We start from the raw sequence: 288,358 nt of genomic DNA on the forward strand, positions 1-288,358 counted from the left end.
GCGTTTCAGTAGTGTATTTGAGAGTGTTTCATTAGTGTGTGAATATGTGTGAGGTAATTGTGAATAATGTCCCAGACGGCCCCTCATACTCCAACACCGTCCTCGTCTTATACTTAAAGGGATACTTCACCGATTTAGCATTAAGCTTTGTATCAGTAGAAACCCGGTAGTATTTTCGAATGGCCGTGCTTTCCTCCCTCATGTCCCCCTGAGACAAGACTTCTCTGTATTGTGTGTCTGGAAAAAAGCCTCTGATGATGCAAAAATCGTCATTTAGCGTCATCGGAGGCATTTTTGCCCAGAGTCTATGGACTACAGCCAGCTAGTTCCGCATGTTTTCAACCCGCCCATAGGGGGGGGTGGGTCACTGGCCGATGCTAGCCGAGCGGAGCCGAGTGTCAGCCATCTTGAAGCTTCACTAAACTGGCTCCGTCTTTTCATCAGAAAACTTTTACAACAATTATGTGCATTCAAACTGCTGCACATGTGTACCACCGGGATACATTGGTACAGATTGGAGAATATGCAGGACACTTTATTACAGACGGAATACTCGACACACTACGTGAGCTTCGCCTGCTACTAGCCGGGGAAAGGGACCTCGACAGCGGTGTGCAGGAGTGGAAAGCAGCTAGGTGGAAAGCTAACGCTAGCCGGCCACCTGTTCCATCAGTCCTGCTTGCAAGTGTCCGCTCATTAGACAACAAACTGGACTACATCCAACTTCAACGAAACTCCCAACGCGAGTTCAGAGACTGCTGTGTTTTTGTTGTTGTGGAAACATGGCTGAACAAAAGTGTACCAGACTATCTAGCTACCAGGCCTGCTGCTCTGTCGCCGGGTAAGACTAGTGGAGGTGGGCTGTGTTAACAGTCTGTCTGTCTGTAAACAGTAGGCGTGGCTTGGGAGTGGACTCTAAAACGGCGAAGCAAGTGCATTCTGGGATTTGGTGTCTTTCATCCATATGAGCCAAAAACAAATTTTCTGGCTTATCTCGGCTAGAAGGCTCCAATTTCTAAAGAAAATTCACATTTCTACTACATAAGTGACCCAATTTAAAGTTATATTCGTCTTTCCTACAGTGAAATATCCCTTTAAATCTCTCTCCGTTGCTTTTGTATCTGACCAGGAACCTGCAAGCGGGTCTTCCAGACCCGTCGTTTCATTTGCGCTTGCCATAGTGTGACTGACTCGCACGTCAGGCGACAAGCTAACGTTAGCTTGGTTAGGTAGCACGGTGTGAGACGTTTTTGTTGTCTTTTCTATCAACTTACTGATTTTGTGGCAGAGCTTGGATGCCAGAGCCATGCACCATGTCGCACACACTCTACGGTCAAGAGCATAAAGCAAAACACTGACGTAAACAGTACATGTACGATCATATAATGTAGCATCCAAGTCATACCAAAACCAAAGATTTTCTATTAGGTTCTAAACCGGAGTAAATTAAAACAAAAAATATTTATTAACATTACGATATTTATTTAAAGGGGCGCTTTGCAGTTTTGGCCATTTCTTCGCTGTTTTCTTGCTTTTTGCTCACAGGTTTCTCTATAGAGCTCCCCCTACAGCTTCAGAATAGATATTTGGCAGCTCCTATGTTTACTTACGTCTGACTCCTCGCTCATATTTTTTTTAATCTAATGCATTCCCAAGCTGCTTTAGTTTGTTTTTATTCCTTCTATATTCTCCTATTACTATTTTGATACACCCAATAAAAGTGTTGACTAGTTCAAACTCCCTGTTGTTAGTGTAATGGGAATTGTCCCAACCAGAGAAATTCAACTTTCTTTAAAGCTACAAGGGCAAAAACTTATTATAAATGAATCACATTTTCTGTTTGATATTTTTAGTATAGCAGGTTTTTCCCTGACATTATACGGCTTAAATGCAGTGCCTAAGTGTTTTTGCGCACTGCCTAAGCATATGAACGTAAAAACAATGTGGAGAGCATTTGGACAATGAGCCGACCGTTATTATTATACATCCAGGGAGCCAATGAATGTGACGGGCATCCGCTCATGGTCTTCAGCACACACGTGCCGCATGATAGTTCACGTACACAGCGGCAGAAACAGTGTCACAGCCACACACACACACTCACAAAATATGCGTGTTGCGCTCAGAGCGGCTGCTCCAGCCGTCTCGTTTACGAGTGCGTGTTGAAGAGAGAAAGGGAAAAAGAGAGAGGGAGGTGTGTTTGTTGATGAGTATGAAGTAGCAGTAAAGTTATAGCTGTGAACGTAGCAGCGCAGTCTGTTTACAGTTTATCTGTCGACAGGGGCGATTAGACATTTAGGGGGGCTCAGCCCCTAATGAGAATGTGACACGGATACAGTGCCTTGCAAAAGTGTTAACCCCCCCCTTGCTAAATCAGTAATTTCATTATCTGATAATCTCTGAGCTAGCTACTGAACAACAACGTCAGCTAACGTTTTTTGACACTATGATGGAACTAAACCTGACCCCTTTATAAGTCACAGTAATAACGACCAATTTGACACAATGTTCTAACATAATGTTCTAACATTCAACAATTTTAGTTGCTTACGTTTCAATTTGGGTTCTAATCTGCGCCGTGAAATTGCCAACTTCTTCTCTGGGGACTACGTTAAACTTCACAACCACACTTGTGCTCTCCCTCTGACAGATCAGATAGAGACTCAGGCAAAGGCGGGAGTCTGGCACAACCACCTCCAATGGGCTTGAGCCCCCCTAAAAAGGGTCTAAAATCGCCCATGTCTGTCGGTGAATAAATGCTAAAACTCCTAAAGACCCAAGCCAAGTTCCTGCGTCTTGCTTGTTAGCTGCTGGTTAAAGTAAATGGGTTAGCCACGGAGCTAGACAACTTCAGTGCAGGTTTACTGACTTAAGGTGGGCTGGACCAGCTATTCTCATTTTAGTGACATGCTGCTTCGTCCAAATTTTGCCTTAGCAATCTGTCCCTTGCTGCAACAGACAACTACTAAATTGTATGCAAATAATTGCATGATGATGTCACTAATATGCAAATGTGCATATGTTGTCATGTGCACCTAAGCACTCTTAAAAACCCAGGGAACACCCTGGTATAGTAACAGACATAAGGACTCATTTGACTGGTAAGTGTCAAATTACAAACAATAAAATAATGTGCTACACTCCAGAGCAGTCGTAATATGAGTTAGATATGAAACATAAAAGGAAACGGGTCTTCCGAATTCAGTCTACTGTTGCTCAAATTAGTGCATGGTAGGGGCTCATTAATTCAAAGACCAGGGGAGCCATCAGGTTTTCACTGTGTGGTTCCTCTAACAAATGCTGAAGAATATGGGGCCCGTTTTTCCATTTAGTCAAGAGACTAAGCTTCACTGTTATTCCAGACTGACCTTTGACCTCCAAGCGCCTTCGTCCTGGTTTTATTCATTGACATATATACAATGGACCAACAGATCCCGTTGCTCTGGATTACACCGGAAAAGTGCTTCTATAGCACTTTTCCTTTGATGGCTGAGCGTTACTGCGCAGCCTCCAACTGAGAGAGACGACGTAAATGTGACGTGAGCAACCTGTCTGAAAGTTGTAAGTCTTCTGGTAGCTGTGCCAAGAGAAATCTTAATCATTCCGAATCTTGCAGAGACGGAGAGCGTAGGTATATGTAAGGAGATAACATAGGCACAGGCGAATTATTGCTAACTAAAATGCTAGTTAACATTAGTAATTACACTTAAACAGCTAATGTGAGACGAAACTGCCTGCGAGCTTCTCCTGTACTATACGGTAATTCCTCTACTATGCGACAGTAAGTTGCGTGGTTATGACACAATCGTTAGCCTATTTTTACAAAAACGCCTGCTACGGAGCCATAACGTGAGGTACAAGGTAATGGAGCCTTTTATACATTGTCGTGTTTCTTTATAAATAAACAATGGACAAATAGAGTCTTTAAACGCTTCAGATGTAAAGTTATTCGCTGTCAAAGTGGCGCCAAAATGAATGGCAGTCAATGGAATGCTAACAGGAGGTGATAGCTTGGTAGCATCAAAATGGCGCCATAGGAGCTACGTGGTCCGAGGAGACACTTACCCCCCTTGGTTTTATGTCTGACAAGTTGACAGGTAGCAGCGGTTGTTAAAGGAAGTGGTTGCAGTTCCACCAGAGTTCCATATAGGGGGCGCTCACAGGCCAGTGCAGAATGAATTGGACTCTATTGAGCTATACCCCTCAAAATCCACTTTTCTCAGGATATCATTTTTTGTCTAGTAATTTGAATGTTGCATTCGAAAGGGGAGGCTAAGAAAATACACACTGCTGGGAGTAAGATTTTTTTAAAGTGTCTTTTTGTTCTAAAAAGACTTTTAAAATGTCAATGACGTCATACACATATACGGCCAGAGATACTGCTTTACGGCAAGCTCTGAGTCACTTCCTTTTTTCTCTTGAGGCATCGACAACACAGCTGACAGGTTAGGCTCTCCCTGTCAGTACACGTGCTAGAAAGAGGTTTGCTAATGTTTTAAAGACCACGCTGAAATATTCACTCTGACATTCTGGCGCCGCTTCAGATGCCATCAAGCGGGATCTCCGATCGTAATCAGTCCTTCACTGACCAATCAGCATTCATTAGCAGAATGCTAGCGTGTTATGGGCAACAACAACTCAACCTGTAAGAAATCGAAAGGACATAAGTACTCGTTCATTCAACTTTCGACCTATAATCCATGTTGAACTTGCAAAAACTACAATCAAATCTGAGATTTTGAGATTTTGTGTGTGTGTGTGTGTGTATATATATATCTATCTATATTATATTGTTTCAATTTTAATTACAGTAAGAGAGAAGTTTACTCCAATTATGGGAAAATGTGTTTCCGGTTCCATATGTCAGCTAGCCATTACGGTTACACTACCACTTTTCTGAGATGCTTTCAGGTGCAGCAAAGTGGAAAAAAAGAAAAATGAAAAAGAGGAAAGAAAACAACAAAGAGGGGCTTTACACAACTTTCTCTCAGGCCCTTCAAATAAGCCTAAATTAGATGCATTAAAATACCTAAATAAATAAATTAGCATGATAATCATGTGGCAGTTAAAAATAATAATTTACCAAATAACATAGTATCTATTTGAAAAGGGGCCTGACATTTTCTATTAAAATCCCCCTCAAGACAGTTTTAAATTATGATTAATACTCTGCTATGAGTATTCATTTTGTTTTCTGACGTAAAAAAAAAAAAAAACGAACTCTGAAAAGGGGCTGGAAGCACATCTGTTTGTTACCCTCATTGAGAAATTTTAGATATGGCCAACCAATCTCAGATTCCAGGGAAGTGCACAGACATCTCCCCCTGCAGTAGAGGAATGTGAAAACACTGCTCTAGTAGTCTCGCATTGCCAGACCTTCCTCCACAGCACTGCAGAGGAGAGTCTGGCTACTCCACACAGCATTCCAGGATGGGCTCTGGTTTATTGGCATTTCTTTAAACCAATCACAATCGCCTTGGGCGGTGCCGCTGCAAAATAGCCTCGAGAAGGAACTTGTTTTGGTGGAACGTGTACGTTCAAACATTGTTTTAGTGGTGCAACAGAAAACTCAGATTGGACAGATATGACGCGTTCTATTTACCTCGGAACTCGGATTTTCCGAGGTCAAAGTCGGAAACACGCCCCGTGACCTCATATTTCCGAGCTCGGAACTCGGACAAAGGGTCTCATGACTAACACTGTTCATCTATAGACAATTAAAACTACCATCCACACAACACTTTAAAATATCAAAATGGTGCAAATTGCTTAGAGAAGTCAGAATTGAGCACTCCCATTAATAATAGGTAGTAGCCCGAGTTCAAAATCCAACATGGCTGACCCCTGTATCAACAGTTGTGAAAGCTGCAGTAACATAAAGTTATAAGCACTTCTGTCTTATTTGTGTCACTAAATCAGTCGTTCACACAGGCATGGTCAACTTCTATCTGTGGACATGTTGTTACGCTGTTTGCATGCACAAAAAAACGGCGTAATGCGTTGTTATCAACTGGTATTGCTAACAATAGCTAACCGGTCTAGAGCTAATGAAAACAATGAATATCCGACTTTTAAATGGAACGCATTCAACTCGGGTATGACGTCATTCCCAGCTCCGGCTTCTGAGTTGCAAGAACGCGGTAATAGTCTAGCATCTGGATTTACCCTGCAGAGATCTGAGAAAAGGTTAACCATAGTCCTCATTTTTAAAATTACAACACAAAGAAAGCCCAAGGTAACGGACATCCGGCCAAAAAGAGGGACATCCGGCGGAATTTCCGGCGGCACTGGAGCAATCCCAGAAGGGGATTGTCGCGGATATAGACAACCTCTCTAGTGACAAACGTTGCACAGATACGAGTCTGTATAATCTGGGTCAGACATTTTTGGGGACATAAACATATTTTTGAGTGGAGGGAGACTATAAGTATTAATTTTGGGAAGAATTACCAGAATATAACAATAGATATCTCAGATAAAGGTGTGGCCATTTTTCCAAATCTACAGCTATATCCCATTATTCCCATGAAAAGTATTAGCATACACATTTTCTCTATTTTATGTTTTCTTTTTATCTTTAAATGTATTTGGCTTTGGAGATGCATATCCAGATGATCATCATGGACTCACTCAGAAGGAAAATCAAGTTTTTCATCTAGATGTTTTATGAATATTTCAATTTCATTTCAGTTAGAGATACTTCAGTTTCAGTCTGTTCCCAGTAAGACTTGTATTGAGTATTTGTGGTGCTCAGGGAAGCTTGATAACTACAAGGCTGTGTTTTGGCCTGAAAGCTGAACCTGACAGCCTTGAACAATGGCTCACAGTTTCTTCATATCTGCTATGACAGCTTCTTCAGTGTTGCCGTGTTCCTGTCACAGCTGAAAGATCTCTAAATCAATCATTCTTCTCAGCATTTATGCCTCTGCATGTCTTCAAAAAGTGTATTAATTGATCAACTTTGGCATCATTAGACTGTAGACTGGGATGAGGAGATGTGAATAATAAATCCAGCTCATTAAGCAAACCAAAGAGGCAGCGTGGGTGAAATACAATGTGAGGCTACAGCAGATTAATGGAATAGCCCAAACATCAAAACTGATGATTCTCTGCTCTGATCAGAGAGAACATTTCTCCTCATCAGAGAGAGAGAAATTTGTGAAATTGCGGAGCTCTCAGATCTAAAGAGTATAACGATGGTTTGGCTGTGGGGATAATGCACCGTACCGGTTCAAAACTTCTAACGGGGGTCCGATACCAAGAAATGAGACGTGAGCACCACAAATCACCTGTTATTTTTTTATTTATTGTGAGCCGTTTCATGTCCCAGTCATCCAGATGGTGGGGATAATTGGTGCTCCAAACTTAATGCAGGCTTTTTGCAGTTGTTTCATTCATGCATGTTCAGGTGTGTGTGTGTGTGTGTGTGTGTGTGTGTGTGTGTGTGTGTGTATGTGTGTTCTTGTTTAACTATATATGTGGGGTCCAAAAACCGGGGATGCAGTATACTTGTGGGGTCCGGACAGCTTTGTAAGTAAAGTAAGTAAGAAAAATTTATTTATAAAGCGCTTTTCACAGATAAAATCACAAAGTGCTGTACAAAAGACTAGGTAAAACAAACAATATAAAATGTATATACATATGTAAAATTAAAGTGACACTAGTGAAAACCCATCAACCAAAAGCTTTCCTAAATAAACCTGTTTTCAAATCCTTTTTAAAAGAGACAACAGAGTCTGCCAGACGCATGGACTGGGGGAAGGGCGTTCCACAGTCTGGGAGCAACAGACTGAAAAGACAGGTCCCCTCGGGTTTTATAACGAATCTTAGGGACTACAAGCAAGTTCTGGCCAGAGGACCGAAGAGTCCGGCCAGAGTTGTGGGGCCAAAATGCTGGACCCCACAACTTTAAAGGGCTGTTTGAGGGTTAAGACTTGGTTTTATGGTTAGGGTTAGAATTAGGTTATGGTTAGGGTTAGGGTAAGGGTTAAGGTTAGGCATTTAGTTGTGATGGTTAAGGTTAGGGTAAGGGGCTAGGGAATGCATTATCTCAATGACGGGTCCCCACAAAGAGTGCCCCATTCACTATGTGTGTGTTTGTGTGTGTGTATATATATATGTGTGTGTGTGCATCCATACCATTCTCACCCTCACAACAAAGCCAAAGCCACGAGAAGCAGAGTGACACTCGCTGCTGTCCTGGGAGCGAGGGGGGCTATGTTTTAAGAGCACTGCAGCCCCCCGAACAAACACGCATTATTCATCCCAACAGAACATAATAACTTTAATCCTCCTCCTATACACAAGAGTGCTCATTAACTCCATTTCCACGGAGACTGTTTGACTGACTAAAACACATTAGCACCACAAACAGCGATCAAAACATCCCATTTATCTTTGTCTTCCTGTCACCCGTCCCACAATGCAACCTGATAAACACGCAGGCAAACAATAGAACAAAGAATGCACAAGGGAAAGCAGGACATCACTACCAAACACCCCGCCAAGACGAGATAAACAAAATCTGTTATTTTTTTTTCACAGGATTATCTGGGTTATTAGTTTTCCTTCACGGTTAAATGACTGTTGGCTCATTTGACAGACAGGATGGATGCAGGGAAGTGGGCTGGATGCTACAGAAGGAAAGCTTACACTGATGTGAAAGAATGCAGACTTATGTGATGTCAATCTGAACCCGGCTAGCACAAACATCAGTGCAGGGTGCTAACTAGGGCTGGGTACCAGATTCAATACTTTATGCACAGACTGAATTGCCTCTAAAGTATCACGTATCGAAAAATGCCTCGTCATTCAATACCCAATTTCAATATAAATCTCATTAGTGTCAGTGAGCCAATCAGCCTGCTTCTATTAAAATCTAAGGGGAGGGGGAGTAACATTACAATAAACCCTTTCCCCTTCCCTGCTGTTTAAAATATCCAAGAGGGGACACACGTGAAATATATTGTGATGTTGTGGTGTTAGCTGCTGGCGAATGTTAGCTTGCTTGCTCGCTAACAGGTCAGCTACTGCCACAAATAGAATAAAAAAAAACGTAATTATGTGGTGAAAACCTTAGCTTTTCATAAGAGTGACATAACATGAATAAACGTTATTACATTAAATCGTCTGTGAACAGATACATTTTAATCGCAATGGTGGTTAACATTGAAGACAACAAATCCCATCCCATCAACTTCACAACATCATCAAAAGTCGGCGTTTACATCCATTGTTTCGATTGAGAGACCCCTAGAAGCAGAAAATTACATATTGTACGTTTAAGTGATCATGATCCGACTACTACTACTACTACTACTACTAATATAACTGCTGTTGATGCTGCTGCATACTATACATACTATCATGCCCGTGGCACCTTGGGCAGTTGACTGCAATTTGCACTGCGCCACTGGCTTCACAAAAATAGATATAATAATTCTAAGCTAAGAAATATATATATAATTATTTTATGTGCCATTGCTTTGCTATGGTCAACTCTGTTTATCCTCACACCTGAGGACATCCAAATTGTCGGCCGAAACGTTGTGTGCCTTATTTGCACTATTAAAGTATTTTTGCGGAGCATTAAGCTTCTTTTAACATTCACTTTTTTGTCCTGCACCAGCATCTGCGTGGATGTGTACAACATTGTCTTGTTTCAACTCTGTTTATCCCCCTACACTATTCAGCTACAACAGAATATTGCATACACAAGCACTAAATCATCTCTTGCATAACCCAAGAGGTGATATAAATGATAAAATGTTATATCCACTGTTTCACTAAGCATCCCCCTTGCTGCACTGATGTGCAGAATCCAGACTACACAATACCAGCCCTATAATGTATCTCATTTAAGTCTTTCATCATTAAGCACCCTTATTTATTAATTCATTTAAGGTAATAGAGCACAGTTGTAATGTACTCCTGCAGTAGTTTACCTCTGCTTATATATTGCATACTTACTGTCCTTGTTCCTCTGTCTCCTTCTCCTCAGCCCCTGCTGTTACTCTTCAAACAGCAAAGAAAGAACAGCAAACACACACAGAGTGAGAGGAGATACTGTATCTGCTCTAGATACATGACAGCAGTCATCCATTTATCTGCAGTCAGTGACGCCTTTCAATCAGGCCCTGTCACTTCTCTCTATCTTCCTTGTTTTCCAGCTGTCTCCTCGCTCTTTTTCTGTCTCTTTCTGCTGTAAAACACACACACACACACACACACACACACACACACACACACTGTTCAAACACACCACTTTCCAAGCTGCACAGCAGCCTTACTCGAGGTAATTTGAAGGAGGCAGAAGCTCAAAATGACACTAAACAGAGATGTTCTCATTCCCCTCCACTTATTCTGCTTCCATTATTTCCCATTTCCATACAGTACATTCCATACATGTGTTTTTCCTTATTTCTTACTTCATATCTTTATTTCTGTCTGGTTTTATACAAAACATATATAGCCCATCGCTGTCTTCTGAAAGTTACGTTTATATTTCATTTCAACAAACCTGTATTTAAGACTCTTTATTTATTTATTTTTACTTATTTTTATTTCCTTTGCAATCAAACGGTACAGTCAGTTGTTCAGAGACACAATACATGCATTAATGTCTTATGGGGTCGGTCCATGGATTTCAGCATCCTCTTAACATCCACTCATAGTTCACAGGGATGAGCGACATTCCAACCCATTCTCACTCCTATCTCGTAAAATACGGACGCTTGGTCAGGTGCCTTTGTCGGTTATTGACGCTAAAAGTCTCCTTTAGCATCATTTAACACGCTTTATCTAAACGCGCTGGGTCAGGACTATTGGCGTCCCTTTTGACGCAGTTATGTTAAGGAAAACGTTGTGGGTGGGCTTACGATTCCGTGACATGCAGGACAAGAACGGGACGGTTGGGTTTAGGAAAAGGTTGCAGGTGGGCTTACGATTCCGTGACACGCGGGAAGAACGGGACGGTTGGGTTTAGGAAAAGAAGGGACACGAACCCCGGTCTCCTGGGTGAAAGTCCTGTGTTTGACCCATCCACCACCCCAACCAACGTAGTCACTCTTAGTGTTACGTCATCTTCAAACCCCGTGTAGCTGCTGCTCTCCCCGGTACGTTATACAAACACGCTGAAGGGCGCTTTTTTCGTCGCTTCAGACGCTGACAGCCACTGTCCAAACGTCCGTATTTTATGAGTTCGGAGTGAGAACGCGTTGGACATTCATCCAGCAACAAAATAAGGATTCTAGTTATTTTCAATGATGCAGAGCATGACAAAGACATCAAACAATCAATAACACACCAGTTCAAATAGAAATACAATCATACAAAGCAACAAACAATATCAGTTTAAACTGTTACAGGTTGATAGTGGGCTGCTATTAAGTAGAGTCCTAAAGCGTCCAAGCAAGGCTGGCCCTGACCAATTTGGTGCTCCAGGCAAGTTTTTAGCTGGTGCCCCTTGCATCACAGCCAATTCTAGATTGGTAGATCTAATGATCTACCAATCATTGTGTTCATACACTCACACAAAAACTGCACAGCTTTATGTTTATGAGGTCGTTTATATTTTAGAAACATAAAAAAAAACACTCTTTACAAAGGTGCAGAGGGACCCACACTAGTAATATCAATAAATTGTGATGCTGAACAAGAGCAGTGTGCGATAAGACGTATTTTAGAAAAAAATTAAAGAGAAAAACACAAAAACAGTATTAAATAAAACAGGTGACATCAAATGAATAATAAATATAATATCACTGTATCCAACGAACCTAAATGTGAAACCCTAAGAATATGAATGTATTGATTTTGCTATACTACAGGTAAAAAGGACTATAGCTCTTATCTGCACAATTGGTGCTTGGATCAAGTATATGGCATAATGTATGTCCATGGTGAGTGTAGGAGCCACATATTGTATGTTGTTTATGGTCTCATTTGTGTTATTTGTTGATTGTTATGTTATGCACTTATATTGTAGGTGGTTGGCATTTTCATCGCAGTTTGAGCAGAAGTGATTACATATTTGTTTGCTTCACCTGTTCACCTGGGTTTTTTGGGCATTGACAGAGAGGGGGTGAACCTGGGAGCGAACACTTTCTGTTGACCGCCGCACGCCACACTACTTCTTTCAACACAAAGTAACTTTACATTTGGTAACTGCAGTGCTAGTTGTATTTTACGTGCATCATTGCAATACAATTGCGAGTGCGTCACAGTGTGTTTATGCATCTCTCAGTGTTTAGTCCCTCGTGGCAGCACTTTATTGGACTGCTTACCGCCGCAATAGAGAGACTGACGTATGTATTGAGAGGCAAATTGGGGGTGTATGAGAAAATCTGGAGGCCATTTGACCAGTTTGTAAAAGAAGAAGACATAGGGGAGCTGCTACTGTGATACTGTCTTATAATTTGCTTTTTGTTTTCTGATTGTTTTAGTACGGCAGAGGTTTAGGGAGAAAAGTTGTTGTGGGTTGGGACATAAAACAGGTGACATCAAATGAATGACAAATACAATGTCACTGTATCCAACAAATCTGTATATAAATGTATTGATTTAGCTATACTACAGGCAAACTATAGCTCTCATCTGCACAATTGTTGTGAAATGTTGTTGTGGGTTGGGATGTATTCATTTTATAAAATTAATAAAAACATTGTTAAAATAAATAAAAATAAAAATAATAATAAAATCAATAAACTCACAATCTCAACATCAGGTGTCAAAGGCCAAGGAGAAGAGGTGGGTTTTAAGAAGAGATTTAATAACAGACAGTGTAGAGGTCTGTCTGATGGGCAAAGGCCGATCCTTCCGCAGTTTAGAAGCTGCCACAGGAAGGGCACGGTCCCCTTTGAGCGTATGCTTAGTTTTAAAATATACAGGCAGCCAGTGGAGTGAGGCTAAAATGGGAGAAATGTGCTTGTGTTTACTTGTTTCAGTTAAAAGATGCAGTAAAAGTAATTATCAGTGTTGCACAAAAATAAATAGTTCAAAGCAATCTGCACAATAAAGCTGTACTACCACAAGGATTGTACTGTGGTCTTACCTCATCTGTTAAAACAGCCTTTTGTGATACATCGCTGGGCTGGGCTGAGGTGCCTTTGGCGTCACATTTAGATACGTTTGGTCGGGACTGTTGGCACTATATGACGCTCTGGGACGGGACGTATGTTTAATTGACATACTGCACAAGAATGGGACAGTTAGGTTTAGGAAAAGATAGTGGTTGGGGTTACAAAATGTAAATTTCAGTGACACGCGGTATCTGACGCTGGGAGCAGTGGCAGAGTGGCAATCGGGAGAGTTGGGACTTTTCCCGGTGGTTTCCCAGTGTTTCGAGGCCACGAGGGCCGGTCTGATAATAGTTATACATTGCAGGTTCTTAGCAACACCATGTCCCTGGCCGCAGCCCCCGGCCGCTGCCCGCTGGTCAAACTGAGCAGCCTCTGCTCAACATCGTACGGCAGGCCACAGCAGCCTCTTATTTCAATACAAATACAGGCTTATCAGAAAGCACTAACGGTCACAACCATGTGTAGGATTTTCAGAAATATAGGGGGATCAGTGAGCGGCCCCTCCCCAAATGGCATAGCCCTGGTCGGCCTATGATGTAAAGCCATCGAAAACCTCTTTTTTTCCTCGTCACGTTTGGAAGTCTGATCGGTAACGTTAACAGACAGTGTGCGAGTCTAATGATGGAAAGCCAAAAAAGAAAAGGGAAAGGTGGCGCTGAGATGGTCAGACTCAAAAGGAAAAAAAGGGATTGTGTTGCTGTGCTGTGTGTTCTTCATTCATTCACCATCCGAACATTCATCTCTCTCTCTCCCCCCCCCCGTTGCCCCCCCCCAGTGGGCCGGTGGGCTACGAAATTTCCCGGTAGATTTTTTGGTCCCACTCCACCGCTGGCTGAGAGCCTCTGACACTGAGAGCCTCTGACCAAGTGTCAGTAATTTCCGAGTTGGGGGTGAGAATGGGTTGGGAGGGGACAGAGGAAACTGATGCTGCAGGTGGCCCAGTATTAAAACATTTCAAAAGTGCATCTGAAGAGGAGTACATTTATGACCCTTGGGTGTTACATAATGTTGATAAAAAAGCTGCCGATGGTCAACCCCAGCCAATAAATAGCACCTACTCTGACATCTCTCCATAAGTATTATGGGGCCTAAGTGTAATAACTAACAACAGAATAAAAAAAGATATAATTTTCCCCTTGCGGGATCAATGAAGTATATCTTCTGCCACATTATAGCCTATAACATTCTCAACACAAGCAGCAACAGTAATTACACCTAACATTCATATACAACACATGTATTCACTTCTTTCACATGTTGCATGCTGTTGTTTGTATGCTGTTGTTTGCTATACATATAATCATCAATAATTAAAATGCAAAGGCTTATAACTTTGAATTACAAAAGGGGATGTAAAAGGAAAAGTGCTTTAATTGACCATCATGCAGGGCTAACATTGGCTAACTAGATGAAATAATACAAATATAAATAAAATAAATAAAAATGCCAAGTCAGTCTAGAGCCGGGGGCGTGATGCGCCAATAGAGCGAGGGGGAACTGATGCGGCGGGGTGATGCTATGTAGTTATCTTGTTGTATGGACTTTGGGGCACCCAGGGCACCCCTATGGATCAATGAGCCTTACCGGCAATTTCCACCGGGTGCGTCTGCTCTGCGTTCCGGGCATGTGGCGTGCCCCATGAGCAATCGCTGCCATTCAAGTCAATGCTTGAAATTCCCTCTCTGCTCCACAAAGAAAGGCACCAGGTCTATTTCCATGCAAGCCGCGGGGCGTTCAGACAGCCAGGCAGGCAGTGAAACAGCGAGACTATCCAGTCAATTTACCCAAACACACACCCCAATATCGTATACTTCTCCCAGGGCTCAACATTAAAAAAAAATCCCAGATCAGAGTGTGGCTGGCCCCTTCTACATTTTTACTGGCCCTGAAAGAAATATAAGGAAAAACAGTTTTCCATGAAACTGTATTTATTGTATACATTACGATTAATCAGAACAGCAAACAACTGATTTATTAATTTTATTACATTCATATAAATGTATTTTTATTCACTGGAAACTCCTTCTGTCCGCCTCCATGAGCCACCTCTTCACTATTGGCATGGGGTTGAAGTGCTCCAAGTTAGGACCCTCCAAGCTAATGAAGAGCAAGCTCTTCAGCATTTGAACACTCAAGCTGTTCCTCCAGTCAGTCTTGGTACGCTTTATGGCACTGAAGCCCCTCTTGACTGTTGCTGTGGACAGAGGCAAGACCAAGATGAGCTCCACAATGAGAAGGAGGTTGGGGAAGTTACTCCTTCGCTCATTATCCAGGAAAAAGTCTTGCCAAGCATTCCTTTGTAGACTCTGTGGTAAGGACTTGATCAGCACCTTAGCAGCAGGCCACTCCACACACTGTGCTTTGTACCGGTCACATCCTATCCGGTCAAGGACATTAGCAAAGTGATAACTGACCGTGGCAAGGTGGTCCCTGCCATAGCATGCTAGCTCTTGATGGTCAGCAGCCCACTCGCGAGGATCCACCAGTTTTGCTGCAGCCTGCAGCACCTGATGAGACTCAACCCCCTTGAATCGGGACTGTAGTCTGGCAATCACACTGTGCAGGAGCTTCCGCTTCACTGGAGAAAAAAATACAATTAATTATGTCTCAGAATTTAGCCCCTTAAAAATAAATTATCTCATCCTTCTTGTTTAAATATATACTTGGAACACTCTTCTCTGCTCTCCCTGAACCTCAACAGCTCCACATTTTGATAGGGCCCTCCACACACTTTCCTGCCTCTAACTCCATGGCTGTCAGCCTCAACACTGCAGTTTCAAAGGCATAGAGTAACGGGTAAGCCCGTCCTCTTGCAGCTTGAGACTCAGACCAGAAGAATGAAAACATGACTCAACTCACACTACACTACACTGCAACTTAAATTGAAAATAAACTGATCAGACAGATTATATTTAATAGAAACTTACCAACTCAAGACTTCTATGACGTCTTGGACCAGCATGATGAAGAGAAGGCACTGCTTGGCTCGCCCAATCATTTCAGCACTTGCTGATCTGTTTGATGTAAACAACCAAATAAGAATTCATGTTGACAGAGATTGATTAAGTATGATTACCTAGGAAACAGGAATTTATTACTATCCTTGCTTCCTCTGTGTTTTCCATCTGGGCAAGCAATACTGGGTAGTTTTTCAACAAGACCCTGAGTGCCCGATCCGTGTGCGGGAGCCACCTTGTCCCTACCAAGTTGGTCATCTTCCAGACCTTTTGATTGAACACATCTGCCAGAGCTTTCAACTCTCTCCACGCTTTTGGAGAGTGATGATACACAGCCCCTTCAGTATGTCCATCCAACACGGTCTTACGGCAGTTTGTGTAATTATCACGTTATTTTTAATCTATTGATTTGTGTACAACAACACGTTTATTTAGTTTTTTTCGTGGTGCCCAGCACAAAATGGGAACCATGAAAGGACGCCTCACACGCCAGGAGACGGCCGCGGGGAACGCGCGACAACAACGGGATGGCGGAGGTTGGGTTTAGGAAAAACACAACGGGGAAAGGACGCCTCACACGCCGGGAGGCGGCCACGGGGGGCGCGACAATAACGGGACGGTTCTGATTAGGAAAACAACGGGGAAACAAAACGCCACATGCGGGACGTGATCCCCGGTCTCCCGGGTGAAAGTCCTGTATTGTTTGACCCATCCACCACCCCGACCAACCTCCCTACGCGGATTTTCGGTTTTTTCATACTACTCCCTACCGTATTCGTGCTGTGATCACGAAATATGCTTCCCACTGAAATACATTACTTTACACGGAAAAAAACTAGAAAAACATCCCCGTGAACAGGAATCAATAGATTAAATAACGTGACCATTTCACGAACTGCCGTGAGACTGGGTTGGTCCATCACCTGAATTAGAATTATAGGATTATGATAATTATACATATTACCTCATGTAGCACATAACAAGTTGGGTTTATGTAGGACAAGATTTTCTCAGTTTACTATACAGAAGTTGCTGAAGGTTGGCTTTCTACTTCCCTGTTACTTGCCTTTCTCATTCTTTCTTGGTCTTTCATAGCATCCATGGCAGCCAACTCCAGGCCATGGCTTAGGCACTGGATATTTATCAGGTGGGGAACTTCAGCACGAAGAAGTGTGGCAACACCCCCAATCCTCCCAACCATCGCAGCAGCTCCATCAGTACCCAAGCCCGCTACCTTCTCCTTCCACTGGGATATGTCTGCCTTATCCAACGCTGTAGGCCGAGAAATACCTTTTATTGGTAACGTTACTCAACAAGTGAAAACACAGCAACACAAACAGATTCAATAGCCAGGCTTACCAGCGCTCATTGCAGCATAATGACCAGGTGCTGTGGCGTGTTGGAGCTCCTCTACACCAAAAAAGATGTTCATGGGATGTCCACAGCTCAAGATACGGACAAAAACCCCTTCCAGGTCTTTGCCACTCACGTCAGTAGATGAGTCTGACGTTCTGTCAAAAACGTACAAAAATTTGCCGCTTTAATTTCTGCAACACAGCCCTCCCACAGCTCTCTATAAATAACATCAACAAACCTAAAAACAAACAAAAGACAAGTTAGGGCAACTACAATATTGGGGGTATTTACCTATTATCTCCGTGTTATTTTTTATTTGCAATGCAACAGACAGAAAACTTTAAACAATCTAGTAAATTAGCGCTGCTTAAAGTACTTCGGCCCAGATTTCCAGCGTATGACTACTTGTGGTTGGAAGAAGTATGAATTGATCCAAAACAAAAACTGTTTTGTTTAGTGAATGCAATTTATTGAATTACTGTGAAATACTCTAATTCTTCTATCATAAAAAAAAACATAATACGACATAACAGATCCTTTTTATCAGGACACCAGAAAAGGGAAGACATGGAGTTTAATTACGGGAGTGCTTGGAGTGGAAGGTAGATAATAACTTAATTAACACCTGATAGTTCTGTAAAGTACTGGGCAGCAAGACGCTCCGCTTCTAAGATGCTCCCGGTGTGGTATGGCGCGTGGTGTCGTGGTTTGTCGCTGGCTCCTAAATCATGGTTGCAGCTGCCGATGTGGTCCTGCTCGGTGACCTGCTACACCCTACTACGTCCTGCTATGCCCTGCTACGCCCTGAACGGCTACAACTAATTAAATTCAATTTTATTTATAGTATCAAATCATAACAAGAGTTATCTCAAGACACTTTACAGATAGAGTAGGTCTAGAATACTACTATTTATAGTCAGAGTTCCATTATCTTTAATAAATAAATAAAATAAATAAAAATAAAATAAAAATCTTTATTGTGACTATATTTGCCACTGTTCATCGTACCCCCTCCCGGCACCAACAGATGCCTGCCCACCAAGAGCCTGGGTCGGTCCGAGGTTTCTGCCTAAAAGGAAGTTTTTCCTCACCACTCAAGGTTTATGCCTAAAAGGGAGTTTTTCCTCGCCACTGTTGCACTAAATGCTTGCTCTTGGGGGAATTATTGGAATTGTTGGGTCTTTGTAAATTATAGTGTGGTGTAGACCTACTCTATCTGTAAAGTGTCTAGTGATAACTATTGTTATGATTTGATACTATCAATAAAATTGAATTAAATTGTGAGAACCAAGGTGTTATCTGTTTTTATTCTAAGATTCTTAGAAAAAGAAAAGTCCAGTGCTATTTGAACATCTTGGATCACATAACATCAGTTAAAAAAGTTTGACCACTAAAATGTTTAAGATTTGTCTTATCCATTGAACTTTTGTCTTTGTAACTGTATGAGATGAGATGTTATCTGTTTTAGCTGTGCATTTCTCACTTCAATGTAACCTTGTGTCCATGTAAGGATCCTGTAGGAATGATGACTCAATTTGCTGTTGACAGATCCTCTAAAAAGAACTTGCTCCTGAGCATGTTAGCCGTGTAATAATAATAATAATAACTTTTATTTATATAGCGGATATCTGCAGGGAGGGTGTTCCAGAGGGATGGGGCTGCAACACCAAAGGCTCTGTCTCCGAAGGTACAGAGTCTGGTGTGGGGAATGGAGAGCAGGCCAGCGTCTGAGGACCCCAGGTTTTGGGGTGGGGTGTATGGATGGAGAAGTTCAGAGAGGTACTGTGGGGCCAGGGCATGGAGGGATTTGTTGGTGAGGAGGATTTTATATGTGATGCGGGACTTAATTGGGAGCCAGTGAAGGTGGATGAGGGTTGGGGTGATGTGCTGCCAGGTCTTGGTGTGGATGAGGACCCTGGCGGCAGAGTTTTGGACATACTGGAGCCTGTCTAGGGTTTTGCTGGGGACCCCAGACAGGACTCCATTGCAGTAGTCCAAACGGGAGGTTATTAAAGCATGAATGAGGGTTTCTGCCACGGAGTCAGAGAGTGATGGCTGGAGTCTGGAGATGTTTTTGAGATGAAAAAAGGCTGATTTGGTGATGGATTTGATGCGAGTAGTTTGGTAGCTAGTGTGCAGCTGGTGGAGTCCACATGGATCTTAAAGTCACCAAGGAGGAGCGTGGAAGGAGACCTGGAGCAGACAGAGGTGAGTAGCTCAGATAGCTCAGACATGAAGGTGGTGGAGGCTTTAGGGGGACGGTATATAAGGACAATCTGAAGTGGAGCCGACCCAGTTAGACTGAACGCAAGGCATTCCAGAGAGGTGACATTGGGTACTGAAAGCTTTTTGACTAGGAAGTGCTTTCGGTGTATTACAGCCAGCCCACCACCACGGCCCTTGGAGCGGGCTTCTGGATGTAAACATAGCTGGGGGGGTGGCTTGGTTTGGTGTCATGTAATCCTCTTGATTTTTGCCAGGTTTCAGTTAAGCAGAGAAAATCTTTTTTCTTTTCTGTAACAATGTCATGAATAAGAAGTGCTTTGTTGTTAACGTGTGGGGCGGAGCGTCGGTCAGGCAGTATGGTAGGGATGGCATGATCGGAGTAAACAAACTTGCATCTCGTAGCCCTGTACACATAACAAGGGCGACGTAGGAGTCCGAGGAACTTTATGTTGGCAATGCAAGCTGGAGCGACGTAGCAGATGACGTTGAGAAGTTGCAGTGAGGAATATTTTAGGAGCACCATTTTCAGCAGTGCAGAGAGGTAGTGGACAACGTTAAAGTGTTAGCTATTTTCTTGAGCCGGGAACAGGGCTAAAAGAGCTCTACAGCAAACAGATGTGCTGTGTCAGTCAGTTGAAGCTAACAGAAGCTAGCCGGTGTAAGCAAACAGCTGACCGGGTGTCTCAAAGCTACCAAGTGATCGGCAGAGACAGGGAGTACATGTACTTAAGAGTCCGGTAGTCGTGGCAGACAAAGGTCCAGTCAGAAGTTTGGATGGAGAGTCCACTGAAGTCCACTGTGGTCTGAAGGGATAATCCTCGTTAGATCACTAGCTAGCGGTAGTCGGGAGGTTGACAGCTAACGTTAGCCAGCTGAAGCTAACAGTCCGTCAACGGTGAGTAATGTACGTTACACAGGCTGGCAGCAGCACAGAGTCCAGAATTGATGAGTCAAAGCAGGGGATAGAAAGGTGTTGAGAATGACCAACACCTAATCTAAAACTTAAGTTACTTAATTTACTAGAAAAACAAACAAAAAATATTATTTTTGTGGATTGTGAAGTGGCGAAATTCATGCCAGCATCCTCACGTTCCATAGGGTTAGGGTTAGTAGCATAGGTTACCATGGTAATTGGTTAGGATTGGTTAGGTTTGGGTTAAGGTAGCTTAAGTTTAAGTGGTCGCCTCTCAACCACAAGATTGGTGGTTTGATCCCAGGCTCCTCTGGCCATATGTCAAAGTGTCCCTGAGCAAGACCCCAAGTTGCTCTCCGGATGCTGTATGTACAGCTCGATTTTCGTTTCATATTTTATTGTAAGTGTGTCAGCTTTGTGATACAGAAATAACCTCATTGGGCATTCACCTTAACTTCATTAATGAGCTTTATATTTTATTTGCATTTATGAACTTTGGACAGGGCCAGGCTAGCTGTTTCCCCACTCTTTATGCTAAGCTATTCTAACCATAAATTCTGGCTCCAGCTACATAATTCACTCACAGACATGAGATCGATATCAGTCTTCTAATTTCACTCTAGGATCAAAGAAAAGAAACATATTTTCCAAACTATTGAACAATTCCTTTAAAAGATGTCACATGGCCTTTGATGAATGTCTTTCTCTCTCTTCCATTTTTTTTAATCTCTAAAATAAAACTGGGAAATTAACAATGATAAGAGGACTGGATAGTGTTTTGGGGTCGGTTAAGGAGTGCTACTTGTCTCATGCATCCACTGTGCCTGTGGGTATGTAATGCTGACAGCTTCCTCTCTTTGTATATTATAGGTACAGACTATGTAAAAAATGACTACTGCAAGAAAGGTGTTGAATTAAAAAGTGACCTTTTCCATGAATCGAATTTCCTGCCCGAGGGACACCGTCCTGTTGCTACCCAGTTCCTCTATAGCAGCTCTATTAGCATCCTGCTTTAATGGAACACAGAGGACACCTCAGGCCTGTTAAGCAGCTCTCTGCAGTTAGCCAAATGAGAGGCAGAGGCAGTTATGGAAGGCTCTGTGTGCTCTGTGCTGTGCTATTTTTATAAGAAACACAATACAGCTATTTCTTATAATGATGTCAGACTTCAGGGCCAATTAACCCAATAGGGAGCATTGGGGCAAAAGCACCCCCCTTTATCCTGTAAGTTCCTGAGTGACTTAGGTTTGGTGAAATAAATATTGTTAATCTAAGATGATCGCAGCTGACATCGGGTGAGAGGACAACGATTCATACTCACCTAAACACTTGCACTGGGTTGCATCAGCTGTGCGTAAGTTCAAACGTAGACTAGTTTGAATGTAAATTCTAACTTAGGTCGGAGTTTACGCGCTACTAACATTTTAAGGGTTGCACTAGCTGAAATAAATCTTACACCTAGCCCTTAGTAGGTGTAAAGTCCTCCGTAAAATCGGTTGTCATGGTGTATCGTTGGCCATATTGTTGGTGGGATAACTTGGATGATCGACCTGGTGTTTTGCGTCAGCAACACGCTCTCGGGGATAGATTACACCCCTTGGATAACTATGATGATTTTGATTATTACTAACGCTTTTGTTTTCCACGAGCGGAATACAGAGGATCATACCTGCTGGCAGCAGACTTGGGTTAGATAACCTTAATTAACAGCTACTTAATGCCAATGTAACTAAGATGAACCTTACATCTCCGTGGTGCAACCAAACATCGACCTTAGATTTTATGCACCGGCGGTTCTGGTGGCCCAGAATGGAGATGGACACTCGTGCCTTCATTGATGCTTGTTCAGTATGTGTACGGAGTAAAAACACAGGCCCGTATTAAGACAATGTCGTGCCCCTGGGCACTATACCTCAAAGTGCACCCCCGTCCACCACCCCCTTTACCCGTACTGTCCTCCAGGCAAAAATATCAGACATAATCAAGGGGATTTCTCAAATGTAATATACTAACTTGCCCAACTACATACATGTAGGCACATGAGCAGTGAGCACTATATTTAAATGTCTCAATTCAAAATGTCAATTTCAAAAAGCACAGCATTCAATTCTCTGCATACTAGGGATGGGCGTATCGATCCTGTGGTATCGATAGATCGATATACTCACGCTACTCATTTGGCATTGATTTCCTTAAAAAAATATCGATATAAACTAAAAAATAATAATTTGGGTGTATGCATCACTTTCAGCTGTTTTAGATTACTTACTTAAATTACTATGTGCCGGGACACCCCTGTACCTGGCGGCATATTGAGCTGGCCCATGTCACGTGACAGGAGACGAGCGAATGAGCGTCAACGTGCGACACAGCCGACAGCGACGCAGCCAAGGGCCTGAAAATGTGTATGTTTTTGTTCATGTTTAATTTAATTCATATTTATGTTATTTATTTTAATTTTAATTTTGTTAAGTATTGACCATAATACATTTTGTATAAATGGTCTGTATTTGTCTTGTGATTTGTCTTAAATGTAATAATATTTTTACTGACAAAAATTGCCAATAAGAAATCGAATCCTAAAAGTGTGGTATCGCCCATCCCTACTGCATACTGAATAAACTCACGAAGCGCACCGGCCGTGCTTGAAAAACACAGAGAAGGGTTGGGCGCAACCAAGTCTCACCCAGAGGTTGGGGGTGGGGTTTGCGTGAAAAATGTTTTTATTTGCTTGCCAATTACATTGAATCAAGAAAGCCAACCACTTATCATTTTTTATAACAGTTCATATTTTACATTCATCATTATGATAACATTTTTGGGGGTTTAAACTGGCCACTTTTGATTATTGTTAACTCCCCCCCCCTCCCATCCCCCAAATTATACATTTGCGCGTACTTATGGACCAACTCAACTCTGACAGATTGGTGAGGGGAGTGATAGTGGTAATGTAATATTGATTTATTTATAATTTATTATTATTATTATTATTATTATTGTGAAATGAATGTTCATAAAACAAGTAATTTATGGTCTTTCAACAATTTCAAGTGAATAATATAACAATTTACAGAAAATATTGTTAATGCTTGTGTCATGTGGTGCCCCCTCTCTGGTTGTGAATAGTTGGTGCCCCTGGGCACTGGCCCAAGTGCCCTTATGGATAATCCGGGCATGGCTGGACATATCCGACCCCTGCCGATACCCAGCCGTCCTTGGTCCCATATTGCATTAGATTTCGTCACTGGACTTCCCCTCTCATCTGGAAAATCCTAAGTCATCCTTACAGTAATTGATCATTTCTCTAAATTTGCTCACTTCCTGGCCCTACCAAAACTTCCAACTGCCAAGGAGACTGCGGACATTTTGGTCGAACATGTGTTCCGTTCTCATGGTTTTGCCCACTGACATTGTCTCGGACAGGGGTCCTCAGATTATCTCTCAGGTCTGGAAAGCCTTCTGTAGAGCTTTGGGCATCACATCCAGCCTATCCTCTGGACACCACCCCCAGACCAACGGTCAAGCTGAGAGGGAGAATCAGGAGATGGAGTCTGGTGTGTGGGAGTCAGGGTTCCAGCTGCAGCTCATCTACCACAATCAACCTCTCTTTCATATACCCGGTCATTCCTCCACTCTGCGTCAGATCATAGTCAAGATGACCACAGTTAGTCTCATTTATGACCAAACTTGCTACCTGTTTGCTATTTGTGTTTTTGCCTGTCCTGATCCGTTTTCTTGTGCTTCAGTTACTATTGGAACCTGACTCCTGCTACCGCTCCATTCCTGCCATCCACTGGACCAGACAACCACCACTGGACCTCACCACTAGCTGCCCACTGGATAACTCTGACGGAACCACTCCTGCTCGGACACCCCCGACTTGGGGACTTGCTTTTCCCCTTTCTGGAAACCTGGACTGTACTTAAGTACTTTAAATAAACCTGTTAACTCACACTCTGGCTCTGTGTTTATGTCTGCATTTGGGTTCAGCTCTTGTAACGTAACAAGATCATGTAATGATATTCTTAAAAAGTCCGTTTTTTTCAGTCAATTGTTCAGGTCTGCCTTCCAAATAATGGACGGAGATTGTTAGATCTCTGCAGATCAGTGGATATTATATTAGGATGGAAGGCCTTTAGACTGTAGTTCCTGGTCTCCTGTCTGTTCTAAAGCTTTGGGCCTGAGAGAGAGTGAGGAGGTGGAGGTGTATGAAGAACATGCAGCAAGTAATGAAGTGTTGAAGGTCAATCTTTAATCAGCAGCCTTCCTTATGCCTACCATACACTAGAAGACTTTGAAAAAACTAAAGTCTGACACCATCTCACATCTAAAGACAATCATCTCACATCTAATGTTAAAGACAGCCATATGTAAAGACTGGGGATCTTGCAGGGTCAGACATTGCAAGACTAGATTCGTTTTGAAAAATGTAACCAAGCTAGCTAGCTACCGCCAGCGTTAGCTGGTAACTTGAGGGAAAGTTTGCCGTTTTCTGTTCTGTCATACATGCAGATGAATGGCGGCAGTACACGGAGGTCCGCCGGTAAAACTCCCGTTAGATGACGCACTTCAGAAGGGTTGAAAATCAGCTATTTTCCCCCCACCTAGCCGTTTCCTGCCTTCTGTTGGCTGGAGGGAGCGCACCCATTGGTTGCTGACAACGTTCTCATGATTTGTAACTTCACTGCCAAGACTTAAAACTTATGATAATATCAAACACATTTGATTTTGTCAGAACGTCAAGACGGGAAAAAGACTGACTGGGACTGAGTTTTATGACCACCTTACACCAAACCATTGAGACCACGGGAGAGCGCCCCAACTCCAGCAAGACTCAGGATTTCATTCCGATATTGGAAATTAGTCTGCAACAGTGGAATCGCTTGAAAAGTTGGTGTAAGGTTGGCATTAGTCTACAGCTGTGTGCAATACACCAGGCAGGAAGTAGAATCATTGGATGTCAAACAACCATGAGCTTCATGTTGAAAGGGGAAATCAACAATTGAGTGGTGCACAGAGAACAACCTACTGCTCAGCATCATCAACACCAAGGAGCTGATCATTGATTTTAGAAAAAAAGGAGGGGAAGACACACACCCCTGTCTACATTGGTGAAGCTGAGGTGGAGCTGGTGAACAGTTTTGGGTTTCTGGGAATAAGCATCACAGAGAATCTGACGTCATCTCAAATTTCCATCTTGTCTTGAGTCTTGGATTAATTCTGATGAATGTGCTCCTGTAATTGAGTCACCACCATCCAGCCAGGTTGAGGTTGAATTTTCAGACCTTTTATTAGTCATTATGCTACAATATGACAGAGTTCTTATTTGGTGGTTTATTATCCATTATTGTTGCCCCTCTTCATCTTTTTTTTTTTTTACTTCTGATTTTACCAAACTTTTAGATTTTATATTCAGTGTGGCAAGCATACCAGCCATTACAAATGACATCGACTTGACCTAGTGCTCTTTTAGTTTCTGTGTGAAAGATTTGACTTTGGTTGATTTTTCTGTTTCTGATTATAAAGCAGTGCTTTTCCAGGTTCCATTCCTCTCTCCTGACCCCAAACCCCCGGCAGTGAATTACTCCACCTGCGTTAATACACTCACTGTTCCTCGTTTCTGTCCAGATTTTACTGTCTAAAACAAATTCTTTTTACTACTCAAGAACACCATAGAAAAGCGTGTCAGTATTTTTAACAGCTGTAGCTCCTGTCAAACACAAAAAGTCTAAATCTTCTCTCAAAGATCAAGGGTCTCATTTATAAACGTATAATCACAACCTTTGCGTGGGAAGTGGCGTACGCACATTTTCAGCCCTATTTTGTGCGTACGCCACTTCCCATGCAAAGGTTGTGATTTATAAAAAACTAACTTGATGGGAGAATGTGCAGTCCTCCACGCAAACTCTGACCCATGCGTACGCACATTTTGGAGACGATGGGAATTGGCGACGCAGATGGTGAGGTGGTGAACTGATGTCAGACTGCAGAAAGTAAACGTGGGAAGAACGATTAGTCGTAATATTTTCAAGTATTGATGCCTCACATTTTTTCACTCCATATCATCCATGTTATCGTGAAGATTAAATCCAGCAGTGTTATTTGCGCTTGTACTGAGTGATAATTGTTCCATAAACACCTTGTAAAATCCAACGCAAATCTTGCACAGGAGGAGGAGATGGCCCGACTGCATGGAATACAGGATAGCATCAAATACCCTAGCATTAGATAACTGCAGAACACAGTGTAAATAACTAGATATCTGTCTTTAATACTGTGCATATATCATCAAATGTCAAAGGCTGGAAATACTGCCGTTAAGCTCTCGCGCAATCATTGCATGTAATGTCCTCGTTATCAGTCCAAACTGTAATAATGTTCATAACAAAACCGGCATAAAGAAAGGTGTTTGCCTATAACACTTTCATTCTCAAATTGTATCTCTGGGTGGGGGATACCACTAATTGATGCTGTGATTTTGACAAGTTGTTAACAATCTATCTAATTGTTGTAAACATATAAATACTGCCATGACCCCCGTGCGTAATGTTGCATGATGGCACTCCTGGCACTGCTGGAGGACTACGCCAATGGAAGAATCAGGAGAGAAAGAGTCTTCAGGGACCATAACGATTTACTGGCCCATGATGATGACTTGCTAATATGCTTATTTAGATTCCCTAGAGCTGTGCTCTTGGATCTATGTATGTACTGAATTGAGTCCAGTACTAGAGAGGGCAACACACCGGAACCATGCCATCCCGGTCCAAATACAGGTCCTCACCACTCTGGGGTTCCTGGCAACTGGCTGTTTCCAGCGGGAATTGGCAGACAGGTAAGTGTTTTATATCATTATATATAATCTTCAATTTAATCACTAAGCCTTGTCTGGATATAATCTAATTCTGTTAAATCTCATTCTATAGGTCTGGTATATCGCAGCCATCCCTGAGTGCTATAATGCTTGCCGTTTTGGAAGGTATTATTAATATAGGTAGTAGATACATCAGGTTTCCCTACACTGCACCAGAACAGGCCGAAATTAAAATGCAATTTGCAGCAATGTGCGGTTTCCCGAATGTAATCTGCGTAATTGACTGCACTCATATTGCTATAAGGGCTCCATATGAAAACAAATTTGCTTATGTTAATAGAAAGCATGTCCATTCTATTAATGTGCAAGTCATATGTGACTCTAACATGACCCTCACAAACATTGTGGTACGCTGGCCTGGCTCAACACATGATTCCTTTATCCTGACAAATAGCAGTGTAGGGAATAGACTACAGGCAGGTGCAGGATGTGATGGCTGGCTTCTTGGTGAGTTATCATTTAGAAATTGTAACAATTTGTCCTGATGTTAACTATAATTATGTTTTAATTATAACCTGTAGGTGACAGTGGCTACCCCCTCAGATGCTGGCTCCTTACCCCATTTTTGAACCTGCAGAAGGCAGAGGAAATGTGCTACAACGAGGTCCACTCTCGTGCACGCTCTGTCGTGGAGTGTGCCATCGGCCTGCTTAAATGCAGATGGCGTGCTCTGGATGCATCAGGTGGCAGACTTCTTTACCAGCCTGCAAAGGTGTGCGCAATTATCAGGGTGTGTGGTGTTCTGCACAATGTGGCACTGAGGACCGGTATTCCTCTCTCTCCTGACCTACCTCCCCCCCAACACCGTGACCCTGAACCACAGCCCCCTGCCCGACAAGAGGCCTAACAGCATGGGGCAAGAATTCGTGAGGATGTCATGCAGCATTTGTAAGAAAGACAAGAAAGGTTCAAGGTTCATTTTTTAACATCTTTTAATAATTGTGCAGTTTCTTGTATTGCTTGTCTCCTCTGCTGTAACTCATTTGAAATGAGGTTGATGGCATTTATTGTTTCTCGCTGTTGCTGCAGGACGGCGTCAGTGAGCACCCGACCACTTCCATGCACACGAGGTACACCACTGTTTGGAGCCGGACGCTGTGCAGCTGCAGAGGACCCCTCCCAGTTGCTTTCCTCGCCGAGAACCTCCTGCCCACCCACCGCTCTAGACTCTGGGACTGGAGAACAAACCATTTCATTACTTGTTTGACCCAACACACACACTTTACAATAAAACTTTCAAATCTGTTTAACCTTGTTCGTCTGTGTCTCCCTCCTTTTCCGACACAATCCCACACACGCTGGCCTCTCCAATTATGGCAATTATTGCCATCTATTGCTGTGAGCTCAGGTGTACTTGGCCCCCCACCAGTTGCAGCCACACTCTGGTGGTGGGAGCACAGTTTCCTCTTTGCCTCCACCTTGACTGAATGAATGAGATTCTTTATTTTTGCACAAATGAGCACATTTAAGTAAAACCTCTTCAAATACACAAGCAACAAAATAAATAAATGTTGGTAAAGGAGTAAAAAGATGTACTATACCTTACCTTCAGATTGGACCACTTCTTCTTCTGCCATTGTGCGCTCTGTCCCACTGGCAAAGTTGACGGCAGCAGCAACATTTTTTTTTTTAATCGGTGATCCCGCTGCTGTAGCCACCAAATAATGTGGTTTTTTTGGGCCTCCACTTACCCTACAAGTATTTTAATCTCAGTGTCTGAAAAGTTGCGCTTTTTCGCTCTTTTCCCACCTGTCGCCATGATTCTCTGTTACCAAAGAACAATTGCATGCCAGGGTCATTAATATACTGATCAGCATTTATGAGGTGCTTTGCATTGACTATTTATGATTAAAAATGGGCATGTACAGGGCAGGATAAGAGGCTAATCTACATACGCACACTTGTAGGTAATCTGTGATTTATAAAGGGAATATAAAACCAGGTGTGCGTACACATGGTTTTATAAATCTGAATTTTTTTTGGCGTACGCCATTTTTGGCTTTTAGCGTACGTACACTTTTAGTAAGGATCCTAAGCACAGTTTTATAAATGAGACCCCTGATGTCTTCTTATCAGCATGCAAACAAAGAAGCAAGGAACTCTATTATTCACAACTGATTACTAAATGGGGTCATAATCCCAGAATCCTCTTTAAAACCATAAACACCCCCCCCCCCCGAATCCTCCCCAGAGTGATGTGAAGAATTCCTTCATTACTTTAATAACAAAATAGTGCAGATTCTGCAGCACATTAACACAGAATTCAAAGAGGTTGATGTTCATTGAAAATCTCTTTGTGAACCTTTCAGGCCACATTTACATTGCTACGTTTTGGTTTAAAAAGGATTATCTTTTGCTACATTTCCCCCTCTCATTCCCCCTGCTGTGGCGTTTCAGAGCCCCTACACCGGAGACATTTGGAAACACTTCTGACCTGTTTTGGTTTGGAATCTGCTGTTTGTGTTGCAGTCTCAACAGCCACAAACGCAAACCTTTGGCAACAACGACACTGACGCCAACATTTCTTCTTGACCTCAGCACAGCCTTTGACACAGTGGACCATAATGTCTCAATAAGCCATCTGAGAAACTTTGTTGGCATCATTGATGCAGCTCTGGATTGCTTCATCTCTTATTCTTTTAAACTCCATCTCATCCTCTCATGCTCCTGTCTTTTGTGGGGTCTTCCAGGGTTCTATTCTGGGTCTCCTCTTATTCACTATATGTTACGATTTCGGTTCCGACCCAGAACACAGAGATACCACACAAGACACAGATTAATGATTTCAAGGTGTTTTAATAAGAGTGTGTACTTAGAGAGATCAAGGACAGCAGAGACAGGGCTAGATAACTCCAGGACTGGACCGAGGCTCGAGGCGGGCAGGCAGTGGAGAATCCAGGACTTGACCGAGGCTTGAGTATCTCTGTAGAATCCGAGCGTGGAAGTGGCAAAGTCAGAGCAGTGTGGAGCAGGCAGAACAGCAGACAAACGGCAGGGAATGCAGCAGGTCTTGAGCGGGGTCTGAACAGAGACACAGGTTAACTACAGGAGCTCTAGGGACAACAGGAAAACTACACACGAACAAAGTAAACTGAGCCAAGTTACCACACTGGTGAATGTAACGAATTGGCGCCGATGGTGAGATCAGCCCGGGTATATGTACTGCAGAGGTGAATCATGGAATAGGCCGCAGCTGTGCAGGTAGAATGAATCGAACGGCCACGCCCCTTGACCTACTTCCGTGAAGCCACGCCCCTTGACCTACTTCCAGGTAGAGTTATCACAGAACAGACAGAAACACAAGGGAAAGGGGAGAGAACACACACACAGGACGGGGAAGAACAGCTGCCCCGTAACACTATAGACCATTTCACAGTTATATAAACATAAACATTCTAAATGGCCCCAAGTTGATTTCCTGTTGCAGTGTATGTAATTTCATCAACTGACAGGAAGGGGCAAGAATGGACCAGACTGTTGCCTAGCAAGTGAATTCAATTGAAAAGGTCTTTATCGTAGATACGAAACAGTTTTATATCTATGGTCTATATACATTCAACCTCTGGGACAAATCATGCATAGACATAATATTGATTTTCATTGTTATGTAGATGATACACAGCTGTGTGTCCCGATAACGTCGTTTACCATCCATATGTCCTTTAATATGTCCTGAAATGTTGAAATTAAGAATTAGATTTCCTGGAGCTGAATGACTCCAAATCAGAAATATTTACAATCACCCATTCTGGCCCCACCAGCATTAACAATCTCTTGTCTAGTCTGATTGTCTAATAATTCTAAAAAAGAATTGTCTTTTGATGCTCAGGGGACTAAAGTGGTATAGTCATTCCTTTCATCTGCAGATCTAGAAAAAGCCATCCATGCTTTTATTTCTCCCAGACTTGACTATTGCAACGCACTTTATTTTGGTATCAGCAGGCGAAACATCCAAAGACTGCCAATTTATACAAAACGCTGCTGTCAGCAACCACATCACATCAGCCCTTGATGCCCTTCACTGGTTACCTGTGAGTTTAAGAATTGATTTTAAGATTGCACTGCTCCTTTTTAAAGCCTTGCATTGTCAGGCTTCTGGTTATATCTGTGATCTGATAACCTACTAATGGTTCCTAAATCTCGATTTGTCACTAAAGGTGACTGGGCCTTTGTTGTTTGGCCCTTACTTTGACCTTATGGCTTTATAAAAGTAATGGTAGGGACATGTTAATTAACTCAACAAGGAAACCCTCCTGTTAGCCCTTTATAAGAACTTTATACAATTCAATGTACTGGCAGATGGTAGATAGTTACACAGAGCTGTTTAATTAATTGTGCATGCATTTATGTTATTTATTTTGACAGCTGATAGGTGTAGACTGATGGTTTGGATGGGAAATGAATATGTTTTTTTGAGAGACTGTTCATGATCATGTGTGGCTGATAAATAATTCACTCACATTTACCTTTAAACTATATTTTGATTGGTTTGATTGGCAAGTTGCTTCATTTCTAAATGTTGAAAATGTCAATAATGAATCTATCATGGCATTGTGGCAGCATGTTTTCTACCCCACTGCTGCGTACATCTTGGATTGTTTGTATCCTGGAAACCTGCCCATTTAATCATTAAATTCCACATTCCTAGAACATTATAAAATCCACAATAGTAAATTAATACCATGCATACTTGGATATTTGGAATCCAGTCAGAATTTCTCATTAGAATCAGTTCAGTTTAAGCTTCTACCAGAGAATAGCAGTGAGCTGAACTGTGGGTCTGAGTCCAGCAGCAGCACCCTAGGGTGGTCTGAGGGCACAGCAGTGATCTACTGCCACCCTGAGTCTGGGCAACGCTGACATTATGCCACCCAGCTTTCCCATCAGGCTTCATCTGACATTTCAGTGTGTGTGTGTGTGTGTGTGTGTGTGTGTGTGTGTGTGTGTGTGTGTGTGTGCACATTCACTCTCAGTGCCAGCAATTTCCTGCTGTCAGTCCATCTGATGGAGAAATACAATTAAGTTTCATTTTTAAAATTTAGCTTCTGCTTTTCTACTGGGCTAAATTGTCAGCTGCCTTCTTCAAGAATCCAACTGTTCTTTGTTGATGTTTTTTATAGTTTTATTTTTATTTTTAAAATTTATATTGTCATCACTCCTTTTTTTCCAACAACCCAACAGCTCCATATTTTTCCACAACTATGATGGCTATTGTGACCAATTAAGAGATGCACAAATATCCTTTTTCATTGCTGTCTGGGAAGAAAAAAGGTTACTTTCTTCTTTTTCATTTCTACAAAGACATAAACACATTTCTTATAAAAGTTTGAATCCTCTGACTTTGATCTACAGTTCCCACTTTGAGAATTTTGACATAATGAAAGGACTATGGTTGCTGCCTACGCTTCCTGTGTGTGTGTGTGTGTGTGTGTGTGTGTGTGTGTGTGTGTGTGTGTGTGTGTGTGTGTGTGTACCTCTGTGTGTCTGATCGTAGCTCTGTTATTAGGTGGAACAACAGTGCCCCCTGCAGAACAAATGTACAGTGTCATACTGTCAACAGTAACAGTATAGTGTGTGTATTTTTCCAGGCATGTATTTTGTATTTGTATCAGTGTGTATGCATGTGTTTAGCCCCTGTATTCAGTTTCACCTCTCACTGTACTGTTGCTGCCTTATCGTATTTTGAAGCCAGAGAGAGTCATCAAAAATAAAGTGTTACTTCACACTCTTGAAAAAAAGAACCTGTGTGCTTTGATGCTGAGAGAAGAGACAGAGGTGTAGCGGCTGTATGGCTTGTAGTTAATGCTGACAGCAGAGGAGGCCGTCTGAAAACAAGGCAGCAGTAAAGACATGATCGGCCCATAAATGATGCAGTGGGGAAAGCACATGGCAGTTTGAGGTTGTTCTTCTCACCATCGGGTCCAACATCTCCATACAGCTCTGAGACTGTAGAATATTTATAATGAACTGCAATGCCTAAGATGCTGGAAGTAGAAGCCTTTAGAGATCAGTTAAGGATCACAGTTATAATAGTTCTCACTGCAGTTGGATTGGATTTCCCCACTACATTCTATAACAGGGGTCTTCAACGTTTTTTAAGCCAAGGACCCCTTAACTGAATGAGAGACGGAGCAGGGACCTCCTACTACATATATTGTCTAAAATGAAGTTGCATATTAAACTGGGCCTACAGTAACATGTAGGGCGGCTTACGCCTTTATACATACATTTTTTGCATAGAATACTAAGCTATTCAAACAGTAATCGTTGGCATGATTTTATAAATCATGTTTCAATGTTAAACATACATGTGGCATAATGAATCCTTAGGAGTAACTGTATCTGTGGATGGCCTTAGAGACTACCTTACCTATAGGCCAGTGAGCAGTGGGGATTTATTTATTTGCTAATAATATGTTGGCTTCATGTTAAGACTTTTAATTTTTGAAAAAAAGAATCAACAATAATTTAGAGGCCCTCCTGCATTGACTCTAAGGACCCCCTAGGGGTCCCGCACCCCCTGTTGAAGACCCCTGTTCTAAACAATTCTTTATGCTTGTGGAAGCATATTTGGTTAGTAATTGTTAGTTTAATTTCAAGTTCCCTGGTTATCTGATAAGCCATGTTATTATACATCAATACAAAGATTGTAATTAAGCTCTACTAATCAGTGTTTTCTTTGTTAATGAATGGAATGACCATTTGTAATGTGAAAGATGATGTTGCTTGGAGTGACAAGAATTATCATCAAGTCTGCAGGTCTGCAGAGCTTGTTAGCCCTTTTTAAGATCACTGTGTTGGTTTTACAGTACATTTTATGGTGGAACGTTTAGATATTTTATTCCCAGGAGTTGCTGGAAACAGAGCAAAAAGAATGTTGCATTTACCACACAGACATAATTCAAAGTACATTAGCCAGGATATGCCAATCTATGGAGTACTGCCGTTGTGGGGTCTGCTTTAAATAATCAGACATTGTTTCTCAAGCGTCGTTACTACGTCTGCTCTGCTCACCAAGACTTCGCTCTGCTCTGCCGGCCTCTGTCTCCAAGTTTAGCGGCGGCTTGTTCGACCACAGAGATGCGAGTGACTGATGGCGAGCCTGTTTATTTCTGTGAGAGAAACACTGCAAGCTGCTACAGTTTGCATGTTATGCCGCATCGCAGATTGCAACGCACACCTGACTACAGGAGCCGTTTAGCTCATACTTACGGAGCACACGATTGGTGCGGTTTGGGGTCAAATCACTCTCTCACCACAAACGAACCGCTCCAGAGTTGGATTGAAAGCGTATCGAGACCACCTCATCGAGCAGGTCTCGGTAAGCTTGTTTGGTCAGCTTTTGGTGCGCACCTAGTGCGATTGCTGCATTCACACCTGCCAAAACGAACCACACCAGCGGGGCAAACAAACTCTAGTGCGATTCAATCGAACTAAACGATTTTTCAACCTATTTCCTATGTTTTTGTGTCTAAGTGACTGATGGAAACAACAATCTTTGACATTGGTCCAGTATTAAGCGAGAATGCTGCAGTTGACAGTCAGCGAAACAGGCTACAATGTAAGTTAATAGGGCAATTGTCCAGCTTGTATTTACCTTCACAAATGTGCTCGTTTTGCCACTGACAGGCTCAGATTAATATTCTAAGTGTCTGACAAATCTCTTTGAGACCTTTCTGTTCAACCAGAAACAGCTCTGAAGTCGCTAACGCTAAACCCACCAGACTCCATTTAAAAAACCAATACTTTTAGCGTGTATACCATGGGAACTTATTTTGGAAAAATTATGTTCGGTAGTGAACGGGGAGAGACAAATACGTTTCTGATCCCATTTTAATTGAGCCATGAATTACACATGATGTTCGACAATTCAAAAGATAATTCTGCAAGTCAAGAAAGGCTCAGTTTGTCATAGAACTGTTAAAGTATAAGAAAATACGTAATTAGGCTCACTCACCCCAAAGTCGCATAAGTGACATCTTGCAGAACCAGATATCATCTTTTTCATTCCATGAGTTCTTCTGCCTCATCAAAACCTGGCGCCTACATTGATGAACTGATTGGTCAGGACAAAGCAATACAATCCTACAATCAGCTCATTATTTAATTTTTTGCTCTAAGCTGCTGTAACATTAAAGATATATCATATATATTAAGATAATTATTTAAAAAAAAATAAACTATATTTTTCACACTTAACATCAGCAACATCAGACATACTGAGTATCATCAGACACTTTAGTTTCTCCACTAGCATTTAAAATACAGTTCTTTGAACAGAGCTCAGCTGTGCAACATGCAAACTTTCCTCTGTTCCTTCGTCGGTCTGTAAAATAAGTCAGTCATGTATTTGCATCTATTAGTGTCGCTACAGTAGCCTTAGTGCAGCTCATGTGAGGTGAAGGATGATATTGAGTAAGATCAGTTATATCAGAGCCAACATGATTCATTACAGTTTAAAATTCAACAGCTTTGGACTTAGTCGGCCTATCAAACGCTTCAGTGATGGGAGTGTGAAGGAACGCATCCCTCATAGCCTATCATCACTCACACACCGCTGGCACTGATTAATTCATCTATGCTACAATTTAGTTTTTTTTTTCAAAAACTATGATAAATGAAAAATAGAGTCATTTCGGGGCATTTGTGATATTCCAAAAAAATGTCTTCACTGTTTTTAGAGCTGCTTCTTTTACAATGACTGTGTATGGTGTCACAAATTGGCTCAGGGAATGTGACAAAAAGGGAGTTCACACAAGGTTATACTTAAAAGCAACACAGTTTATTCAAATTAATGTTAAGACAAAACTAACAATGGATGGACAATCGGCAATGAAAGCAGGGCATGGATGCTTGGCGTGTGTGCTGTGGAGATGTTGAAAGTGCAAAAGCAAAAGAAGATGATTCAGGATGGATGTCAGAATGAACACATGCCCCAGCTTCTATAGTCTCAGGGCCCACGTGAGCCAAACAGCTGACGACCCTCCCATGTCAGCCAACTGACTGCTGAGGTTGGCCACACAGATTGCAGTACAGTGGGAAGGGTGTCACAGTGGGAAAAAATGGCAAGTTTTGAAAACATTTTGAATCATTCAACAAGGCAGGCCTGCTTGGTTCTTTCGGGGAATGATTGTGAAGATTTACAAAGAATATGTTTACGGCATTTCTTCTCTAACTGGGACAATTTGGGACTCAGACATCTTACCTGGACATATTGGTCATATTGGACAATCTCTCGAACGGTACAGTGTATGTTGTACTGTTTCATTCTTACTTGGAGTTTTAGAGTTTTAGAGTCGTGTATATATATATATATATATATATATATATATATTAATTTTTTTTAATAGCATTAATCGCATGCCGGCATTTATTAATTTATTTTACACTTCACTCGGCTTTGCATCATGCCACTTCCTCGTAACACATCCTGCTGCTGCAGGCTGCAGGCATGGTGGAGAAAAACAGCAGCAATGAAATCCTGAATAGCTCTTTTTATTTTCCAAAACTCCCGGACGGCTCGTAGACAAGTCGAAAGCACATTGTGTAAAGCCGAATTAAAATATCACCGAAGCACGTCAAGCTTGAGTTACGACCTACGGAGCTAAGCATAGTAGTACAGTTAACATGATGCTACCTGCTAGCATGCTACCCACTCAGGCAAAGCACTATTTTGGAGAGTGCTACTTGCCGACCTGTGGATGAAACCAGGGCCGTACTGGGACTGAAATTCAGCCCGGGACTTTAAGATGGAGAGGCCTTTTACGCGAGTGCCCTTGGTGCACGAGCAGAAGGATTTTTTGCAGTTATTTTAATTCTAATAGTGTTTTTATGGTATAAAGAGAATCAGATTACGCTGAAGACCTTCAAGAAACTTTAGGATGACACCTGCCTCCTCAGGTTGTATAAGCAAGTCACCACTGCACTGAACACAACCAGGTCAGCAAAACCTAATCTGGAACACATAAGTCACAGTATACTGCTAACTACCAGCATGTCATGTGCACAGTCAGTTGGAGTGATAAAATAATTACAAATACTCACACTCATATACTCAAAAACTACAATGCAGTCCCATAAAATAGAGATTTGTGTGTGTGTGTGTGTGTGTGTGTGTGTGTGTGTGTGTGTGTGTGTGTGTGTGTGTGTGTGTGTGTGTGTGTCCTTACTTTCTCAGCTTGGCTCCCTGGCTCAGCTTCCCCTGTGCTGGACCCTGCCTCTGCTTACTGATTGTGCAGCTACATATGAATGAGAAGAACATCAGTTATAAATATGACTAAGAATATAACATTTTCTAATTCAATCTGTGCTTCAGTCAAGTTATTATCTAGTATGTGGAACTATTGGCATTTTATCCTATATGTAAATATCTGATTGATTGATATGCCTAATATGATTGCCTACCCAGCCCTGCACACTGCCCCTCTACCTGTCTGTTTCCTGCTCTTCCTCTCTCCTCCTCCTCCTCTCTCCTCCTCCTGCTGCTCCTCCTCTTCTCTCCTACTGCTCCTCCTCCTCCTCTTCTCTCCTGCTGCTCCTCCTCCTCCTCCTCCTCTTTCCTCCTGCTGCTCCTCCTCTTCTCTCCTGCTGCTCCTCCTCCTCCTCCTCTCTCCTCCTCCTGCTGCTCCTCCTCCTCTCTCCTGCTGCTCCTCCTCTTCCTCTTCTCTCCTGCTGCTCCTTCTCCTCCTCCTCTCTCCTGCTGCTCCTCCTCCTCTTCTCTTCTACTGCTCCTCCTCCTCTTTTCTCCTGCTCCTCCTCCTCCTCTTCTCTCCTGCTCCTCCTCTTCTCTCCTGCTCCTCCTCCTCTTCTCTCCTGCTGCTCCTCCTCCTCTCTCCTGCTGCTCCTCCTCCTCCTCTTCTCTACTGCTGCTCCTCCTCCTCTCTCCTGCTGCTCCTCCTCCTCTCTCCTCCTGATGAGAGTGTATGTGTGCAACAATAGAAAATAAAAACAATTAGCTTATCAAAGCAAAAGTTTGGAGACAGAAACAACTCAGGTATACAGGCCTAAAACTCCTAAAAACCTAAAACTGTCCTACCTCACATCACCAACAATCTTCGGAGGAGTTCACTGGACTCTGTAACTCTGTCTATGACGCCATCGTTGTCTAAAGTCATTAGGATCTCTTTCTCTGTGCACATTAGCATGAATGCCTGAAGACGCTCCTGTGTCAGGGTGTCCTCAGTCTGTTATTTACAAACTTGAGTGTAGAAAAGGTCCTCTCACAGGCCACTTGACTGAAAGAGAGTGTAAGCAAGAACTTGTAGGCCAGTCCAATTACATGATAGGCGTCAGTGAGGAGGTTGTATTGGGAGAGGATATGATAAACACAAATTGCACAGTCTTTACAGGAGGTGCAGCTGGTGTTATTCAGTTCCATGTCTTCTCCATCCTCTGTCTCTTCTGCAGTCCGGACAGTGTATGACTCCAAATGTGGCAACTTAAGTCTCTCCCACTGGTTGGCCAGACTACAGAGCTCGGCATTGAGCCTTGCAGATGTTCCTCTTTCATCAAACCTAAGGAGGCATTTACTGAGGTGTTTGAGTGATTCAGATGGAAGCCCCCTATCTCTTAGTGTACCAAAATTCCTTGGGTCGAGGCATGCAAAATCATCATAAAGAGCTCCATTTGCAGAATAGCGAGTCTGAATGCTCTGAGTCACTGTGTCCAAAATGACATTGTGCACCTTGATCCTGTACTGATCCTCTGTATTCAATGAATGTTCTTCCTCTGCTACTTCACCTGGCATGGACTTCTTCTTTCTGATTTTTTTTTCAGGTAGAGTCCCCTGAACCACCTCTTTAGATCCATTCTCCTCCAGCTCCTTGTTAGCCCATTCAACAAAGACATTTGCAGCTTTTGTGACACCCTCCATGTCCCTGTTGCAGGATTTGTCTTGGGCCCCCATAACTAGTCGATGAGCAGTGATTAGGTCCATGCCACTGGTCTGGAGGTATCTGGAGAGTGGTGAGGTAATCTCAAAGATTCTCAAGAATATCTGCGCTGTCAGCACCGTCTCATGCTTCAGTAGGGACTCCATGTACCCCTTAGCTCTTGCTCTGACATGTGTTCTGATTTACATATCTTCCACTATCCTTTTCAGTGTTATGATTAAATCAACATACAAAGCATTGTCTGGGTTACCAAAACAGCCAAATATCTTGCTTAGGGCCTGGTCCTTGGCCCACCATCTTGTCTCCCCGATAGGAGACAGCCGTCTGTGTCGCTTGTCATCACTCACTTCTTCCTACATTTTCATACACTTGTATGAGTCCTTGATAAATACAGCAACATGGTTCACAATGGAGAAAAGGGATGCACTTTCTATCACAGCACTCGTTGTGTCTCCCAGAACAAGATTAAGCACATGTGCATAGCACCAGATGCGCACTTGGTTAGGTGACTCTGATGACAGTAAAGCAGAGAACCCCTTGTACTGGCCTTGCATGTTTGCAGCTCCATCCATTCAGTTGCCAACACAGTTCCTAAACTCAATATCCACCTTTGCCAGAGTTTTCTTAAGTAGCTCCACAAAATACTGTTGATAACAGTATTTTGAGTTGATGACTCACATTCAACCACACCTATGAGCTTCTCATGGACCACATCAGTAACATATCTGAGGATAACAGCACACTGGTCTGTGGAGGTAACATCTTGTGTGGTGTCAATCTGCAGAGAAAACATTCCTGCTTGCCTTACTTCCCTTGAAATGTTTTCTTTGATTAAGTGGCTGATTACATCAATCACTTTGTTGACAGATGTTTTAGCGAGCAGTGCAACGAAAGATCCTCTGCCTTTAACACTGGTCTTATGTAGGCTTTTGTTTTTTTGCACGCATTCATTTACATGTTCTTCCAGAGAGACATTAAATGTGCTCAGCAGAATGATCATTTCCAAGAAGTTTCCATGATCAACAGCAATGTTGTCCCATGTGTATGCAGCTTCAAATGTGGTGCCTCTATAGCTAAGACCATGCTTTCCGATTACTTTTATCACTTCTATGACACGGTCCATGACTTGGCGTTTCTTTCTGACTTGGTCACGGTGAAGAGACACTTGTTTTCCACTTAGTAAGTTTGCTATGTCTGCTTGACTGTCCTTTATAAAATATGCTTCTGCACTGTCTCTGTGAACTTGGCTTCTTTCGTGCTCTTCTATTCTCTGGTGTACATGCTTCCAGGCTGTCATTCCCCCCTCAATGAATGCATTTTCATTTGCAGATGGCTTTGCATATGCCTAACATACTGTGCAGTACAGTGAGTTTTCTTTCTTACAGTATGTGAGCCACTTTCTCATAATACCATCTTTGGTGTGATAGATACTCGTGCCTTTTCTGGGGGGTTGTTGAGGGTGGTAAGAAAAAAAAGATCTAAATCTTTGGAGGCCAGGCGTGTATAAAAATGAAAGCCCTCATCTTCAGCTCTGTGTAGGTCTATCCCTGGCACATCTTCACCTGTGTTGGACCCTGTCTCTGTCTTTACTGGTTGTACTACATGAGAAGAACGTCATTATATCTTTTCTATCTATGCATAATATGATTGCCTACCCAGCCCTGGACACTGCCCCTGTACCTGTCACTGTTTTTATACTGGTTCCATTCTCCTCCTCCTGCTCTTCTTTCTCTTGCTGCTCTCCTTCCTCCTGCTCCTCCTCCTTCTCTCCCTCCTCATCAATATGACTGCAGGGGTCATCCTCAACCTGTCCCTCTCCATCACTGACCTTAACAGCTAATATACATTACAGAGATACAGAGATTCCTTGCTTATAGAAGGATGTTGTCTGTGTGTGGTGACACACTGCAAACTGCTGTTTATAATATATAATATATCTATAAATATGTAAGGGATACATGGCTATAACATGATAACAGCACATTTTTATTACATGGCTACCTACCTACCAAATAAATCAATAATTTGACACACAGTATTGATTTAAAAAGGAGTTTATCGTTTTAAAAAACGATTGTATTGCTCCCGCTAAAGAAAATAGTTCTGTCTCTACGGTTAGAATCCTGCGTGTCCATGGCAACGCTCTGCTTTGAGCGGACTGTTATCAAGCAATAACAGACCGCATTCATCCCACGAAACTAATACAATCGTTTTTATAGCAAACCGCCTCGCTCTATATTATCCCTTATATAAAATATATGCCTATATTTAAATGCAAATATAAATAATTTCAGTGTATAATAAACACATCACTAATCGTGCACCTGTCTGTCCATGCTGCTGCGTCCTCTTTCCTCATCTGTAACGTTACCTCCTGCCACAGCACCCTTTTCACGGAAAAGGTCTGTTAATTTGGCGCATTTAGCTGCCTCTTGTGCCAACATTTTTTACTTTTTCATGCTTATTTTTTTGGCCCCACCCATTTCTTTCTCTTCTTTCCTTCTTTTCACCATTTTTTAACGTCCGTTTCTGTTGCATTTATACAAATCCAAATCTGACTGAAAGTAAACTCTTTTTTCAGCGCCTTAAGTTTGAGCCAATCGGATGTCAGGAAAAACGAGGATCAGTCCAAGTTAGGAGGGGCCGCTCGTATCCCCCCTCAAGATTGAAAATATTGGTTTGGCCCGGTCTGAAACACACACACAGACTGGAATGGCCGGCCATGCCGGTCGCGTATGAAAGAAAAAAAAGAAGAAAAAAAAACTTATTGACCACCGGCCGTTCGGGATTGTTCCCGGTATTCCCGATGGCCAATCCGCCCCTGGATGAAACCAAATCCCAAAAAATTACTACAGCTCTTGCGAAACGGGTGGCAACTAACTGCAGACCTGTCAGCATCGTAGAGGACTCGGGTCTTAGGGCCCTGACACACCAACCAGACGGGCTGACCGTCGGCAGAAAAGCCAGTCGGACTGATCAGTCGGGTCGCAAGGTCCAAAAAATGCCTCAGAACACACTGAGGCGATGCCGACTTGAGCGTACGCTCTGCGCGTGCACGAAACGTAATACGTCTCCATAGCAGCAGGCGGCGCTGCTCTGTATTGTTTCCATTAACAGTCTGATTATTTCCCAGAAAATGAGAACCGGCAGCTGATTGGACGAACGCGTCACATGGTTTTTTTTTTCTCCGGAAATTCACAGCCAGACTGTCATGGCGGCTTGTTCAGAATACGATCTCATATTGTACTGAAATAGTTCACCGAAACGTGTTTCTGAAAACATTTTAAGCGAGAAATAGGCCATGCAGTTGCTGAATCTGTCTTCATTTCAGATTGACAAAGGTCAGTTTAAAAGATTTTCGTCAGATTTTGAGCGGCTCATCCGCTCCCCATTTCAGGGTGAGTCCCGACTGCCCTGTCCCCGACTGAACATGTCATGGCAATCATGTCGGAACAGACTCGAGTCACGGACCTCGGCAGACGGCCCGACGCCCGAATATCGGGCTGGTGTGTCTTCTCTCTTAAAGACGTACTACGGTTGGCATGTTCTGACCAGTCTCGTTGCCGTCGAGGGGGACAGTAGTTTTCACGGATACACAGCCTGTACGACACGGAGAAAGCAGCCCAACTGGAACAGCTGCAAAGTGCTGCAAACGCTGTCTCATTAACCGGTGATCACTGGATGTCAGTGAGTAATCAACATTATTTAGGAGTTACTAAACACTATTGACTCTAGTAAGGATAGGGATTTTTAGTTTTTTAGTTAGGTACTTGGAGGAATTGTGCAATAATGACACATTTTTCTTTTGTTTACAGTAAATAAATAATTACAAATCTTAAAATCAAGTTCATAAAGTAACTTTCTTTGCATTCATTTGATTCCCAATCAAGAGACACTGGTAAAAATTGCTTTCGATTGTTAATATGTACTTAAAAACTGTTCTTGAATTTTAGTCATGTGATAAAATATGCGATTAATTAAAAAATGAATCGTTTGACAGCCCTAATATATATATATATATATATATATATATATATATATATATATATATATTCACCGAAAAAATTCATCAGGCTGAAATCCATTCTGGTGTGTGTGGTTAACAGTTTTGACAGCAGTGTGTTAGCATTTAAACAAAGTGCTGTAAATCCACAGTGTTGTGCAGGTTGTGGTTAAAGCCATGGGATAAGTGTGTAGAGTTTTGAAAACTGTGTTTAGGCATGAAAAACGAACTAGAGTTTAGTCCACTTCATCTGCTGCTGTGCATACTGTGGTTAGAGTTTTGCACATATGTCTATTTGTAAATCTTTACAATCATTCCCCAAAAGAACCAAGCAGGCCTGCCTGCTAAACTGTCGTTTAGCAATCGGAAAAAAAACTTTAAGTAAAAGTATGTAACTGTCATCAGGAAAATGTAATTAAAGTATTAAAAGTAAAAAAGGTATAAAGGATCCAAACAGTTGAGTGTTTAATGGTCTAATCATTTCAGCTGGACTTGTAGGACTATATCTTGGTTGGTAGTTTAATTTATAATAAAACATTATATTTTATGAACTACATGTGCTTTGTGTGCAAAAATCCTCTTATGCGCTGCTCTCTATGTCCGGTGTCGCCAGTTTCGTTGATTATAAGGTTAAGGTTAGTTAGTGGTTTTGTTCTTTTTCATTTCTAATGATTCAACTATTTATAAACGTAAGTAAAAATGTATCTACCTTTGCAGTTTTAACCTATAAAAAAAATGCCCAAGAACATTGTAACTTTCATCGCAATTTTTTAGAAAAGCGGACGCAAAATCAGGCATTTTAGGCCGCAACAATCACAAAAAAGGCCCGCAAAATCCTGGAGGGACTGATAGTGGAGGTATAGTGTTGGAGCATCCGCTCCACATACGTTACGCGTGCAATGTAGCCAGCCCGTTATATATGATTGGAAGATTGATATCTTTCAAATCCATAACCTATTAAGACCATACATTGCTCTTCGTCTGTGTGACAACACATCATAACACCCCGGGGTACAAAACTCTAAACGCACACAAATGTCATATTTCTTTTTGGAGGTTCTGGAAACACAGAGACCATGGTTGGCAGTGAAAGGGCGTGGATGGAGTGTAGACAGCAAAGGATGGCATTTGAACTGAACAGATCTGCCATTTCACCAATGCCTGAGCAAATAGATGACCACACACATGAAAGTATGACTGTGAAAAACATCGAGGTTTTTGAGGTTGAAAGGCAGAAGAGCTCTGAAGGTGGAAGGGCAGAGGACAGCTGGAGGGAGGTCAACATGAGAAACAGCACTGGGTGGGGTGCTGGGTTGGGCGTGGTAACTCTAAATACAACACAGGACAGTAAGAACACTTCAGGGTGTCTGCTGTGCATTTTGAGACATTTAGCAGTTTGTGTGATAAGAGAGACAGATTTTTCTCTGGCAACTTTACAGCTAACAAGTCCTCTCTCACACACACACACACACACACACACACACACACACACACACACACACACACCACAATTTCTTGTCATTTTGAACAAACAAAAATGGGATAGAAATGCTTTATTCAAGGTTTTTTTTTTTGTGAAGTGCAAAAAAGCTTTTTTCGTTTTCTTTTTATTCCTAGCCAGCAAATGAACATAATAGGGCCAAATACTTTCTTGATGTCCTTAAAGATCAAATAATTTAATTTTTTTTTTTTACATTTACCATCCCCCTTTGACACAAATATTCTGAAAATAATCACAGCCAATTTAGATTAGAGGATGGCGGTGCGCACGGCCTACGGCTCTCCAATACATTGCCTTTTCTGTGTGTTTTTGTCTGTGAAGTTCTGTCAAGCAAATTATGTCTACAGCCAGCAAGACTTGCTTACTTATTATTTAAGAACCTGTGTTGTCGGCCGTGGATGTTTGTTTGCTGAAGCCGTTTTTTTGTTTTTTTTTAACTTCTTGTTATTTCTTTTGCAATCAAGCAGACAGTACAGTCAACTGTTACACAATACAGGCATACATGTCTTAGGGGGTCAGTCCATGGATTTCAGCATCACCTTAATATCCACTCATAGTTCGCAGGGATGAGTGACAATCCTCCAGCAACACAAGGAAGAGAGAAATGTAAACAATTTGAAACAAAAACAACACAAAATAGGCATAGAGAAAAAATACAAAAATAAAATATATATATACATATACAAATAATAATCATAATAATAATAATTAAATAGTAGTGTTCCCTTTTAAGTAAGCTTTCACAAGAATTGTTTCACTAACACTTACATCATTTGAAAAAGTATGTAGTAATCGGACACCATTTAGTCAGAAAAACTTCTGTTTTTAGTTGTAACCTTGCGGTTATATATTTCATGTATACCGCCTTAACTTTTTCCCTCCATCGTGTTGCCGTGGGGGCCTGCGGTCTCAGCAACTGTTATCATCTTTTTAGCAATTAGAAGAAGGACTCTCAGTAATGATGCCTGACTATTCCCCTCTACATCTTCTGGTAGTAATCCAAATACAAAATAAGATGGTTCTAATGACAGTTCTATTTCCAAACATGTTTTAATTTCATTTTGTATGTTTTTTCCAATATCCTGATAGTTTTAGACAGTCCCAAAATATGTGTGTGTGGTCTCCCACCAGGCCACAGCCCCTCCAGCACTTATCCGAGGCACCACCAAATTTTGATATGACAGGAGGAGTCCTGAAGAATCTCATTTTGATTTTACATTTGAATTCCTTCCAGACGGGACTATTTGTTATTTTATGTCCCTCTCTGCATGATGATTCCCAGATTGTATCTGGGATAATGGTGTTCATCTCCAATTCCCATTTTTCTTTAATATCCAAACTATTATTATCTGACTCCTCCTGTAATATCTTGTATATATGTGATACAATCTTTTTATTGATAGTCCCTTTAATTGCCAACATAAAGAAATGTTCTATATTGGATGGTGGTGTACATAATTTATCCCATTCCTCATGCTTTTGTAAAAAAAATGTCTAAGCTGTAGGTATTTATAAGGTCATGGACTGGAAGGTAATTTTTATGTTGAAGCTGTTCGAAGGACATCACGTCTCCTTCAAATAATTGACCCAGCATGATTAAACCTTTCTCTCCCCATTTTTTAACCCCACACCTAATTTGGATGGAGTAAAGTTGGTGTTATGTGCAATTTTCACATGGGTTCATATGGGTAATCTTAGCTTCTTCCTAATCATAGACCATATTTTTAAAGTGGTTCTTACCCATTGATTGCTACTTTTAGTTATTCTCCAGGTAGCCTGATTCATAAATGGAATCGTGTCCAAGTGCACTTCTGGGCAGTCTGTCTGTTCCATCCCAACCCATATGGTATCTTTATCTTGAGATATCCACACAACCATTGTTCTGAGCTGAGCTGCCAAATAGTAATTTTTCAGGTTAAGTAAATCTAGGCCCCCCATTTTCTTTTGAACATAGCATTCTTTTAAGTTTAATTCTGGGTCTTTTGTTTTGCCAAATAAATGTAGATAGCCATTTGTTAAAGTTTTAAATGTAGAGATAGGGACCTCTAGGGGTAGCGATTGGAACAAATGGAAAAAATGTTCATTCGTATTGTTTCAGCAGTTTTGTTTTTGTGATGTCTTTTTATTGAACTGATCACGAGGGCTTCTAATTTTATTTTATTCTGTACAATGACAATTTCTAATTCTTTCTAATTTCTAAATGAATGTTTTACCTATAAATCATTAGTTGATTGGCTACATACACTAATATCCATACACTCATCAAGTAGTTCAGTATCAGAAAATACATACACTTTATTACGTGTATTTGAGTTTTAATCCTATGAAGAATTATTTTTAAATGTATTTTTAAATTTATTATATTTACCTATTTTTTATTTTCTATTATGGGTATTCACATTTTGCTGTTTTACTATATGACATTATTATGACCTGTTTGCAGTGAAGGAGTATGAATTTTAACTAGAACTACAATTATCCTGTGGATTACATCTACTTTTGTCCGTAATACATTTTTCTATGGTCTCGCTGTGTGTTTTGAATCATGCTTTGACTAGAAGTTCTTGTAGTTGTTTTAGCATCTTTACCACATTCATTTTAAAATCATTCATGACAACAGCATTGTCAGATAAAATATCTTGAATTATTATTATTGTTTGTCTAATAAGGAAAATTGACAACACTGATTTGATCTTCTGTCTGGCTAATTCTCAAATAATGTGAATAGCAGTAATCCAGATGAAAGGAAAGAAAGGCAATTGTGACAATTTTCAGGTCATTAAATGAGAAGAACGGTTTGAGTTTGGCGATATTTCTTTGCTGGAAAAAGCAACCTTTCACAACAGTATTCATTTTCTTGTCAAATTTTAAAGATGGACCGAAGATCACACCAAGATTTATGGCATGGGCACCAGGGGCCTTAAGTAATTGGCTATAACCTGATGGAGTTGGAGGGGCCAAGATCACTTCAATCTTACTATCATTTAATTAAAGGCAGTTTTTGCCATCCAATATTTCACATCTTGAAGGCAGTCAAGGGGGGGACCTTAACGTGTATCCAAGTTCTAATGGGAGGTATAGCTGAGTGTCATCTGCGTAGCAATGCTAGGAGATATTTTTGGAAGATAAACTGAACCCTGAGGGTACCTTGAAGACTGAATGCCTCCTAGTTGTTCCAGAAAATAAGAGGGATCCTGTTCTTGCTAAACTGGGACATCTGGCCTCACAAACGACCACAAGTAAGAAACCTCGGTGTCATCCTAGATTCTGACCTCAGTTTTAACAAAAACTGCCTTTTATCATTTGCGCAATATGGGGAACGCGAGCCCTTGACTGAGTCAGCAAGATGCTGAAAAGATTTTTCATGCTTTTTTTTCTTTATACTGGCCTAGTTTTAACAAAAATTAAAATGAGAGATCATACAACTCCTATTTTCCGCAACCGACACTGGCTCTCTCTATCTTTTAGAATTGATTTTTAATGTCTTTCTCTTAGTTTTTAAGGCACTAAATGGCCTTGCCCCCCTTTTATATCACAGACTCCCTCTTCATTTTATGATCCTCCACAAACCCTAAGATCCTCCACAGCTGCTCTTTTAACTGTTCCTAAGGTTGCCACAAAAACCTTTGGGGATGCTACTTTTAGCCACTACGCCCCAAAATTATGGAACACTCTGCTTTAAAGGCCCAGTGTGTAACATGTTTAGTTGTTCATTATCAAAATCTGTGTTGCCCATTCACAAACATGTCCTTTTTCATCAATATTTACCACCACCATCAATTCCAAGTATTCCTTTTGGCTTGAAATTTTACATTTTCATTCGTATGAACTGGGTTAGATGCTCCATATTCATGCGCCATCTTGAAATATGTTAGCCGGTAAGGGACAAACAGGACATACTGCTCCGCCTTTCGCGTTTTCGCTGTCACATGATAAACTCACAGGCGCTGCTAATGCTGCTAATGGGTATCGTAGCTTCCCAGCCCCGGCAAGTTTGAATAAGGAAACATGGAGGACCACACGTATTCAAAATCCAAATTTTAGGAACAGGAGTCTTCTTCTTCGCCCAGAAAAAGAAAAAGGATATTGAAAAGAGCATGAGACCAGCTTTTTGAAGCGTGAAGGCTACCGTAGCTGTAATACGTACTTTGAACTGCGTGGCGCGAGAGAGTTGATTGCGATATATGATCTCAACGCTAGATGGGACAAATTCCTACACATTGGACCTTTAAATATTAGACTTGCTGACTCAATGGACAGCTTCAAACGACAACTCAAAACGCATCTTTTTAAATATAGTCTACAACTAGCAGCTGTCTGTTTTAATCTTTTATGATTTGTTTTGTCATTTTTAGATAATAGCAGCATCCATTTTCTCCCTTCCTCCTTGTGTATGTGTATGGTTTTAAACTTGAGTTTTTAGTGTTTTTGTTTTTGCTGCTGAATCGTAAATCACTTTGTGCTGCATTGTGTGTGTGAAATGTGTTTTTTAAATAAAGTCTATTCTTTCATTCACATATCGGCCAGGCTATAACTAATCTTAGCAGTCTAAACGGCTGTATCTAGTAAAGCCGTTACATTAAATTACATTATTAGGTCTAGTAAGGCATTACATTTTCTAAAAAAAAAAAAAAAAAAAAAAGAATGCAGCAGTGTTAAATGATGTTGAATTGGCAGATATAGAGAGCATGAAAGTTTCTCCCTGTTTGACAAAGAAAATCCACTCACTAGCTTTTTTCTGATTTACTAAGAGCATTGCATGATATTTAGCAGTGGATGGAGTTTGCTCAGTCATCTCCCTGAGCTCTGATTTTAATGGACTTTGACTTAAGTTTTTTTTTTTTTTTTTTTTTTTTACAGATAATTAAATTGATTTGATCATCCACCTTGCATGAAGACTGACAGGTAACTGAACACTGATGATGATGATGATGATACATTTTATTCCAGTTAACGAACATGAAAGAAACAATTATTTCCCACAATTTGCCACCTTAGCTAACCGAAAAAGCAATAGGCTGAAGCCAAGGCTTAATTTTGCCTATCCTATAATACCCATAGGATCCACCAGAAATCCAACAAAACTAAATCAAACTAAAAACTTGATGAGCTGTGTGCATTCCTAACTCATCCCTAAACTCCAACCCTGTGTATGTGGGTGAATATGCACACTCGCTCTCAGTCTCTCTGATGTTTTATGAGCATCATGAATCTTATCAGTACCTCAGTGTGTTGCACACTCTCCGTCTCCAGTTGAGTGTCACAAATCAATCCTGTCTTCTTTATCATCATGACTCATTGCTAGCCTCCCTCCCTCCCTCCGTCCCTCTCTCTACACTGACACAGACATTTAGATGCTCCACTCTTTCACTCGTCCATCCATCCATCACCTCCCTTTCTGTAAATGGGCGGAGGGGGGGAGTATATGAGTGCCATTCTTCAGCTGTGTGTGGAAATGATTATTCATCATTACTATTGACGTTCTCATCATGGCAGCTGTCATCAGGAGTGGAGTGGCAGCTTTTGGAGTTCCCTCAGTCAAACTCCCTTGAGCAGCTGCTGTCCATGTTGATATTTCACTGACACACACTCCTGCTACTTCAGAGTACTTTTCTGCCATATGACTCTAACAAAATTAAAACGCAAAAACACAAAAATCTACAGTCATTACCATTTTTGAATGTCCCAATGAAAAAAAAACAACTAGTGACAGTAATACGGTTTGTGAATAAAACTTAAGTTTTCTAAAATAATTACAACAGAATAGCACTATTTGATTAGTTGATGGGAGACCATCCATTGAGGACCATTTGTGTTCACAAAAGATACATATTATTGTATACAAAGAACATTAATAACAACCGATAAACAAACTGTGTTTCATTCCAACAGAAATCAAACGGAAAGCAAGCATGTTTGTCTTAAAATAAATGAACAAATTATTGAAAGAGTAAACACTACTAAATTCCTCGGGGTCTATATCGATGAATGTTTAAATTTCAAATGCCATATTGATCACCTAACAAAAAATGTTATCTAAATATGTTGGACTATTTTTATAAATTAAGACATTTTCTCCCACACTCATCTTATATAAAACTTTGTTTGAGCCCCATTTAAACTATTGTAATGTCATATGGTGTAACACTTTTCCCAGCCACTTGAAAAAACTACGGACTTTACAGAAAAAAATCATATGGGCATTAACTTGGTCTGAGCCCAATACCTCCATCCGTACGGAGCCACGGTGCCTCTGCAAAATAGCCTCGGGAAGGGACTTGTTTGGTGGAACGTGTGTACGTGCAAAAGTAGTTTTAGTCGTGCAACAGAAAACTCAGATTGGACAGATAGTCTAGCTAGCTGTCTGGATTTACCGTGCAGAGATCTGAGGAGCAGTTAACCATAGTCCTCATAAATCCACCAGAGTTTAAAATTACAACACAAAGAAAAAGGAAGGTGACAGACATCCGGTGCAATCCCGGAAGTGGATATAGACAAGTCTTTTCTTTTATATGTCATTTGATTCATTATTCATACAAAATATTGATTAGTGCAGCTTTAAATAGAATTTAAAACAAAAGAGTTAAATCATTTCAAATGCCAATGCCTTGAGACGGACTTAAAAGAGGACATTTCAGAAAACGACTGGAAAAAAACTTGTGACGCATCACAGAAAAAAAACAGCAAACTCTGTTTAGAATGAATTTAAAAGAGATTATAAAAGAAAATCTATGTATAGATAACATTTATACAAAAAAGAAATATATTAAAGATAATACCTAGAGCTGCTAATTTTGAAACTGAACCTTGTCTCTGTTACGAACCCATCCCCTTGAGCATGTTTTCTGATTTGTTTTTGTGTTGTGTGTTCCTGAACGTACCCTGTTCCGGTCACATGAACCTGCTCTCACCTAGCCTGGGAAAACCTTGACGAACTTCCGGCAAATTTGAGATTTGCTCTGCAAGTCAGTCTGGCCAAGAGCCCATTCAAGCCCATTTCCAATTTTTCCAAATCGAGGCACCAATCTCAACCGTTGAGGCAGGCTTGGAAGCTTTTTTGTTTACATTTAACATGACGGCCACCAAAGTGCAGCAACCCGTTGATGCCGCTGTCGCTGCTATGTCACCAGGATCGTTGGTCTGATTGGTTGAAGGACGGAGGCATTTGAGCAGCGTCCGTTGGTGACACCCCTTTGGAAATGGGCTGTGAATGAACATTCCCCAGACCCACTCTCAGTTACAACTGAGAAGGGTCTGGTGTCAACCAGGCTAGCTCTCACCTGTTCCTCATCAGCAATCTACACACCTGGTCCTGATCATCATCACTACACTATTTAAGCTGTGACCTGACATCCAGTCCCTGCCGGATCGTTAGCCAAACTCGTATGTTGTGCTTGCGTGTCAACCTAAATTGTTTGCTAGTCAGTCTTTGTTGCTTTTGCGTGTTTGCTTAACTGGTTCCTGTTCCTCTGTCTGCAGTACCTTCACCCTGGACTTCCCTTCACCCCTGCCTGGCAACCAGAACCATCTACTACATCGTTCTATCAAGACTTCTGTCCACCAGTACTCATCTCCCAACCCGTTCGTCACTACCATCAGCATTCCATCACCCGGAATCACCTGTCTACACCTCTGGCATTACCTTATTGTCTTCAATAAATACTCACCTTTTTCACCACCTACCTTGTCCTGGTCTGTGTTTGGGTTCAGTACCTGAGAGTCTCTGACAGTCCCTTGTTTATGAACATGTTTTCTTGCATTTAGCTGCACATTCCGGCAGGGCTTTCTTCCTTTCAATGCACTCCCTCTCTATGTAATGCCATTTAATTCAATAGTACATACATGAATAAATAAATAAATAAATGCATAATTAAATAAATGACTATAATATAAAATAAATATGGCTATGAAATAAATCATGAAATAAGTAAATGAGGCAATAAATATATAATTGAGTCAACATATTTCAATAAATAAACACAGTACATTTTTATACTTATATATATATAATATATATATATATTTCCATTTCTTATATTGGCTGGGAGGAGGCCTCGGGAAAGACCCAGGACTAGGTGGAGGGATTATATCTCCAACCTGGCATGGGAACGCCTCGGGATCCCCCAGTCGGAGCTGGTTAATGTGGCTCGGGAAAGGGAAGTTTGGGGTCCCCTGCTGGAGCTGCTACCCCCGCGACCCGATACCGGATAAGCGGACGAAGATGGATGGATTTCTTATATTAAAATGAATGAGGCCTGGTTATCTCACAGATTCAGACCAGACCAAAACAACTAGCTGGTACACTGTGAGAAAAAAATCCATTAAAAAAAAGATAATTTCCTGGCAGAAAATTACCAGTACCTTTTCCGTTAAGGTTATGGACATTTCTGTTAATCCAAAAAATCAAAATACGGAAGAACACCTGTGAAAAGTCATTACAGAAAATTCTATAATTTTAAAGCTTTAGTGCATAACTTTTTGATATTAATGAACGTCCGTTACATTCAAGCCATTGCCAAATGAGTTGCTACAAAGCAAATTAAGACTATCAGCTCCACACAACTCTCTCTGTATTTCTCAGTATGACTATGTTCAGAAGATTGAGTTGTCCGGTGACTTTCGCACGCAGAAACTCAAGTTAAGATAATTACCTCTTCTGAAGAGTCCATCATGCTGTCTGAGAGTTGCCACTATGCTTCAGACAAAAAACACATTCCAGTGCAGTTAGTTAACCGATTTTACTAGGGCTACAAGTCCACTGTGATCCGGGCAATGGGGTTTGCGCTGGCTGAATATTGAGCAGCATTGCTACAGCAGTGAACTAAAGGTCCGTCTCCGGAGCTGGCATCCACTCTCCTCCCGGCAAAGTAAGTTGTCTCAGCAGCGGAATGTGCACGGCTGTGCCTAGCTATTTGCCTTGGCCGGAATCAAAACCAAAAAAAGTAAATATAAAAAATAGAAATAAATAAATGCAGCATTATAAAAATAAAAGTGAAAATAAATGTGGAATTGTAAAATAAAAGTCCCCTGAAATAAATAAAAGTAGTCCTTTGAAAAACATAATTTTACCTTTTTATTTGTTGAACTATGCTGACTCATTTATATTTACATTTATTTATATATTTATTGGCTAATTTATTTATTTCAGGATTTATTTCATAGTCATTTTCATTTATTTATTTAATATGGATCTAAATGGCTTTCCATACCTCTCAGCTCCAACTTTTCTCTTTCTCTCCCTCTGTCTTTGTGCTGCGCCGTCCATGTTTTTTTGTTTTTTTCAGAGTTTACAGTAGCTAGACTTTCTCTCCACTACACTGCTGTCTCTTATTTCTAAAGCTATTTATTCATCCGACTTGTGCGGAGTGCGAGGGCCCATTCATTGCTGCTTGCAGCTTTAATTTATATATTGTGACTCATTTGCCTTAGCCAAGTTTGCCCAGTTTTCATCTTACTCATTAAGGGACTTTTGCAAGTCAAGCTGCCTCACAGCTTCCAAATGTAAACAGTGTGCACCCAGGCTGACATCGTCATGTACAGCAGCAGCTTTATAATTGGAGGTTCTCTGCTCTGATCTGAGACTGTATACCAGCAAAGCCTCTGCAGTGCTTTTCTGACTCGCTGCCAAAGATGCCCAAGTCTTTCAGCGATGACAGCAGGCATTCCGAAAGCCCCAAGAGATTGTATTTCATTCACAGTATAATGTTGGAATATACTGTATGAGCATAACAAGTCCCTTTTTAACTGTACGGCAGCCAGAGGGCTGCTAGCCAGACACAATTTTCAGTATTTCAGTTGGAGCTGGAAAATCAAAGTGTCTGGTGAAAGTCTGTTAAATACACCACTAACATGTGTCTAATCAGGTGTTTCCAATCACTTGATCAATTTCTTTTGAGACTTGACACGTACATCTCACCTGTGTCTGGTTTATAAATCATGATTTGTTTTTCTGTGTCTGACTGAGAACAAAAACTCTTTCTTCTGTGAAAAAATGAAAATGAGTGCACTTGCATAATATAATATAAATAAAGATAATGTACTTGTAATAAAAGTCTATACCAAGTAAAAGCCTGCTTCTCTCTGCCACAAAACTTACATAAATCTATACTGTATATGCACTAACCAGTTTGCTGTGGGAAACGCTTAGCCTAACGTTGCTTCAGGCACAACAGGGAGTATAGTTCATGGCAAAACTGCAAAAAAAACATGGGAGCTTTATAACAAAATATCTGCAATTAAAAATGATTATTGTTCTAGAAATTATTAATGGGATCATTTATAGTATTGAACATTAAAGCATGTAAACATGTTCCAATAGAAACCCAAAATATAAGCATGACCCTGAAAATGAGCGTACGTCAACAGAAAATTTAGTCCTTTGATTTTAGTTTAATTTACAACTAAAGACAATTTGGTCCAGTTTTTGTCAGTTGCCGCCATCTTTGTTGTATACAGTTACCATGATTACAGGTATTGTTCTAGTGGAAAAGTAGTCTTGCATTACCAGACCTTCCTCCACAGTGCTGCGGAGGAAGGTCTGGCTAGTCCACACAGCATTCTGGGATAGGAGAAAGACGTGCTCTGGTTTATTGGCATTTCTTTAAACCAATCACAATCATCTTGGGTGGCGCTAAGTGCCGAGTGGAGCCACTTTGCCTCAGCTAAATAGCCTCGGGAAGGAACTTGTTTTGGTGGAACGTGTACGTTCAAAAGTTGTTTTCGTCGTGCAACAGGAAACTCAGATTGGACAGATAGTCTAGCTAGCTGTCTGGATTTACCCTGCAGAGATCTGAGGAGCAGTTAACCATAGTCCTCAAAAATCCACCGGAGTTTAAAATGCCAACACAAATAAAGCCCAAGGCAACGGATATCCGGCCTAAATTAGTGAAATCCAGTAGAACTTCTGTCGGTAACAGAGCAATCCCGGAAGTGGAACGTCAAGGATATAGACTAGTCGAAAAGGCTCGTACCATTTACTTTTTGTAGTAGCTCTTAATGGAAAGGTGAAGTAATCAGTAATGAGTCTGAATCAACGGAGGTATATTTTCAGGATAAAGCCCGACATACTGCACGTGGCTCACAAAATTTGGGCAGGCAGGCCTGCTGAGTTCTTTTCAGGAATGATTGTAAAGATTTACAAAGGTATGTTTACGGCATTTACTCTCTAACTGGGAAGTTTTGGGATCGAATGGTGGGATTGCTGTAGGCGAAATACACACATTGATACACTGGTAAGAGCAAATGAGGTTTAACTATGTATCCAGCTAATTTCAATAGCTCACGTTACTGTATTGTGTGAACAGCTAACTTCATTTAATATTGTATGTGCATTTTTTTCTCCTATCCTAGAATGTATGTGTGGTGTAGCCAGACCACACAGCTCGGTGGAGATAGGTCTGACAATGCGAGACTAGTAATGAGCTGAACCTCCTATAAATCCACAGCAGTGCCAATGACTCCCTCTCCACTTGAGCATTTCATTGCTCAGTATCCAGCAGGCTGTGGGCAGCACAGTGTTATTTCGTACGGACTATGTGTGAGGGCTGCTCATGTGTCATCTGGTTTTGGCTTGTGGTCTGCATTGGCAAGTGCCCACTTTTCACTTAGCATCCGGCCACCTTCCTGGAGTCACACCAACACTGCTGTGAGTGGTTATTCATGCTGTGCCCTCTCCCTCCACATGCACAGCAATATCATCGTCAAGATTATTTACACCACCCGAGTGCATCCAGCAGCTGAGACAGGCATCTGTGGAGGTACTCTGGTCCTGAGTCCATGCCAAAATGGCAATTTGTGGAGGCAGTAGTGCCTGCAGGGGAGAGTGACATACTGAGCTTCTTGTTTTCTTCCTCTGCTGGAGGTATCTGCCAGAATCCAGAGTGGGAATCAGCATTTGTAATCCATTTAGGTGCATTCAACTTTGCCAACAACTGGTCCTCTGATGCCAACAATCTCTTTACCTGTAGTACTTCATTAGCTCTGAGAGGTCAGGCACAATCCTAACTGTTCTTCATGGATATTTGGTGCCATTTTTAGTGAGCATATCTATATGACAGTGGAGTTTGTTTGTTTTTTCACAACTTCCTACTAGTTAAGAGTTAAGTTGGTTATTTAACAAATTTCGTTAAATAGATATAGATAGATAGATAGATACTTTATTCATTCCGAGGGAAGTTTTAGGCATCCAGTAGCTTAGACAACCATAACACAACAAACACATATATCTCACATACATAAAAATCACTCACAGAAATGTAAAGAGTTAACAATTTGTGAAGTGATTACAAAGGTCTGGTATGGACTGACCATGTGATGCAATGACCATGATAAGGTGCTATGGTAGATTGTGTGCAATGGTGGTAGTGTAAAAGTGAACAGTGCAGGGATTGAACAGTGCAATAGCTTATTATTAAATATTAACTATGACTATGAAAAGATAAGAATGTAAACATAATAGAATTGCTTGACAAACAAGAAAATAAATAATATACTTTAAGAACAATATATAACAGGGAATAAGTTATAAGATGTAGATGTTATGACCACAGTCCAGATTGTGTAGGAGGGCTAATATAGCCTATAAGACAGTCAGGTGTACAGCAGACAAAGTGATATATAATGGTAGTGGCTGAGATAGACAGGCTCATGCTAAAAAGTCCCTTTCTCCCCTCCCCTTTTGTGTGGTATTGAAGAGTTGGATGGCCCTGGGGACAAAGGACCTCCTCAACCTGTCTGTTGAGCATGACAGTGACAGAAGTCTGCCATTGAACATGCTCCTTTGTTTAATGAACGTGATGTGTAGTGGGTGGCGATCATTGTCCATGATCGCCAGCATCCTACTCATGGTCCGTTTCTCTGCAGTTGCTGTGAGTGACTCCAGCTCAATGCCAACAACAGAGCCAGCTTTCCTTACCAGCCTGTTCAGTCGCCCAGCGTCTCTCTTCTTAATGCTGCCTCCCGAGCACACCACAGCATAAAACAGGACACTGGCAATGACTGACTGGTAAAACATTACCTTAAGTTACCAGCTGACGCTAGCGGTAGATACTAGCTAGCAAGCTTGGTTAGTCAAACACTAAATAAGGCATTTCTAGGCAACCAAAGTGTCCCAATTAACTTTGATGAAGTGAAAACACACAGTCAAAGTTCAAGATTAAAACACCCCTTGATGAAAGTTAGATAGAATGCAAGTTTGCACTTCTGGATTCGCATCACTTTTCGGGCTGGAAGCTTTGTCCATTATTATTATACAGTCTATGGTTGTTCACCAAGAAATAGTTTCAGTAATGTATGCAACTCCCCTCTAACACTACAATGTATTTCTGTTTGTGTACATAATAAACAAATTACAGACATGTTCATTAGTGAGCTTTATGCTTGGGACAAAGCTGAAGACTAGCTGAAACATACAAGACACATAAAGAGTGTTCCAATTTGCACAGATTTTTTAGTCCTCTAGACAATCAGGAAGGAGCATAAACCTTACAGTGACTAAATACAACAGGTAGACGACCCCAGAAATCGCGCAAAGAGGTGAGAACGGTCACGTGTTCTCATACCAACACAAACATGGGCTGCAACCAGCAGATTGCACAGTTTATATGCAGTGACATTTGTGCTGAAAAGGCCCCCAAACTAGGGCTAAAACGATTCTTTGAGTAAATAACGTTGTACACCGCAGGATGCTGGACCTGGATTGATTATTACTGTCACCCTACGGACTGACGCTGCTGTTAACACATGCCGTGAAGACTGACGGGGCGGATTACAAAGTGAAGGAAGAGAGCGAAAATAGTGAGGGGCTAAGAGAAGAGACAGATGGAGTAAACGACGGAAGGTTTGGGATCAATTTATGCTGCAAAAAAAATCTGGATAGTGTGCCACGGAGCGGACAAGTTACACAAGGTAACATTAACGTCCGCATGCTACTCTGCAAATAGTTAATTTTTTTTAGAAAACAAGCTAAAACGAAAGCTGTCGGTAAACTTAGCTGCTGGCGGAGACAAACCAGCCCCTCTCTCTTAACCAGCGCCTCCTGCACATGGCTACTTAATATGCATGTGAATGACATCATTGGACCACATTTAGGCCACCAAAAATTGTACTTTGGCCACCTGATTTAGGGGAAGGGTTGCCCATGCGGCCAGTGCTTAAAAATATTAGCGTCTATTCCTGTTATTGTATGCAATTTAAGCAATAAAATTGTAGCTTTTTCTAAAAATGAAACCTTTCTTTTATATATTTACTATTGCTATTTACTATAAAGCAAAATTATTTATTATCCGATTCCTTGATTTATTGATGGAATAATCTGTAGAATACTCAATTACTAAAGTAATCGATAGCTTCAGCCCTACCGTAAACCCCACAAGAGCCGAGACCCATAATGCACCAATAAAGTGGATGCCAACTGCAGTAAAACAAAAAGAAGAAGAGTTGAGAGCCTTGTGCAGACAATCCAGACACTGAATGTAGCACCTTTAGACTGGCAGCAACAGGATCTGAAGACTTCAGTTCAGAATCTTTACATATCTCTCACGATATGATTTTATCTGCCGACTGTCAACAGAAACTACGCACTATAGCTTTAATGATAGCCAGACAGATTATTTTAAGAGGATGGAGAGGGGTGTTCATATGTAGCCTATGTTTTGTATACTGTTAAAAAAAAAACTTGTTAATCACAAAAAAAGGAAATAAATGAATCTCCCTGAATGTTGAACCACTCCTCTAAACATTTATTTTCACCAGAGAACTTTCCTCGAGAATAACATCCAAACACTGACGATGAATACAACCTCCCCAACAACTCTAGCGGTTGACTGTGTTTTGTTGTGGCCTGTCTTTCTGTGGTGGATAAGGGCTTTAGAGCCAAGCAGCTCTTAGTGTTCAAGGACGGACACTGGCCCGGCATCAGTGAAAAGCAGCAGCAGCACAGACAGAGGCAGATGAAGGTGCTCAGAGTTAAAAGCGAGGCAGCATATGAAGAGAGATACAAAAACATGAGAGTCACACAGAAAAGAGGAGAGCAGAGAAATAAGAGAAATAAAAAGTAGTCAAAGAAAGAATAAGTGTGGGAGAAAGAGGGAAGACATGGTGGAGAAGCTGATGAAGGCCAAGGAGAGAAGTAGAAGTGTCATGATATACCGGAATTGATAACTGTGATATTTAAAAATGAAACATTGATTTCCATTGTTTTCATTTCCGTTTCTTTTCCTTCTCGCTTTGTCTTTCTCTCTCTCAACACATCGGATTTTTTGGTTTATCAGTTCATCTGGTTGCCTTTTCACTATTTTTAGAACAGCTCCGGAACACCGCGGTCTAGAGAATTACTCTAAATTACCTCAGATGTGTTCTGCTGTATCCCTTTTAGAAGCATCAAAATCCAGCAGTGTATTCTTAAGAGACTTTATAAAACATATAGACCACTATCACCAAAGATCAGCAGCTCAAAAATCCTAAAGGCTGGTCTGTATACACAGGGACCAGAACACAAAATTGCAAAGAAAATAATCTGTAGGTTTGCTCACACCCTAAAGAAAAAGAGTGGGCAGATGCATCACATTCCATTCCCTACTTGAAAGCTTGATTGAACAGGCCGGCCTCATGGTGGAAAACCTCTAAAATAGTGCCAGGGCCCCCCGGAGATAAAGATGAAGATGAGTAGGAGGAAAAGGAAGAAGAACAACCTTTTATCCTTAAAGCCTTTTGTTTGAAGAAGAAAGACACTTCTCTGGGGGAGTGGCGTCCTGAGTGGTGGGCCAAGTCGCTTGTGCATTGGAGAAAATAATAATACCCCCAACGAAAAAGCATAGTAGCGATTCACCGCAGGGTCTGGAGCTTCCTCAGAAACATGCAAGAATGAAGTGGGCGAGGAAACTGTGGGATGTGGAATTCCATCACTTCTGTGTAGAAGGATCCTGATGGATGAAGTTAACAGAGTGAGACTGGATTGCATTATCAGAGGACCGAGGGGATTCAACTCCACAGACAGCTGCTCCGTTCTGGGCCCAGTTCCCTCAAGGCACCGCCAACCATCACACTGGTTTTCACTCAATAACCACCATTCAAAACTAAATATTTTTTCAAGGAACACATCCAGTTTTGATTGTTGCAGGACATTTCAGTCCTAGTGTCCTTCAACACACAGCTATCATTTCTAAAGTCAGGTAATAACTACCAAGTGTTACAAAAATGTGATCAAATGTTCCTCTAATGAGTCAAAATATCAAAGAAGCGTGTTTTTTGTGTCCGTCCCTCGGAGATCAAGCTACAGAGGTCAAGCTAGTCGTCACTTGCATCTCCGTGGTCAAGCCAGCCGTCGCTTAAGTTGAAAAAAGTCTCGGCGAGCATAGCAGACGTAGTAACATCGCTCGTGAAGCACTGTCTGGAAGATTATTTGAATGAAACGAGCCGGTTTGACCTGGGAAATGCAAGCTTGTTAGAAATACCAAGGTCCAAAAACTGAGCTTGCTAGGGGGGATTCGGAAGCATGCACTCTTCTGCCACCTCTCCTCACCGCCCATCTTCCCGTCTTAGTCCCACCCACGGAAGATTTAAGCGGAGAAGTCGAGGAAGAGACACGAGGAGAGAGGATTCGAGGAAACAGGCATTTAACGAAGCCATTTCATGTAAGTATTTTGCTATTAATGTATTTATGCTAATGTATTGAATGACATGACATAAATGACAAAAATGTCAACCAATCAACATCCAAACAACTATGGAATTTTTTTTTTTTTGACTTTAATATTTTGAACCCACAGAAGACAATCCACACGTGTACCAAATGATCCACAAACATTTCACGATCCACGAACGTGGATCTTTTTTTGTGTTTGTGTAAAGTCATTTACAAATGTAAATAGTTTCACCACCACAAAAAGTCATGTACATGTAAAGTCATATTTACGTATTTGTGGTAAACCTTGCTAACACAGAACAGCTGACATTCATTCTGAATAGCGTTACCTGACACTTAAATTTGTCATGCAAGTTTACAGTTGTCAGCATCTGGTGCATTGCTCAAGGTCACCTCAACAGTGCCAAGGAGGTGAACTGCGCCGGGTCATCCCTATGTTCCCCGGGTCCTATGTTCCCCGGGTCTTTTGTTCCCCGGGTCCTATGTTCCCCGGTTAGGGTTAGGGTTAGGTCTACATAGTCCTATTTGCCATGGAATTTGGCAGTAATGGTGGAAAAAGTAACAAAAAAGGGTCTTATGTTCCCCAGTCTCATACAAAGAGGGGAACATAGGACCCAGGGAACATAGGACCCGGGGAACATAGACACGCTCCCAACTGCCGTGTACTTACATTTTTTAGTTTGGCCCATGTCCCATCCGCTAACATGGAGGGGGCGGGGTTTATGACCTATACTTCAGCCAGCCACCTGCGGTATGAACGGGACAAATATCTGCAAACAAATAAGAGGCAAGTCACAAATGTCACATGGCCCACAAACTGACAGGAAAGGATCCACAAATGTGCTAAACCACTTGTACAAATAGATCCACACGTGTAAATATGACTTACTATGTATTGGTTGTGGTGAAAATATTTACATTTGTAAAGCCTATAACATTTTTATGTGAAATTAAAAAACGTGTTTACAGAGTAAGTTACATGTTTGTAAAAACAACAGCTAAATATAAGGTCTTCATTCGGTCGCCTTGTAACTTTTCACTTTCACCCAGATTTTGGCAGACTTTTTAATATCTCCACATTTGGACTTTAAAAAGACGACTTTGTGCTGAGTGAGCCCCCTCAGCATACACCACACACCAACTGTGACTCTCCATTTCAGTAGAGTGTGCAGTTGTGTTTAACTCCCGGTCCTGACTTTCCATTCCATTTAACCTGATCAGTTCATTAAGAAAATGAAGCATGGGCCCCTAATGAGGCCTTATTAATGAGGGAGATCAAATTGCCTCCATGAGCTCAGTGTTTAATTAGGAAGAGAGAGAGGGCAAGCTGAGAAATAAAGAGAGAGAGAGCAGTAAGATAAACCTTCAAGAAGTGTTGGGTTCGCAGCGGAACCCAGCGTGATGCTCAAACACGTTTGGCTGAATCTCTTCGATGTTTCTAGCAATCTTGATGCGCACTGCTCCTTTCCCGGTCAACCTAGCAGGCGGTGCGCATTTGAAAAGCTCTGTGAACAAGATATACTCTTCTGTGGAGCCTGATTCTGTGATTAGAGTCTGCTAAATTGTGGGAGGTCATAACTCCCTCCGTTTCACAGAAGCATATGGGATATCGACATTCACAGGTCATCAGCAATAGCTTTAAAGTTTCATGGTTGTGGTTTTCAGTTGTGGATGCCTGGTAGCTCACCTGATTGAGCATGCGCCCCATGTGCAATGGCTCAGTTCCTACGACAGCGGCCGCGGGTTTGATTTCAACCTGGGGCCCTCTGCTGCATGTCATTCCCCCCTCTCTCGCCCCTTTCCTGTCTTAAGCTGTCTGGTCGAATGCCCAAAATAATAACACAAATTTTGGATCAAATTCTTGCTGAAACATGTCTAGTTGTGTAGTTTCTGATTAAGGGGCCTTTATCTGTGATAACATCTGTGCGCTTTTCTCGGCTCGAGAGAAGTTTTTCAAATATAAAAAGTCTATGCATTGAAAATTCAGTCGTAACCAACCTTTTACTGCGGTTCGAGGTGTCCTGGCAACAGTTTTACTAGTCTGGATCGACGACGGTTTATTTATCAGATAGTTATGGCGCCGGCAGAAGTCCCTCACCTGCTTTCTTTGTGTTTACGTTAAACTCACAAATGTATTATAAGTTCAACTCCGGTCGCATCGTGGAACAGTAACCAGAACCTCTGAGCAACGTTACACGCTAAAAATGGAAAGTTTTGAAGAAATGTTGGATGGTGCAATAAGGCATGCCTGCTGGTTCGTTTGTGGAATTAATTGTAAAGATTTAATTGTAAATGAATTGTAAAGATTTACAAAGAATATGTTTACGGAATTTACTCTCTAAAAAAATACACACGGAGATACATTGGTAAGAGTTTAACCATGTATCAAGCTAATTTTCATATACCTCACGTTACTGTATTGTGTTAACAGTTAACTTCATTTAATATTGTATGTGGTGTTTTCTTTTGGGGGGTGTAAATGTTCTACCAAAACAAGTTCTTTCCAGAGACAGAGCCACGGTCACTGCGTCCAGAGCTAAGCGCCACCGAAGACGATTGTGATTGGTTTAAAGAAATGCAAACAACCCCTGACCGTTTTTTCTCCTATCCAGGAGTGTATGCTCCTGTTGCCAGACCTTCCTTCGCACCACTGTGAAGATAGGTCTGGCAATGCGGGACTACAGTTTTTACAGATGCCTCTTTTACAATAATGATCTAAGGGGGAAATCCTTTTTGGGCTGCAGGGGGATTTTTCGTTGCAATATCAACTACTTCCTATTTAGCGCTCCACTAGTCTCGCTCCAAAGCGAGCTGAAGGAGGGTCTGGCTACTCCACATAGCATTCGGGGATTGGAGGAAATGTACTCAGGTTAAATGGCATTTCTTTAAACCAATCAGAATCATGGGTGGCGCTAAGCTCCACACAGAGCCACTGTAAAATAGTCGTGCGAGAGAAACAACACAAAGAAAGCGGAAGGAAACAGAAAATACATGCATCCGGCGGAATTTCCTGCGGCACCGGAGTAATCCCGGAATTGGAATGTCAAGGATATAGACTAGTGCTCCACTAACTTGGGTGGGGATTAGGGCTGTAATGATATGCCATATGGCGACATGAAACCGAAATTGCGACACTCAGAATCGCGACACACCCCTTCCAACTCCCAGAGTTATCCTTCCCGTCCAGATCCAATGCTACCACATCTTTAAATACTATTAGTATTAGTCGTTTTGGTGCATTATCCCCCTTTTGTCGGGTAAATTTAGCTAACTGTAAAGACAGCTAAACGCAAAGGGGTGGGGGGGGAGATTTTCGGAACGAACACCGGTAACACTAACGGAGATTTAACGTTACAAATGGCCGCTGTTCTGACTCGGGTGCCTGGGTCTGTTTCCCATCGGTTCAGTAAACTGCTGTTAGCGTCCTTAGAACCGGAGTTAAGTGCTGACCAGGTTTTGATTGCTGGAATGATAGTGGCTGGCCGCTAGCTGGCTGGGGGCTGACTGTGGATGTGTCCCCGGGCCGGGGCTGTTGTCAGCTCTCATCCCGACTGAAGCCTTGCAGCGCCGGGAGAGTGAGGCAGGCAGACAGGGGTGTGCTAGCTGGCTAAATTACCATTAGATTAGTCGTCTAGCTATACAGTTAACGTTACTGATGAATTCGTGGGTTAGCCCAGAGTTGTTAACCGTGGTGAAAACAATCATACTAAAAATACCTGCGCATGTTGAACGATGTCGTAATGTTATGTTACCACCAAGAATTAGCTAACACTATAGACCAGGGGTGGCGAACCTGTGGCTCTTGAGCCGTATGCGGCTCTTTGCCTGCTCCTTTGAGGCTCTTACTGTGTGGCTGGGGGCTGTGTTATTAGTGGATTTATTTATTTATTTTTTTTTTTACTTTTTGAAACATTTCAGATAAGTACAAAAAAAAATGGAATGCACTTGCCAATACATTTGCCAATTATTTAAAAATAAAAAATAATGCAGCAGAGTTTTGAGGACAAATTCTGCAACCCGAGGAAAAAAAAGCTGCCACAGATCACCTTCCTCATTAACCCTTTCACTGCTGAATCAGATTGTTTGAAAGCCCCTCTAGTGACAAACAAGTGAAAGAGTCGCTTCGGGTGGCACAACCGAGTTCTAGCAAGACCTGAAAAGGATTGTGGATAACAAAGACTGTCAGGTTTCCCACTGAGTCAGTCTAAGTAAGAAAAAAAAACTATGAAAACTGCTATGTATTATGACTGTCATCAGATCTGGAAGACATTGTTGCTGTTGTAGTGTGGACGTACATGTGTTGTGTGGCTTTTTGCTATGGTGCGGGGTTTTTTGTGGCTCTTTATGCTGAACTGGTTGGCCACCCCTGCTATAGACCAAGCATTAGCATTAGCTACTTGTCAACCAGCACAACAACAATGTATAACTCTCCTCCTGAAAACAGTATATAATACTGTAGGTCACTTTTATTACATTTCCACCAGTTTAAGCACATGGCCAAACTAAAGCAGAGAACATTTAAGAGTTCTGGTAACGTGCTTAGTGTGTGTGCCCCAAGAATACAAACCATCTATCTGCATTATTACTACAGCTGTTTAGAGGATTCAGCTTGTTCCATTACAGAAATTCACAAGAATAATGAACTCATGCGAGTGAGGCTTTTTATGTTTGTACAGAGTAATCCATCTTTCTTTCTTTCTTTCTTTTTCGCTTCATGTTTTTTCCAGCCAGTCGGTTTGATAAACAGCCTCTTATGCAAAAGCTGAGGAGAGGGAGGGAAAGAATGAAAAGGCAGGGCGAAACCACACACACTTGCATAGACGGAATGAGAGTTCTTATCTTTTCAACAAGAATAAGTCTGAAGGCTCATATTTCATTAAGTCCCTATTATGAGGCTCTGTTGTCGGCCCTGCAACCTGCTTTAATCTGTAAACCATTACCAGCACCTAAAAATAACCGAGTTAACATGCACAGCTGCCGAGCCAACCGGCAAAATTTTAATAAATGTCATGTAAACACCGCAACAATCAAATTTAATGGCCCTGAACCACAGCAACGATGCTTTGCCCCACAGCATAGTTTGCATAAAGAAAATGACAAGCAAACCCAATAACAGAATATTTGTTTCTTTTGCATATTTAATTCATAAGGTGGTGTTGTGTTTACAACACTTTACATTTGGCTTAATATCCCTGAACACTCAGCTGGTAAGTGAGTAAGCCAAAGAGGGAAAGGAATAGGTGACAATAGGACAAAAAGGTACAGGAAAGTGGCCAGACCAAGCCCCCAGGAACACCATTGGACTGTGTGGCGATATGGCCATTGTCAGAATTGCAGGTCACGTGATGGCCACTGGCCCAGTTACTCTGAAAAGAGAGCTAAATCAGGAAATTATCTTTATGCCATTCATGTGTGCAGGGAGTCAGCAAAGAACGCTGGGTTTCCACTGGCAGCAGGAATAACGGCAGAGCGAAGTGATTCAATTAATTCCCTATAAGAACAGCGTTATGAACGAAGTCCGCTGACGGCGGCGAAAGTGCCGGGATGTTCACCGCTCTCCCCGCTCTTCCCATAGTTGACTCCGAGTCAACTTATGCAGAGCGGTAGCCAATGAGAGGGCAGACTCGCGAACGCGCCTCCAATATATTCTCCCGTGTATACACATATGAAACATATAAATTAGCCAATTATCTAGATAAAGCTTGGGAGAAGAGGAAAAAAGCTCTTTATCGAGATGAATTATTGATGAGAATTTGTTGTTTGTGTGTGGTGTGTGTGTGTGTGTGTATGTGTGTACGAGTATATATACATATATGTATGTGTATATGCGTGTATTTGTATATATTTGTATTCGTGTATTTCTCCGAATGATTTGTATATGCGACAGGAAGATGTTTGTTAAATAAGTAAATTTGTGGTGTCTTGTAATCCCATGTGGGATGGGCCAAAATGTTTGGCATGACACAGAAATAAAATATAACTAACTAACTAACATATGCATTTGTGTCCCCCCCAACTTTCAAATTTGTTTGATACTTTATTTAGCCACTGTCAGTGATTGGCCCCCCACCACTCAGGACCAAGCACCGTATCTGGTGTGACAGTGTTAGAAAAGTTATGCTTACTTTTCTTTTAGTGTTAAACTCTTTGCATGAAGTCTGTGTGCAAATTATTTCTGTCCCTCATGAGATAATCATGAGACCACTGACCTTGTGAGAGGCACGGAAAGTCCCTGAGGGCAGAGCGCATGTGGAGGAGACAGGAGGCCTGACCAGAGATAATTAGACAGTATCTCCTTTGTAATATTACTCCCTGATTGTTATAAAAAAGACACTGCTGTGAACAGACGGGCAGTCATTTTTTCTGTGCTTGCTCTGATGTGCTGTAAATCTGACTCTACTTGCTGCAAGTAAACAAACTTTGAGAGAACTCCAGTGATTTCTGTCCATTCTTAGATAAACTCCCTACCCATACACATCCGTGACTGTACTGACCTGGACACGTTCAAACACTAATCACAACACACCTCTTCAGATTAGCTTTCCACACACAATAGTCTTACATTTCTCACCTGATAGTTACTGGTTTCATTGTTTTTAATTGCTTCTAATATGCTTGTTGTATGTGTTGGTTTTATTGCTAATCTGTTTTTAATGTGCTATATGTGCTGGTTTTACTGTAAAGTGTCTTTGAGTACCATGTAAAGCGCTATATAAATAAAATGTATTATTATTATTATATGCTCATCTCATTCACTTTCACTCATTACTGTGCATTCAGTAATAATGCTTTACAAGGAACAGCGAGTGATTTATGGACTTTTTTTCAGCTCTCAGGGTACATAGATGCTACTGCTCTACCCTCTGATTGGTGGAGGTTATACAATATCTGCAGCCTGAGACTAAGACCTGCACACACAACCCAGGGATGGAAAAATACTGCCAAATCCTCTGCATGTTTCTTTTGGTAAAAAAAAAAATAATAATAATAAGTCAGTATTATAAAAAGACAAAACGATGCTATTAAGATAATCAGTCAAAGAAGAGGCAGTGAAAGACAGAAGCAAACACAATATGTATCCGTCATAAAGTATCAGGTAAGGAAAACCTTTAAGTGGTGTTAGTGCATTAATAATACCGCAATTGACGTGCATTTTGTAATTAGATGACTATTGATTTGGAAAGCCCATTACTAATTCCATAATATGTAATTTGTGAGATTTTATATAGAAACAGGAAAGAGGAAGAGATGAGGTAAAAGAAGAGGACTGTTCAGCATGAAAATTGAAAATAGAAAAGAAACATGCTTGTTATTTCTTTAGCTCACTTTTCATTGACCTGTACGCTCTGGAACCACTGCTGTTTTGTGTGTGTGTGTGTGTGTGTGTGTGTGTGTGTGTGAGAGAGCTGTGTCTAGTAAGTATGTTTGGGCGTACATTTCAAATAATCAACAACTGCTTGTGAAGGCCAAACAACATGCAATGTTATTCTCAGGGGGAATCTAAGTGTTAAGTAGCAACACATTCCTGGATGATTGCATTCACCTTCCTCAGCATAACCCCACTCACACACACAGGCTATTGCTAACCTCCCCTGACACTTATTGACACTGCGTCGCCCCCACTTCATCTCCAGCACAAAGGTATCTACACAACACCTTAAAATGCATCTTCAAAACTAATCCACTCCACACAATAACTTCACCTGGTTTTGTTCCCACCGGCCCTGGTGACTGTCTGCAGCAGAGGCCACGGTTGGAAGGAGAGGAAGCAAACAGAAGCAGAAAGTAACAGAAAGAGAGAGAAATCAAAAGATAAATCAAGATACGTTAAGGGTGGCGAGGTGATGGGTTGAGTCCTTCAGAAACAGAGCATACCAGAGTGAAGGCCAATCGAGCATGGAGAAAAACATGAATCTTCTCAGAGGGAACGAAATGACAAAAAGAGGGCAAAAAAAATTCGAAAAACAGAGCTAGAGAGCAACAACACGCAGGTTCATCCCCCTCTTGGCTCCCATACAATGCTTTTAGAGAGCTCAACCTTCGCCTGGAAATGTCAAGCGGAAAATAACCCGGCGATTATAAAACTCTGTCAGGGGCTGAGAGAAGGGATCCACCACTGGCTTCGTTATGGGGAGACATGAAGTCACACCAGGTCTTTGGAAAAACACACACACACACACACACACACACACACACACACAATGCTTCAGTACTCTTTTATATAGCCTGTTGAGCTTAGACCCACACAGGACACAATAACTTCTTTGGGGTTTGTTTATTTTGGTAATATTAATAATTTCTTGCAGTTTGACTGAAGGCTAAACAAAAGAATTAAAATCATTCAAAACATACAGCAGTGGGCTTAGAACACTCACAATAAATTCAGGATGATTGTTAAATGTATAGTTTGACTTAGAAAACACTTACATTCCACAGAAGACAGACTCCAAAAACGGGCTTCACCAGGGAGCGCACAACTACACACTTGCAGGGGCGGACTGGGACAAAAATTCGGCCCTGGCGATTCTGTCCCTTACTGGCCCAATTTCAGACTGAGACATTATTTGCTTTATAATTGCGAAAAACAGGCTCACGTTAGATTATGGCACCAGCAGCATGAGGACCAATTCATAAAACCTTCAAATAAACTACCATAGCACCATCTTAGAATAGAATGGAAATGCTTGCAAATTTAAAACATATTATTACATACTTAAACACCCAAAACACCAAAGAAAGAAGACAGAGCAGACCAGGCGTGAGCTTTTATTTTGAAAAGTAGAAGCTCGCCGGCACCAGACAGGAGGCTCCAGGCTGCAGCCGCACAATCTTGCATATTTTTGTCAAGCTAGTGTGATATGCCAGTGTTGCCGCATTTTTTCTTTATTCTAGCGGCCCCAAATGGGCCCAAGAGTGCATCGGCCTTTCTGGCATTCGCCAGAACTGCCAGATTGCCAGTCCGCCTATGCACACTTGTCACTCTGATGTCTAAATACAATACAAAATACATAAACAGTTGTTTTATTTTACCAATAACCACATACAATAGCATAGTTAAGGCTTGACGCATGCTAACAATACCTTGCTAACCCGTGGAAACACAGGCGTCGCGACGCTACACACGAATTCATCGACATCCATCCAAAGTCAATCTCATCTACAACAGATGGACACAAGATGGACACAGATATAACTTTAACCTTTTGTACATACATGTTTTAACCAGATATTGCAATATTTACCTATTTATTTCACACGATGTACTCCGACAGCCGCACAACTACTTGGCGCGTGACACCACCACCTAGTGGCTGAAATAACAAACTGAAAAATGGACCTTCTGCCATTAAACAAACATATGCACATTTCTTTCATGTTTAGAACTTTGAATTACATACAAGAACACAAAAACATGCTGTAGGTAACCAAAAATAAATGTGATGAGGGTGTTACATCACATTCACCACCTGGCTATATTTGCAAGACCAATACAGTCAATAGCCTTCACCCAGAGAGTAGTGCAGTAGAAAGAAAGATGCCTATTCCTGCACAGTATGGAACTAATAAACTCATATATAACAAACTAATTCAAGACAGTTTTAAAGTTACCTAAAATTTAATTTAAATGTACAAAAGAAAAAATAATCAACATCAGTGCCCAGGAGGTGAACTGGCATCTCTCCAGCTACCAGTCCACACTCCGTACTTCGGTTCGTACGGGGTCTTGAACCAGCAACCCTCCGGTTCCCAACCCGACTGAGCTACTGCCACCCAAAAGAGAAGAGAAGTTCACGTGTATGTGCAAAAAAAACTCCCCACACATGAAGCACACACAAATGATATACTAATACAAGTTTTTTTAACCTCCTCAATCACTTTGCATTTTAATTGAACCAAGTGATTCTAAGTGTGGTGACACAAAAACTAATCGTTTCAATTGTGCATGCAATGTTCTTTTTTCATTTTTCATATTTCACATTCTTTGGTTGATTTCATGTACAGTGATTCTTTCCTATGCTATAATATTTTCTATTACTAATTATTTGTTCCAGTTTATGAGCACCCCTCCATTGTAAGCTGAAGTGCCTTTTCCCCATAACAGAATAATGCATCCACAAGAACAAGAAGAAGAAGATAAACTTAAAAGGTAAAGGGTTTTCAATTCAGAATCAGGATCAGGGGCCTGTTTCACAAAACCAAGATAAGGGATTAAGCCGGGATTTATCAGTTATCCTGGATGATTTAAGCCTTGACTCGGTTTCACGAAAGTGGAGGCACATAAATCACCATGGAGATTTATTCTGTGCAGCTAGCCTGCTCCCGACCAGGCTAACAGCCAGGATTTATTAATCCTGGAGCCTTTTCTGATCACCCAGCAGTGGTTTTACCCTATTGTTATCAGCCTGGATTAAAATACAACAAGTGCATATTGCTGTTCATTTAAGTACTGTTATTATTTAAAGTTGGGACCATAATTGTTTTTAATAATTATTCATGTGACAGTCGTTGTTACTGTTATATTGCTGTATGAAGACTGCTGTTCATATTGTTGTTAGAAGTATGATTAATATATTATGACAGTTGTTGAGATAATTAGAAAAGGCTGATAACATTTCAAATGTGTTTTAAATGAAGTCTGTTACTAAGGGCAATACATACAACGCTGTACATTTCTATAGTTGACCAATGCACCTTGAATTATTTTAGTTGATACATTTTTTTTAATTCTTTAACAATAAGGATCATGTTTGTTCCGCTTCCATGTGCATTGTATTTGGCATTCTTAGCACACAAATTGTGTTGTCCAGTAAACTGGGACTATAATTTGGGAGGATTGTACAATTTAAAGAACATATCCTAATTGTACAATCCTCCCAAATTATAGTCTTAGTTCACTGGACCAGTAACTATCTAGTGATGTAGGCTACTGTACATTCATGTAACAACAGGGGAGAGGACACCCCAATGGTTTTTGACCTTATATTTAGCTGGAGGGGAAATAACTGATGAATATACTCTGTTCCATTCATGTTTACAGTGTGCATGGGATTTATCACTTAAATATCTTTATAGTTTCTAGATTTTAGAGTCCAATTTCTTCAGTGTCTTTATTTTCTATGTTCATATATACAAGGGAGCAAGGCATATAATATGTAGAGAAGGAAACTCGTCCTCTATAAAAAATTTTAAAAAAAAACGCAAGAAAAAGCGTGGCAGATAATAGCGGACCGACTGAATGATAGTCTAAAAATATACATTTATGAACTACTGCTCTTAACTGAAACCATTCAATGAGTCACTGTCATTTGCAAAAGCAAACAGTTGTACACTTTGCATTAAAAGCGAGCAGTGGAAGTTAATATGACTTAGGAAATTTATATTTTAGCCCATGAGAGAGAGGGAGGAACAGAGTGAAAGAGATATTTACGCATCATATTCTAGCATTGTAGAAAATTGATCTTCATGGTAAATTTCCTGAGTAACATTATCGTCTGCTTACTTTTAAGGCAAAGAGTACAACTGTTAATTTGTGCAAATGATTAGTAGCCTAATCCTTGAATGGTATGATTATGACGGTTTCAGTTCAGAGCAGTGGTCAGTTAATGTATATTTTTAGGCTACTTACACATTCAGTCGGTCCGTGATCGTCTGCTACGCTTTCTCTCGCTGTTTCATTACAGCGGCTGTGTTTCTTTTCTTTTTATACAAATAATGTGTTTCACGTCATCATACTTCCACAAGAAGCTGCTGCTCTCTCGGTATAAAGTATGTACAATGTGTATTCTCCATTTTGGCATCAGTAAATCTGTGATCGACCTCGTGGTCTTTTGAGGAAAGCCGTGGACGCGCATCTATCTGAATTACTTCAGCCTGGCTCAACCTAGTCGCTCCTCCTCAGCCTGGCTTGGCCTTCGTGAAACGCACCAAGCCAGGATGCACAGATTAGACTAGGTCAAGCCTCGCTTTATCAGTTATCCTGGATTTATAATATTCTGCTTTTGTGAAACAGGCCCCAGGTTTATTGCTAAGTAGGTCTTCACATACAAGGAATATGCCTTGATGTTTTGATGCATAACAACAACAACAACAACAACAACAACATCCTAAGAATCTTAAATATAAAATACAATAAAAACTAGAAAATATATTAAAAAAAATATGTATCTGTTTTTAAAATGACAAGAGCATCAAAACAAAGAGGATGGGATATACAAAATATTGGCCAAGGAAGCTGCAAAGTATAAAGAATATGTGCAATGTGCGGAGATAATAACCCAAAACGTGCGATTATGTAAGACATTGAGTCAGATGTGGAAACTTTATGTAAATATAATATGTATAATATGTACTTACATACTTTTACTTAAAGCTTTAGTGCGTAACTTTTTGATATTAATGAACGTCCGTTACATTCAAGCCATTGCCAAATGAGTTGCTACAAAGCTAATTAAGACTATCAGCTCCACACAACTCTCTCTGTATTTCTCAGTATGGCTATGTTCTGAAGATTGTGGCGTCCAGTGACTTTCACGCGCAGAAAATCGAGCGAAGATAGTTACCTCTTCTGAAGAGTCCATCATGCGCGATCACGGATGGCTTGTATCATGTGGATGCGCCGACAGTTTTGTTGTCATTACTTCAAATTTTTCATGGAGGAGACAGAAACTACGCACTATAGCTTTAAGTAACATTTTCAATGCAGGACTTTTACTTGTATTTACTTTGTATTTTTACAGAGTGGTTTTAGTACTTTTACTTAAAGTGGCTATACTGTATGTAACTTTTAGTTTGTGTTGATTCTAGCGACCACTTTGGACAAAAGGGAACAAGGAAAAAGAAAATAGTAGGCCAACACAAACACGGAGTAAAAGAAATAAAATAAATAATGGAAATAATAAATGGAAGGGGGACGTAATTTAATGTTGGCTACTGACATACAACCACATCGCGCAATCTAAAGTTTTTTTATGAATGAAATAGACATATTTCATACCTGAGGGCCAATTCGTGGTCGGTTTTGAATCATTTACAATCCCGTAATTGTCTCCATCTGTTGATAGCCTGATCGAGTGTGACTCACGTTGTCGCCCAATGTCTTTCACTTTCCCTTTTAGCTTTTAGTTCTTCGTTTAATTACCTTCTTTCCTGTGATGGTCCTGCCCCAGTATCAGCCATAACTACAGCAGATAACTTCTAAAATAACATTAAAATGCAATTAGGCCTATATAAAGAAATCTCCTGCTACCTTTTACCTGTCTCAGCTGGCTGGATAAGCTAACAGACTTTTCCGGTGTTCCAAAGAAATCTGTGACCCGTCAGAACGTGTTACTGTAGCGCCATCTACCTGCCGTATCTCATTCTGTGACTTGGCTGGAAAAATCGGACCCGGGCAGAGGCCTTACTAAAAACTATATAAAAATAGCGTTCTTTTAACTGTTAGTCTCGTTTGCTGTTACAGGTCATTTAGGACCATTGATTGAAAAATGACAGAGCTTTAGAAACATTCAAAAGTTACATATAGTCACTTTAAAGCAACACCAAAGATTCTTTTGTACCTTAAAATAATGTTTCCGAAATCGTTTCAGTGGTTCATCAACTCGTAACAGGGTGAACGGCACTGCTGCATTCGCTTTACGGCCCTCTATCGGCTAACCGCACTATGCAAGTTTGCCAAATCAGGTAGCGGATCTGTAGTTCGAATGAGACATAATGGACACAATTTCCGCTTCTAACCTGTAGGGGGACTGAAGAGGAAAAGTGCTTTGGTGTTGCTTTAAGTAAAGGATCTGAATACTTCTTCCACCACTGTTTAATAGTACATTAAGCGCTGTACTGAAAATTTTCATTTCAGAAATCTGGTCACCTTAAGCTGGCCGCCCCGCCTACTGCTGTCTAATGCTATGTTTACAGGTGGCCGGCTATTTTCATAAACGGACATTTCAACCTCTCCGTTTTCAAAAATTACATCGTGCACAGCTGTCAGTTTTCAGAAAAGTGTTTGTTTACACGTACCTGTGTATATATGCCGTCAATGACGTCAAGAGCATGCCAAACCTGTAGGTGGCAGTGTAACGAGAAGCTCAAGCCCACGTTAGCCAATCAGAATCCCAAAGATAGCAATAACAGCAACGAATCACTTCCTCTCTCTTCTCTTCCTCACTTCCTCAGCTGCCTAAACCTCCGTTTGTCTCAGTTTACATGCAAGCGTGCAAACGAAGTTTTTCAAAATCTCCACTCTGGCCGGAGTTTTTAGAAGGACTTGTTTTCAGAGGCGAATTCTCCGTTTGTGTGTAAACGAAGGGCACAAAGGGAAATGTCTCCGTTTTTCAAAATAACCATGTACGTGTAAATAGGGCCTAAACCTGAGGAGATAGAGCTGAATCTCTCCGATGTTTCTAGCCATCTTGATGCACTGCTCTTTTATTTATCAACTAGCGCTGTGGTAGTTCTGGCAATGCAAGACTACCGGTCAACCTTAGGTAGATGCTAGAATGTAGTCACGCGGTGGGCGGGGCGGGGCCAGATTCAGAATTACTCAATGAGGGAGAAAGAGTAGATGTGCCTCTAGTCCCTTTTTGTGTGTTTTTTTGTTTTTTTTACTTTTTATGTGGGAAAACTATGTTAAACTAAATATTAATCATAAAACAGAGTATTTTTTACATACTACTTTTACATAATTTGTGAAAAAAATTCCCATCAAAAGCGCCGGCCCACCTTTAACCTGAGTAGAGGTCTAATCAGCCAGAATACCTGAAAAAAAACCTGTGGGTGTTCAGAGGCTTTAACACTAGAACGGCCATGACGGTCATTTTGACCGTTTTGAAATTTATATGTGTAATAACTTTGCTGAATAAAAAAATACAATTCTGCTGCTGCCTGACTTTTCCTAAAATAGTCTGTATTTTAATTTAAAATTGTTTTTATATACATTACACAAAAGGCAAAGAAAATACAATCACTTTTACCTATTTCAGCCATACATAGATTTTCGCGGTATTGTTTTTAATTTTTCGCGCGGTTGAAGATGCATCTTGGTTGCTTAGTAACTACCATAGTCTCTGTCAGAGCAACGTAACTAGCGGTCTCGAGTAACAAGTGTGGGCATCACCGATGGGCCGAAGGCAAAGCCAGAGTCGGTAACGTAGGCTACTACGGCGTGGAGGCACTCTGTTCTGAATCAGAAGGCAAACACCGGGCGCTCGCTCTGTGAAAGGCGCAGAACACGTAGATGGCCGGTGGCTGTTTACATGTTCATATAACTTTATACATCCTCGAACTGGCTGGAATCATTGCACACATCCTCTCCAAGGAGTGCACCAGCAGTAAAATTGCCCGGAGGAAGTTTATGCAGCAACTGGCAGAGGAGCTGAGAGCGGAGTTTATGGAGTAAAAAAGGGCAGCGGCGCACGGTCCGAACAGCGCTGCGCACCGCAGCAGACGCCAAAACAGAGGCAGTGCCAGGTTAGGTTATAGCTAAATGTTCAAATAAGATACTTATAATTGTTATTTGGCTGTTATGAGTTAAGTTGAATGAATTTCCACACCGTATTTTTCGGGATATGAATGTATGAAATAATTACGGTTTACTATGATATGAATAATTGAAACACGTATTACTACTCAAATGTATAATTAAACTCGTAAAAATGTACATTTCAGTGTTATTACGTTTTTCTAAAGATATCCTAACAATATGCAATTAGGTATTTATCATGAGAGATTATAGAGTTTGGAATCTGGCGGTCAAAATGACCGCTCATGGCAGTTCTAGTAGTTATGGAATTCCGGCACTTCTAGTGTTAAAGAGCCCCTATTATGCTTTTGGGGATTTCCCCTCTCTTAGTGTGTTATATAGTTTTGTATGTATGTAATAAAGTACAAACAAAACACATTTCACTCCAAATGGAGCTTTTTTCTCCCACAGACTGCACTTTTTCTCAAACGGCTCGCCCCACATTCCTGTATGAAATTCCTCTATTAGTGATGTCACTGATTGAGAAAGCCAGCCCAATTTTCCATATGTGCCGCCCATAGGTGCTGCCTTAACAAGCACAGCCCGCCCAGTGGCTTATTTGAATTTGGTTGACCAATCACAACAGAGTGGGCCAGCTGACCAATCAGAGCAGACTTGGCTTTTTAGGAAGGCGGGCCAAGAGCTCTGACAGGCGAATGCACTGCAGCAATGGGCAGTATGAGAAACATAATATGTTTTTTTGAACATCAAAGCATGTAAACCTATTCTAGTAGACCTCACAAGTACAAATATGATGCTGAAAATGAGCATCATAGGGCCTCTTTAAGTAAAAACAGGTTACACATCACTGGTCTTACCTCGTTCTAGAGAAGAGAGGGCTCTATTAATCACTACCACCCATCTCTGAAGCTTTTTCAGTTCAACTCCATTTCCATCTGAGCAGTAGAAGGTTAGGAACAGACCCCAGACACCGGAACAGATGGGTAGAGAATCTGTTTGAATCCTTCTGCACGTTAGGGTCACTTTGTAATTCCAGGCAGATCCGGGAGAGCAGGCAGGCGGTCACCTCCACTGCTACTTTCTGCTTTCCTCTACCTCTTTCACCCTCCTTTTGACCTCTCCTTTTACCCTTTTTTATCTTTCTTTTCACTTTTCTTCCACTCCCTTAGGCAGCACCTTCAGTCCATCAACACCTTCTCTTCACCGAGAGAGGGAATCGATAGCACTCAGGTCTGGGCGGTGGAGGAGGCATCGATTGCTCGGCCTCGCAGACTGCCCTTTCTCGGTCTGTTCAGTAAGCTGAATGGAAGTTTCGGAGCTATTTTCATGTTCAGGTGGACATTTATAAAATTTTGGACCTCCAGAGATGCAGCGAGGAAACGTTACACACACTTTTTTCAATATTGAGTTTATCCGCAGGACCACCAGAGGCCACACTGGCCTCACAGAAGCAGCAGTAATTCACACTGATAGAACTTATTTAAATAAATAAAACACTGGAAATGACAATTCCCCATGTCATGCTGCCAGTAATCACCGGATTGTTGTTGTAATTACTGAGATGTAACTTAAGAATGAGAAGGCAAATAATCACCAGGGTTCATGAAAATCTGCAGAGCAGCCAGTTAATTTGGCTGTAATTTAAATGACCTGGGCAAATGACTACTGCCTTAAATGGAGTCTGGTGGCTTGGGTGATGGCGATTTCGGGGCTGTTTCATTTTAAACAAAAATGATCTTACTCTTTAACAAAAAGGTCTATCTCTGCAGGGATCCTTTCCATAAGGTTGCCAGACACTTAGAATAATAATCTGAGTCTGAACATTTGTCTTGTATGTTACATTGCAGCCCGGGTACAGCGTTCTCGCTCAATACTGGACCAAAGATTTCAAAAGATTTCAAGATTTCAAAGATTTTGGTTCACATTAGTCACTTAGACATCAATGCATGGGAAAATAGGGTACAAGTTGAAAGATACGATCTTTATTTATGTAAATGAGCACATTTAATAAGATCATGCTTAATTTCCATAATTAAACATAAAAGTTCAGAAAATTTGTAATACAACAAATTATTGCCTTAGTGTAAAGAATCAACTGGAGAAATTTAATGGAGATATCTGTTAGTTCAAATATTTTCCCTATTCACCTGTAGTGTCTCCCCTTAACATGGGCTGCAATGGGAAATTGGCATCACCAATTTCTAATTTTCCAATACTTTCCACCACTTGGATCTCTCTGAGTCTTAAACATAGGTCAGATTTTCTGTTGCAATTTGTGGGAGATTCACCCTTTGTTTCTCACAAAATGCTTGTACTATAACGGGCCGTTGGACAAATGGGCTTTCAGTCCAATGGGACATTTTTCGGACTATTGGAGTTTCGGAGTAATGGGCCATCAGACCAATGGACAGTCTGCCTTTGCCAGACCTTCCTCCAACGCAGAGCTGCGGAGGAGGGTCTGGCTACTCCACACAGCATTCCGGGATGGGAGAAAAACATGCTCTGGTTTATTGGCATTTCTTTAAATCAATCACAATCGTCTTGGGCGGCGCTAAGCACCGGGAAAAGCCGCGGTGCCGCTGCAAAATATCCTCGGGAAGGAACTTGTTTTGGTGGAACATGTGCACGTTCAAAAGTTGTTTTAGTCGTGCAACAGAAAACTCAGATTGGACAGATAGTCTAGCTAGCTGTCTGGATTTACCCTGCAGAGATCTGAGGAGCAGTTAACCATAGTCCTCATAAATCCACCATAAAATGCCAACACAGAGGCAACCGATATCCAGCCTAAGTGGAATTTCTGTCGGCAACAGAGCAATCGCGGAAGTGGAACATCAAGGATATAGACTAGCGTGTCGGTGACGTAAGTACCTGTACTGTGTTGTACATGTTTGTTTGTAGGTTTTTCTGTGCTCACAAAGTCACCGTTGTTTAATTAAGTTACGTGCTGTAGGGGATGCCAATATGGATGGCAGACCCTCAGAACACACTGCATTTCTTTTTGGATTGATGAAAGAAATGCTGAATGAGAGAATTCCTTGATTTACAGAAGCTAGTGGAACAGAGGCTAGCATGGACGTGATGTCATGACTTTTTTCCTCTGTGGAGAAAGGCATAACATAACCCCAGTCTTGTATAAAGTACTTGACAGCAATACTTGAGTAAAAGTACAAGTATCTTACTAGAAAATGACTTTGGTAGAAGTTAAAGTCACCTTTTAGAATATTACTTGAGTAAAAGTCTGCACGTAAAAGTAAAAGTATCTGATATTTACTGTACGTAAGTATCAAAAGTGATTTTCTGATATTAAATGTACTTAAGTATTAGAAGTAAAAGTTAAGTTGCTCTTGGGGGAATTATTGGAATTGTTGGGGCTTTGTAAACTATAGAGTGTGGTCTAGACCTACTCTATCTGTAAAGTGTCTTGAGATAACTCTTGTTATGATTTGATACTATAAATAAAATTTAATTGAATTGAATTAAAAAAAACTTTGATTATGAACTTTATGGCCAAAGGTGTGTAGCGTTATTTTCATCACCACCCCATTCACCACTGTTGTCGTATGGTCATCATCTGTTACCATGGCTGCAGAGCTTGCACCAGGTGCTTCCATGACACTATCAGTTATTATGCTTCCTCCTCTTCTTTAGTTTTGGCCTATGTTTTTTTTTTCTTTTTCCCGCTTGGCAACAAACCGGCATCACGTCACCAACTGGAATGGAGCGTGCATTAACTTGCAATCTAGGAACAATGATTGGCCAAACCTGCTTTTTTTCCAGTGTAACAAATTTCTTCTGATTTTATTTTGTAATAACAAGTAACTAAGATGCTTAGGGGAAATTTGGAGTAAAAGTATAAATTTTATTTAGGAAATGTAGTGGAGTAAAAGTAAAGGTTTCTTGAAATATAAATAACGAAGTAAAGTACAGATATTTGAAAATTCTACTTAAGTACAGTAACAAAGTATTTGTACTTTGTTACATTACAACACTTCATAACTCTGATTTGACGATTACTGCCTACCTAGGTACTGCGCATGTGCAACTCCCAACAAAGACAGGAACAGAAGTGTGGTGCCTCACTCGGTAGCTAAAATAAACAATAAAAACAAAAGTATGGTGTTTTTTGAAAATTAAACCATGTAAACCTATTGTGATATAACCTCTAAATACAATTATGACCACTTTAAATTAACATTTCTGATACATCCACAAAGACAAGAACAAATTCTTGCCATCAACATTTATTTGCAATGACTGCAAAAAATTAATCACTGTTCCGTAACTAAAGTATAATCTAAATAAGGTTTCCACCGCTGAACACTCACTATCACTTTCACCCTGTGTGTCTGTATGTAAGGAAGCAGTATCTTCTGTTACTAACACAATTGCAATTTTTTTCATATTACAATTATAATACGAAGCCATGCTTCTAAATAAGGTTGGGCAGAAATCTGATGACTGACCTGCTGCATGTACACACAGATTTACAATAAGCCGTTTATAACAGTGCATGTAAATGCGTTCTTCGATTACCTACCTAACACGAATTACACATTTTGGGGAGACTTTTTTAGGTTTTCCTTCAAATAAAGTTTAAAACTTGCCTGAACATCTGACTGTTTGTATTTGTTAGCCTGTCGTGCATCGTCGTGTTCCCAGCTTACTTTTGTGAGTATAATGTAATTATAATTGTTGAAATAAAAAGAAGAAATGGTTTGATGACCAAAACCACAAAAAGTAAGCTCAAAGAAAACAAAACCTGCATTATCCTAAAGTGATACTCCACCCATAGTCTTTGTAGTATCAAACACTCTCCCCCTGCAGACTTAAAAGACTGTTAAAAGTTGGTTCATTTATCCTTCACAGAGAACAGCTGTTCTCTTGGATTCCACAACATCCATGGAAATTTCTCAAACCTCCTGTAGAATCATCCACTCATCTGCTGTTGATGCAGTGCTGTTCCACTCAAACAATTTTTGCCAAAATAAGACTAAACCAATGCTTCTGCTTGTAGCTCACACTATGTGTCTGTATGAGCTGTTGGTCACCCTGTATCCCATCAACATCTGGTATTTCACACACTTAGAGCACTCAGCATCTACCAGAGCTACATAACCACGGGTGGCTAAAGAAGGCTCTCTCCTATAGTGTTGCATTTCCATCCTTCCTCCACAGCGCTGCAGAGGAGGGTCTGGCTAGTCCACACAGCATTCCTGGATAGGAGAAAAATGTGCTATTGTTTATTGGCATTTCTTTAAACCAATCACAATTGTCTTGGGCGGTGCTAATGCAATTACTGTGTCCCTGCAAAATAGCCTCAGGAAGGAACTTGTTTTGGTGGAGCATGTGTACATTCAAAAGTTGTATGAACAGAAAACTCAGAATGGACAGATAGTCTAGCTAGCTTTCTGGATTAACCTAGTCTATATCGACGACCTTCCACTTCCGGTTGCCGCCGGAAATTCCGCTGGATGTCCCTCATTTTGGCCGGATGTCCATCACCATCGCTTTCTTTGTGTTGGCATTCTAAACTCCAGTAGATTTATGAGGACTATGGTTAACTGCTCCTCAGATCTCTGCAGGGTAAATCCATACAGCTAGCTAGACTATCTGTCCAATCTGAGTTTTCTGTTGCACGACTTAAACAACCTTTGAACGTACACATGTTCCACCAAAACAAGTTCCTTCCCGAGGCTATTTTGCAGAGGCACCGTCGATCCGTACGGCGCTTAGCGCCACCCAAGACGATTGTGATTGGTTTAAAGAAATGCCAATAAACCAGAGCACGTTTTCCTCCCATCCCGGAATACTGTGTGGACTAGCCAGACCTTCCTCTGCAGCGCTGTGGAGGAACTGCAGCGCTGTGGAGGAAGGTCTGACAAAGCAAGACTAGGATTTACCCTGCAGAGATCTGAGGTGCAGTTAACCATAGTCCTCATAAATCCACCGGAGTTTAGAACGCCAACACAAAGAAAGAGGAAGGTAACGGACAAAATTTGGGACATCAATTTGGGACAGCATTCCCGGAAATAAATTGGCTTCGATATAGACTAGCTCTCTCCTAACAGAGATATGAAGTCTCTTGAAGTTCTGCTTCTTGTGCTGTTATTTGCGTAATTCTTGGTGCATGGCATGACCCTGGATTACCACAGTCCCCAGGAGAATATTAAACCGTCTGGATGGCCAGATATCTGAAATTACTGATTTGCATAGGCAAATGAAATTACTATTCAATATTAATATCATCTGGAGTATTGGATTTGTTTCCCCTCCTGGTTCATATTAACATGGGATATTCATTTGCTCCTCAAACTCCTCCAACCTCTTGCAGCTTTAAACCTGAAGCTCAGCATTCATGTTGTGTCAAATGTCATGAGTGTATGATTCATGAAATAAAGGGAAGAATGTTAGGATATGATGGAGAAAAGATCACATTTATAAAGAATTAAAAAAACATATTAAAGATATACCGATGTAAATGTGGTGATAGTCCGTATCCCTAGACTTTGGTTGTTGGAATACAGCTCAGTATAGGTTTGTTTGAACACAAACCACGGGTCCAGCATGGAGCTTTGGTGACACCTAGTGTCCAGACAGGCGTAGGACACCTTATACCCACACTAACCTAAATACCCAAGGCCAGAATATGGTCCCATCATCTTTAATCCTTACATAATAATCAGCACTGTGGAACATCATTAATTCATCAAAGTGATTTTCATTGCAATTGCCTTTCAAAATAAAATTGAGTTTTCATTATATTTGGGATTTTGTTTTGTTCTTATTCAAATGAGGTGCTATATGATCCCGTCTAATCCGTTTTTTGCTAATACTAGCACACAAGTCCAAGCTCTAAAGGTGTATGCATGAAGAGACACAGCTTAGATTCCTACTTAAACTGCATTTAGGAGGATAAAAAGCCCTGCTCTGGGTAATAACCCAGAAATATTACTGAGACTGGATAAATTAGACAGCCTCTCACTAAAAACACACACACACACACACACCTACATACATACAGAGGCACACACATGCACAAACATTGAACACACTTGCTTCTGCTTTCTCAGCAGGACTTTGTCAAATGAGGTACAAAACTGCTGAGGAAATGGTGTGCTGTGTTTCAGGTCTTATCATGGCTCATACATTATATGTCGATGGAAGTCATAACCTTTCCTTCTCACAGCTCCATAAAGTGTAATATCAGCACTGAGCAGCAACTTCTATTTCTGTTCTGAATCACTGAGGCCCTTTGGTGCAGCTCTCTTTAAAACCTCTGCATTTACACTTTATTGACTGACTGTGAATATTAATTTCACACCCCTTTGAATGCTACTCTCCTTCCTCTTCTCAGCGGACGACTCTGAGTTTATTCTGGAGACGGGAGTTTCTCAGTTACTGAAGAACCTTGTGTTATTCTCAATACACAACTTGAACTATGAGACTTGACAATGGGGAATCACATAGGCCCCACAATAAGATATTATCACGATACTTATGTCACGATACGATGTTATCGCGACACAAACATAACATATTGCGATATCCTGTGATATATTGCAGTTTATTACCTTTTTTCGAACTTCAAATGATGTCCCCAAAGGAAAACTTTGTCATCATCTGTTTTATCTGAAGGGATATATTTTGTTCATGTCACTTCAATGAGTCCATCTAGTGGACTGAAAAAGCAATAGATTATATTAATCTACCAAAAAGTTAGATTCTCAAGTGCAATTTATATAATAAAAGATCAATACTTGACATCCGTGTATCCGTGTACAGTATTGCCACAGATAATATCGCAATACAATGCTGTATCGATCCCCACCTACTGGACAAGAGTATAAACTAAATAACAAAAACAAATGCACACAAAAGACTGACAATTACGAAAGTTAGCTATTTTTTTCAATATTATATTTAAAGAACACAAGTAAATCAACTGTATGTACACACAAAACCTGTCCATATACCAGAGGAGCATATGTACACAAAAAAAAAATATATATATATATAAATAATAATAGAAAACGTCATACAAATTCATCGGTACATGAGAAATTAAAAGTCTTAGGCTATGTTCACACATGGCATATAAACTGCCAGCGTCTGTTTTACATAATAATCCTGTGGAGTAAACCGTGTTTTCAAAAAAGTCCTGAGCGCTTTTTTAAACGCCACCGCCAACTTTTTTTCTGCAGCTCGGAGCGTCTTTTTGAAGTGGAAAAAAGTTCAACTTTTCTGAAAAAAAGGCCAGACGTCAAGCGCTTTTGTGACAGCCAAACAATGACAAGCAGAGTAGCCAGACCTGTCGTTTTCATAACAACAAGAAAAATATGGAGTCAGAGCACAGCGAGTTATATGATATGACCGGGTGCTCCCTGTACAGGGAACTCACTTTGTTTCATGTAACGTTAGCAGCACCTCTCTCTCTCTCTCTCTCTCTCTCTCTCTCTCTCTCTCTCTCTCTCTCTCTCTCTCTCTCTCTCTCTCTCTCTGTTCTTTCTCTAATCTAACTGCTCCACATAGCACTCTAGGATACTGTAGCAGTAGCTGTTGTTATAGCAACAAAAGACGCTCTCGGCTGCTTACTTTTTTTTTTTTACTACAAAAGCGCCCTTGTCAACTTGTTCTTGTACAAAAAGACGCCAAGTGTGAACATTAGGACTACAACTAATGATTAAAACTTGGACACTGGACAATAGCCACATGTCTGAACTAGAGCTAGTGGCCTGGGGGTTGACTCGTCTGTTCTACTTATTGCTGTCTCCTTTACTACTGTGCAAGTAGAGTGCCCTATTTTGTTTTGCTAATAATATCACATTTCTCTTTACTATAAGGACCAGTCATGTTTGTTTATGTGTTGTTTGTACATTTGTCTTTAAAAAAAAAATGTAATAAACAGGATTAAAAAACTCTTGTTGCATTAGATGACCACTAGATGGTAGTACAAAGCAACGGTAAGAAAATCTGAATCAGAAATCAGAAAAGGTTTTATTGCCACAATAAGTACACTAACGTGGAATTTGCCGTGGTGAAAGGTGCAAACATAAACAAACAAACAAACATATTAAACGTTAATATAAAATAAACAATAAAAACAGAAAAAACAAATATACATACAAAGTAACTGTTGCATAAGAAAAAAGGCTGAATGGGTTGAGTGCAAAATTGCAAAGAATAAAAAGTACATGCAATGGGCAGGATGAAGGTTAGTGCAGGTAAGTGCAAGTGTAAGAGTCAGTGTCAGTGGGGGTCCAGGGCCTTGTTGGTGAGGCTTACTGCTGAGGGGAAGAAACCGTTTTTATGGCGTGAGGTTTTGGTTCTGATGGACCGCAGCCTCCTGCCAGAGGGGAGGGGTTCAAACAGTTTGTGTCCGGGGTGTGAGAGGCATTGGCTACAATCTTCCCTGCCAGCCTCAGCGTCCTGGAGGCGTACAGGTCCCGGAGAGATGGCAGATTGCGGCCAATCACCTTCTCAGTAGAGTGACGCGCTGCAGTCTGCTCTTGTCCTTAGCAGTGGCAGCAGCGTACCAGATGGTGATGGAGCAGCTGAGGATGGACTCGATGATGGCTGCGTAGAAGTGCACCATCATAGTCTTTGACAGGTTGAACTTCTTCAGCTGCAGCAGAAAGGACATCCTCTGTTGTTGGGCTGATGTTCATCTCCCACACATGATGGAGCCCAGGAAGCAGAAGGACTCCACTATGTTGACCATGGAGTGGTCCCCATGGTGCCCCTCCAATGCATTGGGCTAGAGTGCTGTGAGTCTGACAGATTTGATTTCCATTGGATTAGAGTCTGTCACTCTGATGCCTGTTCTGCCGATCACTGTCTTTGGTAAACGGATAAAGTGCTCATATTATTCTTGTCTGTCATGATAATAATATACTAAAATCAAATTTTAGAAATAGAATAAAATGTAAATGTATTACTGTTCTTTTAACAGCGTTATAATTGGTTGCTTTTATTCTGAATGACAGGTGTATTTTAAAAGCCTTAACCTGCATGTGGACATGTTGTTAGTCTGTTGGCTTGGTTGAGCAAATTGCTTGCACAGATATTGATACCATTTTTTTTTTCTAACAAATAACCAAATGGTAATATATCTTTTTTAGGTTTAGCATCTTCAGCCTGCTGCTAGAGGTTTGCTAATATGAGCTGAAAAATAGACCGATTAAATTATTTAAATTGACCCAAAAAAGTGTGAATCTGATAAAAGAACAGGAAACTGTCGAAACGCTGTGTTGTGTTAAATAAAAAGGAAAGGAACACACAAATAAAAACAAATAGAGATACATAGCTCTAAAGTTGTATTTTGCTGCCATATGGAGCTTCTGTCTTTAATTTGTGTTTGCTGTTTTCACTGCTTGTCTTTTTTTCCTTTGCTTCTGTTTTTTCAGCATTATGACGTACATTATGTACAGCTTACATGTACTTTGAAAACTGGAACAACTTATGCAACTTTGAAAGCGAGTTGATCGAGTTGATGAATAATTTACAGAGAAACAGTCACTACCGACCCTTCACCTGGTTATCTAATGGCATTATCACATTAGTTTGGCCTCAACTAACTCCAGATCAGATTTTAAAAAAGAACACTAAGAGTGGGTGACACATTCATAGAAAAGACCATTTACATGAAGCAGTGTTTTAGGCTCGATGGTGTTTTTTTGCCCCCAACTGCTCGTTCAGCCAGCACTGCCTGGAAGGCACTAGGATTAGGCACTGGTTATGGTTAGGGTTAGGGCCTTCCAGGCACCGTTGGGGGCAAAAAAAACACAGATAAACGTGTTTATCCTGACTTGACCTGGTTTTAACATCTGTCCTGAGTGATCGGATCACAAGTGGTGTGTGTGTGTGTGTGTGTGTGTGTGTGTGTGTGTGTGTGTGTGTGTGTGGTTTTTTTTTACCTGTCTGTAGAATGTGTCTCCAAATATGAGCTAATGCACGTTGTGACCACTTTCTTGCAACTAAACAGTACTTCTCAAACTCATATCATTTGAAATTCGCTGCTCTTACTGACTTAAGTTTTTGGTTAAAACAGAAAAGAAAAGTTAAGCACATATATATTTGTATATATTATATTTGTATTATTGTGATACATTGTCATTTGTATTTGTTTTATCATATATATATATATGATATCAGTAAACTCAAGGCCTCAGTGGCAATCACTTTAGTCTTAAATACACAGCTGTCACCTATCAAAAAAACAAATAAAACCTTTGTACCTTTGCTCTCATCAACTCAGCTTTTCTTTAGGTTGACAGGCTGGCAGTGTTGGCTGATCTAGGCCAGGCTGTTCTTATTTATTTACAGGACAGGACTAGTTTCCAAGGGAAGGTGATATAACTTGAGAAGAACACTGCATAGAAAGCAAAGTAGGAGCAGGTGTGGAGGGGCTTGTTGTTGACGTCAGAACCGTCATTGTATGTCCATGCGTCATTCCAGTCTAACAAGCGCACTGGACGCTGATTGGCGTGTTTATGGAAAGTCACGCCCTCTTCTCGCAGGTTCCCGCCTCTTTGGTGCACATGTAAGTGCGGCTTGAGCCACTGGTGACTTGAGGGGGATTACTATGTGTAGCCCTTTTTAAATGTGTACTTAAATCCGTTTGCGAAGAAAAATAAAACAGTCAGGTACATTTCCAAGTCAATGTATTCACTTTTTATAGTCTATAGTCAGCTCTAACGTATGTTGGTGCCCTCGATAAAGCATTATGGACTAGCCCATCATTGGTAAACCCCTCAATAGCCGGTGTTCCGTGACTCGCACATGACGTTACGTTTGCCGGCTTCTGTTACCTTAAGGCACAAAGACAAAAGGAAGTTGATCTGTCATACCGCGAGTAGGGGGAACATTCTCACGCTTTTTGTTGGACAAATGGCTCGGTTTCTTTAGGGGACAAGACAGCGACACACTCCCGGTAACGTGTAGTTCTTTCTCCGTTAGACTCAGTAACGTTACAGTAAAAAATGAATCCGGCTCGTCGCTGTTCGGCTTTATTGAGCCAGCTGTGTGTAACCTCGCGGGGTGGGTCGACAGCCAGGAGACCGTTATCCCCGGGACCAGTCTCATCCCCGGGGGGAACACGGTGCTGTCGCTCCGGTGTCGGAGGAGGAGGAGCGGGAGTCATAGAGACCTGTCCCCAGCCGAGGCCGAGTGGAGCATTCACAACTGGGACAGCACCAGGTAGTGTACACCTCAGCATTTCCATCCAGTATTCTCCATAACGCGTATTATAACTCGAGTTAGCCTTTTTACCCCAAAAAACTTAGCTAAACGTTAAAAGCTCGCTTAAGGTATCTGTATCTGTCAGACTGTCATCCACTTTTAGACTCTATTAAATATAGACGTAGTCTCCGTGACGTCACCCATAGGTTTATGAAGAGTCATCCTCCATCACTCGAAATGTGGTTGTTGAAACTATCGACAATATTTTACAGACCTACACCTTCGTTTCATCGTACCTTGTGGTAAATCTATTGTCAAATATTGAAACAAGTGGATATTTTATCAACATAAATAACGTTACTTTTTCCATATTAAGACACTGTAGTGATGATTCTAAATATTTTAAGTTGTTTGTTTATTGGGTACACCTTTTTATGAGTGTAACTTTTCACGTCAAACTGTCTCCAAACAAGTAAATGTTTATGGTCGTTCGCTGCTGATGTAACAAGAGGCCCCACTGACCTCTGCCCCATATGTATGTAATGGACCTGTCTCATACAACTACCTGTGCAAACAAATCAGCTCAAATTCCATTACATTACATTACAACAAAATACCTCTGAAGCATCCAGGAAATGTTGCCAAATGATTTAGACCGGACACATGGTTACGGTTTAGTTGTATTATGTTTCTGCACTGGGCACAATGTTCCTTAAAATTGTCATTTCTTGGTGTATTAGTCATTCGCTCTCCTGAACAATATTATAAACTGAAAGCTAAATTTAGTTTTTCTAAACCCCAAGCTTCCAGCCAAATGTTTTTGGATATCTAAATCATGATATAGAAGTATTTTTGTGGAGTGATGCTTCCTTTTGAAGAACCTGTAATTTGGCATATTCGGGGCGAAATACATGTGGCACAATGGGGCCGCAACTAGTCTCGCATTGCCAGACAAGCTTCCACAAGGCTGACTCCTTAGCAGCGGCCCAGGTTCAAGCCTGAACCATGGCCCTTTGTTGCATGTCACCTGGGAGCCAGACGAATCTAAAAGGTCATGTTTAATTTTCTCTGGCGGATACGTCTGGCCCCCCCTCTCATTCAGATAGATTTCCAGCCGATTTTTTTTATTTATTTTTTTCAGGCGATCCAGAATGGATAGCAAGACTGTTTTTCTGCTTGGGGTGGAGATGTGTTAACATTCTGAGTTTTTTTTTTTTTTTTTTCAAATTTATTTCAAAAATTAAAAACATTCTGCAGAATTACGCGTTTGCAAATTCCTTGTGGCCCTGAAAATATGGGGTGGTTTTTAAAGGTCCCATGGCATGAAAATTTCACTTTGAGTTTTTTTAACATGAGTTCCCCCAGCCTGCCTATGGTCCCCCAGTGGCTAAAAATGGTGATAGGTGTAAACCGAGCCCTGGGTATCCTGCTCTGCCTTTGAGAAAATGAAAGCTCAGATGGGCGATTTGGAATCTTGCTCATTATGAGGTCATAAGGAGCAAGGTTACCTTCCCTTTCTCTGCTTTGCCCACCCAGAGAATTTGGCCCGCCCATGAGAAAGAGGGAGACATCATGGCTTGAAAGCAAGCGAAGCATGGCAGTTGGTCAAGGCCCTACCCCACCCTCCACCTTGCCCCCCCCCCCCTCTCCTCCTCAATAGCATTTAAAGCTACAGACACAGAAATGGCACATACTAAGGAAAGCTCATTGTGGAACTGGCTCTAGTGGCTGTAATTCTGCACCAAGGCTGAATTTCAGGAAAGAGACTTCAGATACAGTATTAGGGGACCACTAAGGTCTATATAAAAGCATCCAAAAACAGCATGTCATAGGACCTTTTTAAAGGTCCAATATGTAATATATTTACTGTAATAAATCCAAAAATGACCCCAATGCGTCATCAGATATTAAGGAAACATGCTAAGTTGAAATACTATCTTTTCTGACAACAATGCTAATGCCAGTATTTTCTCCTTTTGTAATTTCTGTTCCGTGACGGAATTTCTGTTTGTGTTTTGGCCTGTGTGTTGTTATCAACTGCCCAGTTTGACAGACAGGCCAGGTTGCCAGATATAACTGGAAAAACGTAAACCCAGCACGCTACAGCTGTAACGCTAGTACAGCTATGAAAGCAGCAAACAAACGAAAAGGATCAACGGAGATAGATACTACCCGACTTAAAAAAAACGGCGAGTTTCTAAGAGTTGCTTGACCAGAGACGCAACAAACCCCGGGTAAATATTAGAGATGTATTTGAAAGATGGAGACAGCTTAGAGCCCAAAAGGACGCCGAGTTGGCTAATTTCCTCCTGAACAGGTAAGCATTAGCTTCAGGCTAATTTATCACAGCTACTAGGGACGGGAATCTTATGTCATTTCAACATTTGTTTAGCTACTCACATTGAATTATATAGCTAGAGTACCTGAGTTGGTTACTCGCAAAAACAATTGAGACACAGCCAGTGAAGTGATCCCGACTGGTCCTGGCTAACACCGCCATGCTAACCCTGCTAATGGCTAACGTTACCGGAGGACCAGGCAAGCAACCACGGCTGTTTACAACGTGTAGCCTGTTCAGTGGCCGTAGCCGACAACGGTGAGTCATTTGAAGCCAAGAGAGGGGGGCTGTAAATCAGGAAGAGAGGACCTTGAGTTTGTAGTGTGTTTAGCGATTGTTGCCGTAATTCTAAGCCAATAAAGTGTGTTCAGTCGGGTGGAAAAGGACGGCAAGGTAGTGGTATTTTTAGCGGTTCCTATCGTAATTCTAAGCCGAGGAAGTGTGTCTGTCTGGCGTGTGGAGAGGACGGCGAGGTTGTGGGATTTCTAGCAGTTCCTACGGTAATTCTAAGCCGAAAAAGTGTGTCTGTCAGTTGGGTACAGAGCTCCGCGTGAGCACGGGCTTTTATGACAATGTCATAAACATGTCAATATAGCCAGCATCTAACGTTAGCTACTCCGCTGTGCTGTGGACTAATGTCTGGCTATGTGAGACAAGACTAACAACATTGTTGGATGCTCCGGTCTCAGCCTGGCAACCAACGTGAACTTCGAGTCTGGGGAGACGACTCTCTCCAGTATTTTGAATTTGTACTGCAGTAACTATTTTAAACACTAGCTGTCAGTATTACATATTGGACCTTTAAGATGCAGAGTGATGGTCTGTGGAAAGAAACTCTTCTTGTGTCTGGTTGTTGCAGTGTTCTGTAGCGCCTACCGGAGAGGAGAAGTTTGAATAGGTTATGTCCGGGGTGTAGAAGGTCTCCAGTGATGTTTCCTGGGCGTTTCCGGACTTTGAACATGTATGAGTCCTGGCTGGCATCAGTGTTTTTTTTGGGGGTTTTTTCTGCAGTCCTGACTGTCTGTTGTAGTCTGTTCCTGTCCTATTTGGTGGCAGAGCCAAACCAGACTGTGATAGATGTGCAGAGAACAGACAGAATGATTGAAGTGTTATTAATTGATTTTCTGTCAAATCATTTGGATGACTAATTTAGCACAATTTTGGTATGAACAAGAAAAAGTGAACCTTCTGCCAGTATGTGACCAAAATGATCCAGTGTTTCCTCCAGTGTATTGCAAGCCTGGTGGCCAAGTTGCCCCCCACCAGGCCTAAGTCACTGGGAATTATTTTTGAATGTATTTACTAGGCTATATGTTCACGCTTGGCGTCTTTTTTTTGAAGCTGCCAGTGTCTGTTTTAGATTATAATCCTATGGACTAAAAAGTGTTTTCAAAAAAGTCCTGAGCGCTTTTTTTTAAACGCCACCGCCAACTTTTTTTCTGCAGCTCGGAGCGTCTTTTTGAAGTTGGAAAAAAGTTCAACTTTTCTGAAAAAAGGGCCAAACGTCAAGCGCTTTTTTGACAGCCAACCAATGACAAGCGGAGTAGCCAGACCGGTTGTTTCCATGACAACAAGAAAAATATGGAGTCGGAGCACAGCGAGTTATATGATATGACCAGGTGCTCCCTGTACAGGGAACTCACTTTGTTTCATGTAATGTTAGCAGCACCTCTCTCTCTCTCTCTCGCTCTCTCTCTCTGTTCTTTCTCTAATCTAACCGCTCCACATAGCGCTCTAGGATACTGTAGCAGTAGCTGTTGTTATAGTAACAAAAGACGCTCTTGGCTGCTTTTTGGAACTACAAAAGCGCCCTTGTCAGCTTGTTCTTGTACAAAAAGACGCCAAGTGTGAACATTAGGACTGCAACTAATGATTATTTTGGCAGTCGACTAATCTGTTGATTTTTTTTTTTTTTCTTTTTTTTTTTTTCGATAAGTCATATTTTCAAATAGCTTTTAGCAGTGATATAATGTGTGGCCCTATGGGATTTGGGTTTAACTTTATAAAATTCTCAATTCTGTCAGAAACTATTGGGCTCTAAATGAATGTTGCCATCAGTGTGGGAGTGGCCCTCGTCAAAAAAAGAAACTTGACACCGAGCTAAACAACTGTTCCGGGGGGAACCCTGTATTCATTATCTTGACGAAGTAATCTTTACTTACCACAAGGTGTTCCTGGGCAGGTCAAGTTTTGACCCGTTGTCACATAAGTGTAGATATTGAAACCCCTGTTCCTGTCTAGTCCGTGTCTGTCTGCCTGTCTTGGCCATGTTGGCTGTAAATCAGCTAGTGGGAGGATCACACTTTATGCGTGCTTGAATGTGGAGATTCTCGCATACTAAATAAAACCGAACATCTGGTGAAATCTGCAACATTAGCTCTCTGACTTGTCAACCCTTCAAGTCTTGTTCGTTGGGAGTTTCTATCGGTGGCGCTCTTTTCTTCAGCCGTGGTGTCTTAACACTGCTCCTGCTCAAGTAACTACTTCTATTTATTCCCTCTCTAAAACTGTGACACAGGATGTTCTTGATGTGGCTCTTAAGCAGGTACATCTGTCTGGTAATCTGTTCGAGCAGCCGCTGTTTCCTTCCGGCCACTGCAAACTCTGACACTGCACTTCTTATCTCACTTGCTGACTAATAGGCTGACAGGACAGTGTGGAGCACCAGAGACCAACCTGGTCCTGAGATGTTAATACACATGATTTGCCGGCTTGCTTAAGGTATGAGAAAAGACTGCTTCAGATCAGCGCAGCTTGATTTGTAAAGCACCGTCTTGCATTACAAAGGCATTGTTTCCCTCAAAGAAGAGAACATTTGATATAAAGCAGCAGCAGACACTTTAAAGAAATGGACAGCTGATCCTAGGTCAGACAATGGCCTGGGTTAAATTGATATAATGGTAGATTAAGTACTTTTTTAGCTGCACAAAATGTACGTTTTGTAGTAATTATGGTTAGGATTTTACAGCACTTTCAAAATAAGAGGAGAATAAGCAAGAGCATGTCGAATGCCCTAGTGGGTCCCCGATTTTAATGAAATATTGGCCTTCAAAAACTTGTGCTGGTTAAATGCGACGCGAGCCAGTCAGGGACCAGCGTTTGGGTCAAAGTCAGTAACCAGGTCGGAGGTTTATTTTAGGTGTTGTCAGGAAACGGGTCAGGTCAAGTCAAGCCCACACAAATTGACGCACATGCATACTTATGCACATTCCCACATGACCTGGGTCAGCAGCAAAACGGTGCCCTAAATTAGCCACTTTAATAGCTCCTGTGTTTCTCTGGAGGCTTCAACTCGTAATCTCACTCCTTGCAGATCTTCACTGGCCTCCATGTGTAATGGGATTGGTCAGGCCAAGTTACATAACCATCAAGACATGGTCAAGTGAGAGTGCACACTATGGTTACATCAGTCAGTCAGGACTGTTTTTATCTTCCATTCCAAAGTGAAATCTCTTGAGGTAGCTTGGCCCTGTCGACATATCGGCACTAAAACTGAGACCTAAAACTGATCTGATGACTGTGATGAAGTTAGGTCTGCTTGTAAAGCTATAAAATTACAGGATTCGTTGCATTTGCTACATGCAGATATTGCCACACGTGTTTATACAGATGTGGAGAACAACCTGTTTATCTTTTGTAAAGTGGTCACAAAGTTGCACCGACAACTCAGTGTCTGATTAATGTCACATATATGTATACAAAAGACAATAGGCCCGTTCGAGATGAGCCAGGTCTGCGCAGAATCGATCGCCGCCCAATGCCTGCCGGTTAGATTTGTGTCCGACTTGATCCCGACTTGCTCTGACGTCACGCACACGTGGGCAACGATAACCTCACAAGATCAAGCAGGTTTGAGACACAGGCAGCGCAGTTGCTTTTCACCGACTGCAAGACCCAGGGCATGCTGGGAAACGCCTGCCTCTCAGCTGATCTAACAGCTGATTGGTTCAGAATTCGACTTCAACATGATGACGTTTTTATATAAACTTTTTATTGATTTTGAATTGGAGGGATTTTAACTGCCGTTTGTCTGATTCAAAGGCTTATTCTGTTCAAACCACGTTGTGTGGCTGATAGTTACATTTAGAAGTCAGAGAGACTAAATCTGTTCAGATTACGGATCATCTACAGTCTGTTAATTAAAATCAGCAACAGATCGCATGTAGAGCATTTTGAGAGCTACTCTGTCATAATTAAAACAACTGGAGACTGTGTAGCAGCTGATTATATGGGTCTGATAACATTTTTCTTAAATTGGAATCAGACCTAACAGGATGTGAGTGTTTATGTGACACCCTGTTCAGCCTGAAGGCTGCTGGGAACAGCTGTAAACTGTCCGACTTGACAGCGGAGTTTTGTCACCGCCCCCTGGCTGCGCTCATCCACTCTACAGGCGAGGTGCAGTTCATCTCGAATGAGCCTAATGCTTCTCCCCCTGTACCACTTATTCTAATGCCACTCTGGTGATTCGGTTAATTGGCGTGTGTTTGCCATTTGATACTTAGGGACTTGCTGAATGTGTTCACAGTTGGAACCTAAAAGGGGAAGTGTGAGCCAACAGGCATTTCAATCAGGAGAAACTTCATTTAAGAGTGAAAATAAGTTTAATGAACGTGGTGCATGATAGGTTGATATGTTAAGAGTCTTTGGCGATTAGACACCATCGCGATGTTAAATTATAAAGGGATATAGAGGCCGTGGATATATAGGAATATCCCCCCAATGGAGTCTAGACACTGGTGGAGGTGATGAAGGAAGAGCCTGAAGATCTGGGTGGATGTGATGTGGAGCGGGGCTTCTGATGGAGGAACCCTGGGTGCTGGGAATGATGGGAACTGGAGGAACTGGAGGTATTACTGGAGGCCTGAAATGACAACTGACAGCAGCAAAGAGTAGAACAGATTTAAAGTTATGACGCAACAACGCGATAGCTCACAGAGATTGTGGCAAAATCCGGTTGGTTTAACTGAAAGAGTGACCGCCCACGTTCAGCTGACGACAATGCAGCTGATTAGGCTGGGAGAGAGAGAGAGAGAGAGGAATGTGAAGCATCAAAGCATCTTAACGCTGAGCTTCGCTTCTCAATCTCTTTACTTCTTGTGTTCTTTTTAGCCCAAATATGCTTCAAATGCCCAGAAGTGTTTTTGCCCGTCCCGTTGTATCACACATTGGCATCAGAGCTATTATATGAGGGTGGGACTTTTTTTTCACATCATTAGTTTCAGGTCTAAGTTTCAAAAGACAGATGGTAGAAATGTAAGCAAGGTACTTGTCATTCCCAGAAAGGTGTGTGTGTGTGTGTGTGTGTGTGTGTGGGATTGAGTCAAAAGTAAATCACACAGTGAGTGGCGTGTTCATGGTAATAAAGGAACATGTCACCCAGTGCAACAGTGTGGCTCATTGATGTGTATTTAATAGTATTTTTTATTAAAACAATGGAGCTTTATGGCACAGAGGAAGAAGATATATCAGGCTGTGATACACACACACACACACACAATACTTGTTAGTAGGTTACTTGTATTGTAGGTTCTGAGGTTTCTTGTTGTTTACAGTAAGATAAATAATCTTTTAAGTGTACTGGCTGTTGGCATTTTTTGAAGCAGGGCACACTTGCCTTCTTTCCTGGTGGCGTATGACGCATGTTCAAATTAAAATGTAGAATGAACACACAACGTGAAGGTTCCCGCCAGCCAGGGACAACTCATTGTTAACTGATATTCCAGTTGAGTGTTTCCTTCCTGGATTGCTTATGCTGCACAGCTCTCATTCTGTTACTTGAGCGAGAGGGAGAGCATTCTTGAATGGGCCAGTTAATGACTGAGTCACCTCCTTGATCTGGCTGCCACTGCGGCAGTCACTGGGACTGTCTCATGAGAGTCACACTGTCCTTCCATACCCACATTACCCACTTACCCAGCAGACTGTCTGGAGGAAGAGGAGCAAGCGATGACTGAGAGGACGGCCTGGCAGGAAGAAAGGAAGAGCGTTGGGTGGATAACCAGTGGACAGACTAAAAACTATGTATGTACATGTATGTATGTCTGTATGTATGCTTACTTTATCCATCTTGTTCGATCTTGGGGGGGGGGGGCTGAGTACCCAAGGCCCTCAAGTGAGGAGGGCCCAAAAAGATGGTAGAATGAATAGTTGTGGATGCGGGGGAGGGGCCCATAGAGAATGCCTTTCTACAGGGCCCAGAATGTTGTGCTACGCCCCTGGATAGCATTTATATTGACTGATGACATTGTCATTGTAGAATTGATCAGCATCCAGACTCGTGGAAACCACATAACTGACATACATATGTATAAATGATGACATTGAAGGAGGACGTTATTAAGTAAGATGAAGTAATCCCATTGTTTGCAACAGTAGACAGTAGCCCGGCGTATAACAAAGAAACATTGCTTGTGGTTTGAATTGACTCAGAGTGGAGCTGATATGACTGTCTGGTCATTCTGAGGCCACAGTTAAGGCTGTTGTTTTGCACCGTGTTGTATCGAGAGGTTTTTAGCCAAGCTAGTGGTGTGCCTCTAGGGAGGACGGAGTCAGGCGATCAGTTGGTAGGTTGAAGGTTGACAGTTTTGGTTTTGACTGAAATATCTTAACACATTTTGAATGTCATGCCATGAGATTTTGTGCAGGCTTCCCTGATCCCATCGCTGCCTTTTTTGTTCAACCAGAAACAGCTCTGAAGTTGCTAGCGCTAAATCCACCAGACTCCATTCAAAAAAGCAATTCTTTTAGCGTGTATAGAGCCAACATATTTTCACATGTAAATCGGTAAACTATGTGTTTATTTCAACCAAAACTAGAGTTGTGATGGTTGGAAAAGTGGAAAGATGACCCAAAACGGCTTTTCATATTTTTATTTTGTTTCTGTAGACTTTGATTGAATTGTATTTTACGATGATACATTTTACGATGATACATTTTACGATGCAGTTTATATTACATGGAGTCTGGTGGGTTTAGCGAATGCGATTTCGCGGATGTTTATATGTTTGAAAAAAGGATCTTATTCTTTAACAGAAAGGTCGACCTCCTCAGAAATCTTTTCCATAATGTTGTCAGACACTTAGAATACTAATCTGAGCCTGTCAGTAGCAAAACAAGCACTTTTGTGAAGGTAAATACAAGCTGGACAATTGCCCTATTAACTTACATTGTAGCTTGTTTCACCGCTGCCAACTGCAGCGATCTCGATTAATACTGGACCAATGTCAAAGATTGTTGTTACCATTAGCCACTGAGACATAAAAACATAGAAAAATAGAGTCCAGGTTGAAAAAAACAGTAGTTACCCTTTAAGCACATGAAATAGTGCACACTGACCCAAAGTCAGATAGGTGAATTAACCAGGTTAAGAAATGTCTCGAACCATGTAAATGTGCCACTCACAAAGAGAACAACCCACACTCTGTCTCTTTCTCTTCCCTCGGCTCTATTCACAGTTATCCAGAGAGCACATGACTTCGTTAGACAACATGCGGTTTCTAATCAAAACCTCACCTACTTATTCAATTAGTTAGGCCAGAGGTTCTCAATTGTTTTTTCAGCCAAGGACCCCTTAAAAGATAAAACAAAATATGCATGTCATGTACAGTATGTCCCTTGGAATAATTTGACCTATTCTTTACACTTCTATAGTCTTAGTTATGTAAAAGAATAACACAAGAGACATGTATTAGAAAGATATTAGACATGGATTAAAAAGAATTGCACTCAACACAGAATACTCATTGCAAAACATTGCAATTAACATCAATATAATTAGCTGCAAGTAACACTGTACCTAAACACAATATCAAAAGCCAATCAAGAAAAAAAGGGCTATTTGAAGTGCACTTTAGAACAGATACACACACACACACACATCAAGAGAAGTGTGAAGTGTTTGACTATTAGTGCAAACATCAGCTAAATAAAATGTGAATTCTGATTCATTTACAGTAAATCGTGATAATGGAGAACCCTTATTGGTCTCTCTCTCCATGTATGAGACAGGCCTACTGCTCTCTAGAGGTCATTCTGCCACACACCGAGCGAGAGGGGGAGGGAGGCGGTAGGAACTGATGATTCAGGGAGAGGGAGACCGACGTACTGGAGGACGAGACAGATAAAGGATGAGTCACAGCGTGGTTAGAGAGGGAGGGATCCAGCTATGTAGTGGCAGAGGATAAAAGGGCAGAAGGGAATGACAGGTGGATTGTGCTGGTCCTCAGACGTAGGAAGAAGAGGGAGAGAAGCATTAGACCAGACATGGAGACCGTGGGTAAGATATTTATACTACACAAGTATACAGTGTACACGAGGCACTTTTTTGACCAACTCAGGGAGACTGATCAGTCCGACTGCCTTTTCTGCCGACGGTCGGTCGTTGGGTTGGTGTGTCAGAGCAAAAGAAACAAAGCACCTATCAATATTTCCCCTTGTTTCCTCTCCATCAGTGTGTCCAATGGGTGGCAGCAGCAGCAGCAGGTTGTTTGGTACGTTTGCCCAGTCACTGAACCGCGCCCCGTTGGCCCAACCAGCCCTGTACCCAGAGGAGAACCCAGACCAGGACCCGGCCCAGACCGACCCGGACCAGCTGCTCAGAGAGTGTGAGGAGGCCCTCCAGAGCCGTCCGGCCCGGCCACATCGCCATCTGGTCTATCCCACCGGCACGGCGTCCCGCCGCCACAAGCACAACCCAGCCATACGGATCATGCAGTGGAATATACTCGCACAAGGTAGAAATCTGGGGATAAACCATACAGTACTATTATTACAGTAGTATTATTGTGGATTTGACAAAATTTCACAAAACACTGCTTTTTAACGTGAAACTGCTTTGTTCAGTGTTTCTTACCGGTTTTAATCACCTAGTGCGCTTGTTTTGGAGGAGGAGGAGGAGGAGACCTAACGGTCTTACAGAACCGAGGATAAAAAAAATGGATGACTTTGGTTAAAAAAAACTAAATCTTTCTCTCTTTGTTTCCAGCTCTCGGTGAGGGGAAGGACGGGTTTATCCGCTGTCCAGTGGACGCTCTCAACTGGCAGGAAAGGAAGTACCTGATCATGGAGGAGATCCTCACCTACCGCCCCGACATCCTGTGCCTACAGGAAGTGGACCACTACTACGACACGTTCCAGCCCATCCTGGCCAGCCTCGGTTACCAAGGCAGCTTCCTGGCCAAGCCCTGGTCGCCCTGTCTGGATGTGGAGCAGAACAACGGCCCCGACGGCTGCGCTCTGTTTTACCGCCGCTCACGCTTCTCTCTCCAGGCCACCGCTCACCTGCGGCTGTCGGCCATGATGCTGCCCACCAACCAGGTCGCCATCGTCCAGACGCTGATCTGCCAGGTGACGGGCCAGCGGCTGTGCGTGGCCGTCACCCATCTGAAAGCTCGCAGCGGCTGGGAGAGGCTGCGGAGCGCGCAGGGCGCCGACTTGCTGCAGAGTTTGCGCAGCATAACGTCCCAGAGCAGCAGCAGCCAGACGGAGGCGGCGCCAGGCACCGTCCCTCTGGTGGTGTGCGGGGACTTCAACGCAGAGCCCTCCGAGGACGTTTACCGGCGCTTCAGCTCCTCCGCCCTCGGCCTGAACTCGGCGTACAAGCTGTTGAGCTCTGACGGACAGACGGAGCCGGCCTATACCACGTGGAAGATCCGCCCCTCTGGAGAGAGCTGCAGCACTCTGGACTACATCTGGTACACCCACGATGCTCTGAGTGTGGACTGCCTTTTGGACATTCCCACGGAGGAGCAGATCGGCCCCGACCGCCTGCCCTCCTACCACTACCCCTCTGACCATTTATCACTGCTCTGTGACATCAGCTTCAGGGAGGAGCCCCATAGGTTGATGTAGGCTGCCAATCACAGCAGCCCGGGACCAATAGGAGGACTGAGAGTGGACTGCTTGAAACTTTTAACCTCAACCTTTTACTGTAAATCGGGAGTGAGGAAAGTGAACGTGATACCATCTGCCAGATTGAGTCATGGAAGTGAAATCTGATTAAAGTGTGAATAATTTGCATTGAGACACAAACCACTTTCTGTAATGTTGCTATTATTTAAAACACAGTCATAATGGGGAACATTAGAAGATGTGAAATGAGACATTGTAACATCACTTCTGATGGAAAAACTACTTCTAGCTTTAGCAATAATTTGGGATTTGCTCCGTTGACTTGTGTAGAGGTGGGTGAGCCTGTCAGCCCCATGTTTTTTTTTTTTAGCTTTTTAAAATGCTCATATTATGCTTTTTGGCTTTTTCCCTTTCCTTTATTGTGTTATATATCTTTTTTTGTGCACGTTATAGGTTTACAAAGTGAAAAAGCCCAAAGGCACTTACCATCTCCATCAGAAAACGCTGTTCACAAACTGCTCCAAACAGCTCTGTTGTAGTAGACTCCCAACAAAGATGGAACAGAAGTGAGATGTCTCACTCTGTAGCTAAAACGGAGAGATCAACACACAGGGTGAAAAGAGGAGCTGCAGCAATGTGCAGAACAACAAAAATATGATGTTTTTTGACAAACCATGTAAACCTATTCTGATATAACCTCTAAATACAATTATGAACCTGAAAATGAGCATAATATGAGCACTTTAACTAAGCGCGTTTCTTTAACTGAACTTCAGCTGAAATGGCAGCTAAGGGGCTCATCTCCTGAAGTTTGAACACTGGAAACCAAGTGCAGTTAAAAGTATTATCACTTCATTTTATGACTTTTATTCTTTTTACTTTTTGTCAGTTGGTTATAGCATAATCAACATCTTTTCTTTTAGTGTTTTTAAATTCAGTATGTTGCATTGAGGTTTCTCAGTTTGACATGGGTAACCATGACAATGTTGTTGCTGTGACTTCACTGAACATGAGAACTTTTAATTTATAAAAATAAAGTAATTATTTTGACTCTTATTCATCTTTTTGACTCTTATTGATTTCCTGCCTGGTACAGTTTACTCATGAAGAAGTACGTTAACAAAATGGATAGAAAGCCCATTGAGCCGTTTGCCTTAGTCATTTGACTGGTACAAAAAAAATGGCAATTGTTAGTTGTCATGGTGACAACACGTCAGCGAGTCTATGTTGTGTATGTACAAATGAGGAAATGTACATACACCAAAAGATATTCTAATTTATAAAACCTTGCGTATGCCTGACAGTGCACAATATTCTTCTACAATTCCCAAATCACCTTGGAAATGTGTGCACGCGTCTCATATCCCGCCCTGTACACGCCCACATTCAACCATAAACAGTCAATGCAAAGCACCACAGGAATATTGATACATAGAAATGAGCCTGCTGATCAACAGTTCTTCCATTCATGTGGTCTAGCAGTTAGGTTATTATTAGTTACACAATACGATATTATCACGATACTTCTGTCACGATACAATATTATTGCCTCATTAGTCTCACATAGTCAGACCTTCCCCACAGCGCTGCGGAGGAGGGTCTGGCTAGTCCACACATCACTCCGGGATGGGAGAATAATGTGCTCTGGTTTATTGGCATTTCTTTAAACCAATCACAATCGTCATGGGCGGCGCTATAGTCCGGACACAGCCACGGTGCCGCTGTAAAATAGTTTTGGGAAGGAACTTGTTTTGGTGGAACACGTGTACGTTCAAAGGTTGTTTTAGTCGTGCAACAGAAAACTCAGATTGGACAGATAGTCTAGCTAGCTGTCTGGATTTACCCTGCAGAGATCTGAGGAGCAGTTAACCATAGTCCTCATAAATCAACCGGAGTTTAGAACGCCAACACAAAGAAAGAGGAAGGTGACGGACATCCGGCCGAAAAGAGGGACATCCGGCGGGACTGGAGCAATCCCGGAAGTGGAACGCCGTGGATGTAGACTATTGCAGCACAAATATAACATACTGCGATATTCTGCGATATATTGCAGTTAATTACCTTTTTTCAAACTTGAAAGTATGTCCCCAAAGGAAAAATTTGTCTGAAGGGATATATTTTGTTCATGTCACTTTAATGAGTCCATATAGTGGACTGAAAAAGCAATGGATTATATTCTTCTAGTACCAAAAAGTTAAATTCTCAAGTGCAATTTATATAATAAAAGATCGATACTTGACATCCGTGTATCAGATACAGTATTGCCACAGATAATATCGCGATACTATGCTGTATCGATTTTTTCCCCCACCCCTACTAGCAGGGCCATCCATCATGCAGCATGACGCACGAACAATCGGACTGATTGCTAATGATCACGACAGTCAGTGGTATCCATATGCGATTTGTGAAAAAAAAAAAGCAGAGGGGGCATGTTTTTTGATCATGCACAGCAAAACATAACATGCAAGAATTAAATCCCTTTCAGTACCATGGATACAGTGCCACTCGGCCAGCCATGCCAAAACACTTATTTATGAGCTTCAATATCCAATGGAAAATAATCTCACAATGAAATAGCATGACAAGGTGTCAACATAAACCACAGCGCTTTCAAGCAGGAGAGAGGAGTTCACTTTGCAGCGAAAACAAAATACGTTCACCCAGGAAACGCTTGTTCGTTCCGCGGGAGTGTTTTAACCACGATCTTTTTTCTCAACTTAACTAGTCGTTTTGGTGCCTAAACTTAACTGTCATCGCCGCATGACGCTCACTTTTTCTGGCTAAACTCCACTACCACGGCCCACGAAAGGACCGTCATCTGGCGGTGCCTGTAGCCGTCAGTCACCTATTGGCAGCTAAACAACGTGCTCTGGTTCATTGGCATTTGGCAGAATTGGCTCAGGTTTGCCTTCCACCAGCTCTTAATTATGCTGTTATAGTTTTAGACTGCCGGGGGACTTCCTTTGACACACTGAGCTTCTCTCTCCTCTCTTTCCATCTGTGTGCATCCTTGTCCCAGAAATGCTTGTTACTAACTTAGCTCTGGGGAGCTTATTCCCCAGAGTCCTTATGTTTTTTTCACCCAGTAGTTTTTTGCCCGCCATGATTAGGGTGGCACCTAAATCATGGTTGCAGCTGTCGCCGTGGTCCTGCCCTGCTATGTCCTGTAGTGCCCTGCCACACCGTGAACTACAACTACTATTTCTAGTCATAGTTCCATTATCTTTATTGTGACTATTATTGCCACTGTTCATCACACCCCCAACCGGCACCGTCAGACACCGCCTACCAAGAGCCTGGGTCTGTCCGAGGTTTCTCCCTAAAAGGAAGTTTTCCTCACCACCCGAGGTTTCTCCCTAAAAGGGAGGGTTTCCTCGCCATTGTCACACTAAATGCATGGTCTTGGGGGAATTACTGGAATTGTTGGGGTTTTGTAAATTATAGAGTGTGGTCTAGACCTACTCTATCTGTGTCTTGAGATAACTCTTGTTATGATTTGATACTATAAATAAAATTGAATTGAATTTAAAGAAATGCCAATAAACCAGAGCAGGTTTTTCTCCCATCCTGGAATGCTGTGTGGACTTAGCCAGACAGCGCTGTGGAGGAAGGTCTGGCAAAGCAAGACTAGATGCCACATAGAAGTGGCGTACATCACCTGAAAGCTGGGAACCTGACGATTAATCTGAAACGCAGCTCAGCACGGTGTGTAGTGTTTCTACATCTGTAATAAACATTGTGTTTTCATAGGTGCCTATTCAAATAATTAAAGGTTTAGTGTATAAGGACTCAGACATTGTGATGGAAGTATATGGTTATGATATATATTATGTTTTAAGTTGTTGCAGCAATGTTTGGGTTGATAGCAATTGTTAGAGACTTGGTGCAAAATGTAATAATTTTTGACCACTCAAATGTATACAAATGGTTAAAAATCCCTCCAAAATACCACATTAAGACACTAAGACCTTGAGGAACACCATAGAAAAATCCATGCTGAGATTCGGTTTGCCATTTGATACAAATGCTTCCTTTCGAGATGTGTTATGGCATTTTGAATGCTTGAATGTTTCTTTTTGAAGGAGATATGAGGCATTTTGTGTGTAGAGTTTTGGAAGGAGACAGTTTTAAAAACGTGTGTAAGCAGTTTTAAATAAAAAAAATGTAACTACAATGAAATGGCTACTATGGGGACTAACATTAGTCTGGCTATCACCAGACCAAGCTCAATCTTTTAAGATTGAACATTAGTCTGGGGAGTCTGCTCTGTATTTTCTACCGCACAAGAGGCGTGATCAACGGGCATAGTTCAAATGACTGTACGCAATTGGATAGTTCTTCAACCAATCAGACCAGACGTACTTTGCAGAGCGAGGCAGAGCGAAAGCCGGTCGGTAGTAAGGCAAACACATCCCTCTTTTGTAGGAATTGTTCCAGGGCAAGTTTCTGTTCTGTTTTCAGAGAAAACTTGCCTTTGAAATCTTTTAAAACAGCAGCGACAGCGGCATCAACGGGTTGCTGCGCGTCGGTGGCCGTCATGTTGAATGTAAACAAAAAGCTGCTTGCCGTCGCTTCTCTATCATCGTGTTAAACCCGCCAATAGCGCGACAGGTGGATAAGCCAGTTTGTGATTGGTTCCCGCAAATTTGTAACAGACGCAGGATAGATAAACGTACAGGTTTCCAGCCTGAGCTGCAGGGCGAAATCAAATCTCCGGCAGATCGGGCTGGGTTTACCCAGTCTAGACTAACATCACTAGAGCTTCGTGAATAATCTTCTTTATTTTCTGAGCCCACTAGATGGTGCTCTCGGTTTAAAGAAAAAGAATGAACATCTTTGTTGAACAGAGAGCGCCATCAGAAAAAAAAGAAAATGCTTCACAAAGCTTAATTTGGCCATAACTACACCGTATGTAATGCATTCAGAGCATTTTAGTCCAGAAAGTATTCCCTCTTTGCTTCTTTCCACATATAAGACAAGTGTTGTGTGTTGTTTCTGTGCAAACCATTTCCAACATGGCATCATGACTTTACGTAGATATACACGCCAACTTTCTTAAGCCAAGTGGTGTGTTATCTGTACGCTTTTTCAGCTATCCGCGTGTATGTCTACGCTGTATAGAGTGGGCGTACACATACGCCCGCGGCGTGTTATCGCCACTTGGCGTGTTATTGCGAGAATGTGTTATCGCGAGAACAACGTGATATCGCAAGAAGAACCGGTTGGGTTTAGGAAAAGAAGAAAGCGAAGGTTGAGTTTAGGAAAAGTCACAAGCAGGTCACACCCGGGACAAAGTAACATCACACGCGGGACGCGATCCCCAGTCTCCTGGGTGAAAGTCCTGTGTTTTACCCATCCTCCCATCCTCCCCCCTGACCAACCTCCCTACCTACGCGGATTCTCGGGCTTTCATACTACTCGCTACGGCGTAAATTCACACGCAATGACAAGGTAACGTAAGTCAATGGAGGTCAAACGGCGTTGATAAACGCGCTAAAAAGCGAGTATGCGTCTTTATAACACGGCAATAATGGCATACGAATTGGCGTGTCATACATACATCTGCTATTTCAATATTTGAGATTCATTCAGAATGATGCGCATTGGGAAACAATCTAAAACCTTTTTCTATTCAGTTTCTGCATTTACAAAAACTAAGAGAAATATGAAGAGGTGAGCAGTAATAATCATCTCCCAGCCAATAGCTGACCAACATACCAAATCCAGCAGGTCTGCCTGTGTACTAATCCCACAAAGTAACGACCAGCAGCACAGTGGCTCTCTGAGGCCTGAACTTTGTATTCATGCAACTTCAGCATTTCTTTAAAACAAGGCCCTAGAAAATGCCCTGGCATTTTTCAGATGGCTGAATAAGACAACTTCAGTCAGATGAAGTCACATTTGTCATTTTTTTATAATACATATTTCAGTAAAATCTACTTCAATACACTGATACAAGAAAAAAATAGTATATTATACTTGTGTGGAGCACACTATTTAGTTCTTTAATCTCGACACAGACATCCTTTCACTCCCTTTTTATGAACAGTAAAAAAAACAGTGCTGTGGAGTAACAGAACTTTGAGACAAACCATTAGACTGAAACAGAAGAGGAAACAAAGACATGAAATCAAACTACATCTGTACTGATATATACCCGCCGAGTATCAAAAAATGCTTTTTACATTTCTGTTTACAACAAAGTCTTGTCAGGCTTTTTATATTACCTTTTGATTACAAAAAGGAGTTTTTTTTCATTTACAATCTAAGGCTGCCCAGGACTCCTGAGCTCCGAAGGATTCGTGTGTTTGTGTGTGTGTGTGTGTGTGTGTGTGTGTGTGTGTGTGTGTGTGTGTGTGTGTGTGTATTTGTACAACAGTCCCTTAAATCCTTTGTGGGGCTTCAGCTGCTCCATAGTAAGCGCAGGCGTCACACTGACTGTCTGAGCCAATCAGAGAGCAGCTCTGCTCTGTGACGGGGGGTGGGGTGGGGTGGGGTGGGGGGGTGGGTTGTGTCCTGCACTTCCTCAGCAGTGTCCACAGTCACTTCCTGCACCCCCCCCCTGCCTAGCTAAGGGCAGAGCACTCAGGACGAGGCTGTTTCTGCTGATGCTGCTGGTGGGCTGGTGGGGGGCGGAGCCTCCGCTGCTGCCTCTGATTGCGCGGCTTTGGGCTGACTCCTGGGCTGGGGGGTGGGGGTTTTGGAGGGTGAAGGGTGAGGCTGGCTGACGTGGACAGAGAGCTGTGGCAGCGGCTGGGCCACCGCCGCCGGTTTAGCCAGGATGAGGTGCGGCGTCGGCCGGCCTGCTGCGAGCTGGACCGTGGGGGCGGTGGCGGCGGGTTTGGCGGCGGAATGCGCCAACTGCGTCGCAACGGGCTTAGCCTGGAAGAGCTGCGCGAGCTGGGCCGACGGGTTGCCCTGCATGAGCGCGGCCAGCTGGTTGGCCGGGATGGTGATGATGGTGATCTTCTCTCCCGCTTTGGAGCCGGCGGGCAGCATGGCGGGCAGAGCCTGGATGACCAGTTTTGGGGGAGTGCTGGCGGAGGCGTTGCCTACGGTTACCGGGACTCCCGTGGTGGTGGTGAGGATGGAGGAGGAGTTTAACGTCACCTGACCTAGGGAGTTGGTCATGACCAATGGCATGGCTCGGATGGACCTGCAGGAGAAAGCACACGGAGGAAACAGCGTTTACATCCCTGCTCTCCGCTACGGCATCTTTGTCACAGAAGACATTTGGACACGCGCAGGTGTAAAGACAATGAACGACGGCTGAATTCCATTTAGGCGCTTCAGTTTAAGGCTCCTGGTATTGTTCTTGCTGGCTCACCGTCACACTTTCACAACTTAACTTGGACACTCGACTAAAACGGAGCCCATCTTGTCATGACAAAAACCGAATGACACCTAATGACAGAAGCATTGCGTCTTAAACGTTTGTGACTTGTTCACAATGTTTACGACACGTTCGTGACAGCGTCACGTCACTCTTATGTAGATACCTTCAAGTAAAGTGGAACCCAAAAATGATCTATTGTGGATAAAGGACTACGGTCCAGGGTTCAGTTCTTCATACGTGGATAACTGAGTTAGCTTAGTTTAGATTGTTTGCCAGCCCCGTTCACACATAGAATATGCATGAATGAGTAGGTTTACATGCACACTACATATAAATAATCGTCCACTATTATTCCAAAATTGACAATATATCAAATTCGATACAGGTCATGTAAACGGGGCTTAGTTCTCCGTCAACGCGGGAGTGGACGAATATGCTCTTTATTTTTGGAAATCAATTAACACCATAAAACAATGACAGATATTGCCCAGAATGCCTCAAAGAAAATCGTGAAAGGACCACAGTAGTTACTGGATGTTGAGTAGGCCTGTAACAATTATGACTAGACATAATTGTCTAATCGCAATATTTTTAAGTAATAGCGGTCTCTTTATTTAACCGCAATTAAATGCTAACATTACCTAAGGTCTTAGGCTTAGGCTAATTGTGGATTGCTTTGTATTGATGAGGAGAAATGTCCTATTGTCAATTTTATGTTCATTTACAAAAAAAAACCACAATGTTTTTACGATAATAAAGAGGCGTGGTTTATTTCATAGGCTGTGTATTTGCGTTATATTATGTTATCTGGGTCACATGACCGTGATATATAACCAAAAGACGTATCCTGGAATTCACTCCAAACTTTAATTTGTTTGAAAAAGTAATGAACAAATAAATATTTTTAAAAATTTGATTGAAAGATATAATTATATTGTTATTGTTATATTTCACAAGACAGTGTTAATGTTCACTTCTCTGAAGAGGGAGTGAGACAGCCCCAGCTTGCAGGCGAGAGATGTGACCCACGACGCGACCACCGTAGTTTGTAAAAATGATACAGACATTTCATACACCAGACGTGTAGAACGCAGACCTGCCGATGCACATTTAACCCCCGTTTGGGCCCGTTCAGAGACTCCGGTCTGCAGCGTAGTTCAGACACCTCAGCCATCAACCAGAGAAGTGTCCAGTTACACTGGGCTTCATGATCCATCACTACAGAACCAGGAGGTACAGGTTTGTGGTACTCACCATCACGGCTGTAGGATGTGCCATATTTGGTACGGCACTGGTGCAATATTTTTTTAATTTGATACAGCATTGTGCATTTGGGCATTGTGCAATACATAAGTTACTAATCACAGCAGGATTTAATGGGAAATGTGCAATCTGGGTAGAATTAAGTGCAATATGGGCGCCCAGATAGCTCAGTTGGTAGAGCGTGCGCCCATATATAGAGGTGTACTCCTCGACGCAGCGGGCCCAGGTTCGACTCTGACCTGCGGCCCTTTGCTTAATGTCATTACCCCCCCCCCCCTCTCTTCCCTTTCATGTCTTCAGCTGTCTTGTCAAAAATAAAGGCCTAAAATGCCCAAAAAATAATCTTTTAAAAAGAAAAGAAAAAAAGAATTAAGTGCAATATGAGAGGGAAGATGTGCAGAGGGTTCTCCTCTTCTGTGAGTGTGTGTGTGTGTGTGTGTGTGTGTGTGTGTGTGTGTGTGTGTGTGTGTGTGTGTGGGTGGGGAGGTAGGGGAGGTCTTGTGTGAGGTTTATCCGATTATTTTTATTATGTTATCCGTTTATTGAACGCATTTGGATGAGATAGTGTATGCTTATGTTTTATGTATGTTAATTGTGCGTTTCTGTGCGACGCATCGCCATTTCTGTTCTCTCGACTGCCCAAGACTAATTTCTCCTATAGGAGACAATAATTATCTTATTTTAATGCGTCAAAACAAGTAGCGGCGTTACAACGAATCTGCGGCGGCGCGCTAAAATATTGTGAGATATTGAAACGGTGAAAACAGAGACCTGGTGGCAGCGTTGCCGGGGATGACGGTGACGTAGGTCTGCTGAGGCTGGGTGGTGGCGGGGGAGCTGGTGCCCAGGCTGGCGGGGCCGTGCTGGTGAGCCGGATGCTGGCCAGCCATCACACCCTCGCTGTCCTCCACCTCCTCGCCGTCCTCCTCGTCATCAATCACCCGGATGTTCTTGGGCATGTCTTTAAACTGGTAGGCCAGCCGCTGCCCCTCCACTTTCGCCAGGATGCCGCGCTGGTAGTAATACCTACACACACACACAGAGAGAGAGAGAGAGAGAGAGAGACAAACACACACATACAGTGTTATTATATATGACTGTTCAGGACTGTAAAGGATAGTGCTGCACGATATGAGGAAAATTGCGATTATTTTGAATGATATGATTCACGTTATTGGAGGGAATGATCATTTCTCTATCATTATTCTCATTGCAAAATATTACAATGAAAAAAAAAAAATTTAAATGATTTATAGTGTGATTTTTTGCTAGCATCTGTACCAAACAAAGAGGTTTTCTTTAGTCTGTAGGATAGGATTTGTAGGCCGGGACCCGGGACGTCTCTGCAGCGCCACAATACTTCATTCACAGGGTTTTTCCTGCATAGAGAAAGTTTTGGCGCCCCCTACAGAGGTTTTAGCCAGCGCCACGGGGAAATCACGAGCGCCAAAACGTCTGATTTTCTGCAGCCAGCCTCCCTCTCATCCACAGCGACTACTGTATCTACAAATGCGGCTGCCGCTGATTTGACTGGACCTGAACGCTACGCTGTATAGTGCTGACGGTATCTCCATTTGCAGAGTCAGACTGTAGCGGAGTCTCCCGATGAGCATGCTGCTCTGGGGACCGCTGGCGCTGTGAGAAGCCGCTGCCGACGGACGCAGAGCAATGCTTCCGTCGGAGCTCCGACTGCTGTCTGCGCTGTCTGTCTCAGTCCCTCCCTCTCTTTCTGCTAAAGCCCAAAAAAAGTCTCCTAAGCCCCTCCCCCCACAAGAGAGAATGAATGAATGTGCATGAGCAGTGATTGACACACAGTTAGACACCCCCCCTGGCCCTGATTGGTGCATCTGAACAGGGAGCTGTGGATTTTTGCAAATCGCGCTAGAGGCTGTAGGTGGTGCCAGAGGAGCCCGATTTTTTTTTTTAATGACCTGCTTCATGTAGTTCCACTCGAACATAGGGTCAGTTTCAGGAAATATGACATAAAGTTAGTTTTATAAGTCTTACCTACTGCATATTTAAGCTTTTCCCCGTGTTTTGGTGCAGTTTGTTTTAACACCTGATGCGAGCCGTACGTTAGGAGCCCACGCATGAAGTTTGGTGCTTTAGCGACATTGCCCCCTCCGCCTCTCTGCTGAGCCCCGTTCACGTAGCCTAACAGCAGCAGTTAAATTGTATTTCACACTATGATAGTTCCATTTGCAATTAATCCGCGGTTCACGTGCCTGCCGAACTGTAGGGGCGGTCCGTTACACTACAGTAGGCCTAGAGGCTATTCAACATCGCTGACAATTATTCTGATCAATATGTCAAAATAGAAAACATAATATTTCATAATGTTTTGTAATCAACACATTCGGATTAGGTGTTTGCGGAGAGGACAGGCAGACCTCAGGGCTCGGCCCATGGTCTCGTAGTTCATGTCGGGCTTGTTCTTGTGCTTCCCCCACAGCTTGGACACGGCCTTGGAGTCGACCAGTTTGAAGATGCCCTTCTCCCGCTGCATCCACTTGATGTACTTGGGACAGGTGTTTTTATCCTGCAGCAGCTCCAGCAGGAACTCCCACAGATAGGTGGTGTTGCCTTTCGGGACACAGAGCACAACATCGTGTTAAACCCAGAAGCTCGCGATCATATTTCACAACGATGTGTCCATGCAGCGATGGTCAGGGGGCAAACGGGTCTCGCCGACGGGATCGATACGTCCGACATCTCCCGCTGCACCTCAGTTAGCTAGAGTCACTGTGATTATAAAAAAAGTTGTAACTGATTTTCATTGACACCGAAGCAGTCTTGAGCGTCGCCAAAACCATCAAGTGAATAAAAGATAAGTGTAAATGTGGTAACATTTTTACTACATGGACAAATAGATGATGCATAATGTACTGCCACTGTTAGGTACAAAAGAAGATAGAGATAGCCAACGAACCTTTTACAGAGCAGAGTCATCTAGACAGAATTTAAACAAAAAGTCAATAACACAAACCTTTGCCCTCCCTCGGTCTCTTCTTGATCCCCAGGTCAAAGGAGCCGTTTGAAGCAGGCTGGTTCGTCTTGGGCTTGCGTCCACCTGCGCACACGCACACACACATATATATATAAAACAACTTGTGCTTGTGTAGTCTCCAGCACTGACAACTGTTTGACTGCGAATGAAGCACACGTCGTTTACATTAAGCCTTGGAGAGTCCCATGGAACATGGGGTGTGTTGTAGTGACACTGACCTCCTCTCTTCTTCTTGGCAGCAGGTTCGCATTCAGGAGGGATGGGGAAGGAATCCTCCTCCATGGGCCCACACTCTGTAGACACCTCCACCACCGTCTCCATCATCACATCCTCTGCCGGGGGCCAAACAGATTACATTATTCCCAACAGCCACGCTATTCTCATTCTGCTGGATCGTGGAGCGAGAGAGCTTCAGGGACACTGTATTTGGCGGTTCTTTATCAAGATGTCTGTAAACTGCCAGGAGTCATTATTAAATTGTGATGCCGGGACGTGTCGGTGTGTGCGTCCGTCTCTGTCTGTCTGTCTGTGTGGGTGTGTGTCTGTGTGTGGGGTGTGTGTGTGTGTGTGTGTCACCCCCACAGACACACACACCCCCACACAGACAGACAGAGATAGACGCACACACCGACACGTGCTGATTCTAAACAAGAGACGCATAGAGCGACCCAAACAACCCAGACTAATCATATTTTTCATCATTTCAATGATTTGAAATTTTCAACATTCAATATGTTGTTAACTACTACAATTACAGATTGATCTGATTATTTAGATGAATCATTCATACTATCAAATATTAAAAACAATAACCAAATGCCCATGAATTGCTACCAGATCCATATCTCATGTTTTCGTATAGCTACATCTTCTTTATGTCTTTTTTTATTTACAAAAAAAAAAGTTTTCTTTTCAAAGCTGGAAAACTGAATGTTTCTAAATGTTCTGTAATATCGGTAAAAATGTCATAATTGGAAAAATGCTCAAATTGCAATAGCTCCAATTTCATTAACTCACAGAACAATATCTACAAGGTGTGGTAGGTGAAAGTTCAAGCTAGCGACCATTAATTATGTCAACTGATTCTGGGAGTTGGCGAAATGTTTGTCTGTTGTCTGGTTTACGTGCTCTCTTTCCACAGCTGTATCTGTACCGTATATGCCTGGTCAAAGATGGATTACTTAGTGAAGAAGCAGCACTCTATCATTTTCGATGTTAAAATATGGAGTGGACTATATGTTTTTGCGGTTGAAAAAGGGCCAACTTAGCAGCAAGCCAATCACCTAGGCAAATAGCATCAGCAGAGTCACACAGGTAGCTAGCAGGTAGCTTGTGTGTGTCGAGCGTAAATGACAAACGGCTGGTAAACGGAACTGTTGGAATCTCCCCGTTACCTTGGAAGCACATTATAACATTGTCACTGCAACAGTTCTGATTTGAAACCTATGAGATCCAGAGCTGTGAAGCAGTTTATTGTTGTTTATTAAAAGGATTCCCCATTAGCTGATGCCGTAGCAGTCAAGCTACTCTTCTGGGGTCCACACTAGACACACAATACATACCCATTACATCACAGACATTCCCTTACAAAAATATATGTAAAATCACATCAATATGTAATACACTTATCCACGCCCACATACAGAACATGCATATGCTTGTGTACACCCGCAAACATATAGACACACATACATTTCCTATGAACAAGAGATCAAACTAACGGTCACACTCAGTAACTACCATTCTAAACAACCCTGTCCATCCTGTCGGGCTGTGATGCTAACATTAACGTCTAAGCAGCCACAGTGCACAACTGTCACCAGTATCATTAGTGGCGAGGTCGGTGACTCGAGTCTGTTCGGTGTGTTCCGTGCCGTCGTCAGTCGGAGGAGCCGTCGGTAGGCCTGCATGATTAATTGTTGTTGTTCACGATTTAATTTTTAAATAACTTTGATTTTTTGTTTGGGATTTAAAGTGCCCATATTATGAAAAAAATCACTTTTTCTGGGATTTGGGGTGTTATGTTGTGTCTCTGGTGCTTCCACACACATACAAACTTTGAAAAAAATCCATCCATGCTGTTTAGAGTGAGATACGGTTTCTGAATGTGTCCTGTCTTCAGTCTCTGGGTGAGCTGTTCAAAATCGGCACGGCTTGTGACGTCACAAGCCGAAACGAGCAGGCTAACCGCAACCATTAGCTCGTAGCGTTAGCATGCTAACGCTATGGCTAACGCTAGCATGCTAACGCTAGCATGCTACCTCGTTCTCAATAGCAAAGCACTGCTACAACACACAGGTTCACCATAATCTACAAAAGAACTACTTACATGTGCGCCCTCATTTAGAAGTCTCCCAGCTAATCCTGCCTTGTAACTGACCGAAGTTGGAGAAACAGCCTTTCTTTTACTGTCTATGGAGCTAGCTAGCTGACATTATCTACATCTGAGCTACTGGGCATGTGCAGTGCAATCAAAGATAGTACAGAAGAAGAAGAAGAAGAAAAGAGGTCTCACTCTGTAGCTAAAACAGAGACCAGCTGAAAAGAGGATCTGCAGCAGTGAGAGAGAGCACTGCAGTACAACACAAATATGGTGTTTTTTGAAAATTAAACCATGTAAACCTATTCTGGTACAACCTTAAAATACAATTATGAACCTGAAAATGAGCATAATATGGCTGCTTTAAATGATATATGACTTTGATTCTCATTTAATTTTACGAGCCGACTGCATCACAAACGCTACTAGTTTCTTCTGTGAGTTTTAAACAGACTGTATAAAATAGGTTTTAAAGCACTCCCAAGCGCTGCAATGGTCTCCCTTCTCTTCATTGAAGCCTCCATGTTTACAGGCTTGTGGTGATGCGCAATGTGCTATAGGTGCCAAAAAAAAAAACTATGTTTGGCACTGCCAATTTGTTTTGTCATGGTTCATGTGTGCAATAAACATTACACTTCCTGAGAAAAAAATCGTGGCAGAAAATCGTGATATCATTTCTAAGCTAAGAAATCGTGATTCATTATTTTTCTCCGAATCGTGCAGGCCTAGCCGTCGGCGTTCATTTTTGCCTGATTTGACTTGTTGAATCGGCCAGTGGACAGTCGGACTCAATGACCAATCTGATTGGTGGAGTGCTAGCCCTTGACTAGCGAATCCTTGCACAAGAAAACCGGAGCTGACAACGCCAGTATCTTCTTATTGCTAGCCATCGTATTTTCTTCCGTTCAGCGAGTAATGACAACAACGATCCTTCTTGACTACTGTCAAGACTCTCTGATGAAAACAAGGACTGACGACAGCGTGCTCTGTGTTTACTAGGTCTAGAGAGATGTTCCAACATTTCCGGTTTTCATTTTTTGGGCGACAATACAGATTAGCGCCGCCTGCTGTTATGGAGACGTATTACGTCTGGCGCACACGCAGAACGTACGCCCAAGTCGGCGTCACTTCGGTGTGTTCCGAGGCACTTTTTTGACCAACTCGGGGAGCCGACTGATCAGTCAGACTGCCTTTTCTGCCGACGGTCGGCCGTCGGGTTGGTCTGTCAGAGCCTTAATATCAAACCATCTTCAGACATGACTTACCAGCAGTCTGTCATTATTACAATAACTGGCCAATTATCTAGCTCTCATCATAAATACGACGACACCTTTGAAAGCCAGGTTTATGTAGTATTTGTACAAACCCCAGTTCCAAGGAAGTTGGGGCATTGTGTAAAACGTATGTAACTTCATTGGAATTGGGGTTTGTATAAAACAAATTGCTTTTGATAGAGAACTAGTAAAGTATACAAAGAAGCAGACTGTTGTTATTGTCTGGTTTGAGCCCTGGGAGGACAAGCAGTTTTACATTGGAAGAAGTATTGACAGCGTTGTTTACCTGTGTTGCGTTCACTGTGCAGTCCTCCAGGAGACTCCATGTGCAGGAGAGCTTCGGCGGCTTCGAACGTTTTGTCGAAACACACCATGTCATGACCCGACATCTCCACTGAGGAGAGGAGCAGAGAGGAGGCCGTCAGTACACAGACCTCTGCGACACACGCTCGCTGACTGAGAGTCGACAAGACTAGACATCAAATAGCAACACAAAGAGCTTCTGGTGGGAAAAGGTTACAACAACGCGCCGCAACAACAACTGTTTTGAAATGCTGACTTCCTTGTTTGAAGAGGCAGATTGTTCCTCTTTCCCTGTTTCCAGTAACCTAGTCTAAATAGTATGATGTTGTTCCTGCCAGCAGAGGGCAGTCATAGCAAGCGGCAACCTCCGGTGCCGAAGAAAGTGCCAAAAACTGCAGTTCACGTTGAGATGGCGATAACAGTTCTTGCGACACACAAAAAGCTAGGGAGGGAGGAGAAATTAAACGTGTGCACAGGAGTGGAATTACCGCAACAGCCTTTATGATGTTAAAAGCACATTATTCTATGCAGAACAGTTAGGGTGAATCTAGTCTCACATCGCCAGACCTTCCTCCACAGCGCTGCGGAGGAGGGTCTGGCTAGTCCACGCAGCATTCCGGGACGGGAGAAAAACGTGCTCTGGTTTATTGGCATTTCTTTAAACCAATCACAATCGTCTCGGGTGGTGCTAAGCGCCGGACGGAGCCACGGTGCTTCTGAAAACTAGCCTCGGGAAGGAACTTGTTTTGGTGGAACGTGTGCATGTAGGGAGGCGAGCGGTGGGTGCTCCAGACAGTTACAACACGCACGGAGATGAGAAGGGTACGTATGGACTTATCTAACTCTGGGGGATACGGTGAATAAGCTAAAGTAGGGCTGGACAATATATCGATAATTATATTGATATCGTGGTACGTGTCTAGATATCGTCTTAGATTTTGGATATTGTAATATCGCAATATGACATAAGTGTAGTCTTTTCCTGGTTTTATGAGCTGCATTACAGTAAAGTGATGTCATTTTCTAAACCTACCAGACTGTTCCAACTGTTCTATTATTTGCCTTTACCCAGTTAATCATTATATACACATTACTGGTGATTATTTATCACAAATCTCATTGTGTAAATATTTTGGGAAAGCAGCTATTGTCAACCCTAAAATATCTTTGCAATATTGATATTAGGGCTGAACGATTTTTGAAAATAATCTAATTGCGATTTTTTTCCCAAATATTGCGATTGCGATTCGATTATTTTTTTAAGCTTTGTCTTCTGTATTATTCAACAAAGACAAACAATAAATCATTTTATAGTATGAACAACACACAATTACACACTAGACAGTTAAAAAAGTAAAAATATAGTATATACACACACAACAGTGTATTTTTTTTTACAGTGCACAGAGAGGAGCTGCCTCCAGCCCCTCCCCCTCGTGAAGTTACGTGCTGCCGTGTGCACTTGCTCAGAGAGGCTATCGTTACGTTAGCTAGTTACTGGTGTTCTTGCCGTGGGATTAACTGTACTAATAAAACTGTTGAAACACCGCGGCCACGCTGCTGTGGAAGCTCCCCGAACGTCATTTATCAGAGTCTGACTGTTACCCCTCGCAGCTCCTCCACTCATATCTTTATAACAGAGCTAACCGCTAACCGGAGCTAACCGCTAGTTGCCAACCGAGCCTTCAGTTCTGCGTGTCTGTATCCATTAACTGCATGTATGGACTCGAACCAGAATAAAACCCTTCATTTTATTAAAATGGCTGTAAAAGTTTTAAACTACAACTCAGAGTTGTTTGAATGACAGAAATCAGCTCCAAGGTACAGTGTAGCGTTAGCGTGCTAAGTTGATGCTTTCTCTACGGAGTGCAGACCGATTTGCTCTCGCGAGTCATGTGACCAAATCGCAACCTTTGCGATTAGGAAATCGTGTTTTAACATATCGCGATATTATCGCAAATGCAATTAATCGTTCAGCCCTAATTGATATCGAGGTATTTGGTAAAAAATATCATGATATTTGATTTTCTCCATATTGCCCAGCCCTAAGCTAAAGTCCCAATAAGCCGGCGTGTTCCCTTAAGTTAGATTAAACATTGCAAGAACTTAACCTTACCAGTCTCAGCCACCTCTGTAACCACCTCCTGCTCCTCCGCCACGTCCTGCATCAGATACGTCTCATCGTCGTAGACCAGGACCTGTGCTGAGTAGCACTCCTCCACCTGGGCGCTGGGCACCTCCTCCACGATCACCGCCGGACAGCCCTCTTCCTGCAGCACCACGCCCTCCTCCTCCTCTTCCACATCTTCCTCCACCTCGTCTCCGGCCCCCACGATTATCGCCTCGATTTCCTGCTGAACCACTTCTTCTTCTTCTTCCTCCTCCTCCTCCTCCTCCTCCTCCTCCTCAGTGGGCTGCTGCTCACACTGAACAAGTGTGTGGAAAAAGTGAGATTTAAAGTGAGGTTACTAGGCCTGTAACAATTATTACACAATTGTCTAATCGCAATATTCTTTACGTAATCATTGTTTAACCGCAACAATTGCAAACAGTCAGAGGGTGTGACTGTTGACGGTGATTACTGATTCTGTTTGGATGTGCCAATCTATTTATTTATTTATTTATTTATTCACAATACCACTTCAAACATTACAATAATACAGTTGGGGTACAATATCAATTGGGTAGAGTGAATGGGTCCTCCAAAGAAGCTAGAAAAGCTTATAGGTGGGGGCCCATGATTCATGAAAGGGTAGTGGTACAGACTATAGAATACACAGTTACCACCTGTATCTAGATAATGATGAATAAATGCACGCAAAAAGCGCACCAGTACATACATAACATACACATACAATCATACACATACATCCCAGTTGTCCATGAAAGAACAGTTTTATATTAGATATAGGTTAATAAGAAATGTTTTTTAGTTGTCTTTTGAAGTTGGAGATAGAGGGCAACACCTTGAGGCCATCATCAATCCCGTTCCAGATCTGCGGCCCCCTACAGACAACACTCATACTGGCACGCACATGTCGGCGACATTTTCCTGATATAAGTGGTTTGATTCTCGTTTGGTATGTATGCTGGGGGCTGGAGATGGGAACAAGACTACTCAATCTAGAGTTCAGTCTGTTGACAATTTGGAACATAAGGCAGGCATTGTGATATTCATTTAGCTCAGTCAGTCTTAGTAACTCAAAACGGTGGAATAGAGGTTGGGTGGGGGAATTTATCTCTGACCAGGACAGAGCCCGTATGACTTTCTTTTGCAAGGATATAAGTTTTTTTTTAGATGGCTGGTGAAAGTGTTACACCATATCACGTTACAATAGTTAAGGTGTGGGTCAAAGAGAGTTTTTATACAACGTGAGAAGGGCAGACAGAGGAAGGAAATGTCTGATCTTATAGAACAAGCCAACATAATTAACATATTGTCATTATGTAAGGGATTATCGGTCGGACCGTTGAGCTAATGCTATGCTTTTTGTTAGATGTCGGTACTTGTCCTTTTACATGTTCATAGCAACAAAAACGACAAGCGAGGATACAGTTGAAAAAAAAAAACAGAAGTACGGTACAGAAGCAGTGATGACTATTTAGCCATGTAGTGATGACAATTTTTTGTACTCCTAATTTAATCCGTTTTGTTTTTTTTTGTTAATGATCAATGCTTTGATTTTAATTGATGAGGATTAATGTTCTATTGTCAATTTTATGTTCAGTTAAGGAAAAAAAAATACAATGTTTTATGATAATAAAGAGGCGTGGTTTACTTCACAGGCTGTGTACCTGTGTTATTATGTTATCTGTATTTTGATAGAATGTTCGGCAACTGAAATTATTCGACCGAAAATAGCACCAAAAAAAGCACTTCGGAAAAAATGACGCGATCAAATAGCAGCCAGCGTAGAGTTAAGAGGGGGGCGCCCACTTTGTTATGCAATGATGAAAAAATTGGCTAAATGAATGGGGGGAAAAAACTTCGGCCAAGTTCTTAATTTTGGTGTTTTCCTAATTTTCTCCCTGTATTCTGTGAGTTTTAAGACCTGTTACGTGCCGTATTGTTGCGTTTATTCTGCTGAGGACATAACAACCCCTTAAGTGACTTTTTGGCCAGACCTTAACTCCTCTCGCTTGAAAAGAGATGCCAATAATTCTCAGCGAAGGTGCTCTTTGGACTGGAGTGTTCAGTAAGTGGAGGACAGCGGCAGCGGGTTCAGTTGACCAATCAGCAGCCCGACAGAAACATGAATATGTGAATACCTCACAACCAATCCCTGATCCCCATCGTTTGTCTGGGGAATCCCTTGCTTGCTTTTCTTCTAAGTATCAAAAGGACCAGTGTGTAGGATTTAGTGGCATCTAGCGGTGAGGTTGCAGAATGCAACCAAACTGAACACCCCTTCCCTCAGCCCTCCCTTTCCAAACGTGTAGTAGAACCTACGGTGGCCTTCAGGTACTGTAAAAAAAATGCTAAAGACCCTCTCGAGAGCCAGTGTTTGGTTTGTCCGTCCTGGGCTACTGTAGCAACATGGTGGGCTCCGTGGAAGAGGACCCGCTCCCTATGTAGATATGAAGGGCTCATTCTAAGCTAACGAAAACACAGCAGCCATTAGTTTCAGGCAACTATACAGTAATGAAAACATAGTTTACAGTATTTTATTCCATTTCTTCCAATAGGTCCCCCTCAATCCTACACACTGCTCCTTTAACTTGACTCGTAAGATTTTATTTTTCCTCAATATCCACAGAGCTTACAAGACTAGGTTAATTCCAGTGTCTGGATCCTTTCATTCATGATAATTAAGTTTAATTTAGAAGCATATTGATATTATGACAGCAGCTTAAAAAAAAACAAAAAAACCCAATACCTAATGATAAGTTAGTAAGAGGCAATAAAGTTTTTTTTTTTTGTTTTTTTTATCTTGAAAATAGTTACACAATGACGTTAGGAACATACAAATGACATAATTTCACAACAACTAGCAATTTTTGAGCAGGCTTTAGCTATCTTCTATTCCCTGAGTCTTGAAGAAAACTTTCATTGACCTTTTTATCTCCCTCCTTTCCGTTTCCTAGCATGCTGGTTGTATTTTCTGTAGGCTTGTGTGGGATCAGTATTTCCTTCCACTCTTGGCTGCTTTGTGTCAACATTTTCTATTGCCTCACACTGCGTAGTAGGACACGTCACCTCTCCAAAGACGAGCTTACTGTAAATCACCTACACTGAAAAATGCTGAATGAAGTTGCCCTCTCATTTTTTTTTATTTCTCAGACATTATATGAACTTTTGAGGCTGTGTCTAACATTAACATCTGTGACACTTTCATGGTCTACCAGTAATTATTCTCGGACCAATGATAGATTCAGTAGGGCTGCGCGACGAATTGAAATTGTAATCGCGATTACGATTTCAGCTCCTAATGATCACAAAAACAGAATAATCGAGAAAAACGATTTTTTTCTTTTCTTGTTCTTCGATTGTTTTGCAAGTAAACTTTTATTTGGTCTTGTGTTCTGAATGAAATAAAATAAAAATCAAATGGGATAAAGTATGATGGGGAATGTAACAGTTCATGGTGTTTTCACTGTTGATTTGTTTAAATTTTTCACTGTTTTTTTTTTTTTAAGTTCAATAATTGCAACATCTTTCCGAAAGTCAATGAGTAATTGTGTTAAATAATCGTGATTTCAATATTGACCAAAATAATCGTGATTAGGATTTTTTCCCCATAACCGAGCAGCCCTAGATTCAAGGGACTGTGGATCCCAGTAAACTAATGGTGCATTCAATTGCAAAACTCAAACTGTTGTTATAAAAAGTACCCTTCTGCCATCTGGTACACACGTGTCAAACTCAAGGCCTGCGGGCCAAATACGGCCCCTCGCAAATTTAGACCGGCCCACATATCAATACAGGTTCACAATACATTTTGGCCTGCCTAGAAGTGAGTCAAACCAAAAAGACGGGAAACTGTTTTTCAAACTGCAATTATTCGACAGTCACAGGAGAATTTCAGACTGCGAGACAGGTTGTTGTGAGTCATGTGTCCTGTAGCCTACTTTAAAAAAAAATGTAATCCTATTGCTAAATTCTATGATGGCTAAGGAACTTTTTTGCTAACTTCATGTCGACCAAACTGTAGTGAGAAGGCTATACGAGACATGCAATAATAGAGTCAAAAATATGTTACTTTTTCGATAAAATAAAAGCTTGTCAATAAACTATACATGTCGTGGCCGGGTTGGCTCAGTGGTAGATAGATAGTACATGTACTGAGAGGTTTTATGCCTCGACGCTGAGGTCCAGGGTTCGAATCCGACCTGTGACGATTTCCTGCATGTCTTCCCCCTCTCTCTCTCCCCTTTCTCACCTAGCTGTCCTATCAAAATAAAAGGCAGAAAAAATAAATAAAAAATAAATAACCTATACATGTCTGGCCCTTGATGTGATTCTCATTTTCCAGTGTGGCCCTTAGTGAACTTCACTTTAACACCCCTGATCTAGTAGCTCTTATTGTGGCAGTGCCGTCGCCGCTGAAAATTAAATGTTTAAATTGAAAACTGAATCGAATCGTGACCTTAAAATCAAAAGTCAAATTGATTCGTGGATTTGGAGAACCATGACACCCCTACAGTACATCATAGAGAAAGCTGAATGAACCTGACGCTGTTCTTCTATTTGCAACCACTGGCACAACCTCTAGTGTCTTTTTCGGAAACTTGTTTCAACAGAACAGTCTCTGTTGGCTTCCCTGAGAGCAGTTGTGGGGATACAAAGGCTTACCTGTTGGGGCCCCTCCACCACGGTGACATACTCCACTATGTTCCCTCCACCGTCTGACACTACCACAGAGGTCATCACTCATTCCTACCGAAACAAAAAGTACATGGGGTCAGGATGGACACATTTGGAGTGTGTCTGTGTCTGTGAATGTGTGTGCAGGGGGGTGGGGTCATGTGAGAGCCCCATGGCTCTCCTCATGACTTAGTCTCAGTATTGTTCTTATTCTTTATTTTATAAAAAAGGACAACACACATTCGTTAACATTTCTGTAAATGTGCCAGTGTTAGCCAGCTGGCTAATTTTCAACTGTAGTCCTTTGGCAAGATGATTTTAGATTAGAGCAACAGGAAACAGCAAGACATTAGTACAGTATTAGTACTTTGTTGTGAGAAAAGAACACCAGGCCACAGTCCAGTCTGAAATATTTATATATTATATATTTTTTTTTATTTCAATAACATCGTCAAAACGTATTGAAAATGGAACTTATCGGTCATAGACTTTCGTCAAGCATAAAACTCACAATAAGAGACAAGAATATCTTTGTGCAAGAGGCCCAGGTTGCAACAACAACCTACGAAGAACCAGTCAAACACCTGGGACAATAATAATAAAAATACCAACAATGTGCTCTTGTTGTATAAAGATGTTGGCGTTTCATATTGTGAGTTTGATGCTTGAATTTATCACTCACATGTCACTTTTTTCTGTGCCTAGGATTTTCTTTCTTTTTGTCGTATCGAAAGAAGAATTGAAAAATCGTTTTCATACTAGTATAAGGGCTGGGCGATATGGAGAAAATCAAATATCATGATATTTTTGACCAAATACCTCGATATCGATACCGCAACAATATTGTAGTGTTGACTGTTGGTGCTTTCACAAAATATTTACACAATGAGATTTTTGATAAATAATCAACAGTAATGTGGATATAATGACTAAGTGGGTAAAGTTAAATAATAGAACACTTACAACAGTCTGGTAAGTTCAGAAAATGACATCACTTTACTGTAATGCAGCCTTTAAAACCAGGAAAAGACAACACTAATGCCATATTACGATATCCAAAATCTAAGACAATATCTAGTCACATATCACGATATCGATATAATATCGATATATTGCCCAGCTCTAACTAGTATTGTATCGAAGTTTAAAATTCTAGTACGGTGACAACCTTAGCTTAAAGTATGTATGTATGTATGTAAAAGTGATCAATGGCTCAGAGGTTTGGTATAACGTTACTATTTTATATTATACTTGTACAAAAACTAAATGGCATTACATTGATATTTTGGATATACATCCTTTCCCGCAAAAAAGAAAAAAAAAGTAATGCAGCCTGGACAACCTTTAATGCAATTCAGATGGCAAAGCATAAAACCGTACCGTTGGCTAAATGTCAGCACGACTAATATATAACGGGAAGAGACTGGCAGTGTGCATCATATCAGACAGGCACTGACCATTCTCATCACACAGTAACGTTGGCTAATGTTTACTTCCTGAGCGGCGGGTTGGCACGTCTGTGTGCTCAGTCTGTGACGTTAGCTGCTACAAACTCTACAGCTAACTCGTTATTACTTCTGCTAAATACTTAAACTTAGCTAACGTTACTGCTGCCACAGTATGCACTTTGTTATCTAACGTCACATATTCAATACCATAAAAATAAATTAACACTGCATTCTCCTTTAAAATGGAGATCACCAACCAATAACATAGCAATGGATGGCTAGCATTAATGTTAGTTAATGAGCACGAAACAGTTAGCAGATAGCTAGCAAACATTCGTATTTAACGTAACGTATAGCTAGTTGAAGGAGCAACGTTACACTGTCACTGGCAGGCCAATAGGGCAAATTAAGACAACTGTAATAGTAGTTGTGGTCTATGAGAGTCTGCTGATATGTTGTTGCAATGAGTTTCCTCCCCTTACCTTGTTTTGCTTTTGCTAGCGAAAAGTAAGCTCCACAGCTAGCTAGCGCTACCTGGGCCTAACGTTAGCCTAGTTGTCAAGGCCAAAATGCTTACTTCGCTCGCATAAACAAGTGTTTGCACGTCCTCCGTCCCTCACAATCACTTTGCAGACACCTATCGTCTTCCTGCGTCTGAAGTCTAAAGGGTGGACGTGAATGCAGGCCCCGAAGTTGTGTTTTGATCGCAGCTCGTTTCTTGCTATCCTGTAGCTTTCCGGCGCGTCGCCTCTTCGTTCGCTGCAGCGGGTCAAAGCACAGACCGCCGTGACGTCACGAGGACAAACCCCACTAGGCGCAACCTCGTATGTAGGCTACTGTCTGGCAACATGTAAGCTTGTAACTCCAAAATCACAAATTTACTCAAAAATCTATTTATTGTGTAATTACACAAATATCATGCCAATAATAAATAAGTAAAATAACCAAAGGCACATGCAGGGGGGTTTCTAGATTTTGAGGACATTGGGGGCCCTGACTTTTAGGGGGTCCTAATCATTGAAAAAGTTATAATAATAATAATAATAATAAAAATAATAATAATACATTTTATTTATATAGCGCTTTACATGGTACTCAAAGACACTTTACAGTAAAACCAGCACATATAGCACATTAAAAACAGATAAGCAATAAAACCAACACATAAACAAGCATATTAAAAGCAATAATTAATAATAATTATAGCCTGATGTAGAGTCTTTTAACCAGACCTACATTAGGCCTATGCGGTGAGACAAAGGGAGAACTTGCTTTGATGTGTGGTTTAGGCTGCCAATAAATCAATGTCCATTACTTTAAATAGCTTTCAGTGCGGTAGCACAGATAGGCCTATAGTTCAGTTTGTCCATTATTTCAGGTAGGTTTCATTCTGCTTTCCAACTAAACACTAATAAAACAATACCACTGAGAAGCCATTATCACAGTGAAAAGGTTTGCCACACACCTGTGTACCTCTGGCTGATTACCTTTCTAATTCCCAATGGTGACAATGCTCCACCCAGTGATCAAATACAAAACTGCATATGCATTAATGTCACCAATGTGGTATATAAACAAAACAAAAACCACAGCTACATAATGGCGCCAACATATAATCATTGGAAAATGTAAATGTGTAGGCCTACCTCAAAACTTTACTTTTGCATTTTAAATAGCGTACACCAAGCTAACAAAGGTCAAAAGTCTATCTAATCAAATCTAATCTACTACATTGAAAAAAAGTAAACCGGCATTAAACATGGGTTTATTATATGCATTCTGGTGTGTTTTCCAATGGCAATCTTTAGATTTTTTTCATGTCAGTCTTTTTTCAGTGGTAGTTTTTTGCTGGCTTTAAGGCGTGGAGGGGTTTGAGGGGAGGGGACAAGGAGAGAGTGATTTATAATTTGCGTACTAAGGAGAGGACTTCACTCCTCTGGACCCCAAGCCCGCTCCGAAGTATAGCAGAATCAAAGATTCCCCACACAGCTACTGTATACTGTAGCATGTCTTCCATGAAATCACCTGGATCTCCCAAACAGCTATGTTATATTCCAGAGTCTTCGGGGTCCTGTCTTGATTATGTTTCCTGTGTCAAAAACTAGTTTTAAGACCATTATTTAAACTGATACTTTACTTATGCATATTTCTAAATGAATGTGTTGAATCAAATCAGCACACAGCAAACCTATCAGGTAGTATTTCAGCGCAGTAATAGGCCTACTGTACACAATGCACAGACAGTGGGAGGAGCGGGGGGTTAATTAATAGCAGCTCATTTTTGCCCGACATGTTAATCCTGCCACCATGCTGAGAGCAGTGACGGGAACTGGCAGGTTTATCACTTTCAGATCATAACAAATGAGTCTGTTGTCATATTAGTTATGGTTACAGCTTTTTAAAAACATAGACGTCATTTTTGCAAACAAGTATTGTTTGACGTTAGTTTGACTTATCATTCAGAAATAATTGATTTTCCTCTTTAGAAGATGTCATCATGGGTATCTGAAAGAAGGGTTTTAAAGAAATTCTGGAATACTCAAAATCATGTTGTGATGTCTTAATGAAGACAGACATGTAACTACATAAACATCAGTGCAACAGCTAAAATAAAGTTAAAGTAAAGTAATGTGGGACAGCCTCACATCACACTACGGTAATTTAAGGGATGGTTTGGAGTAATTTCACCCTAGGGTCCTTTGCACCGTGACCTCAAGCCAAACCCCCTCCCCCCCAAAAAAAATTCAGCCGAATGGCTTAGTGCCATAAAATAAACTCCTGGTGTACTTACAAACTTTCCAATGCCTCGTTTTAGTACACAACCTATTTGTACTACTGTACAAGTTTGGTACCATTCCGGGCATTATTAGTGGGGTAATTTACGAGATACACCTTTGGTTCCATTAGCGCCTGCACTAAGCCATTCGGCTGATGGCGCTAACTTGACCAATGTTAGACCAAGGGAAAAAAGCTTCTGGGGGGGTGTTTGGCTCGAGGTCATGGTGCAAAGGACCCTAGGGTGAAATTACTCTGAACCATCCCTTTAATCGTACAAGGGTCAGTTCACACAAGCTGGTACTTTTTTCTAGTATTGGTTTAATTTACCCAGTCTCCGAGATGTCTGTAACAACAGAGTGGAAGAGATGTTGTTTGTGGTGCTCAGAACACTGACAGACACTCACTGAATCATTTTCATTGGGAATACTTTCTGCTAAGAAGTAGTCCGTAACAATGGCTGACAGAAAGGTCTGTGATTCAATACAGCGTAACAAGGATATCGTTTCAGTCATGAAAAGTAACTTAGTACATTTACTTACATAAGTACTTAACCCTCCTGTTGTCCTTGGGTCAAATCAGAAATATGGGTTTCTTTCAACCAAATTTCCCAAAAATAACATGGATGGTTCCATACAACGTTTAGCAAGTAAAATTAATGATCAGTTGAATTTTTATAGCATTTGAGATATTTTTTTTTTTAAAGTTTCAAAACAGTGACTTAACTTTGACAGTCTGTGATTATCCATCAACATATGTTTCAATGGGCGCCTGGGTGGCTCGCCTGGTGGAGCGTGCGCCCATGTGCAGAGGCTTAGTCCTCGACGCTGCGGTGGCGGGTTTGATTCCGACCTGCGGCCCTTTGCTGCATGTCGTTCCCCCTCTCTTTCCCCTTTCATGTCTAAAGGCTCTGACACACCAACCCGACGGCCGACCTTCGGCAGAAAAGGCAGTTGGACTGACTTGCCTCCCCGAGTTGGTCAAAAAAGTGCCTTGGAACACACCGAAGCGACGCCGACTTGAGCGTACGTTCTGTGTCTGCGCAAGACGTAATACATCTCCATAACAGCAGGCGGCGCTAATCTGTATTATCGCCCAAAAAATGAAAACCGGCAGCTGATTGGACGAACATGTCACGTGGTTCTGGCTTCTCCCGGATTTCAAAGACAGACCATAATGGTGGCTCGTTCGGAATACGATCTCATATTTTACGAATATAGTTCACTGAAAACATTTCTGAAAACATTTTAAGCGAGAAATAGGCCATGCAGTTGCTGAATCTGTTTTAATTCCAGATCGACAAAGGTCAGTTTAAAAAAATTTAGTCCGATTTTAAATCGGCCCAAATGAAGGCTCCTCCGACTGACGATGGAACGGACCACACCAAACAGACTCGAGTCACCGACCTCGCCAGACTGTCCGACGGCCGATAATCGGGTTGGTATGTTAGCGCCATAAGGCTGTCCTATCTAGTAAAGGCCTAAAATGCCACTAATAAAATCTTAAAAAAAAAAAAAAAAAAAACATGTTTCACTGATCTTAACTAGTCAAAATAATTCATAGTTTCATTTTTTTTTTTTTTACTCATATTTACGCATAATTTCATATTAATGAGGTTTATTGACCATGAATTCAAAAATTGTGTAAAACTAGCGGCAATATGTTGGATGTTGAAAAAAAGTGACTAAAACATTGGAAAAAAATGCAAAAATGCCGAAAAAAGTGTTAATTTCTTCGGTAAGACAACACATAAGTAGACATACTGGGTACTTGTACTTAACTTGAACATTTCCATTTTATGCTACTTTACACTTTTACTCTAGACTGACTTAAATATTGTACTTTTTACTCCACTAAAATGATCTGACAGGTTACAGGTTTTTTACAGATTAAGATTTTATACAAAATGTTTCTTAATTTAAAACTACCCAAAAGGGCATAACATTACTAACCAGGAGCCACTTTTATGATGATTCTTTAAAGTACTAGTACATAGTATTTTTACTTGTATTGAGTATCTTTGATGCAATTAAATTTTATTTAAACTGTCAAATCACAACAGGAGTTATGTCAGGATACTTTACAGATAGAGTAGTTCTAGACCACACTATAACTTAAAAGGCCCAACAATGGATCAACTGGAATCTTTATATTGCAGTATTGCTTAAGTATTACATATATTACTTAAGTAAATGATCATTACATTACATTATGCAAGTTTGCCAGATCGGGTAGCGCGAGCTGTAGTTCAAATGAGACAACCTATGGAGCCCCCCTGGGGTCAGCTGAGAAAAAAAAAACTAAACCATCATTTTCATTACCACGCCCTGCATACCCAGACCTTTGATTGACTGTTTGCATCCCGTAAACACTCTCACAAGCACACTGACCAGACACACTCTCCCAAAATCAATAATCAGAGATACAGCGCTACACGCCCCTCTGTGCTCCCTTCAGAGCAATTACCCATTCATAATCCCATAACCACGGTGTCTGTCCCCCGACTGAGACCAATTAAACAAAACACTAACAAAAGAGGTGCTATACTAAACAACCTAATTGGAATTAAAACAACCACTGCAATGATAGAACAGAATAGGAAAATCAAATGTGGATTATTAAATATTAGATCTCTGTCATCGAAAGCACTATTGGTAAACGAATTGATATCAGATAACCACATTGATTTATTCTGCCTCACCGAAACCTGGCTGGGCCATGACGAATATGTTAGTCTAAACGAAGCCACTCCTCCCAGTCATAATAATACCCAAATTCCACGAGGCTCAGGCCGAAGAGGGGGAGTTGCAGCCATATTTGACTCGAGCCTGTTAATTAATCCTAAACCTAAACTAAATTATAACTCGTTTGAAAGCCTTGTTTCTTGCCTTGTGCTCCTTCGCGTCGAAAGGAGCCAGTTGAGGTGGTTCGGGCATCTGGTAAGGATGCCCCCTGGGCGCCTCCCTAGGGAGGTTTTCCAGGCACGTCCAGCTGGGAGGAGGCCTCGGGGAAGACCCAGGACTAGGTGGAGGGATTATATCTCCAACCTGGCCTGGGAACGCCTCGGGATCCCCCAGTCGGAGCTGGTTAATGTGGCTCGGGAAAGGGAAGTTTGGGGTCCCCTGCTGGAGCTGCTACCCCCGCGACCCGTTACCGGATAAGCGGAAGAAGATGGATGGATGGATGGATGAAAGCCTTGTTCTTAATCTTCAACACCCAACATGGAAAACAGTACAGCCAATTATATTCGTTGTTGTTTACCGAGCACCAGGTCCATATTCTGAGTTTTTATCTGAATTCTCAGAGTTTTTATCATGTGTAGTCCTTCAATCAGACAAAGTACTTATTGTAGGTGATTTTAATATCCATGTGGACTTTGACAGCAACAGCCTTAGTACTGCTTTCAATTCACTGCTAGATTCAATTGGTTTCAGTCAGAGGGTGCATAAGGCCACGCACTGTTTTAACCACACCCTTGACCTTGTGCTAGAATATGGCATCAAAATTGACAATTTAATAGTATTTCCGCAGAATCCTTTATTATCAGACCATTTTTTAATAACTTTCGAATTCCTACTACCAGACTATACGAAATTAAATAAAAGTTTCTACTCTAGATGCTTATCTGACAGTGCTATAGCTAAATTTAAGGAAGATATTCCAACAGCATTTAACTCAATGTCATGCCTTAATATAACAGAGGACCGTTATGTTAACTTTAGTCCCTCCCAACTTGATAACTTTGTAGTTGTTGCTGCGGCCTGCCTACGGACTACTTTAGACTCGGTTGCTCCTATCAAAAAGAAGGTGGTGGTGCAAAGGAAACTAGCACCTTGGTATAACTCCCAAACCCGCAAATTAAAACAAATCTCACGAAAACTTGAAAGCAAATGGCGTTCCACCAAACTGGAAGAATCTCGTGTAGATTGGCAAGATAGTCTGCCTGAGAAATGCCAGATCGGACTATTACTCAACACTAATAGAAGAAAATAAGAACAACCCAAGGTTTCTTTTCAGCACTGTAGCCAGGCTGACAAAGAGTCATAGCTCTGTTGAGCCATCTATTCCTATAGCTCTGAGTAGTAACGACTTCATGACCTTCTTTAATGATAAAATTATAACAATTAGAGAAAAAATTCATCACCTTCTGCCCACAGCTTCTAACGGCTCACCATTGGGCGCAGGAGGGCTAGAGAGAACGATAAGACCTGATATATATTTAGACAGCTTCTATCCTATAGACCTCCAACAATTAATGTTAAGGGTCTCTTCAGCTAAGCCAACTACCTGTCTCTTAGACCCCATTCTAACGAGGCTACTTAAAGAAGCACTACCCGTGGTCAACACCACATTACTAGATACGATCAATATGTCCTTATTAACAGGTCACGTACCGCAGTCTTTTAAAGTAGCTGTGATAAAACCTATTCTGAAAAAACCCACCCTCGATCCTGAGGTCTTAGCCAACTATAGACCTATATCTAACCTCCCCTTTCTCTCCAAAATCCTTGAGAAGGTAGTCGCTAATCAATTGTGTGACTTTCTGCATAGAAATAGTCTATTTGAAGACTTTCAGTCAGGATTTAGAATGCATCATAGCACAGAGACGGCACTGGTGAAAATCACTAACGACCTTCTAACTGCTGCTGACAAAGGACTTGTTTCCATACTTGTCTTATTGGATCTTAGTGCTGCATTCGACACTATCGACCATACCATCCTGTTACAGAGACTGGAACATTTAGCTGGCATTAAAGGAATCGCACTAAGCTGGTTTAAGTCCTATTTTTCTGAGCGATCCCAATTTGTTAATATTAACGATAAACCATCCAAATACGCTAAAGTTAGCCATGGCGTTCCTCAAGGCTCAGTGCTTGGACCAATTCTATTCTCTTTATATATGCTTCCTCTAGGCAATATCATTAGGAAACACTCAATTAACTTTCACTGTTACGCAGACGACACCCAATTATATCTGTCAATTAAGCCAGACGAAAGCGGTCAGTTAGCTAAACTTCAAGCGTGCATTAAAGATATAAAATCCTGGATGACCCACAATTTTCTGATGTTAAACTCAAACAAAATGGAAGTTATTGTGCTGGGACCCAAGCACCACCGAACTTCATTATCTAAAGATATAGCTACCCTAGATGGTATTGCCCTGGGCTCCAGCACTACTGTCAGAAATCTAGGAGTCATTTTTGACCAGGATCTATCCTTTAACGTCCACTTAAAACAAACCTCAAGAACAGCCTTTTTCCATCTCCGTAACATTGCCAAAATCAGGAACATCCTCTCGCAAAACGATGCTGAAAAACTAGTCCATGCATTCGTTACTTCCCGGCTGGACTACTGTAATTCTTTACTATCAGGCTGCTCAAATAAGTCCCTCAAGACCCTCCAGCTGATCCAGAATGCTGCAGCACGTGTTCTGACAAGAACTAAGAAAAGAGATCATTTTTCTCCTGTATTAGAGAGAAAATCGCCTTGGAATTGGGTGGCACCTACACCAGCATCCTGGGTGCAGCTGACGCTATGGACTTACTACACCCTGCTACGCTCTGCGATTCCCCGCAGTGTCCGACTGGGCCCTGCTGCGTCCAACCGCGTCCACCCAGGCTGCTGTGCCACACCACACCTCGTAACGCCCTGCTGTGCCCTATTATAACATGAACTACTACGACTACCATTGTGGTCACTGTTTCACTATCTTTATTATGACTATTATTGCCACCATTCACCACACCCCCAACCGGTGCCGTCAGACACCGCCTACCAAGAGTCTGGGTCTGTCCGAGATTTCTTCCTAACAAAAAAGGGAGTTTTTCCTTGCTACTGTCGCAATAGCTACTGCTAATGCTTGCTCTTGAGGCAACCACTGTAATAGTTGGGGCTTCGTAAACTACAGAGTGTGGTCTAGACCTACTCTATCTGTAAAGTGTCTCGAGATAACTCTCGTTATGATTTGATACTATGAATAAAATTGAATTGAATTGAATTGAATTGAATTGAAAATTAAAACGAGCCGTCCTCCAACCTGGAGAAATAACATTGGTCTCTACGAACAGCCAGCAGTGAGATGGCAGTAAGACGAGTGCTTAGGGACCGTCTACAAACTACAACACCGAAAAGAGATACAACAAAAATATGTATTCATTAAATGATTAAATAAGGTAGTATCTCCAAACTTACCTCAATTATAACTTGTCTCCTGCTAGTTGTACTACAGCAATTACTTTAAAAAAATAAGCATATTCATAATTTTGGTAAATATCTTTTGCCTAAAAAATTTAATATATGGAATAATTACAGAGAGTCATGTCTCCAAAACTACCCTGCACATAGAAGGCCCCTGCTGGTTGTAATCATAAAATAATCATATGCATAATTTTAGGGAATATTTATTGCAAGAAATATAATTACATAGAGCAATGTCTCACAAAATACTCCAGAGAAGGTGGTTGTACTATAACAAATACTTAAAGTGTAAAATATATATATATATATTTTACACTTTAAGTATTTGTTATAGTACAACCACTGAAACAAAAAAGGTGGCAGAACAAACTTAAATATCAATATCGCACATTCATTCATAATGACCAGATTCACAATGTTCATTTTCACATACAAAATAATTTCAGATCTGTATTAATAATGTGAATAATGGAAAAACATAAATAAAATACAAATTTTCTAGCTTTTGTTTACTTTTCTGGGTGGAGTTAATGTTTCCTTATATGCAGTTTGTGTACAATTACCATCGTGGCAGTAGTTGAAATTTTGGAACCCACCTCACCTAAACCCCAAACTCACCTACAGCCTCTTTAGCTAGGGCTGTTACACAACACACAATCCCAAGGGGTATTTTTGTTGGCTATTTGTGCTACTGTCATTCCAAGATACAGCGTGTGAAACCAACTTGTGCAAGTTCCACACTGAATCCACACATATATTAAATGTTTTTGGCAAAACATATTCCCCAAAATGATGCATATATGCCTATTTTTGAAAAGTGTTGTAGTACAACCAGCAGAAGAGTAATTATCTGTGAGGTAAGTTTGGAGACACGACTCTAATTATTAAAATATTAAATGTTTTTGGCAAACAAAATTCCCCAAAATTATATTATGCTTATTTTTGAAAGGTAAGTGCTGTAGTACAACCAGCAAGGGGCCTTATACTGTATGTGCGGAGTTTTGGAGACATGATTCTCTGTAATTATGACATATATTACATTTTTTTGGCAAAATATATTTACCAAAATTATGAATATGCTTATTTTTTAAAAGTAAGTGCTGTACTACAACTAGCAGGAGACAAGTTATAATTGAGGTAAGTTTGGAGACAATAGGCTCGTTCGAGATGAGCCAGGTCTGCGCAGAATCGATCACCGGCGATCGCCGCCCAATGCCTGCCGGTTAGATTTGTGTCCGACTTGATCCCTATGGCATTATATATGTGTCACATTCCTGAGTGAGTAATTGTATGTTTTGAGCACAGAGAACTATATTTTGCAAGCGCATTACATTGCATTTTGAACAGAAATTAACACTCGCAAAAAATAATTCAGTTTGAGTAAACAAAAACCTATTTCTTGCACAATAAATGTATTTGCATGTCTTTCTCTGCTCACAGGTAGACGCTGCTGCACTCCGGTCATGTCTCCCTCGCTCTCAACTATGGAACGCCAAAAATCTCACATTACGTCACTTTCCTACCTGTTTTGAACGGTCAGGACGTCGTTTTTTACGTTTTTTTTTTAATGTGATTCAGTATGCGTAACATAACGCGTCAAAAGACACGTAGTATATATGATAATGAGTTCCACCCTGTCTTTTCCAAAGCCAATACATTTGGACTGTTATCACCCAATCAGTAAAGAACAACAACAGACCACATTAATCCAACCCAGCACAAGTATGAACAAAGCTCGGTGGATTTGGGAGAGATTTTTGTTTCCTGCTACTTGCGATCTAATTGGAGACGAACAGCCAATCAGAATTGACCTTCTGATTCTGCGATTGGTTGGTTTTGTGGCACACTTGTAACGCTGTGAAAATCTGAGCGAGCATGTCTAGAGTTGAGCGCGTAGAGAGAAGAGGTTGAGAGCGAGGGAGACATGACCGGAGCGCAGCAGCGTCTACCTGTGAGCAGAGAAAGACATGCAAATACATTTATTGTGCACGAAATAGGTTTTTGTTTACTCAAACTGAATTATTTTTTGCGAGTGTTAATTTCTGTTCAAAATGCAATGCGCTTGCAAAATATAGTTCTCTGTGCTCAAAACATACAATTACTCGCTCAGGAATGTGATACATATATAACGCCACAGATCCCGACTTGCTCTGACGTCATGCACACGTGGGCAACGATAACCTCACGAGATCAAGGCGGCCGCAGTTCTGTGACACAGGCAGCGCAGTTAATTTTCACCAACTGCAAGACCCAGGCGGACCCAGGGCATGCTGGGAAACGCCTGCCTCTCTGCTGATCTAACAGCTGATTGGTTCAGAATTGACTCAACATGATGACGTTTCATATAAACTTTCTTTTATTTTGAATTGGAGGGATTTTAACTGCTATTTGTCTGATTTAAAGGCTTACTCTGTACAAACCACATGCGTGGCTGGTAGTTACGTTTAGATGTTTAGAAGACTAAATCCGTTCAGATTATGGATCATCTACAGTGTGTTGTTAATTAAAATCAGCAACAGATCGCATGTAGAGCATTTTGAGAGCTACTCTGTCATAATTAAACAACTGGAGACTGTGTAGGAGCTGATATATGGGTCTGATAACATTTTATTAAATCCGAATCGGACCACAATGTTTCTGTGACTTCCTGTTCAGCCTGAAGGCTGCTGGAATTGGCTGTAAACTGTCCGACTTGACAGCGGATTTTTGTCACCGCCTCTTGCTGCTGTCGCCTGCTCTCGTCCACTTTACAGGCGAGGTGCAGTTCATCTCAAACGAGCCTATTACCTTATTTAATGAATACATATTTTTGTTGTATCTCTTTTCGGTGTTGTAGTTTGTAGACGGTCCCTAAGCACTCGTCTTACTGCCGACTGCTCGTAGAGACCAATAATGTTATAATTTCTCCCGGGTGGAGGACGGCTCGTTTTGATGAAAATGAGTTTGTAGCCTGTTATTAACCTTACTACGGTAGGAAAGATGCGCCATTTGTGATTTAATAACATTTCGCTATAGAGTAACTGATCCCGGAAGTTCGAATCTTTGAATATTTTTCTAACTTTGTTCACGTTTATGAAACCGAGGGAACGGATTTTTATTCTATGCGCACTCCGTAACAACCTGTGGAAGGACCGAAGCGGGAAAAGTTCTCTAATGTTGCTTTAAAACAGCACAAACTCCAATTACCTCCACTGTTTTAGGGTGACGACAGAAGTTTCAGTGGCAGATACCTTAAAGCTAGCCCATGTGACTGGGTGAACTGTGTTCACAAGTGACAACTATGGGATAATGGGAAATGCTAAAACGTAGCATAATAGCACACAATCTAGTTACAGTTTTACTTAAGATAATATTGGCCATCGTAAGTCACTGTTTCAGCTACTTGTAGCAGCAAAAAAGTGTATTGAACTGAGTAAGGCTATATTCTATTAGTTATACATTCAATTTTTATTTATGAGGGGCAAACTGATATTGCTTCTTTAATAATAAAGTAATACGTACTTAATACCTGCTGAAGTCACCCTTTAAGCTTTTATGATGACGAAGAAATGGAGACTGTAGCAACAAAATAAAAACTCAAAGTAGTATTTATTATTATTCCAGTTAAGGGGAAACAAAAGGTTTCACACAAAAAATTATTTTAACGAGTACCTAGCTGGGCTCACATTGCCCAAACTTCCATCTTAAAACAGTGTCTAAAACAGACTATACTGTACCTATATTTATTTAGTCGAGTTGTGTACTTACATTATCCTAAATGTTTCCAACAATGTTCCCAGAAAAATCTGTAATTTTAATCAATGACACAGGACCTTTGTTTGGGCGCCAATGTCACAGAATTAGAGTAATACAGCTTTTTTTTTTTTTTTTTACATTACTTGCCATTTTGCAACACAGTAACCCAGTAGAGACCATTTATTGATATATTTCAATATCCAGCTCACTACGATGTGGTAGGTTGACATGTGGCTCATGCTAATGCTTGGTGGCTAACTGTATGGTAACGTTATAGCGTTACGACAACGTTCAACACGCTCATAGTTAGTTTTGACCACAGTTAACAGCACTGGGCTGACCCACAATTACATTTAGTTTTTAGTCAAAGTGTTCTTGGGTAAAATTTGTTTAAAAAAAAGACAGAAAACTCAATGTAAAATCAAGTTTAATCCCTTTTTATTTTGCAAAAACAATAAAAACAGTAACATGTGAAACCGTCAGTTTCTGTCCTTTGCTAAGTCAAAGCCATCCACCCGCATCCTATAATAGAAACCTCAGAAAAAAAACATTCCCATTTTTAAATCCATACTAACAGGCAAGTTCAATTCTCCCCTCAGTGATCCATTTTAAATAGCGTACACCAAGCTAACAAAGACCGAAACTCAAGACAGTGGAGGTGAGAAAATCTGAAAGAAGAAATCAAAGAAGAGAGAACTACAACCGACTTGTCAAAGCATTTCACACTGGAGACTTCACTTCAGACATACTGCAACACTTCCAAAAACACACACACATTTCATGTCACACCAGCACATCAGCATCATTACGGTTCATACTTGCTGCTAGCCTTTATATCATACATCCACGCAGACCGGACTGCTAGAACAAGACAAGAAAAGCTCTGCGAAAGGACAGAAAAGCAAAGAGTGAAAGAACGAAAGAATGCTGCTACTTATCCATTTCCTTATCCAACCCTCGCATCTATATAAATGGCTAAGGAGGAGATGAGGATACAAATGATACAAGGACTGTTGCACTATCCATATAACATAAGCCAAAGTTTAAAAGATTGCAACATAATATCAGAGGATGTCCCGAATGTTATACAATCACTATATAATCACTAGATTATATACAAAATTAAGGAGGAACAAACTAAAAAGGTAACTCAACACTGAATATAAAGAGGAAAACAACTGTGGCCTCTCAAGTTTGTTTCATGCCTGGCCACACCCCAAATCAATGATGTCACAAGTGGTGTTTTACAACAGCTGTCAAAATCCTGCTGTGACATCACCAACTGGGGTGTGACTAGAAGGGTACACGGGGCACATTCAATTTCAAAACTGTGTGCACAGTTTTGCTACGGTTTCCGGGTTGATCCGCATGTATCCTTAAAACGGTGTGAATCGATGTGCAATGATCTTTGAGGTATGTTTTTTCTCATTTGGTGGGTGTGTCAGAGGTGTTAGCCAATCAGCAGCGACGGCAATGTGAACTCGTATTAAAAAGGAGTGTGCATGTGCAGTGTTCGACGCACCGCCGTTTCAGTTTGAATAAACATTTCGTTACGTCTCGTTGGGGCTGAACTCCCCCATGCTTTAAGAATGTTTAACCCAATGAGAGCAGAGCAGCAGCAGTTTTCCTCTGTTTCAGTGTTAAATTACCCTTTAAAAAAGGAAGACAATTAAAAGGGTAATCAACAAATGTGTGCCTTATTTAGTTTGGCATGATAAGTTTAGGTGATCAAATGACAGCTTCTGAAAAGTAAGAATGCAATTTTTGAAGTCAGCGGCTTAGCAACTGTGTTCTTGGCTTAGGAACTGTAACACTGACTGCATCAAGAGGAGGTCTATGGTGTCATTTTAAAGACTGAAAAACATGGCGAGGTAGCAAGGTCTTTCTTCATAAAACAAAAACTACAGCAAGTTTTTTTTTTTCCCCCAGAGAAAAACCTGAGGCCGGGTATTGAAAAGAATGCTGGTGAATAAAAACAGGCCTTGCTTCTTTACAATATAACACTAGTTTCACATTGCAAGTGGCTGGGCAGAGCCTGGGTTAACAGGATGCGGTGATGAGTATCAAGGTATTCCACTGGAGTGATTTCTGAGGCAGTGAACACTGTAACAGTACAAAAAAAAAAATAAAATAGGGTGACTGAATGGCTCAGTTTTGTCTATAGAAGTAAACGGGTTACAATTCACAGAAGTTACAAGAACTCTTATTGAGGCTACTACATGATAAACCAGAAGATCTGTTCAACTATTGACCACCAGCTGGGACTATACAGTCAAGTCAGTGTGGAGTGTCACAGTAATGGGCCATATGGGCACCGCTAATATGTGAGGGAGGATGGTTCCATAAACAGGCATTGATTTAAACACTGCAGTATGTGTATCTTTTCACTGAAACTACATTTTAATCCCTTGCATTTTTATGGGTGAAGGGAGAAAGGGAAAGTGTTCGAGAAAGGCACATCCTTTTCTTCTGCAGGATAGAAAGTCATCATTCGGGAGCCGTTTACTGTGATGGGAGGACAGAAACACAAAAGTCAATAGAACTGTACATTGTCTGTCTATATGAACACATTCCAATAGGAATACATTTTAAAAAAAAAAAACAATTCCACATCCCTAGCGTGTATTTGATACCCAAGTATAGGAATGTGTATGTAAAGGGTGGGAATGTTCAGTCTGAATGACATGTCATGGGTACAGGCTACTCTACCATGGTAGAAATAATCAAAGGCTCAGTACCTTATTTGGAACTACTGCATTTGCATCCTAAGAAGACGTCGCCTACCCTGAGTAGCAGAGTTTAAAAATCCATGTTAAAAGCCCACAGGGATTGAGAGCAATTCCATTATATATCGAGTTATACTGAAGCATCCTGACATAAGAAATTGGTCTCTTCAGCCCTCTCTCAAAACACTGTTACACCTTTACCAACCAAGGCTGAGACATATGGCAAATGTGCCGGTCACTTATATACTAATCAATTTCCGTACATGAGTGTTTAATCAGTCTGAGATCAGTCTAACAACAAAGTTATCTGGTACCTCAGAAGCAGGGGCATCATCCTCTTCTGGAGCTTGGATGATTCTTCCAGTCATGGGCCCTACTCCCAGCACCTTTGGCCTTTTTTCAGCTTTCGGTGTTCCTTCCAGAACCACAACAAAGTACTCTCTTTTGGGACCTTCTGCCAGGGTCTCTGCAGCTACTTCTTCCACCACCACTGGGGTGGCTACTTCCACAGCAGGGGTTGCTGCGACTTCTTCCACAACTGTTGTGACGACTGGTTCCACAGCCAGTTCTACTGGCGTTGAGGCCTCTTCTACCACTGGCGCAGCCTCTACTGGTGCTGGGACGTCTTCAACAACTGGCGTAGCCTCTACTGGTGCTGGGACGTCTTCAACAACTGGCGTAGCCTCTACTGGTGCTGGGACTTCTTCAACAACTGGCTCAGCCTCTACTGGTGCTGGAACGTCTTCAACAACTGGCTCAGCCTCTACTGGTGCTGGGACGTCTTCAACAACTGGCGCAGCCTCTACTGGTGCTGGGGCCTCTTCAACAACTGGCGCAGCCTCTACTGGTGCTGGGATGTCTTCAACAACTGGCTCAGCCTCTACTGGTGCTGGGACGTCTTCAACAACTGGCTCAGCCTCAACTGGTGCTGGGGCCTCTTCAACAACTGGCGCAGCCTCTACTGGTGCTGGGACGTCTTCAACAACTGGCTCAGCCTCAACTGGTGCTGGGGCCTCTTCAATAACTGGCGCAGCCTCTACTGGTGCTGGGGCCTCTTCAATAACTGGCGCAGCCTCTACTGGTGCTGGGACGTCTTCAATAACTGGCTCAGCCTCTACTGGTGCTGGGGCCTCTTCAATAACTGGTGCAGCCTCTACAGGTGCTGGGATGTCTTCAACAACTGGCACAGCCTCTACTGGTGCTGGGACGTCTTCAACAACTTGTGCAACCTCGGCGGCAGATACCTCTGCTGGCACAACCTCTACTGGTGCAGGTGTTTCTTCTACTGGTGCAGGGGCCTCTTCTGTGGGTGCAGGGGCCTCTTCTGCTAGCTTAGTAGCCTCCACAACTGGTGCAATTTCTTCAACTGGCTGTGCCTCTACTGGTGCCATTGATTCTTTGACGTCTTCAACAGTTATTGCCAACTCTTGAGTTGTCTTTGGTACCTCTAGAGCAGAGGCAGCTGCCAGCAGCACTGTAACACAAAATCCAGCCATCCAAACATCACTGATGCTCAAGTTATATTTCCCTACATTAAGTTCACACAACTTGGTGATTAGCCAAAGGTAACATTTGTGACAACTTTGTTTAGGGTTAGGGGATCTTGTGCCAGGAAATCTATCTGGTGAACTGTGACTACATGCAGGTGCAATGTCAACCCCCAGCAGTGGACAAAGTTGAGGAGAAACAAAATGGCGCAACAGGAAACCAATGTTAGTCAGAAGGGGCATCGATGCAGTGCTAAAAGCCAATGAAGATCTTCCATAAGAATAGGACAAATGCACAGCTTGCTTACCACAGACAAAAGCAAAGCAGCACACCAGCAATAATGGGCAATTTTGGAGGCATTTGGAAACACCACTTTACATTCTTGAAAATTATTTTACTAAAATGTAAAATTATTTTACTAAAATGGAGCTGCTACCCCCGCGACCCGTTACCGGATAAGCGGAAGAAGATGGATGGATGGCAAACCGTGCAAAAAGTAAGGGTTGTCTTTTTAAATACAGACGTCCCGGTGCATTTCTGACGGTGTAGCAAAGTAGAGTTTGGTGCAGAGAGCAGTGAGAAGGAATTGAAAGGACAGAATGTATTTTAAAATACTTACTCAATAAAAAGGAACAAGCTTGCATCTATAAGTTAATTGAAGACTTACATTCAATATGAAATTTCTGTAAATTGTAGAAATTGCAATTTCTATCATTTACAGAAAACTATTAGAACATTTGTGGAGAAACAAAAAGGCAGTGAAAATGTAATTTTTAAACTGGAATGAATGGCTAGAAATTTCCTTACTTAAAAATTACAGTAAAGACTAATTCAGACAAATAAAAGACGGCACTAAACCTTTCCGGTTTGATAAAAGTTTTATTGTTTCCTTATGCAGTTATAAGCAAAATAAAAATATGATCACATATGGGTTGAATCACTTGGAAACCTAATGAGTTCTTATGAGTTTCACATTACAGTTAAGGAAAAGAACCCACTGCAGAAGTTACAGAGTTTGTACAGAGCCATCTCATCTTGCTGTAGGATATACACAGCTGTATGACAGTTTAAGGGTGTTGCTCGTTTGGAGCAGTTGCTCCGAAACTGGGAGCGTTTCCCTCCCGGAAAAAAAACGGTCTCGTTTCGTCGCTGTTCAACATTGCTGTGTGAGCACAAACGAACCAAGAGACAAATGCAAATATTGTATCATTTTAGCCCCTGAATCGGAACAAAGCAAACGAGCTACATGTGTGAAAACGCCCTTTCAACTGCCTGCTCTGTGATACCCGACGAAGACGTACAACATTACAGAGGTTTCAAAGAAATACAGTGTTGGTCAAATCTTGGAAAATAGCATTCAGGGCTTCATAACAAAAAGACACCAATGATAATCACAACATTTGAAGGGTGGTTCCTGCTTGTTCTCTACGTCCATTTACTTGTGTGTGAACCTGAAAGTATGGTCTAGACCTGCTCTATATGAAAAGGGTCATGAGAGTTGTGATTTAGCGCTAGAAAAAGGCAAGTGGTATTCTCGCAGGCGAATTAGCTAGTTGTGAGTCATATTAACTGTGCGAAATAAGGGCCAATCTGTATGAATGTTTGTATTCACAGTGATCACATTTATTTCACCCATAACTGCAAATGAGTCACAATAAAATACCTCACTGCCACTTTGGAAATGTTTCACTGTGGTGTGCAGCTGTAAATCAAGAAGAACCTGCTGAGAAGATGGCCTTGCTGGTTTTTTTAACATCTCTAGGCCCCATAATAATCGGAACAAATATAGACATCACACAGTGATGTACACTGCACACCAGAAAAAAAAAACAAAAGTCATCCTTACGCTGCCCTACCCACACCAATAAATACAAGAGCAAAATATACATTTGTTTACCACCTGAGGCACCTGAGGAGAAGCAGCTAACCTCTAGTGGTTCTGGACAGTGACTCTAAGATACCGGTTTTGTTGTTCCTAGTGCTGTGAGACCAAAAGACCTACTGTCAGCGGCTCTTTAATTACAGAGATTCAGCGATTGTGTGTCTGGTGAGAGTCAAGTGTGTGTCTGGTAGTGTGTGTGCGTTTCCCTGCAGTGACTGTGTGGAACCTCAAGCCTCAGAGGCAGCTGCCTCCTCCTCAGGTGAAGAAGCCGTACCGTTGCTTTCGGGCTCCTCGGCAGCGACGGCGGCTGGTTCTGCGATAGCCTTGGCCGTCTCCTCGACCGCTTCGGCCACGTGAGCCACTTCTTCTGCGACCGTCTCCACTTCGTGCGCGACCTCAGCCACGGCCTCGGCAGCCTCGACGACGGCCTCGGCAGCCTCGACGACTGCTTCGGCGACGGCCTCTACGACAGCCTCTGCCTCCTCGGCGACAGCCTCGACGACGGACTCGGCCTCGCCATCGGCGGCAGCGACGGCGACCTCCTCTTCGCCAACCTCAGCCTCTACAGCAGCCTCCTCGGCTGCCACCTCCTCCGCCTCCTCCTCCTCTCCGGCTGGAACACAAGAACCAGAAGGAGCGCATTAGCCAGAGCTTTGGTTTGACTCACAGGGCTAACACTTTGTAGTATACTTTAGATATCCTAAAGTCTATCACGATATGATTTTGATTAGATATAATTCAGGGGCCTGCGATAGATAGGATACAATATCATATGCCCATTTAACACAGCTACATTTATAGCAATTTAAAAAAAGCAACTAAAATATGATTTAACAATTTTATTACTAAGCTTCTCCAGACATTTACATTAAAACAAACTATTCTCTTTAATAAAAAGAATATATATAAAGTGGGAATCTAAAATAAAGTGGAATCTTACAGACTATATGTATCGCTACTTTTACATTGCATCGATAATATTGGATCATTGAATCGATAGTTACACCCCTACTTTGTAGAAGACACTTTATCTACTACAGTGAGCAGCCAGTAGTCAGCCACTGTGCGTTTTCTAGACACATGCAGTTTCAAATGCTGCATGTAAGAAGATAAAGCAAGCAAAAATAATTTAATTTAATATAATTTTGATGAACATTTAAAAAGCAGCACAATACATTAAAAGCAGCACTATACATTATTTATTTTATAACTACGCTATGGAGAGAGAACATTTGATAAAATGTTTCCCAATACATACAAAATGTTTTTTTTCTTCACACTCAAAATGTAGTAGGGCTGTCACTTTTTATACGAACTTCAAACAACCATTACAACGTGGGGAAAATAAACATTTGACCAGTAATACATCTTACTAAATCGAAAATTCACAGTTTAAATGCAACATTTACCTACAATCAAATAGTTGTGCTCTTCATTGCCGCAAAAAAAGTTGCACACTAGGGAGTGGTGCTAAATAGATAAACCATCTGAGAAGTGATTTGTGGAAGCATTTTGGATTCAATATCAGGTGGAAAAATCTTGGAATAAAAAAAGTGAGGCTGTTTGCTGCCCTTTAAAGTACAGCAGAGCCTGATGGTGTTAAAGGGCAACAAATCAGAAATAACTTACTGTACGAGGGTTTCATTGGAGTTCATTTGGACAGTTGCGCGTTAGCGCTCAATTATTTTAATTTAAAAAAGTGACAACTCTACAATGTAGATGACAGAAATGCATGTGCTGAACACCTCAAATGTCAGGTGCTTTTAGAAGGAGCAGTTGTTTTCAATGGAAACACTCCTCGCACTGCTCTTTGCCGCTACAGTCAGTTTATGGTTCAACTTTTTCCCCCAACTTGCTGCCATCATTGGCAAGTCAGACTCAAGTGTATACCAAAATTATATCAGGGGTTGATGCATTGACTGTAAAAGTGAAGCCAAAACATCTGAATCGCCCCCTGGTGGCTGGCTGCAGTATAGGTCATAAACCCCGCCCCCTCTATAGCAGATGGGACATGGGCCAAACTAAAAAAATGTAAGTACACAAATACATTTTTCCCAAAGATTGTTTCTGCCATTTTAAGTCGTTCACTGATGTTTGTTCAAGTGTTCATTTTCCTGATAAGCGTGGTTTATTAGTTTGATGCTATAAAAACACGGTGAAACGTCATGATTGACAGCTGTGATTGACTCGCAATTGGTCGTGCGGGTGTATGGGCGGGACTTCCAATCACTACTGTGCAGACTCTGGCTCCAAAATTACAAGATGGCAGCGCACGTATCCGGGATATTTTGGCTTCACTTTTGTACAGTGGGAGGATGTGGAAACAAATTGTCCATCTTTTTTTCTTTTAGAGTCTATGGAGTATATCAACTGTGTAAAAATGAGACAGATGGACATTTGGATGGAAACAGAGCTACTTAACAGCTGATCATGTTTCCCAGCAGGCTGATCCAGAAATACTACTTCTAGTCATGCCATTCCAAAAATGACCACTGCCTAAGCAAATACTTCATCTGAAAAACCCCAGAGGTGGCACATTCACTACATTAAGTGCATGCAAACTCAAAGACAGGGAGGAGCATGACATACTGTAGACAAGAGAGAGAGGAAAAGGGAAGGAGAGGGAGAGGAGGACGGGTTAAGGTGCAGGGTAGAAGGGGTGAAGTTGAATCTTGGTTCTTACCATCCAATCAACAAACTATGTGTTATCTGAAACTCTGAAAAGTGAGCGTGACAGTGAGACTGACACCGAGACAGCCCAGGTAGGTTGTGCGTCTTTATTCTTTAACTGAGAGATTCCCTCCACCATTTGTTCTACATTTACCATCAACAAAAATACACCAAGGTTGTGGGAGACTGGCCCAGGAATCAACATTGACTCTGGTGCTCAACACTTGGGCGTTGGACCATTGGGAGTGATATTAGCCTGTTGATGATTTAACCCTCGTCTTCCCATTGACCATGAATTGGTTGTCCTTCCAGGGCAAAACCAAAAATGAATTCGTTTGGGGGCGCTCCCACCCCGACTTTGACGTTTTTTTTGAATATATGGTTAATAAACCCAATTTATATGACATTAAACCTAATTTGAGTTATAAAAAAATCAGAAATTATGAATTATTTTGAATAATAGTTACGAGTCGATCCCAGACTGGTATATGTCAAAGTTTAGACAGGATACTATTTTGAAGCTATTTTAAAAAAAAGTTTTCAAATGCTATAAAATTTAATAAAACACCCAAATTTCAATGAAAGTAATCATTCATTTTACCTGCAAAGAACGGTGCATGGGTCCCATGCAACGTGCATCCATGTTATTTTGGGGCAATTTGGTTGAAAGAAACCCATATTTGTGACATAAAAAGTTTGACCCGAGGATAACACAAGGGTTAAAAGCTACGAACACTGGAGCATACATAGTCTGTTGAGTTACAACGTACAGGAGCCGCTAGTTCCAGGAGTATTTGTCCCCACAGTAATTTTCCATTTAAAAAGGTTTTAACAATACCTCCAATGTTCCCCAACATATAAACACAGCAGTCTCCAGCATAATGTAACAAGACAGTTTATGCCTTTACAGTTTATGTTATGGCCCGTTTGTGTGTTACTTCGACGAGTGTTATTTCAGTGTAAAATCGGTTTAAAAATACAAATGCCAAGATTGGTTAGCATTTTCCCCCTTTAGATATGGTAAGATTTAATAGATAGAAGGGCTCAACCAGGGGGCACTATTAAAAGGAGGCGGCTCGCAGCCATTTAATATCATCGTTTTTAACGCTATTGGTATCTTCGTACTGAAAACACCACTGCTGTAAAATGTTTGCCAATATTGAAAGTCTCACTGAAGGATATTTATTAATTATTTTTGAAGCAACCTTTGAGATTGCTAATACAGTAAATAAGTATCACTGACCCACCAATTAAATGTACACTATATATTTTCACCTTAACATGCTAAATCTAAACCTGGCTACGTCAGCTCAAACATGGATTGTGCTAATGGACTACTATCACTCACAATAGTGCATGCTAATGTGTTAGCATGAATAGCTTTGCACAGCAGCTCAGTTGACCAACTGAGCTAATGTCCCACAAAAAACAGCCATTTTTTTTTTTTCAACATTCAAACCTAGAGTAGTGTTGAACAATGATAAAGTCCACCGACAAAAGAAAAGTCAACAGTCAACATTGGTTTCGGATACTTCTGGCAGTCCATTTAGCACCTTCAGTGAGTTTAGCCTTTAGCAGCAAGAGGCAAAAAAACCCCAATAATAATAATAATAATAATAATAATAATAATAATAATAATAATAATAATGATGAAGAAAGAAGCACAGAATCAATATCGTCCACAGAATTGTCCCGGGGTTTTAGGCCGAGTAGAGCACTCTCTTTCTGAGCAGTGCAGGAGGGGAGGAAAGGAGGAGAGAGGGATTTTGTTTTCCTGTTCAGATCCAAAGAGTCCAGTTCTAGGACGAATATCCATGCGGCCACAGAGGACCTTAGCTTTAGCATTACACTGAAAAGAGTAAAGACATAGAGTTAGAGAAACGGAAGAAGAAAAATCTAGCTCTTTCAAAAAAGCCAAGTTCAATTTACACAACAATGGCATTGTCAATCTAACAGTAACCATATAAACTATGCATGGGAATTAGCCAAAATGGATATGGGCTGCTACCAAGATGCACTGGGGATGTCGATGTTGAGCGCTCTATGAGAAGAAGCCTAAAGGCTGATTTATGGTTGTGCGGAGGCTCCACGCAGAGCTTTCTCCGCAGCCTACGTACGGTAAGTGGCCTGAAGTTTATACTTGTGCGTTGATCTCTTTAAGAGAATAGCAGGGCCGGCGAATTGTGATTTGCTTCAGAGCTAGTAGTGACTCGTAAGTATGTTTTGAGAGGTGCACGTCAGGCTACGGCGTAGGGTCGGTATCTCCACCTACGTAGACACGGCGTAAACTCACCACGGAAGCATAAATCAGCCTTTAGTTATTAAAAAATAACAAAGTCACCAGTTTATTTGCCAGTTTAAGATGACGCAACTTTGTTTTTATCTAAAGCCTCTTCCAACCAGAGGAATGAAGAACAATGAAGAGAGAGAGAAGAGGGATTGAGTGGTATGACAGGAGGGGACTGATTTGGTGACTAAGCCAGTAGGATAAATTCGGGAGAGGTGGGACTGAGGTCACATACTGTAGGAGGACAGATTTGTCAAAATGTATTGGCCAAGTATAGCCAAGCTCCATAAGGAATAGGGTGTGTTGCATATACATATTCCCAAACTAGCTACAATAGAGGGAGTATGATTAATTGCAAATACGGCTAAAGCCAAAACTTAGCTACACAGGAAGCCGTTAACAATTTTGATGCCTCTCAAACGGTCACTTTATTATTCAGAGACAAACCTCTGCACTATTTACGCATGTGTAATTGTTAAATGTATGGATCACAAAACTGCACAGTTGATGTTTTTTTTAAATTCAAACTGAGTTGAATTTCCTTCATCAGTGGAATCCATTATTTGACCTGCATTTTCGGTGTTCTGCCAAAGTCTAATATTAATAGTGCCTTCCATTTACCTCGGAACTCTGAGCTGGGAATGACGTCACACCCGAGCTGAATGCGTTCCATTTACAAGTCAGATTCTTCATTGTGGGGTCAGCTCTAGCCAGGTTAGCCATTGTTAGCAATACCAGTTGATAACGACGGATTACGCAGTTTTCTGCGCATGCAAACAGCGTAGCAACATGTCGACAGATAGAAGATGGACAGGACTGTGTGTAGCACTGATTTAGTGAGACATAAGTAAGACAGAAGTGCTAATAACCGTATGTTACTACAGCTTTCACTACTGTTGATGCTAGCGGAGCAGCCATGCTGAATTTTGAGCTCGGGGTACTGCGAGGTTGTCCGAATTTCTGTCTCGGAAATCCGAGGTCAGGGGCCGTGTTTCCGACTTTGACCTTGGAAAATCCGACTTCCGAGTACAAATGGAACGCACTACGACCATTCAGTGTGTGCCAAATGCACACGTTTTCACTGAGGAAAGTCAAATGGGCCAATCTGAGCACAGCTGAGAACATCAGCTTTAGCGGTCTCTGAAGTCTGCGGCAATCCTGTACGCTTCAAATTAACCCTATTTAATTTCTATTTGTACTAATGCCGCATTTATTCAATTTCATCTTACATTTTTTATGTTCGTAAGATCCTTTCCAAGCATGCATACAAATGTATTAAAGCACCTGTTGGAGCTTTATATGTAGCTTCCCGATTGCTCCGGGTCAGTGACCCTTTGAGACCTTTCAGATTGGTGTCGGGTGCGTGGACCCAACAATAGCTGCTTGCAAGTTCTGCTGTGCTTTGATATCTCATATAACTACATTGACAGTATCCAACTATACCAATTCAGTTTCCCTTCTTAGTTGGATAGCTGGTGGTCATCTTTTCAGATCCCTTGTTTTCTCTGTTCATATCTACATTGCATTTGTCTTTGTTGGATGGGACTACTATCGCAGGTGTAGCCCTCTTAATTTCTGCGTACATTATTTGGTCAAGTTTCCTTCCCACTGTTGCCGGTCTAATCTTGAACTATGAGTGGTAATACACATACAGTGATTAGGGTGAAATTATTAGAAGCACAATCAAGCCCATGCCAACATTTCAGTGAGCATTCAGACCGTTGTCAGGCAGTGATAATGAATGAAAGCTAAATATCCGTGTTGACACAACTTACCCTCTTCTTCGTCCTTGCCTGCAAGCAAACAGAAACATCAGTTTCACATAGAAATAAGCCACGGCAACAGTAGTCAGCTCAGTTGCTGAGCAGTAAAGAAATGCAGGCTTTTGCAAAGGAAGAAGGAACTCTGGGTTTGTTTCTTTGGGATGTTAACGTTTAACTTTTTCCTCATTCTGTTACGGTTGACCAAATCTGGAAACCTGTAACCGTTTACATTCGATTACACCTTTGAAACTAGGCGTGGGCGGGTATGAGATTCTGATGGTATGATAACCCTCAGCAAAAATATCATGGTTTCAGGGTATTGCAATTACAGCTTTAAAATGTATTATTTTGAAATGCCTGGGTTTTTTTTCCATTGAACACAATGCATTTTATTTTTAAAAACGCACTGCACACTGGCAGGGAGAGGGATTTGTAAAGTGCAATTTCTGTCCTTGAAGACTCATAAAAAACGGCTCATACCTTAGGAACGGTATGATGGAAAATGTTGGCGGTTTTGAAACTGATTTTTCCAAACCGCGGTATACCTTGAAACCATTAACCGGCCCATGCCTATTTGAAAGAACAATTTTTGATACACATTTTCAATCCATTGTATTCTATTGAACATGCTGATCATGCCATTTGCCTTCGTAGATGTGCTTTTTCTCAAAGAATATAACCGTAAAAATGGAGATTTATTTATAATTAACATTATTTGCCATATATCACAAAGGATTTAGCCTTTGGAAGCATGATAGTACCAAGTTATATTGTACAACTAATTACATTTAAACAATGCCTGTGTTAAAATGGGAAATCTGTTTTGATGGACAAAAGAATCATTAGGACTCATCTTCTTGGGACCAAAGCCCTTAAATTCTGTGGAACCAACTCGATTTTTCAATACTCAGCCCTAGATGGGATCGTTTCTTATTGTGTGCGATGTAAACAACTTCAAATGGGTCATCTTGAGACCAGCAGTGAGTGTGACTCGGCATAAGCCAAATAAATGGATTTATCTCCTACGCATTAGTGCTGGTACCCAGTAAGCGTGCTGCTGCTGATGGTATCAGTACGCTGTCAACACGCTATGTTTGCTCCATTTACACTTCAAAACGGATCAAGTAAACTAATCTCAACCATCTACAATAGAGCACGGGCAGTTAAGAGTCTGCTAGCCAGAACAAATAAAAAGCAAACTGTCAGTGATCACAAACACGGATATAACATTCAAACAGAATACACAAGGCCGTGTGTGCTGGACCAGAGGATGTTTGTGTTTAGAGGAAATGACAGGGTTTCCCCCCAGTGTATGAAAGGCCTAAGCCACTGGGAATTATAAATTTATTTTTAAAGACGTTTTTTAATCTACAGTTACAGTGGGGTGGCTGGGTTGGAAACTGAGACGTAGTCATATTTTTCCAGTTAGCGTTCAGCACTGACTTAATGGGACTTAAAGGGCCCTATGGAATCTGTCTTATAGCATTTTTTTAAATTCTAAATTTCACGATTCCGTCCATGATTCGGTTACCACAGAAATCAACTAACTATTTTGACAGAATCAATGCATTCATTGGTTTGGACCCAAGAGGGCCTTCATGTCTACTTTTGTCAAATCGCTTTATTTTTGCCAGGGTGGAAAAGCTTCTCAAACACTTTAAAAAGACACTGGAAAACAATTTTTTTTTTTTTTTAAATGGCAAATAAACAAAGTCACATTTGGAGGAAGTAGTGCTGCGCTGCTTTCTGTGGGGGTGATAAGTATGTCATATTTAGGCCACATCCCAATCTTTTGTGTCTAATCCAATCTAATCTATTGAATTTTCTGTCCATTGACTATATATATATATATTGGTTTCAGTTCCACTTAAAATAAATGAGCATAAAAGGTTAATAATTTAAGACTTGTTACATCACACAGTCTTACTGTGTGTGTAGGTCTTCCCATAAAGAACGTACGTAGTACAGAACTCACTGTATTTTTTAAAAACAATGCTGTCGAACTGCAGCACAAATGAAAAACACTGGATTATACAATCTCCAATAAAAAGACCAATTCCTAACTGATGAACCAATCTGACAATAGTCCGCCTGACTGCTGACCTTCTTGATCCAAAACTTCACATGCAGGCACTACGGCTGTGTGTGTGTGTGTGTGTGTGTGTGTGTGTGTGTGTGTGTGTGTGTGTGTGTGTGTGTCTCTAACACTGAGCTGGGCTGCTACGCTCAGTCTCTGCAGTTGTGCGTTTCGTCAGCGACGTTCCCTCACTGCTGAAATAAGCCGGGGATAATCTGGGACTGTCCCACAATCCTTGCTCGGGGTGAACTCAATCCGTTTGCTCACAGGGAGGCAGAGCAGCCCATTAACGAGGCTACGTGTGAATTAAAGAACCACACTACATCACCGACAGGGCTGAGCAATTAATGGAATTTTAATAAAATTGAATTTTGATCGCAATTTCGGTTTTCGACTCCTAACGATCACAAAAACAATGTAAACTATTACACATTACGTAATTTTTGTCTTGTGTTTTGAATGGCACGGGCAGTTAAAAAGTATTAAGGGAAATTTCACAGTTCAAGGTATTTCCACTGTTGATTTGTTTAACTGTTAAAAATAAATAAAAAATAAAAACAAGTATACTTGTGTCCTCAGTGAATCCCTGTCTCTAGAGCTTCATGCTTACCCTTTAGCATACATTATTTACTGCTAAAACAGATGGCAGGACCAATAATTTCAGTACACAAACACAGCTAAACGGAGGACACACTGTATGTTTCATTTGTTTGAATTATTCTCATTGTTTTAGTGCAAGCCAACCCAGCTTAGACCTTGTTAATATACCTAACTTTTTCTTCTTTTTTTAAGTTATTTTTTAGGGGTTTTCCTTTATTTAGAACAACTAAAGAAAGACAGGAAACAGGGGAGAGAGAGAGAGGGGGGAAGACATGCAGCAAAGGGCCACGGGTCAGATTCAAACCCGGGCCACTGGCAAGAAGGGCCTACATGGGGCGCGCGCGCGCTCTACCAGGTGAGCTATAGCCGCCCCTAGACTTACATTCTGACAGAACGGTGTGTCATAAGGCAAGGCAGACAATCTGCACCTCTTGATAAAGACTCAAAAACCACAGAAAGAAAAATGGACAGAGAAAACAGGAGCTAAAAGGAGACTGGACAGTGTTTTTTATCTTTATGCACCAATGCTCCTTTGTGTTAAACAAAATCATCATTTTGTGTGGTTAAATAATACGGATTAAATGAATGTGTGTTTTAATGAAAGACAATAGTTTAATTTTTTATCTGCCGTTTGTTGGCCCCGTTTCAGCACCAGGAGCTGTCCACAGTGGCACCCATTAGGCCTCACACACGGTGCACAACAAGGCCCAGCGACAGTCTCCACATGGGGTATTGATTATTAATTGATGGAAAATTCATGATATTGTCATTTAATTTGGCCGCAGTTTTACTTTGTAATGCGTGGAGTAGTTTCTTTTAAGTTTAAAAATGTACCCATTAATCTAAAATGTTATAATTACTGTAATGGTACAAAGCCAGATTTGGCCAACCCCACGATGCTAACAGCAGTTTTAGCATACAACCAGAGATGGCTACCACCTTTTCATTTCTAATACCACAACACTGAATAACTGCAGATACAGATAATATGATAGGCCTGTCGCGATAGTCAATAAATCAATTAATCGCACGATAAAAAAAATATTCTCTCTCTCTCTCTAAACCCCCCTTATCCTGTTTTTAACTCTTGTGTATGCATTGTATTTATTTATTTATTTATTTATTTATTTATTAGGGGGAACTGTGTTGTGTATGGTAATGTCTGTTTATGTGTGAGCTGCTGGACACTCAAATTTCCACGCGGGGATGAATAAAGTATCGTCTATTCTAAGAACCGATATTATTTCTTTTATGTCAAGCAATTCTAATTCTATTAGGTTTACATTCTTGTCTTTTCATAGTCATAGTTAATATTTAATAATAAGCTATTGCACTGATCAATCCCTTCGCTGTTCTCTTTTGCACTACCACCATTGCACACAGTCTACCTTAGCACCTTTAACTCTTTACATTTCTGTGTGTGATTTTTATGTATGTGAGATATATGTGTGTATGTGTTTGTTGTGTTACTGTTGTCTAAGCTACTGGATGCTTAAAATTTCCCTCGGGATGAATAAAGTATCTATCTATCCATCCATCGGTAAATATTCCTCACAGCACATAGGCGTGTCCACGCCTCCGAGTGCATCCTCAGTCCAAGGTTTCTCCATATCCATGATTACCTTGTGAACTCTCACCCAGTTAGAAATATCTAACCTAATATACCCTTCCCCCAAGAAACATTCCTGAGTTTGCTGTTTGACCCCCCTGACCTCTCTCTCTCTCTCTCGACAAACATAAATTTCTGCCTCTCTAACTGAAGGACGGAGAGCTTCAGGAGATCCTTTGTCCCCACAGCCATCAGGCTTCTTAACACCACCTAAACCCCACCCCCCCCCCAACTATACCAGAACAGATAAGAACTGGGCTGTGTGCAGAAGTTGTAATTATGCTGCTCTTATCCTGTTTTTAACTCTTGTGTATGCATTTGCATTGTATTTATTTATTTATTTATTAGGGGGAACTGTGTTGTGTATGGTAATGTGTGTTTATGTGTGAGCTGCTGGACACTCGAATTTCCCCGCGGGGATGAATAAAGTATCGTCTATTCTAAGAACCGATACATGCCATTATATTTAAAAGGGAGTCATTATAACTGATTGATTATTTGATTATTATACATGATATAGGCAGACATTATAAAATGTCTTTTAATCAGGGCCTTGGCGTAGCCTTATTTTGTTGAAACTAGGCACTTAGCATGTTAACTTTCTTATTTCTTCACATACTAACAGTCCCAGTTCAGAGCTAGTAACTTTGTTATATTAAAATTGATGTGACTTGATCAGCTAGTCTTTCACTGTAGAAAAACCTGTTGGACTGCAACCCGTCCCAAACATTCTTAGGCCAGGTTCAGTCACTGGCTGGCACAGAGCACTTCAACTAGAGAAGAAGTTTAACCATCAGCAGCAGGCATTTATTTCTTGCTGGTAACTCATTTTAACCAGCATAAGCAGCCACCACTGCTGGCTAAAATAAAGATTTTTTAAAAAGCCTGTTACTAAAATCTTTTAAACTCTGCTATATGTTAAGAACAAGGTAAAACTAAAGACTTGATAAAAGGATTAGCTAGCCTTGCAGCTTCATATCAAAAAAAAAAAAAAACAGCCATCAGAGACCCTAACGTGGAATTCTTCATCAAATGTGTGTTGAATGTAAACCTTAGTAATTTCACCATTCAATGTGAATTTATCTGAGAATGTTCTTAAATAAGGAAATCTATTCAGTGATTGGTCCATCATCCAAAATCCCCTTTGTAGTGTGGATCATGTGTCGTGAATCATCCCTAAGACTGACACTTAAGATATAGTCCTACACTTCACTCAAATTACGACTGAGATGCTCGATAACCAACTTTTAAGCGCAGCTTTGAGCCAAGAATTTTTTTTTTACTCTTTAGTCAATTCTTAGCAGTGTTCTTGTGAGTAAGGCTTGATAAATACGGGCTCTGATCAGCACTAGCGTATTCTGGTAAAGTGGGTAAAAGATTAAAGTTGCAGGTGAGGAATACTTACTCTTAGGTGGCCATGGTTTAGGTGCCCACTCTGTCTTGGGTCTGGCTTTGATTTCTGCAATGCGATCATTGAACCTGGCGCTGTCTGTGGACACAGTGCTGTATGCCTGTGGAGAGAGGAGAAAGTCTGAATCTGATCATTCTGTTCATTTCTCATTCCTGAAACAAAAAGATTTAAATTCCAGATACTTCGCAAAAATATCTCATTTTACAGGATTAGCTCATTTGTTGGACTTGGGTAGCTCTTTGTTGAGGACATAATGTTAGCATTGTCAACGGGATGCTGATTATAAAAAATAAATCTGACAGAAAGTCGACCCTAGTTAACTGTTCATTAACTGTTAACCGGCAAGTGGGCAACGGAGTCCCAGTTAACCCTTCCGGGACGCTCGGACATACTTTCATGTCTGCTACGGGCGGGAATCACCAGAGGCCCCACGATACCATATTATCACGATACTTACTGTATGTCACAATACTATTGTGAGTTTAAAGCTATAATGCGTAACTTTCTGATATTAATGAACGTCCGTTACATTCAAGCCATTGCCAAATGAGTTGCTTGTGAAGAAATTAAAAAAGTTAACATGCTAAGTGCCTAGCTTCAAAAACATAAAGCTACACCAAGGCCCTGATTAAAAAAGACCATCATTTATAATGTCTTCCTATATCATGTATAATAATCAAGCATATAATGACTCTTTAAATATAATGGCATGTATCAGTTCTTGACTTCAGTTAGAGAGGCAGAAATCTGTTTGTGGGGAGAGAGAGACAGATTAGACATATTAGGTTAGGCCGACATCTTCAAACTGGGTGAGAGTTCACAAGGTCACTCAGAAGTGTGGACACAAAAGCCCAGCCCACCAATAGGAAGAGACAACACCCCTGTGGGGGATAAGAACTTTCTGTTAGACCAAAGAAAGGGGCCATTCTACAGAGCTCCAGGGTGAAGTAGGATGGCTCACATCGATGTGTGTCATGTAATCCTTTTGCTTTATTACTTACAATAAATAGAGATCAAACGAGAGGAGTAGCTCTACGCTTTGCACCGCAGAGTGCCACGAACTTACGAACTAAAAAAAAAAAAAAAAAAAGAGCTTAAAAAACCCCCCCCGCACTAGCAGGTTAACCAGAAGACTAAAACAATTGTATAGCCTACATTTTGTATTCTTTTACAATGCAAATATTTTGGTTTTAATAATTTATTTTTAACCGTTTAACTGAAGTATTAAATACTTATTGTCAGTTAACGGTTAAACGGTTCATCATAAACCTCCCTAGCTGTCAACCTTGTTAAGTGTTGGTTAGTATCATCATAGTATCAAGTTGAAGCTGAAATGATGGAACAGAAACAATACAACTTACGTATGCAACAGCACCAACAAAGGCTCCACCACACAGCAGAGTGTAGACTATGTTCTCCCCAGACCCACCAGGAACCGATGACATTGGTCGCCGCTGCACAACTGGAAAGAGTCAAAAGGTCATACGTTAGATCTTTGTCAAACCCATCATCAAGTACTTGATAACTCAAGATTTTCCCTAATGGAGCCTTTATTACGTGTTCTCACTTTGACCAACAAATGTATTAGGAGGTTTAAAAGAGGGTCAGAGTTTCTGAAAGGAACAGAGTCACAGAACAGAGGATTCGAGATGGATGATCAACCTCGCAATCGCAGGTCACTTCAACTGCTTTGCCTCCATGTGTCCCCACTGTTAATGGAATAGGAATATGTGCTGCACAAGCCCATAAGCTTCAGCTCTGTGTAAAAAGGGATTGGTGAGAAAGCACCCTAAGGCGCTCTACTGGTTCATGATGCCTCCTACTCTGATTGGATTTGGAACAAAAGATTTAGATTGCTAGAAATCAGCCAGCACTTTCAGGGTTTTTGTTGTATAGAGGAATTTTTGTTTTTCAAATTGTCAAAAATGCAAAATCAGGAAAATGCTGAAATTTCTGTCAAATAAAGTAACAGACTCATTGTGTTTACTGTACGTGCCCCGAGAAAATCTCAATCTGAGCCAGGAAAAACCCTGACTTGGTTGACGCCCACCAAGGTGATGCACTTTTGGTTTGATTTCGGCCGGTTTTGCTCTCCATTTTAAACATGTCTTCCAAGGAGCTTTAAAACACTACAGTAAGGTTTGGCCAAATTTGTGCTGAAATGTTAGGTGATAGAAAAATTCTCATCAACTACTAGCCCTGGAGCAGACATCAAACTCTGTTTCTTTTGACTTAGCAAATCATTTGTTTTTGTTTGATATAGCATTTTCTTCCGACCGAATATTTCACAAAATACAAAAAAAATAATGCAGACACGCAAACTTTGTTTACTATGAATACACTTGACCAGAGTCAGCACCTCTTACTAATACTCTTATCAGCTTTCACCTAAACCCTTCGTAAACACCAAAGAACCACACCTACATTAACAGGCAGCTGAGCATGGATGTCCAAAGGAAACAAAAACAGTGTATCCACAAATCTGGCTATGCCTAACCTACTATGAGGGGGCGGGGGGAAACATCAAATTGCCTGTATAAAAAGCAAAAAAACTAAAAATAAACCAAATACCCAAATTAATTCTTTTAAATTCCATTCCATACATTTAGGGCTGTCCCTTTTTAGCTGATAAGTTGCTTATAAGTCATTTTGGTCTTAAGGCCCCGACACACCAAGCCAACCATCGGCCGTTGGTCCTAGTTGGGCCGACGGCGACCAACCGTCGGCCTAGTTTGTGCGGTGTGTCCCGCACCGTTGCCACGCGTCGGCCTTTTTTCGGCCGCGTCGGCGGTCGTACAACCAATTCATATGATTGGCTGTTCAACTTGAAAACGAGAGTAAGGAAAACAAACGACTGTGAGAGGCACACACAAGGATCCTTTCATTTTTCATCTCATCCGATCAATCCAATACACAAAAGAGCTGTCAAAACTGGTCAAAAATGACATCCGAATGATTCTACAAAAAACACACATGGGTTTGAACGATTGGAATATCTATTTTTGCACACTATGTCCATAAGATGGCAAACGTACAACCAGATATACATAACTACTTGTGTATGCATATTTATTCCAACAACATGTCTTTTAAAAGATCTCTACATACCTACACATTACAAAATAAGCTAACGTTAAACTAATATCCTACACCATGATATTTAATATAAAGACCATTATAGACTTCTCTCTCTCTCTCTCTCTGCGCCCTCTGCAACGCTAAACAATGAGCCCCTTAGCAAGCAAGCTAGCTAGCCAGCCAGCCCCTAAATTAGTAAAATGTAAGAACTTAATGTTTAATTCACATGCTCTTGTCAAATTGAATGACAGCAAAGTGCTATCGCCAGATGAGTGACAATTTTGTTTGGCAAATTTTCTGTAAGCAGTGTTTTATAAAGGCATGTTGGGTGGGTGAAATTAGCAAGTTAACGTTAGCTAACGAGCCAGCAGCGGGCCGTTCGGTCCCTCCGCTCCCACCGTAGGGAGACTTCTTTGCCGAGAGAACGGGATGACAGACTGGGAGAGGGACAGTCTGGTTAGCCATCTCCCGGTGTCGGCTGTCTCCCCGGCGGGGGTTAAGCAGAGAGACCGTAGGCTCTGTTACGTTCTGCTGCTGATCGAGCAAACACTGTATCATAGCAACGTTATCCAGTTTCCCTTGTTGAATGACGAATAGATTACCGCCACCTGCTGCTATGGAGAGTTATTTCCTCTCACGCAGGCGCAGAATGTACGTGCTATTTGGTCGCTGGCTGTAGTATCTGCGATGTGTACCTAGGGCTGGGTGATATGACCTAAAAATAAAATCCCCGATTTTTTCCAAAAAAATCCGATTTAAGATTTAAATCGATTTTTTCTCCCCCTACTTAAAATCAATCTGCAGATGACAAAGAAATTGTTCAAAACAAGTTTTAACTTTATTTTGTTTTGACTCACACACACGCACACACATGGGGCATGTATACCATTATGATTATTCATGCCAACTTTGTGGAAATATAAATTGGTTTGAGTGTTTTCCCTTTTTTTGGATGGGGGGTGCTATATATTCAACAACAAACAAACGGATGCGTGAGATAAAGCTGTTTTCACACATACAGGTAATTCACTTCTCGCTCCTCGCTAAAAGTTCAAATCATTTTAACGTTATTGCGCAACCTTGCCCCTATTTTCACCTGTTGCTGAGTAACGTACATTACCATCCCATGGTCTCTTGAATGTAGCATACCTGTAGCAAGCTCCTAGTAGTAACTAGCGGTAGAAACAAACGTCGAAGAGGAGCTCCGTGCTACAGAGCGGCGATTGCTAGTTGTTTAAGCCGCTACAGACCTCCATCACAGCTCGGTCGTATCAGCAGCATTTAGTAGATGAGTTGAGCCGCAAAAGAGTTCCTCAACACTGCCTCTGGTGCCCCGCATGGTGGTCCTTTTAGGTCAGCGGTAGCTGGTGGTTCAGTTATCTGAGAATAGGTGACTATCAGCCGGGGACAGAGCACCGCGAGCTGCCGGTCATTTCGGCGGAGATTACGGATAAGTAAGTAATGAAACTACTAGTTAAGAAAAGAATTCATGTTAGTCCCTGTCGCCATGTTGTTTGTGTATCTCTATGGCAAACGCGCGGGGGGAGGGCTGAGCCCGTTCGGAGCTATGGGAGCGTCGGCGGATGTTAAGGAGAAAATCGATTTTCATTTAAACAAATCGACGTTAACTACACATTCGAGTTAATCGATAAAATCGATTTATCGCCCAGCCCTATGTGTACCAGTGCTAATTTTTGGCCCAGACAAAGGCGACGTGGGCCGACGAGAGGCGACGCCACAGTCGGCCGTCAAGGACAGCCCTACGTCAAATAGATAAGTCAAAGTAACAGGACAAATGAATGTCTCCAATTGTTTCAACTGACCAAATGTCCTCTGTGAGCCAAACACTTATTAACTAGATGTTCTTGTAAAAGTCAAGGCCAATGAGCTTTGCCACGTACAGTGTTGAGGGTATTAAACTTGTCATATTCTCAGGAACTAATCCAGTATCCAGGGCTGTGACACGACTCCCTGCCACCCTGTTATTTTTACTGGCTAATCGGCTCAAGTCTTAAAAAGGTATGAGCTGGGCGGATAAGAGGGTGAAAATGCATGACATGAGGAGGGGACGCAGGTCAAGATGTCACAGGATTAGATTATGATACCATGCTCTGGTTAAGTGGGACCACTGAAGTGGGGAAGGGCTACACGTCTCATTACTGACTTTTATGTATACAGTGGCCACAACTTTGTTGTAGGCATGGGCCAGTTGTGACGGTATGATAACCTGCAGCGAAAATATCACGGTTTCAGGGTATTGCAGTTACAGCTTTAAAAAAAAAAAAAGATAAAAAAAAAAACTTTTTTTTCATTGAACACAATGTATTTTATTTCTAAATACACTGCACACTGGCAGGGAGAGGGATTTCTAAACTGCACTTTCGATCGTTGAAGACGTTAGTGGTTTTTAAACCGTGACTTTTCAAACCTTGAAAGCGGCCCATGCCTACTTTGTTGTAATCTCTTTAGAGGCCCCCAGTTGTGCCTGGCTACAAGACAACAGAGGCAAGCCCTTGTAGGGAGGCTTGCCATGCTACAATCTTTTTTTAGGTATTGGCTTATTGTTATGATATAGAAGCCAAGAGGTGCTGCCCAAAGCAGTCGGGACATTAAGAAAGGAGGCCAAGCACTTGGACAACATGGAGAAAACTGAGTTATAGATATGTAAGTGAAAAGTGTAATGGCTGCTACACCTGACCATTTAGAGGCGAAACACGAGCTGGCTACAATCCTTCAGCCAAACATGACCTATTGAACGCAAAACTCAAGGTCCGCTTACTCTTTTTTTTTCCCCTCGCAGTTTAAAGTTCCACAGAAGGCCTTGCAAGTGGACCTTTTGTTGGTCTGCTGTATGTTACAATGCTGTCTGTTTTAGGGCTCCACCCATACTGTTTTTTCAAGACTGATACCGATTATCAGTAGTTAATAAATTCCATAACCAATATTTGGAACCTATATGCATATACAGTGAAAATGAAAATCTTTAAGTCAAAATTAAGATTTTGGAATGTTACAAACTCCAACATCCAACAGTCAGATAGTGTTGTGGGCGGGATATTAAGTCAATCAGTGGTGAGTGAAACCGCACCAGAGGGACAGACACAGCTGTAGCCGAGCCAAAGTAGAACACTTTTTAATTAATCAACTTTATCGGTTATCAGTCAACTAAAACACAGATACAGATACTCTGCAAACTGGCAAAAAAACGGCCCCGATAATCAGCCAGGGCCCATAATCGGTCTATCCCTAGTCTGTATGATATTTCGTACAAAATGCCGTTATTGTGAAGCACTGGGCGAATGTTGTGCTTATGAATGGGTTGTGCTTATGCAAGTATTTCATAGCCTAGTTACATATTCACTTAGCTCTTAACTTGAATTCAGATTCACATGACCTAACCTTAGAAATAACCACCTGTCGTGATTTAGAGCCAGTCTGTCCCAGGTTTCTGCCTGGCAAAAGGACATTCTTCTCTGCACCGCTGGTGCTCTTGGGGGAATTGTTGGGTAAAAAAAAATATAGTGTGGTCTATATCTACTCTCTGTTAAGTGCCCTTAACAGACAACATCTGCTATGATTTGACACTATAAATAAAATTTAATTAGATGGAATGGAGGATTTTGGAAAGACTCTGGATTAATTTAAAAGGTGCAAGTAACAGAACCTAAATGCTGATTCATATCAGCACAAGTGATGAGTAGTGAGAACAGAGGAATTTGTTCTTCAGGTGGCCCATATGCTCCCATGTGCTAACACCCAGGGTACCCAATGTTCCCATGTGTCCTCTATGGTTATGTAAGCTTATCACAGATAAAGAGAGAAGCTATGAGTCGCCAGTTTCTATCAGCTGTAGAGGTATAGCTCGTGCCTGTGCATTCTTTACATTAGAATACCGTCACACAAGCACACCACGTGACTCACAGCGGCAACCATGTTTCCAGGCTCCCCATAGCCTGCTGAAGGTCACTTGCACATGTATACGTATGGCGTACATTCATGTTTAAAACCAACTTTCAATGTTCGTAATTTCACAGAGAAGACCGCGCGCGGCTACTTCATTTGTAACATTATTCCTATTAACGGTTCGGCCCACGTTTAAACACTGGTTTAAAACGTAACACATGCCATTTATAAAGTAGCCTATGGAAACAAGCTGACAAAACACCGGCATGCATTTTAACCAGGCAGTCTACTGCTCTGTTTAACACTATGGCAGTGGATACAAATGTCATTACTAAATGCCAACCAGCTCAAGTGTTGGCTATATGCCATTTCTCCATGAGGAAACCCCGAAAAAGCATGGCCTAAAAGACACTTTATAATAAGAGTGACCTAAATGCACCACAAAAAGTCTTTCAGTCAAAGTTCAGCCAAAAAAACAGGTTGACCTTCACTGGCCATGGGCAGCCATTGCCACTCTGCAGCTTGGAGATGCAGCTATGCAGAGAAATTCACACGAGGACAACGTGTACTATTCCACCGATTTCAGTCAAGCGGCGACACATGACCATGAGACAACGTCTACGTTTTAAAGAACATAGACTGTGCAGAAACTGATGATAAAAACGTATCATTCAGGTTTGTGTTTTGTTATAACGCCAGGCTGAAAAAACTCACCATCCCGGGGCAACCTATAGGCTGCTCTGCGCGCCAGAGGCCCACACCTCTGCCAGGCTGCTCTGCAAGAAAACATCGCTGCTCTCCGACGGCTACGCTGGTACTGCTGCTGCAGTGCAGTTGTAGCAAAAGCTAGATGAATGGCTGGTCTAGTCTGGTTAGAGAAGCGTGCGAGGAGGCGGAGGCCACACTGTTGCGCAATATATGTTGTGCAGTGCCGGCCTATGAGGGGTGGTTAATGCCACAGAGAAAACGGAAGATGACATGTATGAGGAGTATGAGGAGTTGTAACACCCCAGAAGAGAAGGAGGTTAAACACATGAGAGTAGAGTGGCCAGCAGTGGAAGAAGTATTCAGATCCTTTACTTAATTAAGTACTAATACCACCACACTGTAAAAAAAATACTCTGTTACAAGTAAAAGTCCTGCCTTTAAAATGTTACTTAAAGGAGAACTATGGGCAATTGTTACGTTAATCTTGATCGCTATAAGTATGTGAGTACTGTTGATAGAAAAAAAACGAGCTGAATTGGTGCTAGCTAACTGGAGCTGCTGCAGCTAATGCCGAGAGCTCCCACTTAGCTAGAACTGCAGTTTTGGGGGCATATCATAAAGAGTGCCTTTGTGCCTCTTAACAGACACAAAATGCAATTAAAATGTCTGTGCAACATGAACAGGGCCCTTACATGACAACAAGATGCGTTTTCAACTCAGACATTGTTTAAATTCACCTACCATGTTAGCTGCGAGCTGCCGTCTGGGATGAGTGAATGTTCAGCCAGGCTTCGGTAATAATCATCACGCAGCAGTTCCCTGTGTGTTTGTAGCATATATATCCATTTTGTTTGCGATCCATCTGGCGTTGGTGAATAGTAGTCTCTGCAGTGGTGTGTTAGTTGCCTTAGCCAGGCTAGCAGGGCCGACCGGCATCCTTCTACTTCCTCCCCGCCTTCCTCACCTGCCGCGGCCGACAACAATCCACGGGCGCCCGCTGGTCTGGTGGATGTCCTCCAGAGGACAGTTCATGCTTTCGTGGCAAAATGTTTGCGGCGAAAAAAGTTTATTTCCCCCTCAAAAATAGGTAATTGAGCACTGTAGTGGTTATGATCATATCAGTGACTATGTAACTACATGGAAACGGGCCAAATGATGCCTGTTTCTTGTACAGTAACTGTGTTACTGAAGGCTAGCTCTAGCTCCATAGGTCCAAGCTTCTTCCCTTGTGAACACCTCCGCTCTTCACTCTTCTCACACCACGCTCCGATCTGCACACTGCTGTTTACCTTTTCCTGCTACAACTGAAATCCCACGGGACTTCAGCGCAAGACTACAGCCAGCCTCCTGTAACTGTTACTGTACAAGAAACAGGCATCATTTGGCCCGTTTCCATGTAGTTACATAGTCACTGAAATGATCATAACCACTACAGTGCTCAATTACCTATTTTTGAGGGGAAAATAAACTTTTTTCGCCGCAAACATTTTGCCACGAAAGCATGAACTGTTCTCTGGAGGACATCCACCAGACCAGCGGGCGCCCATGGATTGTTGTCGGCCGCGGCAGGTGAGGAAGGCGGGGAGGAATTAGAAGGATGCCGGTCGGCCCTGCTAGCCTGGCTAAGGCAACTAACACACAGTTCGCCACTGCAGAGACTACTATTCACCAACGCCAGATGGATCGCACACAAAATGGATATATATGCTACAAATACACAGGGAACTGCTGCTTGATGATTATTACTGAAGCCTGACTGAACACTCACTCATCCCAGACGGCAGCTAGCAGCTAACAAGGTAGGTGAATTTAAACAATGTCTGAGTTGAAAACGCATCTTGTTGTCATGTAAGGGCTCTGTTCATGTTGCACAGACATTTTAATTGCATTTTGTGTCTGTTAAGAGGCACAAAGGCACTCTTTATGATATGCCCCCAAAACTGCCGTTCTAGCTAAGTGGGAGCTCTCGGCATTAGCTGCAGCAGCTCCAGCTAGCACCAATTCAGCTCGTTTTTTTTGCTATCGACAGTACTCATATACTTATAGCGATCAAGATTAACGTAAAAATTGCCCCGAGTTCTCCTTTAAGTAAACGTAAGTAAATATCATCAGGAAAATGTACTTAAAGTATTAAAAGTAAAAGTACTCAATGCAGAAGAATCCTCACATTTTAGAAACTGGAAACGATCCAAACAGTTATGTCAATCAAGTAAGTGTTTAATGGTCTAATCATTTCAGCTTTCAGGACTGGTAGGCCTATACATTGTTGGTTAGTTTAATTTATAATGAAACATCGTATTTTATAAACATGTGTTTTGTGTGCAAAACACATCTTCATTTGTAACTAGTAAGTAAAGCTGTCAGATTAATGTAGTGGAGTAAAAAGTACAATATTTCTCACTGAAATGTAGCGGAGTAGAAGTAGAAAGTGGCATGAAAAGAAAAGACTCAAGTAAAATACAAGTACTTCAAATTTGTACTTAAAGTGCTCTTATTATGCTCATTTTCAGGTTCATAATTGTATTTTGAGGTTGTACCAGTAGAGGTTTACATAGTTTAATTTTCAACCATATTTTTGTTGTACTGCACATTGCTGCAGCTCCTCTTTTCACCCTGTGTGTTGAGCTCTCTGTTTTAGCTACAGAGTGAGACATCTTGACGATAAAGTAGGGGATGCTTTTGGGTGTGGCTGCAGACCCAGAGCGTCGAATAGTGACGCCCAGAGTCCCGACCCAGAGCGTCAAAAAGTGACGCTACGAGTCCCGACCAAGGGCGTCTAAATATGACGCTAAAGGAGACTTTTGGCGTCAATAACAAACGCCAAAGGCACCTGACCAAGTGTTGCTGAGTGAAAATGTGTATCTTGGTGATACGGACTCAAACTAACAGTCCCCAAGGGTCCTAAGTCGGGTGTGTGTTATATGATATTGGGACAAGAAATACCCTTGCAAAGTATAGAAAGTTTTACACCTGCTATATTTTCTTCTACAACTGCACTTCATACTTGTCTTATTAAAATCTACCCCAAAACGTGTCATAACACTTTTCATGGCATTGATCACCCTCCATACACCATGGTGACTTTCCTCCGCCCTACCCTTTTCAGTGGAAGTGTTAAAGCCCAGAAGGTCGCACAGACAACACGTCAAAGACAAAATGACACTGTTTTTTTCATGCTTATTCATTCCTGTATTTATCTCTGCTTTTACAGTCTGTGTTTTCAGGGCAGGCACAAAATAATGTTGCTGCTGTGGATTTTTTTCTCCAAATATCTTACTTATTTAGATAACTGTTGTCCTTGATGTTAGCTACTTTGTTTAGTTTCAAAATGTCTCATCTTAGAAACCATTACAAAGAGGACAGTCCGGAGATACAAGGAGGAATTGTTCCTTTCTCCCTCTAGTTCAAAACAGGTTTATTGAAATAAAAGAACGTCTCTCTCTCTTTCTTCTGTAACAGACTGACGTGCGTGTTTGTGTGTGTGTGTGTGTGTGTGTGTGTGTGTGTGTGTGTGTGGGTGGGTGGGTGGGTGGGTGGGTGGGTGGGTGTGTGTGTGGGTGTGTGTGTGTCTAACAGAACAAACATACTTAACAGTATACTTAAACACTACTACAATTCCTGATTAAAGAACATCTTTGTACATATTTGTCTAACAAAATACAAATGTGTGTGTGTGTGTGTTCTTGTTTAACTATATTGGTGGGGTCCAAAAACGAGAATACAGTATACTTGTGGGGTCCGGACAGCTTTGTGGAGCCAAAATGCTGGACCCCACAACTTTAAAGGGCTGTTTGAGGGTTAAGACTTGGTTTTAGGATTAGGGTTATAATTAAGTTATGGTTAGGGTGAGGGTAAGGGTTAAGGTTAAGCATTTAGTTGTGATGGTTAAGGTTAGGGTAAGGGGCTAGGGAATGCATTATGTCAATGACGGGTCCCCACAAAGATAGTGAAACGCACTGTGTGTGTGTGTGTGTGTGTGTGTGTGTGTGTGTGTGTGTGTGTGTGTGTGTGTGTGTGTGTGTGTGTGTACGAAAACAAGTGTTACAACCCACCCCACCCCTGTCAGCTGTAGTTTAGCTCGCTGTATTAGCATAGTGGTTTGAAATTAGCAGGGGAAAAATGCATCACATGTTGCCTAAGAAACTACAATTCAATCTAATAGAAGTCATACCATTTTATCTGCAATAGTGTAGATACTAAACAAAATATAGTCATGGTAAAAAAAAAAATTACTTTCTTACATCAAAATCATTTTTTTGTTTCTACATTCATAATGTGCCCGTTTCCAGCCTTGACTACCCCCATGGGGGAGTTGGGAGAAAGGAGGAAAATACTGAAATGATCACTTGACTACTATCTTATCCCTAATTTGTGGAATTGGTGGTGTTCCACCCATCTCCGGTCTCCCCTACAATATGAAGGACAAGGCCCAGTCCAAAGCTTACAAAAACACATTATGCACGATAACTACTAGTGTTGGATATGGTCGAACCGGCAAACAGCTTCATTCCCCAGGCTGTCACATATTGTCAAAACGATATAAAAATGTCTATCGTACATATTTTTCTATATCGTTTATATCATAATGCCGAAAAACCAGCAGCTGAACTGCGTTACGGCGATGTATAAGTCAGTTTTCATTTGTTTAATTGTATTTAATTCACACAGGAGTATGCAAAAAAAATGAACACATGCTATATTCTGATATATATTGTTGTCGACATACAGTATGAAATGACCTATTTTGGGATAGAAGATTTTGGCTATATCACACGCCCTACTTCAAATTAAAAAATAAAATCAAAGACTCACTCACTTAGAATATTGTATAATTGAGGACACATTTCATTGTTCTGCTTGAAATTCAGTATCCAGATCTTTGTCCTGATCCACACACGTGAACTACATCTAAAAAATCTAAATTTGCTTGCTGCTTATTGCTGCCCTCTCCTGGGTAAATTAATGCTAGACACTTTGACCTTTTGCCTTACAGTACAATTGCACTATTTAGAGCAGGGGTCTTCAACGTTTTTTAAGCCAAGGACCCCTTAACTGTGAGAGACAGCGCAGAGACCCCCTACTACATATTGTATAAAATGAAGTTGCATATTAAACTGGCTCTACAATAACGTGTAGCCTTTTTACATATATAGAATACTAATAAAATTATTGTTGGCATGATTTTACAAATCATGTTTTAATGTTACACATACATGTGGCGCAGTGAATCCTTAGAATGAACTGGATCTGTAACTGTAACTAACTTTTTTTAAATTATACAAATAGATTGATTTATTTTTGCTAATATGTTGGATTTTTCATGGACATTTTAATTTTTGACAAAAGATTATATAAATAATTATATATTATACCATGATTTGGCAGCCCCCCTGCAGTAACTCTGAGGACCCCCTAGGGGCCCCGGACCCCCTGTTGAAGATCGCTGATTGAGAATGTATTACTGTATTGTACATTATACTTATCTTTTTTAATGATATATAAGTTACATTTTTTTAATCTTATTTGTATATATTACTTATCTTTTATATTGTACTTGTACGTGTCCTTATTACATATACAGTGAGGAAAATAAGTATTTGAACACCCTGCTATTTTGCAAGTTCTCCCACTTAGAAATCATGGAGGGGTCTGAAATTGTCATCGTAGGTGCATGTCCACTGTGAGAGACATAATCTAAAAAAAAAAATAAAAAAAAAAATCCAGAAATCACAATATATGATTTTTTAACTAGTTATTTGTATGATACAGCTGCAAATAAGTATTTGAACACCTGAGAAAATCAATGTTAATATTTGGTACAGTAGCCTTTGTTTGCAATTACAGAGGTCAAACGTTTCCTGCAGTTTTTCACCAGGTTTGCACACACTACAGGAGGGATTTTGGCCCACTCCTCCACACAGATCTTCTCTAGATCAGTCAGGTTTCTGGGCTGTCACTGAGAAACACGGAGTTTGAGCTCCCTCCAAAGATTCTCTATTGGGTTTAGGTCTGGAGACTGGCTAGGCCACGCCAGAACCTTGATATGCTTCTTACAGAGCCACTCCTTGGTTATCCTGGCTGTGTGCTTCGGGTCATTGTCATGTTGGAAGACCCAGCCTCGACCCATCTTCAGTGCTCTAACAGAGGGAAGGAGGTTGTTCCCCAAAATCTCGCAATACATGGCCCCGGTCATCCTCTCCTTAATACAGTGCAGTCGCCCTGTCCCATGTGCAGAAAAACACCCCCAAAGCATGATGCTACCACCCCCATGCTTCACAGTAGGGATGGTGTTCTTGGGATGGTACTCATCATTCTTCTTCCTCCAAACACGGTTAGTGGAATTATGACCAAAAAGTTCTATTTTGGTCTCATCTGAGCACATGACTTTCTCCCATGACTCCTCTGGATCATCCAAATGGTCATTGGCAAACTTAAGACGGGCCTTGACATGTGCTGGTTTAAGCAGGGGAAACTTCTGTGCCATGCATGATTTCAAACCATGACGTCTTAGTGTATTACCAACAGTAACCTTGGAAAACGGTGGTCCCAGCTCTTTTCAGGTCATTGACCAGCTCCTCCCGTGTAGTTCTGGGCTGATTTCTCACCTTTCTTAGGATCATTGAGACCCCATGAGGTGAGATCTTGCATGGAGCCCCAGTCCGAGGGAGATTGACAGTCATGTTTAGCTTCTTCCATTTTCTAATGATTGCTCCAACAGTGGACCTTTTTTCACCAAGCTGCTTGGCAATTTCCCCGTAGCCCTTTCCAGCCTTGTGGAGGTGTACAATTTTGTCTCTAGTGTCTTTGGACAGCTCTTTGGTCTTGGCCATGTTAGTAGTTGGATTCTTACTGATTGTATGGGGTGGACAGGTGTCTTTATGCAGCTAAAGACACCTGAAAAAGGTGCATCTAATTTAGGATAATAAATGGAGTGGAGGTGGACATTTTAAAGGCAGACTAACAGGTCTTTGAGGGTCAGAATTCTAGCTGATAGACAGGTGTTCAAATACTTATTTGCAGCTGTATCACACAAATAAATAGTTAAAAAATCATATATTGTGATTTCTGGATTTTATTTTTTTTTAGATTATGTCTCTCACAGTGGACATGCACCTACGATGACAATTTCAGACCCCTCCATGATTTCTAAGTGGGAGAACTTGCAAAATAGCATGGTGTTCAAATACTTATTTTCCTCACTGTAAGTTATAGAAGCGTATTTTCAATTGCTCTGTATGTCTGGCACATATTGCAGAATTGACACTAAAGTTGACTTGACTGCAATTTAACCAGTACTACAAGATAAAAGATGTTATTTAAGGGCTATACTGCTGCTCTGGTGTATTTCGAAGTCAAAGGCCAACAAATATGACAACAAGTTTAAATACTGATATATACACACTATCTATCTCAGACAGTTGGTCTATTAATAAAGAAGTACAAATCACGCACAAATAATATATTGATCAATACCAACACCACAGAAACAGCTGTGAATTGATATGGACAAAATGATCACGACTCTTATTTATTTCACATGATACATTTTTATTTTACACAGAATTCAGAGTGAGGAATCGGGAACAGAGGAAATCAAAAGAAGCGGACCAACAAGTGCATCCTGTAGACAGGACCTGACCTACACGGGACAAGAAACGAAAGAATATCATGTTTTATTTGTTCATCCATTTAGAGATTTTATATCTTCACTCTGGATGATATAATACCAATAGAGAAAGAGCGCGTTTAAGTCCCGCCCCCGCCAGAGGGGAAAACAACTCTCCGCTCTCCGTTGACTTGTATTGCGTAAAGTGTTCCTCCTCGTCAATTTCGTCTGCTAGCAAACAACAGAAAAATGCCTAAAAGCTGCTTTGTGTAAGTTTATATGAGCTGCAGACATTATAAAACTGAGCTTTTACGAAGACAAAAGTGGATACAGAGGTGAGGAATCAGCAGGAAGAACGGGGAGACTGTGGGATCACGCCGCATCATCAAACTAACCTAACGATATGTCCGACGTTGCGTGTGTTAGCTTAGCTAACAGAAATATAGTGAGCCTAAAACTGACATTTGGATATTTGACTTGGTAACAAAATGCTTGCTGCAAACATAACGTCAGACATAATATTAGCTTACTGTCAGGATCCCACTGTCTTCCCGTCCTTCCTGCTGATTCCTCACATCTGTATCCACTTTTGTCTTTGTGAAAAGCCCATTTTTTCGGGTCGGCACCTTATATAAAAATTAAGGTATGAGGAACACTCCATTAATTACAAGTCAACGGAGAATGGAGAGTTGTTTTCTAGTGGTGGGCGGATCGACCCAAATATCGATAATATCGATACCAACGTTGGTATTGATATTGATCAGTACCAGTGTAATGAGATCAATACTGTAGTTTTAGTTTCTCTTTTAGAAGAGGAGCGCCGTGTGGCTATATTTTCAGGCCGAAAATGAAACAAGGGCAAGCTGTATAATTTGTAAAAAGGCTGTAAGATACAGTGGTAACACAACAAATTTATACAAGCGTATGAAATTATTAATAATCCAAAGGAAAAATCACAAAAAGACTTGGTCATGAAAATTCAATCAGATTTAGCAATTTGATGATAAATCCACCTTAATTATTGAAAAGTATCGGCGATATTGGCCCTGTATTTACTTGGTATCGGATCGATACCAAATTTTGCAGTATCGCACTCCACTACCGTTTTCCCCTCCGGTGGGGGAGGCTTTCAGAGCATGACGCGATGCGCTCTGTCTCTATCATGCTACATGGTAATATAGGTATCAAATCACAAAATAATGATATATTGTATGTTGGTTCCATATCTAGACAAACACTCACATACCAGTGTGAAGAGTTATTCCAGGCCATTCCTCACTTTGTACTCCTGTACATCTGTGCTGTGCTGCTTGAATAGCTGCAGGGGGGAAGACAGATACAAGTCATTTAAATGTACCAACTAGTTATATCAGATTCGTATTCAACTACATCCAATAATTGTAAATTCTTTTAAAGCTTTCTGGAGGGCTCCTAAGAGGCTTTGTGCCGGGGAGAGACATGTATGATGGGCTTATGGTGTTGTCATTCATTATGTTCATTTGGTTTATGGTTTATTGTCTATTTTGTTATTATTTTGTTTCACGGCCTTGAATATTGCAGTTACTGGGTCATGTTTTCTGGATTTTTGTCTGGGTGGGTGGTGATGACGAGGGGGGTGTATGTTCATGTCGCAAATTGTATGTTTTGTGTTGTTTTAAAAATAAATAAAAATGTTAATCACAAACAAAATCTTGAATCCTTCACTGCCTGGCAGATCTGCAATAAAGGAGTGTTTGTCTTCAATGTAGCTTCAGATTAGGACTGGGCGATATGACGATATATAGTGTCAAAACGATATAAAAATGTCTACTGTATATATTTTTCTGTATGGTTTATATCGTAATGTGGAAAAACCAGCAGCTGAACTGCGTTACGGCGATGTATACGTCAGTTGGAAGACGCTTCACGTTCTGATCCTCGTATCTTATGTTTATTTTGCACTAAAGTTCTTAATAAAATGACAAAATACTCAGTATTTTTCATTTGTTTAATTGTATTTAATTCACACAGGATTATTCAAAAAATAGGCTTTACCATGTGGTTATTTCATGTAGCCTATTGATTTATTGAATTACCAGAAAACATGCTATATTCTGATATATATTGTTGTCGACATATGAAATGACATATTTTGGGATAGAAGATTTTGACTATATCACACGCCCTACTTCAAATAACAAAAATAAAAAAAACTCACTCACTAAGACTTTTGTATAAGATAACTGAAGACACATTTCATTGTTCTGCTTGAAATTCAGTATACAGTTGTTGTCCTGATCCACACGTGAACTCAAAAATCTAAAGTGCTAGCTGCGTGTTGGTGCCCTCTCCTGGGTAAACTAATGAAAGACATTTTGGGATACAATAACAGTACTCAAACTTTTCCTGATTGCTACACAATTCTGAAAAAAAAGGTCTTTTATCTTGCTGGAAGACATGTACATTCCTGGATAGGTTAGCCAATGACATAAATTGCACAATTGGTGTATGAACAGAGTTTGGTCTCCATACAAAGAGATAGAGATAAACTCATTGGGCTCAGAGAAAACCCTGCGTGAATCGACCATAGCAGTCTGACAACAAAATAATCTGTTTGATAAATGATATGTTATTAAAATGTTTTGTGTGAAATAATGTGGTTATTTACCAGGCCCCAAAGGAAAGCAGATGTTCCAAAGGCAAGGCTCACCCTCACCCAGTTGGGGTTAGCAGTGTCAGGCTTGGAGCTTGTGAATACAGACCTGGATGTAACTGCAAAAAAAAATTACCAAAATACTGTTACAATACAACCACTGTTTTCAATGAAAAACCCATATGATTCTCCTGGCCATATTCCATATCAATAATACTGCATATTTGAGTGCTCTCTATGCGCTACTGTATGCGTTGGTGGAAGCAGACTGTGGACGTTAACTGTGGACTGTCCAGTTATTAGAAGTTAGCCGAATTAAAGAATTCCCCTAACTCACACTAAAAAGTAAAAAAATTAAGTCTTCCTTCATATGTGGGCTTTCCAAAAAAACGGGGAAGCATTAAAGTACAAAAGTTCTGAAAGACATTTGGCGTGTATGCCCCTTCATACACGAGATACTGGTATAACGTGGGTACAACTTGGTTTACAAGCCTTACTGTTAAATTAGATAAACAGTATAATAATATATTGGCAAACAATTGGGTAAACAATTGAAAAGTACTAAGCAACACTGCCATAAAAAGCATACATTTAGGGGGAGAACCCCGTCTCTGTGACTGCAGTGCTAACGTTACATGAATGCTAAGCTAAGGTCAGGCTTCAAAATAAATACGGCGTTCACGTTGTAAATATCCAGATAAATAAAACGTGTGTTTCAAAACCATAACCATGAGTTCGTTGCCACTATGTCAAAATCTTACCTTTGCTGACGAGAGCAGCTCTATATAATAACCGGTTGAAAGTCATTTTTAGCTTAAGAACAGGAGCTCACTTCATCCGATTTGCAATCCACCGCGGTTGATTAACCTTCCTGAAAGCTGACAGGCCTGAGTAGATGATACGGATAAATCGCTCGAACACTTACAACAACAATCTCATCTGTTTGCTGTAACATTTGTCATCTTAAACTCAACAGATATATGACATAATATCCATAACACAGTTTAGCATCATTAGCGTTCAAATTCCTCTCCTAATGGGATTGGTAGTTGATATTAAACCAAATTCCATTAGAAAATGAACCATGTTTTTATACCTTGCCCTCATTCTAAAAACGAGATTTTAATGAAACAAACTAATGTTTGGTGAGTAATCATCGTGCCTACTTTTACAACCTATTAAAATAATGAGTAAACTATTCTATACTCCACCAAGTGTGATCATTTGCCGAAAAGCAAGGCAGTGTTAAATTTGTAGAAATGTCAATGGAATTTGGTGAGCAACTTTTGAGACAACCAGTGCACACAGCTAGCTAGGAGCGTACTGGCACCATTTCCATCCAACATAAAAAGTTGTATAATTTAGAATATATCCGGATACATTTTATTATATGTATTATAAAATAAAGCCGTGTCATGTCATTCTTGTCAGAAGACTATCAGTCACATAACGTTAACGTTACATGTTAGCCCTGCTTGCCCGTGTTTGACACGCAGACTCAGAGAGCAGCCTGACCCGGAGGAGAAGCACATATCGGCCATTTTGCTCGGAAGGGGGGCCTCGGCTTGGCTTCAACACGTGAGAGATAGGAGCCTGAAGATACTGAAACAGTCCAGGATCTCTGACTCCAAGAGGATATTATTCATGTGTGAACCGAGAGAGGCATAGGAAGCCAACAAAATGCCCACAATCACTCTACCGCCGAAGGAGAATGCTCTCTTCAAGAGAATATTGGTAGGCTAAATGCCTGAGATCACGTCAGCTTGCTAGCTAATGCTAGTTTGCCAAGTAGCCGTCAGTTGTAAGTTAGCAGTCAGAGCGTGTAACGTTAGCTAGGAAGTCGCTAGTGAATTAACCAACATATTCATTTTACCAAACGCATTTCGAATAGCATATCTCAGTTATTAGAACACTGCAATTAAGGAGACAGCATCACGTTAGTTTGCAGCAACCTGTCGTGTGGTGTCCTAGCTATGCGCTGGCCTTGGCAACACATCCAAAGTAACGTTACAATCAATGACAAAGCTGCTGGACACATGACAGCCACACAACTTAGGTGGAGAGTTGACGTTAGCTTTCTAGTTAAAAGTTACAGTTTGGAAAACGGATTCGTCTGCACTGTCAATAAAGTTGTTGAACACTGTTCTTGTACGTGCGGCCAAAATTGTTGTCCTTAGTTCGAGCAATTCAGTTGGGCACATACCGCGAGCCTGATTTAATTCAGTAATTTCGAAGTTAAGAGCTTAACTTACTCTTGCTTCTTTACAGTATAACATGGACGTGAAAGCTTAAGTCGCTAAATAAATCAGTTGATGCCACATTAAATTCGGCATATGTCAAAAACTGTTAAAGTCAAGTGTTCATTTAAAATATTGACTCAACAGTATCATTCTAATAACCACTACTCTTGGGTATTGGGAGTGTGTTCTTTCCTACTGTCAGTCAGGGACCTAAGTGCATTTTTTTGTGGGAGTTGGCATGATTTCTACTGGGGTGGGGGGGGGCTCTGGACTCCTGATGCCTGAGCCAGTCACATCCATCTGGTCGCTTGTCTGATTTCATTTTGTCCATAGCCCTCCCATCATCAAGGCTCTTATCTCAAGTTCTGTTTCTTCTGTGCCACAATCTCATGCTGACTGGACCGGCAATGTTTGGTGTATGTGATGTTTTACTCGCTCGCAGAAGGAAGGACCAGTTATTTCTACTGGTCACCGGAACACAGTGTTGCCATTCAGCAATTATTAATGTCTTTTTCTCGCACTTCAACCTGGCTCTCTGAGGATTAGTGCAGCGGTAGAAGGGCAGTCTGTTGGCCTCAAACGCCTGATGTAAAGTCTTCTCTGTCTTCTGTTGCAGAGATGCTACGAACACAAGCAGTACAGAAATGGCCTCAAGTTCTGCAAACAGATCCTGGGCAACCCAAAGTTTGCTGAACATGGAGGTAAGACACAATCTACTTGACTTGCCCCCACACAACAAGCTCGTCAGTCCTCTCTTATGAATAAACTGAATGCGATGGCATGCCTGTTTCTAAACTACCTCAAACATATCTTTGGCACTTCTCTACTGCAGTGTCTTGTTACTTATCAAGCAAGACTAGCTTACTTTGACAGCTCTATCTCCACAGCGCTGTGGAGTAAGGTCTGGCTACACCACACATACATTCTAGGATAGGAGAGAAAAATGCTCTGGGTTGTTTGCATTTCTTTAAACCAATCACAATCGTCTTGGGCGGCGCTAAGTTATATACGCAGCGACTGTGGTTCTGCAAAATAGTCTTGGAAAGGAACTTGTTTTGGTGGAAGATTTTCACCCTGCAGAACAAAAAGCCACATACAATATTAAATGAAGTTAACTGTTCGCAATACAGTAACGTGAGCTATTTCAATTAGCTGGATACATGGTTAAACCTCATTTGCTCTTATCAGTGTATCGCTGTGTGTATTTCGTCCACAGCAATCCCACCAATCAGTCCCAAAACGTCCCAGATAGAGAGGAAATGCCGTAAACATATTCTTTGTAAATCTTTACAGTCATTCCCCGAAAAAAAACAAACAGGCCTGCCTTGTTGCACGATCTAAGTTTTCTTCAAAACTTGCCATTTCCAGCGTGTAGCTTGCTAGCCCGAAGTTTGTTGTCGTTGTCGTAGTGAAGGGATTTGGAGAACGACAACACACAGAGAGCGGAAGGTCATGCGCTGGACGCGTCAGGCTTTATCCTGTATATGTACTTTCGTTGCTCCAGACTACTTATCAGTTAATGTATGCAGTGATGCTGGTGTATCTGTGATAAGCTGTGATCAGCCAATAGAACGGTCTGCCTCTAGTCGTGATATTTGCCACGCTGTTTACCATTGCGGTTTTTAGTTGTTCAGGCTTTGTTAGCCTCAAGATGCAACAGTGGCGGGATTTTAAATAGGTGTATCTGTCATGCCGTAGTATTTTTTTCTCAATAGTGCCTAGTACTTTATTACTACTCACACCTGTTCCGTTTAGCTGGCCAACAACCTTATTATATACTGAGAAGTAAGCTGCAAAGTTGTGCAAGACATTTCATCAGTTCATGTGAATACACCGTGTGTAAACAGTCAGTGTCTGGATGCCAAAAAACAATTAGCTAAAATGCTAAAAAAAAAAAAAGAAGAAAAAGCTCTGTAGAGCTGAAGGGAATTGCAGAGTTGGGTTGTAATTTTTGGTCCGTCTCTACGAGGGACCCTTTTCTTATTACACATAGCCATCTAATCAATCGTAAATATAAAAATATTGATTATTGAACACTTAACCCTTGCGTTGTCTTCCCGTCGACCGTGCAACTGTTTGTTTTTCTGGGTCAAAATGTAAAATTAAATTGAAACTCGTTTTTTAACGTTTTCGTTGACTTTATTGACACTTTTTGTATCTTTTCCAGATTTCTTTTGTCACTTTTTTCAATGTTTTTGCAGCTTTTTTTCCAAATCTTTAGTCACTTTTTTTTTTTGCCATTTTTGCCTTCTTTTTTTTTTTTTTTTTGCGTTTTTTGACATTTTTGTCACTTTTTTTTTACGTTCTTTCATAATTTTTTTTTTCAAATGCTATAAAATCGAATCAAACACCCGAATTCAATGAAAGTAGTGAACTGATCATTTATTTTACTTGTGAAGAGTAATGGTTCTATGAAACCATCCAAGTTATTATTTTTTTGATAATTTGGTTGGTTGAAACCTACATTTCTGATATAAAAACTTTTTGAAAATGGGTCAAATTTGGGAATATCGAGCAAGCAACTTGTACAACTTAGAACAAAACGAGTATTGTGGCAACTTGTAACGGACACCAACATTCAAGTCCCATTTTTTGTTTTTGCATAATGTATCTGATTAGAGCAGGGATCTAACTAAATGTCAAATGAGGAAATGATGTACTGAAAGAGACAACATTGATTGGCCAGTCTGAAGAAAGGGCAGAAGACTGGCTGGCTGCTGTTAGCCCTGTGTCATCCCTGGACTTCATTTACATAAACAGTATCAATAAATTAGGTATAAAAGTGGAGGAAGCTGCACCTGTCTTGACATCTCATGTCCCTGAATGTCCCGCTCATCTCTTTCCCGCCCCTGCTTTGTGCTCCAGAGACGCTGGCCATGAAGGGTTTAACCCTCAACTGTCTGGGCAAGAAGGAGGAGGCCTACGAGCTGGTGAGACGAGGCTTACGCAACGACCTCAAGAGCCACGTCTGTATCCTTCCGTCCGCCCCTCAGGGTGCCCACATTTCATCAGTTTGACACTCAAATTCAGTTAGGCACAACATCTGCTGATTCACTTCGAATAGGGCCGGGCAATTAATCGAATTTTAATCACAGTCGCGATTTTGGCCCGCAGCGGTCACTAAAACAATGTACTCGAGATGATGTTTTGCTGGTAAACTCTTATTTCATCTTGTGTTCTGTCCAAGTTCAATAAATGCAACATCTTTCCAAAAGTCAATGAGTAATCGTGTTAAATAATCATGAATTCAACATTGACCAAAAATAATCGTAATGATGATTTTATTTTTTTCCATAATCGAGCAGCCCTAAAGGCGCTGACACACCAACCCGAATATATCGGCCGTCAGACAGTCTGGTGAGGTCGGTGACCCGAGTCTGTTCCGTGTGTTCCGTGCCGTCAGTCGTCAGTCGCAGGAGCCGTCGGCATCCATTTTGGCTGATTTGACTTGTTGAATCGGCCAATGGGCAGTCGGACTCAAGGACCAATCTGATTGGTGGAGTGCTAGCCCTTGACTAGCGAATCAGTGCTTCTTCCACAAGAAGAAGCCGACAGCTGACAACGGCAGTATCTTCTTATTGCTAGCCATCGTATTTTCTTCCGTTCAGCGAGTAATGACAACAACGATCCTTCTTGACTACTGTCAACACTCTCTGATGAAAACAATGACTGACGACAGCGTGCTCTGTGTTTACTAGGTCTGGAGAGATGTCCTGTCATTTCCGGTTTTCATTTTTTTTGGGCGACAATACAGATTAGCGCCGCCTGCTGTTATGGAGACGTATTACGTCTCGCGCACGCGCAGAACATACGCTCAAGTTGGCGTCGCTTCGGTGTGTTCCGAGGCACTTTTTTTGACCAACTCGGGGAGCCGACTGATCAGTCCGACTACCTTTTCTGCCGACGGTCGGCTGTCCGCTTGGTGTGTCAGAGCTTTAACTCTGAAACACCTTGAACTTGCTCTTTAATCTAATTTCTGCTCGGCCCCTCTTTTGTTGAGGTCTTAACGAGTCTTTAAATTCTTCCAGTCTTTTCATTCCTGTGTGTTTGTTACAGTTCACAAGTACAATTTAAAAAAAAAAAAAAAAAAAAAAAACACCTGCAGGAGTGTTTGCTTCCTGAACTCGCTCTCCATCCAGGCTGGCATGTGTACGGCCTGCTGCAGCGCTCCGACAAGAAGTACGACGAGGCCATCAAGTGTTACCGCAACGCTCTGAAGTGGGACAAGGACAACCTGCAGATCCTGCGAGACCTCTCCCTGCTGCAGATCCAGATGAGAGACCTGGAGGGATACAGGGTGAGGGTCGCCAGAGAGAGGAGATGTGTGTAAAAAAAAAAAAAATAGAACAGTCCGGATAAAAACGCCCGGATGAAGGGATGCAGGAAGGGAATGGATGAAGGGGTTGTGGGGCAAGCGTGCGTGTGTGCGTATGTGTCTCCTGCCGTCTGTGGTGTTGTAGAGGAGACGATATTCAAAGATCATTTTTTTGGGGGCATTTTTAGGCCTTTTTTTCCCCACAGGACAGATGAAGACATGAAAGGGGAGCAAGAGGGGGAATGACATGCAGCAAAGGGCTGCGGGTCGGAGTCGAACCCGCAGCTGCTGCGTCGAGGAGTAAACCTCTATATATGTGCGCCTGCTCTACCAACTGAGCTAACCCGGCCACGACATATACGATATTGGGGGGGGGGGGGGGGGGGTCCTTTTGGTAAAATGACTGGATGCTCTCGCTGTTCTACTTATGCGGCCTGCGTAAAAATAGACCTGGCGCGCGTCTTTAGATTTAGAGCCGCTTCACCCTAGGGTTGGGTACCGTTTGGATTTTTACTATTCCGATGCCGAACCGGTACTTTTAAAACGATTCCGATTCCTAAACCAATTCTTGTAGGTGTAATATGTTTACTAGCGATCACGTGCAGTGAATGGTTAATATGCTTTTACGTCCGTTTTGGTGAGCCCAGAGGGGAAATATGGCATTTTAAAAGTAGCTTACATTTACGGTAGCTAGGTTTACGGTAGACTACAGAGAGAGAGAGTGATATTTTTACGTCCGTTTCGGCGCGACGGAGGGAAAATATTTCAGTCGACACATTAAGTGGAACCCGAAATTTGCGTTCTAATCCGGTCCGATTCCTATCGGTTGCGTAGGAACCGGTTCCATTGTGGAACCGGGTTTCGGTACCCAACCCTACTTCACCCACGCTTCGGAATCGCGTCGATACGCGTGGGCTGAAAAGTCAAGCATTGACTTGAATGACCGCAATTGCTTGCGGGGGGTCGCGGCGCCTCCAGAACGCAGCACGGACGTGCCCGGTTGAAAAAATAGGGGTTAGATGGTGAAGATTGACAGTGGACGGGTTGACTGACCAGTACAAGTCAATGGTGGACATACTGTAATAACGGACAAAAACATAGTTGCTTACAGTTCTGTGTGCTATGATGGTCCTTCTCTGTCTTTCTCCAGGAGACTCGGTACCAGCTGCTGCAGCTCCGCCCAGCCCAGCGGGCCTCGTGGATCGGTTATGCTGTCGCCTATCACCTGTTGGAGGACTTTGAGATGGCTGCCAAGATTGTTGAGGAGTTCCGCAAAACGCAACAGGTAGGCCAGAGCTACAGGCGACTCAACAGGCCTGTACAGAATTTGTTTGTATATTATACTGAGTCATGCTTGCAGTAGGGCTGGGCGATATGGAGAAAATCAAATATCACCATATTAATGACTCAAATACCTCAATATCAAGATGATATTGTAGGCTTGAAAATAGGACTGGGCGATAATTCAATACAATAATTTATCGTCTTTCGATGGAATCGTATTGTGATGAACTCACAAATTATACTACGATTTGTTTTAACATCACACTTTTTCTGTGCATGCATGAATAGTCAGTATATATCACTTGAAATTGTTAAACTACCACATTATTTATCTAAAATCTCATTGTAAAAAAAAAATATATATATTTATATATAGTGCGTAGTTTCTGCCCCCCCCCCCCCCCCATGAGGAATTCTAAGTAATTACAACAAAACTGTCGGCACGTCCACACGATACAAGCCTTCCGTGATCGCGCACCGCCCCCACCCCTCCTTCACGCAGTTACTAGTAGCCAAGGAGGACACGGAGGATTAAAAAAAACATGATGGACTCTTCAGAAGAGGTAATTATCTTCACTCGAGTTTCTGCGCACATAACTCGCCACAATCTTCTGAACATGAGAGAAATACAGAGAGAGTTGTGTGGAGCTGATGGTCTTAATTAGCTTTGTAGCAACTCATTTGGCAATGGCTTGAATGTAACCGACGTTAATTAATATCAAAAAGTTACGCACTAAAGCTTTAAGAGTGGAGATAGAACGTAGACTTTCCTGAGCTAACACTCCTGGTGTTGATCATTAGCAAGGGCAACAAAGTCCACTCAAGGATGCTCCACTCATACATTTTTATCCCTTTCCCTTCTCTGTGTCTGTGTGTTTGTCCAGACGTCTCCAGACAAGGTCGACTACGAGTACAGCGAACTGCTGCTTTATCAGAACCAGGTTCTGAGGGAGGCCGGCCTGCACAAGGAGGCCCTCGATCACCTCAACAACTACGAGAAACAGATCTGTGACAAACTGGCTGTGGAGGAGACGAGAGGTGGGTCGATGCTGTCGTTCAGACAGCGGCGCTGGTTACCCAGATCGTGTGTTGAGGCAGAGGGGCTGGAAAGGTTCAGTTCTCCAGCTAACTGAAGAGGGCTAACAGGGCCCTCTTCATATTTCAGACCTGCTTCATAATTTACATAATACAAACATTGTGCTTAGTTAATGTTGAAAGCAGGGTCCAAAATTAGCACCATCCACCAGCCAAATGCCGGTTAAATATGTTAAGTGGCTGGTAGATTTGCGTTACTCACCAGCCCAAAAAAATAATAGCAATCTATTGATTGGCTGGTTGAATTTGAACATTCACTAGCCATTTTCTGGTGGTGGGCAAAAAAAAGTTCATTTTGAACCCTAATTGAAAGTACCTAACACAAAGAAAAGCATATTAAGATTGTGTGTGTGTGTGTGTGTGTGTGTGTGTGTGTGTGTGTGTGTGTGTGTGTGTGTGTGTGTGTGTGTGTGTGTGTGTGTGTGTGTGTGTGTGCGTGTGTGCGTGCGTGCAGGAGAGCTTCTGCTGAAGCTGGAGAGGCCCGAGGAAGCTTCCGATGTCTACAGCAGACTCCAGGAGAGGAACCCTGAGAACTGGGCCTACTACCATGGCCTGGAAAAGGCCTTAAAGCCAGGTGACCACTATCCTCAGGCCCACACAATACGATGGATGGATGTAGTTATACTGAAGCTATTTATTAGGGCTGTACCAGGATCAACGTTCTCTCTGAGTCACCAGTTTAGGAGAGTCTGAGTCTATTAGGAGATCCCTTCTCAACGTCCTTCCAATGGAAGCGAAGGGGCACAAAACCCACAAAAATTGCAGAAAATGTATTTCACCGTTTATTTTAAGTCAATATGGGACTTCTGCAGCGCTAATCCTTTTTAGCGCTACAGTCCTTTTTTGTGTAAAAAAAATACACCCCAAACTTTAGCTGAAGCTAAAATGAGGCATCAGCAGTCTGAGTTTATCAAATCTAAACGTATCATTCGAAAATGAAGCTGTTTAAGTCCTTAATTCCCTCTTAGTGTTTACACGGACAGTCTTTCTGTGCTGAGCTACAGTGAAAAGATGGTAACATTTTCTTCTTCCACTGTGTGTGTGTGTGTGTGTGTGTGTGTGTGTGTGTGTGTGTCCAGGAAGTGTAGAGGATCGCCAGAAGATTTATGAGGACTCCTGGGTGAAGTTTCCTAAAGGCCTGGTTCCCCGAAGACTGCCTCTTAGTTTCCTCACAGGTACACACAGTGCAGCCTGCAGCAGCACCATGCAGTCAGTGTGGCAGCAGTGATATTTTTTGATCAAAACCCTTTTCTTTTTCTCTATGTTCATGGTGAGTTTGTGGTCTTCGTCAGCAGATGTAGTTTGCTTTGTCATTACCCCCACTCACTACCTGAGACAACAAATGTACTATAACTTACCAGACCCGCTACCTGGCTAAAATGTACAGGGAAGGAAGTAACATGTGCACTCAGCTAATGTGAGATTGTTTTAAGTACAGACCGAATTACCACTAATGAGACGTACACATTAGGGATGTTAATGATCAACTGTTTAACCGTTAGTCGAACAATAAGAACTTGAACCGATTAATAGCATCTGTCAAACAGTTGAAAACGATATTATCAAAGCAAAAATAAAAAAAAAGTTATTAAAAACATTTCTGCGGGGGCGTCTGGGTAGCTCACCTGGTAGAGTGTGCGCCCATATACAGAGGCTTGGTCCTCAACGCGGCGGCCGCGGTTTCGGTTTCCGACCTGCGGCCCTTTGCTGACTGGCGGGTTAAATCGGCCGTCCTACACAAGAGTATGGCAGGCAGACACACGGCTGACAGCATCGCAGGGGGATGCGGTGGAGACCGGTTGACATACACACCGCAGAGTGCTGTGGACTTGTCTGTCCTAGAAGCGGTTCCAGGAAGGTGGCCGCACGTGTCCACGACAAATGCACGAAACAATGTGGCTGCACGACCGGTACAAGTCCGCAGCTGTCAACGGAACGTAACGCAAGTAACTGGGACTCAGTTGCCGGCTTGTCAGGTTAACAGTTAATGATCAGATAGTCTCCCATCGCCAGACCTTCCTCCACAGCGCTGCGGAGGAGGGTCTGGCTAGTCCACACAGCATTCCGGGATAGGAGAAAGACGTGGTCTGGTTTATTGGCATTTCTTTAAACCAATCACAATCGTATTGGGCGGCGCTAAGCACCAGACTCGATGACTGCGCCTCTGCAAAATAGCTTCGGGAAGGAACTTGTTTTGGTGGAACATGTGTACGTTCAAAAGTTGTTTTAGTCGTGCAACAGAAAACTCAGATTGGACAGATAGTCTAGCCAGTCTTTCCAGAAAAGGGAGGTTTTTTTGTGATTGTTGCGGGCAAAAATCCTTGATTATGCCGCACGTTTTCTTAAAAAATGCGATGGAATATGCGGGATATTTATGCAAAAATTGTGGGAACTTGCAAAAACGGTGGTTTCATCATGGCTTCATCGCGGGGCTGCTCTTGTGTGAAGTAAACGCAACATTTTTCAACTTTCTGCTAAGATATACGTGACTTTTTGCAACGAAAATGTGGGGATTATGAAATCATGCAAGCCCCGCATATTTTGCGCGGAAATCGGTCACTGGGATGGGACACTGTATGCTTTGTTGTGTTCATTAGACAATGAATAGGATCAAACCTTACACATTCTTGTCATCTCACTACAAATCTCACTTTACTGTACCTTTTACTGTGTGTTGTGCTGGCCAGGGGAGAAGTTTTGTGAATGTCTGGACAGCTACCTGAGGATGAACTTCAGCAAAGGCTGCCCCCCCGTCTTCACTACCCTCAAATCCCTCTACGCAGACAAAGCAAAGGTGAGCAGCGTCACATTTAAAATACATGCCACCACATTGAAGCCGCTGTCGTTCCCGGTCTGAAATAATAACAATTTCATTTGTTTCCCCCTCATGCAGGTTACAGCCATTGAAGACTTAGTAGTTGGCTATGAAACCTGTTTAAAAAGCTGTCGAATGTTTAGTGAAAAGGGTGAGTGTCTCTTGTTCTTGGGTTGACACCTTCTTCATGGGCCTCACTGTGTTTGTTTGACCCATCCAAAATCACACACAAAGGCAGAACTTATGTGACTTTTGTAAAACTGTGCGCGCAGATGATGGGAAGGAGGAGCCCCCTACCACCCTGTTGTGGGTACAGTATTTCCTGGCACAGCACTTTGACTTCATAGACAAACCCAGCCTCGCTCTGGAGTACATCAACGCCGCCATAGACAGCACGCCTACGCTCATCGAGCTCTTCCTCATCAAGGCCAAGATCTACAAGGTACAGTATAAGCCATACACGTCAAATGTATTACGCTCGACTCAGAAAAAAACACGAGCCACTCGGTCAGCCACTAGAGGAGAGGGCAGTATTCCCAATCGCAAGACTTCGTTTTGCAAATCATCCTTTTCTCATGTGGCCATAAGTCAGTGGAATACTCTGTCCCAACACACCTGAAAAGATTTAAGGATTTGTACATGTAATACATGTACAAATCCTTAAATTTGTACATAGGACTAAATGTTGCGTTTACTTAAAACTGGTGAACCTCGTGGTGCATTCATAGTTATTGTAAAATACCCTTATCTCATCTGTTTTTCTCTTTTAACAGCAATTTACTGGTGAGAGAAGTAATTATTGTTAAAAGTTATTATTACATTTTTAATAATCCTTCAAATCCCCCCTTTTTTTTGTGCTTCCGTGACTCAAAACCGCGATCCGATCCGTGAGTTTTGTGATCCGTTGCGGCCCTTATTTGAGAGGGATGGGGAATTATATTGCTTAATCGCGGTCTTCATGATTAGCTAATCGCCTTCCTTCAAATCTCGACTTTCGATTAGAAAACGATTCGTCGTTCAGCCCTACTTTGGCAGAAGTTGGATGAGTAAACTCCATATGTATCGTGAGCATTGACCCTTTGCCCTGTCTTCCTCCCTGCGTCCTTGGCCGCGCAGCACGCAGGCAACATAAAGGAAGCCGCTCGGTGGATGGACGAGGCTCAGGCCCTGGACACCGCCGACCGCTTCATCAACTCCAAGTGTGCCAAGTACATGCTGAAGGCCGGCCTCATCAAAGAAGCCGAGGAGATGTGCGCCAAGTTCACACGGGTAAGAGACAGTGAGAGTGTGCGTTGGACAGGGCTGCGTACTGAACTTCGATACTTTTTATGCACCGACCGGATTGCCTCTTTAGTATCAAGTATCGAAAAATGCCTCATCATTCAATACCCAATTTCAATGAGGAAATTGGGCGATACATCAACCAACGTGTCCCTGAGAAAGACATTTAAACCCCTAGTTGCTCCAGAGGCGTGCGACCTCTGATATACAGCAATTGTAAGTCGCTTTGGATAAAAGCGTCAGCTAAATGACATGTAATGTAATACCTAAGGCGTAAATCTCATCAGTGTCAGTGAGCCAATAAGCAGGCAGCATGCTTGCAGATCTAATAGGGATAGACCAATTATGGGCCCGGGCCGTTTTTTTGGCAGTTTGCAGATTATCTGTATCTGCGTTTTATTTGCCTGATGATAACTGATAAAGTTAATGAATTAAAAAGTCAACAACAACAAATCCGACCTGCGGCCCTTTGGCTGCGTGTCATCCCCTCTTTCTCTCCCCCCTTCCCCGTCTATCCACTGTCACTGTCGAATAAAGGGAAAATAGGCCCTCCTGTGGTAGCGTTAGCCTACACTAGCAGCTAGCATAGGCTTTTTTCTTTTGCTTAACACTAACGAAAGGCACACAATAACACTAACTAACCAATCGAGGCAGCAGGAGACTAGCAACTTCCTGTTTTCTGCGAGTTAAAATGACTGTTGTTGTCAACTCAACTTATATTAAACCAGCTCGGTGTCATGGCAGCGTGTGTGCAGATGATCGACTTCCCTCCGTGGCAACAGCCATCAGTTTGTTAGTTTGTTTTCTCAGACTCGGAGTGATACTTATTGTCCAACGGAAACAGAAGTCGTATCTGTTGTAAATGGTTATTATATCATGGCTATTAACCAATCAGATTGCGAGGTCCTCAATGGTCCTTTGACTCAAATGTATCTTTGCCATGTCTTGTGATGTGCTGCTTCATTATATATTACTGGGACCGCTACAGAAAATATCAGATTTAATATCTAGGAAATCACATTAGTGTGTGTGTGTGTGTGTGTGTGTGTGTGTGTGTGTGTGTTTTCAGGAGGGGGCGTCTGCAGTGGAGAACCTGAATGAGATGCAGTGCATGTGGTTCCAGACAGAGTGTGCCTTGGCCTACAAGGCCATGAACAAGTTTGGAGAGGCCCTGAAGAAGTGCCACGAGATTGAGAGGGTAAGCTTCTACCCTCTACTCTAGCTAACATCACCCCCACCCTCATCCATTCCAACTTCTCTACCTTTGGACTCGGCAGCATTGGCCCCCATTTTAAACTCAACAATGTGTCTTGTATCCGGATAAAGTGTACAAACCCCAATTTAAATGAAGTTGCGACGTTGTGTAAAACGTATATAAAAACAATGATTTGCAAATCCTTTTCAACCTGTCTTCAAGTGAATACACTACAAAGACAAGATATTTTAATGTTCAAACTGATCAACTTTATTGTTGTTTTTTTGCGAATATTCACTCGTTTTGAATTTGATGTTCTCCGCTGCCATCGCTCCTACCGGCCCTCCGATGATCAGAGGAGTTTGACTTCCACATTGATTCTTCTGACCTCAGCAGATCTAAACTGGGGCTGCACCATATGAGGAAAAATATCTAATTGCGATTATTTTTGGACCGATAGCTTGCGATTGCGATATGATTCACGACATTGGAGGGAATGATCATTTTTGTATCATTATCATTTTCATTGAAAAATACTGAAATGAAAACAACCAAAATGATTTATAGTGTGATTTTTATGCGAGGATCTGTACCAAACAAAGATTTTTTTTCTTTAGCCTGTAGGATTTGATTTGTAGGCCAGGACGTCTCTGCAGAGACACCCCCTCCTCCCCCCTGCATTTAAATAATGCGCTACTCCGTATTGCGATTTCGATAAAATTGTGATTAATTGTGCAGCCCTAGTCTAAACACAGGCTCATTCCTTCTCTCCCTCTCCCTCTCCCTCCCTCCCTCCCTCTCCATCAGCATTTTGTGGAGATCACAGACGACCAGTTTGACTTCCACACCTACTGCATGAGGAAGATGACGTTGCGCTCCTACGTGGACCTGCTGAAGCTGGAGGACGTCCTGCGGCAGCATCCGTTCTACTACAGAGCTGCTCGGACCGCCATCCAGATCTACCTGGTCCTGCACGACAAACCTCTGGCTGACGACAGCAAGGAGAGCCAGGCAGACACCGGTCAGTCAGTCAGTCAGTCTGTCTGTGTTACAATCAAGCAGTATTACACAAGAGGGTTTTGTCTAACGGCATCTGTAAGCATCGCAAAATAAGGAAGCACTGGATCCACAGTGTTAGGACGAGGGGGTGGACATTTTGTGTAGTGTTTTATTGCTAATGTTTAAAACAAATGTGGTCTGAGTCTCCCTAACTTATCTATCTAAACTCGAACCCCGGACCTCTGCGTCGAGGCATAAACCTCTCAGTCTATGTGCGCCCGCTCTACCCATTGAACCACGGCGGCCACTTCGGCCCTTATTTTAACGTTTAAAGCTATAGTGCGTAGTTTCTGTCGCCCCCGTGAGGAATTCTAAGTAATGACAACAAAACTGTCGTTGCATCCACATGATACAAGCCTTCTGTGATTTTTCAAATGCTAAAAATTTAATAAAACACCCAGAATTGAATGAAAGTAGAGATCCGATCTTTCGTTGTACTTGCGAAAATTGACCGGCTCTTCCCAGTTAGACACACAAACAGGAATTCACAAAAGTTTTTTTGTTTGTTCCTCCTTTAGTTCCTGTGGTTCCATCGTTCTTTGAACAGTTCGGTCCAAAAAGTGCTAGAGTTTGCGAAACGATACCAGTTTGGTGACAGTACTGTCTTTTTTTAAAACACTTTTTATTTTATTGTATTTATTGTTAGAAAATCTGACAGACAAGGAGCTGAAGAAACTGCGCAACAAACAGCGGAGAGCACAGAAGAAGGCCCAGTTGGAAGAGGAGAAGAAGAACGCGGAGAAGGAGAAACAGCTAAAGAACCAGAAGAAGAAGAAGGAGGACGACGATGAGGAGATAGGAGGGCCGAAAGAGGAGCTAGTACCAGACAAACTGGCCAAGGTGGGCTCATATAATATGAAGTACTATTTATAACCAAAGGATGTAATGAATGAAGATGTCAAATGGCCGATATAGTGATAGGTTTTTAATGGAGGCGGAATCTTTTTCCATTGAAATGTAATCCAAAAGTGTGTAGGCCACCCTCATGTCCCATAGAGGATGAAGGAGAGAACGTAAGTAACGTTAAGTAGTGTCACGTTTGAGCTGTTGCAGAGTTTTGACTCGTAGGAACGTAACGCTGTCGTCAGCTCGCTCGCTGTAAACGCACCCGTTGGCTCCTTAACTGTTAACTGTAACATTACTGTACATTAAACAGGCTAAAGGCCTATTTATGCTTCTGCCTTAAATGACGTGCACCTCTCGCAAAATGTACACTACCGGTCAAAAGTTTGGGGTCACTTCGAAATTTCCATTCCACTCCCATTATAGACAGACTACCAGAGCAGCAGTTTTCAGATTACATTATGTGCTTGCATAATTGCAAAAAGGTTCTCCAATGTTTTCTCAGTTAGCCTTTTAAAATGATATCAGATTAGTAAACAGAATGTGCCTTTGGAACATTGGATGAATGGTTGCTGATAATGGGCAATGTAGATATTGCATTAAAGATCAGCCACTTCTTTCTACAACAGTCGAGAACCCTTTTGACATTATGTAAGCACATAATGTAAACTGCTGCCCTGATTAAAAAAAACAATGCAACTGATCTCAGCTGGTATTCTGTCTGGAATGGAAATTTCGAAGTGACCCCAAACTTTTGACCGGTAGTGTAACTACACGTGGCGGCGACGTACATCGCTCGGCCGTGGCTTGGTAGCGTTGCTTCCCCCCCGACTCATTCCAGGTTCTCCATAAACGACATGAAATCAAGGAGAGGGTTAACTTTTCCTGCTACATATTTCCCACCGTGGTCAGAAAGCACAGGGGAGACACTTTGTTTCTCTCACTATGACTCGAGAGTCACAACTCGCTCTGAAGATAATCACCGCCACTCGCTCACTCGCTCTACCACACACACACACACACACACACACACACACACACACACAAAAGCCCTGCTATTCTCTTAAAGAGATCGACGAAGTATAAACATCAGGCCACTTACATAGGCCGCGGCGGAAGCTCTGCATGGAGCCTCCGCACAACCATAAATCACGCTTAACGCCAACTGGTGACGTTAACAAGCTCACAAACACTCAGCAACAACGCTAACAGACAATAGAGTTGCTAGCAAGCTCACCAACTTGGGTTTAATACCCCGCTGCAGCTGTCGAGAGGAAAATTGCAGCAGTATCCCACCACGGGACGGGATCACTCAGTCTTTGACAGTCAATACTCGCGGTGACCGGCATCTTGATTTCACGTGTGTAGCGTGTGTGCTCCCACACGTGTGTTTATGTTGTCAAGGAGGTTTAAATGAGAACCACACACGCTGCTACGGGTCTCAAGACCCGGTTCCATTAAGGACGCGGTTTCCAAATTTCTCAAAACACGAAAATCAATAAGGTTCGAGCTTATCGATACTGCTATCGAGGCTAGTGAATCGTATAACTTTATGTCTAGATACGTGCGCGAACCGGAAAAAAAATATTTACGAGCACAGTGTGCGTAAAGACTAGCCTCCCCACCGCAAATCATTAAAAAAATAGTCAGACTGGCTACCGAGAGCACCGCTCTGTGGGCCACTTCATCAGCTCGTTAAAACAAAAACAGCGACAGAACAGTCCCAGACTCAGAGTTTTTGCAATAAAAGCAATAATAGTTCTGTTAAGATTAAGAATTTATTGTCTTGTCTTCCCACCAAATAATAGAAAAGTATCCAAAATGGTATCGATAAAGACTCGGACGGTTAAGCCGTCTTGAAAATGGTATCAATATCAATACAAATTAACGATCCCAATCCCTACACGTAACGTGCAGTCAGTTAACACTCGTAGCAGAGCCGTTATGATTAATTAACCGTTAGGTTTTAAAGCACGGTTAATAGTGAAATCTGTTAATAGCAGCATCCCCACACGTGTGTACAGTATTCCTTAATATGAGCTTCTTTTACCAGGTGGAGAATCCTCTGGAGGAGGCAGTGAAGTTCCTGATCCCTCTGAAGAACCTGGTGCGCAACAAGATCGAGACTCACCTCCTGGCCTTCGAGATCTACTTCAGGAAAGGTCAGGCCCATAACTGCCAGGCTGCGTTTCCTGACGTTTCACACACCCCCCATTTCGACAGTCCCAACCGAAAGCATCCTGTCTTTCTGAGTGTAACTGCGTCATCACTTCCTTGAACTAACTAGATCTGTTTTTCTTCGTTCCTCCAGAGAAGTACCTGCTGATGCTTCAGTCAATAAAGAGAGCTGTAACCATAGAGCCTTCCAACCCATGGCTGCACCAGTGTCTAGTGCGCTTCTTCAAAGGAGGCGAGTATGACGCACACTGAGCTGACGTTTCATAGTGACGCCCGCTCCATATTACTGGGGGAGGAGCTTCGGTTACACAAAGGGCAGGTGTTCTACATGTAAACATCAGAAACCTTCTACTTGTGTGATCTAAGCGTGCAACCGCTTTGAGTCGGGATGGCAGCAAAGGGTTAAAGGGATACGTGGCCGATTTGAATCCAGCTCTGTGTCATCTTTGTGTGGGCGGCGTGCGCCGATGAGCGGTGTTTGTCTTCCCTCCGTGGCGCGAGCGGAGCAGCCGAGATCCGCCGGACGACGCTAACCCCCGACCACCGCTGCTCTGCTCAGCTCAGCTGGGACACGGAGGGAAGCCAAACACCGTTCATCTGCCCACACTGCCATGACACAGAGCTGGATTCAAATCTGAGGCCTGAAACCACAAACTGTCCATCTAACCTGAATTTACTAACACGTCTGTAGGTGCTTCTCAATAGATTGACAAGACTTGATTTGAGCTAAGATTTTTAAAGCTTCATATGGGTTCGTTATTGTGTGTGTGTGTGTGTGTGTGTGTGTAGTGCGTGAGAGTGCAGACTTGGCGGAGGCAGTAAGGACGGTGTTGAAGCAGGAGATCTCCAGGCTGTTTGGGGAGAGCAACCCTCAGAGCTTCAACAAGAACTACTTGAGCCAACACTCCAACTCCATCCCACACCGACTGGCTGGTACGCAGAACACACACACACACACACACACACACACACACACACACACACACACACACACACACACACACGTTTGTTTCACTATCTTTGTGGGGACCCGTCATTGACATAATGCATTCCCTAGCCCCTTACCCAGCCTTAACCATCACAACTAAATGCCTAACCTTAACCCTTACCCTCACCCTAACCATAACCTAATTCTAACCCTAATCCTAAAACCAAGTCTTAACCCTCAAACAGCCCTTTAAAGTTGTGGGGTCCAGCATTTTGGGCCCCACAAGGCTGTGCAGACCCCACAAGTATACTGTATTCCCCTGTTTTTGGACCCCACGAATATAGTAAAACAAACACACACACACACACACACACACATATACACACATATACACACATATACACTTCTGACAGAAGTTCACGAATCGCGTCGTCAAGACATTTTCATTGGCGTCGGCTTTGTGTAAATCACCCTCCTTCACCCTCGGATGTTTGTTTTGGTCTGGTACTCCGTACAATGAGCAGCTCTATTCACAAATGGGCTCAGTGCAGTAGGGAGCTGGCAGGGTAAACTCCGTTTGATGTCCGGTCTAACTGATTCGGACAACTGCGTTTTGGCGTTCAGCTCCGCCAGGTAACGTCTAGACGAGTTCAGGTTTGCAGTGCATGTGTGACAGGGGCTGAGATGTGTAGTATAAAGCCTTAAGTGTCTCCAGAGGGAGCTGTGTGAAGTCTGATGATTGCCCTCAAGTGATGTCACTTGACTCAGCGTCGTTTGGGTCTATAGGCAAGTTTTGAAAATGAAAACAATCTGGAGGTATGGCGTTAGAAAGAAGTGGTCTTACCACTCCTCTGTAGCCCGCTGCTCATCTCTGCTGCATGCCAGAGGCTCCAGGCTACATTAGCCGCTACTACACCTAAACCTCTGACCCAACTCTCAGTGGACACGTTGCATTGTGGGTAATGTAGGCACTAGGTTTAGACAAAGGAAGAAGAATGTGTTGAAGACCGTATCTCTGAGTCTGCTGCATCGTTTTTTTCTTTTTCTTATAACGAACAACACAACTTTCAAACTTGCAGCCGTAATATTAACATGACGGCATTTCATTCAGACCTTTGCCGGGGTGCAAGGTCTGACCTGGTAACACTGCTGTTGTGACTTTTATGTGAAAGCAACTTGGGCGCTTGAGGCCAACATGTAAGATTGCCAAAAGATTTGCGACAAGGTGCATATCTATTAGGGGTGGAACGGTACACACAAGTCACGGTTCGGTTCATACCTCGGTACAGACATCACAGTTCGGTACAATGGAGGGAAAAGCAAAAGAAAAATGCAGAAGGCAATTTTATTTTTATTGTGCATGTCTCAGGCTGTACCACCTGGTGTCATACAGTCTCTCCCCTGAGCTAGCTGCAACAGCCTGAAGTATGTAATAGTAAGATGTAAACAGTAAACAATAAGTACCCCACATCATCTCAGGATTCCATCTGGAACTTGTAAACAGAATAAGACAATCAGCTATACAACTGAAAATACAGCATCTCTGTTCTCTGCAAAGACGAACTAAATCACCTGATTAATGCAACGTTATCACGACGTCTCCCGGCCATTTGTCACCGCAGAAAGCTACTCCCTGCCTGGCTGAAGCTAATGTAGTTAGCCCAAAGAAACAAGGCGTCTGTCCCAACTAACGTTACGGTTCGGAGCCGCGATGCTGGAAACGTAACACTAATCTACAACAGCAGTCTTATGCACCACTCTCTCGCCTGTACTACTGGAACTGACTGGGAAACAAAAGTTTTCCCAAACTTGGCGATCTTAAAGAGGCCGGCGGGTCCTCTAACTTTTGTTGGTCGCCACCACTCGCCATACTCGTCCTTAGTGCTGCTATGTGACTCACTAAAACTGCACACACAGGCGGAGCTCGGCTAGCTTCAGAGCTAAGGCAGGGCTACAGATTAAGTGGCCCTAAAGAACCCACGTATCTAACGGTAGTTCTGCATTACAGTAATTCATTTGCACGTGAGTTTTATTTATTTTTATACCGTGTATTCTCCATGTAAATTCATGCACCGAGCCGTGACGCCCGTACCGTTTTGGTTCAATACGAATACATGTACCGTTCCACCCCCTAATATCTATAGGGGCTACGGTTTTGAAGCAAGTGTCTCTCTCTTGTATTGCCAGCTGCTAAGATGATGGTGTACCTGGAGCCTTCCTCCGATAACATGGCCTGTGAGATCGCTACGGCCCTGGACGAGTCACTGTCTGGAAGAAGCATCCAGGTCTGTGATCATTTCCCAACAACTACAGTACCAGATATCAAACACCTGCAGCATTTGGTTTAGAGCATGTCCACCATAATGCACATAAACTAAGTGTGTGTGTGTGTTTAGATCTGTACTGAGGTGCTGGAGGCTTTGCGTGACGGGCAGCTGGGCGAGGGCCAGCAGAAGGCTGCTGAGGCTTACCGATCCGCCTGCCAAAAGGTCTACCCCTACAGCCTGGCCTTCATGCCTCCCGGTTACCAAGACAACAACACCGCGATCAGTGCCAACACGATCAGTGCCAACGGCGATCTGTCGGCAGGAGAGCATGACGACATGGCGAACGAAATGTGAGCTCCGACGAAAAGAGACGACGAGGAGGAGGAAGGAGGTGCGAACCCGCTGCCAGACGCCTTAGTCCGCCACCACACCCATTTCCCCAAAACAGTCCCTGGGCTATGGCTGCTGTGTGTCGCCCCTACGTTGCACTGATCTGGATGGACTGAGCGCCGCAGGAGAGACGGGAAAGGGAGCTGGCACATGGAGGAAGGCGATGCCCATAGAACTTTTTTTGAACATTAAAAATGGCCCAGTCCACAGTTGTTCTGTTAAAAAAAAACAAAAAACAGATAAATACAGTATGGGGAGGCAAAAAGAGGATCTGGGAAAAGTGGACATTGGATGGCTAAGATGGCTCCTGTAAACACAGTCTAGGTTTTCTATAACTCCTGTGTTTTCACGCCATGTCCTTCTTGTAGGTGCATCTGCTTCTCACGTTTTTAAAAGTAATTTATATATTACAAACTGACAAATGGATTAATAAAACAATGTTTGCAAAACCAAACGGTACCATTGTGCTAGTGCTGGTGATGTTGGAAAGTGTTGTTGTTCAGAATGTGAGCTGCTGTTTGCCAAAAAACTAAACGGGACAGAAAAAGGGCAAATGCTGATGTTCAAGGGAAGTTGTAGTAACCAGCTGCTCGTTCTCTGCTCTGCCACACGGGGGCACTGCCTGCTTCCAACACGAAAAGAGGACGATGAGAGGACATGCAGGACAGGACTGTGAGCTGCAGATGCCAGAGTTGTGCCGTGTGTGACTCCAAGACTTCATACTGATCTCCTCGCTTGTCTGCATCTCTTCCGTTTGATCCTGATGGGGGAAAAGCTCCGAGGTATCCCATTAAAATTAGAGCTGTAACCGTACTGATACCAGTATCGGAAAAGCCTCCGATACTGCTTAAAATGCTGGTATCGGAAAGTACTGGAGTTTATGCACCGATCCGATACCACGTAATTTAGCCCCGAAGAAAATCTACTTTAAATTAGTTCATGTTCTTTTTTCCCTACTGACTGACTTTCAAACTGGATGGTAAAAGAAAGTTTGGTAACACTTTACTTGAAGGTATCTACGTAAAAGTGACATGACACAGTCATGACACATGAACCCTAACTCTAACCCTAACCATAACTTATGACAAAAACCGAATGACACTTACTAAAAGAAGAGTTATGTCATAAACGTTTGTTTATGACACGTTCATGACAGTGTCACGTCGCTCTTACGTAGCTACCTTCAAGTAAAGTGGAACCGAAAGTTCTGTGGCGTTCTAGTTTGTGTTTGTTAAGGTTGAGTTTGAGTTGAGTTGGTTGTTGAGTTTAACCCGAGCCAATGCAATTTTATTCATAGTATCAAATCACAAGAGTTATCTCAAGACACTTTACAGATAGAGTAGGTCTAGACCACACTCTATAATTTACAAAGACCCAACAATGTTCCCCACGAGCAAGCATTTAGTGCAACAGTGGCGAGGAAAACCTGGCCTGGAAAAGCAGAAACCTGGGACAGACCCAGGCTCTTGGTGGGCAGCCATCTGTCGCTGCCGGTTTGGACACAGACACTGATAACAGTGGTGCTCATAAGTTTATGAACCCATGCTAAAGTTGACTAAAAAGAGGAATAAAAAAAATCATCTTTTGGAAATTGATCTTAATTAAAAAAATGAGGAAAAATCCAACCTTTAAGGACACCAATTTTCTTTGTGAATGAATAATGTATTGTAAATAAATAAATGTTCTTCCTTAAAATACAGGGGGCATAAGTAAGTACACCCCTATGTTAAATTCCCATAGAGGCAGGCAGATTTCTATTTTTAAAGACCAGTTATTTCATGGATCCAGGATACTATGCATCCCTTGGCGTTCCCTTGGCCTTTCCCTTGGCCTTTGGAATTAAAATAGCCCCACATCATCACATACCCTTCACCATACCTAGAGATTGGCATGGGGTACTTTCCATAAAATCATCTCTCAATGCAAATCAAACCAGCTATTAGGCTAACTGAAATAAAACCATGCCAATATCTAGGTATGGTGAAGGCTATGTGATGATGTGGGGCTATTTCAATTGCAAAGGCCAAGGGAACTTTATCAGGATGCATAGTATCCTGGATCCATGAAATAACTGGCCTTTAAAAATAAACATCTGCCTGCCTCTATGGGAATTTAACATAGGGGTGTGTATACTTATGCCCCCTGTATTTTAAGGAAGAACATTTATTTACGATACATTATTTATTCACAAAGAAAATTGGTGTCCTCAAAGATTGGATTTTTCCAAAAATGTTTAATTAAGGCATTAAGATCAATTTCCAAAAGATTTTTTTATTCCTCTTTTTAGTCAACTTTAGCATGGGTTCATAAACTTATGAGCACCACTGTATAGAGAAATATGATTCATAATAATTACAGCAGTTGGAATGATGAACAGTGGCAGTTATAGTAACGGTAAAGATAGTGGAACTATGACTAGAAATAATAGTTGAGGCAGTTCAGGGCGTAGCGCGGCCAGGCCGAACAACAAAGATAGAAATCATATCACATCCATACAGGGATAGTAGTTCACAACTGTTAAAATATATGTATTTTTTAACACGCTGGTATCAGATCAGTACTCGGGTATCGGGAAAGCAAAAATTAGTATCGGACTCTAGTCAGAACCCGAGTGTAAGTCTAACCCAATTCCACACACTGTTGGCCTGCTCCTATTTATCAGCCATCAAGGAGTTGGGAATAAAACTAGTTTTCTGAGAGGGAGGCTTTTTAATTGATTGCAGTTACATGTGGCGTAAGCTAGTTTTAATATAATGTCATGGTGTTAAGGGTGCAAGAAAAGAATTTACACTAACAACTAGGGCTGGGCGATATGACGCTATCTATATTTCTATATCGTCAAAATGATATAGAAATGTAAAAATCATACATATTTTTCTATCACAATGTTGAAAATCCAGCGGCCAAACTGCGTTAGGGCAATATTTACGCTTTACGTTGTGATCCTTGCACTTGGGAGCGAACCGTAGAGGTGCTAACGTGGAGTTTATAAAAATAAGCTTTACCATGTTATTTCATAAAGACTATTTACTTATTGAATTAGCAGGAAACGTGGTATATCGTGCTATAAATCGTTATCGAGATACGAAATGACCGATATCGGGATAGAAGACATTGGCCGTATCGCCCAGCCATGCTGACAACATATTAAAGTGTTCTTATTATGCTCATTTTCAGGTTCATAATTGTATTTAGAGGTTATATCAGAATATGTTTACATGGTTTAATTTTCAAAAAACACCATATTTTTGTCGTACTGCACATTGCTGCAGCTCCTCTTTTCACCCTGTGTGTTGAGCTCTCTGTTTTAGCTACAGAGTGAGGCATCACACTTCTATTCCATCTTTGTTGGGAGTCGCACATGCAGTACCTAGGTAAGGACTACTAGCCAGTCAGAAGCAGAGTATGAGGGCGTGCCACGCTAGCAGCTAGGCGAGCATTATAACGTGTGTTACAAAGTGACGAGCGTTTGTCACGGAAGTAAAGGCTGGACTACAACAGAGCTGTTTGGAGCAGTTTGTGAACAGTGTTTTCTGTTGGAGATGGTAAGTGCCTTTGGGGGTGGACTTTGGGCTTTTTTTGTAAACCCATAACGTGCACAAAAAAGATATATAACACAATAAAGGGAAAGGGAAAAAGCCAAAAAGCATAATATGAGCACACAACAGGAAAGCAACGTTACCGTTAGTCACTAGGGGCATCAATGCGGTGCTTAAAGCCAACCATCTTCCATAAGACTAGGACATATACAGCTTCCCATAGAAATTCTACAGAGACAAACGCAAAACGGCACACAATATTAATGGTCAATTTTGGTGGGGGTTGGATACACCTCTTTAAAATCTGAGGTGAATCTTACAGCGTGTGCAATACTGGAATATTCAATTTCATATAAAAAAAAAAAAATCAGATGATGTATATTGGCCACTTATTTTTTTTACATAAACTTTAAAATGTGTTGTCAAGGACACATGTAGGCCTACTGATTTGGACATTTTATTGTTAAAAAAAGAACCCGTCAATGCTCTCTGGTGTCTTCTTTATGTATTTCAGCACTGCATTTTCTTGATACTAATTTTCTAAAATGTACAGCAGTACTGATCTACAGTGGCCTGGGAGCCAGACAAATCTGCAAGCAGTGGCAGAATGTAACTAAGTAAATTTACTCAAGTACTGTACTTAAGTACAAATGTTGAGGTACTTGTACTTTACTTGTCTTTTCTTTTTATGCCACTTTCTACTTCTACTCCGCTACATTTCTGAGAGAAATATTGTACTTTTTACTTCACAAGCTGTCGATGAATATCTGGCAGCTTTAGTTTCTAGTTACTTTACACATTAAGATTTTTGCACACAAAACACATGTAGATTATAAAATCTGATGTTTTATTATAAATGAAACTAGCCAACAATATAACGGCCTACAAGTCCAGCTGAAATGATAAGACCATTAAACACACAACTGTTTGGATCCTTTACAGTTTCTAAAATGGGAGGATTTTTCTGCATTGAGTACTTTTACTTTTAATACTTTGAGTACATTTTCCTTAAGTAACATTTCAATGCAGGACTTTTACAGTGTGGTATTAGTACTTTTACCTAAAGGGGCGCTATGCAGTTTTGGCCATTTCTTCGCGTTTTTGCTTGCAGGTTCCTCTATAGAGCTCCCCCTACAGCTTCAGAATAGATATTTGGCAGCTCCTATGTTTACTTGTGTCTGACTCCTCGCTCGGTCAGTCTGCCGTTTCTTCTTTCTCTGTTCCTCCGACAATGCTTTCCTAGCTTTCTGCTTCTTTTTAGCCGGCTCAGCCATAACGATAGTGTGAAAAACTCCATCGCTACCTTGTAAGCCGGTTCCTGAATGGGCGTATGTGTGCAGTGCCATGAAGCAATTCCTTACATCATGAGACCTGATATCACACGATACTTCCTGATGCTGAGGATGGCGGCTCGCCGGCCCAAAGTTGCAAGGGTAGTTTTTCAGCTCACAGGCACTAGGGTGAAGCGAGACGACCACCATTCAACCCGAAAAAAGTCATATAACCATTCCAATGACTCCGAAGCTGTTCAGTTAAAGGTCCCAAAAGGTCCATTCACTTTATGAGGTTTTTTAACATTAATATGAGTTCCCCCAGCCTGCCTATGGTCCCCCAGTGGCTAGAAATGGCGATAGGTGTAAACCGAGCCCTGGGTATCCTGCTCTGCCTTTGAGAAAATGAAAGCTCAGATGGGCCAATCTGGAATCTCCTCCTTATGACGTCATAAGGAGCAAGGTTACCTCCCCTTTCTCTGCTTTGCCCGCCCAGAGAATTTGGCCCGCCCATGACAGAGATAGAGACGACATGGCTTTCAAACGAGCAAAGTGGCAGTTGGTCAAGGCCACACCCCCACCCTCCACCTTGCCCCCCCCCCTCCCCCTCTCTCCTCCTCATTAGCATTTAAAGCTACAGACACAGAAATGGCACATCCTAAGGAAAGCTCATTGTGGGACTGGCTCTAGTGGCTGTAATTCTGCACCAAGGCTGAATTTCGGGAAAAAGACTTCAGATACAGTATTAGGGGACCACTAAGGCCTATATAAAAGACACTTCAGATACAGTATTAGGGGACCACTGAGGTCTATATAAAAGCATCCAAAGAGCACCATGTCATGGGACCTTTAAGGTAAATTAAGCTAAAAAAAAAAACTGCATAGTTCCCCTTTAAAGCTTTAAACTTTTTGATATCAATGAACGTCTGTTACATTCAAGCCATTGCCAAATGAGTTGCTACAAAGCTAATTAAGACCATCAGCTCCACACAACTCTCTCTGTATTTCTCAGCATGGCTATGTTCAGAAGGTTGTGGCGTCTCGTGACTTTCGCGCGCAGAAGCTTGAGTGAAGATAATTACCTCTTCTGAAGAGTCCATCATGTTTTTTTCAATCCTCCGTGTCCTCCTTGGCTACTAGCAACTGCGTTGGGGAGGGGTGGGGGTGGTGCACGATCACGGAAGGCTTGTATCACGTGGACGCGCCGAAACAGCGTTGTTGTCAATACTTAGAAATCCTCATGGGGGCGACAGAGACTACGCACTATAGCTTTAAGTAAAATATCTGAATACTTCTTCCACCGCTGTCTGCGAGCTCATGCTTTATTTGCTCTGGCGGATACGCGTTAATACACGTTTGCAAATTTGTCTGGCAATGCCAGCTAGATACACAGTACATTACCTGTGAAGAGACTGGGAATTATTTCCAACTATACATATGGAACATAATGTGGGTCATCATGCACATATATCCCTAAAAAGCAAAGGGTTGTTGCTTGATGAATATAGAAGTCCCGATGCAATTCTGACAGTGTAGCAAAGTACTAGTTGGGTGCATGTTTTAAAATGCTCACTTAATACATTTAAAGAGCAAGATTGCATCTATAAGTTCACAGAAGACTTACATTCAATATGAAATGACAATTTCTATCATGTGAAAATTCTCTATGAATATCTTTAACTTACAATTCAGTCCTTTTGTTCAACCGTTGGGAGGGAGGAAATAAAACATAACAGACAGCATTCTTGTTCATGATTTATTGGAACATGTGCAGCGTTGACAAAAATAAAATGCAGTATGACATTCTAATCAGTGTTAGGATACATGTTGGGGATTACATGAATAAATACCAAACCTGTGGGCCTGAGTTGACAAGACTAGATCGAGAGGGTGCATTAATTAGATTTTATATTTTGAGAATAATCCTCCCACGGTGACATAGTGCTTTCAAACAAATAAACTTCTGTCGCATCTTAACATCAATCACTTTGGTAACTTAACTTAAAAAAGGAACACACCACTGAAAATTTTTCCTTTATAATACTTCACTCCGCAAAGATGCGAGCTCCAACCTCTCCCTGGCCACATTTTAGGGATGCACCGAATCCAGGCTTTGGCTTTGGATTCGGCCGAATATTGGGCTTTTTGACGGGGTTCGGTTTCTGCCGAACCGTAGATTTTTTTTACACCGAACCGAACCCTACGCTGGTCGACGTAATGACGCTGCCGTTGATTACGGGAAGGTGTTTACGTAGGTGGACCGTGAAAGTGAAAATGGAACTCGGGAGCAGAAGAAAGTGTAGTTTGGCAGTACTTTCAGTCAAAAGAAGGCCATTCAAGTTGAGCTACATGTTCAGTTTGCAATGCCGATTTGTCTCGTGGTGGCGAGGACCCTAAACAATACACAACATCGCCGCTGTTAAAAACATTTGCGTATGGGACATCCAAAAGAATACGAGTTGTGCATGAAGGCATCTACAGACAGCAGCCAAAATGCAGCAACTTCAGGTACGGCAAAGGTCAGTCACAGCTAAAAGCTTGTGTTAACCATTTGTTTACTTCATTAATGTGTTGACTGTGCTAATGGACTGAGGATGGGAGTAGGATTCGGTATTCGGTTTCGGCAGAAACCGGTGGATTCGGTATTCGGCCGAACCCCAAATATCTGGATTCGGTGCATCCCTACTACATTTCAAGCCTACGGTGGCGACTACTTGATAGTAACCAGACTAGAGTTTCAGTGAACGGTTCCTTTAAGGGTTACCAGAGGAAATGAGAGTGGCGGCCTACGGAGCCTGGGTGGTTCCTAACCCCACAGCGTTTGCGTACGCGGACAGCAAGCTGATGACTTGCTTGGTTTCCAGTGTGAGTCTGGCTTCCGTCAGCCAGTCCTCCGCCACCCTCCGGGCCTCTCCTCTCAGCTGGTTCATCAGTTTGGCTGCTAACTCCAGATCCCCGTGCTCTAAGCAGTAGCTCGCGTACGACAGGAGCCTGAACGGGTCTAAATCCTCGCTGCTCAGCTGGGAGGGTGGGGCTTCCTGTTTGCTCTCAAACAGCAGCGCAGCCTGGAGGTAGGACAGGAAATACTGGTACAAGGAGTTGTGGGTTTCGTCGATGAGGGCGACGCGGCGAGCCAGCGACCGGAGGGAGTTGAAGCGGGCGCGGAGCGAGGCCTCGCTGTACACGCCGCGCTGCAGGGATTCTTCTGGGAGGGCTGACGCCAGAGCCATGGCAAAGTCATTGTCGCGGCAGCTGTCTCGCACGGCCTGAGCCGCCCCCTCCAGAGGCATGGTGGGGACCTCGGCGTCGGCCGTCTTCAGCGTGTAGTTGAGAGCCTCCACGGAGAGCCAGAGCAAGTGAGCTTTACGGGCCTCCTCCTCCGCTACCACGTGGCCTGCAAGAGACACCGAGAGTTTTCAAAAAGGTCCTACTCTGCCCCCCAAGTCCACACCTTTACATGAATTAAATAAATCAAAACTGGAAGTAGTAGTTAGGGTGCCACTTGAAACTGTCTCTGCCAATCAATGGTGGAATGTGACTAGGCACACTACAGGTTGAGATTTTACACACGCACATATGCAATATGATGCATTGTTATAGATTAAACGATTAATCACTTAAATTATTAGAAAGCTCAGGGACAGAGTATGTTGTCATCAGATGACACACTGGCTGCAGTTACTAGTATTAGTTCAAATAAACAGTAAGGGTCTAACAATTCCAAATAATGTGTGTGTGTGTGTGTGTGTTCTTGTTTTACTATATTCGTGGGGTCCAAAAAACGGATACAGTATACTTGTGGGGTCAGTATACTTGTGGGGTCTGGACAGCTTTGTGGGGCCAAAATGCTGAACCCCACAACTTCAAAGGGCTGTTTGAGGGTTAAGACTTGGTTTTAGGATTAGGGTTAGAATTAGGTTATGGTTAGGGTGAGGGTAAGGGTTAAGGTTAGGCATTTAGTTGTGATGGTTAAGGTTAGGGTAAGGGGCTAGGGAATGCATTATGTCAATGACGGGTCCCCACAAAGATAGTGAAACAAACGTGTGTGTGTGTGTGTGTGTGTGTGTGTGTGTGTGTGTGTGTGTGTATAGATCTGTACTGAGGTGCTGGAGTGTCTTACTGTCTATGGCCTCCTCCACCCCCTTCAGCCTTGCGTAGGCAGTATTCACATCCAGAGTGAAGTTATCCAGCTGTTCCTGGCTCAGCTGGCGGTAGCGGGTCTCCTGTTCCAGCAGCTTACTGCTCAGCACCTGAACACAACACAACCCGCAGCAGAGCGTTGAAGGAATGGACTGTCAGTGAGTGGATGGGGTGGATGCTGCAGGCACCAAGCACCTTTTCTTGCTTTAATCATTTAATGAGGTAGTATGTGATCCTAGAATAACAAAGTACCGATGTTAAAAACACATAATTTACTCATCTGAGTGAGCTAATATTTGAACTGAATGTGTGTGTGAAGAATGCAGGGCAGTGTGGAGACCTGCTCAGCGTCAGCTCGCAGCTCCTGCTCCTGGACTTTGAGGACATCTTGGACGTGGTCTTGGTGAGCGGCGGCCTGGCGCCGGAGCTGAGTCCTCATCTCGGCCTCCATCACTTCCCTTAATTCAGACAGCTACACACACAAACACACACACCTAATTATCGATATTGTCCAGTTATATTGATATTAGTCTATATCAACAAAGTTTCATTTCCAGGATTGCTCTGTCTTCTGTATCTCCGCTCTCGGACTCTCTGCGCCGCCATTGCTGCCAGGGAATGACTGTAACGGCACTGTAGCAGCACTTCCCACCTATATGTGGTACAGTTGCGACATCACAACTGTACAGAAGCCCTGGCGGCTCGTTTAAAGGCCTGAACCAGCGTCTCTCCCCTGCGTACCTTCCTCTCCTGCTCCAGACGGGCGTCCTCCTTGTAGTGCTGCAGGGCGGTGCTGACAGCTTTCTCCAGGGCCTTCTGGTCCTCCAGCCTCTGCTGCTCCAGCGACGCCTCGATGTGGATCTGCTCTCGGACTCTCTGCTCAGCCAGCTCTCGGTTCAGCTGGTCAATGCGACGGTGCGCGTGGGCAATCAGGGCGTTGAGGTCATCCGCTGACAGTTTACCAGCTAAAACACAAAGTTATTTTGCAAATACGTCCATTTCAGGGGTTTCTCTCGATCACGGAGAGCACAAGTGTGTCCCAACTCCATCTCATACAGTAACAGTATATAGAGGATACACTATGTACTTTCACGGCACACTCTTTATTATTCTATTGGCCGCATGGGTGGGGTGGGTGTGGCCTATTTGCACCATGAAGCTGAAAAGCGGAAGTGAAGCAGACTCGAGAGGACACATCTCAGTGAGAGACTGCTGAACAAGATTGTGTTGTCCGACTTGCTATGATGTTTCCCCACAGAGTTTGCGTGAATGTTATGTCCGCGTTTGGAATTTCAAACAACTGAGCTGTCAACTGGCCAGCGTCGAAGCTGAGGACATGCCGAGCCGACGGACTCCAGGCAGGCCTCTGACCCGGTCAGTCAGGCGGCTAAGCGGTTAGCTATTCTAGTTTTCAAACGCATGAGTAAAACCAAGCTCTGAATTACTTTCATTAAGTCTAGGATTATAACAGTTTCCCCCAGGGTTGATTATGCCGTGACAGTACTCATATTGACAGAGCATCATGTTGACATTAATGGCCCGCCTGGGGTGGGGTGGGTGGGACGCAGGAACTTTGAGCTTCACGGCAGACATGTTGACATGTCATAGTAGGAAAAGCGTATTCAAAACCATTAATGATGGCTGCATTCCACTCAGGAGAGGCCCTGGTATTGTGCATGCTGACCCACTGAAATAGCTTACTGGGACACTTGATGGAATTGATCCATCGTTAAGGTTATCAATTTATTTTCCTACTATGACAAGTCACAATGTCTGCCGTGAAAAAGGTCCATAAAGAGAGGTGTGTGTGTGTGTGTGTGTGTGTGTTCGTGTTCTTACTGAGGCTCTTCCAGTTGGCCTGGATCTCTGGAGTTAGGCTGGTTACTTCCCTCTGGAACTGTTGTTTGGCTTCATTAACCAGTTCACTGTACTGGGAGACAACCTTAGCTTCTGACTCTGCAGACTGTACCTACAGACAGACACACACACACACACACACACACACACACACACACACACACACACACACACACACACACACACACACACACACACACACACACACACACACACACACACACACACACACACACACACACACACACACACACACACACACACACGTTTAGTGGCCAAAAGAACTCACAATAACAATATTATCATGATAGCTTTAGAAAATCTGGAAAAAATAAAATAAAATGCTATCAGTCAAATTCTTTAACTTTGGGCAGCAACTGAACTAATGTGAAGAATGTCCTTTGCTGAACAAACAGCCCAGATCTACTGATACTAGAATGAGTAAATGTCATGTTATCTCATTGGGCGTGGCCTGGGATTAGAACTGCACACATACCCAGGCAGAAACAAGGCCTCTGATTAGTCATTGTGGTGAGACCATGTTTTAAAACTTGACCTGAAATTTGGTTTACAATAAAGGGTAACTACGGTTTTTTTCAACCTGGATCCTATTTTCTGTCTTTGTGTCTAAGTGACTGATGGGAACAACAATCTTTGACATTGGTCCATCATTAAGAAGGATCGCTGCAGTCGGCAGCAGAGAAACAAGCTACAATGTAAGTTAATAGGGAAATTGTCCAGCTTGAATTTACCTTCATAAAAGTGCTTGTTTTGCCACTGACAGGCTCAGATTAATATTCTAGGTGTCTGACAACATTATGGAAATGATCCCTTCAGAGATAGACCTTTAAAACCTCTTTGAGACCTTTCTGTTTAACCAGAAACAGCTCTGAAGTCGCTAGCGCTAAACCCACCAGATTCTTACAGACTTTTAGGGTGTATAGAGCCAACATATTTTCACATGTAAATCGGGAAACTATGTGTTTATTTCAACCAACGACGACCCAAAGCGGCTTTTCATAGTTTTATTTTGTTTCTGTCAACTTTAAATGAAGTGTATTTTACGTTGCTCAAATTACTGTTTATTTACATGGAGTCTGGTGGGTTTAGCAAACGCAATTTCGCGGATGTTTTTATGTTTAAAAAAAGGATCTTACTCTTTAACAGAAAGGTTGACCTCCTTAGAAATCATTTCCATAATGTTGTCAGACACTTAAAATATTAATCTGAGCCTGTCAGTGGCAAAACGAGCACTTTTATGAAGGTAAATACAAGCTGGACAATTGCCCTGTTAACTTATATGCCGACTACAGCGATCTCGCTTAATACTGGACCAATGTCAAAGATTGTTGTTCCCATCAGTCACTTAGACCCAAAAACATAGTTTGAAAATAACGGTAATTACCCTTTAACTTCACCTTTCAGGGTGAATTGTACTCATTTTTGGAGATCCTGAGACCTTTCTTCATATTAACCGTACAGACATAAGACTGGTATAGGTCTGAACATCAATCCCCCAGCAAGAAAGCAAATTAGCATATTTCCCAAAATGTAGAAGTACATAATGTACAAAATAATGTCCTTACCTTAGTGACCACTTTGTCCAAGTCCACCACCATGTTATGGAGATTCTCCTCTGCTGCTAAAACCAGCGGGCGAACAGCACTCACCTTAAGCCCTTTAGACTCATCAATCACTGACTTGAGACTGTTCAAGGCTTCACTACAGGGAGACACGGACAGGAGAGACGGGGTGAGGAGGAATACTGCTGCAAGATCTTAAAGTGAATCAGGGTGATTTTGGAATAGAGGCTTAGCAACCCTTCCCTGGATGTACTGTATACATGCTCACATGACATGTGACTGATCAATAGCAATATACTCAAGCTATATACTTCACTCTGGTTTCAGAGGGCAAGTATCAAACATGGTGGAAATGTAACACTTAACACACTTAACACAGCCTATGAGTGGGCTATATGGATAAAATCCTTTATCACCATAAATGTATATTTATATTGGCATTTACATGGCAAATAGAGGTACTTCATCACATCAATGCAAACATCATTTGAAAATCTAATACCGTCATAAAGCAGTCCTTTGCAACACTATCACAATGGTTTAATACCCCCAGAGATATTAGAGGAGAGCACCCACATTATGTACTGTAAACAGTAAATCTCCGATGGCAGAAAATGTCATGCTATGGTATATTGTAATAACCCTAAGACCAAAAATGTTCAGGGTTTCGCAAGCGTTTTATAGTGGTGGCGTCCTGCCTCGTCTGAAATAAAGAGCCGATCCACTTACAGCAAAATAAATTAATAGGGCTGTGTATTGGCAAGAATCTGGCGATACGATACGTATCACGATACATGGGTCACGATTCAATATATTGCAATATATTTCGATACTGTGCGTAAGGCGACATATTGGGATTTTAGAAAAACTAATATTTATGATGTGTATAAAAGTCAAAGAAGTTTACTTTAGGTAAACAATTGAGCACACAGAAAATCAAACTGCCAGTTTGGGATTCTTACAGGTTCTTAGTGAGCAAATTTTATATGCTAAAGTAGGCCAAAGTTCAGCCATAGCTACATTGTTAGCTTCTAGCAAAAAGTCAGGCACTGCTAGGCAAGGACACTAGTGGTGCGTCTCAGCATAGCCATCTAGCAGTAGGGGGTTTAAACACAACATAAACGTGAACCACTGTCTTACATGAATATTTTTGCACATAAACTAAAAATTAAAAAAATAATCGATTTTGCAAATCGATACAGTATTGCTAAATAAAATATTGCGATACTCAAGTGTATCGATTTTTTTCTTACACCCCTAGAAATTATTATTAGTTACTTTAATGAAATATAATGTTAGGTTTATCAAGCTTCTGGGAAAATAAGCAGTTATGCTATTTCAGTACCACGACCACATATCTAAAGAGGGAGAAGACTGTTTCAATCCTGTAACTACAAGACGAGATGTGTAATGATCGGTCTGTGTGTGTGTGTGTGTGTGTGTGTGTGTGTGTGATAATATTCTTACTTGGCTTTCAACAGAGCAGTTTCAGCATCAGTCACGGCGGAAGTTCTGTCAGCTATTGTAGCTTCTAGCTCCTTCCACTGGGCCGACTTCTCCTCAGGTGGGACCTGGATTTAATAACAACTGTAATCACTCTACTGCTAAACAATTATGTTAGCCATTAGAAGTGTCACAGCACAGGAACTACTGATCAAATGTTTTGTAGTTAGGTCTTGGGGATTTAATTACCACTAACTCGGCGATACCTGGGCATGACAATCTTTTTGGGAAAGCTATAAGACAGATTCCATAGGGCCCTACATTAAGTCAGAGCTAAAAGCTAACTGGAGATCTTAAAATACATTGGGGGAAACCCTGGAGATTTTTCAACCCCCTGTGTTATGATGAGCCTTTTGATCCTCATCTCTGCCATCATGGTGGACAGTCAATGGTGATAATGATGGAAGTGAACCGTCCCAGCCCTGATTATTTTGTAATTGGAGCATTTTGAGTCCCAGCTCAGTACAGTGCCCCAACCACTGGCTCCAACACTAAAACGTACCAATTCACAGAAATCTAATCCCATCTTCCACACCTATTACCAGTCTTGTTGTAATCACACCACAGCCTTGTGGTCAGTAGAAGTGTGTTCTGTACCTCTGCTTCCATGGCCTCCTTCAGTTTGTGTGTGTGCCGTGCGATAGCCTGCAGGGCTGCCTCCTGAGCTCCAATGGCCTGCAGTGTAGCTTTAGCCGAGCTGGCCAGTGAGTCTTCAAGACTGGCTGATACAGCTGCAAAACAGTCCGACACACAGGCAGACAGACAGGGAAACATCAGAGGTTGACAGAGCGTGTAGAGTACGATGGAGAGTAGAGTTGGTGGTGCAGTGGAATGTTCCTACCTCATTCTTCTGAAAGATAACAGCGCTAGCTAGACATTGCTAAAGGTACTAAACTCAACCTAAATTCACCAGTTGGATTTTTTCTAACGTCACAGGGAGTTTGTTTTGCATTATTTGCCAATAAAGAATTGTGAGTGAGTGAGTGTGAGCATGCACATGCAGGGGGTATGAGACGGGTGCTTGAGCACCTGCCCCTGTTACCTTCAAGACCAAAGTGCCCTTTTTTTGTCCATATTTTTTTTCTTTTTGACAATGCACAAGTGGTCCGTTTAAGAAGAATATTTAACAATAATAATTAGCTAGTTAAAGGTGCTCTAAGTGATGTGATGCGTTTTTTAGGCTACAACATTTTTTTGTCACATACAGCAAACATCTCCTCACTATCTGCTAGCTGCCTGTCCCCTGAACACACCGTAAAAAAACGTGGTCTCTGTAGACAGCCCAGGCTCCACAAACGCCAACAAAAACAAACTGGGCCAACCTGCACAACGAACCATAACAAACACTGTTCCAGCCAATAACTGACAAGGAGGAGTTGGTTGAGTCATGAACGCGCATTGTGAAAGTAGCCTACGTGCTAATGCTGCTGCAGTGATGGCTCAACCAGCTCCTTCTTGTCGGTTATTTGCTGGAACGCTGTTTGTTATGGTTCGTGGTGCAGGTTGGCCCAGTTTGTTTTTGTTGCCATTTGTGGAGCCTGGGCTGTCTACAGAGACCACTTTTTTTTACAGGGTGTTCAAGGGACAGGCAGCTAGCGGATAGTGAGGAGATGTTTGCTGTATGTGACGAAAAATGTTGTAGCCTAAAAAACGCGCGACATCACGTAGAGCACCTTTAACGAGTCTCCTCCAGGATGAAAACAGCCAGCAGACAAGCAAAATGTGCGGCAGCGGCAGCTAACTTTGAAGTAGTGACATTTCGCTCTAACTGCACGAGCTGCCGCGGCCACAATTACTCGTTTTATTAGGGCACACACTTAGAGTCTCCGTGTGATCGCCTTATAGCGTCACCGTTTCGTTCTCTGATACACAAGAGATGACAGCAGCAGTTCTCCGTGTTACCTTTCAGTAGTTTATCACGATATTTCTGGATTAATGTAATATAATATAATAATTAAAGCCTACTGTTACATTACTGTTCATCTTGCATCAACTGTATGCTTTTGTATGCCAGTGTCAAGTTTCAAATCTACCTTGTGCCTGTAGTAGGGTGTGTTTATACAGTAGTGAGGTAGGTTGTTTAATGTTAAAGCATATTATCATTAAAGAAGTAATGCGTGCGTGTGTGTCAACCCACATGCCAGGGTGTCCTGTTCCTCCTGGTCTTGCTGAGCCAGTATAGCTGTCACTTCTTCTACTGGTCGCTCTTTCAGTGGTTCTGTTAGCGCGGGGGACTCTGTGTCAGGGTGAACTACTGCAGTCACTGGGGTATCCTCGTGGCCATGGCACTCTTTGCACTCCTCTGGGGGAAAACACACAGACACAATGTATCCTTACTTTCACTAAATACCTTATAGCAGTGATGTGATGCAGACAAACTATAACTGGCTGTATTTATTCTGTTATTTAGTGTACATTGTACCTCATGGAAGCTATGTGTTTGGTTTGGGTTTAGTGTGCATTTTCTCATTTACAGCCAATGATATAAAAAATATAAGGTTATTCTCCTCTTATTTTGAAAGTGCTTTAAATACTGACCTACAAATTTAGAATGTTTATTTTCTTGACAATACAAATACGCTGCAAGTAACAATTATTTCTTATAATCGATTTTTTTTCCTCTCATTTAAATCGATGAGTTAATTGGTCTGTGCAAAGTCGATCGGTGTTTCCCACAGCCCAAGGTGACGCCCACAAATGTCTTGTTCTGTCCACAACTCAAAGATATTTAGTTTACTGTCACAGAGGAGTGAAGAAACTAGAACAAATATTCACATTTAACAAGCTGGAATCAGAGAATATTTCATTTAAAAAAAAATAAAATAAATAAAATCGATTAATCCACAATCAAAATAGTTGGCGATTAACCCTTGTGTTGTCGTCCATTCGACCATGCACGCGGGTCCTCCCCGGTCAAAACTGAAAATCGACAATTTTTCGGACGTTTTTGTCTCTTTTTTTCAATGTTTTGGCACTTTTTTTGACATTTAACGCTTCTTTTTACTACCATGTATAAACACCACTAACAAACTTATTTCCACTTTAATTTTTTTGGAATTCATGGACAATAAACCTAATTTATAGGAAATTACCCAATTCTTGAGTTTAAAAAAAAAGCAGAAATTATGAATTATTTAGACTCATATACAGTCTAAATAACAGACTGTATAATGACTGACAATACATCAATACAATATATAAAGGAAGGATAATCACAGACTTGTATATGTCAACGTTCAGTGAGGATACCGTTTCGAAACATTGACTAAAACACCCAAAATTCAATAAAAGTAGAGATCCGATCTTTTGTTGTACTTGCAAAGCCCGTTGTATGGAATCATCCATGTTATTTTGGGGTAATTAAAATTAGGTAGTTCAAGAGAAACCCATATTTCTGAGATAGATATTTTGAAAACGGGTCAACTTTGACCCGAAGACAACACAAGGCTTAATTTAATAATTGACAACTAATCGATTCATCTTTGCAGCTCTAATTTAATATAATGTAATTCCACGAGACATCAACATTTATTTTTGGCCCGGAGCACTCCATCCAGATTCATTTGTGGCCCTTCATAGGATAAATTGAATTAGAGCTGGGCGATATGGAGAAAATCAAATATGCCCATATTTTTGACGAAATACCTCGATATCGATATTGTAGGGTTAACAATTGGTGCTTTCACAAAATATGCACACAATGAGATTTTTGATAAATAATCATCAGTTGATATAATAACTATTAGGGCTGCACGATATGAGGAAAATATCTAATTGCGATTATTTTGACTGATATTGCGATTGCGATATGATTCACGATATTGGAGGAAATGATCATTATTCTCATTTTCATTGAAAATTATTAACACTGAAAGAAATTAAAATTATTATAGTGTGATTTTTGCGAGGATCTGTACAGAACAAAGATTTTTATCTTTAGTCTGTAGGATACGATTTGTAGGCCGGGACGTCTCTGCAGTACCACAATACTTAATTCAGAATTGTTTGACACTTTATTAACAAATATTGCGCCCCCCCTGCAATTTGGATATTGCATTAGTCCATATTGCGATTTCGATACAATTGCGATTAATTGTGCAGCCCTAATAACTATGTGGGTAAAGGCAAATAATAGAACAGCTAGAACAGTCTGGTGTGTTCAGAAAATTACATCACTTTACTGTAATGCAGTCTTTAAAACCAGGAAAAGACACCACTTGTGTCATATCAGGACATTACGATATCCAAAATTTAAGATGATATCTAGCCTCATATATCGATATATTGCCCAGCCCTAAATTGAATTATGGCACTTCTGATCTATACATTGATTTAAATGTCCAAAGGTTGAATTTCTGCTTTTACTTTAAGATATCAAAGTGTACAGTGGTGGAGCAGTGCAGCTTGATGGTTACCTTTAGCTGCTGTTCCCTCTGTGTCACATGGAGCAGGGACTGATGGGACCTCACCCATGGCTGAGATGATGTGAGTAGCCTCTGCTGAAGCCTCTGGGTGGGACACAGATACAGAAAGGCACAGAGAGTTTGTGTGTGTGTGTGTGTGTGTGAGTGAGTGAGTGAGTGAGTGAGTGAGTGAGTGAGTGAGTGAGTGAGAGAGAGAGAGAGAGAGAGAGAGAGTGTGCATGTGTGACACCTTTCATGCGCCCTTGAACAAATTCAAAGAAACTAAATGCTGGATGCTACGCGCCAACTGTACAAAGTGAAAGCGAATCACATCTAAAACACTGAATGTCTGAATTTAGAGTAACATTATTTGGCTTTAGGATTAGGGCTGGATACCGAATTCAATATTTTTTAGGCACCGACCGAATTGCCTCTAAAGTATCGAGTATCGACAAATGCCTCGTTATTCAATACCCAATTTCAATACCAAAGGAGTAAATCTCATCAGCGTCAGTGAGCCAATAAGCAGGCAGCATGCTTCTACCAAGATCTAATAATGTCTGTGATTGGCTGTCTAACGTTAACGCGTCGTTGAGGCACGCAGGAAAACCTCTACGATACACAGAGACGGGGATCACGTAGTAGGAGCCAAAGAAATAAATACAATGATGTGTGCCGTAACGTTGTAATTTCTTTTGTTTTATAAAATTATTATTATTATTAGGTATCTAAAAAGTATCTTTTAGGAACTGGTATCAAAGTCACGGTATTGGTATCGGTACAGGTATCAAATATTTTTGAACGATACCCAGCCCTGTTTAGGATTGTGATTCAGAACAGTTTGGGATTCTCTTTAAACAGAGTTCTCTTTAAACAGAGTCAATCATAAAATAAAACACAGCCAAAGAATACTAATAAAAACATACCTCATTGTGGAATAGACCAAATGTTATGCCTGCACATGATAGATTATTGTAAAAATCACCAGAGAAATAACGGAATGTATTCAGTGAGTGATGGTTCAAGTCCACCTATCAACTGGTTTCATCACACAAATATAATAATACAAAATATAATTAAAATTTAAAATAAAACCAGATGCATTTTCTGCACAGCTTCAGCTGTAGTATAGTAGTATTTATCACCGAGCTAGATGTACTGGACTGCATTACAGTGTTCCTCCTCAAGCTGTAAAGGACCTATTCTAGGCTACAAACTACGTTCTGAAGACCAAAGCGTGATTTATGCTTCTGCGTAAAATCTACGCCGTGGCTACGTAGGTAAGTGGAGACACGGCGACGCATGATGCTCGGCAGCGTTGCATTTCCCCCCCGCCGGTTCCCTTTTCCATAAACGACATGAAATCAAGGAGAGGGTTAACTTTTCCTGCTACAGATTTCCCACCGTGGTCAGAAAGAACAGGGGAGACACTTTGTTTCTCTCACTATGACTCTAAAGAGATCGATGCACACACCAGCGCACAAGTATGAACTTCAGGCCATGGAGAAAGCTCTGCGTGGAGCCTCGGCACAACCATAAATCACGCTTAATAGTATCTAATAGGACTGCGTCTAATGATTATTTTCATCAGCGAATATTCCCATATGAGCAGTTAGGTCTAGAAACAGTGAATTCTGGCATTTTGCTTAAAAGGCAAACAGTCAACTTAATCGATTAATTTCCTGTCAAATGTCTTATTAATTAAAAAGGACTAAAGGGCAACACGCACCACTGTTGAAGGCTGTGTTTTGGATGCTTATTCTATCATAAAATACTTTAGGGATAACTTTCGACAGTCAGTGATTAGTTAGTCTCGCATTGCCAGACCTATCTCTACAGCACCGTGTCAGCGATAGTGTATGGCTACATGGCCTATTTCATTTGGGATTGGGGGGGGTAAGAACGCTCTGGCCAATCACAATTTCTAGGTGGCGCTAGGTACCGGTAGTGGAAATGGCGAGAGGGGATGTCAGGCTGTATCACAGCAGTGTACACCCGTTGAGCCAGACTACTGATTTTTTTAACCATCTGGTGAAAACTTGAAGATCTGGTTCTTTGACAAGTGTTGGAGATTCTGCCAGCCTTTGTATGGATTTAATGTTTTTAAGTTTTAGAATGTTTTTAATGATACATGATTTCTATACAGGGTATTTCCTGCATAGAGACATTTTTTAAAAAATGTCAGATTAAATAATACCTAAATAAAAGAACTTAAAAATCTAATTTGTGAAGCAGTTGCCACCATCTTGCTCCGGGACACCTTTGTGCATTATCCTTAGTTGTTTTTACTCTTAAGGCGCTGACACACCAACCCGATAATCGGCCGTTGGACAGTCTGGCGAGGTCAGTGACTCGAGTCTGTTCGGTGTGTTCCGTGCCATCGCCCGTCCGAGGAGCCGCTGGCCTTCATTTTGGCCGATTTGACATGTTGAATCGGTGGGGCAGGCGGGATGAGCGTGACTAGAGTCTCTCAAAATCTGACGAAAATCTTTTAAACTGACCTTTGTCGATCTGAAATGAAGACAGATTCAGCAACTGCATGGCCTATTTCTCGCTTAAAATGTTTTCAGAAACACGTTTCGGTGAACTATTTTAGTACAATATGAGATCGTATTCTGAACGAGCCGCCATGACAGTCTGTCTTTGAATTTCTGGAGAAACCAGACCCACGTGACGTGTTCGTCCAATCAGCTGCCGGTTTTCATTTTTGGGCGAGAATACAGATTAACGCCGCCTGCTGTTACGGAGACATATTAGGTCTCGTCACTTTGGTGTGTTCCGAGGCACTTTTTTGACCAACTCGGGGAGACTGATCAGTCCAACTGCCTTTTCTGCCGACGGTCGGCCGTCTGGTCAGTGTGTCTGCAGCTTTGAGTGTATTGAAAGGCCGAGGAGCACAGCTTAAGAACAACAGAAGAAAGCTTACCCTGAGAGATCTCTGGGGGGGGGGGGCATTAAAACAACAGAGTGCACAGAAAACACTTTTAATTCAGTAACATTTTTGTTTACTTTTCTTTTAAAATGATACGATAGAAAAGGACCCGAACCCCTAACCCCGAACCCTGTGTCAGCCACTGCTCGTGGAAGACTAATTTAATATCCAGATTAAAACATTTTGCAAATATCAAGTCACTGTCGATCTTTATATCGATGCAAAACTAGGGTATGCAAATTCGGACAACTATTCAACAGCATGCAAAGTTATCTATTAATAATTAATAGCATGCTTTACCAAAAAAAAGGATGCGACCAAATCATGTGCGACTAGAGGAAAAGTTAGTCTGAACTCTGCCTTCCAACACATAGTTGTGGCAATCATTAGGGCTGGGTACAGAATGCAATACTTTATAGGAACCGACCGAATTGCCTCTAAAGTATCAAGTATTAAAAAATGCCACGTCATTCTATTCCCAATTTCAATCCCTAAAGAGTAAATCTCATCAGCGTCAGTGAGCCAATAAGCACGCAGCATGCTTCTACCAAGATCTAATAACGTCTGTGATTGGCTGTCTAACGTTAACACGTCGCAGAGACACGCAGGAAAAACTCTACGATACACAGAGACGGGGCTGAAAAATAAAAAGATTATGCCGTAATTTGTAATGTTGTAATTTCTTTTTGTTTTGTAAAATTGGTATTGGAAAAAGTATCGTTCAAGAACCGGTATCAAAAGTCACGGTATTGGTATTGAATATTTTTTAACGATATCCAGCTCTAGCAACCATGCTGCAACGTACAACAGTGGCTCACTGCAGCGAGGTGGCAGAATGAAAGGAGTGGCAAACTGCCAGTACATAATGTCTGAGTCCAAACCAAATCAGACACTTACCCTCTATGCTCTGTGTAGGGATGGGACTTTCTGCTGCCTCCTTTGCCTTTTTCTCTGACTTAGCTTTGGACGCCTTCACCGGTTTGTCCATCATAGAGGGAGGCTGGGCCGTCTCCACCTAAACAGCAGAAACAGCAGCCATTTTAACTGAGAGGCCTGAGTCTCAAAATGTTTTCGTTTAGAGCCACACATCACAATCAGTTCTGTACAAAGTCAAATCTATTAACGATGGGTGTTGATTAAATATGTATCTGACACAGCCTTCTTAATTCAGCCCACCTTATTTATTTGTTTCCATGCTACTTGATCTAAATACGGAAGGCCCTGATTTAAAACTATTAAGCTAATGAACATAAAATTACTGATCTGATGTCTATTGGAAGAATACAACGCTAGAGCAGAGGTGCCCAAATTCTTTCATATGAAGGGCCAAAAATGTATCTGGATGAAAGGCCACGTGCCAAATCCTTACCCTAACGCTGATGACGATATGTGAAAATGTACTGTATTATATTTTATAGAAAATGAACATTCTAAATCTAAAATAAAGTTTCGGCTGACTCAAAGCCAGTGATGTAAGCATGGCTCGCACATGAGGGAGAGCGGGGAGAGAGAAAGAATACCGTCATTCTCGAAATTCTTCCTAGATAAAACTTACGTACGTAGTTTAATAAGGAAGTTTACCGGCACTGTGCTTTACATTTCCGTAAAACTCAGATTAAAGTGGCCATATTATGCTCATTTTCAGGTTCATAATTGTATTTTGAGGTTGTACCAGAATAGGTTCACATGGTTTAATTTTCAAAAAACATCTTTTTGTTGTACTGCACATTGCTGCAGATCCTCTTTTCACATTGTGTGTTCAGGTCTCTGTTTTAGCTACAGAGTGAGACATTGCACTTCTATTCCATCTTTGTTGGGAGGCGCACATGCGCAGTAGCTGGGTAAGGATCACATCAGCTAGCTGTTTCTCTAACTTCAGTCAGTACAAGGCAGGATTAGCCGGGAGACTTCTTCTAAACGAGGGCACACTTCCAACTTTGCGTGGAATACCTGCAGAACAGGGACATGTAAAGTAGTTCCTTTGTAGATTATGGTGAACTCGTGTGTGTTTTAGCAGTGTTTTGCCATTCAGAACGAGCTAGCATGCTACGGTTAGCCACCTCATTTCGGCTAGTGACGTAGAAAGCCCTGCCGATTTTGAACAGCTCACCCGGAGACTGAAGGCAGGACACATTCAGATGTTTTTTTTTTTCCAAGTTTGTATGTGTGTGGAAGCACCAGAGACACAAAATAATACCCCAAATCCCAGAAAAAGGGATTTTTTCATAATATGGACACTTTAAGTACTTTTCAGCTGCACAAAATGTACGTTTCATAGTCATTACAGTTAGGATTTTAGAGCACTTTTAAAAATGGGAGAATAAGCATGAGCGTGTCAAATGCCATGGCGGGCCAAAATAAAAGGGAGCACGGGCCAAACTTGGCCCGCGGGCCGCAAATTGGGCAGCCTTGAGTTAGAGAGTAGAGGTGGAGTTGTTGGGACTATAAAAACACTCAATCCACTCCCAGTTGTACAGTCGGCTTACAGATTTCTTTTACCTCATAAACAATCTTTGGCAGAGTACAGACACCTGCTGCAGAGAGCACACAAACCAGACACATTTCATTTTGTTCTGTCATCAAGTTACGATAAGCTGCTACCTGAATGTTTTAAGCTTTGCTAATAAGAAAGAGAGGGGAGAGATAACGGATTTGTTACCCTCGCATCTTACTGGATTCTGCCAGTTCTGCGTGTCAAAATAGAGTCAACCACGGGTACATCAAATCATTTTTGACATTCACGAACTAATTCACTCCCATAAGCAGTTAAGTGCTGCACTGTAGAGCCCAGCTTTCATTAAGGAGAGCAGCGCTGCAATACTGGGGTGGACACAACACAGTAGAGTACAGTAAAGAAACACAGAGTACAGTACTGTATTCTCAAAACAGTCTCATCTAATGAAGAAGAGATTCCAGCTAGCCTTAGCACATTGCCCCAACATGGCGTGGAGCCATCCTGACCTGTTTCTTGACAGGGAGGCCGCTGTCTTGAGAAGCGGGTCCCAAAGCCAGACCCAGCAGCCAGTCTGAGTATGGAACATTGTTCTCCACGGCTGCTCTGAACTTGTGGTCCCATTTGGCGTAGAGTACTGTACCCCCGATGCCTCCGCCTACTGTCAACAAGCCAGCAGCAACCACTTTAGCAGCACCACCACTGTGGGGGAAGAGGACAGCAAAAGACAGACATGAATCTGATGTCAACATGAGGTGTGATAAAGTCTTGCTATCATCTAGAGGGCTGAATGTAATGTGCAAGCGTGTGTGTGTGTGTGTGTGTGTCTTACTGTCTCTAGAATAACCGTGTATAAAACAGTATTTCACATATGCCCACTTACTGAGGTGGTTGACATGTAGCTGTGCTGTGTGCTGTGTGCTGTGTGCTGTGTGTGTGTGTGTGTGTGTGTGACCTGGATTCTCCTGCTGTGTAGTGCCGGCACTGTTGCAGATTGGTTAGAGGGGTTCTCCCGCAGTTCTTCTGGAGAGCAGGCGGGAGAGAGAGAGAATGACTATTAGACAGACAGTTTACGCAGCGCTTTTGCTTGATCTTCACCGCCTAAAACATGCACAGGTCCAATGTTAACTATAATTTAATATAAAAAAAAAAATTTGGGCTAGTGAACTACAAAGTTATTTTTTTGAAATTCTGATTAAATCTGAACTATGATATCATGAAGTTACATCTAACAAGGACATATACAAATTCAGTATGAAGTATCAAGTATGGTTTGACACATTTCTGCATGTGAGAATGCCTGTAAAACAGCTATTAGAGGGATCTCTGCATTTTCTCAGGTGGACAGCACAGCACTAGCAGTACGTGGTCAATTCTTGTTATTTGGAAAGCACATCACAGGAAAAGATGTTTCCTTACATCTTTTCCTCGCATCTCTCTCTAACCTCTTAACTGGAAAGTGCAATCGCAGAGAGAAAAGACACCAGTTATTGTTTCCTTTTACCATATTTGTTTGTTATATTACATGTTCTGGTGCTGTTTCTGTTTTTAGGTTTTGTTGGAAGAAACATTTCACTTTGTTAAACAATAAATAAAGTCCTATTTTATACATTTCAAACCCAGGTTTCAGCAAAAAAAAAATAGGTTAAATGCATCCATCCAAACACTTGAAATACATTATACAATTCATTTTATAATACTTTGTTATCAATATAAATGGCCAAAAATCACCAGAATGACAATGTAACAGTTAATAACATAGTGCTGTACGCTCAACATGTTTATCATATTACAGTCACGGCTATTACAAACATGTTCACTCTTTATTACATGCGTTTATATCCCCCAAGATACAGAAACGCTTTAAGGGTTAAACTATTAGCGACTGCAAACAAAGCGAAGTAATAACTTTATTACAAGACGACCGTATTTATTTATCCGGGCTGCAGCCTACCGGTTAAGGTCAGACCGAGCTGTGTGATGTCATTACTGGGTAAGAAAAAGGGTGGGTACCGTCTAAGATCCGGTTCTAAACCGTCTCTGGTACCGTTAACACATTTCACTCTGGATCTTTCTCCGGTATACGTGCAGTTTAGAGTCCCAAACTCCCCATACAGTGTCTTTAATTAATTATGAACCTGCTAAACCACCTGTGCTACCCTAACCTGTCTCAAATAAGACCCTCATCATTTGGGACACTAAACTGCACGTAAGCCCTTTCCAACATGAAGCCGACATTTGTGCAAGAGGCTTTTAAATAACAATCCAGAATGTAGCTAAATCACCTTCCCGACCTTAACTTGATTAAATAGCATACATACATGGACCAGACAAGGTTATTTTAATGATTATTTAAATATTGCAATGCAGCAAACATTATGGTTGAAATGTCATTAGCCATGTGTCACTGACGTTAGACTAAAAGCTAACCGGCTAGCACTGACGTAATGCGTTGTTTCCATTGGCTCTCTCTCTGATGACATCTTTACGTTAAATGAACAACAGTGTTAATTCTAAAGCCTAAGGTTATGTTAGTGTTAACAACCCAGCCGTGTTTACAATAAAATCCAGTATGGCACCTTGGGCCAGTCTGTGGGTCACAGTGAATGACAACATGGTAGCTCAATGGGTAACGTTAACGTTAGCTCGCGGCAGTAAAGGAGGGGTTAGTTGTGCGTCTTACCCGGGCTGTGGCATTAGCTCCTCTCAGACAAGCCCTCAGCATGGTCCACAATCACTCTTTTTCTCAAATGCTAATTAATTTAACCTGCACAGTAGCAGTAGCTCTTTTCTCCTCAGTCCTCTCGTCCTACTTTTCGTTTTCTTCCGCCCCTTCTTCTTCTTCTTCCTCCTTTGTATGTTAGGTAGTTTAAACGCTTGTGTGCGCAATACTGCCTCCCTCAGTCAAAACTAGAATTTTAACGGAGGCTTTTCTCAAGCTCTGGTAACATGATTGCTTTTTGACCAAACAGTCCAATAACTTGACCTCTGTCATCTCCTTTTTCTTTTTTTCTGTGGCTTTGGCCAGAAGCAGGGGCGATTCTAGGATCAAACCTTTGGGGGGGGGCTCAGCCCCTAATGAGAATGTGACACTGATACAGTGCCTTGCAAAAGTGTTAAAGTGGTCATATTATGCTCATTTTCAGGTTCATAATTGTACTTTGAGGTTGTACCAGAATAGGTTTACATGGTTTAAACCAAAAAACACCATATGTTTGTTGTACTGCACATTGCTGCAGATCCTCTTTTCACCCTGTGTGTTCAGGTCTCTGTTTAGCTACAGAGTGAGACATCTCACTTCTGTACCAACTTTGTTGGGATTCGCACATGCGCAGTAGCTAGGTAAGGCTCACAATTGCCAGCTAGCTGTTTCTCTAACTTCGGCCTGTACAAGGCAGGATTAGCCGGGAGACTTCTTCTAAACGAGGGCGCACTTCCAACTTTGCGTGGAATACCTGCAGAACAGGGACATGTAAAGTAGTTCCTTTGTAGATTATGGTGAACTAATGTGTGTTGTAGCAATGTTCTGCCATTGAGAACGAGCTAGCATGCTAGTGCTAGCATGCTAGCATTCTAGCTCGCTAGCAGTTAGCTCCCTCGTTTTGGCTAGTGACGTAGAAAGCCGTGCAGATTTTGAACAGCTCACCCAGACTGAAGGCAGGACACATTCAGAAACTTGTATCTCACTCAAAACAGCATGGATGTTTTTTTTCCAAGTTTTTATGCGTGTGGAAGCACCAGAGACACAAAATAACACCCCAAATCCAGAAAAAGTGTTTTTTTCATAACATGGGCACTGTAACCCCCCTCCCCCCCTGCTAAATCGTTAATTTCACTGGATAACAATGAATATGTACTTATTATTATAACAGAGGAGAAATGCAAAATATTGAACATCTAAAAAATCTACGATGGTTCCTTTATGGACTACTAGAATCAAACAAAATGATAATGAGGTGTAAACAATCAATAAATAAAAAATGTCCTTGAATGGGTTACAGGTGCATAGCATTGGCGACAGCGGCACAGGTTTCTTTGAATCTGTAATTGTTTGTCCTCTGTCACAAATTGACTTCAAAAATATTAAAAATGAATTTGTTTTTTATTATAATTTTTAGGGGGGCTGAGATGAAATTTAGGCTTGAGCCCCCCTAAAAAGGGTCTAAAATCGCCACTGGCCAGAAGTACGGAAGTTGCCACGCCCGGAAAAAAAAATCAGTATCAGCTATCACGTCATAAAAAAAGATCAGAAAAAGGTTTATTGCCACAATAAGTACACTTACGTGGAATTTGCCTTGGTGAATGGTGCAAACATAAACAAACAAACACATGAAACATTCATATGAAATAAACAATGAATACAGAAAACAAATATGTACATACAAAATAACTGTTGCATAAGAAAAGAAAAAAAGAGGCTGAATGGGTTGAGTGCAGAATGTGCAAAGAATATAATCTAGTATGTGCAATGGGCACATGTATAGTCCAGGATAAAGGTTAGTGCAAAGTGTAGGGGTGGGGTGAGGCTGTAGAGTCACCCAGGGTGATGGGGGCAGGTGAGGCTGAGGATTCACCCAGGGTGATGGGGGCGGGTGAGGCTGTGTCGAGTCCACAACCATCTCCACTGTCTTCAGAGCGTTAAGCTCCAAGTTGTTTACATGAAAATTATTGTTATAACAAGATATTTTTTCTTGTTACAAGAAAGTTTTCTTGTTAGAACTACGCTTCCCTTAGTACATTCATGTGGATTTTTTTTATTTAGTATCTTTTCTTTTATTGTCCATATTATTCATGTGGATTTGTTATTTTTTATCATCGTTTATGATGTATGTGTATATTGTGTGTGATGTCTTTAAGCTACTGAATTTCCCCTTGGGGATCAATAAATGATCTATCTACAGTATCTATCTACAGTATCTATCTTTGTTTGGTATTGTATTGTGTCAACGTTACGACAAATATTTCACTACTGGAAAAGAAGAAACCCTGCGGGGGATCCATCTTGTCAAAACAGCACACGTCAGGATTATGCATAAATGGCGTCCCATTAATGATGTCAGGTAATTTGCCAGCTGGAGACAGAAAGTCACATCGAGCAGGGTGGTTGCTTGTGGGGCTGCAGCCATAGGATTGGGCATCGAGAACCGATTCCTACTTGGAATCGTTTCAAAAATGACGATTCCAGTAGAATAGATTCTTTATTGGAATTGTTTAGAGCAGTGGTTCTCAAACTTTTTTCAATAATGTACTCCTTTTGAATTATTTCTTTAAGCCAAGCACCCCCTGACCAGTGCTAATCATTTTGGGTAGAAAAATAGTGTATATAAAGAGCGACAGTACTAAACAACAGCCAAACTGAAAAAAAAAAACATGTAAATGCTGATGAAATAAGGAGACAAAAACTGTAAAAAAAAAAAAAAGACCAAACCTTGGAAAAAGATGGTACAAAGAAGGAAGGAAGGAAGGAAGGAAGGAAGGCAAGAATAGGTCGAAAATAGTATCAAAAACTTCAAAAAACAATGACATAACTTCGAAAAAAGCGAGAAACTTAAAAAGTAGAAGGAAGGAAGGATAGAATAGGTCTAAAGAAGGCAACACAAATATCACATTTTTGGTAGGAAAAAAAAAAAGTCTACATAAAGAGGAACAATGTTCTGGACAACAGCCTTGTAACTATTAAACATTTTGTTAAATATTGTACCCACGTACCCCCTGAAGCACTCCAAAGTACCCCTAGGGGTACACGTACCCCCGTTTGAGAAACACTGGTTTAGAGGATTAGGTTTCAAATCCGATCATCGCTTCCCAATTTATCATGCGCAAGTTTTGGTTTGCAAAAGCGGCCAGGCACTTGTTGTGTTGCAGCCTCGGAGCGCAGTAAGCAGCGCTCTAGTGTGGCTTTATTTTACATTGAAAAAGCTGTAAAACTACAAACCACCATTGAATCAAAATCAAACTTTCCTCTTATTTGTGAAAATAGGCATGTGACCCGCTTCAACTCCACCCCTCAAAGAATCGTAATCGGGAATCGATACGAACCGGAATCGGAAGGAACAATCGGAATTGGAATCAGAATCATCATCAGCCACAAATCTTTTAGGGTTTTAAAATGACTTCAACTTTGTGTCATTCCCCCCCAGTCTCTCTGACTGGGCCAGCAAATCAATGGAGCAAAAGTTCTACTACTGGGGAAATATCCACATACACTGTGCGAACTCTACTCCAGCATAGTAGAACAAAAATAGGTTTCAACATTAGCAATGCGGTTCATGCCAAATTCTTAGCCTGCCTATGTTATGTATCCTAACTTAAAAATAGTAACATCAGACAATTTTGTCCCTTCTTAGGTGGCAGGAGTGAAAAGCATTGACATATGAGGTGAAAAGTAGTCCCCCCTTAAAATGTGTTGTGCTCTGGTTTCAGAATGATGAAAACAGCTGGAGAACAATTACAAAATAGGATGTAGGCTGGACAGGATGATTCTTTTTCTATCAGTTTTTCCCCAAATGGTCAGATTTTTGACATGTTATGATCCGCGACTCAAAACCGTGACCCAATCCAAACCGTGAGTTTTGTGATCCGTTGCACCCCTATTTACAAGGACTTCGCCTCGGTGGATAGCTAGTGCATACATTAAAGTGCCCATATTATGAAAAAATCACTTTTTCTGGGATTTGGGGTGTTATGTTGTGTCTCTGGTGCTTCCACACACATACAAACTTTGAAAAAAATCCATCCATGCTGTTTAGAGTGAGATACGGTTTCTGAACGTGTCCTGCTTTCAGTCTCTGGGTGAGCTGTTCAAAATCGGCACGGCTTGTGACGTCACAAGCCGAAACGAGCAGGCTAACCGCAACCATTAGCTCGTTAGCATGCTAACGCTAGCATGCTACCTCGTTCTCAATAGCAAAGCACTGCTACAACACACACAAGTTCACCATAATCTACAAAAGAACTACTTACATGTGCGCCCTCATTTAGAAGTCTCCCAGCTAATCCTGCCTTGTAACTGACCGAAGTTGTAGAAACAGCCTGTCTTTTACTGTCTATGGAGCTAGCTAGCTGACATGATCTACATCTGAGCTACTGGGCATGTGCAAGTGTAATCAAAGATAGTACAGAAGAAGAAGAAGAAAAGAGGTCTCACTCTGTAGCTAAAACAGAGACCAGCTGAAAAGAGGATCTGCAGCAGTGAGAGAGAGCACTGCAGTACAACAAAAATATGGTGTTTTTTGAAAATTAAACCATGTAAACCTATTCTGGTACAACCTTAAAATACAATTATGAACCTGAAAATGAGCATAATATGGCTGCTTTAACATTAAAAAAGGAAATAAACAATATGTGTAAAAGACACAGTAACCTGAACAAATATGTATGTTTATAATAATATAACAGTGTAACAATAAGAAAAGAAGCTGTATGGTTTAGCGTGGGGCTGCACGATACGAGGAAAACACGCGATAACGTTGAACATCACGATATAACTTGCGTTAAATAAACGCATTAAAGTGTACTCAGTTCTGCATTTCTGTTGCTTTCAGTATTCTGCTAGAATACAACAAATTGCTTGTTGGGTTTAAAAACAAATGAAAGGAAATCATTTACAACATTCTTTTCCTGAACAAATTGAACATTGAATTGAAAAATAAATGGCAGCACTAAAAAAAGAAAGAAAAAAAGAACATTTTAAAGTGCAGTTTTCTGCTGATATTTTCTTTCAACCAACTCAAAAAATCTTGAGGGTCTTTCGCGATGCGTTTACTGTTGGCAGTTGATAATCGCGATGACGATAAAAAGACAATTACAAAATAGGAAGTAAGCACGACAGGATGATTCTTTTTCTATAATTTTTTCCCCCAAATGATGGTCAGATTTTTGACATGTTATGATCTAAAATGGCTTGAAAAATAGTGCATATATTAGCTTTGGGATGAGCCCCAAATCTGAAGATCTTAGAACACTTTACACTCCCTCACTTTAATAAAACTAAAATCCGACACATGTAATGGAAGAAATGCGGTTGTTGTACTCTTGCAGCAAAATGTACAGGACTGGTTATCATAAAGTTCTGGTAATAAAAAAGGCAATGGAGACATTCAAGTTTTTTTTTTATTATTTGAAAGTCTTCACCATGAACGAAACAGCAATAAACACAGTAACATTAGCATTTAAAAAAACAACCAATATAAAAACAAATCACAGCCCAATATAACAGAAGTAATGTTCTTCAGTATTTAAAATTGTACATACTTTGGGGGAAGGGGGGGGGGGACAAACAATCATGTCAATATGAATTATGAAAATACTATGCCTTTGGTTTGCCTTTCCTTTAAACGATTTAGAACACTTTGAGTTTGGTCAGTTTCTATCTATTCTTTCATTCCATTTCAGCGAGTACAAGCATTTGCGCATAATGGACTAATCAACTAACCTGGATGTCTGCCCTACCAGACCGACCAGGCCACGGATCAGTGCTACAAGTGGTTTGGCGAACACCAAATCCTAAACCATTTCAACTGACCAAAAGCGTGATTAAACATGCAACTGTAAAATCCTGCCATAAAGAAAAAAGACTCCCTGAGCAGATTAGTGATCTTGAAGAAAAAAAAAAAAAAAGAAGGTCCCAACCATTGGATTAAGAAGCACTAGTATAAAAGGAAACTAAATATGCTACAGTGTTGAACGAATAACTACCAGCTGAGATGCAGACACAGCACTGTTTGCTTCCAGCAGCGTCAAGTAGCTGCAACCTGGAACAGAGTCATTGTGGGAGACACGGTGGGCTGTGAGAAGTGAGAGTGCTGGGGAGGGAAATGGCCAAACCATTTTTTTTTTTTGTATTTTCCATGACAAAACTATGCCATGTCAGGCTCCACTGTGGTTTCTGTCTTCTGTACTTTGACGGGGGTACCCGAGCAGTCTTCACCCTGAGCAGAATCAGAATAGGATTTATTGCCAAGTATCCAAGTAAGGAACATTTACAAATAGTGGTGGAACGGAGCATAGTTGACCCGTGGTCCGTACCGATTAGTCTTGCTTTGCCAGACCCTCCTCCAAATCTCGCTGGAGGAAGGTCTGGCTACTCCACACAGCATTCGGGGATGGGAGGAAAACGTGCTCTAGTTTATTGCCATTTCTTTAAACCAATCACAGTCGACTTGGGTGGTGCTAAGCACCGGAGAAAAAGCCGGGGTGCCGCTGCAAAATAGGCTCAAAGAAACACGTTTTGGTGGAACACGTGTACGTTCAAAAGTTGTTTTAGTCGTGCAACAGAAAACTCAGATTGGACAGATAGTCTAGCTAGCTGTCTGGATTTACCCTGCAGAGATCTGAGGAGCAGTTAACCATAGTCCTCATAAATCCACCGGAGTTACGAACGCCAACTAGAGCTTAGATCGGCCCAAAAAATCAAGCCCGAACCTGCCCGAGCCCGAGCACGTTGCGTCCGAGCCCGGCCCGGCCCGACACATTAACTGTAATTATGAGCCCGAGCCCGATTTAAACCCGACAATTTTTTTAATACGTAGGCCGTTATAACTGACGTTCTCAACTACAATTCAGAGTTGCTTGAACTACAGAAATCTGTTTAGAATAATACAACAAGGACGAAGCCTGTAAACTGCGCTGTTTGTTTAGAATGGAACGGATCGCAAATGGATCCGAATGAAGAAACGTAAAAAAAAAGAAACAATGATGAACAACATATTGTTGTCACTGCCCACGACTTGTTTAAACTGCTTCCATACCTCCGACTTTCCTCCACACTCAAAGTTAATTCTCCTGTTTTTCTTTTTTTCTTTACATCTTCAAGCTCCCAGTGTGATGCGTGCAAGAGGAGGAGACTCCGCGCATGAAGTGCTGCATTTTGTAACTGCAGCCTAACTTTTGTAGGCTACACATTTGTTATATAGCCTATTTATATATATTTATAATATTTCTGATTATGGCATAGCTTTCTCCCCACCCAAATAGGATAATAAGGTAATGGATAAAAAAAAAAAAAAAAAAAAATTGCTTGATCAAAGGTCCGGCCCGGGCCCGGCCCGAGGATGTGGCGGAAAATAACGGCCCGAGCCCGACCTGAGGTCCGGTCTAGCTCGGGTCGGGCTCGGGCCGAGAATCTAAACTCTAACGCCAACACAAAGAGATTTTATTCCCCTACCCCTAGTAACTACTGTTTTGTTCAACCTGAACCTATGTTTTTGTGTTTAAGTGACTGATGGGAACAACAATCTTTGACATTGGTCCAGTATTAAGAGAGATTAGCAAAACAAGTTACACTGTAAGTTAGTAGGGCAATTGTCCAACTTGTATTTACCTTCATAAAAGTGCTGTTTTTGCCACTGACAGGCTCAGATTAATATTCTAAGTGTCTGACAACATTATGGAAAGGATCCCTTCAGAGATAGACCTTTAAAACCTCTTTGAGACCTTTCTGTTTAACCAGAAACGGCTCTGAAGTTGCTAGCTCTAAACCCCCACCAGACTCCATTTAAAAAAACAATACTTTTAGCATGTATAGAGCCAACATATTTTCACATGTAAATGTGTTTATTTCAACCAAAACTAGAGTTGTGATGGTTGATAAAGTGGAAAGACGACTCAAAACGGCTTTTCATAGTTTTATTTTACATCTGTCGACTTTGAATGAAGTGTATTTTACAATGCTAAAATTACTGTTTATTTACATGGAGTCCTGCGGGTTTAGCGAACGCAATTTCGGGGAGGTTTAAAAAAAGGATCTTACTCTTTAACAGACAGGTCGACCTCCTTAGAAATCCTTTCCGTAATGTTGTCAGACACCTACAATATTGATAATTAATTAAAGCGTAACTACTAGGGGTGTGACGAGACACCCAGCTCACAAGACGAGACACGAGACTGGGTTCACGAGAACGAAATTCAAGAAATGTGACTGGAAAAAAATAGTCTTTACTCAGAGAACCAAGGTTACAACGTAACCATGCGTTTCATTGCAGCAGTAAACAAGGAAGTAGGCTGCTCTTTAGATTTATGACCATTTTAAGACGAGGGGAGAACATTTAGTTTAATATTATTAAAACTAAAGTTAGGTCTTGCTTTCTGCTTGTGACTCATTTAAAAAAATAAATAAAAAAAGATAGAGAAAGAGAGCGATCTCCGCGAGTCAACGGCAGCACCACACTGAACTGCACGCTGCAGTCCGTGTGTGTGTGTGTGTGTCGAGAGCGTGCGCACGAGAGAGAGAGAGAGAGAGAGAGAGAGAGAGAGAGAGAGAGAGAGAGAGAGAGAGGCCGTACCCTCTAACGTTCTAACGCTGGGTTTTACCGGCAACTTTGTACTATTGCAACTCAATTTTTTGCTACTTGAAAATGGGGAAAACTAGACTTGAATGTATTTCTTAAGGCTTTAAAATGATTCCGATCTAACAGGGATTTGATAGAACTCTACTAAACAGATGATGACTCAATCAAACTCACCTCCAGTGAAAGGCTGTGTGTGGGGAGAGAGGCTGGGGCATTCTGGGAGTCTGGCAAGGTTGGGAAGTCCAGCTCAATGTCCATTACGTCACCGAGATCCAGCTCCTCACTGGAAGAACAGAGGACAAAGGACACGTGAACATGACCCAACGGCTGACTGAGACTGAGGTGCATTCTCTATCGCCCTCGGGTAACCAAAGGCCACATGTCTTCTTACATATCAAGGACTTTGTCCTGGCCATCCTCTGTTGGGGGGTCCCAGGCGTGCAGTTTGACCTTCCACAGTTTGATCTGCTGGTCCCAGGAGCGCCGGCTGTACTTCCTGAACTTATTGGGAGTCTTTGGGTGAACACCCGGCTGACGCATGTGTCTGGAAACAAAAAGGGGGTAGAAAAAAGAAAAAACAATAGAAACGGAGAAGTTAAGATCAGAAATCAGAATCAGTTATTTTGCCAAGTGGGGCTGGGTTTATAAAAAAAAAAAAAAAAATCGATTTTCATTTGAATGATCAAATATCGATTCATAAAATCCAGAATGGATCTCTGTGCATCATATAAAAACTAGAAGACCTAAGGAATCCATTTGGGAAGGCGGTTAAGTAACGGTCCAAAGATTTTGGCGAGGAAGAAAAAATAAATAAATGTCATTTTAAATTAGGTCCCTTGACCGCTCTCACCTCAAGATATAGCTGAATGTATGAAGGTAAATATGGTGCAAAAAGGGAGAGCTTGTAGAATACAATGTGAGAACTTGCAGAACAAAAAATCTGAACTTGTATGTTAAAATTTGCACTTGTAAAAATTTAATTTGCACTTGTAAAAATAAAATTTGCACTTGTAAAAAATATTCACACACATGTGATCTGAATTTGAAGTCATACAAAGAAAAAAAACATGAGAGCTTGTAAAAAAAATCTGAACTTGTAAGTTGAAATTTGCACTTGTAGAAAATGTTCACACACCTGTATTCTGAATGTGAAGTTACAGAAAAAAATATTCACAAATGTGTATATTGATATTTACATGAACACAATGACAGCTGCAAACTTATAATGCAACATTTACTCGTATACTTTTTTTTTTACTCTGGTTCATTTACCATCACAACCACAACTCAGTGATTACAACCTCTGGAATCTGTCACTGCAACTTCACATATGTGCTCTCTCGCATCACAAAGTGGCCAATCTGCGCACCTCGACTTTCACAACACTCTTGACGATACATTTGGTGCAAAACTAATTTGTACCTGTGGACTTAGGCTGTGGAGCTCTGAGATAACAGAACGGGAAAAGCCTTCTTATATACAGTCTATGGGAAAAGCAGGGTTTCTATCGCCAGATGAGGGACAACTCTGTCTGGCTTATTTATGTAGCATGGAAACTTGGTGGAATAGAATGCTAGCGTTAGCTTGCTAACTAGCAGCCAGCCCGCTTCTAAATAAATACCTTTTAATTATCTAAACACTTTTTAACAGTCAAACTAAAACACTGGCGGTGAGCTCCACGGCCTGCAGCCGCAGACGGACCGTCATCAGTGGGGATCGACCAGCGTAGCAACACTGCTTTTGCCAGAAAGCTTCGCTGCCGACCTCGACCTGCAGTCGGAGCTCCAGCGGGACACGGAGAGCCCCACATTCGGTAGCAGCGGCCCATCCCCCGGCCATGACCAGAGCTTGCTTTGCTGATGTTGTGCATCCCTGCTAAGAATTGCACCCGCTTGGGCAGAAACAATAATTTCTGCAGAATTCATTGCTGCCGAAAATTGCATCTAAGTAGCAAGGAAATGCTACTACAGAGTCTGATAAAACATTGATGTCTCTCTAAACCTTCTAAAATCCTAATCATTATTGATGAACATGACAGAGAGATTTACTATATTGCCTAGTTTTTAAACAGTACATTGCCTTATAAAATCATTATTTTCCCTAGTGGATGCAATTCTCGGCAGGGATGCGAAACTTGGCACCTGTTACCCACTGATGACGGTCCGTCTGCGGCTGCAGGCCGTGGAGCTCACCGCCAGTGTTTTAGTTTGACTGTTAAAAATGTTTAGACAAAAGGTATTCAGAAGCGGGCTGGCTGCTAGTTAGCTAACGCTAGCATGCTATTCCACCAAGTTTCCATGCTACATAAATAAGCCAGACAGAGTTGTCCCTCATCTGGCGATAGAAACCCTGCTTTTCCCATAGACTGTATATAAGAAGGCTTTTCCCGTTCTGTTAGCTCAGAGCTCCACAGCCTAAGTCCACAGGTACAAATTAGTTTTGCACCAAATGTATCGTCAAGAGTGTTGTGAAAGTCGAGGTGCGCAGATTGGCCACTTTGTGATGCGAGAGAGCACATATGTGAAGTTGCAGTGACAGATTCGAGAGGTTGTAATCACTGAGTTGTGGTTGTGATGGAAAATGAACCAGAGTAAAAAAAAAGTATACGAGTAAATGTTGCATTATAAGTTTGCAGCTGTCATTGTGTTCATGTAAATATCAATCTACACATTTGTGAATATTTTTTCTGTAACTTCACATTCAGAATACAGGTGTGTGAACATTTTCTACAAGTGCAAATTTCAATTTACAAGTTCAGATTTTTTTTACAAGCTCTCATGTTTTTTTTCTTTGTATGACTTCAAATTCAGATCACAGGTGTGTGAATATTTTTTACAAGTGCAAATTTTAACATACAAGTTCAGATTTTTTGTTCTGCAAGTTCTCACATTGTATTCTACAAGCTCTCCCTTTTTGCACCATATTTACCTTCATATGAATGAAATGTCACTCAAAACTCAGACTGTAGAAATTATAGAATATCTTTCACATCCCAGCAAAAATGGACCGAAATATCCAGAATCAACATTGAATCGGAAATCGAACGGGGAAACGTAACCGAATCGGGACCTTGTGAATCGGAATCCTAACGATTCAGGGGAAATCGGTGGCAATACCCGGCCCTATTGCCAAGTAGGTTTGCATGTTCAAGGAATTTGTCTCGGCGCATGACAAAAAATACAGTCCAAAGTCAAGGTTCTACTTATTTATTGTAAGACATTATTTATCATTGTTCTATGTCGTACACATGTGCTCATAATAGTTGCTGTGCTGTATTGCAAATCATAGTTTTTCTTATGTGGCCATAAGTCAGTGGAATACTCTCTCCCAACACACCTTATTACATGTACAAATCCTTAAACCTTTTCATGCTTGACAAAAAGCTGGATATTTTCACAACAAACTTAAACACGTGTGTGTGTGTGTGTGTGTGTGTGTGTGTGTGTGTGTGGACGTACTTTGGAACTTCCTTGGTGTATCGGTCATAGGCCAGTGTGTTCTTGCCATAGTTGATCTGTTTCTGGCGCCGTAGCAACACAGCCTCATCGGTCTCCATGTTTTCTCCCTCTCTTGAGTCACAGCTGCAGCAGACAGACAGACAGACGGGGGGGTATTCACACATACAGACTCAAAGAATAATAATAATTAAAAAAAAGGCACGACAGGCTGCTGTTCATTGTGAATGGATACTCCAAACAGCAGTGTGCCGTGACCCCCCCCCCCCCCCCCGATTCAGGACGCTTAGGTCACTTTATGAAAATGTCCTCTTTAAACAAATGTGGGAAGAGGCCATCATTGCGGACAACAGCTTTCCCATTCAACGTGATGGGTACTGGGACTTGAACACAACGTGACGAAAGACATTGCTCAGGAAAATAACGTACCTGGTTGTGCGGCGGTATAGTGGCAACGGGAGAAAATAACTGTATGATCAGAGAGGAGAATGTAAATGATGTGCTCACCTAAACACACCTGCGAGCTTCAAGCTTGTGAGGAGGAAGAGAGAGTCTGCTACTTTGAATGTGTGTGTGTGTGTGTGTGTGTGTGTGTGTGTGTGTGTGTGTACAGCTGGTTAGACTCAGCAATGGTGGATGAATATGGATATTGTGGCTGAACATTTAAATCGTTTTCATATCGAAATCGAGATTTGAAAGAACGGGATTAGCTTAATCGGGAAGGCGGCAATTAACCGAATGTGAAATATATAGTTGAATGTTTGGCAAAACATTTCATTTTACAATTTTTTTTTTTATTCCTCTTTTCATTATTATATTTACTGTTTTTATCATAAGATAAGTGCCAGAAGGAATGTTACATATCAGATTGTTTACAGAAGTGTCCCATTTTCAGTGGATCGTTCATTTATTTTGTATTACTCCATTTAACATGATCGTCAAAAACAATAATCGTTCAGCCCTAATGGAAATGTCACGAGAAGTAATCACGGGATATTATCTAAAATAGGAATGTTCATGTACTGTTTAACTGACACTCAACATTTTGATCAGTTAAAGGTGCTGTAGGTAGGATTGGGAAGATCCAGGACTTAGCCAAAGAATTTGAATAATCGACAACTTCTCAGTCCCCTAAAGCCCAAAACGTTCTCCTAAGCCCCTCCCCCCACAAGGGAGAATGAATGCGTGTGTCTCAGCAGTGATTGACACGCAGTTAGACACCTCCCCTGGCCCTGATTAGTGCATCTGAACAATGAGCGGTGGATTTTTGCAAATCACACTACAGGCTGTAGTTGGTGCCAGAGGAGCCGGATTTTTTTTTTTTTTTTTTTTTATGACCTGCTTCATGTAATTCTACTGGAACATAGGGTCAGTTTCAGCAAATATGACAGAAAGTTAGTTTTATAAGTCTTACCTACAGCACCTTTAAACCAAAAACTATTTTGCCGGGCACCTGGTAGAGCGCACGCCCATACAGAGAAGTTTACCCCTTGACGGAGCAGCCGCAGGTTCGACTCCAACCTCTTGCCCTTTGCTGCGTGTCATTCCCCCCTCTCATGTCTTCAGCTGTCCTTTAAATAAAGGCCTAAAATGTCCAAAAAATAATCTTGAAAAAAATAAAAATAAATAACTCTTTTGCATGAAAAATAGGCTATCCAAGCTGCTTTGTTTTTTTCTGCTCATGGCTCTCTGCTGGACGGCGCTCACAGCCGAGAGCTGCGTGACACATTCCACTGGGGCTGCACATCATGAGGGACATATCTAATTGCGAATATTTCGACTGATACTGCGATATGATTCCCGATATTGGAGGGAATGATCATTTTTGCATGTCATTTGCATCATTGCATATTTTGCCTTGTTGAAAACTGGAACTGTATGACAATCTGTCAGCATATTTTTTTTTTCATTTTCTCTCTTCAATTGTTGTTCAATTGTATATTTTTTGTAAATTCTATTGTATTGTTATACTGCATACTTAACAGTATATCTTTTTTTTATATTTCTTACTGTCCTTATTCTTTATATGTTAAGTGAGTGTTGTACTTTGAGAGCAAAGATTACTGGCCAATAAAGCTGATTCTGAATCATTATTCTCATTTTCATTGAAATATATATATATATATATATATATATATATATATATATATATATATATATATATATAGATTTATAGTGTGATTTTTGCGAAGGCTCTGTACCACACAAAGATGGTTTCTGTAGGAAAGGATTTGTAGGCCGCGACGTCTCTGCAGTGCCACAATACTTCATTCAGTACGGTTGGACACACATTTTGCCTTGTTGAAAACTGGAACTGTATGACAATCTATGTCAGCATTTAAAGACAATTCAAAAGTCAGACCGGCGGCACCGAGGATTGCGGGTGGATAAGGTGTAAAGAGCAACGGCTTATACACTGTCCCATACTAGAGTCCTAAAATCTCGTATTTTATCTGCTTTTATATTTTTAATAGTTTTTAACTTCTCTTTAATGTTTCATGTAAAGCACTTTGAATTGCCATGTTGCTGAAATGTGCTATACACATAAAGCTGCCTTGCCTGCCTTGTCTTTAGAAACAAATTGCGCCCCCCTTGCGATTTGGATATTGCACTAGTCCGCATTGCGATTTCGATAGAAATAGGGATGAGCGAGTACAGCATTATCTGTATCTGTTAACCATATGAATTATCTGTATCTGTACTCGGAAGTGAAGTAAAAAAAAAACTGGTTAGAGCCAGCTGACGGTTTAAAAAAGAAAAAAAATCTCCGACAGCCAGAGACTCAACGCGAGTTGCATTCTACCAAGCACCACGTCTGAACAAACCCCACGTTTACCAGAACTCTACTGGTTAATAAGTAAGTACTACAAACCGAAGTAAAAAACAAACCTGAAGAAACCCTAAACGTTAACGGAAAAGCCCCGCGAACCTGAGTGACTGAGGGAGGGAGAGAGAGAGAGAGAGAGAGAGAGAGAGAGAGAGAGAGAGAGAGAGAGAGAGAGAGAGAGAGAGAGAGAGAGCGCGCTGTTCTGTGTGAGTGAGCAGAGCGGGACACAGCAACACAATAAATCTGTATGTGTGTAGGGGAGGGGCGCTGTGACGACTAGCCTATCACAGAACGCAGACACAGTCAGCTACCCAATGAGGATTTTTATTCAATCCGAGCATAGATATTGTCTCGTATTACTCGTATAATACTCATACTCGGCAAAAGTGCTTTATCCGTACCGGATACTCATTTCAGCCGAGTATCCGGCTCAACTCTAAGAAATAGCGATTAATTGTGCAGCCCTACAACCATTACATCGATGAGGACTGGCGGGTTACACAGAGTATGCCAGGCAGACACACGGCTGACAACATCGCAGGGGGATGCGGTGGAGACAGGCTCGGACGTACACGGTTTGACTTCACATAGCATAGCGGCATTTCGGGAGCAAAAGAGGCGTGACGTGTAAAACAGCACGCGTTGGCGTCAAGTGTGTGCATGTTGTCCTGCTGTGCCGGCTGCCCTTTTTAAACAGACGCCGATTTGGCTCTGTATACTGTTCCTCGGCTGCCTGGCTTAACAACTCTGTCCTCCCATTCTGTAAAGGGCTGCACAATTTATCGTATATCGTTTTAAATCGTCATCGCCATATCAAACGGCGCAATAACCATATCGCGAAAGGCTGCGACATATCGCGATATACACTCCGATTTTTTTGTGATGGTTGAAAAAAGAAAATATCAGAAGAAAATTCCACTTACAATAATGTTGGATATTATTTCCTCTCATTTGTTTTAAACTCAACGAGCAATTTGTTGTATTTCAGCCGAATACCGAGAGCAGCAGAAAGGCAGAACTGAGCACACTTTAATATCTGGTTATTTATCACAAGTGATATCGTTTTCCACGCTATTCCACAACATTATTATATTAGCATATTTTCCTCACGTCGTGCAGCCCCAATTCTGTATTGTGCCTTTAATACAGAACGGCGAGGCGGAACAACCGCCCAACAGTTCCACCCTGAACAGGCTGTGAAAGGGACCGACATGCGATAGGGTGACATACCTCTCAGAAGAGCCAGACGAGGTCTTTCTCTCTCTCTGGGTGACCTCTGCACCCAGTATCCTCCTCCTGTAACTGGACACAGTGCACACACAGTCAGTGAAGATTGGCACACAATACAAGAGTGGGCTTTGAATGAATCAGAGATAATAATAATAAAAAACAAGAAGCAGAGTTTGTTTACCGCTGCATGTCTCTGTGTACATCCCTCCTCATCTCATCATCCTCATCTACCTGGCTGCCCCAGTCAGCCGGTCTGCTGCAGCGAGACACCGGGCCTGTGCTCTCTGGAGTGGTGAAACTGGGGAGGAAGCACAAGAGGTACATACCGGCATTAACACACGGAGGGGAATACAAGTTCACATTGCCACGGTGGCAGCAGATGTAGCCGCACATTGCCAACTTTGTTCCACCCCTAGTGAAGACTGAGTACTGTTTCCAATATGTTGTGTCGAGCTTGCATCAAGCGAAGAATAACACACGACTAATCACAGTTTGTACAGTTTTGCAGCTAAACTACGTAAAAGGTAGTCTCACATTGCCAGACCTTCCTCCACAGCGCTGTGGAAGGTCTGGCTAGTCTATACAGCATTCCGGGATGGGAGAAAAACGTGCTCTTGTTTATTGGCATTTCTTTAACCCTTGTGTTGTCCTCCCGGGCCAAAACTGAAATTGAACATTTGTTTGACGCTTTTTTTCAACATTTTTTCTTTTTTTTTTACACTACCATCAGTATATTGTACACACCACTCACACCAATGTATTACCGCTAGTTTTACACTAATTGTTTTTCGAATTCATGGTCAAGAAACCTCATTTATATGAAATTATATACATTTTGTGTTTTGTCAAAGTTTAGTTTCAGTTTACTGTTTTGAAACAATTTTTTTGGTAGTGAACTGATCCTTCATTTAACTTGCAAGGAGCGTTGTATGGAACCATCCATGTAATTTTTGGACAATTTGGATGAAAGAATCCCAAATTTCTGACCCAAGGACGACAGGAGGGTTAACCCAATCACAATTTATTGGGCGGCGCTAAGCACCGGAGGCAGAAACAATGCCTCTGCAACATAGCCTCGGGAAGGAACTTGTTTTGGTGGAACATGTATACGTATACGTTGTTATAGTCGTGCAACAGAAAACTCAGATTGGACAGATAGTCTAGCTAGCTGTCTGGATTTACCCTGCAGAGATCTGAGGAGCAGTTAACCATAGTCCTCATAAATCTACTGGAGTTTAGAACGCCAACACAAAGAGAGCGATGGTGATGGACATCCGGCGGAATTTTCGGCGGCACCTGAACAATCCCGGAAATGAAACGTCGTCGATATAGACTATGTAAAAGGGTACGTTAGAAGGTAAGAGAGAGGAGAATAATTGGAAAATATTGCGATGTACACTAGAAAGGTACTGTATAAACATTATTATGAGAACACTGCCAACTGATATCAAGTAATAATGCAATAAAGGTAATATAATATGCTTATTTATTTAATATTATATTCCATCACATTGCCACTAATGTGAAACATTACATTAATGCGAGGGGCATTCTGTAAATAACTTATAAAATAGATGGTACCCGTCAGACAACAAAAACGATTCATAAAATCCTACTTCCCATGTCTTAGCATTTGTAACTCTTTTGAAAGACATTTTAAAAAGGAACACGCCGACTTATTGGGACTTTAGCTTATTCATCGTATCCCCCAGAGTTATAAGTCCATACATACCCTTCTCATCTCCGTGCATGTTGTAACTCTGTCTGACGCACCCACTGCTAGCCTAGTTTAGCACAGATCCTGGAGGTAACCGGCTCCATCTAGCCTACTGCTCCCAATAAGTGACTAAATAACGCCAACATTTTCCTAATTTACATGTTGTGATTTGTATAGTCACAGCTGGGAACTATATTCTGATATGATTAGCGCAACACCTGAAAAGCACCGTTATTAAGGGGATCCTTAATAAACTAAACTGTTGTTACTCTGTGCTCCTCACCACGGGGCTTCTTGTGTGCTGCGAGCAAATCACTCCGCCCAAGTAGCAGAAGTAGCAGTGCTTCGCCTTCTGAGAATATAGTTCCCAGTTTATATACGGTTAAAAGATGTCTGTGTCTCATGTGACCTTGTTGTTTGTACACGCTGTGACTATACAAATCACAACAGGAAAATGTTGGCGTTATTTTGTCACTTATTGGGAGCAGTAGGCTAGATGGAGCCGGTTACCTCCAGGATCTGTGCTGAACGAGGCTAGCGGTGGGGGGCGTCACACGCACGGAGATGAGAAGGGTATGTATGGGCTTATATAACTCTGGGGAATACGGGGAATAAGCTGAAGTCCCAATAAGTCGGCGTGTTCCCTTAATATCAATTTAGGCCTTCTTTTTTGATTAATAAATTCGATTAATTTTAGAACTTTTTAAGGATCCGCAGGAACCCTGTAACAAGCAGGACAGGTGAAGTGAAGATAACGTTGATAGTCCAGCGTTAGTGAACAACACACTAACATACTGACGGATTCTGTCTTTTTAGCCGAGCTTGACCAAAGAATATTCTGTTAAAACAGATGGCTGCTGTTTTGCCCTTATTGTTCTCTGTGAAGATTGTCGGAGATGTCGGAGCAACTGGTCACACAGTAACTTAGGATGCAATTTGGCCTTGTGTGCTCTGCTTAATTTGGCATGCAGTTTAACACACCAGTCATAATTTTGTTTAAATGAAAACTCAGCTCCTGGTGTTCTTCGCCACAGTTTTGGAAGAAGGAAATAATGGGAGTACAACAGGCAACCCAGCTTTAAAAGTGACATATTTTCTTTTTAAATAAGTACTGTATGGTGGACCTAATTAATGCTGATATGAAGAGTGGTTCATGTGGATTTAGAAAAGTATTCAAAGAAACTTAGTAAAGTATTACATTTGGCCCCAGCCTATTCGCCAGGCCAAAGCAGTCAACTTAGAGGAAACACTGCTGTTCATCCTCCTGTAAATAATTTAGCATATTAATATCTACCCCATACTGTTTGTCTATACATATGTAAATACTTTTTTGCACGTCTGGTGATATGCTAAACTGCATTTCGTTGTCCCAGTTACTGTACTCTGACAATAAAGTCGACTCTAATCTAAAAATCCACTTGTATTGTAAGTGTGTAGTCTTACCTAGCATGTCTTTTTTCAGAGTATCTGTAGCTGCCGTCGGTGTGGCCGCCGTTCTCCCTACCACTACCACCTGCTTCTCTGTTGGCCCGCAGGCTTCCGTCGACCCCTCGTTTCCTGCGGGGGAGAAATAAAAATTTGGATTAAAACATACAAGCATAGGATTACTTCGTTACAACAAGCATGTCTCAAGTAACGTTCGCCTGACGTTAACGTTTCTATCCGTCTCGAGCAAACCAATAAGAATAAAAAAGGCGCTAAGCAAGCGCCTAAACCTACCTAACGTTAGCGCAGCAAACGCAGAACTAGCTCGCAGACTGTATGCAGCATAGTTTTGAAATGTGTAACGTTATTACAGCAAGATACAACGACTAACGTTAATGCTAATGTTTCCAAATCAAAACAAAGATGGCAGCCCGCCGGAACTCCGGCCGCCGGCTAGCTAGAAAAGAAACAGTCGCCACTTAGGAAGCGGGTTAAACGCTTTGTTATAACGCAGCAAACGGATTTTTTTTTTTTTTTTTTAACCATTAAACGAGTCACTGACGAATCTGAAAGTAACGTCAAAAGAGCGGCAACGTCACCTGTTTTTAGAGAAGCTTCTTGGTTGTTAATCGCCTTTAGCGAAACCGATAGTTAACTTCTATTACCTCTGATACATAGAGGGACAAACCAGGGCTAACGTAAGCTGCACCCCTAGCGTTACTTAAACCAGCTTCCCGGTGTCCAATAGAATAGAAATCCTTGGTTTAAAAGTTTCTCCCGCCATCGGCTTTCTATTTCCGATTGTTCTGGCCGTCTGTTCATCCATCCATTAACGTTATCTAGCGAAGTTACACACAATGGAAGCTCGTAATCAGTAATCTTTTTCGTCCACCAGCCAAAATGGCAAGTGAGTGTTTACCAGCCATTCAATAGATTACCATTGTTTCTTTGGCTGGTAAGTGAAGCAAATCTACCAGCCACTTGCATATTTTACCAGCATTTGGCTGGTGGATGGTGCTAATTTTGAACCCTGCTCGTAATAACTGTGTTTTAAGTAAGTAACGTTAAAGGAACAGCATTCGAAACGTACCTATTTTCAGGTTTGCTGCTGTGAGGGTCACTTCGTCTGCCTCTGGTCCAGTCAGACATTTTCTTTGTAAGGAATAGCGTGATCAAGCAGTATCTGGAGCGGTAAAGTATCTCTGTTGTCAGCTGAGAGGCTCTACAGCAGTGAATCTACTATACCTCAACCCGCCAACACCAAAAGACGCGCGGTTCCAAACAATCCCAGAAGTCACGTGACCGGAAAGGGCGGTTATACATGTAAATTACAAGTTCCCAAAAGGTAAATCCTAAATCGGATCTGCTAGAATGATCGACGTAGTTAGGTTAAGGCATGAGGATTGGGGATTGGTTAGGGTAAGAATACCAGGGTGGGTAAGCCAATCAGAGGCAGAATAAGGCGGGCCACAAGCCACGTCCTTTGACGTCGATACGTCTACTGGATCCGAGCTAGCATCTACCATTTCCTACATTGTGAAAATAAAATGACATAATAACAACACAATACAATCACAGTTGAAGGGAAACATGTTATCACCTACTTCGAATGTAAAGATAGGAGCTTGTGTAATATTGTAAATCTTTTCATTGTATTAGGTAAGTTCCATATTCACAAAGCTAAATCAATCCCCATGTTTTAAACTATTCTTAGTTGAAATTGATATGCACTTTGAGTCTCTGGTAATTCGAGTCACCTTTTCATTTATTTATTATTATTATTTGTGTAAATTATTATTTTCCTATTTATTTTTGCTTTTATATTATGTCATATATATTTGTTTATGTACAATTTATGTTTAAGAACTGAGATGACAGAATATTTGCAAATTAAATAAAAAAAAAAAAAAAAGCATTTACCATTTCTAAACTGTGCTTTGTGCCTGATTTCCTCGCATCTCTCCCATGCCTCCTCAATGGGAGGGACTAAGACACGAGGAAGGGACGCAAGTGGAGGACTCGAGGAGGCAATTTAAGGGCTATGAGATGTGGTGATAGTATAGAGCAGGGGTCACCAACACGGTGCCCGCGGGCACCAGGTAGCCCCCAAGGACCACATGAGTAGCCCTCAGGCCTGTTCCAAAAATGAAAATTGAATATTGATATTATCTGTTTCCCACCTTGTTAAGTCATTGCTGGTAATATTGATAATGAGAAATCATTAACGTGATCAGTGTCTTCATATAGATTAGTATCATTAATCATTAATAATCATATATAACTAAAGGCAAACTGAGCAAATTAGTTATTTCAGAAGAGTGTATCAAACTGGTAGCCCTTCGTATGACTCAGTACCCATGAAGTAGCTCTCAGTTTCTAAAAGGTTGGTGACCCCTGGTATAGAGGATCTTTGGTTACGTATTACATAGCCTCTCTTCTGTAAAAGGTCAGATGAAAATATTTCCCATTTGTTTTGGAAATGTTCCCATTCACAGAAAAATTCTGGTCGGATGTCCTTGAATTTATCCAAATTTATTTTGTTACAGATTTCTCATTTTGTTTTATGGATGTTTTCTTTGGTGTGGTGGAGCTTTAAGACAGACAAGGAAGGAATATATTTCATAATGAATCTTTTATTTCTACTTGCTAAATATCACATCCATGAATGTAAGTTGAGGGTCTCTAAACCTTTCTATCCTGTGTTTGAGAGTGAAGTCAATGAATATTTGGACTCCATAAGATATCCAAAGAACTGTAAAGCTCTGAAGACTGTGCAGATATATTCAACACTTGTGGCCTCACGTGACTGAATGATATTGGAACTCTTCTAACTGATTGATGCTATTGGACTGCTTATTGATTAGCTTTGCTGGACTAATTGCATTGAAATAAAACTAAAAAAACAAACCCTCTGTAGCTTAATCGTTGTCATGATTTATGTGTCTGACCCGCATTATTACGGAATCCACGCAACTTCTAGGCAAGACCCGCCCTTCAATAGCATTCACACATTACTATTGGCCAGGCCAGGCGTCCATGCTTACGCAAGTAACGTAACACGTAACGTAACCTGATTTGTTCAGGTTCTATCCCCTGACCAATCTGCTGTCCTAACCTTAAAGGACAATTCCGGCGCAAAATGAACCTAGGGGTTAATAACATATGTATACCCAGTCGACTGTTCTCTGGGACATGTTTTCATGCTAATCGAATGTGTATTTAGCTTGAAACAAGCTAGCGTGAACAGGTGGTTAGCTGCTAACGCTACCTTTCGGGGCAGAGGGTAAATCACTATTTTATACCACTAACAAGGCTCAAAATAGCACCACACTTCAACGGTAGCATAATGAGGGTCCCACATGTAAACCGAAGCATTGAGAACTTTGTAAGCGTACAGACAGTTTATTAAAAAGATAGATTATAAAGACAGTAGCGTTCATATCTCAAAATGTACCCGTAAGATTAAACATAGGGCCAAAAATAACAGTCTCCCTTGGTTAAATGATAACATTTTTAAACTGATGAAAGAGCGTGATCTTGCTCTAAAAAAAAGTCATTGAAACAAAATTTCATCATGACAAGTTTCACTATATCATGTTAAGAAACAAGGTAGTGAAGGAAATTAGAAAAGTCAAGGCAAACTTTTTTATTGCCGCTTTACATGAAGCCAGAGGAAATGTTAAAATAATCTGGAGCCAATTAAAGAAACTGACAGGGGAACATCACAGCAATAGAAAAATGCTTGAAATTAACCACAATGGAATTTTCCTAAGACAGCCAACAGAAATAGCAGAGGCCCTCAATCACTATATTGACTCTGTAGCTGAAATATCACATAGTTTCCTAGTAGATCAGGACAGAGTGTATCCAGTAATCACAGTAGAACCTGCCTTCATAAGAAGCATTACAGAGTCAGAAATCATTAGAATCATTAGGTCAAAATTACAGGTTGTGAAGGAATTTAAATATCTTGGGGTGCTAATTGACTCGAACCTCTAGTTCGTTAGTTAGTTTGAGTCAATATGAATTTTACTTATTGTTTCCCCCTAGTTTAATACTGCTTTTATTGTTCTTATAAGAGTTACAGTTAATTAACATATGGTTGTGTCTGTTCTAATTTATATTTTTTTCACTTTATACCCTGTTGTTTTGCCTTGTTGTATATCTTTCTGTTTTTGTGTTGTGTCTTGTTTTATGCTAAGTTGTGTGTTGTAGGCCTACTTTGTTTTGTTGTTGTCTATCTCTGTGACTCTTTATGCTAAGTATTGTTTTGCTTGTGTTGTTTTTTTGTATTTAAAAAAAAAAGAGCCTTTTTTAACATCGAAGGCAGGGGGACTACAGATATACATAAAATAGCCTTTTGGCTAATTCTGGCTTTTTTAACATATGGGAAATCATGTGTTTTATTAATTTGCGCTGTCCCCTTCCATAAATAAACTAAACTCAAACTCATTTTTACATGTGGGTGCCATCTTGGAAAACAATCAGTCGAACGACGAACGCTGTGCAACCAGTAACATAGCTCAAACACAGCATTCGTGGTTCGACTGCTCATGACTGTTTTCCAAGATGGCGCCCACATGTAAACATGAACGCTACTGTCTTTATAATCTATCTTTTTAATAAATCATTATGCTACCGTTGAAGTGTGGTGCTATTTTGAGCCTTGTTAGTGGTATAAAATAGCAATTTACCCTCTGCCCCGAAAGGTAGCGTTAGCAGCTAATCACCGGTTCGCGCTAGCTTGTTTCAAGCTAAATACACATTCGATTAGCATGAAAACATGTCCCAGAGAACGGTCGACTGGGTACACATATGTTATTAACTCCTAGGTTCATTTTGCGCCGGAATTGTCCTTTAACCACTCGAGGTCAATGCCTAACCTCAACCAATCGAGCTGCTTCGTAGGGCGCGTCAGGACCCTGGTCGGACCTGGTTATGTATCATGAGTTATGGGAGCTCATTTGGACCAAACTGGGACTTGAGTTGAGCTATATGCCGCTTCTAGACAGAGCCATGATCTGTTTGGAGACCAAGGAAAACAAACACGCACATTTATATATATATATATACAATTTTTTTTTTTTAAATCAGTCAACATCACATGTTTTATTTTATTCTGTGGAAGCATTTTTCACTCAAAGGTGAAACAACATACGGAGTTATAAGCATAAAAAGTAGCCTATCCATTAGGGCTGGGCAATAGATCAATATTATATCAACAGCGACATATGAGGCTAGGTATCGTCCTAAATTTTGGAAATCATAACATTGCGATATGACGTGTTGTCTTTTCCTGGTTTTAAAGGCTACATTACGGTAAAGTGATGTCATTTTCTGAACTAACCATACTGCTCTAGCTGTTTTCTTATTATTTGCCTTTACTGACTTAGTCATTGTATCCATATTATTGGTGATTATTTATCAAAATTCCTTGTGTAAATATTTTGTGAAAGCACCAATAGTCAACCCTACAATATCGCCGCAATAGCGACATTGATGTATTTGGTCAAAAATATTGTGATATTTGATTTTCTCCATATCGCCGAGCCCTACTATCCATATAAAAGAGGATGTGTGATAAGTCAAAGCTCGGGATATCATTAATCTTGAGTGACAGCCAATTTATGTAGCGGACGGACCAGAAGCTTTTGGACACATGGCAAAAAAAGAACTTGTGTTTCAAAGTCGCATCAACCGCTTCACAAAATACAAAATCTCCTTCAAATTTGAACCTTGAAAGTCAGGGACTGGATAGATTTTATACATTATTTTACTTTATACTTTAGGGGAAATGGGCCATTTGATGAATTTGAAATGTGGTTTATCTATGGACAAGGCATATATATTCGGAACTCGTACACACAATCCTCTGTTATAATCAAAAAGTACTTTAGACTTCAAAGCAGGGGTGGAGGCAGACGTTGTAAGCATTGGGTGCTCGACCCAAATCGCGTTCCGGGGGCATGCTCCTATTATTTTTTTGCTTTTTTCAATGTTTTTGACGTTTTCTTCCCCGAAGCTTTTGATCATTTTTTTGACTTATCTGACGCGTTTTCAACGCTTTTGAACCTTTTGATGCTTTCCCCCAAAGTTTTTGTATTTTTTCCGCTTTGGTCAATGTTTCTGTCGCTGAGTTTAACTACAAAGCTGGCATTGCTATCCCAAAAATAAATTAGGTTAAAAAAAATAAAGTTTTTTTCTTTCTAAAATGTGAAGTGTCTGCCACAGGGTGCTTCTTCTTCTTGTGTAATAAGGACTAAACAGGCTAATCCAGCATTTCTAATAACAACCTGGTGTGATTATTTCTACCCGTTATGAAAGCTGATTGACACTCATCATTGAGAAGTGATAATCCCTCATTCAGACGATTAGACAAGTGCCAGCAATTTATAATCGTTGCATAACAAAGTACAATTTGGTCTCCAATTATCCAATACAAGATGATATTTGTTAGTTTTAGGGATAGTAGAAAGAGTTCCTTATGAGATACAGTCTAAATAGGCGTTATAGAGCAGTTTTAAGTTATCACTCCCATAGAGAGACATTTCACGGTTATCCCATCTATTCCAGGTGATTTCCCCTTAGACATCTAGCTCTACTTAGCTTCATTTTAGCTCATCCTCCATAAATAGGGCTTGGGCGTCGTGACGTCACTACTTGGCGTGGCCGCCATGTTGATTGCCTGCCCTGGCTTCCCTATTTAAAGTATCCTGGTAAATTCCACATCCTTTTCTGGATTTTAACATTTTTTTTTTTTCTTTTCTTTCTCCCAACTCTGCTTCTTCTCCTCGTTCGAATTGCTGTATGTTTACATTCGCGAGGCCATCAACATGGCCGCCACGTCCCAGAATGCAACGGCGCCCAAGCCCTATAGTAAAACCTAAACTGTAATATAACTGAAAGAACACCAGAAACTGGATTGTTTGTGTCCGTTTTTGCATCACTGTTGTGTGTTGTTCATCAGAATTTAGTCTTCATTCCTTCATATAACATTAGTTTGAAAATGATGGATTCATATCAGTCTGTATAAAACGTTGTAATGTTAAGTAAAATGTTATCACTATAATAAAAACAGATCTAGAAATGATTTGCTCATTAAATAGCAGTTTTTTAATGAATACAAAGCAAACTGAACAGAAAAAAACAATACTAAGTGGGGTCATTAAATACCAGTTGTAAATACACATAGCACATACACATAGCTAGATTAAACGACATATAACGGACAGTACTGTCCGTTATATGTCGTTTAATCTAGCTAAACTACCGACCGTGCGACATGGATCTCGGCTGCCAGGACTGGATGTCAGCTCTACCCGCGGAGCTGTGGGACGTCCCTCTCACTAACCTGGCCATACCCGGCAAATGTAACACTCACTTTCTCTCTCGCTGGTTTCATCCTAACTTGTGATAATGTTAGTTACCAAGTTACCAGTGCAGAATAGCCAACTACTCCTGGATCAACAATTTTCTGATCATCAATTAATAAAACAAGTAATTTCTATACACAAAAATGCCATCTAGCCTAAATGCACTGCTTCGGGCCTAAATGTGAATAGTTGCTGGTATTCTCCCATTATGGTAAACTAAATACAATCTTTTATTATTATTCTTTTATTTTTATTTCACTTGTTTTGCCTTGTCCATGTTATTATTTTATGATCACCTGTATTGGTTTAGTTAATCATTTGGTTTTATTTGTTCAGGAAGTCTCACTGAACCTGAGAACACATCCCTTTCTACATACTTCTACAGGCCTATTCTATACCACCCACACACACACATACACACACACACACACACACACACACACACACACACACACACACACACACACACACACTAATTAAACCAATCACACAAATACTTTTAGATGTTAATGAATGAGTGTTTTGCTGAATCTGAATCTAGTGGTTAGGTAATCCAAACTAGTCTTTCCCACTTCAGAGTTGAGGAACTTGTAAAGCTTTTTATTCACACCTGTTTGTCCAAGGAGCCATGATGCCATGAGTTATTGTCTGGACATAAACTCCCCCTTGGTCCCGTCTGAATCAGACTTTTTCCGGCTCCTGGACAGACTTTTCTCCTGCTTTACCAGACCTGCCATCTTTAGATGGGCTACAACACAGGTATGTTGTGATAGGGGACTGTGTCAAAGTGGGTAGAAGGACCCCTATGGGACTGAGAAGGTATTGCTGTGCTGTAAGACACAATCATAGAAGTATTTTTTACGTTTTAATAAATTGCTCTTCCTCCCAAGGACAAAAGCAGCGAGGAGCAACTTTCGATGGGGATTCGCTTCTTCGATCTCCGTGTTGCACACAAACCCAAAGACTCCTCCAGCGACCTGTACTTCACACACGTCATATACACACATCTAACCGTTCTGGTGAGTATAATCATCTTAAAGGAACACGCTGACTTATTGAGACTTTGTTTTATTCCCCGTATTCCTCAAAGTTAGATAAGTCCATACATACCCTTCTCATCTTCGTGCATGTTGTAACTCTGTCTGACGCACCCACCGCTAGCCTAGTTTAGCACAGATCCTGGAGGTAACCGGCTCCATCTAGCCTACTGCTCCCAATAAGTGACAAAATAACGCCAACATTTTCATATTTATATGTTGTGATTTGTATAGTCACAGCGTGTACAAATAACAAGGTCACATGAGACACAGCCATCTTCTAACCGTATACATACTGGGAACTATATTCTCAGAAGGCGAAGCACTGCTACTTCTGCTACTTGGGCGGAGTGATTTGCTCGCAGCACCTGAGAATCCCCGTGGTGAGGAGCACAGAGTAGCAGTGCTAATTTGATGAACTTTTTCTATTAGTGAAATTAACGGTACCGAAGTTACCGGTATAAAAATCTTCTCAAGTAAAAGTGAAAAAGTAACTCATTTAAAATAAACTTAGTGTAAGTTACTTAGTTACTTGTTTTTTCGCCTTTATTTGACAGGACAGCTAGGTGAGAAAGGGGAGAGAGAGAGGGGGGGGGAAGACATTTAGGAAATCATCACAGGTCGTACTCAAACCCTGGACCTCTGCATCGAAGCATAAACCTCTCAGTATACTGTATGTACGCCTGCTGTACACACTGAACCAACCCGGCCACATACTTAGTTACTTTTTTACAGTTACTTTTTATACTTATCTAATATCTTATTTATACTTATTTAATGAAGTCACAGTCTTTGAGATTTGATAGACTTTCGATTTAGTTTGTTGACAGATACAAAACAACCTTAGAGACCTTTTTTATTTACTTTTTTTCACAACTCAGTAACGGATGTGATTTAAAGTGTAGCAAACAATACTTCAAACAAAACATATTTAACCTTTGTGTGGTGTTCGGGTCTGTGGGACCCGTTTTCAATGTTTGCTAAAAGAAAAATTATGCTATTTATTATTTCTGCTAACTCAAACTCATTGGCCTTGGCGCATTTTCTATGAAGAACTTATTGTCAATGACTGCACATGCTACACCCCCCCTACACATAACTATTACATATGAGGTGTTCGGGTCTACTGGACCCCAGTGTAGTAATTGTAGGTGCTATGAAACTTAACTGTGTTCTCCTCCTAACTGGGCCTGCTGTGTGTGTGTGTGTGTGTGTGTGTGTGTGTGTGTGTGTCTGTGTGTGTCTGTGAGTCTGATTGTAGGTGTCTGTGTGTGTTACACACAAAATTGTTACATTTCAAGCACTTTCACCTGTTCTGATTAAGTTCTAAGAAATAAGCACCAATAATGATCAAAAACCTTGTTTCTATTTTTTAAATTACAGATTTTAAAAACTACTTTTAAAAAGTAAAAATACAAAACAAACGACTTAATTACAGTAACGTGAGTTATTGTAATTCGTTCCAACTCAGAGTTTCACTTTGGGCTTTTATAGCATGTCTCTATAAATGTCCTCCCTTTACAGGAAACCCTGTCGTCTGTTGCCACCTGGCTGGACTCTCACCCAAAGGAGATTGTTATTCTTGCTTGCAGCCATTTTGAGGGAATCGAGGACAAACTCCATCAGTTGTTCATTTTCTCCCTGAAGAAGCTGTTTGGCTCAAAGCTCTGCCCCCAGAAGGTTAGCGTTCTCCACGTACAGCTGATTCACGGTATAAAAACAACACTCTGCCTTAAACAAGCTCCCCTGCCCTCCACAGGAATCCGTCCTGACCCTGCGGAGCCTGTGGGCATCTGGTTACCAGGTCGTCCTGTCCTACGACTCCCAGAGTGCAGCGAGACATCGGGAGCTGTGGCCTGCCATCCCTTACTGGTGGGCCAACCAGCACACAGCACAAGGAGTGATCAGTTACCTGGACTGGAACAAAGACCTGGGACGTCCAGGTGAGGTTCACTCACACTGACTCCGAGTACAGTGACAAGCTTAACCCTTGTGTTGTTTTCACCGTCGGCCAGGAACTTGTCATTCTGGGTCAAAATGTTTTGAACATTTTACGACGTTTTGCCGCTTTTTAAAAAAGTTTTTGTCCCTCTTTTCAACGCTTTTTTTATTCATGGTAAATAAACTTAATTTAAATGACATCATACCTAATTTTTGAGTTTGAAAAAAAGCAGAAATTATGAATTATTTTGACTAATAGAATAGCTAAGATCAGAGGATGTTGAGTGAATCACAGACTGGTTTATGTCAAAGTTCGGTCAGGATGCTGTTTTGAAACCATTAAAAGAAAAAAAAAAATGTAAATGCTCTGAAATTAAATAAAACAACATGGATGCATGGATGTATATGTTGTAAGGGTTCCATACAACGCACATGCATGCATCCTAGTTATTTTGGGACAATTTGGTTGTAAGAAACCCATATTTCTGATATAAAAAACTTTGAAAACAGGTCAAATTTGACCCGAGGACAACACAAGGGTTAAGACCAGTAGAGACTAAAAACCCCTATTTATTTTTCTAAACAACTATTTAGATAATCGGTTTGAGTCAACTTGTAAAAGTTCTCTGATTCCAGCTTCTTCAATAGGGGCTTTCTGACCGGATAGTACGTGTAGCCTACTTTTTAGAGGAAAGGTACACTTCTAAGCAGTTCTAAGAACTACTCTCCCCTAAAATCTTTTTTTCCGTTTGCATTCCCACTGGCCAAGAGGCCATAATATAAGGACTGGTAGGAGGGGTAAGAGAGTGACGCAAGCACGGCAACGGTCTTTATAGCGTTAAAATCAGAAAACAAATACACCAAAAAAAGTATGAACTAAATACTAAATCTAATGTATATAGCATATTTATCATAATTTAAACAAGTCTCCCAAAGACAAAGGGTATCTCTCTCTCCCCCGCCTCTGCCTGCTGCACTGTGGACGTGTGTGTGTGTGTGTGTGTGTGACTGCCCGGTCAGCGAGGTTGTCAAGCCCGCAGGGCATGCTTGTGGAGTTTAACTCCGAAAAGACAGTTAACCACAAGTTCCCGTTAATGTTATGATGGACATGTGTTGTGATATTTAAACAAACGATCCGTCAACGGCGAAATAAAAGCCTCTTATTTACGAGAGCGGTCTGAGAGACCTCCAGCTCACAGCGGGGTCTCTGAGCCAGTCATGGCCTAACGACGAGCTAGCGGCCGGGGCAGGCGCTTGCTGGCTGTCGCCTCACTTCATGGAGCTCCGAAAACTTTAGGAAGCAAATTGTCAATTCGGCATCAATTTTCGCAAGACTGCCTATATTTGAAATCTAAACAGTTCATTTCTTGCCTAAAACGTTGTCAGAAGTGAATTTAATGATGAATAAGATGGTGAAAATTGTTAAAAATGTCCAGTTGTTGGTTAGTCTGCAAGTTCCGAGTTGGCAGTGGGCATGACTTATAAGTTCGACCAATCAAGTACACCTAGGAAAAGGGAAAAGACCCTGCTCTGAAGTAGGAACTAAAAAAGTACGCTACTGAGGCCAGAGGAACTTAAAAATCCCCAAATTTTTCCTATCGGACCACAATGAAAAAAAGTGTTCTAGGAACGTTTAGTTCTAAGAACTGCAAGAATCCCTCCGGTCGGAAAGCCCCTAAAATATATATTTCATATTTTCTAGTTTCTTCTCTCCTCTTTGACAGTAAACTGAATATCTTTGAGTTGTGGACAAAACAAGACATTTGAGGGACGTCTTCATGGGCTTTGGGAAACATTGATCGACATATTTCACCATTTTCTGACATTTTATAGCCTAGAAATCTAGACGCACCCTAGCAGCAGCAAATGTAATTTGCAGCCAGGGTCGTCTAGCAACTCTCTGTTGGCTTGCGAGCTATAAAAACCAAACTCTAGTCAGGCCAATCACATCGTGTAGAGAGTCGGTGGGCGGGCTTAACATAATGACGGCAGAGTTGCGACGGTTCCGCGTGAATTCCCTGCTACTTGAAAACAAAGAAGATGGCTGCTGCTGGCGAACAGCGGTCTTTGGAATCGGCTTTGGCCGCAACTCTGGAAGACTTGGAGTTAAGATTTTCTTGGAGAAAAGAACAAAGAACGGCACTGATTATTCTTAAAAAAGGAAGATGTGTTCGGAGTTTAAAGTTTAATCTATCAACTAGCATTGCTCTGGTTGGTTGTAGAGCTATCCTATTGCGAGCAGAGGGAATTTGAAAGACAACCGTTTATCCCGCCCCTCGGCTTGAGCCCTGCCAATGGTGAGTTCTCAGACCCAACATCTGGATGTGGGGCTGGCTTGTCAGGCGAGACATTTTATAGCCTAACCAACAAATAATCGATTAATCACAGACGAAAATAATCGTTAGTTGCCGCTCCAGTAGAGTCAGTGTAACATTACAGCATGTTGTGTGTTTCCATTAACTCATAGTAACTTGTTTTTCCAGAGGGCTTCTTCGTCTCTGGCCTGAACCAGACAGCTGATAGATATTACATCACCGAGAACCCGAAGCAATCCCTGCGGACGCTGACCTTCAGTAACTGGGGGTGTTTGAGGAAATGGCTGGAGGAGCAGGCGCCTGGGTCGGACCCCAAGAGCCTCAACATCATCGAAGGGAGACTTTGTGGGTCCACTTCCGCTCTGCTCTCTGGTCATTGCACTGAACAAAAAACTTCTGCGGAAGAATGCTGTCATCTAGAACAAACAAAAGTGGGAACTTTTCCTAAAAGAGCTACCATATACCTCATTTCCTCTTTTCGATACTTCTATTTCTATGCACTTTTGTCGTCGTTCTACGGAAGAGGCGTAAGGTCACGTGAAACGAGAATTTTGACTTTAATCTCAGAACTCAACACGTTTTCACATGTGGCCCTAATCCTCTCCCATATCATTAAGACCTCTAACTGAAATAAATGTTTAGAACCAAATCTGTATTTTACAATCTGAGTTTCTGTATGTGTTACATTCACCAAAAAAACATCCTTTATATCCTTATAGGAGCCAAATACATTGTTTCAAGTGTTCAGACTTTGGCTGTTGTTTCTTGTATGTACTGTATATTGGGTGTTGCTGTGGTATAAAGGTTATAAAGGTAAGCTCCAAATTGTTGTCGGCAGGTGTTTGCCCCAAAAGGGCAAATGGTTTTTGACCGCTAAAGCGCTGTGACGATGAACGCTGTGATGCTGGAGCGTGTTTGCGCCAAAACCTTTGTTCAAAATGCTGTCTTATTGTTTATGGATTTAATGCTGAAAACTGAAAGAATGGACATTTTCATGCTGTACGGTAAACCAAATAAATGTTTTGTTATTGTTGCTATAACCCTCGTGTTGTCCTCGGGTCAAATTTGACCCATTTTAAAAAACAATTCTTTATCAGAAAAGTGGGTTTCTTTCAACCAAATTTTCAGAAAAATAACGATTGTTCCACACAATGCTCTTGCACAAGTAAAATATATGATCAGCTCACTACTTTCTTTAAATTTGGATGTTTTATTCAATTTCATAGCATTCAAAAAAAAAGGGGGGGAGAAGCAACAAAAGTTTTGAAAAAGACGACCAAAACGTTGAAAAAAAAGTTTAAATTTTGACCCAGAAAAACTATAAGTTGCACGGTTGACAGGAAGACAACACGGCGTATAAGCAACATCTTCTGATGATTCTTGAACGCTACACAGCATGTAAACATTATGCAGCGCGTCAGCCAGGTCACTCTGGGTTAAATACCTCAGCAGCCAACAGTATCAGACTGAGCTCCTTTAACAAAAATGTTTCACAACCACGTCGACGTTCTTTTATAAAATGATATCGTCAGATATATAAATATACTGTACAGTACATAGTCTTTTTCTTTCTTTAAAAAGAAGTTTGCAGTCCACATGGAGCAGTCATTTCCTTGGAGCTGTTGTCGTGCAGGATGCAAGAAAGATTCTCTACTTTGCTACGGGCCTGTGAACACTTTCTTGTAGCGTCCGTAGGCAGCGGCGCTGATGATCACCTTGACGACAGCCGAGCCTTCATCTGCATTCACCTGCACGTCCTGAACGGTGGCTTCCTTGTACAGCCAACTGTGGACAAAGACGTGCATTAACTGTGGATGGTCTCTTATTCTCAAATATAAAAAATCAAAACACAGTGAGAAAAACAGCTCTCACCTTAACTGAGGAGTGCTGAGGTCAACTGTGAGGTCTAAAATGTGTTTTCCTGTCGAGTTTACAATCTCTGCTTCCACTGCTTTCCTCAGCTCACCCAGGCCTCGCTCCTCCAACGCAGATATGGCCAGTGTGTTGAGCTCTGGACACTGATAGCTGAGGAGGGACAGAAAGTACTTAACCAAGTACTCGACCAAATTCGCACAGCACACACAAAAAAGGTCAACAAATGATATCACTCATAATAATACCCATATGGATGCAGTGTGTCCTGGAAAAGATGACAATTAATTATGTCTGCAATTTAGTCATCTAAATGTAATGTCTTATATAGTTTTGAATACAGATAAATATGGTAATTTATGTCTTAAATTCAGTTGTGTAAGTTACATTTTGTGGTTCTGTGATGCAAATCATGGAATCTACTGTCGAGATCTGAGATTTTTGGGTTAGTACTTGTATTTTGGCTTTCTACTCGAACATGTTTACATGCTTTAATGTTCAAACTTTTTCTCAGACAGACAGTCTGTCTGAATATACATGTCTGAAAACGCTCCGTTTTAGCGCCTGTCTCTTTATGGCCCACTATGGCAAAAAGCCCAGTCTCCTCTGATTGGTCAGCGTTTTGTGTCTTCCGCATCTGTGCTCTTGGGCTGAATCTCACTTTTCTTAAATTGCATCCACGGTTCCTTCACTTGCTTCAATTCCTCGCGTATTAATCTGTCCCACTGAGGAAGCATGGGTGAGACACGAGGAAATCATGCGAGGAGAGAGGAAATGAGGAAATGTGTTTTAGAGGGATGAGACTTCACGTGAAATTTGTCAGCTGTATGAGCGGAGTTAGCGACGGCTTGCTTTCGGAGATCCCTCCTCGCTCCTCGGGGCAGGAATAAGCACTCTGAGACGGCCTTCAAGAAGACGGACCAGAACATCTTCCTGTTTAAGCGAGGAGCTATCAAATAAAAGACTTGGGATCCACCCCAGATCTTCTGCATCTTCACTCTCTGAGTCTCTGCACCACCACTGGCACCTTCTACCTATCTATAGTGTAGTTGTGACATCACAACCGTACGGAAGTCCTAACGGCACGTTTTAAAGGCCCAGTTTCTGAATATGTGCTGTGTACATCTGTGAATTTAGCGTTTTGATACTTTCACAATATTTACATAGTATCTCGACCTGCTTTATTATCTAAAAAGACATGGAAACCTCACTTTTTACAATATGGGATCTTTAAGGATAAACTTGGTCTTATTTTGCATTATAAAAGATCTTTGAAAGTCTTAGAATCTGTTTGTGGATTTTTGTTTTCTCTTACTTGTCAATGAGGTCAATTTTATTGTGGACTTCTATCATGGAGCTCATCAGCCGGTCGGAGATTTGCATGTTCTTCAGTACACTCAGTACGTTTACCTTCTGATTCACCGTCTCTGGATGGCTGATGTCTCTGACGTGAACCAACAGGTCCTGGAAGGGCGGGAAAGACGAGTCAACAACTCTTACTCTCTTCTAAAACCAGTCGCACTGAAAACTTTGGATCTGCATTTCATCACAAACACCCTTGACATGAGCACCAGGTACATGTACACACAGAGTGTTTAATATCTTCCAGCGTGGCAGAGAAGGAGTCGATGAGCTGGTGGGGCAGCTGGGACAGGAAGCCGATGGTGTCCACGTACAGAACAGTCATGTGACTGGGCAACTGGCCGGCGTGGACGGTGACATCCAGCGTGGCAAACAGTTGGTTTCTGGGTTGAAGTCCATTGTCGCCAGTCAGTGCTTTGATCAGGGTGGTTTTTCCTGGACAGATGATGGAGAGAAACAAAACAAAAGTGTGGCGAACATTCTCACAAACTGCTAAACATGGCATTATCAAAACAATGTTCAAAGCTGTACCAACTGGAAATATAATCACATATGCCTTATGGCTTCAGAAGCCAAAATTCTTAACCCTCCTGTTGTCCTCGGGTCAAATTTGACCCGTTTACAAAAACTTTCTATATCAGAACTATGACAAAAGAACGTTGAAAAAAGTGACAAATGTTGGAAAAAGCTACAAAAATGCAGGGAAAAAAAAAATCGTCTACATTTTCCCAAAAAATTGGAAAAAAGTGAGAACAAAACATTGGAAAAAGCGAGAAAAAAAAAAAAAGTAATTAAAAAAACGCCAAAAAAGTGACAAAATAATTGGAAAAAAAAGTGACAAAAACGTGGAGAAAAATAACAACAAAATGCTGAAATTTTGACCCAGAAAAACACAAAGTTGCCACAAAGAAGACAACACAAGGGTTAAAGAGGTGGATGTCTGTAATGCCTCTGCTACTGCAATGATAATATTATGGTAGAGTGCATATTATATCTAATATGATCAAGGCCAAGTCATTTTTTTTATTAGTATGATTTCATGGCAGTTATTTCTGTATTGGTTTTGTAAGATGTACTCTATCTGCAAAAATGCAATTATGCAATTATTGTTGCAGCTGAAGAACATGTCATAAGGACTGTTGGAAAAGCTTGTGAATATGGCAACATTACGGTGTATGTTTGGTTTTGTGATGTTTCAATAAAACATGAGTTCAAAAAAAAACATGAGTCCAGCACCGTTTCCGGTCTCTCACCACAGTTTGTGTATCCTAACACAGAGACGATGGGGAACTCCTTGTGTTTCCGCTGGGATCGCAGCAGGTGCCTCTTTCGCCGCAGTTTTTCCAGCGCTGAGCGAATCTTCATCTCCCGCTCCTTCAGCAGTCTCTGCTGCACCTCTATCAGTGTCTCACCTGTAAGCACCAATCACCAAGCTGAAGCAATGCCTAACATCCATCCATCCATCCATCCATCCACACGTACATCCATAAATACATACAGTACATATACACACACACACACACACACACACACACACACACACACACACTTCCATACATACATGTGTATGCTGCTGTTTAATCGCTCTGGGATGTTACCTGAACCTCCGATGTATCTCGACCCTCCACCCTGCTGATCCAAGTTTGCCATTTCATTTTTCAGACGAGATCTGCCACCATCAGATGAAGACATTTTAAAATCCCAATGGGTGATGTGAAAAACATAAATTGGAGAGAAAAAAAAATCATGTCAATGATGGGACATTTTGAGCAGGCAAAGTTACCTTAACAATGGGATCTCTGCCAGAGAGATCTGTAACTTGGCCTCTTTCGTCCTGGCGTTGCAACGGAAGATGTGGAGCACCACTGAGTATCTGTCAAAGACTTTAACCCCCCAGGCCTCCTCAAACTCCCTCTGTGTGGAGGAAAACATGGCCGTCAGTGTGTAAACCCTTCCTGTATGCAGCCAGCCCGAGAGTGATTTTCAAATAAACTTACCTCAGACAAAGGAGACAGACGCTCCACATTCACAAACACTGCAGTGATCCCTGCTGTCTGCCTGATTTTCTCTGAAGGGGTAAAAGAAGCACAGAGTCAGTATTAAGACACACTCACTGCCCAGGTGCGCAGCTGGACACATCATGGAGATAATACCTGTCAGAGACTGGAAGTTGCCTTTGCCAAATATCCTCTTCTTCTCTGGTGTTTTGGTGGACATGATGATCTTGTCCACAACTCTCCAGTTGTCCAAAGTGTTCACAAGCCCCACAGCCTCAGCCATCATCAGCTCAGCTGCACACAAAGCAGTAAAGTGAGTGATTCTCCAGCAGCAGTGGCAGCAAAAACGGTCCTGTCCTGTTAGTAGTGTCCTGAGGAGTGTCCCAGGACAGTCAGACACTGTCCTGTGACTCCCATGAGGAGACACTCCTCAGGACAGGAGTTTTTGCTGCCCCCACACAGACACACACACACACACACACACACACACACACACACACACACACACACACACACACACACACACACACACACGTTACCGGTTGTCAGGTGCTGTTTCCTGCTTCCCCACTTGACATCAGGGTGAACGATGAACACTCTCTGCTGACCCTCTCCGAGGCCTGCCGGAACCTGCAGCTGGAACAGCTGCTCCACCTCGCTGTCATCAATGAAATCATCATCATCATCATCTTCCTCCTCGTGCTGACCACTGCTGAAGTCATCTGTGTTCTTCCACCTGCATGCGGAGAGTGCAAACGCCCTAGACTGTGCGGGAGCCGCAGCTCTGGGCCAGTGTGTGTGGCCGGTGCTGAGTGTGTGACGGTGTGTGTGGCCGGTGCTGAGTGTGTGAAGCAGGCGGTCACAGCTGAGTCGCTGCAGGAGGGGCAGCCATGAATGAATCCTCCTCAGTGTTGTCATGTTGCCTCCGGAAGTTCTCCTTCTGGTGTCATCGGGACTGCAGTAAACCAAATAGTAACTTTATACTTGTCATGCTACAGAGAGCCACCATGTGCACTGTTTACGTTTTCTTCTTCTTCTTCTTGCTCTCTGACGGATCACAAACCAACCTGTGGAGCGCATACTGCCCCCTGCTGTAGCAATACGTGAACTGTCTAAATGAAGTTTCCACTTAATAAATATAAGTTGGAGTTTGAGTTAGGTATTTATGCTGAAAAAGACAGCATGCTATCTTACTAATAGCATTTTGTGCTATCGTGTTATGAGCTTCAGGCATAACCCTGGGATATTTTGTCCCGAGTGCCGTCTTCCAGGCAGCGTTTCCTTCCAGGCTGTGTACTAAACCCATAAGTCTATGACTGAACCACAGCTGTCTAACAACACTTTTTTAAGGTACAAGTGGTTAAATGTATGCATTTGACAATAGTTAGTATTTGTGTTTGTTACGTTAATCGTACTATAGTGGGACTTTTTCCCAGTTTGGGAGGAAGAAACTGCCTGACAGGCTAAACACAGGGGTGACTACCGGTGTTCTGACGATCTATGCTGCCTTTTCGAAAAATGCTACCGTAGCGCAAATCGATAGTAGAGTCTAGTCGCGCTGCCCTATCGAAATGTGCTTCCTTATGTGTTCCCATTTCCAATTGTGCAGGCAGGCTGAATCCCATAGAGGTATAACTCTAACAGTATTAACATCTTATGTTTATTTGAGAATATTTTGATACTCCATTATATTTTTATTGAATATTTCAGCGGTAGCGTATTCTAATAGACCAATACCCTATCAAATAATGCTCCCCCAACAGAATCATTATATATTGCATCACTACTCACTCCATGTGTACTGTCAGGACATAAGGAGCATATTTTGATATTCTATTAAATTATATTTATTGAATATTTCAGTGGTAGCAGATTCTGATAGACAAATATACCCTATCATTATCAAATAATGCTCCCCCAACAGAATCATATATTGCACCACTACTCACTCCATGTGCACTGTCAGGAGATAAGGAGCATATTTTGATATCACATTTATTGCAGGATGGGTCATTGAAACCATGAAAACATGAAACCAGTCTGGTCTATACTGTAGTTGATGTTGATAAAACAGTAACATGAAGACTTTGCCAAAATGACATGTTTTGGGGTGAGAAATTACAATAATATTGGTAAAAAAGAAATACATTAGCCACAGTCATCACACCTGATTTTGTTGGGTGAATAAGCCATTACACATAATGATGATCGTGATGTAGATTGGCAGGAAGTAGTCCTCACCTTTGCCTTTATTTATTTATTCTGGCTGCTTAAACGTGTGGACAGACTTGTAGCCAGTAGCGTGGTGCCAGTCCCGATTGATGATGACGAAAGCAACCAGCATGCTTGGGATTAGAGGTCAGAGTGTATAAAACCACTTGTATCTGCTCCTGTACCAACACTACATGACCCCCCTCTAAATATACACACACCCTGGCAAGCTCTCAGAATCTGTGTGAGTAAAATCCATGAGTGTGACAAACAGGAGTAGGCGTGTGTGTGTGTGTGTGTGTGTGTGTGTGTGTGTGTGTAATGGGACATAACCACAGGGTCCAGGTCTAGTTGGCTCAGGCAGGCTGTGACCGGATGGGTGTCATTCATCCAGCTATGTGGGTGGTCTCTCACAGTGTAAGCACTTAAGATCTTTCAGCCAGTGACACTCCTCTGTCCCTAACTCCTTGACACACTATTTAAAATGTCCAACGTGACGGACACCATAAATGAACACTGGCTTTAGTTTCCATCAAAGTTGCTTATTGGGTCAGAATTACCATAAAAAAATGTGATAGAGGGGCAAAAGAAAAATATATTTAACAGTTTAGACCAATAATCTAAACCTACGTTAAAGCAACACTATTGGAACTACAGCTCGCTGTAGTAGTTCTGTAGTTGGAACTACAGCTAGTTGTAGTTCCAACTAGCTGTAGTTCCAATGAGACAACCTGTAGGGGGGCCGAAGCAGGAAACGTTACATAGTGATGCTTTAAGCCATCATTTTATTTTATTATTATTATTTTTAATTTCCATCTCAGTGTCTAAACAGAGCAGTTACATATAACAGCTAACTGTATGCACTGACGGTTTTTAAAGTGTCCCCAAATATTTTTGATAGTTGGGGAAAAAGTTCCTCCCCAAATGTTTACATTTCCTACACTGTCAGAAGGACACAAAAATCCACATACATAAAGTTACAGCTGAGTTGATTTGCCTTCTGATATAATCAATAAAGGGACCCCAAATCTTAACAAATTTCTAATAAGAGTCAGATGAGGAATACCTAATCCCCTCTAAATTGGAGAATGGTTGAGTCAGGGTGTAAAATTATCTCAATTCCCACTAGTATCATCAATACCTGCAACAAGGTGAAACTATCAACTAGCAGGTATGACAGTTATAAAGTCAGACTGAGATTATTGGCAAAAAAAAGCCTTGGCTGGTTCAATAAGGTCAGTGTTCACACAGCTGCATACCACTATCAGTCCTGGTTACCAGTATTTCCAATTATAAAGGCAATATGTGGCATTTAGGTGAGACAAAGAAATCAGTTAGCTCTTTATAAGTTCCACAAAAAAAACCACAGAAAGATAGAATTATATCAACAAAATTTAATTTTGTAATGACAGTTACTTTGAATGTATGCATCTACTTACTGTATATTAACAGCAACTAATGCATTTATTTGTAGGAGAATGTGACAAATGGTCCAGTACAAGTCAGTGGTTTAACATAACAGTAACACAGTAATGCTCTGGTTCAACAATCACTTTAAAAAAGGAAAAACAAAAATACTGATCATCTGAAGACGAAAAAAAAAATACAATAACTCAACATTGCTTTGTTTTCCTTAAAAACAAAGAATCAAATTATAAAAAAACTTATAAATAAAATAATCTGTGGGCCTATTTACAAGTTCTGTACAGGGATGGAGAGGAGTCTTCCTGCTGCAAGAAAAACAGCAAAAACAATTGTTAGACAAGTTTTTTATTATTATTATTGTACAAAAAGGGTGTCTATACATTTTAAGTAAATTAGTTTTTTTCAAAAGCAGAATATTTTTAGCAGCAGAAATAAGACTGAATGAGTCAGCCCTCAAATGTGGCAAATATTTCAAACTAGGATATATGCGCAGACACCCCTAAATATAATTTCTGTCAAATTGGAAACGGTCTTCTTACCTATAATCGATTAAGCAGATTGTTCTGAACGTCCTCATACACCTGGTTGTAGATCTCATCTTTGGACTTCAACCCATCCAGGCACTCTGCAACACATACAAAGTTTATCAATTAATAAGGTGTTTAAAATCTGTCCTTAAAAAACTGTTGGAATAATAGAATAGATTACACTAAAATTCCCAAAGCATTAGCTAATATAAATAATAAAAAAAAAAAACACAAGCTGCAACATACCAATATTCAAGCCGCTGCTCTCCATCTCTCTCCTGTGCTTCAGGTATATCGGCCACACATGGCCATCAAACAGGCCGAGAGGGTCGGGAACAGTGTACTGTCTTGTACTGAAGATAATAACACACCGTTAGAAAATGTGCACTTGCCATAATAGGAATGTGGGGAGAAATCAGCTGAAGTCAATGACTACAAAAAGGGTAAATGTGAGAATGTATTTATTAAAAAAATAAAGGGTGAACATTAACAATACAAGTTTTGTGTCCACTCACCTTCTCCTTCTCTTGCACTCCTCATAGGAAACCGTGATGTAATAGCTCTTGTCAAAAACTTCCATCAGGGGCCTAGAGAGGAGATGAACAAGGCCATCAATGATGATGAACGTTTTCAACCAAACTAGTGAAAAAGGAGCATAGTTATGCAACTGCTTATACCGTCTCTTATCTATATACTGTACCTGCAGCATGCTTGACATTCACTCGTAGTACACCGAGTACCGAGACTACACAGCAGTCAGCTTTAAGAACAACTCAGGGAGTCTCTTTCTGCAGGACCTGCTCGATGGGGTCTGTGTACATGTACCAATGTAAGCTTGCAAAAGTACTACGTGACACCAAAGCCAAGCTTCCAATCTCTGTTGTCATGAATTTCTCATGAATTTAAAAATACACATGATTTTCCACAGAATAAATTGTACAATAAGCAAATAGTGCTAACTACTACGGCCGGGTGGTATAACGATATATCGTCAAAACGATAAAAAAGACTATCGTGTATATGTTGCTACATCTTTTTTATTGCAATGTCCCAAAACCAGCAGTGTAACTGCGTTTGGACGACCCTTTACACATTCAGATTAGGTCTGTAACAATTATAACATAATTGGCTATGTGGGTGGTCTCTCACAGTGTAAGCACTTAAAGTGCCCATATTATGAAAAAATCACTTTTTCTGGGATTTGGGGTGTTATGTTGTGTCTCTGGTGCTTCCACACACATACAAACTTTGAAAAAAATCCACCCATGCTGTTTAGAGTGAGATATGGTTTCTGAATGTGTCCTGCCTTCAGTCTCTGGTTGAGCTGTTCAAAATCGGCACGGCTTGTGACGTCACAAGCCGAAACGAGCAGGCTAACCGCAACCATTAGCTCGTAGCGTTAGCATGCTAACGCTATGGCTAACGCTATGGCTAACGCTATGGCTAACGCTAGCATGCTAACGCTAGCATGCTACCTCGTTCTCAATAGCAAAGCCCTCATTTAGAAGTCTCCCAGCTAATCCTGCCTTGTAACTGACCAAAGTTGTAGAAACAGCCTTTCTTTTACTGTCTATGGAGCTAGCTAGCTGACATGATCTACATCTGAGCTACTGGGCATGTGCAGTGCAATCAAAGATAGTACAGAAGAAGAAGAAGAAAAGAGGTCTCACTCTGTAGCTAAAACAGAGACCAGCTGAAAAGAGGATCTGCAGCAGTGAGAGAGAGCACTGCAGTACAACACAATGGTGTTTTTTGAAAATTAAACCATGTAAACCTATTCTGGTACAACCTTAAAATACAATTATGAACCTGAAAATGAGCATAATATGGCTGCTTTAAGATATTTCAGCCAGTGACACTCCTCTGTCCCTAACTCCTTGACACACTATTTAAAACGTCCAACCTGACGGACACCATAAATGAACACTGGCTTTAGTTTCCATCAAAGTTGCTTATTAGGTTAAAGATACAGGTAGAGGCCTGTTTGTTTCCCAGATATAACCTGGAAATTTAATGGGTAGAGTGAAGAAAAAGTCACTGTACTTAAGAAGAATTGTACCATTTCAGAAGGAAATATTTTACTTTATACTTTGCTGCATTTTGACAGCCATGGTTACTTTGTGGATTAAGATTTTAATACAAAACATCCGATCAGTTTGTAAAATAAATGTTGAATGGTAAATGGACTGCCTCTGTGTTGAGCTTCAGAGTCACGCTCAAGGACACTTTGACAAGAAGACAGGAGGAGCCGGGGGTCCAAATACCAAACTTGCAAATAATGGAAAACCTGCCCTATGTGATAAGTAATTTGATTCAGTATTATAGATTAAATCATCCAACAGTATATAGAAACGTTTCGCATGGCTCTGTTATTTCATCACTTATTATTTAATGATGTATGATATAACAGTGATAGTCATTTCGCTGCCCCAATCAGTACTTTTGACACGGAAAGTACATTGTGTTTTTCTTTACTTGTAATTGAGTATTTGTACTCAGATAATTTGCTTCAGTAAATACATGCACCTGACCTGTTCTTTAGTTAGCTGTGGTATGATGAGCTGTTCACACTAACTCAAAGACAGGATAAGGTATTCCCTCAGTCAGGTCAATCAAGTCAATTTTTTTCGCCCAATATCACAAATTAGCCTCAGATGGCTTTACAGGCTGTACAGCATACGACACTCTCTGTCCTTTGAACTATCCCCCCAAAAAAAAAAACATTGAACGGGGATAAATTGTAGAACCTTCAGGGTGAGAAACTGAGGAGGGATCCCTCTCCGAGGACAGACATACATGCAACAGAGTTGTGTGTACAGAACAGACCAGCATAATGAAATGACAGTAGCTTCCTCAGGGGAAATGAGAAATTATTATAGCCTATTTATATGTAGAAACATATGGGCACGCCTCATGCGGTGTAAATTTAGTGCTAACAGCCTAAATCTCGTGGTTAGTCTATGACCTACTCAGGCATCTTACTTTCACAGTGTTGAAAAAAAAAAACAAGACAGAAATAGATATGTAACAGAGCCTTTCCTGTTTCTAAAATAGATGCAAGCAAAATTGGCTCAGCCTGGATGGAGTGTCATATGGATTGTTTATACAGTATACTGTAGTTCAGGTATTTAGGTAATGACATTAAAATCAATTAAATGTCTATCAATTAAATGTCTTGCCAGATGGATCTTGTTTACCATGACCAGTTGAAACTGAGCTACATGAAATCCAATGGCCCACCTTCTTAATCATTAGTCAACCTCTTGGGGGGCCCAAGCCCCAGGTTAGGGGACCACTACTCTTGATCCCTGGTGAGAATCAAATACCCATACCCAAGTACTAATTAATAGTTAAGTAGAGTATTGCGTTTCTCATTTAAGGGGAGAATAGTTGATTGGAAAAGTCTCAAAGCTATTTATTCTTTTAATCATCTTTGTAATAACTTATCTATATTATTATTTACTGCTTTTTACACCCCACCCAGCCATAGAAAAGAGGCAAAATAAAAGTTTGCCAGAGTAGCAAATTCATGTCCGTACATGCTGAAATTGTCCCTAGACTCCCTACACATACTGGGGATGAGTGTCATTTTGAAAAAGTAATTGTCCTGTTGACAGGTAACTTTAACGTTAACGTTACCTGTCAACAGGACTTTGAGCTAGCTAGCTAGTTAAGTTAGCTATACCATTAGCTTTTCCCAAACGATCAAAAAAATCAACTGGGAAGTACAAACAGTGAGTGTAATGAAGAATGAATTATTTCAGGCTTACTAAAAATATAAGCAGTGAGTGTTATAAATAATTATTTCATTCAGACTTACCAGAAATACTGCAGGTTACGATCACCGGAGACCTCCGTTGACCGCAGCGGCAGGTTCAGCTTTCAATGTCGGCGTGTAATTGGTAGGCGGTCGGCGAATCCTACGTTTCCAATTGGTAGTCTGCAGTCAAACGGAGCGATTTAATTGGGGGAGACTACGTCAGTCGACGAATCAGAACGCGTAACTGAACGTAGACTTTGCCGAACGGTAGACTCAACCTCTGCTTTTATTTAAAATCAAAAACAAAACAAAACAACATAACTAGAACAGTGGCACACAGAGTTCTTTCCTTTCAACTCAATCCTTTGGAGAGGTAGGTCGCACTTTACAGCAGAGCTAAAGCTACTTTTTTACTCAACTCTTTCTGTTTAGTAGAGCCGTATTGTGTCGGGGAAGGAGTACATTTACTTTCCTCACATGTTTCTGTCAAATAAATATCTTTTATTATAAGTTATATTCCAGCTATCAGATGTGCTGTCTGTGATCAGGAGATGCAAATGCATTTGGTCTCTTGCACAAAACAATTTTAATTATTAAATGTTGCATTACGTGTTGCCTAAATTGCATGTGCACAAAATTGACTGCATGTGTAGTTTTTCCTTGCACTCGAGGACACTTTAAATTGACTGAGAGGTTTGCAGTCCCTGCACTTGTGACATTCTGCAGCTTCTATCACAGATCACATGTGAATTAATGATTATTTCTCAAACGTATGACTAAATACGTCCTGTTTTAAAATTATCTGTGGGTTGTTGATCTAAAACAAAAATGTCTTGTTGTGTTACAGTGAAGGTGTCTTTTGAGATAGCTAGTCGTAGAAAACACTGCTTTCATTGTAGTGTTTTTATTATTTGTATTATTCCTACTTAATAGTAGAAATATTGTCTAATATTATCATTCTCACTGTAGCCCAGTGACGGACTGGCCATCCTCTATGGTCCATTATGGGTCGCTACTGATACAAAAGATATATATAATAATAATAAAATAATATCAATAATTTGTCTTGTTAGTTTTGTAGTTCTAGCTAGTTAAGTTATTTTTCAAAAAGTTATTTTTCAAAAAAGTTATTTTTCAAAAAGTTATTTTTATTCGCTATCGTATGTAGAAAAACAACACTACCCACAATCCTAAGCGTTGCAACCACGTCATTGTTTGGTCCAAGTCGCTGTTGCCATGGGAATGTTTACAGTACCATGTACCCGTGAACGGCGAGAGCGAGCAACTACAATAGAAGTCTATGATAGTTTCAAAATGTTTTTTTAGCGCCGAATCCATTATCACTGACCAGCACCAAGATAAAAGACAATGAATCGCGGCACGAAACGACCAAAGGGGGAGCCGAGAAAAAGAGAGAGAAAACAAAGAAAGTTGGCTTCGGGTGAAAAATATGCTAAATTAAGTGATTTATTTTCCAAACAAAAAGAGTGTGTTGCTTCAGATAATATATCCATTGACATACTATAGCTGCAACTAGTAGGCTACAGCAGTGACGGACTAGGATCAAAAAACGGCCTTTAATTGACATTTGCAACACAAGCCTATTTTCAAACCACACCAACCCATAGAAATAAAAACATAGCAGAAAGGTGTACCATTGCCATGTTAACGTAGGCAGACAGCCAACCGCTAAATTAGTCAAGTTAACTTCATGTTCATGCCATTTTATTTCTATGCACTGTGGTGTCTTAAATAGTAATGCTGTGATGCTGTATGAAGAGGAATCTGCCGACACTGTTCTTGATTATAAAAAGGTTTATTACAAGCAAAGATTCAGCATCAATTTTACAAACTCCTGCAGAGAGCTTGGAGAACAACCAACCCAAATTCTTCCAAAAAGTCGTTCTGCCTTTTCTTTGTGTGAACAACGTATATATCCTATGCATTGTATCAACATAGGACGTGATATGTGTGAGTATATGATTCGACCACAGAACTGGCCAATCAAGGCCTGTTATCTGGCACAACTCCAAAAAAGGTCTCTTCTGTCTTGGGGGGACCTCTACTCATGTTAACAATTTCCAGATGTTCTCAGTAAATGTAGAGTAAAGTTCATGCATCCTCCTTATACCAACTCTTAAGTCAAAGTGTATAGAATGTTATAGGATGTCAATATACCACAGCACCAACGTCAGTGCACAAATGTCATAAAACATACCAAAAAACAACAACAACATAAAAAGCAAAAATGTGCCGACAACAGTTTAACATCTTAAAGCATCTGCAGACCACTAGCTAGGTGGCGGTGCTACGACATGACCCGCTCCACTAAAGGCACATCCACCACAAATACACCGGCTCGACGTTAAAGCACAGTAGCTAGTAATAATAAATAAATATATAACTACATAAATATATAAATAAATGTATAAATACATAAATAAATACATATAGAAATGCATAAATAAATAAATAAATACATGTAAAAATACAGAAATAGCCATTTATATTACCAAAATGTATTTATTTTCACTATATTTCTGCATTTTTTTTATTTATTTCTACTTTTATTTATTTATTTATTTATTTTTCCTTCTGTCATTTTTAGTCCTTCATACAATGCACGGCCACAGTTCAAATTACAACTGTTTCACCAAAATATGCAGCTGCTAACGTTAATGGGTCAATGACGAATAAGGGTTGGCCAGATGAAAAAATTAAAAAAAACTTTGAAAAAGCTTTTTTAAAGGCATCCTTGAGTTTCGTTAAAATGTATATTTTATGTTATTGTACATTTTATTTCATTTGAAATAGGATTTTCACCATTTTTTTTTATTTTTTTTATGTTTACAGGTAAAGCGCTCATATTATGCTTTTTGGGATGTCATAGGTTTACAAAGTGAAAAAGCCCAAAGTCCACCCCAAAGGGACTTACCATTTCCAACAGAAAACACTGTTCACAAACTGCTCCAAACAGCTCTATTGTAGTCCAGCCTTTACTTCAGAGACAAACGTGGTCACTTTGTAACACACGTTATAATGCTCGCCTAGCTGCTAGCATGGCACGCCCTAATACTCTGCTTCTGACTGGCTAGTAGTCCTTACCTAGGTACTGCCAGGACACGCCCTCATACTCTGCTTCTGACTGGCTAGTAGTCCTTACCTAGGTACTGTCAGGACACGCCCTCATACTCTGCTTCTGACTGGCTAGTAGTCCTTACCTAGGTATTGTCAGGGCACACCCTCATACTCTGCTTCTGACTGGCTAGTAGTCCTTACCTAGCTACTGCACATGTGCGACTCCCAACAAAGATGTAACAGAAGTGAGATGTCTCACTCTGTAGCTAAAAAAGAGAGCTCAACACACAGGGTGAAAAGAGGAGCTGCAGCAATGTGCAGTACAACAAAAATATGGTGTTTTTTGAAAATTAAACCATGTAAAACTATTCTGGTACAACCTCTAAATGCAATTATTAACCTGAAAATGAGCATAATATGAGCTCTTTAACTTATTCTGGTGCAATTATCTGAATTCAATTTGATAACCTGCATTTTTTCAATGGCATTTTTAATATTTAAGTAACATTTTATACTTAAATTAAATAATCCTTGAATGTTTTAGGTATTTTAAAGCTGCTGTTCTTGTACCACATTAGGGGTCACAGTTCAACTGCCTCATTCTATGTTATTAAATTGTTAAGAAATTATTGTAACATTGCAAAGGAATGATATGGAAATTTTAATTTAAGGGTAAAACCTTTTTTAAACACTAAGTCCTTGCACTATAATGATTTAGCTTAGCCTAGCTAAATAAGCTATCTTAATAAAGTGTTGGATAAATTACCTCCACTTTTAAAAAATACAAACAATGAACACATACAAATAGTTCTAAATAGTAATTAAGTTCATATAACCTCTTGGACCAGTAACTGAACTAGTTATATTTGAAAAGATTGGCCAAAAATTGAGAGGCTTGTAATAGGAGTCAAATGGTGTAACCGGTTACACCATTTGACATTTCAATGTAAAATCAAATTTGTCAGGCATTATAATGGACACATATATCAGCATATGGCCTTGGTGTAAATAATCAAACATAATTTTTACACTAAATACTAATTTTTATTCAAAAAAATGTTTTTCAATGTTTTACTTGGGTCATACCATTTGACATGTGAACCAAAGAACTGAACTTAACCTAAAAATGTCTTATTAACTTATATTTATCAGAGAGTTATTAACCTTGTGATGCAGCAGTTATGCTGATCAGGGGTCCTTTTCTCTGATGTAACTTCCTGTCATGTGGTCTTCTTGCTGATTTCAACAAAATGGCACCTTAAATGGTGGTTACTGTCGGTACACGATCCGTTCTGCCTGCACGATCCGTTCTGCACATGCGCAAAATGTTCGCGCATGCGCGGTTGTACGAGGATTTACGACACTGCACGATCTGTTCCACGCTTCCGGTCGACAGCCAAGCTAACGTTAGTTTAGCTAACAGCTAATTCGGCTAACCGCTAGCTGACAGCTAGATTCAGTCTAAAATAACGTTAACTCAACTGCCGTTAGCCTCCACAGGCAAGCTAACGTTAGTTTAGCTAACAGCTAATTCGGCTAACTGCTAGCTGAGACAGCATGTAATAACTTTAAAAGACCCTCAAAATAAAACTTGAAAATAAACGTTGACATATATAACAAACACCTAACATATATAACAGCTGTTACGTCAGTTCTACTTTACTTGTGCTCATTTAAAATACAATCACTCAATACTTGTCTTTATTGTTATTACTGTGACGTCTTAATTTAGCTGTAGCCTGCTTTTCCCATTACGTTTGAGTTAACGTTATTTTAGACTGAATCTAGCTGTCAGCTAGCGGTTAGCCGAATTAGCTGTTAGCTAAACTAACGTTAGCTTCCCGGTGGAGGCTAGCCATAGGCTAGCGTGGAACAGATCGTGCAGGTCGTATGGATACGTAAAACAGTATTATCTTGCGCATGTGCAGAACGGATCGTGCAGGCAGAACGGATCGTGTACCGACAGTTACACCACTTGACATTTCAGGAAGCTAGCATGACTGACAGGATTCCCTAAATTATTAAAATAAATATAAGCATAATTTTAAAATATATTATAAATACGTATAATAACATTTAATTTAGGTTAATGCCCATGTTGTTTATGGGATCTTTTATTAAGAAATTTGACCTTTTCAAGCAAGATAAACATTTTGGTACAAAGTTTTGACGGTTACACCACTTAGACATTTTTGCCATTAATCGCCAATTATTCTCTTAAAATTAATTAAAACCAAACTCTTTGAAATATGGCCTCTAAAAAAGTATGTATTAACGTAATTTGTCTGTTTTTTTAAATTTAATGTATTTAAATTTAATTTAACCTTATAGACACAAAAAAATGGGCGTCACATTATTGACCCATGTACTGTTTATGTGTCTGACATACATTAATACTTAGTACATTATACTGTAGTCTGAAGTCTATATAATATAAGTATAATAATAATAATAATAATAATAATAATTATTATTATTATTATTATTATTATTATTCTAAGTGATATTTGTGGCAGACCTTTTGCATTTTTTTTTATCAAGCATAGTGCAATAATGATGTGTGACCAGAGAAAAAATTCTGATTATTTAAGTTCAGTTAGAAGGTTTAGTTAAGTGAAATAACTTGCTTAGTGCCTGAAACAATAATGTGATTATCAGTGAAGTAACTGCTGTGTGTGTTTGTGTGTTTGTACTTGCAGTTTCACAACGCCAGTATACAAACGAGAAATCATCGAGAAAATGTTTAGATCCATTTTTGGACTAAAATTCTTTGCAAGACCTCGGTCTTCAAGAGATATGGACTCTTCTTCGAAGAAGTCCAAACGAAGGAGTGAGAGACCTTCATCTCCTGAAGACCTCCACCCTCCCACCATCTTGAGGGAGCACAGACGAAGGGGTGAGAGCCCTTTGTCTTGTGGAGGCACCAACCCTTCTACCATCATGAAGGAGCGCAGGCGAAAGGGTGAGAGCCCTTTGTCTTGTGCAGAAAACAAGCCCTCTACCACCAGGCAGCACGTCCGAAGGGGTGAGAGCCCTTCGTCTTCATCCTCTGAAGACAAGCAGCCTTCTATTCCAAGGCGGCAGCAAGCATGGAGAGGTGAGAGCCCTTCGTCGTCATCTTCTGAAGACGACCAGCGTTCTACCACCAGGCAGCAAGAACGAAAGGATGTGAGCTCTCTGTTCTTCGTAGGCACCAACATGAAGGAGCGCAGGCGAAAGGTTGAGAGCCCTTTGTCTTGTGCAGAAAACAGAAGACGAGAAATCATCAAGAAAATGTTTAGATCCATTTTTGGACTAAGCTGCTTTGCAAGACCTCGGTCTTCAGGAGATATGGACTCTTCTTCGAAAAAGTCCAAACGAAGGAGAGAGAGACCTTCATCTCCTGAAGACCTCAACCCTCCCACCATCATGAAGGCGCACAGGGAACGGGGTGAGAGCCCTTTGTCTTGTGCAGAAAACCAGCCCTCTACCACCAGGCAGCACGTACGAAGGGCTGAGAGCCCTTCCTCTTCATCCTCTGAAGACAAGCAGCCTTCTACTCCAAGACGGCAGCAAGCATGGAGAGGTGAGAGCCCTGCGTCTTCGTCTTCTGATGATGACCAGCCTTCTTCCACCAGCCAGCGAGTACGAAGGTTTGAGAACCCTTCGTCACCATCTTCTGAAGACAAGCAGCCTTCTACTCCAAGGCGGCAGCAAGCATGGAGAGGTGAGAGCCCTTCGTCTTCATCTTCTGATGATGACCAGCCTTCTTCCACCAGCCAGCGAGTAAAAAGGTTTGAGAGCCCTTCATCGTCATCTTCTGAAGACGACCAGCGTTCTACCACCAGGCAGCAAGAACGAAAGGATGTGAGCTCTCTGTTCTTCGTAGGCACCAACATGAAGGAGCGCAGGCGAAAGGTTGAGAGCCCTTCGTCTTGTGCAGAAAACAGAAGACGAGAAATCATCAAGAAAATGTTCAGATCCATTTTTGGACTAAGCTGCTTTGCAAGACCTCGGTCTTCAGGAGAAATGGACTCTTCTTCGAAAAAGTCCAAACGAAGGAGAGAGAGACCTTCATCTCCTGAAGACCTCAACCCTCCCACCATCATGAAGGCGCACAGGGAACGGGGTGAGAGCCCTTTGTCTTGTGCAGAAAACCAGCCCTCTACCACCAGGCAGCACGTACGAAGGGCTGAGAGCCCTTCCTCTTCATCCTCTGAAGACAAGCAGCCTTCTACTCCAAGACGGCAGCAAGCATGGAGAGGTGAGAGCCCTGCGTCTTCGTCTTCTGATGATGACCAGCCTTCTTCCACCAGCCAGCGAGTACGAAGGTTTGAGAGCCCTTCATCACCATCTTCTGAAGACAAGCAGCCTTCTACTCCAAGGCGGCAGCAAGCATGGAGAGGTGAGAGCCCTTCGTCTTCATCTTCTGATGATGACCAGCCTTCTTCCACCAGCCAGCGAGTAAAAAGGTTTGAGAGCCCTTCGTCGTCATCTTCTGAAGACGACCAGCGTTCTACCACCAGGCAGCAAGAACGAAAGGATGTGAGCTCTCTGTTCTTCGTAGGCACCAACATGAAGGAGCGCAGGCGAAAGGTTGAGAGCCCTTCGTCTTGTGCAGAAAACAGAAGACGAGAAATCACCAAGAAAATGTTCAGATCCATTTTTGGACTAAGCTGCTTTGCAAGACCTCGGTCTTCAGGAGATATGGACTCTTCTTCGAAAAAGTCCAAACGAAGGAGAGAGAGACCTTCATCTCCTGAAGACCTCAACCCTCCCACCATCATGAAGGAGCACAGGGAACGGGGTGAGAGCCCTTTGTCTTGTGCAGAAAACCAGCCCTCTACCACCAGGCAGCACGTACGAAGGCAGCCTTTTTCTTCTGAAAATGCCCCAAAGAATAATCTTTAAAAAAATAACTTCGAAGAAAAAAAGACGTAGAAAAAAGTAAGGAAGAAAAAAGTAAGGAAGAAAGGCAAGAATAGGTCAGAACAAACGACAAAACCTTAAAAAAAAAAAAAAAAGGTGAAAAACTTCAGAAACAGCGACAAAAACTTTGAAAAAGCGACAAAAAGAGTAGAAGTAACTACAGTCTTATAACTGAAAAACATTTTGCAAAAAATGTCACGTACCCCCTGTAGTTCTCCAAAGTACCCCTAGGGGTACCCCCTTTTGAGAAACACTGGATTAGATCAGTGGATCACAGGTGGAGTGGGTCCTGAGTCCCGAGGAGACTTAATAATTGATTTAATAATATATTTTATTTGTAATGCACTTTACATTTGGAGAAAATCTCAAAGTGCTACAGTTAAGATCGTAAAAGCATGGTAAAAACATCAATATAAAATACAAATAGACAGTTCAACGACTTGCAGGGTTAATTAAAACTCATAAGTTCTGCTAAATAGAAATGTTTTTAGTCGTTTTTTAAAAGTCTCAATAGTTTGAGGTGCTCTCAGATGGTCGGGGAGAGAATTCCAGATCTGAGGAGCGGCAGAACAGAAAGCCTGACCCCATGGTGCTGAGCTTAGTCTTGGGGAGAAGGAGGCGGTTTGAGTTTGTTGAACGGAGGGATCAAGTTGTAGTTAGAGGGGTGAGTAGTTCTTTCAGATAGGAGGGGCGGGGGGGGGGGGGCATTTCCATGGATGCACTGGTGGGTAAGGATTATATTCAATCCTGGCGGAAACAGGAAGCCACAAACGGGTGTGATGTGGTCGTATTTTCGTACTCTCATCAGGATACTTGCTAGCCTGGCTCCGCCCTCCTACGTACCTCCGCTCAATTTTCATTTTCCTTCAGTACTATGTCTGGGTTTGCAGTATATTCTTGGGTTTTCTCCGATCAAATTTTAACAGGTCCAATCAGCGAACAGAGGGAGTGGCTGATAACGATGACGTTGAGGTTCGGTAACCTTCGGTGAGTTCCGTAATGGCGGCGGAGAAAGATGCGGTCCGTTGTGGCAACGCTGCCGAATATCCAGAAGTTAAAGCCCGAGCAAGAACAATCTTTGCTGAGTTGTGTTGGTGGCCATGATGTTGTGGCCCTCCTCCCCACGGGGTTCGGGAAAAGTTTGATTTTCCAGCTCGCTCCGTTAGTGGTGAAGGAGTTGGCTAAGGCTAACGCTAGCGTTGCTAATGCTAAACATAAGCCACTAGTTGTCGGTCTCCCCTCTTGTTGCACATGCGCGTGACATACGTCACGACCAAACGTTAGCGATTGGTTATGGCAGATCCAGAGTTAACACTTGTCAATGGAGAGAGGCCAGACTCTCTGTACAAATGAAATGTACCAGAGTCTGGTAGGACCAGGCTAGTCTCTGCAGGCTTTTCTTAGGGATCCCGATTAGAAGTGCGTTACAGTAATCCAGTCTGGAGGTGACAAAGGCATGAACCAGTTTTTCAGCATAAGGTAAGTGCCCTTGGCTGGAACAGAGGCTCCTGTAGCGCACAGGAGCCTCTGTTCCAGCCCACCTGCTGCTGCTGAATGTTCCTTTTTTTGGTTCAAGCTTCATGATGATGATGATGATAACAGGTAAACAGACAAACCCTTTTATTGTTTCATTGCATTGATTTAGATGTAGATTGTATTCATCTTTTGTTTAAAGTTTTTTATCATAAGGAGCTTTTTATACTTATCTTTTAAGTTAAAGTAGAGTGTAAAAATACTCCATTAGAAGTAAAAGTACTCATTATAAAAAAAATTGACAATATATGATACCTTATGAAAGTGAATTATTATTGCAGATGGTGAGTAAGCAGTATTGTATTGTTGTAGCTAGTCGACAGGTAGCTCATGTCACGCCCCCGCCTGCTGTGACTTCTGCACGGTGACAGTCTTGTGTGTGTGTGTGTGTGTGTGTGTGTGTGTGTGTGTGTGAGAATGTGTTTTGGTTTATTTCTTCATTTTGTTATGCCTGCCATATGTTTGGTGTGTTTTCTTTGTTTTTTTTTCTCTGTCTGTCTGTGTTTCTGTTCCCGCCTACATGTTCCACAGAGTGAGGACACAACCCCCCTGTTGATTCTACCCACACCTGGTACCAATTCCAATCAGCGCACCTGCTACTCCTGCTCCATCATCTGCCTTGAGATGCCAGTCTGACTTTCCTCTCCCTGCTGGATTGTTGCTTACCACTGAGTATGCTTTTTCACCAGCCTTCGAGAGTTCTATCTAGTCTAGTTTCTTGTTTTTGTACTTAGCTGTCTGCTCCGCTCCCTGACGGTGCTAACTGGAAGATCTATGTTCTCAGAAATAACCCACCTTCGGAGTCCTCTGCTGCCAATAGCCACGCCACGCACTGGAACATCAAGTCTGCAGCCACACTGAGGAACACAGCCCAGCACCCCCTCTGCTAGCCCAGCCATCTTCGGACCCAGCACCCCCACTGCCAGTCCAGCCATCTTCGGACCCAGCACCCCCACTGCCAGTCCTGCCATCTTCGGACCCAGCACCCCCACTGCTAGCCCTGCCATCTTCGGACCCAGCATCCCCACTGCCAGTCCAGCCATCTTCGGACCCAGCACCCCCACTGCTAGCCCTGCCATCTTCGGACCCAGCACCCCCACTGCTAGCCCTGCCATCTTCGGACCCAGCACCCCCACTGCTAGCCCTGCCATCTTCGGACCCAGCACCCCCACTGCTAGCCCTGCCATCTTCGGACCCAGCATCCCCACTGCCAGCCCACACTCACAGCTTCAATAAAATAAGATTCTTTACCACCTACTCCAGTCTGCGCCAGAGTTCTGATCCTCCTTCCTGACAGCTCATTGTGTTTAACTTCCAGCAATGCATCGTATTTTATAAAATTATTATGTTTTGTATGAAAAGTCTTAATCTTGGAGTAACTAATAACTGAAGCTGTAGTTGAGTTAAAAAAAGGACAATATGTCACTTGTAATGGAGGAATAAAGTGTCATAAAATGAAAATACTAAGGTGTAACAACTCAAAATCGTACTTTAGTAGGCCTATGATGGCCAGATGATGCAAAATGATGTTAGCATTCCATTGACTGCCATTCATTTTGACGTCACTTTGACAGCAAATAACTTTACATCTGAAGCGTTTAAAGACTCTATTTGTCCATTGTTTATTTCTAAAGAAACACAACAATGTATAAAAGGCTCCATTACCTTGAATCTCACGTTATGGCTCCGTAGTGTACGTTTTTATAAAAATAGGTAGTCAAGTGAGAAGCCCATAGAGAGTCTATGAAAAGCATTGGAACAAAATATTTCAGCATCAGCAGTTTTTATGGATTGGAAATACTTTGGTATGTGGCAAGTGAATTCATATGAAGTAATATTTATCCACGAACAAGTAGGATATTTTAAGAAAAGTATATGTTGTTAAATAATGAAGTAGGGGTAACGATATAATCACGGGGGATAGGAAAATTATACAGGCAATGGAAAAAACCCATCTCAATGCCAATTGCGGTTAACGTTAATCCTTTATTTATTTACAGATCTATGCTTGAAGATGAAGTGATCCCTTTCATCATGATCGGAGGCCATCTATACATACATAACCTAATGTGAAATAAAGAAAAACGTTCTGTTCAAGTGTTTTTGACTGTGATTTATTAGCCTAACTTACATGATTTAACATCTAGCTCACAATTCAACTCACAATTATATGTTGGAATGCATATATGGTGAAATGTTTAACGTTACTAAGAACTGCAGACTAGGCTACTCAAACGATTCCAATGAAAAAAAGTATATTTTAAAGTTGATTCTAGCCACTTCTTTGGTCAGGCCTAGAATGTTTTAATATAAGATGTCATATTGTAATTATAGCGTTAAGATGTTATATTAATATTATTATAATATATTAATATACATTATATTGTGTTATTACTATATTATACAAGTTGATTTCCAAATATACACACACACACACACACGCATACAGGCATATGTGGTTTAAGAGACCAATTTGGCAGATTCTTGTGTGGCAGTGGTTTATGAGACCACGCCTAACCCAACATCTGGTGAACTTAAAAGACATATCAAAAATTTTTATTTTATCTGCAGAACACAAATCTGACTTCAAAATCATAATTTCTCTTTTAGAAGAATATGTGACATATCACAGGCTTACGGGGTCAGACAAATGGTGGTTTGTGAAACCAACAGTGTTTATGAGGCCTGTTTACATATAACACACAAACACAGACCAGGTAATGGTATGAGAGGACTGACCAACATTACAAGGCCTGTTCACATATAACACACAAACACAGACCAGATAATGGTATGAGAGGACTGACCAACATTACAAGGCCTGTTCACATATAACACACAAACACAGACCAGGTAATGGTATGAGAGGACTGACCAACATTACAAGGCCTGTTCACATATAACACACAAACACAGACCAGGTAATGGTATGAGAGGACTGACCAACATTACAAGGTCTGTTTACATATAACACACAAACACAGACCAGGTAATGGTATGAGAGGACTGACCAACATTACAAGGCCTGTTCACATATAACACACAAACACAGACCAGGTAATGGTATGAGAGGACTGACCAACATTACAAGGTCTACAAGAATACAATACTATATTTAATCTCTTAAAAACACTTTTAGAGACCCACTCCAATCCTCATTTTTAGCTATTTTCATTCTCAGTGGTCTTTAAATTGTTGTTATGAAGTTTTTAGCCAAAATAACAAAACCTGTGCTATTTTCTAAGACTCTCCCTCTGCAGAACGCCAGTTTCTCATTAGCAATGAGTTGTGGGCAGAGGTGGTGCTACTACTCTGCACCCTCCCCCTCACACGCCACATCTCAACCGAGGAAAATAATTTAAAAAATAAGTTGGTAGCAAGGTTAGCATATTTTACAAGTCAAAGCAGTCTGATGCTTGTATCCGATGCTCTCTGCTGCTGTCCCCCTCGCAGGGGAGCCTTCTGCCTGCCTACTGCCAGCCTGCTCTGGCTGCTGAGCAGCGAGCAACCAAAACTGCAAGCTTTGGTTGCTCGCTGTAGAGTCAGTACAAAGATTACATGCAAAACTGCAAGTTTTTAGAATCACATAAAAAAAACGTACTCTTTAGGTTAAGAGAATATACAAATAAATCTGAGTTAGATTAATAATCGGATCACGAATGAATGAATGACAACCATTACTTCTTCAACGTGTCAGCCAAGGTCAGATATGTGTTTGACTGTTTTCCCTGAACGCGGTAAAGGTAACTGGAGTCAGAGGTTAGATATTATGTTGGATGGAGGACAAAGGTCCTGAGTGGCATCTAAGCAATGTTTTGTCTATAGACCAGTAGACTAAATTCTGTATATTGTAGATGTGTTGGATCTGCCCATATTTGGGCATGGCTCAAACCTACGGCATTATCTGTGTGGTTTTCCCCAGAGGACAGACACTTCAGAATTGAAAGGAGCATCAGAACATAACATGTACTGATCATTCATTTACTTCTCCTTGATCAAGTAAATAAACCTTTTCAACGCAAGGCATCCTGGACTCCTGTCTACTCTCTCCACTGATGTATGGGGCTGCATGATTCAAATCTCTAAAGTTAAGTAATAGTAATCGTGCTTCTTGAATGGATTGTTTATTATTCTTATTGTTTATAGAAGCTGATAATGCAATTGTATCGTTTTCCTTTATGATTGGTTAAGGTTATCAACCTGAAACTGAACCTCCTTCTGAATTAACAAAATAAATTCAGAAAAGGAAAAGGAACTGAGTTGTCTGCGCATCATCTGTTGTTTTCTATGCCTTTCAAGTTTGGCATGTTGAGGAAGAGTAAGAAACTTGACAAACAAGCTGTTGTATGACACCATAGATATATTCTAAAAAGACAACACAAATGCAAATGCAGCAGTTGTTGGTGTTGGAGCCTTACTCACCCACAAAAATGTAGTAGGCGTTAGAGGTGCTACTATCAGGATTTTTTGGGCTGATAACCGATACCGATCACTAGGGGTGGTACGGTTCACAAACCCCCCGGTTCGGTTCGTATCACGGTTTTAGGGTCACGGTTTTCGGTTCTGTACGGTTCTTGTTATTTTTTCTTTTAATCTTTAACACTCCAGAAATATACTTCAGCATATGATATATAGCTTAATTATCCACAATGTAGGATACAGTATTAAAAAGTAGTTATATCATGTAATCATGCACAAACTGAATCTGACTTGACTTTAAGCACATTATTGGGACCATCTCTGAGGAAAGCTAGCTGAGATGTTGATACAGCAAGAGGGAAGACATTGATGATTTCAACATGCATTTATTTGGCAAAAAAAAAGAGAATGTGTATTGCCATCTACAGGAACTTATGTGCCTTTTTAGCACATGAAGATTGAAATAACTTGCATTTATCAAACTGCCAACTTCAGTGTAGCTCTTACAGAAATGTATCCTTTGAAAGAAAAAGAGAGGAACTCTTACAGCTCAGAATACGTTAAACATAAAAACAGTTTACACTGTTAGTTAATTTCCTATCCTGGCCTGGGCTGGGGGACACAGTCATACGGTTTGATAAAGTACTTATTGGACTTATCATTGCACTTACAATAACAAGCGTAGCTGTCAGGTCCTCCTGTATAGCCTACGTCTCATCTCCGTTTTTTTCCTGCATCCACCGTGTGTGTTGTGTGTGTGTGTGTGTGTGTGTGTGTGTGTGTGTGTGTGTGTGTGTGTGTGTGTGTGCGTGCGCGCGTCAGTCGCGGGGAGAACTGAGTAGCCCCGCCCGCTGCAGAGACCCGACAGAGAAACAGCAGCCGCTTCAGCGAATTCAGAGTGAAAAATCATTACAGTACATTGATGTTAAAATGTTTACAGGTTGGCAGGACGGTCTGTTAGCTGTACGTTTTGTTGGTTACTTGTCCACACCTCTTATTTCGTGCGAAATAAGGGAAACACACTGTCTGAGGTCACATACGGGTCTATAGTCTATATCTAATTTTATAGTTTGCCCAATATTGCACCAACATAGTACCTTCAACCAGTGTTGTAATTTTAAGTGCAAGGCTTGGAGTTTTGTAACAGTTCTTTTCTTTATCAAATCCTGCTGTTTCTTTTACTGCTTCAATTACTTCAATGAAATTTCCTGGTTTTATGGCATCCTCTAAGGTTAGGATTGAAGACCTTTTGCGGATGGATTGCAGGAATCTTCCCAGCTGCCGGATTTTTTGGCGGATATAGTCATGTTTTGAAGGGTCATGTCCATGTTTTCTGAAAAGGGTGTCAGCATACCGAAGAAGGCAGAAGTCATTACGAATAACACTTGCAATGACATCGTCATGCATACGGCTTAACATTTTAAGCACCCCATCATTAACTGGGCTTGAACATGCTGACTGGATTGCAGATGCTAGGCCAAGCACCCTTTTTCTTCCTTGACGATCCTCTTCCTCTGGTTTGGAGGAGCACCTTTTCATATGTCCCCATAGTTCTGGTCGCAAAAACATACCCTTACAATGGATACAATATTCATATTTTTTACATTCGACCTTCTTGGCTCTGCGCTTCACTTTAAGCTGACCACTTCCTTTTTTCAGCACATCTGTTATACTCAAAGTTTCCCCTGTTGCGAAGATTCTCTAGGAGCTTCTTCCTAGTTGCTGAGCCTGCTGGGAGACTAAGTGCATATGCTATATCAGAATTCTCTTTTATGTGAATTGTGAAATGCTGCGCTATTTTGAAATGAAAATCCTTGCAAATGAAGCAGAAATTTGCCATAAAACAGGAAATTTCATTGAAGTAATTGAAGCAGTAAAAGAAACAGCAGGATTTGATAAAGAAAAGAACTGTTACAAAACTCCAAGCCTTGCACTTAAAATTGGACACTCACTGTTGAAAGTGGTTTTGTGATGCAAATGTGTTACTCTTTTGAACACTTTGTTTAGTGAAGCAAAACGCTTTATCTTTGTGACCCAAGCTGTTTATTGGTTCCTCATCTTCTGTGTCACTTTCTGAGCCTGGAACGTATTCTGGATCACATACATCATCTGATGCCTCCTCTTCACTGAAGTCATTTTCATTCTGATTAAAATACAAGGAAAAGAAAAGAAAACATAAGGCATATATAACACCTGCAATAAGCACTACATGACAATCAACAAGCAACTGGACCTCATATGCTTCTCATTGTGCTTTTATAAACCACTACTGAGCGCGCGCACACACACACACAAACTAGGACTGTTTGATGTGGCCTAAAAATATTTTAAAAAATAAATTTTGATTATTTTTATCATCATTTTAACAACAAAAGACAAAGAAATGATGTCACATAAGTTGCTCAAAGCGGTCAAAATACTAAGTGTGGAAGTGGCAGCAGTCTAGGGACCACGAATCTTGTAGAAATGCCCCCGTGTGGACTATAGCAGTGATTTTAACTGCTGAGCACACAGCTAATTAATTATGCTCATACTCTGCTGGTTCACTTTAATTTTTTTTCTGTTTGTTCACTGGCTTTTATTTTGAAATGTTGTTTCCAGACAGGAAGACACTGTTATGAGGTTGCAGTAACATATTGTAACATGTCAGAGAGTGTCAAACTCCACACCTCTCCTCTCCTGTTATTTTAGATGAGACAGATAGATAGTTGCGGTTGTAAACATACTACAACTATGAGTAGGAGGGGGGAGACGTTAGCGGAGCAGATGGAGCCATGTTGTTGTCCACCTTTTTCAAAACTTCACGCAGACAGCGTTTGCTGTGATATATTAATGGCGAGCCGAAAGCGGTTGCTGTGCTGTTGTTTTACACTTCCTCTGAGACAAGCAGGCACAACGGTGGTTTCTGTGCCCTGATGACTGACTGACAGGTTGAGGTTGTAAGGCAAGGCACCTTTATTTCTACAGCACCTTTCAGCAACAAGGCAATTCAATTCCATTCCTTTGCACTTAAGTTAGTTCTTCATTAGTTCAATGTTGACAACAGGGCAGTCACCAGGTTTATTGTTAAAGGTTTGTGTCATAATGCAGTTTGACATAAAAAGTCTTTGTTGTTTACATTCCTTTGCATTTTAGTTAGTTCTATATTAGCCTGTACACAATGTCATTTGTTTATTTATTATTTATAATATGTTCATGTTGTGGCAAAAAGGTTTCTCCTTTTTTGTTAATTTTTAAAGTTCGGATTGATACCAATCCTGAGTATCTGAATGGTGCACCCCTATCCAAAAGCACAACCAGTTTTATTAGTTACTCTGAGTGAGCAGTGTTACCAGAATTTTTTTAATTTTGATAACCGTTTTGAGTCACAATTAAGGTAGAAAATAAAAGTTTTGTGTTTAATGGATTTTTGTTGATGTTGAAATAGATTTTAAAACATATGGTATCGAAAAAAGTATCGTTAGGAACCGGTATCAAAACTGAGGTATCGAAATTGGCACCGGATCGAAAGATTTTAAACAATGCCCAGCCCTATATACAGAAGCAGAAAATGAGCATCATTTCAGGTCAGGTTAAAGCATTTCCTGTGTTTGAAGCTACACCAACAAATGTACTGACAAACCTCTTCAGGGAGCACTGTGGAGGAGAGGAATGGCGTGTGACTTGTAGATGGAGAGACGACTGGTGTGTGGAGAACAGTTTTCTCGACTGTAGTTGGAGACACAGACTGATGGAGAGGCAAAAAGGGAGAACCAGAGGAGAATGAAAGAGGGAGACATGGCAGTTATTTCAATGTAGAACATCTGCTGCTGAAATACTGAATTTGATGATACGAGACAATGACTATAATTTCCAGAAACTGAACATCACTGATTCACTGTTGGTATGTAACACTTCAACAGGTAACACTCAGGCTTCAAAGCTGTGATTCATAAGATCTACCAACTCACACACATCAAATATTATCTGAACATATTTGGCTAGAACTTCTACTGAGCAGACTCACAATATTTACGTTTTGCTCAATGATTAAAACCTTGTGAAATTTGATCCTATAACTCCTATAAAAAAGTTTTGGAAACATTGTGCTTAACACATAATGACAAGTCACTGCTGATGCTGCCATTACATATTTGGTGTAGTGGACTGCTAGGACTTTTCACCTTTCTGATGTGTTAAAAGTTCATACCATTTCAAATTTAATTTGTGTTTTGTTTTAAAATCAAAATAGAGGTATCAGTATCTGTGAGAGTCCCTAATTAACGTATATGCCACAGGTATTAACTTTTACCATGACCGCAGTCAAAGAATTATTTTGGTGACATCAATTTGAGAATGAATTTTGTTACCTTCACTGTTAACACCAAATCTATTACCCATGACACACAATACACTATTTGAACTAACACTTTAAACCTTTTGGAAAAGCATTTCAATAAATATCTGTTTATGCCAGTTCTTAGTGCTTATGTAAGTGTAGGTGGCATGAAAACCTTATGGATACTGCTTCCAGTAAAGGGTTACCAAAATAACTACTTACCAAAGTCTTTTGTCTTTGGAGTGAAAGCAGTATGTATGCCAGACAGTGGTGCAAACTGTTAAAACAACAAAATACTAAGGTTAGCATTAATGTTGTAACCTACAAAGACATGTACAGCTCGTCAGTGCTGCTGCCTGGGAAAACTGGAGGAATTTGGCGCATTCCATACAGAGACCCGAGCGAGGTGGCCAGGCACATCCACTCAACACCATGGATCTTCCTTGTGATGCTGCACAACAGCGTGAACAGCAGGTAGACAGCATCGCTGGGATGGATCTGTGGTGTGTGGCAGTGCCTGGCCACCTCGCTCGGGTCTCGGGATGAAGCTCACCAAACCCCAGCCTCTACTGTGCTGCTACTGCTATGGCTGTAAACATCGTTGAAATCTTGTGGGATCACCCGGTATTGCTAGGAGACCACTAGTTATTTTTCCTCAGTGCATCGCGCGAGATTTCGACAATGTTTACAGCAGTAGCAGCAGAGTAGAAACCATCAGGTAAGTGTTATTTTAATAAACTCCTGGTGTACTTACAAACTTTCCAATGCCTCGTTTTATGAGTACAGACCATATTTGTACTACTGTAGAAGTTTGATACCCTTCTGGGCTTTTCTCCAGAAATGCACTATAACTAGCATGTACAACATCTGCTGCCTTCATCCTGCAATGTGGGCCACCTGTTTTTTTCACAGAATCAATAGCCTCACTCATTGAACCCCACACTGCTATTATTTTGAACAGCTTAATATCTGATTTCTTCACTTTTCTGTAAAATAATAGTTCATGGCCACGTTTCAGGTCATGTTAAAACACTTTCTGCATTTAAAGCTACACCAACAAATGTACTGACAAACCTCTTCAGGGAGCACTGTGGAGGAGAGGAATGGTGTGTGGCCTGTAGATGGAGAGACTGGTGTGTGGCCTGTAGATGGAGAGACGACTGGTGTGTGGCCTGTAGATGGAGAGACGACTGGTGTGTGGCCTGTAGATGGAGAGACGACTGGTGTGTGGCCTGTAGATGGAGAGACGACTGGTGTGTGGAGAACAAGTTTCTCGACTGTAGTTGGAGCCATAGGCTGATGGAGAGGCAAAAACGGGGGAACCAGAGGAGAATGAAAGAGGGAGACATGGCAGTTATTTCAATGTAGAACATCTGCTGCTGAAATACTGAATTTGACATTGAGCTGACATATCAAACTTCCGGCCCGCGTTTCAATTATATCCGGCCCGCAAGAAATTATATATATTATATCCCTATCAGAGAGAGGAGACAGAGAGGACGGACAGAGGACAGAGAGGAGACAGAGAGAAATATCTTATGCGATGCTGCAGTCTTCTTATTATATACTATTCTTTTTTTTTTTAAATAGATTTAATTGGTCAAATGTACTCTACCTTGGATATTTGATGCCTTTGGCAAGAACGCCAAGATGGGACAAGAAGTGTCCCATCTTCACTTGAAGCATCAATGCTACAGGAGTTACAAGAATGAGTTACTAAAAATGTTAACAAAATTGTGGTCCAGAAATCGGCAAGCATTTCTATCACCCAGAAATTTCATAGGGCATAGGGCCGTTTCCACTACGGGGCCAACCGGGCCAAAGTACGGGGCTGGGGCTGTGTCCCCTATTATAGGGCCTTCCCCCTCAGGGGCATCTCCTGCCTCGGAGTAGGTACTCAGATCGGCCCCGAAAAGCTCCCAGGTGGGGCTTAAGGTTTACTCGCTGATTGGGTGAAAACAGAGCAGGATGTGACGTTATCAGAAAGCGCCAAATCAAGCGGCATTTTTAAAACCTAGCAGAAGAGGAGCATTAGCCTAGTACACAGTTAAAAACAACAAAATATGTTCGACAAGTGGGCCAACGACAAAGTCGCACTACAAAAAACTGTCTATTACGATTACGCGGACATCAAAACTCTCGCCCCTTACCACGCGGTAAGGGGAGTGGGACAGGAACTTGACAAGAACTTCCCCTCACTCGGCCCTCTTAACTGGCATGTCAGTGGGGGCCCATCTGCGACGTCAAGAGTTTCGATGTCCCGGTCATCGTAGTGCCACTATTCGGCCCCATAGTGGAAACACGGGTCATGTGTGGTTTGGCTATTGATCAAGAATAAAATCCTACAATTCAGCTTACTCACCAATATTCCGTTCCTTTATGTTTGAAGATGTATGTATACTCATTCCATGCTGCAGTTTTCTCAGTCTTCTTCAAAACTCCTCTGTACTCCAAAATGAATGAGCCTTTACGAATTGGCTCCAATGCCAACACACCTCTTCCTATGAATAAATAAATAACAGTTAATGAAAACGAGCGTAATAAAAAAGTGAAATTATTAAATGAAAATTTAAATTATG

The 288,358-nt window shown here is 41.5% G+C and overlaps 9 protein-coding genes, 1 long non-coding RNA gene and 1 pseudogene across 31 annotated transcripts; 3 read left to right on the top strand and 8 right to left on the bottom strand.

Annotated features, from left to right (window-relative positions):
* Positions 1-87,509: 87,509 nt before the first annotated feature.
* Positions 87,510-87,891, bottom strand: LOC116042216. Its single transcript, XR_004103157.1, has 2 exons — positions 87,709-87,891; positions 87,510-87,575 (listed from the first exon to the last, which is right to left on the bottom strand). It is a non-coding gene; the product is annotated as an uncharacterized LOC116042216 (long non-coding RNA).
* A 587-nt stretch (positions 87,892-88,478) lies between these two features.
* On the top strand, positions 88,479-101,751 carry nocta (nocturnin a). Of its 2 annotated transcripts, none has more exons than XM_031288318.2 (3): positions 88,479-89,112; positions 99,886-100,167; positions 100,419-101,750. In XM_031288318.2, the coding sequence occupies exons 1-3, from the start codon at positions 88,896-88,898 to the stop codon at positions 101,282-101,284; spliced, it is 1,365 nt and encodes a 454-aa protein (XP_031144178.2). In that variant the 5' UTR covers positions 88,479-88,895; the 3' UTR covers positions 101,285-101,750. The 2 variants fall into 2 exon arrangements, with proteins under 2 accessions (XP_031144178.2, XP_035855878.1); XM_035999985.1 differs by lacking the exon at positions 88,479-89,112 and adding an exon at positions 96,919-97,456 and having other exon boundaries at positions 100,419-101,751.
* A 5,431-nt stretch (positions 101,752-107,182) lies between these two features.
* On the bottom strand, positions 107,183-125,839 carry LOC116042192 (ETS-related transcription factor Elf-2-like). 3 transcript variants are annotated; one of them, XM_036000055.1, is made up of 9 exons: positions 125,621-125,839; positions 123,584-123,667; positions 118,907-119,216; positions 116,774-116,881; positions 113,112-113,228; positions 112,873-112,956; positions 112,277-112,469; positions 110,658-110,912; positions 107,183-108,443 (listed from the first exon to the last, which is right to left on the bottom strand). In XM_036000055.1, exons 2-9 carry the CDS (start codon positions 123,656-123,658, stop codon positions 107,873-107,875), a joined length of 1,713 nt encoding a protein of 570 aa, XP_035855948.1. In that variant the 5' UTR covers positions 123,659-123,667; positions 125,621-125,839; the 3' UTR covers positions 107,183-107,872. The 3 variants fall into 3 exon arrangements, with proteins under 3 accessions (XP_035855948.1, XP_035855926.1, XP_031144176.1); XM_036000033.1 differs by having other exon boundaries at positions 125,526-125,839; XM_031288316.2 differs by having other exon boundaries at positions 107,873-108,443; positions 113,112-113,225; positions 125,526-125,839.
* Positions 125,840-139,676: 13,837 nt separating this feature from the next.
* si:ch211-235e9.8 (uncharacterized protein LOC100002196 homolog) lies at positions 139,677-164,224 on the bottom strand. 10 transcript variants are annotated; one of them, XM_036000518.1, is made up of 10 exons: positions 163,960-164,224; positions 157,626-157,726; positions 156,259-156,364; positions 150,580-150,597; positions 144,122-144,460; positions 141,761-141,951; positions 141,590-141,691; positions 140,792-141,316; positions 140,490-140,536; positions 139,677-140,256 (listed from the first exon to the last, which is right to left on the bottom strand). In XM_036000518.1, exons 1-9 carry the CDS (start codon positions 164,033-164,035, stop codon positions 140,501-140,503), a joined length of 1,494 nt encoding a protein of 497 aa, XP_035856411.1. In that variant the 5' UTR covers positions 164,036-164,224; the 3' UTR covers positions 139,677-140,256; positions 140,490-140,500. The 10 variants fall into 10 exon arrangements, with proteins under 10 accessions (XP_035856411.1, XP_035856356.1, XP_035856435.1 ...); XM_036000463.1 differs by having other exon boundaries at positions 140,792-141,433; positions 141,590-141,695; positions 141,786-141,951; positions 163,960-164,223; XM_036000542.1 differs by lacking the exon at positions 141,590-141,691 and adding an exon at positions 141,470-141,574 and having other exon boundaries at positions 140,792-141,097; positions 163,960-164,223.
* Positions 164,225-171,480: 7,256 nt separating this feature from the next.
* On the bottom strand, positions 171,481-175,181 carry ndufc1 (NADH:ubiquinone oxidoreductase subunit C1). 2 transcript variants are annotated; one of them, XM_031288308.2, is made up of 4 exons: positions 174,953-175,181; positions 174,207-174,310; positions 172,805-172,877; positions 171,481-171,594 (listed from the first exon to the last, which is right to left on the bottom strand). In XM_031288308.2, exons 1-3 carry the CDS (start codon positions 174,996-174,998, stop codon positions 172,818-172,820), a joined length of 210 nt encoding a protein of 69 aa, XP_031144168.1. In that variant the 5' UTR covers positions 174,999-175,181; the 3' UTR covers positions 171,481-171,594; positions 172,805-172,817. The 2 variants fall into 2 exon arrangements, with proteins under 2 accessions (XP_031144168.1, XP_031144169.1); XM_031288309.2 differs by having other exon boundaries at positions 171,481-171,592; positions 172,798-172,877.
* Positions 175,182-175,224: 43 nt separating this feature from the next.
* On the top strand, positions 175,225-196,535 carry LOC116042180 (N-alpha-acetyltransferase 15, NatA auxiliary subunit-like). 3 transcript variants are annotated; one of them, XM_031288307.2, is made up of 20 exons: positions 175,225-175,336; positions 177,048-177,132; positions 179,297-179,401; positions 180,571-180,728; positions 181,897-182,031; positions 182,915-183,068; positions 183,580-183,699; positions 184,205-184,300; positions 185,813-185,919; positions 186,019-186,091; positions 186,213-186,382; positions 187,057-187,209; positions 188,291-188,419; positions 189,224-189,437; positions 190,122-190,315; positions 192,372-192,480; positions 192,630-192,728; positions 193,286-193,429; positions 195,612-195,709; positions 195,821-196,535. In XM_031288307.2, exons 3-20 carry the CDS (start codon positions 179,308-179,310, stop codon positions 196,043-196,045), a joined length of 2,472 nt encoding a protein of 823 aa, XP_031144167.1. In that variant the 5' UTR covers positions 175,225-175,336; positions 177,048-177,132; positions 179,297-179,307; the 3' UTR covers positions 196,046-196,535. The 3 variants fall into 3 exon arrangements, 2 of the variants coding, with proteins under 2 accessions (XP_031144167.1, XP_031144166.1); XM_031288306.2 differs by lacking the exon at positions 175,225-175,336 and adding an exon at positions 175,638-175,925; XR_004103137.2 differs by lacking the exons at positions 175,225-175,336; positions 187,057-187,209; positions 188,291-188,419; ... (5 more) ...; positions 195,612-195,709; positions 195,821-196,535 and adding an exon at positions 175,514-175,925 and having other exon boundaries at positions 185,796-185,919.
* Positions 196,536-202,633: 6,098 nt separating this feature from the next.
* immt (inner membrane protein, mitochondrial (mitofilin)) lies at positions 202,634-222,634 on the bottom strand. Of its 5 annotated transcripts, XR_004897045.1 has the most exons (17): positions 222,445-222,634; positions 220,717-220,784; positions 220,637-220,639; positions 220,271-220,463; positions 218,207-218,324; positions 217,304-217,315; positions 214,390-214,482; positions 212,112-212,276; positions 210,572-210,705; positions 209,939-210,042; positions 208,475-208,610; positions 206,871-207,000; positions 205,773-205,996; positions 205,372-205,503; positions 205,012-205,141; positions 203,583-204,285; positions 202,634-202,980 (listed from the first exon to the last, which is right to left on the bottom strand). XR_004897045.1 is itself a non-coding variant. In XM_036000184.1 (16 exons), exons 1-16 carry the CDS (start codon positions 222,484-222,486, stop codon positions 203,678-203,680), a joined length of 2,292 nt encoding a protein of 763 aa, XP_035856077.1. In that variant the 5' UTR covers positions 222,487-222,634; the 3' UTR covers positions 203,227-203,677. The 5 variants fall into 5 exon arrangements, 4 of the variants coding, with proteins under 4 accessions (XP_035856077.1, XP_035856135.1, XP_031144174.1 ...); XM_036000184.1 differs by lacking the exon at positions 202,634-202,980 and having other exon boundaries at positions 203,227-204,285; XM_036000242.1 differs by lacking the exons at positions 202,634-202,980; positions 220,637-220,639 and having other exon boundaries at positions 203,227-204,285; positions 222,445-222,631.
* A 5,356-nt stretch (positions 222,635-227,990) lies between these two features.
* On the bottom strand, positions 227,991-243,065 carry LOC116042209 (stem-loop binding protein). 3 transcript variants are annotated; one of them, XM_031288325.2, is made up of 8 exons: positions 242,794-243,065; positions 241,722-241,835; positions 238,743-238,859; positions 238,562-238,627; positions 234,508-234,630; positions 231,441-231,593; positions 231,224-231,332; positions 227,991-228,691 (listed from the first exon to the last, which is right to left on the bottom strand). In XM_031288325.2, exons 1-8 carry the CDS (start codon positions 242,850-242,852, stop codon positions 228,620-228,622), a joined length of 813 nt encoding a protein of 270 aa, XP_031144185.1. In that variant the 5' UTR covers positions 242,853-243,065; the 3' UTR covers positions 227,991-228,619. The 3 variants fall into 3 exon arrangements, with proteins under 3 accessions (XP_031144185.1, XP_031144184.1, XP_031144186.1); XM_031288324.2 differs by having other exon boundaries at positions 238,562-238,633; positions 242,794-243,064; XM_031288326.2 differs by lacking the exon at positions 242,794-243,065 and adding an exon at positions 242,369-242,394 and having other exon boundaries at positions 238,562-238,633.
* A 5,912-nt stretch (positions 243,066-248,977) lies between these two features.
* Positions 248,978-254,899, top strand: LOC116042229 (annotated as a pseudogene).
* A 982-nt stretch (positions 254,900-255,881) lies between these two features.
* LOC116042212 (putative GTP-binding protein 6) lies at positions 255,882-260,648 on the bottom strand. Its single transcript, XM_036000811.1, is given in 11 exon segments — positions 255,882-256,154; positions 256,242-256,394; positions 257,557-257,705; positions 257,830-258,038; positions 258,857-259,015; positions 259,202-259,272; positions 259,387-259,517; positions 259,601-259,671; positions 259,757-259,894; positions 260,140-260,549; positions 260,551-260,648. Coding segments are annotated over 11 exon segments (1,677 nt in total). The 5' UTR covers positions 260,610-260,648; the 3' UTR covers positions 255,882-256,027.
* A 2,537-nt stretch (positions 260,649-263,185) lies between these two features.
* On the bottom strand, positions 263,186-264,549 carry LOC116042153 (nicotinamide riboside kinase 2-like). The gene is made up of 5 exons (XM_031288286.2): positions 264,441-264,549; positions 264,279-264,350; positions 264,010-264,116; positions 263,776-263,861; positions 263,186-263,541 (listed from the first exon to the last, which is right to left on the bottom strand). The coding sequence occupies exons 1-4, from the start codon at positions 264,479-264,481 to the stop codon at positions 263,776-263,778; spliced, it is 306 nt and encodes a 101-aa protein (XP_031144146.1). The 5' UTR covers positions 264,482-264,549; the 3' UTR covers positions 263,186-263,541.
* Between the last annotated feature and the right edge of the window lie 23,809 nt (positions 264,550-288,358).

This window comes from Sander lucioperca, chromosome 1 (genome assembly GCF_008315115.2).
Source record: "Sander lucioperca isolate FBNREF2018 chromosome 1, SLUC_FBN_1.2, whole genome shotgun sequence".
NCBI lineage: Eukaryota > Metazoa > Chordata > Actinopteri > Perciformes > Percidae > Sander > Sander lucioperca.

Coding starts and splice junctions, on each gene's coding strand:
- ndufc1 (XM_031288308.2), bottom strand. CDS start 174,998: ATGACTTTCAACCGGTTATTATATAGAGCTGCTCTCGTCAGCAAAG. Junction 174,311..174,952: donor AGCTGCTCTCGTCAGCAAAG/GTAAGATTTTGA, acceptor TTTTTTTTGCAG/TTACATCCAGGTCTGTATTC. Junction 172,878..174,206: donor CTGCTTTCCTTTGGGGCCTG/GTAAATAACCAC, acceptor TCCCCCCTGCAG/CTATTCAAGCAGCACAGCAC.
- immt (XM_036000184.1), bottom strand. CDS start 222,486: ATGCTGAGGGCTTGTCTGAGAGGAGCTAATGCCACAGCCCGG. Junction 207,001..208,474: donor TGGACAAAGTGGTCACTAAG/GTAAGGACATTA, acceptor GTCTGTCTGTAG/GTACAGTCTGCAGAGTCAGA. Junction 204,286..205,011: donor GGTGGAGGAGGCCATAGACA/GTAAGACACTCC, acceptor TGTCTCTTGCAG/GCCACGTGGTAGCGGAGGAG.
- si:ch211-235e9.8 (XM_031288287.2), bottom strand. CDS start 164,035: ATGTTTTCTTGCAGAGCAGCCTGGCAGAGGTGTGGGCCTCTGGCGCGC. Junction 157,727..163,959: donor CTATAGGTTGCCCCGGGATG/GTGAGTTTTTTC, acceptor GACTCTTTCCAG/TTGTGCAGCGGCGACCAATG. Junction 141,952..144,121: donor CGAGGAGCCCGAAAGCAACG/GTACGGCTTCTT, acceptor TTTGTGTTACAG/TGCTGCTGGCAGCTGCCTCT.
- nocta (XM_031288318.2), top strand. CDS start 88,896: ATGAATCCGGCTCGTCGCTGTTCGGCTTTATTGAGCCAGCTGTGTGTA. Junction 89,113..99,885: donor CACAACTGGGACAGCACCAG/GTAGTGTACACC, acceptor CCTCTCCATCAG/TGTGTCCAATGGGTGGCAGC. Junction 100,168..100,418: donor GTGGAATATACTCGCACAAG/GTAGAAATCTGG, acceptor CTTTGTTTCCAG/CTCTCGGTGAGGGGAAGGAC.
- LOC116042209 (XM_031288324.2), bottom strand. CDS start 242,852: ATGTCTGACTGGACCAGAGGCAGACGAAGTGACCCTCACAGCAGCAAA. Junction 234,631..238,561: donor TCGTCTGGCTCTTCTGAGAG/GTATGTCACCCT, acceptor TGTCTGCTGCAG/CTGTGACTCAAGAGAGGGAG. Junction 231,333..231,440: donor CAGGACAAAGTCCTTGATAT/GTAAGAAGACAT, acceptor CTGTTCTTCCAG/TGAGGAGCTGGATCTCGGTG.
- LOC116042192 (XM_036000055.1), bottom strand. CDS start 123,658: ATGACCTCTGTGGTAGTGTCAGACGGTGGAGGGAACATAGTGGAGTAT. Junction 116,882..118,906: donor TACAGAGGTGGCTGAGACTG/GTAAGGTTAAGT, acceptor TCCTCTCCTCAG/TGGAGATGTCGGGTCATGAC. Junction 112,957..113,111: donor TGCCAAGAAGAAGAGAGGAG/GTCAGTGTCACT, acceptor GCGTGTGCGCAG/GTGGACGCAAGCCCAAGACG.
- LOC116042180 (XM_031288306.2), top strand. CDS start 175,872: ATGCCCACAATCACTCTACCGCCGAAGGAGAATGCTCTCTTCAAGAGA. Junction 180,729..181,896: donor GAGACCTGGAGGGATACAGG/GTGAGGGTCGCC, acceptor GTCTTTCTCCAG/GAGACTCGGTACCAGCTGCT. Junction 188,420..189,223: donor AGTGCCACGAGATTGAGAGG/GTAAGCTTCTAC, acceptor CCTCTCCATCAG/CATTTTGTGGAGATCACAGA.
- LOC116042153 (XM_031288286.2), bottom strand. CDS start 264,481: ATGTCAAGCATGCTGCAGGTACAGTATATAGATAAGAGACG. Junction 264,351..264,440: donor CAGTATATAGATAAGAGACG/GTATAAGCAGTT, acceptor TCTCCTCTCTAG/GCCCCTGATGGAAGTTTTTG. Junction 264,117..264,278: donor GAGTGCAAGAGAAGGAGAAG/GTGAGTGGACAC, acceptor TATTATCTTCAG/TACAAGACAGTACACTGTTC.